At 43.5% G+C, this 288,358-nt stretch overlaps 11 protein-coding genes and 1 long non-coding RNA gene across 43 annotated transcripts in view; 8 read left to right on the forward strand and 4 right to left on the reverse strand.

Annotated features, from left to right (window-relative positions):
- Window positions 1-76,116: 76,116 nt before the first annotated feature.
- LOC110499786 (mitochondrial-processing peptidase subunit beta) lies at window positions 76,117-80,259 on the forward strand. Its single transcript, XM_036957035.2, has 13 exons — window positions 76,117-76,250; window positions 76,627-76,764; window positions 76,853-76,939; window positions 77,043-77,172; window positions 77,324-77,522; window positions 77,930-78,009; window positions 78,214-78,326; window positions 78,669-78,812; window positions 78,898-79,058; window positions 79,249-79,334; window positions 79,481-79,569; window positions 79,689-79,764; window positions 80,043-80,259. The coding sequence occupies exons 1-13, from the start codon at window positions 76,149-76,151 to the stop codon at window positions 80,105-80,107; spliced, it is 1,470 nt and encodes a 489-aa protein (XP_036812930.1). The 5' UTR covers window positions 76,117-76,148; the 3' UTR covers window positions 80,108-80,259.
- LOC110499787 (dnaJ homolog subfamily C member 2) lies at window positions 79,636-86,282 on the reverse strand. Its single transcript, XM_036957034.2, has 16 exons — window positions 85,844-86,282; window positions 85,095-85,285; window positions 84,511-84,586; window positions 84,271-84,369; window positions 83,580-83,802; window positions 83,290-83,355; window positions 82,801-82,892; window positions 82,557-82,678; window positions 82,299-82,448; window positions 82,072-82,160; window positions 81,908-81,977; window positions 81,644-81,825; window positions 81,203-81,303; window positions 81,005-81,115; window positions 80,629-80,783; window positions 79,636-80,350 (listed from the first exon to the last, which is right to left on the reverse strand). Exons 1-16 carry the CDS (start codon window positions 85,899-85,901, stop codon window positions 80,282-80,284), a joined length of 1,854 nt encoding a protein of 617 aa, XP_036812929.1. The 5' UTR covers window positions 85,902-86,282; the 3' UTR covers window positions 79,636-80,281.
- Window positions 86,280-90,918, forward strand: LOC110499788 (26S proteasome regulatory subunit 7). Its single transcript, XM_036957036.2, has 12 exons — window positions 86,280-86,444; window positions 86,876-86,913; window positions 87,160-87,241; window positions 87,542-87,641; window positions 87,787-87,918; window positions 88,034-88,106; window positions 88,640-88,735; window positions 88,972-89,136; window positions 89,401-89,488; window positions 89,724-89,926; window positions 90,329-90,425; window positions 90,650-90,918. The coding sequence occupies exons 1-12, from the start codon at window positions 86,372-86,374 to the stop codon at window positions 90,805-90,807; spliced, it is 1,305 nt and encodes a 434-aa protein (XP_036812931.1). The 5' UTR covers window positions 86,280-86,371; the 3' UTR covers window positions 90,808-90,918.
- A 39-nt stretch (window positions 90,919-90,957) lies between these two features.
- LOC110500977 (prestin) lies at window positions 90,958-116,101 on the reverse strand. Of its 10 annotated transcripts, none has more exons than XM_090213588.1 (18): window positions 115,695-116,101; window positions 107,843-108,121; window positions 107,138-107,277; window positions 105,433-105,543; window positions 102,753-102,940; window positions 102,238-102,402; window positions 101,716-101,951; window positions 101,244-101,391; window positions 100,646-100,759; window positions 100,083-100,160; window positions 99,714-99,809; window positions 98,956-99,062; window positions 98,675-98,744; window positions 98,335-98,427; window positions 95,103-95,231; window positions 94,574-94,789; window positions 94,286-94,340; window positions 90,958-94,137 (listed from the first exon to the last, which is right to left on the reverse strand). In XM_090213588.1, the coding sequence occupies exons 2-18, from the start codon at window positions 107,998-108,000 to the stop codon at window positions 93,998-94,000; spliced, it is 2,244 nt and encodes a 747-aa protein (XP_090069714.1). In that variant the 5' UTR covers window positions 108,001-108,121; window positions 115,695-116,101; the 3' UTR covers window positions 90,958-93,997. The 10 variants fall into 10 exon arrangements, with proteins under 10 accessions (XP_090069714.1, XP_090069712.1, XP_090069715.1 ...); XM_090213586.1 differs by having other exon boundaries at window positions 107,843-108,124; window positions 115,695-116,070; XM_090213589.1 differs by having other exon boundaries at window positions 115,604-116,068.
- Window positions 113,118-130,525, forward strand: LOC110499790 (tetraspanin-33). Its single transcript, XM_021576851.3, has 8 exons — window positions 113,118-113,579; window positions 123,867-123,924; window positions 124,477-124,604; window positions 125,225-125,299; window positions 126,305-126,400; window positions 126,780-126,908; window positions 127,105-127,266; window positions 127,645-130,525. The coding sequence occupies exons 1-8, from the start codon at window positions 113,481-113,483 to the stop codon at window positions 127,744-127,746; spliced, it is 849 nt and encodes a 282-aa protein (XP_021432526.2). The 5' UTR covers window positions 113,118-113,480; the 3' UTR covers window positions 127,747-130,525.
- A 2,516-nt stretch (window positions 130,526-133,041) lies between these two features.
- LOC118942889 (protein smoothened) lies at window positions 133,042-148,496 on the forward strand. The gene is made up of 12 exons (XM_090213594.1): window positions 133,042-133,982; window positions 135,593-135,801; window positions 136,392-136,601; window positions 136,882-137,054; window positions 137,494-137,713; window positions 138,057-138,180; window positions 138,288-138,380; window positions 138,700-138,808; window positions 139,884-140,069; window positions 140,621-140,769; window positions 144,107-144,244; window positions 144,580-148,496. The coding sequence occupies exons 1-12, from the start codon at window positions 133,718-133,720 to the stop codon at window positions 145,194-145,196; spliced, it is 2,493 nt and encodes an 830-aa protein (XP_090069720.1). The 5' UTR covers window positions 133,042-133,717; the 3' UTR covers window positions 145,197-148,496.
- A 569-nt stretch (window positions 148,497-149,065) lies between these two features.
- On the forward strand, window positions 149,066-163,881 carry LOC110490791 (uncharacterized). Its single transcript, XM_090213596.1, has 20 exons — window positions 149,066-149,448; window positions 151,118-151,264; window positions 151,574-151,689; window positions 151,843-151,948; window positions 152,303-152,419; window positions 152,549-152,610; window positions 153,819-153,971; window positions 154,316-154,501; window positions 154,710-154,809; window positions 155,324-155,465; window positions 156,227-156,410; window positions 157,468-157,567; window positions 160,769-160,887; window positions 161,246-161,283; window positions 161,386-161,537; window positions 161,673-161,809; window positions 162,206-162,300; window positions 162,995-163,073; window positions 163,245-163,353; window positions 163,435-163,881. Exons 1-20 carry the CDS (start codon window positions 149,379-149,381, stop codon window positions 163,506-163,508), a joined length of 2,286 nt encoding a protein of 761 aa, XP_090069722.1. The 5' UTR covers window positions 149,066-149,378; the 3' UTR covers window positions 163,509-163,881.
- An 882-nt stretch (window positions 163,882-164,763) lies between these two features.
- Window positions 164,764-167,837, forward strand: LOC149972960 (uncharacterized). 2 transcript variants are annotated; one of them, XR_016490118.1, is made up of 7 exons: window positions 164,764-164,883; window positions 164,971-165,147; window positions 165,238-165,299; window positions 165,382-165,468; window positions 165,556-166,793; window positions 166,890-166,991; window positions 167,086-167,837. It is a non-coding gene; the product is annotated as an uncharacterized LOC149972960 (long non-coding RNA). The 2 variants fall into 2 exon arrangements; XR_016490119.1 differs by lacking the exons at window positions 164,764-164,883; window positions 164,971-165,147; window positions 165,238-165,299; window positions 165,382-165,468 and having other exon boundaries at window positions 165,919-166,608.
- A 1,092-nt stretch (window positions 167,838-168,929) lies between these two features.
- Window positions 168,930-185,480, reverse strand: LOC110490608 (kelch domain-containing protein 10). 2 transcript variants are annotated; one of them, XM_090213597.1, is made up of 9 exons: window positions 185,041-185,480; window positions 178,212-178,433; window positions 177,102-177,256; window positions 174,753-174,901; window positions 174,471-174,555; window positions 174,049-174,115; window positions 173,905-173,952; window positions 171,690-171,829; window positions 168,930-171,166 (listed from the first exon to the last, which is right to left on the reverse strand). In XM_090213597.1, the coding sequence occupies exons 1-9, from the start codon at window positions 185,123-185,125 to the stop codon at window positions 170,957-170,959; spliced, it is 1,161 nt and encodes a 386-aa protein (XP_090069723.1). In that variant the 5' UTR covers window positions 185,126-185,480; the 3' UTR covers window positions 168,930-170,956. The 2 variants fall into 2 exon arrangements, with proteins under 2 accessions (XP_090069723.1, XP_090069724.1); XM_090213598.1 differs by having other exon boundaries at window positions 178,212-178,415; window positions 185,041-185,478.
- Window positions 185,481-193,465: 7,985 nt separating this feature from the next.
- Window positions 193,466-202,115, forward strand: LOC110519829 (zinc finger C3HC-type protein 1). 2 transcript variants are annotated; one of them, XM_036957051.2, is made up of 10 exons: window positions 193,466-193,658; window positions 197,864-197,966; window positions 198,228-198,378; window positions 198,521-198,604; window positions 198,814-198,941; window positions 199,160-199,308; window positions 199,564-199,867; window positions 200,058-200,273; window positions 200,580-200,795; window positions 201,087-202,115. In XM_036957051.2, exons 1-10 carry the CDS (start codon window positions 193,522-193,524, stop codon window positions 201,156-201,158), a joined length of 1,560 nt encoding a protein of 519 aa, XP_036812946.2. In that variant the 5' UTR covers window positions 193,466-193,521; the 3' UTR covers window positions 201,159-202,115. The 2 variants fall into 2 exon arrangements, with proteins under 2 accessions (XP_036812946.2, XP_036812947.2); XM_036957052.2 differs by having other exon boundaries at window positions 193,468-193,658; window positions 199,600-199,867.
- A 3,752-nt stretch (window positions 202,116-205,867) lies between these two features.
- LOC110490612 (ubiquitin-conjugating enzyme E2 H) lies at window positions 205,868-237,029 on the forward strand. 3 transcript variants are annotated; one of them, XM_036957053.2, is made up of 7 exons: window positions 205,868-206,277; window positions 227,001-227,077; window positions 229,619-229,693; window positions 229,901-229,940; window positions 231,530-231,582; window positions 233,682-233,810; window positions 234,218-237,029. In XM_036957053.2, the coding sequence occupies exons 1-7, from the start codon at window positions 206,225-206,227 to the stop codon at window positions 234,340-234,342; spliced, it is 552 nt and encodes a 183-aa protein (XP_036812948.1). In that variant the 5' UTR covers window positions 205,868-206,224; the 3' UTR covers window positions 234,343-237,029. The 3 variants fall into 3 exon arrangements, with proteins under 3 accessions (XP_036812948.1, XP_036812949.1, XP_090069725.1); XM_036957054.2 differs by having other exon boundaries at window positions 206,016-206,277; window positions 229,622-229,693; XM_090213599.1 differs by lacking the exons at window positions 229,619-229,693; window positions 229,901-229,940; window positions 231,530-231,582 and having other exon boundaries at window positions 206,016-206,277.
- A 24,845-nt stretch (window positions 237,030-261,874) lies between these two features.
- Window positions 261,875-288,358, reverse strand: part of LOC149972961 (nuclear respiratory factor 1) — a 32,998-nt gene continuing 6,514 nt past the window's right edge. For 2 of the 18 annotated variants that reach the window (XM_090213600.1, XM_090213601.1), the window contains exons 5-13: window positions 287,682-287,822; window positions 280,744-280,902; window positions 278,326-278,529; window positions 277,409-277,507; window positions 276,887-276,967; window positions 275,276-275,326; window positions 274,778-274,935; window positions 269,369-269,529; window positions 261,875-263,485 (exon numbers count right to left, since the gene is read on the reverse strand). In XM_090213600.1, the coding sequence (XP_090069726.1) occupies window positions 263,325-263,485; window positions 269,369-269,529; window positions 274,778-274,935; window positions 275,276-275,326; window positions 276,887-276,967; window positions 277,409-277,507; window positions 278,326-278,529; window positions 280,744-280,902; window positions 287,682-287,822 (1,215 nt within the window). In that variant the 3' untranslated portion in view covers window positions 261,875-263,324. Of the gene's footprint in view, window positions 263,486-269,368; window positions 269,530-274,777; window positions 274,936-275,275; window positions 275,351-276,886; window positions 276,968-277,408; window positions 277,508-278,325; window positions 278,530-280,743; window positions 280,903-287,681; window positions 287,823-288,358 lie in introns of all 18 variants that reach the window. The other 16 variants (XM_090213612.1, XM_090213613.1, XR_016490122.1 and 13 more) reach the window with 15 other exon arrangements.

Genomic DNA, 288,358 nt, shown 5'->3' on the forward strand with positions numbered 1-288,358 from the left:
CCATTCTCTCCCACTGCCGGCCACTGGGCTTCCTCTCTTCACCATATTTGGTGGGGAGTGGAGATTCCAACCGGATGCTTCACATTTAAACATGCTCTGTGCCTAATATAAAATCTGTCATGACCCATACTACAAACAGAAACTTCATTTTCATCAGGCCTAGAATTAACAAGTTAAACATTCTGTAAACTGCAGTAATGTCTGTAACGTTAGAATTGTAGGTCAGAGAAACCACATCAGAGCAGCCTCTGGAATTAGACAGGAAACTGTGGTCTACAGTGTGTATTGAATCACTGTGCAGTTTTGACATATTTGGAGCAGTTGTATTAGGCCAAGCCCACATCCATGTGTCTTCTCATGCCTTGGAGAGCATGTGTGAATGGGTGAGAAAATGGATCTCGATTGGAGAATTAAGAGATGGCAAGTTGTATTTCACAAAATCCATTTTTACCTTGTTTTAATTAGCTACTGGATTGCTGCCAACAGCTTTCCTGGAGATAAATTCTAATGCACTCAATTATTATTGTTGGAGCCTCGTACAACGTTAAGGAACAGTGTTAATTAAAGATGTGGACTCCCCAACCTCCTCTTCTCCTATGAACAGTGAGAAATTCTGATGGCTGATATTTCCTCAAAGCTAATATACTCTGAAGTTAGATAGGTTCATAGACTTATACACGAAGCAGACAGAATGGTTTATCTTCTAACAAAGTCTACGTTGAAGTAAGCAGTAACTTAGTTGTTTAATAGTAGTTTGTCTCCAGATATGTAAAGCAGTGGTGACTCACTAATGATTGAACTGTGGAATGAAGTCAACCTTTAGTAAAGTGTTGTATGAAGACTACACTCTTATAAAAAGGGTTCCAAAAGGGTCCTTCGGCTAGCCCCATAAGAGAACCATTTTTGGTGCCAGGTAGAACTCTTTTGGGTTCAATGTAGAACCCTCTGTGGAAAAGGTTCTACATGGAACTCAAAAGGGTTCTACCAGGAACCAAACAAGGGTTATTCAAAGGGTTATCCTATGGGAACATCCAACCCCTGTCAGTCAATAAAGTCACCATACTAGAAAACCAGAACAGCTATATGAGATGTTTTGGAGGGCAGCTCTATGGAGAGTTGTAGTCCCTCTCCCAAGGCTGCAATGTGCCCACTGCAATTCTATCCCAAGCAGGTGCCAATCATTGAAACTGATTTCCCCACACCATAAAGACTGGCACAGAAGCATGTTACAGGAAAAAAAATGATGGATGCAGGGGGGCATACTGCCGGTCCACCTTGTAAAACTTAAAGTCAAGGATTAAGTTGAAGTCACATTCTGTGATTATTTACATTCTGTGATTATTTAAAATATATATAATACATTTTTACATTCCCTAAACAAACTGTCCCGCTGTTGCCCCTGACTCTTGGTGGTGCCCCCAACCCCTGGTGGTGCCTCAATATAGTGCAGAGGAGTCTAGGAGAGGAAGCAACTCTTGGTGGTGTCCCCAACTCCTGCTGGTGCCCCCAACTCCTAGTGGTGCCCCCAACTCCTAGTGGTGCCCCCAACTCCTGGTGGTGCCCCCAACTCCTGGTTGTTCCCCCAACTCCTGGTGGTGCCCCCAACCCCTGGTGGTGCCCCCAACTCCTAGTGGTGCCACAATGTAGTGCAGAGGAGCAACTCCTAGCGGTGCCCCCAACTCCTGGTGGTGCCCCCAACTGCTGGTGTGGCCCCAACTCCTGGTGGTGCCACAATGTAGTGCAGGGGAGACTAGGAGAGGAAGCAACATGAGAGTATTGAGTTGCACCCCAGGTCTCAGGGAATGTGACATCACCAGCCCAGGCTCCTCTTGTTCCCCGGAAAATCCCTCTTCTGTGTAAGCGTGGCAGCTAAATGACATGATGCGTTTGGAGCCGATAGGAATAATCCAATTACTTTATTTTGGGGGGGGAAATTAGAGTACAGTTAGACTTGTGTGGAAATCCAATAACACAGTAACTTAGATCAGCCGTGAGATGTATGTCTGCCTGCGTTAATAAACCAGTTGTCTAGTAATTGCCCAGAAAACTGACTTCAAAACAGTCATATGGCAACATCCAAAAGGATTAGAAACATCATCAGGGAACACCAAGGGGACAGGCACTAACAGCATACCAATTACTACTCTGCTATTAGTATAACAGGAGCTTTTCAAATAACACTGCTTAGGAATGATTAAGAGGAGACTGTCCCATGTCAAATTAGGGACTTCTCATCTTGCAGTTGACTCTACATTACCTGGAAGATGGGGTTGATTACACTACACTACAGTAGCTTACAGTTAGTACACTACAGTAGCTTACAGTGAGTACACTACAGTAGCTTACAGTTAGTACACTATACTACAGTAGCTTACAGTTAGTACAGTACAGTAGCTTACAGTTTGTACACTACAGTAGCTTAAAGTTAATACAGTACAGTAGCTTACAGTTAATACACTACACTACAGTATCTTAAAGTTAATACACTACAGTAGCTTACAGTTAGTACACTACAGTAGCTTAAAGATAATACACTACACTACAGTAGCTTAAAGTTAATACACTACACTAGCTTACAGTTAGTACACTACAGTAGCTTACAGTTAATACACTACACTACAGTAGCTTAAAGTTAATACACTACAGTAGCTTACAGTTAGTACACTACATTAGTTTACAGTTAGTACACTACAGTAGCTTAAAGTTAATACACTACAGTAGCTTACAGTTAGCACACTACAGTAGCTTACAGTTAATACACTACAGTAGCTTAAAGTGAATATACTACAGTAGCTTACAGTTAATACACTACACTACAGTAGCTTAAAGTTAATACAGTACAGTAGCTTACAGTTAGTACACTACAGTAGCTTAAAGTTAATACACTACAGTAGCTTACAGTTAATACACTACACTAGCTTACAGTTAGTACATTACACTACAGTAGCTTAAAGTTAATACACTACACTAGCTTACAGTTAGTACACTACACTACAGTAGCTTACAGTTAGTACACTATAGTAGCTTACAGTTAGTACACTACAGTAGCTTACAGTTAGTACACTACAGTATCTTGCAGTAAGTACACTACAGTAGCTTACAGTTAGTACACTACAGTAGCTTACAGTTAATACACTACACTACATTAGCTTAAAGTTAATAAACTACAGTAGCTTACAGTTAGTACACTACAGTAGCTTACAGTTAATACACTACGCTACAGTAGCTTAAAGTTAATACAGTACAGTAGCTTACAGTTAGTACACTACAGTAGCTTAAAGTTAATACACTACAGTAGCTTACAGTTAATACACTACACTACAGTAGCTTAAAGTTAATACACTACACTAGCTTACAGTTAGTACACTACACTACAGTAGCTTACAGTTAGTACACTACACTACAGTAGCTTACAGTTAGTACACTACAGTAGCTTACAGTTAGTACACTACAGTAGCTTACAGTTAGTACACTACAGTATCTTGCAGTAAGTACACTACAGTAGCTTACAGTTAGTACACTACAGTAGCTTACAGTTAATACACTACACTACATTAGCTTAAAGTTAATACACTACAGTTGCTTACAGTTAGTACACTACAGTAGCTTACAGTTAATACACTACACTACATTAGCTTAAAGTTAATACACTACAGTAGCTTACAGTTAGTACACTACAGTAGCTTACAGTAAGTACACTACACTACAGTAGCTTAAAGTTAATACAGTACACTAGCTTACAGTTAGTACACTACAGTAGCTTACAGTTAGTACACTACAGTAGCTTACAGTAAGTACACTACAGTAGCTTACAGTTAGTACACTACAGTAGCTTACAGTAAGTACACTACACTACGGTAGCTTAAAGTTAATACAGTACACTAGCTTACAGTTAGTACACTACAGTAGCTTAAAGTTAATACACTACAGTAGCTTAAAGTTAATACAGTACACTACAGCAGCTTAAAGTTAGTACACTACAGTAGCTTAAAGTTAGTACACTACAGTAGCTTAACGTTAGTACACTACAGTAGCTTAAAGTTAATACACTACATTAGCTTCAAGTTAATACAGTACATTAGCTTAAAGTTAATACACTACATTAGCTTAAAGTTAATACAGTACATTAGCTTAAAGTTAATACACTACATTAGCTTAAAGTTAATACAGTACAGTAGCTTAAAGTTAATACAGTACAGTAGCTTACAGTTAGTACACTGCAGTAGCTTAAAGTTAATACACTACAGTAGCTTAAAGTTAGTACACTACAGTAGCTTACAGTTAGTACACTACAGTAGCTTACAGTTAGTACACTACAGTAGCTTAAAGTTAATACACTACAGTAGCTTAAAGTTAATACACTACAGTAGCTTAAAGTTAGTACACTACAGTAGCTTACAGTTAGTACACTACAGTAGCTTAAAGTTAATACACTACAGTAGCTTACAGTTAGTACACTACAGTAGCTTAAAGTTAATACACTACAGTAGCTTAAAGTTAATACACTACAGTAGCTTAAAGTTAATACACTACAGTAGCTTACAGTTAATACACTACACTACAGTAGCTTAAAGTTAGTACACTACAGTAGCTTACAGTTAGTACAGTATTTGGATATTTCAGTTTACTGAAATATGTTGACACTGATTAGACAATAAAATACATTTGTCTATCTAACTTTTGAATTAGGACAGGTAACTACTCTAGACCACATCTATCATTGCCACATGTGCAATGTCAAGACTGCATGCAGTATATGTTGAAATAATTGTATAATTGAGTGTTGATGATCAAAAACAAAGCATACCTACTGTATAGTCCCTATGGCTTATTCTGATGTTTCCTAGCTTTAAATAAACCCTTAAAGGCATCCATGCACAAACATGGAGGTACCAATCCCAGACTACAACTTTAAAGAGGAGACTAGGTTCTTATAAACTGCCATTCAAGCAGCCAGGCATGAATGCAAACACACTTCAGAGGGGCTATTGATCGTGAGGCGCCAGACGACACTGCCCTTCATTTCCAGTATAATGAAACATAATCACTCTGACAGTGACATCTTTGTTTATTCATAGACAGGCTTCAGATGTCTGGTTCTCTTCCAACTTGCAAAGAGTCGGAGAACGAGAAATAGAGAGGGGGGGGTTAGAGAGAGATAGAGAGACAGAGGGGGAGAATTACAGAGAGAGAGGGGGGATTAAAGAGAGAGAGCGAGATTGAAGGGGGGTCTTGGTAAGGAAGGTACAACTTGTTTACACAGAAAGAGTTGGCGTGAGAAGGGAAGGATGCAGGCAAAATGAAAGCGAGACAAGAGAAAGGGAGGGAAAAGGGAAGAGTGAGGGAGAGACACTTTCTTGGAGAGAAAGAAACAGAGAAAGAAACAGAGAAAGGAGAGGTGTCTTAAATGAAACATACAGCTTGTTTACACAGAAACAATAGGAGGATGAGGCATTGAATGAATATAATGAATAAAGGGAGAGAGACATAGACATAGACGGGAAGGGAGAGGGAGAGAGACAGAGACAGAGGGGAAGGGAGAGGGAGAGAGACAGAGAAATAGAGGGGAAAGGAGAGGGAGAGAGACATAGAAATAGAGGGGAAATGAGAGGGAGAGAGACAGAGACTTAGTGGGGAAGGGAGAGGGAGAGAGAGAGAAATAGAGGGGAAGGGAGAGGGAGAGAGACAGAGACATAGAGGGGAAGGGAGAGGGAGAGAGACAGAGACATAGAGGGGAAGGGAGAGGGAGAGAGAGAGAAATAGAGGGGAAGGGAAAGGGAGAAAGATAAATAGAGGGGAAGGGAGAGGGAGAGAGAGAAATAGAGGGGAAGGGAGAGAGAGACAGAGAAATAGAGGGAAAGGAGAGGGAGAGAGGGAAATAGAGGGGAAAGGGAGAAAGACAGAGAAATAGAGGGGAAAGGAGAGGGAGAGAGGGAAATAGAGGGGAAATGAGAGGGAAAGAAACAGGGGGAAATGATAGGGAGAGAGACAGGGTAATAGAGGGAAAGGAGAGGAAGAGAGAGGGAAATAGAGGGGAAAGGGAGAAAGACAGAGAAATAGAGGGGAAAGGAGAGGGAGAGAGGGAAATAGAGAGGAAAGGAGAGAAAGAGAGAGACAGAGAAATAGAGGGGAAATGAGAGGCAGGGACAGAGACAGAGACAGAGAAATAGAGAGGAAAGGAGAGAGAATGGAATAGAAAGTGGCCATACAGAGATTCTGGGCTTTAGCAACAACACAGATACTTCTTCAGCCCATCTTCCCTCCCTGGTATTATGGATCAAGCGTTCACCTCTTATGAACATTGTGGCAAGCTGGCGCCCACTCAACACCTACAGTACCTCAACACCTCAGCTTTTCAGTCCTGGCTGAGCATGGTCAATCAGAGCCAACCAGAGTCTACCGGGAAGAAAATCCATAGAGATGTTGCTTGAGCCATGTGTTACTGACTGTTTACACACCCGGTTAGATAACAAACAAAAAATGGCCAATTTAGCAGTCTGTTACTGTAGCTACCCATTGCTTGTCCCTGTGAATGGAGTGTGTGTGTGGACTTTCACCCCTGGTTTTATCTGATGTTATACACTATCAGCAGCTGGTGCAGCTGGTTCTCTCTCTTCAGGTGTACTTAAGAGACCTCTGAAAGAGTACTAGATGGAAACTGGAACTAGACAGGAGATAGGAGAATACCTTCATTCCAGGGGAGGTTGGTGGGAGAAGCTATCGGAGGATGGGCTCATTGTAATGGCTGGAAAGGAATCAATGGAATGGAGTCAAACATGTGGTGTCCATGTGTTTGATGTGTTTGATACCGTTCCATTAATTCCATTCCAGCCATTACAATGATCCCGTTCTCCTTCAGGTCCTCCCACCAGCCTCCTCTGCTTCTTTCCATGGCTCCTCAAAAGAGGTTACTGTTTTTAGTAGGTCCGTGACGATACCAGTATTAAGATACTTGTTAATATCACGGCAAGGAAACAAAACGCGAAGCGGATTCAACAGCCCTAATGTTGGAAACAAACATCAAGTTTTCATCCAGTCACAATATTTTACATACAGCAGGTTTTTAAAGGAACAATCTTCTTAATTGTATTTAATTTAACCTTTATTTAACTAGGCAATTCAGTTAAGAACCAATTCTTATTTACAATGACGGCCTACCAAAAGTCAAAAGGCCTCGAGGGAGTGGGGGCTGGGATTAAAAATGAAAATGTATTAAATAAAACACACATCCCGACAAGAGAGACAACACAACACTACACAAAGAGAGACCTAAGACGACAACATAGCATGGCAGCAATACAGGACAACACACCATGGTAGCAACACAACATGACAACAGCATGGTAGCAACACAACATGGCAGCAGCACAACATGGTAGCAGCACAAAACATGGTACAAACATTATTGGGCACAGACAACAGCACAAAGGGCAAGAAGGTGGAGACAACAATACATCATGCAAAGCATCCACAACTGTCAGTGAGACTGATTGAGTCTTTGAATGATGTCCAGTTTGAGTGTCTGTTGCAGCTCGTTCCAGTCGCTAGCTGCAGCGAACTAAAAAGACGAGCAACTCAGGGGTGTGTGTGCTTTGGGGACCTTTAACAGAATGTGACTGGCAGAACAGGTGTTGTATGTGGAGGATGAGGGCAGCAGTAGATATCTCAGATAGGGGGGAGTGAGGCTTAAGAGGGTTTTATAAATAAGCGACAGGTATACAGAGCTGACCAGTTTACAGAAGAGTATAGAGTGCAGTGATGTGTTCTATAAGGTGCTATATTGGTGGCAAATTTGATGGCCGAATGGTAAAGAACATCTAGCCTCTCGAGAGCACCCTTACCTGCCAATCCATAAATAACATCTCCATAATTTAGCAGGGGTAGGATGGTCATCTGAATCAGGATTAGTTTGGCAGCTGGGGTTAAAGATGAGCGATTACGATAGAGGAAACCAAGTCTAGATTTAACTTTAGCCTGCAGCTTTGATATGTGCTGAGAGAAGGACAGTGTACCGTCTAGCCATACTCCCAAGTACTTGTATGAGGTGACTACCTCAAGCTCTAATCGCTCAGAGGTAGTAATCACACCTGTGGGGAGAGGGGCAATCTTCTTACAAAACCACATGACCTTTGTATTGGAGGTGTTCAGAACAAGGTTAAGGGCAGAGAAAGCTTGTTGGACACTAAGAAAGCTTTGTTGTAGAGCGTTTAACCAATCTGAGGAGAAGCCAGTTGAGTGTAAGATTGTATCATCTGCATATAAATGGATGAGAGAGCTTCCTACTGCCTGAGCTATGTTGTTGATGTAATTTGAGAAGAGCGTGGGGCCTAGGATCGAGCCTTGGGGTACACCTTTGGTGACAGGTGGTGGCTGAGACAGCAGATGTTCTGACTTTATACACTGCACTCTGTGAGAGAGATAGTTAGCAAACCAGGCCAAAGACCCCTCAGAAACACCAATAGTCCTTAGCCTGCCCACAAGAATGGTATGGTCTTTTTTATTTTATTTTTATTTCACCTTTATATAACCAGGTAGGCAGTTGAGAACAAGTTCTCATTTGCAACTGCGACCTGGCCAAGATAAAGCAAAACAGCACGACAAAAAAACAACAGAGTTACAAATGGGATAAACAAAAGTACAGTCAATAACACAATAGAAAAATCTATATATAGGTTGTGCAAATGGAGTAAGGAGGTAAGGCAATAAATAGGCCAATAGTAGCAAAGCAATTACAATTTAGCAAATGAACACTGGAGTGACAGATGTGCAGATGATGATGTGCAAGTAGAAATACTGGTGTGCAAAAGAGCAAAAAAAAGTCAATAAAAACAATATGAGGATGAGGCAGGTAGTTGGATGGGCTATTTACAGATGGGCTGTGTGCAGCTGCAGTGATCAGTAAGCTGCTCAGATAGATGATGCTTAAAGTTAGTGAGGGAGATATAAGTCTCCAACTTCAGTGATTTTTGCAATTCGTTCCAGTCATTGGCAGCAGAGAACTGTAAGGAAAGGCGGCCAAAGCAGGTGTTGGCTTTGGGGATGACCATTGAGATATACCTGCTGGAGTGCATGCTACGGGTAGGTGTTGTTTTGGTAACCAGTGAGCTGAGATAAGGCGGAGCTTTACCTAGCAAAGACCTATAGATGACCTGGAGCCAGTGGGTCTGGCAACAAATATGTAGCGAAGGCCAGCCGTCGAGAGCATACAGTTCGCAGTTGTGGGTGGTATATGGGGCTTTGGTGACAAAATGAATGGCACTGTGATAGACTGTATTCAGTTTGCTGAGTAGAGTGTTGGAGGCTATTTTGTAAATGACATCGCCAAAGTCGAGGATCGGTAGGATAGTCAGTTTTACAAGGGTATGTTTGGCAGCATGAGTGAAAGAGGCTTTATTGCAAAATAGGAAGCCGATTCTAGATTTACTTTTGGATTGGAGATGCTTAATATGAGTCTAGAAGGAGAGTTTACAGACTAGCCAGACACCTAGGTACTTGTAGTTGTCCACATATTCTAAATCAGAACCGTCCAGAGTAGTGATGCTAGTCGAGCTAGTGCGGGCAGCAATCGGTTGAAGAGCATGCATTTAGTTTCACTAGCATTTAAGAGCAGTTGGAGGCCACGGAAGGAGTGTTGTATGGCACTGAAGCTCGTTTGGAGGTTTGTTAACACAGTGTCCAAAGAAGGGCCAAATGTATACAGAATGGTGTCGTCTGCGTAGAGGTGGATCAAGGAATCACCCGCAGCACATCATTGATATATACAGAGAAAAGAGTCGGCCTGAGAATTGAACCCTGTGGTAAACCCATAGAGACTGCCAGAGGTTCGGACAACAGGCCTCCGACTTGACACACCCAACTCTATCAGAGAAGTAGTTGGTGAATCAGGCAAGGCAGTCATTTGAGAAACCAAGGCTGTTGAGTCTGCCGATAAGAATACAGTGATTGGCAGAGTCGAAAGCCTTGGCCAGGTCGATGAAGATGGCTGCACACAATACTGTATTTTATCGATGGCGGTTATGATATTGTTTAGGACCTTGAGCTGAGGTGCACCCGTGACCAGCTCTGAAACCGGATTGCACAGCGGAAAATGTACGGTGGGATTCAAAATGGTCAGTGATCTGTTTGTTAACTTGGCTTTCGAAGAGGCAGAGCAGGATGGATATAGGTCTGTAACAGTTTGGGTCTAGAGTGTCACCCCCTTTGAAGAGGGGGATGACTGCGGCAGCTTTCCAATCTTTAGGAATCTCGGGTGATACGAAAGAGAGGTTGAACAGGCGAGTAATAGGGCTTGCAACAATGGCGGTGGATAATTTTAGAAAGAGAGGGTCCAGATTGAACTACTGTCTACCGCAGTAGTTCCCAAACTTTTTATAGTCCCATACCCCTTCAAACATTCAACCTCCAGCTGCGACCCCCTCTTGCACCAGGGTCAGTGCACTCTGAAATGTTGTTTTTTGCCACCATTGTAAGCCTGCCACACACACGCTATACATTTATTAAACATAAGAATGAGTGTGAGTTTTTGTCACAACCCGGCCAGTCGTGTGAGAAACTCGTCATCATGCAAGCAGTCTGACAAGTGAAAATTATGGTCAGTAAAGAAAACTTTGAGCTCGTCTCTCAATTAAAAAAAAACGTGTCAATACTTTGCCCCTTGATAACCAGCGCAGTTCTGAATGTTGTAAAAGGCGTTATGTGGTCGCTGCCCACATCATTGCATAGTGCAGAAAATACACGAGAGTTCAGGGGCCTTGCTTTAACAACGTTAACCATTTTCACTGTAGTGTCCAAAACGTCTTTCAAGCTGTCAGGCATTCCCTTGGCAGCAAGAGCCTCTCGGTGGATGCTGCAGTGTACCCAAGTGGCGTCGGGAGCAACTGCTTGCACGGGCGTTACCACTCCACTATGTCTCCCTGTCATATCTTTTGCGCCATTAGTACAGATACCAACATGAGCAGCAGCTACGTTTGGCTACATACGGACCATTACTGGAATTCCAGCAAGAGAGTAACGGTTAATGTGATTGGATGATAATTATTTGATTAGGCTACCTGTATTTGACATTGTGTTATTTCACTGAACACTAGATGGTTTAATTCTATTTTTGGAAGCTACTCAGGTGAGAAAAAAACTCAAATGTATTAATGGACTGTTTGAAAATGTATTATACTTTTTTTCATATTTTTATTTGGCGTACCCCCGACGGCATTGTGCGTACCCCTGGGGGTACATGTACCCCATTTCGGGAATACCTGATCTACCGTATCAAAAGCTTTGGCCAAGTCAATAAAAACAGCAGCACAACATTGCTTAGAATCTAGGGCAATGGTGACATCATTGAGGACCTTAAGGTTGCAATGACACCTCCCTAACCTGAGCAGAAACCAGATTGCATACCAGAGAGAATACTATAGACATCAAGAAAAGTTTTTCCAACACTTTTGATAAACAGGGCAAATTAGAAATATGCCTATAACAGTAAGGATCAGCTTGATCTCCCCTTTAAATAAAGGATGCACCGTGGCTGTCTTCTAAGCAATGGGAACCTCACCAGAGAGGAGAGACAGGTTAAAAAGGGGAGTCAAGTTTAATTAGCTCCTTTAGCACCTCGAACTCAGTGACCACCTGCAGGGAGAAACTTTGTAGTGGGCCAGGGGGAAAAGGGAGGAGTATCGGGGCTAGTCGCATTAGAAGGGATGGGAGATGAAGAAATGTTGGACAGGCAAGGAGGCATGGCTGAGTCAAATAGGAATCCTGACTTAATGAAGTGGTGATTAAAGAGCTCAGCCATGTGCTTCTTGCCAGTAAATTCCACATCATCAACATTAAGGGACATGGGCAGCTGTGAAGATGAGGATTTATTCTCCAGGTCTTTAACTGTTTTACAGAACTTCTTGGGGTTAGAGCCACAGAGAGAGAATTGCTCCTTAAAGTAACTAACTTTGGCCTTGTGGATATACTGAGTGCACTTATTTCTCATTTGCCTGAACGAGAGCCAGTCAGCCTGAGTATGAGTGTGCCGAGCCTTTCGCCAAATGCAATTCTTGAGGTGGAGTAACTCTGCCAGATCACTGTCGAACCAGGGGCTGAACCTGTTTTTAATTCTCATTTTCTTTATCGGGGTGTGTTTGTTAACAATCTCACTGAAGATATAAAAAAAGAAGGTCCAAGCTTCTTCGATAGAGGGGATCAAGCTGATTCTATACCAATTTACAGAGGCCAGGTCATGAAGGAAGGCTTGCTCATTAAAGTTTTTGTCACTTTCGTCATAAGGATCGGACCAAGGCGCAGCGTGGTATACGTACGTTCTCTTTTTAATGAATGAACAAAAACACCAACCAACCAACCAACCAACCAACCAACCAACCAACCAACACGCTATTCAAACTAGTGCTAACAGGCAACTAAACATAGACCAAGATCCCACAACTTACAATGGGGCAAATGGCTATCTAAATATGGCTATCTAAATATGATCCCCAATCAGAAACAGCTGTCTCTGATTGGGAACCATATCAGGCCAACATAGACATACAAAAACACTAGATGACAAAAACCCTAGACATACAACAACTAGAGTACCCACTCTAGTCTCACCCTGACCTAATCAAAATATTTAGAAAAACAGAGAATCTAAGGTCAGGGCGTGACAGTTTTTTAGCAAGTGTCTATGACAAATCAGGACAGGACGTTTCACTGAGCAGCCAGGTCTTCTTCGTGTTTTCATTTTTGCCATGGAAAAAATATTGCACCACTGGTATCGTCCTGGCTCTAGCTTTTAGGTATTGTCATTAACACACAAGACATATTAGGTGATATGTGTTTTGATAAAGTGTCTACTATACGCCCACATGAAATGGAAATTGTATTGCCCATTTACCTGATGGAACGGTCTCCCACTTTTGGTGAAGCCACGTGTGTAGTATCATAGCCTACTTTTGTTTCTCTAAAATATGATGGCAGGGAAATTAATTAGAACCATTCATTATTGCCTGGCTACTTTACCGCCCCCATTTCTAAAAAAGGTTTTAGCTCCTAATAGCACTGACTTTGCTGATAGCTACTTCATTGAGGACAAATTGACTTACTATTATGGAGATATGTGGTTGTTTCCCAAGCTGTTTTAGGATGAATGCAATGTAAGTCGCTCTGGATAACAGCATCTGCTAAACAACTAAAATGACTTTTAAAATGAGTGAACAGCACTGCTGCATTGAATGTTACCCTGTTTACATTTTCACGGCACTGGGGGCTGTTCCAGATAGCTTGATCAAAGAGATTGCCAGCCAATTGTCCAAAAGTGCTTGAAATAACTTAATCTTCTGGAGAAATATTCACTTAAAATTTGTAAGGTATAATTGAGTTGACAACAGCAACCAACATACACATGTTGCTTTCTTAATCAACCAGACAATCAAGAGTTATATGTGGCTGTTTAGCTCCATGGTAATGTAATAATCCTGCTTTCTGGAATGTCCCACTGGCCTGTAATACAGTATTCTGTGTTGCACAGTCAATGATTGAAATGGAGGCACTCACTTTAGCATGTGAGTGCTAGGCTAGCTTGTCCTTGAATTGGGCATAAACTGTGTACCCAAAGTGAACCATCTTCGGGGTTTCAGTCTAAATCCCTAAACTGAACCAAAACATCCATATGAGCATTATAGCTAGCACATTAGGCTCCTTGGAAGTTGTGGGAATGTAAGATGTTGGTTTCCCATTGGTTCTGAGAATGAAGCCACACGTTTCATAACCAGTAAAACAGTTTTGAGAACTGAAGTACACATTTTGCCTGTTCTGGGAATGTAAATGTTTTGGTTACAGGGAGGTTCGGATAACGTTTTACTATGATTCCCAGAAGGTTTTACTGGGAGTGTAACAAAGACCGCAGGAAGTCAGGAAAGTATGTGCAGATGGTGAGTTTAATAATAACAAACATAGCGCTTTACAAAAACAAGAGCCGTGTCTGGACATGAAAGCAGAACCAACACAGCCTGATGACTGAGGTTGGTGAGGGCTATATGTAGGGAAGGTAATCAGGGTGGTGATGAAGTCCAGGTGTGCTTAACGATGGGGAGCAGGTGTGCACAATATGGGTTGCCAAGGCCAGTGGTTAGTAGACCGGTGACGTCGAGTGCCGAAGGGAGAGAGCAGGAGTAGGTGTGACAGGGAGGTTTTATTAACGTTTTGAGAATGAAATTATAGGTTATTATGTTCTGAATATTTTTGAACAAAATGTAAAGGATATTTGGAGGTTTTTAAATAACTTCCTTAAAACTTTCATTGAATGTTTAAGTAAGACTGCTAGCTTAGGTTAACTGTTTTGAACTCCAAGCTCAGATATGACGATGGCGCCGGAGCAGAAGGCAGACGTTTTACGTCTATGTTTTTTTATTTGTTTATCTGTGTTGTTTGTAGCTTCTTTTTTTACTCATTTTGTAAATAATGTTGCCGCTACCATCTCTTATGACAGAAAATAACTTCTAGACATCAGGGCTGCGATTACCCACCACGGACTACAGAATCCTTTTTCTTCTTTCACAACTCTGATGAGCCCGAGGCGGAGGATATACGGCTCTCTTGGGAACAGGCCCGACACCCTTGATGTGATCTGTGTGAAGAGGAGGCGGAAAAAGAGAGGCCGGAGAGTGGGCTGCCTTCTGAGATTTCGAATAAACCCCCACTAACCTCAATTCTGCTAGCAAACATGCAATCTTTGGACAATAAAATCGAAGAGTTATGGGGTAAATTAAACTACCAATGGGACATTAAAAACGGTAACATCTTATGCTTCACGGAGTCGTGGCTGAATGACGACAATATCAACATACATCTGGCTGGTTATACGATGTACCGGCAGGATTGAATAGCAGCGTCTAGTAAGACAAGGGGCGGCGGACTATGTATTTTTGTAAATAACAGCTGGTGCACTATATCTAAGAAAGTCTCAAGCTATTGCTCCCTAAGGTTGAGTATATCATGATAAGTTGTAGACCACACTACCTACCGAGAGAGTTCTCATCTGTATTATTCGTTGCTGTTTACATACCACTTCAGTCAGAGGTTGGCACTAAGATAGCATTGAATGAGTTGTATTCCGCAATAAGCAAACAAGAAAACGCTCACCCAGAGGCAGCGCTCCTATTAACCGGGGCATTTAATGCAGGGAAACTTAAATCAGTTTTTCCTAATTTTTATCAGCATGTTAAATGTGCAACCAGAAGGAAAATTACTTTGGACCACTTATACTCCACACACAGAGCTGCATACAAAGCTCTCCCTCGCCCTCAATTTGGCAAATCTGACCATAATTCCATCCTCCTGATTCCTGCTTACAAGCAGAAATTAAAGCAGGAAGCACCAGTGACTAGATCATAAAAAAAAGTGGTCAGATGAAGCAGATGCTAAGCTACAGGACTGTTTTGCTAGCACAGACTGGAATATGTTCTGAGATTCCTCCAATGGCATTGAGGAGTACACCACATCTGTAATTGGCATCATCAATGAGTGCATCGACGACGTTGTCCCCACAGTGACCATACGTACATACCCCAACCAGAAGCCATGGATTACAGGCAGCATCCTCACTGAGCTAAAGGCTAAAGCTACCACTTTCAAGGAGAGGGACTCCAACCTTGAAGCGTATACGAAATCCCGCTATGCCCTTCAACGAACCATCAAACAGGAAAAGTGTCAATACAGGACTAAGATCGAGTCGTACTACATAATCACTTTAATAACTCTACCTACATGTACATATTACCTCAACTAACCGGTGCCCCCCGCACATTGACTCTGTACCGGCACCTCTGTACTCTGTACCGGCACCCCCCTGTATTGCTTGTTACTTTTATCTCTTATTCTTCTCTGTATTGTTTTGAAACTGCACTGTTGATTAGGGGCTCGTAAATAAGCATTTCACTGTAAGGTCTACACCTTTTGTATTCGGCGCATGTGACTGATAAAATTTGATTTGACATACGGAAATGTATTTGCTTTAGCATTAATCATGCAAACACATTTCTTTTTTATGGTGGCTCAGCATCAGTGAGATTCAAACCTATGATCTTATGTTGTCTGTCCATGGAATCAGTCCACTGTGCCACCAGAGTGGAGCTAGCATGCCATGTTTTTTATCATACAAAGTTTTTAATTTTAGTTTATTCAATCAGACCCCATTTCAAAAGATCTTATTAAGATCAGGTGTGGCCAATTAGTGGTATAGACAACACACCTGAACACACTTAACAAGATAGAGGATAGAGTTTTGTTGAGAACAGAATGTATCTGTTTTTAAATAACATTCTTTGAACATTGAACTTTACCAATGTATTTTTTTTAAATGGAAAGTCTTCTTAATGTTCTGCGAACATGACTTTAACTAAAACCATGAGGAAACCTGCAGAAAACGTTATGCAAACAGTGCAGCTATTCCCTCCGCAAGGCTATCAAACAAGCTAAGCGCCAGTACAGAGACAAAGTAGAATCTCAATTCAACGGCTCAGACACAAGAGGCATGTGGCAGGGTCTACAGTCAATCACGGACTACAGGAAAAAATCCAGCCCAGTCACGGACCAGGATGTCTGGCTCCCAGGCAGACTAAATAACTTTTTTGCCCGCTTTGAGGACAATACAGTGCCACTGACACGGCCTGCAACGAAAACATGCGGTCTCTCCTTCACTGCAGCCGAGGTGAGTAAGACATTTAAACGTGTTAACCCTCGCAAGGCTGCAGGCCCAGATGGCATCCCCAGCCGCGCCCTCAGAGCATGCGCAGACCAGCTGGCCGGTGTGTTTACGGACATATTCAATCAATCCCTATACCAGTCTGCTGTTCCCACATGCTTCAAGAGGGCCACCATTGTTCCTGTTCCCAAGAAAGCTAAGGTAACTGAGCTAAATGACTACCGCCCCGTAGCACTCACATCCGTCATCATGAAGTGCTTTGAGAGACTAGTCAAGGACCATATCACCTCCACCCTACCTGACACCCTAGACCCACTCCAATTTGCTTACCGCCCAAATAGGTCCACAGACGATGCAATCTCAACCACACTGCACACTGCCCTAACCCATCTGGACAAGAGGAATACCTATGTGAGAATGCTGTTCATCGACTACAGCTCGGCATTCAACACCATAGTACCCTCCAAGCTCGTCATCAAGCTCGAGACCCTGGGTCTCGACCCCGCCCTGTGCAACTGGGTACTGGACTTCCTGACGGGCCGCCCCCAGGTGGTGAGGGTAGGCAACAACATCTCCCCGCTGATCCTCAACACTGGGGCCCCACAAGGGTGCGTTCTGAGCCAAAGCAAGACAAGCATTTGTGTAAGTTTATCGATAGCCTAGCATAGCATTATGTCCAGCTAGCAGCAGGTAACTTGGTCACGAAAATCAGAAAAGCATATTTCAAATATCTATTCGATAATATATCCACCGGGACAATTGGTTTTTCCGTAGGAGCGAGAGGAAAAATGGCTACCTTTGTATTTTACGCAAGAATCACTCTGAGAGCCATCAGGTGACCACTTGCGCAATGTAGCCGCTTACGGGTATTCTTCAACATAAAGGCGTGAAACTACGTCACAATGCTGTAGACACATTGGGGAATACGTAGAAAAAGGAATCTAGCCCATTCACTGCTCAATAGGGACGCATCGGAACGCAGAGCATTCAAAACATGAGTCACTTCCGGATTGGATTCAGTTCTATTATACTCACAGACAATATTTTTACAGTTTTGGAAACTTTAGAGTGTTTTCTATCCTAAGCTGTCAATTATATGCATATTCTATCATCTTGTCCTGACAAAATATCCCGTTTACTTTGGGAACGTTATTTTTCCAAAAATTAAAATACTGCCCCCTAGTCACAACAGGTTAATTAACCAATTAGGCACATTTGGGCAGTCTTGATACACTTTGACAGAAATACAATGGTTCATTGGATCAGTCTAAAACTTTGCACATACACTGCTGCCATCTAGTGGCCAAAATTTAAATTGCACCTGGGCTGGAATAATACATTTTGGACTTTCTCTTGCATTTAAAAGAGGACGGGTCAAAAAAATACAAAAGTACAGTTGGTTTTTTCTTTGTATTATCTTTTACCATATTTATTGTGTTATTTTTTCCTACATTCCTTTTACATTTCCACAAACTTCGAAGTGTTTCCTTTCAAATAGTACCAAGAATATGCATATAATTTCTTCTGGACCTGAGCTACAGGCAGTTGTCATTTTAGACAAAAATTGAAAAAAAAGGGGTGGATCCCTAAGAGGATTCTTAATGTTCTCTGAATGTTCTGAGAGCATGACTTCAAATAGAACCATGAGAAAATCTCTAGAAAACTTTATGCTGAAGTACTGAAATTGTCAGAGACGAATGTTGTTTCTTAACGTTCTCGGAACAATTTAAGAACATTACTTGAAATAGAACCATGAAGAAAGCTGTTGGAAACGTTTTGTTGAAGTGTTGAAATTCCCACAGAAGAACGTTGTTTCTTAACGTTCTCTGAACTATTTGAGAACATTTCTAATGTCATGACGTTGGCCTGGGGGTTAGGTTTATGACAGTTGTAAATACCTCTTTCCCCCCTTTTCCTCTCTCTACCCTACTGATGTTACATTTGCAAAACCCTTGATTAACATAGAGATTCTGGGAACATCAGAAGGTGGGGGGAAATTAACTATATTCTGGTAATCCGACCGATGGAACATATGCGGTGGTACTTAATGAATATGATGTCAGTTTGGTTGTCATCCGAGACATTCTCATCAATGATCAGATGACATAAACTCTACAGTGGAAAGTTTACACATAAGAGTTATCAGATTCTCATGGAATTGTTGTTCAATTTAAATGTTTGACTATGAAATTATTTTTGATGGGATGAAATGTGATTTTAGCTTCTAAAATGTGAGATGTGGGTTTTCATAAGATAGGGCTGCTCAATCAGTGAGCCTTCCTATATAAGCCCTTGACGACAATATAACTTCCTGTTCCGAGGATGTAGGACGATGGTCCTATGTCAGAATGGTTCAGATAATAACTACAGAATGAAGCCAACATCAGCATGAGCTTTGGTTGCGAATGGTATGAACTTTGAACTCTTATTCACTACAGAAGTGATACCTCCTAGCCTTTGAGTTAGCAACAGCAGATGCAACGAGGGTTAGGATGGAACAGACAGAGTATCCCATTTATCACCCAACAACGTTACTACAACGTATCCAATTGACCACCAGAGACATTCTTCAAAGGACTCGGTTTGGCAACACGGCCTTCCATCTACCACCAACCTACCGAAGCGCGGCTCAGAGTAAATATTTATTGCATTTTCCTTTTCCAAATGGCCGGTAATTTAGAATGCATCCGATACTGTATTTACGATAGCACAGCTTCTCCCTGTGTCCCTCAGTCTTCCCGCTCTTTCACTCAAACCCAGCCCTTTTCCTTTGTATAACAAGCTGTCATATCTGTTCCGCCCGTTTTCCTATTATGACGTAATTTGTAATCAAGTTATGATTTAATTATGTGTATGTGTAATTCTGTGTGATTAGTTAGGTATTTATTAAATAAATAATTAAATCCAATTTTGCATTGCTTATTCAAATTGTTAGCCAGGGTTCGTGCACATAACCAAGAATTTACAACTTTCAGATGAGACTGAATTAAGATGACGATTGATATTGACTGCTATTGATGTAAAATATTACTAGGTCTTTAAGAGTTTATTTGGAAGATAACAGCTCTATAAATATTATTTTGTGGTGCCAGACTCTCTAGTTAATTACTTTTACATGATTAGCTCAATCAGGTGATATTAATTACAGAGGAATTATTTTATAGAATAGCATGTCACATCACTTAATCCGGCATAGCCAAAGACACGACACCAATGTCAAACCAGTTTTAGAACGATCCTAGAAAATGGCAAAAAATGTCATTAAATCTGACCATGTTTGAACTTGTTGGAAACGTTCTGTTAAAGTAATGAAATACCAAGAAAATAAAGTTAGTTTAAGTTCCTTAAATGCGCAGAGAATTTTCCAAAGCCAAGCAACTATCCTTCACCATTTGCAGAATGTTGTGTGAAGGTTGAATGAAAAACAACCATAGGACAACCACACTCTCACCAAGCTCTAATAAACATATGGTTCTCAAAACATTATGTGCTAGCTCGGTATGTTGTAGTTTTCCGTTCATTACAACGACCTCTGTCCTTGTCATGTCCTAATTCTCCTGATTTCCCGCTCTGTGTCTCCCTGTGGTGTTCACAACACCATAATCCTTGCTCAGTAATTCTCCATTTTGTAGTAAACCATCTTTCCTTATTTAATTCCCAAATCTCCAGGCTGGTGTGTCTGTGTTAGGCTGTTAAGGCAGTCAAATAAGAAGAGGTTTTGACGTGTTGCTGCCACAAGACAATCAATCCACACATTTATTCAACACTGCTCCCGTTAATTTCCCCCGATGTTGACATTTGATTCGCCATCCATAACATTTCCCCGCCATTAGGGGAGCGCTCCATCAGGTTTTGTTTTATAGGTGAGCAGGCGTTGGGTTACATAGCTAATGAAGTTCGTTAGAGCCAGGGCCTTAGTGTTCCTTTGACGCCATATTCATGCCGATGCCTTCTGCAACTGTGTGAACTGTAAAATAGTCGGTTAATAATTCCACTGCTTGTAGAAGATAGCGGGCAGGGCAATGAAGTTAGTGTTGGAGGGCGTTGAGAGCAGTGGAGGCTGCTGAGGGGAGAATGGCTCCTGGAATGGAGTCAATGGAATGGTATCAACCACATGGAAACCACATCATTGATGTGTTTGACACCATTCCATTGACTCAAATCAAATCAAATTTATTTATATAGCCCTTCGTACATCAGCTGATATCTCAAAGTGCTGTACAGATACCCAGCCTAAAACCCCAAACAGCAAGCAATGCAGGTGTAGAAGCACGGTGGCTAGGTCAGCAGCCTCCACTGAGTTGAGAGAAGAAGGCCTACTGTAATTCATCAAGCAGCATTTGTTGATCTCCATGCTAAAGGAACAAAATATTGCAACCCAACCGCCAAATGAAAATGTGTCCAGGGCATGTTTTCGCAGTATTCATGGGTAAACCATTGGTAATGTCTGGAGTGACCTGCCACAGTGCAGTCTAATGTTGCGTTGCACTATAGGAGTTGCCTCTTACTGTAAAAAAAAATGTATTAAAAATAATCGAATCTGATTTACATCACTACCTCTGTCATAGATATTCAATGGCTGGCACTGCTAATGTTCACAAAGATTATCTGTAATCTGAATGTATATTGGGTGGCATATTGGAAAAAGCAGTGCTGTAGCCTATAAGCAGTAACTCAATGCATGTAAGAACCTTGAATAATAGTTTTTTGACTGGATGCTAAGACTGTTTCTAGATATAGGCTTTACTGAACATAGAATTATAATTAATTTGATTTGCAATGTTAAACTTCCCCATGAGTTTACCGGTCAAATTTCCATGGTCAGAGGTTCCAAGTCTGTTCTATTCATTCCATTTCTATGGTGCTGAAGCTCTCCTTATCTGACCATCAAGAGTTACTCAGCCACCTCATCCAATTACAGAGATTGCCTGTAAAGTCACATTGACATGCAATCGATCTGAGGTGAGCGTCCATGCCACTTGTAAGGGTCAAATAATCAACTGTTGTTTATTAAAGCACGTTTGTCATTGACAGATCTGCCACACAGGGCCTTAGAATAGAGTTACACTTGGAAAAATATGAAGGTCCGCATTACAAACTATGCATACATTCCAATTAAACATGCTAATTTCCTCTCTCTTCCTTTTGATTGTTCTCAATGTCAAACCGCTTAGTCCCTATTCACTTGCCTCGTAAACCACTTCTGGTGTGTTGTCGCTAATGTCTCAGAGCAGTTTCGCCAAATGACAATGCCGACTTTTATAATTCAGCTGGGTTTTCTAGTCGGCACGGACAACAGTTTGCCCTCTATCGGACAGATCCGGCTAGCTAATTACTTCCATAATCCCCCTCACCTGCTTCCATAGTCATGATTCATTAGCCGTATCAGTTTATTAATCCATGTGTAATTAAGCACGGCACACCTCAAGGGCCCAACAAGGGAATGTCACCTCTCCTGTTATCCGTGTGACGTTCCCGGTGAAATTCACCTCAAATGACCTCAGAGGCCCTCTTGGCCTTGTCACTTCAGAGAGCCTGGAGATATGCCAAGTTGCTAAACTACCATTTAACCATGAGCATTGTGTGGAGGATAACTTGTTTGCTGGTAAAAGTGTATGTCTAAACTTTCTGTGGAGGAATGGATGAGATAGACTAAACACTAATCCATTATACACAAACACATATCCCTTTAGTGATATTCAGGATCCGTCAGCTAGGAAACACATATCCCTTTAGTGATATTCAGGATCCGTCAGCTAGGAAACACATATCCCTTTAGTGATATTCAGGATCCGTCAGCTAGGAAACACATATCCCTTTAGTGATATTCAGGATCCGTCAGCTAGGAAACACATATCCCTTTAGTGATATTCAGGATCCGTCAGCTAGGAAACACATATCCCTTTAGTGATATTCAGGATCCGTCAGCTAGGAAACACATATCCCTTTAGTGATATTCAGGATCCGTCAGCTAGGAAACACATATCCCTTTAGTGATATTCAGGATCCGTCAGCTAGGAAACACATATCCCTTTAGTGATATTCAGGATCCGTCAGCTAGGAAACACATATCCCTTTAGTGATATTCAGGATCCGTCAGCTAGGAAACACATATCCCTTTAGTGATATTCAGGATCCGTCAGCTAGGAAACACATATCCCTTTAGTGATATTCAGGATCCGTCAGCTAGGAAACACATATCCCTTTAGTGATATTCAGGATCCGTCAGCTAGGAAACACATATCCCTTTAGTGATATTCAGGATCCGTCAGCTAGGAAACACATATCCCTTTAGTGATATTCAGAATCCGTCAGCTAGGAAACACATATCCCTTTAGTGATATTCAGGATCCGTCAGCCAGGAAACACATATCCCTTTAGTGATATTCAGGATCCGTCAGCTAGGAAACACATATCCCTTTAGTGATATTCAGGATCCGTCAGCTAGGAAACACATATCCCTTTAGTGATATTCAGGATCCGGAAACTAGAAAATGTCATAGATGTAATATGTGTAAAAGGTTGAGACCGGATGAGACCTACTGCCATTTGTAGCTGAAAAAGTATAATTTAGTAAATTCTGAAATTGCCCTCAGAAATGGAAAGTGACTAATGCAAACCCACAGTGCTGTCTTTTATGAAATGACTGAAGGACAGTATCGTCTAACAAAGATGTGTTTTTATTTCCATTAGTATAGAAATAGAGGCTAGTAATATGTATAGTTAGTCATTTTAGTAATATGTATAGTTATTCTACAGACAGATAGGAATGGGTGATATCTTAGACTGAATGTCACTGACTATTCTGAGCACAAGGGTAGGTTGATATGAGAGACCCTGAAGGTGACTGTGACTTTGGAGGGAGGCTGCCACAGGGAGATGTGATTTGGTTGGTTGGTTGCCCTGCTCTACCATACAAATAAGAGAGTAAGTTCTCCAGTATGGAGAGTTCTGAGGAGAAAGACCTCCATTAGGATGATGTAGTACTCTTAACCAGGGGTTGGAACTGGTTCAGCGAACAGAACCAAAAAACGGAAAATAAGGACATTTTTCAAGGAACAGAAACGGAATCTGTAACGAAAGTGATCCATACTGTTCCGGAACAGAACAGTTATTCTAAAAGCATGGGAACCGGTTAATAACGTTATTTTACATTCCAGTCATTTTATTCTAGTCCCACAAAGAAACTCAACAAAGCGTGAATGCAAAGCCCTCACTCTGTCACTCAGAAACGTATTCCATTGTCTGCCTGCAAGCTGAAAATCTTTACCTGTGTGTGTTTAGGCTACCTTTACCTGTGTGTGTTTAGGCTACCTCCGAACCATAGGCTACAGTACTAACGTTACAAATGTGCTTCAGAAGATAGGGAGAGATATTTGTAATTAGTTGGAGAAGAATGGATTACCTTTTTCAATGCTAGTTAAGGATACTATAGGCCTAGTTATCCCATTTCACGTTGAATTTATGAAAAGGTAAGACGTGTTTTTAAATTCTGGTGCCGCTCTGCAAACACAAACTTGTCAGCTAGCTAGCTAGCTAGCTCAAAAGACATTTGAAGTTCCTCCATAGAAGCCACACCTCCTTTGTATAGTTCTGTGGGCCTAATTCAGATAATGCAAGTCATAACAAGTCATAAGTCAGATAATAGTCACGAGTCAGATAATGCAAGTCATAAGGCCCAGCTCTTTAAAGCCTCCTCCTCAACCGTCTTTCGCTCTCTCCCCACCAGCAAAATGTCAATGGCATCTTGCGCCATAGGCTACACTTGTATGTCCATCACGCATGTAAACAATTAGCTTGCCTGATCTATCCACACTGATTGGTAAAGTAATTTAATGAGATAAATGTTGTTGTTTTTTAAATAATTTCACAGGTTAAAAAGGAACAGAAAGGAACAATATAAACCAGTACCTTTATTTTGACCTGGTTCATAATTACTGGAGCTGGTCGGAACAGTTGAACGGAACAAAAAAATTTGTGGTTATGACTAACTTAGTTTCCAACCCCTGCTCTTAACCCTTTTTCACACTAATAAAGCAAAGCCAGTTCAGAAAGGGAACCCAAGTGCCCGCCTCAGCTGACGCTTCAGCTGAGATTGCCCCAATTAGATGCTAGTAACAATCACTCTACCTTATTTTGCAGTATATTTAAGCTGACTGGTTCTGCTCTCACATCCTGCTGCCGTTTGCTGCTACTGCTAGTATGCGTTTGCTTTTACTCCCACCACCTGCCCAGCATCCACCTGTTCGGTTCTGTTTTCCTGCTGGGGGATTGGTGTAGCTTACCGCACTCACTGCTAGTAGGTAATTGTATATGTTGACTCTTTGCTTGGGCAGTGTGCTACCCTGAAGGAACAGAGCCTATATCACCAAGTCTTGAATTATCCATTATTTAATGAATGCTTAAACATATTTCTAGGTGTGTTTCCTTTCTGAACTGAACTTAGCAAAGCCAAGTCGAGCTGTACTGTGCTAGCATCCACCACAGTTTATGGTACCTTGCTCTGAAATAAAAAAATATCATAGCCAGGGCAGTACGGTTTGAGTCAGCATGATCATGTAAAAAAGGCTACTTAACTCTTAACGCGTTCTGGTATCACTTCTCCTGTATCCTCCGCCCAGACAAGTAGTCTTCACTAGCCATTGATTCAGCCCTCTTCATCTGAGAATACTTTGGGACAGCTCTGTAGAGGGTTTGATATTAACAGACAGTCTTAGGATGATTAATTAGTTACAATCTGTGTTTCATTGGGTCCTTCTGGGTTGTGTCTCAAATGGCACCCATTTCTGACTGCCTTCTACAGGTAGTAGCCCAGGTTCTAATCATGACGGCCAGTAACTAGCGTATTACTGTAACCCACAAGATATGCTCACGTTACCCACTATTTATTTTCTTCAACCTCTGTTTCAGCTTGTGCTCAGAGCTTTGCAAAGTATATAGTGCACTACTTTGGGCCCTGGTCAAAAGTAGTGCACTATGTAGGGAATAGAGAGCCATTTTGGATGCAACCCTAAAGCGGTAGCATGTAGACATGATTGGAGGCGAGACGAGCACCTGCAGTCCCAACACATTACGCAGTTCCCACCCGGTAATGGTGAAATGAATCCTGTTACCTCTGAGACTCATAACATTTTGCTGAGATTTCAACTCCATAGCTCTTACCAGATTTGCCACCTGGGGTCTGAAAGCAAAAAAGCATGTCATGAAGCTTGGAGAATGTTGTTTTCTGATAGCAGTATCTGGCAAGCAGTTAAGTTTCTCTCACCTCTGGGCTCACACTCTCTCTCACACACACACACACACACACACACACACACACACACACACACACACACACACACACACACACCCTACCACCTCCATTGTGTTTGAGTATTTCAGGAGCTCATGTCCTTCATTTGACTTTTTGTCACTCTGGTTTTCACCCCGTTGCAAGACTCTGGTTTTCACCCCGTTGCAAGACTCTGGTTTTCACCCCATTGCAAGACTCTGGTTTTCACCCCGTTGCAAGACTCTGGTTTTCACCCCATTGCAAGACTCTGGTTTTCACCCCATTGGAAAACTGTGGTTTCATCAATTACAAGAGAGTCATTCGCCTTCAATAGGAGCCTGAGGCAAGAGAGTGCCAATCATCCCATTGATGTGTTCTTGCTTGGCCGCACTGAGATGGCCGCCTGGGTTATTTTTCTTTGGTTAATAATTTGGGCCATTCCTCCTAACAGAGCTGGTGTAACGGAGTCAGGTTTATAGGCCTCCTTGCTCGCACACGCTTTTTCAGTTCTGCCCACACATTTTTTATAGGATTGAGGTCAGGGCTTTGGGCCACTCCAATACCTTGACTTTGTTGTCCTTAAGCCATTTTGCCACAACTTTGGAAGTATGCTTGGGGTCGTTGTCCATTTGGAAGACCCATTTACGACCAAGCTTTAAATTCCTGATTGATGTCTTGAGATGTTAGTTCAATATATCCACATAATTTTCCTTTCTCATGATGCCATCTATTTTGTGAAGTGAACCAGTCCCTCCTGCAGCAAAGCACCCCCACAACAGGATGCTGCCACCCCCGTGCTTCACGATTGGGATGGTGTTCTTCGACTAGCAAGCCTCCCCCTTTTCCTCCAAACATAACGATGGTCATTATGGCCAAACAGTTATATTTTTGTTTCATCAGACCAGAGGACATTTCTCCAAAAAGCACAATCTTTGTCCCCATGTGCAGTTGCAAACCATAGTCTGTATTTTTTATGGCGGCTTTGGAGCAGTGGCTTCTTCCATTCTTAACGACCTTTCAGGTTATGTCGATATAGGACTCGTTATACTGTGGATATAGATACTTTTGTACCCATTTCCTCCTGCATCTTCACAAGGTCTTTTGCTGTTGTTCTGGGATTGATTTGCACTTTTCACACCAAAGTATGTTCATCTCTAGGAGACAGAACGCGTCTCCTACCTGAGTGGTATGACGGCTGCGTGGTCCCATGGTGTTTATACTTGCGCACTGTTGTTTGCACAGAAGAACGTGGTACCTTCAGGCATTTGGAAATTGCTCCCAAGGATGAACCAGACTTGTGGAAGTCTACAATTTTTTTCTGAGGTCGTGGCTGGTTTCTTTAGATTTTCCCATGATGTCAAGCAAAGAGGCACTGAGTTTGAAGGTAGGCATTGAAATACATCCATAGGTACACCTCCAATTGACTCAAATTATGTCAATTAGTCTATCAGAAGCTTCTAAAGCCATGACATTTTCTGGAATTTTCTAAGCTGTTTAAAGGCACAGTCAACTTATGTACATTTCTGACCCACTGGAATTGTGATACAGTGAGCTATAATTGAAATAATCTGCCTGTAAACAATTGTTGGAAGAATTACTTGTGTCATGCACAAAGTAGATGTCCTAACCGACTTGCCAAAACTATAGTTTGTTAACAAGAAATTTGTGGAGTTGTTGAAAAATGAGTTTTAATGACTCCAACCTAAGTGTATGTAAACTTCCGACTTCAACTGTACCCTGGAGGCCCGTGGTATTTATACTATCTCCTGAAGGACATGTACCATGGAGGCTTGTGGTATTTATACTATCTCCTGAAGGACATGTACCATGGAGGCTTGTGGTATTTATAATATCTACCATTGAGGCTTATGGTTATTAATACTATCTCCTGAAGGACATGTACCATGGAGGCTTGTGGTAGTTATACTATCTACCATGGAGGCTTGTGGTATTTATGCTGTCTACCATGGAGGCTTGTGGTATTTATACTATCTACCATGGAGGCTTGTGGTAGTTATACTATCTACCATGGAGACTTGTGGTATTTATACTGTCTACCATGGAGGCTTGTGGTATTTATAATATCTACCATGGAGGCTTGTGGTATTTATACTATCTACCATGGAGGCTTGTGGTAGTTATACTGTCTACCATGGAGGCTTGTGGTATTTATAATATCTACCATGGAGGCTTGTGGTATTTATACTGTCTACCATGGAGGCTTGTGGTATTTATACTATCTACCATGGAGGCTTGTGGTAGTTATACTGTCTACCATGGAGGCTTGTGGTATTTATAATATCTACCATGGAGGCTTGTGGTATTTATACTATCTACCATGGAGGCTTGTGGTAGTTATACTGTCTACCATGGAGGCTTGTGGTATTTATAATATCTACCATGGAGGCTTGTGGTATTTATACTATCTACCATGGAGGCTTGTGGTATTTATACTATCTCCTGGAAGGACATGTACCATGGAGGCTTGTGGTATTTATAATATCTACCATGGAGGCTTGTGGTATTTATACTGTCTACCATGGAGGCTTGTGGTATTTATAATATCTACCATGGAGGCTTGTGGTATTTATACTGTCTACCATGGAGGCTTGTGGAAATGTATACTATCTACCATGGAGGCTTGTGGTATTTATAATATCTACCATGCAGGCTTGTGGTATTTATACTATCTCCTGAAGAAAGGTTGTTGTCCTTTCCCAGTGATAATTGGCCTAACAAGAACTGCAGTAAGCATAATGAGGCTTTGCAGATGGACTATTCCCGGCTTGATCAGCATCTCGTGGATATTGCATTCTCCATATCATGTGTGTGCACTTTACATAGAGTAGCCTGCAACACATTGGTTTTGTTTTTTCAGATCCCTCCTAAAAAGCTTTTTTCTTCTTGTTTTTCCACCAAGGCTATTGGTCCATTCCATTTCCCCGCCCCCTGGGCCTGCGATCCTGCAGGGCCTGATTGTGAAAACTGTGGCGGATTTGTGCTCTAATCACAGTGCAGCCGATACTCTCCCCAGGCTCCCCGAAAGTCTCCTTGATTCATTAGTGCATTTGATTATTAGCATCTGAGTGCCGAGTATCTCTGGCACCGCTTTGACCTGAAAACGTCCGTCTGGATGTGAGTGGAACGATAAAAAAAATTGTGACTCAGCCCCCCAGCCCTACACACACACACACCCACACATACACACATATATACACACATGTATACATACAGACACACACACATACATGCACACATACACCCACACCCACACCTAGAGCAGCTCCCTGGTTGCCAGTAGAGCTCTAGGTCTACTTTGTCTCTGAGCATCTTGGGAGCCTCAATGCTTTCTGGGTGCTAAAAGGCCATCAGGGAGCGATACTTCAGACTAAATATTGTCTCGTGGACAGATTATGTGACATAAATGGTGTCATAGCGTCTGTCAACAGACTGTGGGAAGGGAAGACTAACGAGGAACAGTAGTTCAGGTGCTTTGTTTTTCAGAAGGGGAGGGGGCTTTGGATGAGGCTTTCTGTTTGGAGGGGTGGAGACTTCTCCAATCTGATGAGTATCTTATCTCATAAATCTCTCCCCGAGACCTAATTGGGATCTTATGCAATTACGCAATATTTTAGTTCTGGATTACAGAGATAACCCGGGTGTATATTCTTGGCAGAACAACAACAGCAGAGGTACACCCTAAAACTAATGCTACAAGGCTGCAGGTGAGACGTTAGCCATTAGCATACTGTATAGCCATCTTTTTTTTTATTACAAACGGTCCATTCTACTGTATTTTCAAAACAGAACATGAATAACACATTCAATAACACATCTCCTGAGACCTCCCTGAGGTGAGAAAACACAGGCAACCATCCAAGAGACACGCGAGACTAAATAAACAAGAGTAAAGGCCTCGCCATAGAGCTCTTAGTCAAATCAAATTTTATTAGTCACATGCGCCGAATTCAACAGGTACCGTAAACCTTACCGTAAAATGCTTACTTACTTACAAGTTAAACTACGCATAAGAATTAGAGATAAAAGTAACAAGTATTTAAAGAGCAGCAGTAAAAAATAACAACATATACAGGGGGGTGCCGGTACAGAGTCAATGTGCGGGGCACTGGTTAGTTGAGGTAGTATGTACAGTGCCTTGCGAAAGTATTCGGCCCCCTTGAACTTTGCGACCTTTTGCCACATTTCAGGCATCAAACATAAAGATATAAAACTGTATTTTTTTGTGAAGAATCAACAACAAGTGGGACACAATCATGAAGTGGAATGACATTTATTGGATATTTCAAACTTTTTTAACAAATCAAAAACTGAAAAATTGGGCGTGCAAAATTATTCAGCCCCCTTAAGTTAATACTTTGTAGCGCCACCTTTTGCTGCGATTACAGCTGTAAGTCGCTTGGGGTATGTCTCTATCAGTTTTGCACATCGAGAGACTGAAATTTTTTCCCATTCCTCCTTGCAAAACAGCTCGAGCTCAGTGAGGTTGGATGGAGAGCATTTGTGAACAGCAGTTTTCAGTTCTTTCCACAGATTCTCGATTGGATTCAGGTCTGGACTTTGACTTGGCCATTCTAACACCTGGATATGTTTATTTTTGAACCATTCCATTGTAGATTTTGCTTTATGTTTTGGATCATTGTCTTGTTGGAAGACAAATCTCCGTCCCAGTCTCAGGTCTTTTGCAGACTCCATCAGGTTTTCTTCCAGAATGGTCCTGTTATTTGGCTCCATCCATCTTCCCATCAATTTTAACCATCTTCCCTGTCCCTGCTGAAGAAAAGCAGGCCCAAACCATGATGCTGCCACCACCATGTTTGACAGTGGGGATGGTGTGTTCAGCTGTGTTGCTTTTACGCCAAACATAACGTTTTGCATTGTTGCCAAAAAGTTCAATTTTGGTTTCATCTGACCAGAGCACCTTCTTCCACATGTTTGGTGTGTCTCCCAGGTGGCTTGTGGCAAACTTTAAACTACACTTTTTATGGATATCTTTAAGAAATGGCTTTCTTCTTGCCACTCTTCCATAAAGGCCAGATTTGTGCAATATACGACTGATTGTTGTCCTATGGACAGAGTCTCCCACCTCAGCTGTAGATCTCTGCAGTTCATCCAGAGTGATCATGGGCCTCTTGGCTGCATCTCTGATCAGTCTTCTCCTTGTATGAGCTGAAAGTTTAGAGGGACGGCCAGGTCTTGGTAGATTTGCAGTGGTCTGATACTCCTTCCATTTTAATAGTATCGCTTGCACAGTGCTCCTTGGGATGTTTAAAGCTTGGGAAATCTTTTTGTATCCAAATCCGGCTATCTCGGACCTGCCTGGTGTGTTCCTTGTTCTTCATGATGCTCTCTGCGCTTTTAACGGACCTCTGAGACTATCACAGTGCAGGTGCATTTATACGGAGACTTGATTACACACAGGTGGATTGTATTTATCATCATTAGTCATTTAGGTCAACATTGGATCATTCAGAGATCCTCACTGAACTTCTGGAGAGAGTTTGCTGCACTGAAAGTAAAGGGGCTAAATAATTTTGCACGCCCAATTTTTCAGTTTTTGATTTGTTAAAAAAGTTTTAAATATCCAATAAATGTCATTCCACTTCATTAATGTGTCCCACTTGTTGTTGATTCTTCACAAAAAAATACAGTTTTATATCTTTATGTTTGAAGCCTGAAATGTGGCAAAAGGTCGCAAAGTTCAAGGGGGCTGAATACTTTCGCAAGGCACTGTACATGTAGGTAGAGTTATTAAAGTGACTATGCATAGATGACAACAGAGAGTGGCAGTGATGTGGAAGGGGAGGGGGGCAATGCAAATAGTCTGGGTAGCCATTTAACTATGTGTTCAGGAGTCTTATGGCTTGGGGGTAGAAGCTGTTTAGAAGCCTCTTAGACCTAGACTTGGCACTCTGGTACCGCTTGCCGTGCGGTAGCAGAGAGAACAGTCTATGACTACGGTGGCTGGAGTCTTTGACAATTTTAAGGGCCTTCCTCTGACACCGCCTGGTATAGAGGTCCTGGATGGCAGGAAGCTTGGCCCCAGTGAGGTACTGGGCCGTTCGCACTACCCTCTGTAATGCCTTGCTGTCGGAGGCCAAGCAGTTGCCGTACAAGGCAGTGATGCAACCATTCAGGATGCTCTCGATGGTGCAGCTGTAGAACCTTTTGAGGATGTGAGGACCCATGCCAAATGTTTTCAGTCTCCTGAGGGGGAATAGGTTTTGTTGTGCCCTCTTCAGGACTGTCTTGGTGTGCTTGAACCATGTTAGTTTGTTGGTGATGTGGACACCAAGGAACTTGAAGCTCTCTGTCCTCTTTTTCCTGTACTCCACAATCATCTCCTTTGTCTTGATCACATTGAGGGAGAGGTTGTTGTCCTGGCACCACACGGCCAGGTATCTGACCTTCTCCGCAGTACACATCCTGGTAATCCGTCTGGCCCTGCGGCCTTGTGAATATTGACCTGTCTAAAGGTCTTACTCACATCGGCTGCGAGAGCGTGATCACACAGTCTTCCAGTACAGCTGGTGCTCTCATGCATGTTTCAGTGTTATTTGCCTCGAAGCAAGCATAGAAGTAGTTTAGCTCATCTGGTAGGCTCGTGTCACTGGGCAGCTCTCGGCTGGGCTTCCCTTTGTAGTCTGTAATGGCTTGCAAGCTCTGCCACATCTGACGAGTGTCAGAGCACGACTCGATCTTAGTCCTGTATTGGAGCTTTGCCTGTTTGATGATTCGTCGGGAGGCATAGCTTCTGGGTTAGAGTCCCACTCCTTGAAAGCGGCAGCTTTTGTCACAATTGTAACGGTTCTCGTTTGTAGAATGAAGAGTGGACCAAGGCGCAGCGTGGTAAGCGTACATTATCTTTATTATTGATGACACCAAAACAAAATAACAAAGACAAAAAATGAAAGAGCACAGTTCTGTAAGGCTAAGAAACTAAACAGAAAACAAGATCCCACAACCTAATGGTGGGAAAAAGGGCTGTCTAAGTATGATCCCCAATCAGAGACAATGATAGACAGCTGCCTCTGATTGGGAACCACACTCGGCCAAAAACAAAGAAACAGAAGACGTAGAAATTCCCACCCGAGTCAGACCCTGACCTAACCAAATATAGAGAATAATAAGGATCTCTAAGGTCAGGGCGTGACAACAATGGTAAAGAGGCCCATCATGTTCAATGTGTTGAAGAGTGAGTTTATTGTTCCACAGTGGGTTAAAATGGCAGGTTAGCGTGTAGGGTCAAGTGTGTGATTAGGGACTGGGGCAAATGATTGCTTTGTCACCCACTAGACTGCTATTACTACTATTACCACCACTACTACTATTATTACACCCCCAATGATGGTAATGATTGCTTTGGAGTTGGCTGAATTGGTACTGATCATATATCAGGATCCATTTAATTCACTTTATTATTTACCTAATTCTTACACCTTGTGATGGCTGTATTTCAGAGAGAATCAAGAGCAGGGACAAACGGGCCCATCGGGCAATTCTGGCAAATGCCAGATGGGCTGGTCTGTCTTAGGCTCAGGTGGCTCAAAATTAGAATTATTTGGCTAATAATGGGGGCCTTTTGGAAAAATGGGCCAGTGTGGGGGCCTAGAAGGAAAACTATTTGTATTTGAGTCCCAGTCCACCCCTGATTGACAGCAAGTGAAATATCAGCCATACCACCTTGGTCCAACACATTCTAATATTGACCATTGGTGCAGTACTGCAGAGCATTCCAATTTGTTTCAGTTGTAATATCGTCGTCAATTGTTCATACAAAACCTCAAAATTAATAGATACACTCCGAAAAAGCAAGAAGAATATTTAATTTCTTCAACTATCAAGTTTGATTCCTCAATTGGCAATGAGAAAGGCTCCATGCTCAAATTGCTGAAAGCCTGGGCAATTTCCAATGCTCTTTTTTCTGGTTGAGACCGGGGGCGAAATAGTTCTGTACTTGTAATTAGATTTAAATGGATTCTTTTGGACAGTTCCCTTCCTTCAGCTCCTCTGCCAGCCTTAAGAATCTGCTCATCTCAACATGACAAAGCCCCATTCAACACAAGCCCTCTAACATCATCCAAAATGTATTATTTTCTGATCACTGTGCGATGGTCTTTTGAAGCCCAATGTAATGTCCATCAAAATAAAGCATCGCCCTCTGCATTTTACGAGGTTTCATTCTTTATCAAATGGAAGTAGTGTAGGCATGTGGGTTATCTGGCAGCCTTCACTCTTGGGGGGGTGGGGTCTAAATGGTTTAGATCTCTGAGGTGCAGAGAGGAGAGATAAAGAGCGAGATAGAGAGGGTGAAAGGGAAAACCAGAGTGAGACACATGCTCAGTGACTGCACTTCTCAAGACCGTGGGTACGTGTTCATCCTTTCCGGCAGAATTCTCGAGCAGACGTCTTCTGAAGTATTTACACGGGACTGGAGCCCGGCGCTACATCCGTCATCCGGACAGAGGGAGTAAAGACAGAAGCACACGGGCCTGGCAGAGAGCTGTACGGAGCAGCCGTCTCAGACGATGACTCAACGGACTCCCTGGGTGTGAAAATAACAGGCGGGGAATAGCAATATCACACTGTAGTAAGTTTCACTAAGGGATGTACACACTCTGTGAGTCCTAAATGGCACCCTATTCCCTATATAGTGCATTACCCTATGGGCCCTGGTCAAATGTAGTGCACGACAAAGCTAATAGGGCGCCATTTGGGATTCACTTACTTCACTGACCCAGGTGAAGTAAAATTACAGAGATGGGGGCAGGAAACGTACATCTTAGCAGAACAAGTATTTTTCTTAGATCAAACTTTGTCATATACTACATCATACTATGTACATGTATTGGTTAGATGGAAACTGCAAGTCAAATATGTTACAAGTGAACCGGTTCCCTCTCCCCTAAAGAAAGGTGTTGTGTTACAGTACATGACGTCCAATGGGAAACCAACAGGCTGCATTTGAGCTGTTGACTTTTACAGATGTAGGATCTTAATTTGATCACCCTTCTGCAGGAGAACTTTCCTGCCATGCAGGAAATGTAATACTTGTAGTATATTTAAGGTTTTAAAAGGCTTCTGACGTTTGGAATTTCCACTTTGAAATGTCAGATTTGATTTTCCCTTATAAAAACTGTATTAACCCCTACAAAAATGGCCATTGATAATAATCCATAAAGTGTAGTAATTCACATTTCCTGCTGTAGCAAACTGGCTCAAATTAAGATCCTGAATCTGCTCAGGGTCTAGATGTGTTTCAGAGTCTATACTGTGAGCACAGAGGCAGAATGACTTATCACAAATCCTTCAAACTTACTGCGACTCCACACAACCATGCTAAATGACGGCCATTCCTTTGTTGAACTAAACTGCAAAGTGAAAGTCAAGTCCTTCACATTTTCCTTTACAGACTGCCCTTGCAGATATGCGGTACACAAATCGGTCATTTTCAAGACTGTTCTGTGAGAGAACAGAAAGGCCACTGGGCAATGTGGTCTGACACCACAGGGCTATTGGGATATGTCTTAAGAAAAGGGGGAAAAGGCTGTCCTCGTCTCTCATGTAGAGTGATGAATATGATGTTCATACAGTTGACCCCAACCGGCCAATTAGGTTAAAGAGAAAGGATGACACCCTCTGTTAGTGCTTCTCATTCTAAACTATAATGGTGTGTGGAGGATTGGTCATCATTCCCACTGACACTCTAAGCTATAATGGTGTGTGGAGGATTGGTCATCATTCCCACTGACACACTAAACTATAATGGTGTGTGGAGGATTGTTCATCATTCCCACTGACACTCTAAACTATAATGGTGTGTGGAGGATTGGTCATCATTCCCACTGACACTCTAAACTATAATGGTGTGTGGAGGATTGGTCATCATTCCCACTGACACACTAAACTATAATGGTGTGTGGAGGATTGTTCATCATTCCCACTGACACTCTAAACTATAATGGTGTGTGGAGGATTGGTCATCATTCCCACTGACACTCTAAACTATAATGGTGTGTGGAGGATTGGTCATCATTCCCACTGACACACTAAACTATAATGGTGTGTGGAGGATTGTTCATCATTCCCACTGACACTCTAAACTATAATGGTGTGTGGAGGATTGTTCATCATTCCCACTGACACTCTAAACTATAATGGTGTGTGGAGGATTGGTCATCATTCCCACTGACACTCTAAGCTATAATGGTGTGTGGAGGATTGGTCATCATTCCCACTGACACTCTCATCTTTGACTATTTTACCTTTTCAACCCTACTGAGCCTAGTCAGGCAGAGGAGCACTATGCTGGCCTGGTTACCCTTTCCACCCGACTGAGTCTAGTCATGCAGAGGTGCACTATGCTGGCCTGGTTACCCTTTCCACCCGACTGAGTCTAGTCAGGCAGAGGTGCACTATGCTGGCCTGGTTACTCTTTCCACCCGACTGAGTCTAGCCAGGCAGAGGTGCACTATGCTGGCCTGGTTACTCTTTCCACCCGACTGAGTCTAGTCAGGCAGAGCAGCACTATGCTGGCCTGGTTACTCTTTCCACCCGACTGAGTCTAGTCAGGCAGAGGAGCACTATGCTGGCCTGTTTACCCGTCAAACATAGTTCCTAAGACTGTGCCAGAAAGGACAATGTGACAAGAACATCCCACTGGGCAAAAACTGATTGAATCAACGTTGTTTCCACATCATTTCAACATAAACTTTTAGTGTGACAACATTGAATCAACGTTTTGCAAAAAGTTCAAAGTAAAGGAATTTTGTATTTTTTGTTGATTTTATGTTGAATCCACATTAGTTGACAACTAGACGTTGTGCCCAGTGGGTTATCAGAGCCAACACTACAGTTCAGGTTGATATAGTAGTGTGAAAAGTGTATTTTTTCCTAATTGGGTTCCCAACCAAAATGTTGTGTGCATTGCAATATCAAAAGTATTTCTTAAGGATAGACGTTCTCAATCAACTAATGAACAGAATGAACAGAAGTATCTTAGCAATGGTATATTTAAGCAATAATGCCCGAGGGGGTGAGGTATTGTGAGGTATCAACTGTTCTGCCTTATTATTATTCGACCATGCTGGTCATTTATGAACATTTGAACATCTTGGCCATGTTCTGTTATAATCTCCACCCGGCACAGCCAGAAGGGGACTAGCCACCCCACATATGCTCTCTCTAATTCTCTCTTTCTTTCTCTCTCTCGGAGGACCTGAGCCCTAGGACCATGCCCCAGGACTACCTGACATGATGACTCCTTGCTGTCCCCAGTCCACCAGACTGTGCTGCTGCTCCAGTTTCAACTGTTCTGCCTTATTATTATTCGACCATGCTGGTCATTTATGAACATTTGAACATCTTGGCCATGTTCTGTTATAATCTCCACCCGGCACAGCCAGAAGAGGACTGGCCACCCCACATAGCCTGGTTCCTCTCTAGGTTTCTTCCTAGGTTTTGGCCTTTCTAGGGAGTTTTTCCTAGCCACCGTGCTTCTACACCTGCATTGCTTGCTGTTTGGGGTTTTAGGCTGGGTTTCTGTACAGCACTTTGAGATATCAGCTGATGTACGAAGGGCTATATAAATACATTTGATTTGATTTGATTTATGGCCAATATACCACGGCTAAGGGCTGTTCTTAAGCACGACGCAACGTGGAGTGCCTAGATACAGCCCTTAGCCCTGGTATATTGGCAATATCCCACAAACCCAGAGATGCCTTATTGCTATTATAAACTGGTTACCAACATAATTAGAGAAGCAAAAATACATGTTTTGTCATACCCCTGGTATACGGTCTGATATACCACGGCTTTCAGCCAATCAGCATTCAGGGCTCGAACCACCCAGTTTAAAATGAATGTTTTCTTTAGAAGTAAGTGTTTTCCATTTCATGAAGTCTCTGAGGTATAGAGCACATTTGTAGTTATTATTAGCTGTCCTACATCCCTGCTGCATTGGCTTTGAGTCCAAGTTGGCAAACACATTGCATGTTAAAAATAGCGCAGGTTAATATAGGCCTAGCTCTTTCCAAAACTATGGATCCATGGGAGATGCAAGGCCCCATTCCAAAACGTTTCAGTTTCCTGCTGGTGTTTCTGGCTGGTGCTGCTCCAATCACAATACAGCAGCAATGAACGGTAGCTCCGGGATCTGGCAGCCATATTGAACATTGTGGATAACAGTCCCTTTGAGGTGGCACACTATTTGCTTTGTGCCGTGTTTGCCTCTGAACATCCCCTTAAAGGAGGACAGTAGAGGGCAATGCACATGATTGAGTGTGCAACCTTTATTGATTGCCATATGGGGAAGCTATGCTGCCGGACGATGCCATCTGCCATAGTGTTTGCTGGGAAAGCCTCTCATTTATGGTGCATATTATTTTTATAGTGAGGGAAAAGTGTGAACAGAAGTGTCTCTGTCCTAGCCACCACAAACACTTGCCCTAGGTTCGCATGTTTTCAGCTCAAACACATCCTTAACCTCTTCATGTGATATAAACCTGGATTCCATAGACGACAGATTCATAATCTAAAGACATCACAGCACTCACATAGATCTCCTGTGATATCCAGCTTCACCTGCCTTGCAATTGTTGGGAAGACACATTGTCCCAATGGCCTGGTAAACACTCAGGTTCTATAGCTGTAAAGGGGATTTCCAGGAGAACAAAAAGAAGAGCAGTCGTTGATAATATCCATCAAAAATCAATCCAGTTTACTACAACAATTCAGGAGAACACCTCCAGGCTAGAAGCGGAGAAAATGTATTGGAGACAGGCCCTTAATATCCTAATCAGACAGCACCAAATGTTCTGTAAACACCAGCCTCTTGGAGACAGACCCTTTGTATCCTAATCAGACAGAACCAAATGTTATGTAAACACCAGCCTCTTGGAGACAGACCCTTTAAATCCTAATCAGACAGCACCAAATGTTATGTAAACACCAGCCTCTTGGAGACAGACCCTTTATATCCTAATCAGACAGCACCAAATGGTCTGTAAACACCAGCCTCTTGGAGACAGACCCTTTATATCCTAATCAGACAGCACCAAATGTTATGTAAACACCAGCCTCTTGGAGACAGACCCTTTAAATCCTAATCAGACAGCACCAAATGTTCTGTAAACACCAGCCTCTTGGAGACAGACCCTTTATATCCTAATCAGACAGCACCAAATGGTCTGTAAACACCAGCCTCTTGGAGACAGACCCTTTATATCCTAATCAGACAGCACCAAATGTTCTGTAAACACCAGCCTCTTGGAGACGGGCCCTTTATATCCTAATCAGACAGCACCAAATGTTCTGTAAACACCAGCCTCTTGGAGACAGACCCTTTATATCCTAATCAGGCAGTGACTTGGCCAGCTGCTACAGAATCACAACGTGTTCATAATGCCATCAATACATAAACAATCTGTGTGTGCTCGGTCCTCTTATAAACATGAACTTAATTCATCTTAAATATTCCCATTTCAGCAACCGATATGCAACATATTGGACACAACATATTGGACACAACATATTGGACACAACATATTGGACACAACATATTGGACACAACATTTTGGACACAACATATTGGACACAACATATTGGACACAACATATTGGACACAACATTTTGGACACAACATATTGGACACAACATATTGGACACAACATTTTGGACACAACATATTGGACACAACATATTGGACACAACATATTGGACACAACATATTGGACACAACATATTGGACACAACATATTGGACACAACATTTTGTGATACAACAGAGTTTTCCAGCCCACAGTAGATATTTCATGCATGCTGCACATTCTATTCTATTATTGCCTTGATCCAAGAATGACCCATTACATAGATGGATACCCATGCTTGTAATCCATTACAGTAGCATACAGAGGTCATTCATGAAGGTCAGCTCTTAGTGACCTGATTCTAATCAATGATGCACCCTAGGTTAAAAAATAGGTCTATAGAGACATCATCTACTCACCAACACGTGGAACGCTCAACAGGTTTACTGGTGAGTAAACACAATGTTAATTCAATCGAGCGTGCACACACACACACCTGTCCAGCTTAAGCACACACACACAAGTGTATGCACACTCTCACACTCTTACTCTCTCTCACACACATACACCATACTTAATAAAACATTAAAGACAGTTTTCGTTGAACATATTTAAAGTTGTTTTTCTTAAACATGGTTAAACAGCTATGTTTCACATTCTGTAGCAGCTGGTCAGAATACGGAGACTTCTCTCGCTCAATGCTTTTGGTCCTAGGGACCCAGGGGGGTACACATTATCGTTGCCCTAGCAATCACACCCGATTCAACTAAAGGCTTGATGAGTTGATTAGATGAATAAAGCATGAGCCGGGGAAAAACTACAATGAGCACCCTTTGGTTCCCCAGGAGTCAGGAGTCAGGAGTCAGGACCAGAACGAGGATACACTGCTGGAAGTGCTTTAGGCTGTAGGTAGCCGACCTGTGTCTGTGGATTGCTGTGCTACTGGCTGAAGAGAGGACTCTGTGACCGCTGGCGTCTCTAGCTCCCCAAACCTGTGGCCTCCTTTTCTCCACACTGATGTATCTATCCTGTAGGCCACGGCCATTTGTCTTCTTGAGAAGGGTTATCGTGCTTTTGTATTTTTTCTGCGTGTGTGTATGTGTGTGTGTGTGTGTGTGTGCGTGCGTGCGTGCATGTTCAATTTATCCCTGACTTTTTTGTGAATCTGTGTAAAACAGTTTTTTTTAAGATTCAATAATATTCTTCAATGGAACATACATTATATTTCAAATGGTACTGATCTCCAACCACGTCACCATTTCCCTTCAAACAAGTAAACCTACAACATACATTCTTTAAAACAAATTACCATGGCAACAAGGACAAATGAATTCCTCAGAGCTTCGGTGACCATGAAATGTATTGTGTAACTTAGAATGTTTTTTTTTTCAGAATATCTTTTCTGTATATCTGAACAATTTTTATAACAAGTCCCAAAATAATTTTCAAACAATGTTCCATAGATGCAGGCTGCGTCCCAGTGCTGCAGAGATGCAGGCTGCATCCCAGTGCTGCAGAGATGCAGGCTGCGTCCCAGTGCTGCAGAGATGCAGGCTGGGTCCCAGTGCTGCAGAGATGCAGGTAGTAATAAACCAGAGAGGATGGTCTCCCTCCAAGCCGGTGAAAGACAGACTGAAGATGCTTGTAGTGTCTGTAGATAATAAGAAGACAGAGAAACTGACAAACACAGCGGCAGTACAACTCACTGAGCTCCACAGAACGTGTGTGTCTAAATGTATCCCCAGCTCTGGTGAATAGTAGTGCAGCATAGGGTCTGCTGTGAAACATCCAGAGTGTGTAGCTGATTACGGTGTGATTAAGGTCAAGGGTCCCTACTTTGTCTGCAGCGTACTCTGTTGTACGGTATTCTGAAAGCACCGAAAGACGTCACTGCTCATGTACGGTATGTCAAATGTTAAGTACTTCCCTGTTCCCTCCCTCAAGCATGTAGGGGAACTGCCCCTCCCTACTTTCAGGCTATGTTCAAACCCTACACCCCAACCCGAGCACTCCGTTATCCTCACTCAGTGAGCATGTACCAATCTATTTCAGTGAATGATGATTGGGGAATTACATCATCTACCAGCAGACACATCATGTACATTACTTACGGTAATGTGTTTTAACTATGATGCTATGCACTGCCAATTCATCTCAACAACAGTACTCATCATAGGAGGTTGGTGGCACCTTAATTGGGGAGCACAGGCTCGTGGTAATGGCTGGAGTGGAATAGGTGGAATGGTATCAAATACATAAAACATGGTTTCCATGTGTTTGATGCCATTCCATTGACTCCGTTTCAGACATTATTATGAGCCGTCCTCCCCTCAGCAGCCTCCTGTGGTACTCGTCCACCAGGCACATCTAATACATTGTATACGGTAATGTGTTTGCAACTCTACTCATTGACCGTAACCAGGGTGAGTAAAACACAGGGTAGCTGAATAACAAGGGTAGACTGGGGTCAACTGTTTGTCCTGTTGCCCATAACACCGGATCCATTTCTGCTGTTAGCAGCGGAGAAAGCTTTACCTTTAGGATGAGGGGAGAGTGTTTCCTGACGATAATGGCCCTGCAAGCACATTAGTGCTCTGTGAGTTGACAGCTTACATCCGGAGCACTAACTGAAGTGCGCTCGTGGAGGTGTGTGTGTAATTCTGTTAAATATATTGATTTAGGGTATTTGACACTGATTGAGAAAGGTTGTAAATCAGAGGAGTAAATCAGAGGGGATACAGGGTAGAGGAGTAAATCAGAGGAGATACAGGGAGGAGGAGTAAATCAGAGGAGATACATGGTAGAGGAGTAAATCAGAGGAGATACAGGGAAGAGGAGTAAATCAGAGGAGATACAGGGAAGAGGAGTAAATCAGAGGAGATACAGGGAAGAGGAGTAAATCAGAGGAGATACAGGGAAGAGGAGTAAATCAGAGGAGATACAGGGTAGAGGAGTAAATCAGAGGAGATACAGGGAAGAGGAGTAAATCAGAGGGGATACAGGGTAGAGGAGTAAATCAGAGGGGATACAGGGAAGAGGAGTAAAACAGAGGAGATACAGGGTAGAGGAGTAAATCAGAGGAGATACAGGGAAGAGGAGTAAATCAGAGGAGATACAGGGAAGAGGAGTAAATCAGAGGAGATACAGGGTAGAGGAGTAAATCAGAGGAGATACAGGGTAGAGGAGTAAATCAGAGGAGATACAGGGAAGAGGAGTAAATCAGAGGAGTAAATCAGAGGAGATACAGGGTAGAGGAGTAAATCAGAGGGGATACAGGGAGGAGGAGTAAATCAGAGGAGATACAGGGTAGAGGAGTAAATCAGAGGGGATACAGGGGAGAGGACTAAATCAGAGGGGATACAGGGTAGAGGAGTAAATCAGAGGAGATACAGGGTAGAGGAGTAAATCAGAGGGGATACAGGGTAGAGGAGTAAATCAGAGGAGATACAGGGTAGAGGAGTAAATCAGAGGAGATACAGGGTAGAGGAGTAAATCAGAGGAGATACAGGGTAGAGGAGTAAATCAGAGGAGATACAGGGTAGAGGAGTAAATCAGAGGAGATACAGGGAAGAGGAGTAAATCAGAGGGGATACAGGGTAGAGAAGTAAATCAGAGGAGATACAGGGGAGAGGACTAAATCAGAGGGGATACAGGGAAGAGGAGTAAATCAGAGGAGATACAGGGTAGAGGAGTAAATCAGAGGAGATACAGGGAAGAGGAGTAAATCAGAGGAGATACAGGGTAGAGGAGTAAATCAGAGGAGATACAGGGAGGAGGAGTAAATCAGAGGAGATACAGGGAAGAGGAGTAAATCAGAGGAGATACAGGGTAGAGGAGTAAATCAGAGGAGATACAGGTAAGAGGAGTAAATCAGAGGAGATACAGGGTAGAGGAGTAAATCAGAGGAGATACAGGGTAGAGGAGTAAATCAGAGGAGATACAGGGAAGAGGAGTAAATCAGAGGAGATACAGGGAAGAGGAGTAAATCAAAGGAGATACAGGGAAGAGGAGTAAATTAGAGGAGATACAGGGTAGAGGAGTAAATCAGAGGAGATACAGGGTAGAGGAGTAAATCAGAGGACATACAGGGTAGAGGAGTAAATCAGAGGAGATACAGGGAAGAGGAGTAAATCAGAGGAGATACAGGGAGGAGGAGTAAATCAGAGGAGATACAGGGTAGAGGAGTAAATCAGAGGAGATACAGGGTAGAGGAGTAAATCAGAGGAGATACAGGGAAGAGGAGTAAATCAGAGGAGATACAGGGTAGAGGAGTAAATCAGAGGAGATACAGGGTAGAGGAGTAAATCAGAGGAGATACAGGGAAGAGGAGTAAATCAGAGGAGTAAATCAGAGGAGATACAGGGAAGAGGAGTAAATCAGAGGAGTAAATCAGAGGAGATACAGGGTAGAGGAGTAAATCAGAGGAGATACAGGGTAGAGGAGTAAATCAGAGGAGATACAGGGAAGAGGAGTAAATCAGAGGGGATACAGGGTAGAGGAGTAAATCAGAGGGGATACAGGGAAGAGGAGTAAAACAGAGGAGATACAGGGTAGAGGAGTAAATCAGAGGAGATACAGGGTAGAGGAGTAAATCAGAGGAGATACAGGGAAGAGGAGTAAATCAGAGGAGATACAGGGTAGAGGAGTAAATCAGAGGAGATACAGGGTAGAGGAGTAAATCAGAGGAGATACAGGGAAGAGGAGTAAATCAGAGGAGTAAATCAGAGGAGATACAGGGAAGAGGAGTAAATCAGAGGAGTAAATCAGAGGAGATACAGGGTAGAGGAGTAAATCAGAGGGGATACAGGGAAGAGGAGTAAATCAGAGGAGATACAGGGTAGAGGAGTAAATCAGAGGGGATACAGGGGAGAGGACTAAATCAGAGGGGATACAGGGTAGAGGAGTAAATCAGAGGAGATACAGGGTAGAGGAGTAAATCAGAGGGGATACAGGGTAGAGGAGTAAATCAGAGGAGATACAGGGTAGAGGAGTAAATCAGAGGAGATACAGGGTAGAGGAGTAAATCAGAGGAGATACAGGGTAGAGGAGTAAATCAGAGGAGATACAGGGTAGAGGAGTAAATCAGAGGAGATACAGGGTAGAGGAGTAAATCAGAGGAGATACAGGGTAGAGGAGTAAATCAGAAGAGATACAGAGTAGAGGAGTAAATCAGAGGAGATACAGGGTAGAGGAGTAAATCAGAGGAGATACAGGGAAGAGGAGTAAATCAGAGGGGATACAGGGTAGAGGAGTAAATCAGAGGAGATACAGGGTAGAGGAGTAAATCAGAGGAGATACAGGGTAGAGGAGTAAATCAGAGGAGATACAGGGTAGAGGAGTAAATCAGAGGAGATACAGGGAAGAGGAGTAAATCAGAGGGGATACAGGAAAGAGGAGTAAATCAGAGGGTATACATGAAGGGAGGAAATTAGAGGAGTAATTTAGAGGGGATACAGGGAGGAGGAGTAAATCAGAGGAGTAATTTAGAGGGGATACAGAGAAGAGCAGTAAATCAGAGGAGTAAATCAGAGGAGTAATTTAGAGGGGATACAGAGAAGAGCAGTAAATCAGAGGAGTAAATCAGAGGAGATACAGGGAGGAGGAGTAAATCATAGGGGATAAAGGAAAGAGGAGTAAATTGGGGGGGATACAGGAAAGAGGAGTTAATTGGAGGGGATACAGGGAATAGGAGTAAATCAGAGGAGATACAGGGTAGAGGAGTAAATCAGAGGAGATACAGGGAAGAGGAGTAAATTGGGGGGGATACAGGAAAGAGGAGTAAATCAGAGGAGATACAGGGAATAGGAGTAAATCAGAGGGGATACAGGGAGAGGAGTAAATTGGGGGGGGTGCAGGGTAGAGGAGTAAATTGGGGGGGATACAGGGTAGAGGAGTAAATCAGAGGAGATAAAGGAAAGAGGAGTAAATTGGGGGGGATACAGGGTAGAGGAGTAAATCAGAGGAGATAAAGGAAAGAGGAGTAAATTGGGGGGGATACAGGAAAGAGGAGTAAATCAGAGGAGATACAGGGAATAGGAGTAAATCAGAGGGGATACAGGGAGAGGAGTAAATTGGGGGGGGTGCAGGGTAGAGGAGTAAATTGGGGGGGATACAGGGTAGAGGAGTAAATCAGAGGAGATAAAGGAAAGAGGAGTAAATTGGGGGGGATACAGGGTAGAGGAGTAAATCAGAGGAGATAAAGGAAAGAGGAGTAAATTGGGGGGGATACAGGAAAGAGGAGTAAATCAGAGGAGATACAGGGAATAGGAGTAAATCAGAGGGGATACAGGGAGAGGAGTAAATTGGGGGGGGTGCAGGGTAGAGGAGTAAATTGGGGGGGATACAGGAAAGGGGAGTTAATTGGAAGGGATACAGGGAGAGGAAGAAATCAGAAATCATTTCAGGGGGGATACAAGGTGGAGGGAGCAGCAGTAGGAAGGATAGATGCAGGAGTGACTAGACCACAGCTCTGCACAATGTGTGTGTGTGTGTGTGTGTGTGTGTGTGTGTGTGTGTGTGTGTGTGTGTGTGTGTGTGTGTGTGTGTGTGTGTGTGTGTGTGTGTGTGTGTGTGTGTGTGTGTGTGTGTGTGTGTGTGTGTGGATGTGTTTTGAATATGGATGTTCATCACTTTGTCCAGATGCCATCAGGTTTGAGCTGCCCTGTTCCGTGATGGAGGTTGTCCCCGTTGCAACCAAGCCCATTCTCCTTTTATCACCTCATCATTGGTTCAGGTTAAAAGCCCTTTCCTACAGATGTAATAATTAATATAGCACTTTCTACACACTGAGGTAGTCTAAGCACTTAACATATTAGGGGGAAACTCCCCTAATCCACCACCAAGTGCAAACTAAAAAGCCTTTTTAAACCTCAAATGCGCTACAAGTTTTACATTTCTTGCATTACAGATTACAAAATTCTCCTGCAACAGGGTGATCAAAATAAGATCCTACATTTTTAACCCCAAGATACATTTTTCTGAATAACCTATGAACAGCAAGAGTAATTACTGCACATTGTGCTATCAATTAAATGTTATAGATGAACCCAATCTGGTAAAGCATTGACTTTCAATAAATTTGAGGTTTAAAAGTATCCATAATTATATTAGACTTTATCAAGTTAGAACAGTGAGCAATATTGTCTTCTCTATGGACATTACTTTGTCAAATATTTCAGCATTTTGAATCAATGGATCAATGGACTCCTAACCCGTCTGTCTGTCTGTCTGTCTGTCTGTCTGTCTGTCTGTCTGTCTGTCTGTCTGTCTGTCTGTCTGTCTGTCTGTCTGTCTGTCTGTCTGTCTGTCTGTCTGTCTGTCTGTCTGTCTGTCTGTCTGCATGCCTCTCTCTCTCTCTCTCTCTCTCTCTCTCTCTCTCTCTCTCTCTCTCTCTCTCTCTCTCTCTCTCTCTCTCTCTCTCTCTCTCTCTCTCTCTCTCTCTCTCTCTCTCTCTCTCTCTCTCTCTCTCTCTCTCTCTCTCTCTCTCTCTCTCTCTCTCTCTCTCTCTCTCTCTCTCACCAGCGGTGTGACAGATCTAACCTTGAGAGGTATCAGTAACCATCGCTGGACGAAACTCATCAATATGCAAATGACAGTGGCCAAATACAAAAGGCAGCCGTGCAGAGTGGGATGCGACGGAGACAAAGGAGCCCTTTTGTAGGCGGAACAAATAGATATCTCCCCGAAGGTGAGATATAGCTTCCTGGGGCGAGCTGGAAGGCGGATTGTCTGGCGGTCTGGTGAAGTTGCAGCTTGGTTCCCACAGATGGCAAGGCGGGCTCACAGAGAATGCCAGGGTGATTCACCGTGAGGAGAAAATATCACATTAGAGGCGGGCTAAAGTTCCCTGCCACTAAAGGTACCATCCTAATCCACTATTCCCTGCAACTAAAGGTGCCATCCTAATCCACTGTTCCCTGCCACTAAAGGTGCCATCCTAATCCACTGTTCCCTGCCACTAAAGGTGCCATCCTAATCCACCGTTCCCTGCCACTAAAGGTGCCATCCTAATCCACTGTTCCCTGCCACTAAAGGTGCCATCCTAATCCACTGTTCCCTGCCACTAAAGGTGCCATCCTAATCCACTGTTCCCTGCCACTAAAGGTGCCATCCTAATCCACTGTTCCCTGCCACTAAAGGTGCCATCCTAATCCACTGTTCCCTGCCACTAAAGGTACCATCCTAATCCACTGTTCCCTGCCACTAAAGGTGCCATCCTATTCCACTATTCCCTGCCACTAAAGGTGCCATCCTAATCCACCGTTCCCTGCCACTAAAGGTGCCATCCTAATCCACTGTTCCCTGCCACTAAAGGTGCCACCCTAATCCGCCGTTCCCTGCCACTAAAGGTGCCATCCTAATCCACTGTTCCCTGCCACTAAAGGTGCCATCCTAATCCACTGTTCCCTGCCACTAAAGGTGCCATCCTAATCCACTGTTCCCTGCCACTAAAGGTGCCATCATAATCCACAGTTCCCTGCCACTAAAGGTGCCATCCACAGTTCCCTTCTCCAGACTTCTAATGACTTCAAAACACTTTCGGGTTTACTTTAGTGCCAATATCTCATGCCCATTCAATTTTCCCAAAGACCCAGATGCCAGTCTCACCAAATCACCTCTCAAAGTTAGCAAACCCCGCATTCGACTCCCTTTAAGAGGAGGCCGATTCCAGCGGATGGCTAGGCTCTGGGGGCCGGTAGGGGGTTTGAGGTAGTTTACTCACATAGCACGTATCTCTCTTTGACTCTCAGTGCCCTAACAATAAGGTTGCTGCCTCTGAGGCTCAGCTCCTATCACACTCTGTCAGTGGCGGTTGGTGCCTTTTAAGATGTGGGAGGACCTTTTATTTTTTATGAGCATGGCCTTATTTCTATTACAGCATATTGGATGACTGTCATTCATATTCCATTCACCCAGTTCAATGTAACATGGATAGGTTTAGGCTACTTACTGCATGATACTCACATTTTCCCTATACACATCATGAGGTTGCTACAACCTAGCCTATGAATGAAAGTTTACAACGTAGGTGCACAGGTCGAGAGAAATTTGAGTAATCAAGGTGACAGACATTTACACATTGAATACCACCTTGCACACTTCTTGCCTGCATTTAGCTGATCTAGGGTGTAATCATTTGTTCTATTGGACAAATTCAGGTATGTTTATAGGCTCTTCAATCGGTCGGAATGAATACACCCCTGATCACACGCAAAAGCAGTTCACTTTAATAGCATCCAGATCGTTGTATAATTCCTTCTCGCATCTACTCGCTCTCCTCCTCTCACGTTTTCCCTTCGCTTGTGGACCAATGCACAACACATCAGCTGTTGGTGACCCGGTGAAAAATCCTTTCCTAGCCAAACCTTTATACGATAAATGCTAAACACTACACACAGCCTACATCATTGTCACCATATTAGCTAACCTCAAGTCAACAAAATAGCTACTAGAACTAACGCATTAGTAAACCCTCTACAAGCATGCAGTACGGTGTGCAGTTAGTAAGCAGTTTAGCAGGACCCGGTGGCAATAAATGAACAAAACCAAAAGCTTACCTTGACTTGGAAGAGTTCCAGTGTTGGATAGTCATAGCCAGCTAGGTAACACAGCATCCCTCTCTGTTTGAGACAGGTGTTTTAGTAGGCTAAACTAGCTAGCTAGCTGCATTTTCTAGCTAAGTAAGTGGAAGTGAAAAAAAATGAAATATAGCAAGCTCGCTCTCTCTCTCTCTCTCTCTCTTGCTTCTCCTTAATTTTTGAAGAAATTAATTTGTTCAAAACGGTTCAACTATTGTCTTTCTCTCTCTTTGAGTCAACTTCTCACCACATTTTATTCACTGTAGTGCTAGCTAGCTGTAGCTTGGGTGGACAACATGTCAGTTCATGCTTCGAGCGCTCTGATGGGTTGGAGGACGTCCTTCGGAAGTTGTCATGATTACTGTGTAAGTCTATGGAAGGGAGTGATAACACAAGCCTCCTAGGTTTTGTATTGAAGTCAATGTAGCCACAGGAGGACAGAAACTAGCTGTACTCTGGCCACACCATTGTGCTACCCTAAAGAGTGCTGTTGAGGCTACTGAAGAACTTCATTGCAAAACAGTATGTTTTAATCAATTATTTGGTGACGTGAATATATTTAGTGTAGTTGAACAGTTTTCTGAAAAGGAAAACACATTTTATTTTATTTAATTGATTGTCCTCTCCGTCCTCCTCTGAGGAGCCTCCACTGTACTCTGTCTTAACGTGTCTGGTCCACAGCCATCTGGATGTGATTTGTTATTGCTGCAATTGAGCTGGCTGCTTTTTCTCAAAAGGCCTGTACAATCTTCCCCAACACACGCTAGAACACACACACACACACACACACACACACACACACACACACACACACACACACACACACACACACACACACACACACCTTTGTTTTATTACTCAATGTTCTTTCATTAGGACATGTCTTCCAACACAGGAAGTCTTCTGAGGGGACTGCGTCCCAAATGGCACCCTATTCACTATATAGTACACTGCTTCTAACCAGGGCCCATAGGGACTATATCGGAAATATGGTACTATTTGGGACTGAGGCTAAATCTCTTTTCCTTCATTACCCAGAGGCTCCGTGTGAGGTTAAACGTCAATATATCATTATTACCCCTAATAGCTCGCCTCACAACATTTACTAAGCACTTCGTTTCAGTGGCTACGTTTCATATTTCTAATTTCATAATGACATCACAGCTTTCATGACAAACAAATCAGTGGGGTCTAAACATGTTTGGGCTGACTAATGGGAGCAGCAGAAGACTACGAGGACCAGATTTGAGTTGTTATGTGTCACATATAGTGCTGCAGCTTTTGGGGATTGAATAGTATTTGAGCTCCAAGCCTCCAGTCTACGAGATAGACTTCGCTGAACAATCTCCCAGTTAAATTCAATACATATGCAATGCCCACGACGGCACAGTCCCTCCATATGCTGCTACCTCTTTCCATAAAGGCTCTCTAACCTAACATTGTCCTGTTGTATTGTAAACCAGCTTTGGGTATTCCAGCATTCCAAAAATGTAAGATATTTGATACCAGGGTTTGCGTTCTAAATTTCAACCTAATCCCTATCTGGTGCACATCTTTGACCAGGGCCCACAAAGAGTAGGGCACTATATACATTAGGAAATATGGTGCCATTTAGAACACAGACCTATAGTTATTTATTAGCTTGTCTAGAGCTCACAGGTACAACACCATGCCTCTCTCTGATCTCTATGGAGGTAGAGGTTATTTTGTGACTCACAGGTACAACACCATGCCTCTCTCTGATCTCTATGGAGGTAGAGGTTATCTTGTGACTCACAGGTACAACACCATGCCTCTCTCTGATCTCTATGGAGGTAGAGGTTATCTTGTGACTCACAGGTACATCACCATGCCTCTCTCTGATCTCTATGGAGGTAGAAGTTATCTTGTGACTCACAGGTACATCACCATGCCTCTCTCTGATCTCTATGGAGGTAGAAGTTATCTGTAGAGGTTATCTTGTGACTCACAGGTACAACACCATGCCTCTCTATGATCTCTATGGAGGTAGAGGTTATCTTGTGACTCACAGGTACATCACCATGCCTCTCTCTGATCTCTATGGAGGTAGAGGTTATCTTGTGACTCACAGGTACATCACCATGCCTCTCTCTGATCTCTATGGAGGTAGAAGTTATCTTGTGACTCACAGGTACATCACCATGCCTCTCTCTGATCTCTATGGAGGTAGAAGTTATATTGTGACATTGGATAGCTGTCTGAATTGAAGAGGTAACACTGTGAAGGAAAATAGTTTAGATAGTTCTTATCTCGATCTCTTCTTCTTCAACTCTTAGCGAGGCATTAATGTTGTTAATTTCTATTTAGCAGAGAAGCTCCATACCTCATACATTCATTCCTCTGAGTCATCGGATCCTGTGGGTTGTGTTCCTTAGACACCAAACTGAATAAAATGGACAGAAACATGGAAGGAATTTCATCTAAACAGCTTCTTCCCCTGCGCCGTGGCACTTACCAACATGCCAGTTGGTCTGCGATGATCTCCTCATCCAGGGACTATGTATAATATTCATCCAGGGACTATGTTTAATATCCATCCAGGGACTATGTTTAATATACATCCAGGGACTATGTTTAATATTCATCCAGGGACTATGTTTAATATTCATCCAGGACTATGTTTAATATTCATCCAGGACTATGTTTAATATTCATCCAGGACTATGTTTAATATCCATCCAGGGACTATGTTTAATTAATATTCATCCAGGGACTATGTATAATATTCATCCAGGGACTATGTTTAATATCCATCCAGGGACTATGTTTAATATACATCCAGGGACTATGTTTAATATTCATCCAGGGACTATGTTTAATATTCATCCAGGACTATGTTTAATATTCATCCAGGACTATGTTTAATATTCATCCAGGACTATGTTTAATATCCATCCAGGGACTATGTTTAATATCCATCCAGGGACTATGTTTAATTAATATTCATCCAGGGACTATGTATAATATTCATCCAGGGACTATGTTTAATATTCATCCAGGGATTATGTTTAATTAATATTCATCCAGGGACTATGTTTAATATTCATCCAGGGACTATGTTTAATATTCATCCAGGGACTATGTTTAATTAATATTCATCCAGGGACTATGTTTAATATTCATCCAGGGACTATGTTTAATATTCATCCAGGGATTATGTTCAATCCAGGGACTATGTTTAATATTCATCCAGGGACTATGTTCAATATTCATCCAGGGACTATGTTCAATCCAGGGACTATGTTTAATATTCATCCAGGGACTATGTTTAATATTCATCCAGGGACTATGTTCAATCCAGGGACTATGTTTAATATTCATCCAGGGACTATGTTCAATCCAGGAACTATGTTTAATATTCATCCAGGGACTATGTTTAATATTCATCCAGGGACTATGTTTAATATTCATCCATACATATGGTAATGTGTGAGTGTATTGTATTCCATGTCCCTATAACTCTGTATTCCATGTCCCTATAACTCTGTATTCCATGTCCCTATAACTCTGTATTCCATGTCCCTATAACTATGTATTCCATGTCCCTATAACTCTGTATTCCATGTCCCTATAACTATGTATTCCATCTCCCTATAACTCTGTATTCCATGTCCCTATAACTCTGTATTCCATGTCCCTATAACTCTGTATTCCATGTCCCTATAACTATGTATTCCATCTCCCTATAACTCTGTATTCCATGTCCCTATAACTCTGTATTCCATGTCTCTGTAACGCTGTATTCCATGTCCCTATAACTCTGTATTCCATGTCCCTATAACTCTGTATTCCATGTCCCTATAACTCTGTATTCCATGTCCCTATAACTCTGTATTCCATGTCCCTATAACTCTGTATTCCATGTCCCTATAACTCTGTATTCCATGTCCCTATAACTCTGTATTCCATGTCCCTATAACTCTGTATTCCATGTCCCTATAACTCTGTATTCCATGTCCCTAAAACTCTGCAGCTCTGGAAGAGATCATCACGTTATGAACTGAATTCAAGCACATCATAAGAGCTTCTCATATCGTTTTGTATCCCCTTTATGTATGTAATTTCTAGGTTATTGTGATGTGTTGAAGGCATATGCAAATATTTCATATGCTCCAAACGTTTTCCACAGTGTACAGATGTAAGATATAAATCTGATCACCCTGTTGTTGCAGAAAATGTCCTGCACATCAGGAAATTCAAACTTGTTGTGTGTTCAAGGTATAAAAAGGCCTCTAAAATGTGTAATTTCCACTAACATTTCATACTAGATTTGCCCTAACAAAAGTGTATCAACCCCTAAAAAAAATTCCATTAGTTAAAATCCTCACAATAATTCACATTTCCTTTTGCTGCTGGCTTATTTTCCCGCTGTGAGAAAATTGTCAAATCAAGATCCTACATCTGTAAATGGGGAGAAACGCGTAGAAGGATATGCATAGATAGGACTGTGTAAATCCTCACAAGAAATTGGCAGAGGATGTAAAGGAGTAATATTGATAGTGTGTAATCTTGTGTGGCTGGTAGCTGTATAAAAATAGAGAGTGACAACTCCAGTAGGTATAAGTAATAAGGTACACACACACACACACACACACACACACTGCTCTCTAAATCATCAGGGTACACTGAGTGGGCTGGCAACAGGGTCTTTGATGTCTCTCTCAAATGATTCACAGCAAGCATGTCGACTGTGACTCCCCTGTCTCCCCTAACCTCAAAATGACTCTCCTGTCTCCCCTAACCTCAAAATGACTCTCCTGTCTCCCCTAACTTCAAAATGACTCTCCTGTCTCCCCTAACCTCAAAATGACTCCCCTGTCTCCCCTAACCTCCAAATGACTCCCCTGTCTCCCCTAACCTCCAAATGACTACCCTGTCTCCCCTAACCTCAAAATGACTCCCCTGTCTCCCCTAACCTCCAAATGACTCCCCTGTCTCCCCTAACCTCCAAATGACTCCCCTGTGTCCACTAACCTCCAAATTACTACCCTGTCTCCCCTAACCTCAAAATGACTCCCCTGTCTCCCCTAACCTCAAAATGACTCCCCTGTCTCCCCTAACCTCCAAATGACTCCCCTGTCTCCCCTAACCTCCAAATGACTCCCCTGTCTCCCCTAACCTCCAAATGACTCCCCTGTCTCCCCTAACCTCCAAATGACTCTTCTGTCTCCCCTAACCTCAAAATGACTCCCCTGTCTCCCCTAACCTCCAAATGACTCCCCTGTCTCCCCTAACCTCCAAATGACCCTCCTGTCTCCCCTAACCTCAAAATGACTACCCTGTCTCCCCTAACCTCAAAATGACTCCCCTGTCTCCCCTAACCTCCAAATGACTCCCACTATTAGGAGTGCTTGGCTACTGGACAAACTACTGAGATGTGAATTAATGAAATGTTTTCCTTTGCACAGTCGTGTCAGAAGGTAAGACAATATATTCATCCCCAGGATTGTGACTAACATTTGAGTGTTCATTATGATTGCATGAAGCCATGAAGCAAGTTCCACCACCATATACAGAGGTAGGATCTTAATTTGAGCCAGTTTGCTACACCCTTCAAAATAATTCTGCAGCAACAGGAAATGTGGATTATAATTCATGTACATTTTTTGTAGTGGTTGATACATTTTTCGTTAGGGCAAATAAAGTCTGACATTTTAAAATGGAAATTACAAACTTCAGAATCCTTTTTAAACCTAGAATACACGACAAGTTTCCATTTCCTGCTGTGCAGGAACAAAAGAGTGACCAAATTAAGATCCTACATCTGTATGTTAACCCAGAAACAAATTGAATTTTAGTTGAATTTTAGTCCAGCCAGATCCAGTCAGGAAACAAGGTAGAAATCTCCTTAATATGCAAAACATTGACTTTATATACACCCATTAACAGCTAGGGTCTTGGGTTTTTCCTCATCATGTGACCTGATCAGGAAATAGTCCCAGTCAGGTCATTCAGGCAGGTTAAGTTCCCTTAACATGGGACACCAACTCTACTGTAACTGTATGACAACAGAAAATCATGACATGTGTGTGTGTGTGTGTGTGTGTGTGTGTGTGTGTGTGTGTGTGTGTGTGTGTGTGTGTGTGTGTGTGTGTGTGTGTGTGTGTGTGTGTGTGTGTGTGTGTGTGTGTGTGTGTGTGTTTGTCTGTCTGTCTGTCTGTGTTCGTTTGTGAGTGTGTGTTCGTCCGTTCGTCCGTCAGCATGTGAGTGTGTGTTCATCCGTTCGACCATCAGCGTGTGTGTGTTCGTCCGTTCATCCGTCAGTGTGTTTGTGTGGATCAGAATGTCTTGTGTCTCCTCCATGTGTTTCATCCAGGTCAGAGTCCTCCTGTCAGTGGTCCTGTCCTGTGTGCCAGGGACATACGATGGACCTCAGTGTGAGGAGTAGTAGCACACTGTTTGAGGGAGCCCAGAGAACATGAGGCTGGAGGGCAGGGGACTGCTGCCTCCGCCTGTCGGGGGTGGCCTACTACTCAGGCATGAGCGGTTTTCACCCTGTGTAGCATGGTGCTTGCAATGACAGGGTTTTAGGGTTCGTTTACCACAGGGAACAGTATGAAAATGAATGCACTCACTACTGTAAGTTGCTAAGAATAAGAGCTAAATTACCCAAATATAAAATGTGACCACAAACGTTTTGTGGTAAAAAGGTTGGTAAAGAGAGGGGCAACATAGGATATTAATCTTGTGGAATTCTAGTCAAATATACTGAACAAATGTAAAGAGTTGGTCCCATGTTTCATGAGCTGAAATAAAAGATCCCAGAAATGTTACATATACACAAAAACAGATTTTTCTCAAATTGTGTGCACAAATTTGTTTACATCCTTGTTAGTGAGTTTCTTCTTTGCCAAGATAATCCAACCAGCTGACAGGTGTGGCATATCAAGAAGCTGATTAAACAGAATGATCATTACACAGGTGCACATTATGCTGGGAACAAGGAAAGCCACTCAAATGTGCAGTTTTGTCTCACAACACAATGTTACAGATGTCTCAACTTTTGAGGGAGCGTGCAATTGGAATGCTGACTACAGGAATATCCACCAGAGCTGTTGCCAGATAATTGAATGTTCACTTCTCTACCATAAGCCACTTCCAACATCATTTTAGAGAATTTGGCAGTACGTCCAACCGGCATCACAAACACAAACCTTGTGTAACCACGCCAGCCAAGGACCTCCACATCCGGCTCCTTCACCTGCAGGATCCTTTAACACCAGCCACCCGGGCAGCTGATGAAACTGAGGACTATTTCTGTCTGTAAAAGCCCTTTGTGGCAAAAAACTCATTCTGATTGGCTGGGTCTGGCTCCCCAGTGGGTGGGCCTGGCTCCCAAGTAGGTGGGCCTAATTAATTTATTTCAATTGACAGATTTCCTTATATGAATTGTTGTAACTCTGTGAAATTGTTGCATGTTGTGTTTATATTTTTGTTCAGCATATATTGAAATGTATCAATCTTTCTTATGCAGTTGTATGACGTGACCTGCCATTTGTCATCAGCTGTTCTGTTTGACACCGATTAATGGATGTTTGCACCACTAACTAAGGGTCTGGCATTGATGCTGACCAATGTCTATGTGTGAGGACCAGAAGAAGAAACATGTCTATGTGTGAGGACCAGAAGAAGAAACATGTCTATGTGTGAGGACCAGAAGAAGAAACATGTCTATGTGTGAGAACCAGAAGAAGAAACATGTCTATGTGTGAGAACCAGAAGAAGAAACATGTCTATGTGTGAGAACCAGAAGAAGAACAATGTCTATGTGAGGACCAGAAGAAGAACAATGTCTGTGTGAGGACCAGAAGAAGAACAATGTCTGTGTGAGGACCAGAAGAAGAACAATGTCTATGTGTGAGGACCAGAAGAATAACAATGTCTATGTGAGGACCAGAAGAAGAACAATGTCTATGTGAGGACCAGAAGAAGAACAATGTCTATGTGAGGACCAGAAGAAGAACAATGTCTATGTGAGGACCAGAAGAACAACAATGTCTATGTGAGGACCAGAAGAAGAACAATGTCTATGTGTGAGGACCAGAAGAAGAACAATGTCTATGTGAGGACCAGAGGAAGAACAATGTCTATGTGAGGACCAGAAGAAGAACAATGTCTATGTGAGGACCAGAAGAAGAACAATGTCTATGTGAGGACCAGAAGAAGAACAATGTCTGTGTGTGAGGACCAGAAGAAGAACAATGTCTATGTGAGGACCAGAAGAAGAACAATGTCTATGTGAGGACCAGAAGAAGAACAATGTCTATGTGAGGACCAGAAGAAGAACAATGTCTATGTGAGGACCAGAAGAAGAACAATGTCTATGTGAGGACCAGAAGAAGAACAATGTCTATGTGAGGACCAGAAGAAGAACAATGTCTATGTGTGAGGACCAGAAGAAGAACAATGTCTATGTGTGAGGACCAGAAGAAGAACAATGTCTGTGTGAGGACCAGAAGAAGAACAATGTCTATGTGTGAGAACCAGAAGAAGAACAATGTCTATGTGTGAGGACCAGAAGAAGAACAATGTCTATGTGTGAGGACCAGAAGAAGAACAATGTCTATGTGAGAGGACCAGAAGAAGAACAATGTCTATGTGTGAGGACCAGAGGAAGAACAATGTCTATGTGAGAGGACCAGAAGAAGAACAGTGTCTATGTGTGAGGACCAGAAGAAGAACAATGTCTGTGTGAGGACCAGAAGAAGAACAATGTCTGTGTGTGAGGACCAGAAGAAGAACAATGTCTATGTGTGAGGACCAGAAGAAGAACAATGTCTGTGTGAGGACCAGAAGAAGAACAATGTTTATGTGTGAGAACCAGAAGAAGAACAATGTCTATGTGTGAGGACCAGAAGAAGAACAATGTCTATGTGAGGACCAGAAGAAGAACAATGTCTATGTGAGGACCAGAAGAAGAACAATGTCTATGTGAGGACCAGAAGAACAACAATGTCTATGTGAGGACCAGAAGAAGAACAATGTCTATGTGTGAGGACCAGAAGAAGAACAATGTCTATGTGAGGACCAGAGGAAGAACAATGTCTATGTGAGGACCAGAAGAAGAACAATGTCTATGTGAGGACCAGAAGAAGAACAATGTCTATGTGAGGACCAGAAGAAGAACAATGTCTGTGTGTGAGGACCAGAAGAAGAACAATGTCTATGTGAGGACCAGAAGAAGAACAATGTCTATGTGAGGACCAGAAGAAGAACAATGTCTATGTGAGGACCAGAAGAAGAACAATGTCTATGTGAGGACCAGAAGAAGAACAATGTCTATGTGAGGACCAGAAGAAGAACAATGTCTATGTGTGAGGACCAGAAGAAGAACAATGTCTATGTGTGAGGACCAGAAGAAGAACAATGTCTGTGTGAGGACCAGAAGAAGAACAATGTCTATGTGTGAGGACCAGAAGAAGAACAATGTATGTGTGAGGACCAGAAGAAGAACAATGTCTGTGTGTGAGGACCAGAAGAAGAACAATGTCTATGTGTGAGGACCAGAAGAAGAACAATGTCTGTGTGAGGACCAGAAGAAGAACAATGTCTGTGTGAGGACCAGAAGAAGAACAATGTCTATGTGTGAGGACCAGAAGAAGAACAATGTCTATGTGTGAGGACCAGAAGAAGAACAATGTCTATGTGAGAGGACCAGAAGAAGAACAATGTCTATGTGTGAGGACCAGAGGAAGAACAATGTCTATGTGAGAGGACCAGAAGAAGAACAGTGTCTATGTGTGAGGACCAGAAGAAGAACAATGTCTGTGTGAGGACCAGAAGAAGAACAGTGTCTATGTGAGATGACCAGAATAAGAACAAAGCAGAAATGGAAAGCAGGAGGACTGTAGAAAACGGAGGTGAGATAAACCATGTTAAAAACTGACTTCATGAGGGACTTTCCAGTTAATTGAGAGCCCTGCGGTTCTGTTATTCCCTCTAATATGATAATTGAAATCCAACATTGTTGAATTACAGTAGCTAAACATGTAGGCCTAATTACAGTTTGACAATATTCCACCTGTTCTTTTCAGTGACATTGGTTCTATGTCGCATGACTGTTAGCCAACAGTTGTTTTATGTTATTAACATCGATCAGGGAGTCTTAATGTGAGGTGTGTGTGTGTGTGTGTGTGTGTGTGTGTGTGTGTGTTTGCTCGTGTGAACCCCCTCCAAACCCTTTCACCACAACAAAGTGCTGAACGGATAAATGCCTTATTTCACACCATCACAAGTCAGGGCCAATTATGGAAGTTGGTTTCCATGCCGACGGGGAGTCAGTCACTGCTATAAGAAGCTGCCAGTGTATTGCTTTTACATAATTCCAGTCACTTTGGATTTTCCAGTCAGATCCTCAGGACCAAGGCCCTGCATTATTGAAGGCTTACAACTGGGCAAAAAACTGCTTGAATCAACAATGTTTCAAAGTTAATTCAACAAAATAAATGAAATGCGATGAAGTTGAAATAACTGATTGGATTTGTAAAAAGTCATCGACCTAAGGTAGATGTATCTTTTTTCACCCAACTTTTAACCGAAATCCAATGACATGGTGACATTGTTTTTTGATTTCACGTTCAAATCACATTAGTTAAGAACTCAACCAAATGTAAATAAAAACTAAAAGTTGAACTGACATCTGTGCCCAGTGGGTTTTTAAGACTTTTTGAATGTTAGATATGAAAATAGCAATGGATTTGACGTTACACCATAGGCACCCAACTGGCACCCAACATAGTCCATTACTTTTGACCAGTGCCCTAGGAGTCATTGGGATGTAACCCAAATATAGGGCCATTTTGGTAATAATCTTGACACGTCCCTCCAAATGTATTGCACACATGTATACACTGAGTATACAAAACATTAAGAACACCTGCTCTTTCCATTACATAGACCAGGTGAATTCAGGTGAAAGCTATGATCCCTTATTGATGTCACTTATTAAATCCACTTCAATCAGTGTAGATGAAGGGGAGGAGACTATGAAAAGCCAACTGACATTTACTCCTGAGGTGCTGACTTGCTGCACCCTCGACAACTACTGTGATTATTATTATTTGACCATGCTGGTCATTTATGAACATTTTAAAATATTGGCCATGTTCTGTTATAATCTCCACCCGGCACAGCCAGAAGAGGACTGGCCACCCCTCATAGCCTGGTTCCTGTCTAGGTTTCTTCCTAGGTTTTGGCCTTTCTAGAGAGTTTTTCCTAGCCACCGTGCTTCTACACCTGCATTGCTTGCTGTTTGGGGTTTTAGGCTGGGTTTCTGTACAGCACTTTGAGATATCAGCTGATGTAAGAAGGGCTATATAAATACATTTGATTTGATTTGAGGAGACAGGTTAAATAAGGATTTTTAAGCCTTGAGACATGGATTGTATGTTTGTGCCATTCAGAGGGTGAATGGGCAAGACAAAGGAGCCAGGCGCACCGGTTTGTGTCAAGAACTGCAGCGCTGCCAGGTTTTTCAAAATCAGCAGTTTCCCGTGTGTATCAAGAATGGTCCACCACCCAAAGGACATCCAGCCCACTGGACACTGTAGGAACTGTAGGAAGCATTGGAGTCAACATGGGCCAGCATCCCTGTGGAACGCTTTCCACACCTTGTAGAGTCAACATGGGCCAGCATCCCTGTGGAACGCTTTCCACACCTTGTAGAGTCAACATGGGCCAGCATCCCTGTGGAAAGCTTTCCACACCTTGTAGAGTCAACATGGGCCAGCATCCCTGTGGAACGCTTTCCACACCTTGTAGAGTCAACATGGGCCAGCATCCCTGTGGAACGCTTTCCACACCTTGTAGAGTCCATGCCCCGACGAACTGAAGTAGTTTTGAGGGCAAACGGGGGAGGGGTGCAACTCAATATTAGGAAGGTGTTCTTAGTGTTTGCTATACTCAGCGTATCATTCAAATATCTAGTTGTGGTGTACAGTACTGCACATCATCCCAATACTTAACATACGTTTCTCCTTGTCGTAATTGATTCTCCTTGTCGTAATTGATTCTCCTTGTCGTAATCTCCTTGTCGTAATTGATTCTCCTTGTCGTAATTGATTCTCCTTGTTGTAATTGATTTGATTGATCAGATATGTGCATTTCATCAGCATAGTAAATAAACCGTTGTTATGGTCCGGAAAACAAGAAAACAAGTCCTAACCATGTCTTCTCAATCCATATTGAACATACAGGAGCACAATATTTATCCTAGTCAGATGGTAACCGTCTCTCGTGAGCTTCTCTTGGATTCAAGAAAACTGTAGCCAATTTTTTTCCCTCAAGTTTATTTTTACTCAACCAGGTACAGTTGACTTGGACCGGAAACAAGTACTGTAACTCTGTCAATGCATGTGAGCATAATATTGATCAAATTCTGTTGTTCGCTCAAATTCCCTTATGGATCGTCGGGTCAAAACATGGCTGTCCAACAGGCTTGTTGTCTACTGGCTAGATAAGAAGCATTGTTCTACAGCAGCCCCAGGTTGTGTTATATTGCAGTGTCTATTCATTTACCCTGAATACTTTCATATCCACTGGGCGTTAAACGCAGAGGTACTCAAGCCATCGGTGAAGTGTACAGTAACAAGAATTGTCAGACGAAACGCTTGATAAAAGCACTCAAGCAGTTAGGCCTCCATTATGAGACGTATTTCATTTCACTTCCAAAACAATCAACGATAGAAGTCTTTGCGTAGCCTCGTTCAGAAAACAGTTACGTTGCTTCTTGCACACGTCGTTTATGTTTCACAACTACATAATTATTCATGTCTTTCCCTTTACGTTTCTATTTGTTCTCCTAAAAATGGTATGACTTTGCGAGCAAAACAAGGATACATGGATGTGTTTCTTTATAAAGTGAACTTCAGCAGACCTTTAAACAGTGTTTAAATAAATAACACAAACGACCATTTCCTTTCCACGCAGCGACTGTCCATCTGCTTCCTAATAATCCGTTTCCCATTAGTGCTGTTTGAAAACCCATCAAGGAGAGTTGTGGGATGTGTCCCAATTATCTCTCCTTCCACATACTGTGAGTGTACACTTGTTTACACAAGTAAATGACTAGTAGGCCTAAAAGAAATATGGTGGACACTCCCACTAGACCTTGCCTCCACCAATCCACTGCCCTTATATTTGTGGGAACAGTGTACTTCAGGAGAAAGGATATGTTATTTGGACGCAGTCCTGGCGTTTACAAAGGGAGAGAGGGCTTCAAGACGGTCCTCCTTCTCTAGCAGCAGGTGTTTTTCACCACCATAATTACAGATATATACTAATGTCATCACAGCTTGCTCTGTAAAATGGTTGGACGTTAGAAGCTGTTCTTGATAGTAATAATTTTGTGGTCATTATGTCAATGCTGTTGTAATATAATTGTACAGTAACATCCCAGGTCTTGGTAACTGCCAGGCTATTTTCAGTGGGCTGTATTGACACACAACAAGGGTTTACAAGGCATCCGTCATCCAAGTGGCATGACACAGTGCATATTAAAAGGAATGATAGACTTGATTTCCTTTTTTATATCTTATCACCCACAAAGGTGGAAGCATAAATACATTATTTAGCAGACATACAAAATAACATTTCTAACAGTTACTGTACAATGAGGTGTTATAGTATTTTGGTTTTCGAGTGGGTGTTTTTTCTCACATTTTGCTGAATACACATGATTTCATTATTGAATGGAGCCAAATATCCCAAAGCTTCACTCCTGCCACAGACGGCTTTTAATTAACACGCCCCTGGATATACTTTTACCTTCCAGTGGTGAGGGAAATCCCCCGCTTCTTAATGTCATGCATTATCTCCACTTCATATTCACATGTGTGAAAACAGCCTGTTCTACTCAACACAACAGAGACGAAAATGTCCTAAAACAAAAGCACAGGAAATGGAGTATATAATCTGTCCCATTGTTTCAGGTATTTAGACCATCCTATTGGAAGCAAAACATTATCACGGCGCTGTAGTGTCTCAAGCAATAGTCTGAGTACATGGCAGGAGGAACAGTCATGTATGACACCCACCATTACTAGTTTTATAATATCTTATGCCAGAACTATTTAAAACCCCTTTATGACAGTTTATAGATAATATTACAATGTGTTATATCCACTACAGTTCAAAAGTTTGGTGTCATTTAGAAATGTCCTTGTTTTTTAAAGAAAAGCATATTTTTTGTCCATTAAAATAACATCAAATTGATAAGAAATATAGTGAGACATTGTTAATGTTGTAAATGACTATTGTAGCTGGAAACGGCTGATATTTTATGGAATATCTACACAGGCTTACAGCGGCCTGTTATCAGCAACCATCACTCCTGTGTTCCAATGGCACGTTGTGTTAGCTAATCCAAGTTTATCATTTTAAAAGGCTAATTGATCATTAGAAAACCCTTTTGAAACTATGTTAGCCTAGCTGAAAACTGTTGTTCTGATTAAAGAAGCTGGCCTTCTTTAGACTAGTTGAGTATCTGGAGCATCAGCATTTGTGGGTTCGATTACAGGCTCAAAATGGCTAGAAACAAAACACTTTCTCCTGACACTCGTCAGTCTTTTCTTGTTCTGAGAAATGAAGGCTATTCCATGCGAGAAATTGCAAAAAAACTTAAGATCTCATACAACGCTGTGTACTACTCCCTCACAGAACAGCACAAACTGGCTCTAACCAGAATAGACAGAGGAGTGGGAGGCCCCGGTGCACAACTGAGCAAGAAGACAAGTACATTAGAGTGTCTAGTTTGAGAAACAGACACCTCACAAGTCCTAAACTGGCAGCTTCATTAAATAGTACCCTTAAAACACCAGTCTCAATGTCAACAGTGAAGAGGCGACTCCGGGATGCTGGCCTCAAATTTCAATGGACAAAAAATGTGCTTTTCTTTCAAAAATAAGGACATTTCTAAGTGACCCCAAACTTTTGAACATTAGTGTAGCTGTTATAAAGGTTTTATGAATGCAGTCGGACATACAGTAAAGTGTTACCACCATATTCCTGATGAGATCTGTTTTCTTAGATGGCCCTTGCCCTCATTCAATAGTCAGTAATCTTATAAAATGGCATAATTTTACAGTCCTCCCCATGTTATTCTTCCTTGGCTCCTCTCCAGAATATTACCTCAAAAACGGTGCTAGAGAAGCTGTGTTCATTTTCCCACTATTAGTAATGGGCACAGTGAACTGTCATGGCACCCTCAATTACAGGGATGTAGGCTGACAAAGAGCATAGCATGCGCTCTGGTAGAACAGGGAAGAGACACAATAAACCATTGACTGATATCAGCCCTCCAACCCTGAAAGATGCACAGAGGTCTAAAGATTAAAGGTGCACAAAGTAACACAGTTCAAAAGTAAAAGCGTAACTAAGATCTTGAAACAGTAGGACTGTGTCTAAAATTCTGATGTCATTTTCTCTGGCTGTGCTTGTCTGTTAAGAGTAAAAAACAGACGCATACATGCATGTGTGATGTTCTACTCTTATTCTGGTGTGGAATGTACAGCAATGACATCATAGAAACAATAACAACAGAACAAAAACCCATCTGTAGCTATGTAGACTTGGCAACAACATGGCAACAGCACATAGAATAAAATATATTTGACATATGGAAATACTTCGGTCACACTTTATTTGGATAGTCCCATATAGATGATCTACAGATGGTCATACTATCAACAAACTGTTGATAAGCAAATGTTTGTTCAGGTTACAGTTAGGGTTATGATTAGAATAAGGCTTAGGATAAGGGTTAGGTTTATGGTTAGTAGATAGTTGAAATGTAATTTACTTGGGACTATCCAAATAGTGTTACCAATACTTTGTTTAATTCAACTTTGAATTTGAAAGGATTCCAAGATGGCGTAGCAGTCAGACGTCTTTGTCCTCGTCTTGTAGAGTCCCATGTATATATATATATATCTGTTAAAAATATTTTTCTAAACCTCAACTTCAAAATACTCTCCTGCAACCCGCCTCACCCAATGTGGTGTGGATCTGCTTTTTCTAAAGTATGTTTCTTTACTTCTGAACCAGAACCCCCCAACAGAAGCAGCCAGCTAACTAGCTACTAGCTAGTAGTCAGCTAACCACTGCTAGCGGTCATCAGCTAACCTTTAGCTCGGAAAACTCTCGCCAGTATGCACAACGCGATTCAAACCAGAGCATACCGGACCTATTTTCTCTCCATATCCCCGGATTCCTATCGCAAGCTCTGAATCTTTTCACCTGGATCATCCCAGCTAGCTAGCTGCTATCCTAGTGGCTACTCCTGGCTAATGTCTCTGTCCCGAAAGTAAGCACCAATTAGCCTGGAGCTAGACCATGCTAGGCATATCTCCTGGCTAGCTGAAGAGGTCTATCAGCTACTCCGGGGCTACAATACCTATTTTGCCAATTAGCCGGGACCCCTTTTGCTGCTGGTACGGAGCTCCTTCACGACCAGACAACCAACGTAATCTGCCCAAGGGGGTTATTCTACTGGCTCCTATGTCGCAACTTCCCCTGAATGCCCATCTGCTAGCCTGCTAGCCTGCTAGCCACGGCCCGCTAGCTGTCTAGAGCATATCGGACTGTTAGCTGAATAGGTCCTTTCGGCCAATTTCTTTTGCCACTATACATATTTTGCCAATTGGCCGGGACCCCTTTTACTACACGAAGCCCTGCTTATCCATCACGACTGGACTACCGACCTAATCTGCCACAGATTATACAGTTGCATCATTGAGAGCATCTTGACTGGCTGCATCACCACCTGGTATGGCAACTTCTTGGTATCTGACCGTAAGTAGCGTAGAAGCTATTCAGGGTCCTGTTGGTTCCAGACTTGGTGCATTGGTGCATCGCACCACAAACGAATGATTGAGCATGGTAAAGTCAAAACCTCCCCATCAAAGTTGGCAACTCCACAGTGTCCTCCTCCCAGAGGGCAATGAACCTGGGGTGACCCTGGACAACTCCCTGTTGTTTTCTGCAAAATATCAAAGCAGTGACTCGCTCCTGCAGGTTCATGGTCTACAACATCCGTAGAGTACAACCCTACCTCATACAAGGAGCGGCGAAGGTCCTCATCAAGGCACTTACATTTGAAGTCAGAAGTATACATACACTTACGTTGGCGTCATTAAGGTGTACCTGTGGATGTATTTCAATGCCTACTTTCAAACTCAGTGCCACTTTGCTTGATATCATGGGAAAATCAAAAGAAATCAGACATGACCTACAACAAATTGTAGACCTCCACAAGTCTGGTTCATCCTTGGGAGCAATTTCCAAACGCCTGAAGGTACCACAGTCATCTGTACAAACAGTGTAAGCAAGTATAAACACCATGGGACCACGCAGCTGTCATTCCGCTCAGGAAGGAGACACGTTCTGTATCCACAGTAAAAATTAGTCCTATATCGACATAACCTGAAAGGCCACTCAGCAAGGAAGAAGCCACTGCTCCAAAACTGCCATTAAAAAGCCAGACTACAGTTTGCACATGCGGACAAAGATCGGTAGAGAAATCGGTGGAGAAATGTCTGATGAAACAAAAATAGAACTGTTTGGCCAAATTACCATTGTTATCTTTGGAGGAAAAAGGGGGAGGCTTGCAAGCCGAAGAACATCATCCCAACTGTGAACCATGGGGGTGGCAGCATCATGTTGTGGGGGTGCTTTGCTGTGGGAGGGACTGGTGCATCATGAGAAAGGAAAATTATGAGGATATAGTGAACTAACATCTCAAGACATCAGTCAGGAAGTTAAAGCTTGGTCACAAATGGGTCTTCCAAATGGACAATGACCCCAAGCATACTTCCAAAGTTGTGGCAAAATGGCTTAAGGACAACAAAGTCAAGGTATTGGAGTGGTCATCACAAAGCCCCGACCTCAACCCTATAAAAAATTTGTGGGCAGAACTGAAAAAGCGTGTGCGAGCAAGGAGGCCTACAAACCTGACTCAGTTACACCAGTTCTGTCAGGAGGAATGGGCCAAAATTCACCCAGCTTATTGTTGGAAGCTTGTGGAAGGCTACCAGAAACATTTGACCCAAGATAAACCATTTAAAGACAATGCTACCAAATACTAACTGAGTGTTTGTAAACTTCTGACCCACTGGGAATGTGATGAAAGAAATAAAAGCTGAAATAATTATTCTCTCTACTATTATTGGCATTTCACATTCTTAAAATAAAGTGGTGATCCTAACTGACCGTAAGACATGGAATTCTTCCTAGGATTAAATGTCAGGAATTGTGAAAAACTTAGTTTAAATCTATTTGGTTTAGGTGTATGTAAACTTCTGACTTCAACTGTATCTTCTGTCTAGACTACTGCAACTCTCTGTAGGCTGGGCTCCCCACTTGTGCTATCAAATTATCCAGAATGCTGCTGCCCGTCCGGTGTTCAACCTTCCTAAGTTCTCCCATGTCACCCCGCTCCTCCGCACAGTCCACTAGCTTCCTGTCGAAGCTCACATCATCTCCAAGACCCTGGTGCTTGCCTACGGAGCAACAAGGGGAACTGCACCTCCTTGCCTTCAGGCTATGCTCAAACCCTACATCCCAACCAGAGCACTTTGTTCCACCACCTCCTGTCTCTTGGCCCTCCCACCCAATGGTGAAACAAGCTACCCCCAGCGGAGTCTCTGCCATTTTTCTAAAATGTCTGAAACACTGCCTCTATGTTAAATAACTTTTACGGCGCCCCCGACGTAAATACTTCGTTCAGGGAAAATGGATATGCTATAACTGTGATGCACTGTTGTCTCACCTAGCTGTTTTAAGATGAATGCACTAATTATAAATAGCTGTAAATGTAATTGTTCCTTCAATTACTGTGTCTCTATGTTGGCTTAGTATTTTTCCACTTGTTTCCACAATCCTCATTCAAATGTAGTGTAGGCCTAAGGACACACTGCTTTCAGCCTGATTACAATATGGCCAAATGGGAATATATGTCCCCTATAATTTGGGATAGGACCTCATGAAAGATGCCAATATGCTTCAGAGCCTCGGAAACCTGTGATGTCAGTATTGAGAGACCCATGGGCAAAAACTAATGTATATCTGGGTAGGACTGATAAGAAAATCCAGGAAACCCCATGCAAGCGAAGCCAACCTTAAAATAGCAGGCTATTTAAAGAAAATGGGGCCAGACTGGGATTTATCTTTCTAAAAACTAGCAAGGAATCGTTTAAACATGGTTCATGTGATGTGATTAAGTGTTCTCACTCCTGTTGGCCATCTTCCCTGACTTATTCCTGTTGGCCATCTTCCCTGACTTATTCCTGTTGGCCATCTTCCCTGACTTATTCCTGTTGGCCATCTTCCCTGACTTATTCCTGTTGGCCATCTTCCCTGACTTATTCCTGTTGGCCATCTTCCCTGACTTACTCCTGTTGGCCATCTTCCCCGTAATTATTTTATCAGGACCCTAGACTGCCATACCTAAGCACAGGGTTTATCAGGACCCTAGACTGCCATACTTAAGCACAGGGTTTATCAGGACCCTAGACTGCCATACTTAAGCACAGGGTTTATCAGGACCCTAGACTGCCATACCTAAGCACAGGGTTTATCAGGACCCTAGACTGCCCATACCTAAGCACAGGGTTTATCAGGACCCTAGACTGCCCATACTTAAGCACAGGGTTTATCAGGACCCTAGACTGCCCATACCTAAGCACAGCATTTATCAGGACCGTAGACTGCAAATACTTAAGCACAGGGTTTATCAGGACCCTAGACTGCCCATACTTAAGCATAGGGTTTATCAGGACCCTAGACTGCCCATACTTAAGCATAGGGTTTATCAGGACCCTAGACTGCCCATACCTAAGCACAGCATTTATCAGGACCGTAGACTGCAAATACTTAAGCACAGGGTTTATCAGGACCCTAGACTGCCCATACTTAAGCATAGGGTTTATCAGGACCCTAGACTGCCCATACTTAAGCATAAGGTTTATCAGGACCCTAGACATTCCCATACTTAAGCATAGGGTTTATCAGGGTTGCAAAATTCCAGTAACTTTCCCAAAATTCCCAGATTTTCCAAAAACTCCCCTTTGACTTTTAGAATTTAAAATATTTATATATATTACAAATATGTTATTTATTAAGCAAAGCAATACCATAACATTTTACATGGTCCATATTGGTCAATGGCAGACATGCATAAAGATGACAGCATCTATGCACTCAACACAAATGCCTTGTTTGCTAAATTCGCTGTATTACAGACTACAGACTCTGTCATGGCCATGGGAAGATGTTTTGGGGTGCTGCAATTTTCTATTGAAATTGCAGCATCCTCAGCACCACTACTTCCCGTGGCTATGCTCTCTGTTACCCTGACCCTAACCCTAGCTTCATCTCCACACACTGGCCCAACCCTTAACCTCAACCACAATCCTAACCCTAGCTTCATGTCCACACTCCGGCTCAACCCTAACCCCACAACCACAATTCTAACCCTACTGTACATTCATGTCCACACTCCGGCTCAACCCTAACCCTAGCCTCAACCACAACCACAACCTTAAAACCTGTATGGGCGCATTAACCGCTAGCGGGACAACATCCGGCGAAATTGCATAGCACAAAATTCAAAATACAAACATTGTAATATTAAACATTCATGAAAATACAAGTGTCATACACCATTTAAAAGCTTAACTTCTTGTTAATCCAACCGTGTTGTCAGATTTCAAAAAGGCTTTACAGCGAAAGCATACCATGCAATTATCTGAGGACAGGGCCCCACATCAAAATACTTTTTCAACCAGCACAGGCGTCACAAAATCACAAATAGCAATTAAATAAATCACTTACCTTTGAAGAACTTCCTCTGTTTGCAATCCCAAGGGTCCCAGCTACACAATGAATGGTAGTTTTGATCGATAAAGTCCTTATTTATATCCAAAAAATCAGTTTAGTTGGCGCCAATGATCTCAGTAATCCACTCGTTCAACATGCATACAAACAAATCCAAAAAATTACCAGTAAAGTTTGTCCAAACAAGTCAAACGATGTTTCTAATTAATCCTCAGGTACTCTAATATCTAAATAAACAATAATATTTAAGACGGAGAATAGTATGTTCAATAGGGAAGATAAATAACGAATAGCGTGCACCAACAAGACTACTTTTCTAATGAGAGACACCTTGGAAAAACTACAACTACTTGCTAATTTTTCAAAAACCAAGCCTGTAACCCTTTCTAAAGACTGTTGGCATCTAGTGTAAGCCATGGGAACTGCAATCTGGGTCCTATCTATTTGTATATCCCATAAGCTAGCATTGAAATGGCCTGTGACCTAAAAAAAAAAAAAATGGATTGATTTCCTTGGATTTTCGCCTGCTATATCAGGTCTGATATACTCACAGACATTATTTTACCAGTTTTAGAAACTTCAGAGTGTTTTCCATCCAATACTACCAATTATATGCATATCCTAGCTTCTGGGCCTGAGTAACAGGCAGTTTACTTTGGGAACATCAGTCATCCGAAATTCTGAACAATAACCAGTATGCCAAAGAAGTTAACCCTAACCTAACCTTACCTCAAACCTCACCTACCTCAAACCCCACCACTCCCCTCCCTCTACTTCTAACCCAAGTGATGCTGGAGGTTCTAATCACAGGATGGACCATGCATCACAAAGGACAAAGGACTGTATGATCACCTCAATACATTCACATCGTATGCAATACAACACCGCCTCCTGTTCTAGCCTACAAGTCTTTCAACTCCAGCCTATTTGATCTCATGAAAATAAATCACAGCATGTTGTATCCAAGCAACAAGATTGTTGCCAGGTGACAGACACAGAGGTCCTGAGACCAGAGTCATCCTGAGACTAAGACAAGACAGAATTTCTCTCACCTCAAAACTTCCTCAGTATCGTCCATATACCAATGTTGATTGGAAATAGCCTATAAAAATAACTCAGGATTGCTATTCTACTACACTCACATATGAATTCAAGTCATTAAATTAAGATACAGTATCATTATAGCAAATGTATGGAAGTGTTCATGGGTGCAGAAATACAGATCAAATGTATTTCACCTAAATTTGTCTAATTGCTGCAGTTATGGAAGCAGAGGCGGCTCATTATAAGAGAAACATCCCACAGCAAATATGGACACAGCCATTACTAGTGGGAATATCAAACGCTGCCGTCTGACTGAAAGCAGACACTTTCATGGGTGAGCCATGTACCGAGATAATGATCATTTCCAAGGCGATACAGTGTTGAAAAATGCCTTTTATTCTAGCCTGAAGCAGCTGAACTCAACACAAGACTTAAAATACCTTAATTAGATACAATCTTTTAGCAGGGAATGTTACTTTACAAAGAATCATCCTTTCAGTTTTGCTTTAGTAAAACCCTCATTTGAGAGGCAAACGGTACATGAAATGGTGGTTTCACTGCTTGATTTATCTGTATGTAGTGGATAAATTCTCAAAACTGTAACAAGGATCGGTGTTGTCCTGAATTTAACCCCTTCAGACCAACAGGAGATATGTTGAATAATGCGACAATTGTAATACTATGGACATAAAGGACAAAGTTGTGTTTCAAATGTGTCCCATTTTCTGATTTACAGCAATGAACAGCAACAGCTGTAAACAGTATTCAATTAGACTAGTCCTACCCAAGAAAAAGCGGACCACACTTTAGCCTACCTTGAACAACAAGGGGGACATAATAAGAAGACTAGGATTCAATCAGATCCGCAATAACCCAGGTTAGTCTACTTTTTCTCCAATTTTTTTTTATTGGATAACAATAATAGGCTACATTTCAAAACAGGGACATCAGTTGATGAAAATACCACCATCAAAATGTATTAACTATAAATTGGCAGAGTCAAGATATGCAAGGCATTAATATACATGCTCAAGACGACCTCATGCAATATTTGAGGCACAAAAATCTCCATAGTGCTATTACAATTCTGCAAAGGTACTGGAGTTTGATCAGGCTGCCATCTACTGGATATCAGTAGTACGTTCAGGATGCTCCACAGAAAGGCACTAGGCACGAGCCTGCTCTAAATTCTAGACATAGATATTTAGAATTTTAGAATATGTGCGCTTTTATGCGGGTGTATGGGTTTTCCAGCTGTTGTATTAGCTTAAAAGTGTGGGCAAATAAACTTTTTTTTAGGGGTTCTTGGCAGCAGGAAGGCTAGCACTTAAGGGTATTGGGCCAGTAACCAAAAGGTTGCTGGTTCAAATCCCTGAGCCAACTAGGTGAAAAGTATGTCAATGTGCCCTTGAGCAAGGTACTTAGCCCTAGCTGGTCTGGATATATATATATATATATATATAAAAAAAATGTAACCTTTATTTAACTAGGCAATGAGTACAAATTCTTATTGACAATGACAGCCTAGAAACAGTGGGTTAACTGCACCTTGTCAGCTCAGGGATTTAATCCACCAACCTTTTGGTTACTGGCCCAATGCGCTAACCCCTAGGCTACCTGCCGCCCTGCACTAGATCCCTGGAGAAGAGCACCTGTTAAATTAGAAATGTTTTACCTGTGAAGCCTATTGTTATTCTCTGAACTGTGTTATTGTTGACATGGCCAAAAAACGTAAGCATAGATTGGTAACTCTTTTTCAAATTTGGCACACAAAAACTAAAGGCCATGACTACGTTGGTCAAAAAGAATGCCACCGTTATAAGCAGTCTCACTTAAAACCTCATATCCATCGCCCCATTTGACTTAGATACTTAGAAACGTGGAATGTTGGTATCTTTCCTCACGCTGAACAAATTCGCCTCAAGGGCCCATAAGGTCCGTCAGGATAGATTTTCCTCCATGTTGGGAAAATCTTTGGGGGAAAAAAACATATTCTCATGACCCATAAGTACAATTAACACCAAATTTGGCATGTAGGCCCATGGTATATCTCAACTTAATTTTAGATAAGGGATTGGTTAAGAGATGGCTGAGTTATTGATAAATCAGGAAATCAGATTTTAAGTGTCCATTTAAATCCACTACACAATGACCTATCAACATGAAATCTTTAAGGGTCATCAAAGACATTAACAAGATGTACAGCTGAAGTCGGAAGTTTACATACACCTTAGCCAAATACATTTAAACTCAGTTTTTCCAGAATTCCAGACATTTAATTATAGTAAAACATAGGTCAGTTAGGATCACCACTTTATTTTAAGAATGTGAAATGTCAGAAAAATAGTAGAGAGTGACATTATTATTTCTTTCATCACATTCCCAGTGGGTCAGAAGTTTACATTCACTCAATTAGTATTTGGTAGCATTACCTTTAAATTGTTTAACTCAAACATTTCAGGTAGCCTTCCACAAGCTTCCCACAATAAGTTTGGCCCATTCCTCCTGACAGAGCTGGTGTAACGGAGTCATGTTTGTAGGCCTCCTTGCTCGCACACGCTTTTTCAGTTCTGCCAACAAATGTTCTATAGGATTGAGGTCAGGGCTTGTGATGGCCACTCCAATACCTTGACTTTGTTGTCCTTAAGCCATTTTGCCACAACTTTGGAAGTATGCTTGGGATCATTGTCCATTTGGAAGACCAATTTGTAACCAAGCTTTAACTTCCTGACTAATGTCTGGAGATGTTGCTTAAATATATCCACATCTTTTTCCTTTCGCATGAAGCCATCTATTTTATGAAGCGAACCAGTCCCTCCCGCAGCAAAGCACCCCCACAACATGATGCTGCCACCCCCATGCTTCACAGTTGGGATGATGTTCTTCGTCTTGCAAGCCTCCCCCTTTTTCCTCCAAACATAACGATATTCATTATGGCCAAACAGTTCTATTTTTGTTTCAACAGACCAGAGGACATTTAGCCAAAAAGTACGATCTTTGTCCCCATGTGCAGTTGCAAACCATAGTCTGGCTTTTTTTATGGCAGTTTTGGAGCAGTGGCTTCTTCCTTGCTGAGCGGCCTTTCAGGTTATGTCGATATAGGACTCATTTTTACTGTGGATATAGATACTTTTGTACCTGTTTCCTCTAGCATCTTCACAAGGTCCTTTGCTATTATTCCGAGATTCTTTTGCACTTTTCGCACCAAAGTACGTTCATCTCATGGAGACAGAACGTGTCTCCTTCCTGAGCGGGATGACGACTGTGTGGTCCCCATGGTGTTTATACTTGCTTACTATTGTTTGTACAGATGAACGTGGTACCTTCAGGCGTTTGGAAATTGCTCCCAAAGATGAAACTGTTTTTTATCTGAGGTCTTGGCTGATTTCTTTTGATTTTCCCATGATGTCAAGCAAAGTGGCACTGAGTCTGAAGGTAGGCCTTGAAATACATCCACAGGTACACTTCCAATTGACTCAAATGATGTCAATTAGCCTATCAGAAGCTTCTAAAGCCATGACATAATTTTCTGGATTTTTCCAAGCTGTTTAAAAGCACATGCAACTTAGTGTATGTAAACTTCTGACACACTGGAATTGTGATACAGTGAATTACAAGTGAAATAATCTGTCTGTAAACAATTGTTGGAAAAATTACTTGTGTCATGCACAAAGTAGATGTCCTAACCAATTTGTGGAGTGGTTGAAAAACGAGTTTTAATGACTCCAACCTAAGTGTATGTAAACTTCCGACTTCAACTGTACATATTGTACCATATATGCTAATGCTTAAAATACTTTATAAAATCTTCTCATGAACCATAAATCAGATTGACTTCAGATTTTGTATATATATTCTAATGAATTGCCTTAACTAATGGTGTAAGGACTTAACTGTAGTTGTATTTCAGTTTGCACATTACAATCAATACAATTCCTAAACCTTCCCAAATTCACACCACAACACAAGTAACTACTTGATGAACTACTTGATGAACTACTTGATGAACTACTTGATGAACTACTTGATGAACACGCTCAAAGGGATGCACAAGGAGTCAATAGCAAAACAGTTAAAACAACAATTCCAATACCACAAATCATATTCAAACCATATTTGGTATGAGTTTAACAAAATAAGATCACTGCAATATCCCAATAGACTAACGCTGAAATATTTGACAAATCTTAACCCCGGAATAGGTACACTATATATAAACTCAATACATTAAGCAATGACTTTAAGAATGATTACCTGCATTCAAAGATAACCAACCTACAGCACTAGACTAAACTTCACTTGCATCATTCTTGTGGACACTGAGAGATAAACATGGTCATTATTTAACTAAAACAGAGAAAGCAACACCTCGCGGAACAACGCCTCTCCCCTAATTGACCTAGATAGTTTGTGTGTATGCATTGATATGTAGGCTACATGTGCCTTTTTAAAAACTATATGCAGTTTTGTCCTTGAGCTGTTCTTGTCTATTCATGTTCTGTATTATGTCATTCTGTATTATGTTTCATGTTTTGTGTGGACCCCAGGAAGAGTAGCTGCTGCTTTTGCAACAGCTAATGGGGATCCTAATAAAATACCAAATACCAAACTGATCCAATCAAATCAAATTGTATTTGTCAAATGTGCCGAATACAACAGGTGTACAGTGAAATGTTTACTTACAAGCCCTTAACCAACAATGCAGTTTTAAGAAAATACCTAATGAAAGTAATAGATAACAAATCATTAAAGAGCAGCAGTAAATAACAATAGCGGGGCTATATACGGGCGGAACCGGTACAGAGTCAATATGCGGGGGCACCGGTGTTGAGGTAATTGAGGTTATATGTATATGCAGGTAGAGTTATTAAAGTGACTATGTATAGATAATAACAGAGTAGCAGCAGTGTAGAAGTGTGTGTGTGTGTGTGGGGGGGTGGTGGGGGGGAGTGGTAATGAAAATAGTATGGGTGGCCATTTACAAATTTACATTTGTAAATTTATATTTATGAATATGACATTTTACAAATCATAATGACATGGCAAATGCTGGTGGGCGTGTTACATGCTCATTACGGCAGCTCACTGAATAATCGCACTTGCGCAATAGCCATGTCACAAATAATCAACATGGCGACGTCCTTACATCGCCTTACCTCCGCTGGGAGATATCTTGTAAAACGGAATTTATTGAAGACTAATGTCTTAACCAGGGTAAGTCTCGATATCCAGAAGGGTGACCATTTTAGCCTGTAAGCCTTGGTAGAATTATCAATAACAGATACTTAGCTAACTATAGTAGCTAATGCAGAGGGATATCCAGGCAGCATTGCCTGTGTTCTGCATGTCCTGAAGCTTTGATGAAGTAGAAAAATTCCTTCTAGTGATAATTGACTGATAATTGCGTGTGAAATGAGCATACAACTTACTTCAAACCAGTAGCATTATCTAGATATTTTTTTTATAGTCTACACTAGAATAAACTGTAATGCCAGGCCAAGTAAAACTTGCAAATGCTATCAACGTTCTCCTGTAGCTAGCTAGTACCGTTAGTCGCTAATAGTACTCACTTCCACCCTTCTCATTGCAGTCCATTGTTGGTTCACACAGACTATTGGCTACGCAGGCCGCCAACCAAGTGATGTTAAATGTCCCTGAAACCAAGGTTACCACCTTAGAAAATGGACTACGTGTTGCATCTGAGGATTCCGGTCTTTCGACTTGCACAGTGAGTAACAGAGATCCTCCCACTGTTAAGTACAATCTGTCTACTATATGTGTGCTGAAGTCGGATGTCATCAATTGGTGCCTTGCAGGTTGGTCTCTGGATAGATGCAGGGAGTCGTTATGAGAATGAGAGGAACAATGGCACTGCTCATTTCTTGGAACACATGGCTTTCAAGGTTAGATGACAAGTGCTACAACCACTGCAAATCGCAACCAATGTCCATGACCATATTTGTTGCCGTTTGACATGTCTGTTCATCTGTGATGTGCGTCTGGCAGGGTACAAGGAAGCGCTCCCAGCTTGACCTGGAGCTGGAGATTGAAAATATGGGGGCCCATCTGAATGCTTACACCTCGAGGGAGCAGACTGTGTATTACGCCAAAGCATTCACAAAGGACCTTCCCAGAGGTATGACCACTGACTGTAGAGATTTGCTCCACTGTCTTGTCACTGAACTGTGTGTGGCCACAGATGGATAGTGGACATTTTGCTATAAGAAATTAAGAATCTTCGGTGTGGCGGAGACCATTTATAATGCTCCCCCTCCCTTGTTCTCCAGCGGTAGAGATCCTGGCAGACATCATCCAGAACAGCACATTGGGGGGAGCAGAGATCGAGCGAGAGCGAGGGGTCATCCTCCGAGAGATGCAGGAAGTAGAGACCAACCTGCAGGAAGTGGTGTTTGATTACCTCCACGCCACAGCTTATCAAGCCACAGCGTTGGGCAGAACCATCCTGGGCCCTACGGAGAACATCAAGTAGGACTCTCGACTGCCTCAGCTGAGGCCTGGGTTCATTACGGCACAGAATGGGAAATGTTTTGCAACTGAAAACAAAAAAATCTGCATTCCTTATTGGACCAGGAAGCCTAGTCCCACTCGGATACAGTCTGTTTTCTTCCGTTTTGTGCCTAATGAACATAAACCAACTCACAAGAGAACAATGTTACAGAATGTTAACAAATAAATGTACTGTGCAGAACAGGGCATCCGGTTAACTGTATTCATTACCTTTATATCTGCGATGTTGTGAATTGCTCACTACTGACTAATACACCCCTAGACTTGGTTATTCCTGTCAACTACTTAACTGTCATCTCAGACCAGTTTGCTTCATAGAAACCACAGGGGATATGCAGTGACATTTCTGCTGTCTGTGTTTATAGAACAATAAACAGAGGAGACCTTGTTGAATACATCACGACTCACTACAAAGGACCGAGAATAGTGTTGGCTGCTGCTGGGGGTAGGTTTTCTCCTCTTAAAGAGCACCATCCCAACATTTGTGAATATGGCATGCTTATGTTTTGTAGTAATAAAGATGTTTCCAATGACATCAACCAATTAGTAGGCAATGCCTACACAATTGGTCAAAATCACACAATGTACACTGTCATTGACAAATAGCACAAAATATCTTCCAATGATTCTACTGTTGTCTTTTGAACAGGGGTTTCACACAATGAATTGATAGATTTGGCCAAGTACCACTTTGGGAATCTTCCTGCCAGATACAAGGGAGAGGCTCCAACTTTCCCACAATGTGACTTTACTGGAAGTGAGGTGAGATTGAAGGCCCTTAATGTTTATCTCCAACAGGCAAACTTGCTCCCCATGGGCAATTCCATGGTAAGAGTGACACTCAGATTTCACTTTAGAATGTATTTCAAACAACTATGCACAAATAAATGTGCAGATGCAAAGTTGGGTAACAAAATGACAGAAATGGCAAACCGTCATTCTCTTACTTGAACAGTGCTTTTGTTAAATGTTCAAAGTAGTCCTTGTGCATAAAGTTGTATGGTTTGTTTAACTTTTCAGTAGTTGGTTTTTGTTTGTGAAATGAGTCACTTACTGTGGAATTTCCCCTTGTATCTTGGACAATTTGATTTCATTGTTGGATAGATCCGAGTTCGTGATGACAAGATGCCCCTGGCACACATTGCCATTGCTGTGGAAGCAGTGGGCTGGTCGCACCCCGATACCATTCCCCTTATGGTGGCAAACACACTCATCGGCAACTGGGACCGCTCCTTTGGTGGGGGTGTGGTAAGTTCTCATTCATGTTCCCAGGCACCGGGACTCCTTCCAGGTCGATTCCTCCTCTTACAATCTGTGTGTTGACCTTTGCCAGAATCTCTCCAGCAAGCTGGCACAGATGGCATGCCAGGGCAACTTGTGCCACAGCTTCCAGTCTTTCAACACCTGTTACACCGACACAGGCCTGTGGGGACTCTACATGGTGTGTGAGCCTGGCACCATCAACGAGATGATGCACTTCGCCCAGCTGGAATGGTGAGCACAGCTGTCACCTGAGTGGGCAGTCAAACCAAGCTGACCTGGTTATGCTGGAACAGGGCTGAAAAGAAAATCTGACCCAGCATAGTTTGGGTCAGCACGGTAGTGTGAAAGGGGGTTGCCGCTCAGTTCATACTATGACTTCTGTCCAATAAATATGACTGACGTTTACTTTTGTTCACCTCAGGATGTCACTCTGCACTAGCGTTACTGAGAACGAAGTTGCAAGAGCCAAGAACCTCCTCAAGACAAACATGCTTTTGCATCTTGACGGTAAGGCCACGTGATTAGGGTTTGAATTACCAATGGACTTTCAGGGGTACCCACTTATCTGCAGACACATTGACATTTCAATTTATATGGGAGGTATTTAGCCAACCCTGCAAATGATCGTAAAATCAAATGGACCTTTTTTTTAGGATCCACCCCCATCTGTGAGGACATCGGCAGACAGATGCTTTGTTACAGCCGTAGGATCCCTCTGCATGAACTGGAGGCCAGAATTGATGTGAGTGAATGAATGTTTCGACCCCAAACGTAAGCTGTGATTAACATAGCAAAGACACTTGTGGACTGTGTTGGGAAATTGCAGTGTCTTTATTTTAAATATTTTTATGTCCCTCGAAGGCCATAGATGCAAAGACCATCAAGGACGTGTGTACAAAATACATCTATGACAAATCGCCTGCCATCGCAGCAGTCGGTACGTTGTGATTTCTATTGTTATTGAGAACAGATTCTGATTCATTCTGTTTACTTGCATCCCCCCCCCCCTCCAAATTAAGGCTATTAGGGGTCGTCAAACAAAGTTATGCAATTTCAGCTACAAATATACACACTTCATTCGTTGCCAAAACAATACATACAATATTGCACTCAGTCAAGACCTTACCTGTGCTGCTAGGGCAGAACTGATGGTTGACTACCTACAAAACTGGTGTGGTATAAAGAGCATTCAGTACATTTCCCTCTTTTTTTCAGGACCAATTGAGCAGCTCCCAGACTACAACCGAATTCGCAGTGGGATGTACTGGATGAGAACCTGAGAATTGGCGCTCTCTTTAGATACTTAGGAAAGTTAATAACAGCGAGCAGCCAACTGTACAATATATAAACATATCAACTTTTACAGAGTTTAAGTTGTGGTTTCTTTCAATTTTATTATAAAATAAAGACCAACACAATAACGTTAAAACAAGAACATGGGGCTGGTTGTCTTGTCATTTTCTGCTTTTACTGCCAACTTGTTCCTGGGCGGCCTTCTTGGCTTTGACCATCTCCACCAGTTCCTGTAGAGGAGAGAACTAGCTTTAGGCAGGCATTCAATCTGATCAGCAGTAGAGCCCTTTTAAAAGGTCACTTCCCATTGAGTCGACATGTGCGCTATGCAGCGGTTACCGTGAATTCGGGCTCCAAACATTGCCTTTAAAAAAGGTGCAGACTAAACGTGATCAGATTGTATCTCGGCTTTAGAATGCTACAGCGTCAACATGTCATCTAAATTGTACATACAAACAGGGATTGAAACCACACACAGAAGGATTAACAATAACAAGGTCCAGCTTACCTTATATCTCTTCATACAGTCCTTCTTGGTACGTCCGGGCACAGCTGCAGCAATCTTCTCCCACCTCTCTGGGGTGCTGACTGGGTAGGTCTTCAAGGCCTGCTCTAGAAGCTTCTGCTCCTCAGTGGTCCAGGATGCAGTGTTGGCTTCAGCACCTGAAGCAGTGAGAATTGAAGAGGACAGTGAATGGATCACACTAGGAAACATATCCAGAAAGAACCCGTAGTCACTACTACACACCCCCCCCATCCCATATTGCTTAATCAGATCCTCAAGTGTAGAAAGTATGGAGACAGTTACAAAGTACTTTCAGTCATGGGTATAAATCCAGTGGGCTTTTGTGCAAGCAAAAATTACCTACTGAATGACCACTCACCGTCAAATCTCTCAGAGGGCACTGCGTTGTCCACTGTCTGGGGCACGGCTGCATGCTCTTTGTTAAACTTCTCAAAGGCCTTCTTGTTAATCTCATCTTTCTGCCCGGGTTCTGAAAAAGTGGCAAAGTTTCAAACGTGTTTTGCAGAGAATTACACTGACAAAGGCTCCTACATCTGGTGACATGACAGTTGCTCACCAAGCTTTTGTAAGTTCTTGGCTTTGTTGATAACATCTTTGGCCGTCCTTTTGATGCCACTGGTGGAGTGCAAGTTCATGTAGTTGGCAATGACTTCCCATCTACAGGATAGAAACAACGAAAGATGAATCACTTGAAAAGTAAAAGCATGACATCTGCAAGGCCATCTACACCAGCAGTGGAATGTTCCACTTCATGGACAGAACACAGCCAAGTTCATTAGGCAAACATTGCAGATAGAAATGTCATGAATATTGAACTTGTACCATTGTTCAAATGAAAAAGTGTGTTTCCTATGTCAATACAGAAATGTCATGAATAGAGTGGATTCCTTATTCTACATGTAAGAGGCAAGTTCGTTATATGTATTTTTAGGCCCGTTTGTTCTACAGATTTCTACTTCAACATTGTGCCCTGTTGAAAGCAGCCCTGGGAGGGTACCTGGCGTTGGTTCCAGCAGGGAACAAGTTGACTGCTTTGATGAGCAGCGGGAGCTCTTCCTCATTCCAGCCCTTTCCTCCGCCCCCGCCTCCTCCGCTGGCTTGTACGGTAGTGCGGACAGCTTGCCTGGCCTGCACCTCCGCATCCTTCTCCTTTTGCAGCTGGGCATTCACCTCCTGCACCTGTACACACAAAACAATGTCAGTGGTACAGATGGAAGCTGTGTACCATATTTATACCCAGTCATCATGTGGTGCTCTCTACCTGCTTCTCCACCGCTACCTTGCCCTCCTCCTTTGAACCCAATGCCAATCCTTCATTCAGGGATTGCAGACTGGAGAAAGAAAGTGATTCCCACTGTATTGAGTTCAACTCCAGATTTGTATAAAGTATTACCAATAAGGCGAATTTCAATTAATATCCTTTACCTCACAAGCTCCAAACGGTCACAAAGTTTCTCCACATCTTCCATCATTTTCACACTATCAGATTCATTGTCACCAAAGTAATTCCAGTTCTTCAGGGGAAAACAAAACAAGAGGACAGGAAAATACTAAGATGAGTTGGGGTACCTTTAACAGCATTACAATCTTGCACACTAATCAGCAACTGTTCATTAATTCCCTGGAGAGAGGCCACCCCATTCAAGCAGCACCTTGCAAGTTGTCCTCAGTTTCTGCCTCTCTTTCTTGATGGCCTTCTTTTGGATCTCCTTCTCCTTCTTGGCCTGCTGGGCAACCAGTTTGGCCTCCTCTTCCTCCTTCTCTTTGGCCAGCCGTGCAGCATCCAGCTCTGCCTGTCGAGCCTGATACCAACACAGTCAGAAACGCATTGAAATCTACGCAGAAACAATCTGGACACAAAGGAGAGGCAAAAATAAAACAAAATGTATGTTCTAATGTGTCGGACTGACCCGCTCCTTCTCTTCCTGCTCTTTCCTCTTGGCGTCTGCTTTGGCCTTCTTCTCATTCTCCTTTCTGGCCTTCTCATCATCTTTGAATTTCTTTATCCTGGGATCAAGGCTGTAGGCCGTGTCTTTCAACAGAAACGCACCCAAACAGTGTCATTCCATGAACCCATCTGCCAGGTATTTCAGTTGAGTTAGTCATTTTCTATTGTTCATGTAAGAACAGGTATGCATGTCTAGTGGGCCTTACCAACAAGAGTCCGTAGTCTATTCATCTCTTCCTTCTTCCTGGTGGCTCTGGCTGCACGATTCTGCTTTTCAATCCATCTCCTCTCATCACGACTGAATTCAACAGATGAAAGCATACAAATCAGACACTACTGAGAATGGAAGACACAGGCAGCCTAGCGGTTAGAGCTCTGGGCCAGTAACCGAAAGGTCCCTGGTTCGAATCCCTGATCTGACTATTTAAAGAAAAAAAAAAAATAGGTCGATGTGCACTTGAGCAAGGCACTTAACCCTAATTTGCTCCAGGGGGCACTGTACTATGGCTAACCCTGTAAAGCAACACATTCTACTGTACCTGGTGACAATAAAACATCTACAATACATACATATGTGACAGTGCATTCCACGTGGATTGTTTGGATATTACCCACCATGTTCTGATATTACCCACCATGTTCTGATATTACCCACCATGTTCTGATATTACCCACCATGTTCTGATATTACCCACCATTCTGCCTTGTCCTTTTCCTCTTCATCCAAATAAGAAAACTCTCTCCACGAGTCAAAGTTGTACCTTGATTGAGATTATGAAATGGAAACAAATTCACAATTCAAATAAATGAACAAGAAATATCAAATCATTGTGAGAAGTTGCAATACACCGCATGTCTGAAATAAGTTCCATATTCAGAATACTTTGGCTGAAAGAGCAGTAATTCCCTTGTAGTTCATAGTTTAAACTCAAAGGCATTTTCCGCACAATGGCCAATGCTGATGGCCAGTGATGGTCTTACTTACCAAACAGAATAAAAATGATCCACATCCTCAAAAGAGGAATCCATAGTGCCAAGTCTGGGAACGTGTTTTTTAGAAGACCACCGGGCATTTCTCTCAAAAACAGGAGCATACGCCTCAAAGAAGTTCTCTTTGCCTTCGCCCTTTGAAGGCACAGCGTTGTCAAAGGTAGGATCTACACTGTCAAATGCTCTTCGCTTCACAGGATCTGACAGAATCTCTATAGCTGGTATGAGATAAAAACACAAAATATTATTGTTAATAGGAGCTGAAACAGAATGTTTAGCCTCAAATGATAAGAGATAACATCTACTTTATTAGTCCACCAGATAGATATCAGTCTTTTGCATTTATCCAACACCATCCCTCCCGATATACACACACACATTCGGCTGGAGCAGAGGGCAGCTGCAGTGCCCAATGAGCAGTTTAGGGGGTTGAGTTTGTTGCTCAAGGGAACATTGGCAGTAGGTGACACCTAAGATATTGATGCCAGCAACCTTCTGTTAAACAATACTATATTTCATACTATAATCATTGTATTTGTATACAGAGGGAGTACTGTGAGGTATAACACCTATATAAGACAGTTATCCAAAGGGACATACTTTTTTTAGGATGTGCATGTGATCCCTGCAAGATTTGAATAAACCATGACTTTGACATTGCTGACCACGTTTTTCAATGTCCTTACCTTTAGTTATACAGGTGAAGTAGTCACCGTCTCCTTCTACAATCAGCTCTCCCGCAGCTTTCCTTTTGTCAGGGTGATGCTTCAGCACCATCGCCTTGTCTGTTGAAAAACATTACACTTAATATACTGCGGTAAAACAAGCTGCTATTCTAACGAACTCTGGAATTAATGTCAGAGAAACCTTATGGTCAACAAATATAATGTGGTTCAGAAGACAACAGCACACATGGAAATACTCACGGGCAGCTTTGATTTGTTTCTGTGTCGCCTTGTACCTCATATGAGCCAGTCCAAGGACAGCATAGTGATCTTGATTCTGAAAAGAGAAAAGCCAAAGGGGGAAGACATCCTTTACTACGTACTCCCAAAAGTAGAATTCAATACAGTGTTCCTAATGGTTCTGAAGGGAAGTCCCACTGATATAACGTCTAACTCAATGGCAGTCGGTGCTGTTTAAGATGAGGGAGGACGATTTTAATTATGAGCATGGCCTTATTTCTATTACAGCATATTGGATGAGTGCCATTCATATTTCATTCACCCAGCTCAATGTAACGTCAATAGGTGTAGGCTACTACACGATACAACAATTTTTTCCCATACCCATCATGAGGTTGCTACAACAGGTCAAGAGAAGAATTAACGAAGAGTGACCCATTTAATACCGCCTTGCACACTTCTTGCATGCATCTAGCTGATCTAGGGTGTAATTATTAGTCCAACAGTTGCAAACTAGTGTTTCGATTGGACAAATTCAGGTATGTTTATCCCCGTTTCAGTTTAAGAAATTATTTTCAATCGGCAAAATGAATACACCTGACTACCTTCCAGTCTTTGGGGTCCAGTGTTCTCAGCAGGGGGAAATCCTCCAGCTGCAGCTCTTCATCCTCAGATTCCTCAGACAGCTCCTCCTCTTCCTCAAGCTCCTGGAAGGAGGCCGATACATTCCTGTTCCTCCTCTTCAGAAAGGCCTCGAACCACCGACCAACAGGTTCCACCTCGATCTGCACTGAGGCTGAGGAGGGCAACCGTTATACCCTCCATCTGCCTGCAATCTCTCTCTGAGAATAACATTCTGCAACCTACCAAACTTGTTATCAAAACATACATTTTGTATGAGTAAGTGTGAGCTAGGACTGTCAAATATCCTTTAATAAGTTGAGTGTTGTCCTCATTTTTTTTGTAAGTATCACTAAATGTCCACAAATGAACAAACAATTGCCATGGTAAGTGTTATAGCTAGCTATGTGGGGCTACAGTATATGAACAAATCTGTGCAGCATTCAAAACTAAGATTCAGCAACAGCAAACACATGCACAACATAAATGATGTCCCTCTTAGTCATTCAGCTAGTTAGCGTAACGATTTTCATAGACATTAGCGTTAGCTAGCTACAATGATTATATTAACAATATGAATTAAATAACACTTCATACTAGTATGCGATAACTAGCTAACGTTAGCTGTTCTCTGATATACCGGTAGTTAACTAGCATAGTTGATTGCTAGCTAGCTACATGATAGCGAATTGTGTCAGTATCAGCAGTAATTTCACTCTCATTCAATGCTTACCAGCAATGGCATTACAGTAGACGACTGTAACATCCCCTTCTAATGCTTCTATTAGCATATTGGAAAGGTGTGCTATAACATTCAGCTGTGAAATGTATTCAGTTAAATGTTTTCTAAAGTGCGAGTATGTCGCCCGGTTTTTCAGCACACCACATGGGCCTGCTTTTACAAGTGCCTTACTGGGTAGACCTGGCTTACACTCTTATAATTCCGAAATCCCACATAGGATACCTTATATTTAGTTCCTAAATAATAATTTTAAATTTCAGAGACGATCTTCTCACAAACGACTGTTATACTAGTATTAAGTATGTCGCTTAAATATGTTAAGAATATTCATACATTTGAACAGATATTGGTTGTATAAAATATTTATAAAAAACTTATGACAATGGTCGTCAAATAAAGGTCCGACCCCCATTTCCGGTTAATTGTGCACAGCGGAAGTAACAAACCTGCTGTGTAATCCTTGTTGTGCTGAAGCACAAAATCTTCTAGTAAAACTTTATACACAGAATAACATTAGCAATGCCAGATTATTTGGGAGGCGATCAAAGGAAAATCAAAGATGCCAAAGAAGAGGAGGATAAACCTATCAGATGTATGTGATTATATTGTTGAGAACCACTGTTTATTAGCTAGCTTGGTCAGTACGACAGTTAGCTAGGATGGCTAATTTAAGTCATTTAATGTGAATACGTTAACAAAGATAGCTAGTTAATAACAATATGACCTAGATAGGTACTTAACAAAAATCAAACAAGCCACGGTGATATTTACCAGTATGGCTTAATATCATTAGTTATCTAGCCAGGGCTAATGTTAGCTAGCCTTGACTAATGAACAATTTGCCAGTTTTGTTTTGGACACCTAAGTCACAGTGGGTTCTTTAAATTGTTATCAATTATGCCTGGATGTAAAGACAAGCTATTATAATAATAATAATAATAATATTTGCATATTTAATAGCTACGAATTGGTTCTTTGTGAATGTTATGTAAATTCAAATTGAGTTGTATTTTTGCCCTCCAGCTTTGGATGAAGGAGACATTGCCTTATTGAAAACTTATGTAAGTATGAGCTAGTTTATACCTGTACATTAATTGATTGCTATTTTACATCTTGTAGGCCTAACTATAATCATAATGACCCCTGTGATGTTGTCTAATGGTGTAGGGCAGGCCAATTTATTTTCCAGTAATTACCTATTGATTAAAGGTTGATTATCACTGATTTGAAATGTCATTATCTGCTAGAACAACTACATAACATGCAATTCTTTGTGACTGACATCTTTGTATTGCTGATGTGAACAGGGCCAGAGCACTTACTCCAGACAGATTAAGCAAGTGGAAGATGACATCCAAAACCTGCTCAAGAAGATCAATGAACTAACCGGTAGGCAGCAATGTGATTAAATGTAACATCCATGTGCATTATCACTCATTAAACATGTAGTGTATATTGAGTAGGGATTACATTGAGTTTTCAGGTCACAGTTGTAAATGAGAATTTGTTCTCGACTAGCCTACCTGGTTAAATAAAGGTGAAAATAAAAAAATCTACCCTCCCACGATGCTTGAAAATATTTAGAATGTGGCTTTCTTTTCCTTAGTGATAGCAGAACATCTGTTATTTGTTGCTTTCATGTCTGACAGGTAGCGTATGTGCACTAACCTCCGCTATCTAACAATGCAGGCATTAAGGAATCGGACACTGGCCTGGCTCCCCCTGCACTTTGGGATCTGGCTGCAGACAAACAGACTCTGCAGAGCGAGCAGCCACTGCAGGTGGCAAGGTATGGCACACTTCTCAATTTACTGTATCTCACCAACATAATTTAAGACTTAACAGTCTTAAAAAACAATGGATATTTTTTTATTAGGTTTTGTTTTCTAGTTTGAGCTAAACACCCACATGCTTGTTGTATTTTGTTGTGGCAGATGCACAAAGATCATCAATGCTGACTCTGAAGATCCAAAGTACATCATCAATGTGAAGCAGTTTGCCAAGTTTGTGGTGGACCTGAGTGACCAGGTGGCCCCCACTGACATAGAGGAGGGTATGAGAGTCGGGTAAGGATGAAGGGTGATATCTTACTCCCATAGGAATCACGTGTGCCGATGTCCAATATTGCATAGGTACAGTATTATTGTTAGATACTTAAGTATCTTGTGTTTTATCTTTTAGTGTGGACAGAAACAAGTACCAGATCCACATTCCTCTGCCTCCCAAGATTGACCCCACAGTCACTATGATGCAGGTAAGACGTGACACAACCGCTTGATCTCAATTCAAGATCTGTTTCCTCACCTTCATCTGCAACGATTGGAAAAGTACTTGATGGGTGAAAACAATATGGTGGAAGCTCATCGATTAGGTTGGCTTTCACCCGGTCAGCGCTTTCAGATCAGTGCAATGAAGGCCAACATCTGTTTTGAGAAAGGGGTTTTATTCATTAGGGCACACAGTAGCAAAACTTTTTGCAACAGAAAAAATACATGTTTCTTCTTGTTCAAGTTCTGGGGTGTAATCATTAGCCCAAAACATTTTTGCTACTGAAACTGTTTACTGCAAACTGGAAATTATTTGAAACAGAGTTTCTATTGGACAAATTCAGGTAGGTCCCTCCCCCTTTGGTTCAGTTTGGTTCCTAGTGAATACACCTCAAGTAGTGCCTCCCTGCTTGGTGCTTAATGTTTACAACCATGGCCTGAAATAAGGATGCTTGTCAAAGTATTGTAGCTACCTGAACTAACAGCAATGTCTCTCCCTGTCTCTGTTCCTGTCTACTAGGTGGAGGAGAAGCCTGATGTGACCTACAGTGACGTGGGTGGATGTAAAGAGCAGATTGAGAAGCTCAGGGAGGTTGTGGAGACCCCACTGCTCCATGTAAGTGTCTCAATTTGTCATTTATAATCACTCTACCGAATATCACAAAATATGTATAAACTATACATTCGTGACATTTAAATGAGAAGGTATCAATAAGGCAATAAAGACATGGGTGAGTGCCCTCAGATTTCCTGCATTTGTGGCAGGGTTATTAGACATCTTGTACACTTAAAACATATTAGATCCTTTGTACCTCTGCTTATGTCTCCTCTCGTTGTCTGTTCTGCTTTCAGCCCGAGAGGTTTGTCAACCTGGGTATTGAGCCCCCGAAGGGGGTTCTGCTGTTCGGCCCACCTGGTACAGGTAAAACCCTGTGTGCCAGAGCCGTGGCCAACCGCACCGATGCCTGCTTCATCAGGGTCATCGGCTCAGAGCTGGTCCAGAAATATGTGGGAGAGGTGAGTCACATTGGTGGAGGGTGAAGTTGCCCCTAGACATTGATCTTGGGTCAGTTTAGAATTTCCCCCAATAATGGTTAGGGTCAGAGGATGGGAAGCTGATCCTAGATCTGTATATAGGGTAAACTTCAACCCAGAGCTAGTCACAATCAAGTTGTATTTGAATAGATTTGAGAACTCAGGATGATGGAGAATTAACTCAGGAATGTGGTCCTGAATTGGTGTAAGCTTACCTTGTTCTCTGTACTTGTTTCTCTTCCTCAGGGTGCCAGAATGGTGCGGGAGCTTTTCGAGATGGCCAGAACCAAGAAGGCATGTCTCATCTTCTTCGATGAAATTGACGCTATTGGAGGTCAGCACTTAAAAAATAATAACTTGTGTACTGATTTAAATGCAAGACAACTCTTTAAAATAACACATATATGCATTTCACAAGAAGTGGTAGTAAGTAGCCTTGTCCGAGCCAGAACAACCCATAGGGCAGGAGGCAGCTTGACGTGCACAGGGTGCTCTCATCTTGTCACCAGAAATAGTAGCCCTGTCTGGTTGTGCCTCGAATTCCATGTGGGTTGTGTCTTGTCTTGTAGGGGCCCGTTTTGATGACGGTGCCGGTGGGGACAATGAGGTCCAGAGGACCATGCTGGAGCTCATCAACCAGCTGGACGGCTTCGACCCCAGGGGGAACATCAAGGTCCTGATGGCCACCAACCGGCCCGACACCCTGGACCCAGCCCTCATGAGGCCCGGGCGACTGGACAGGAAGATTGAGTTCAGCCTGCCAGACCTGGAGGTTAATACCATGTCTGATTAGAACGGGAGTAACTCTGACCTCTGACTCCAGTCCCTAATGGCACCCTATTCCCTTTGGATCCTGGTCTAAAGTAGTGCACTATATTAGGGAACAGGGTGCAATTTGGCTGGTCAAAAGTAGTGCGCTATATTAGGGAAGAGGGTTCCATTTGGCTGGTCAAAAGTAGTGCACTATATTAGGGAACAGGGTGCCATTTGGAACGTAGCCTGACTCCTTCCTGACTTGGTGAATATGCAGAGGAATAGCTTACATAGGTGGTAATAAAAAATGCATGAGTAGCGAATGAAGTTAGCTGCCAACAATTATTCCTACTGGATGAATAGTGAAGATATGAATGTAGAGTGGCCTGGCAGTGTGGTAAAGAATTAGGTGTTGTTTCAGGGTCGTACTCACATCTTCAAGATCCATGCCCGCTCCATGAGCGTGGAGAGAGACATCCGCTTCGAGCTGCTGGCTCGTCTCTGTCCCAACAGCACAGGTAAGATGACCCAACACCGTGTTGTTCCGGTGATGCGACACAAGGGGGCACCACTATTTTTAGTAACTGACATGTATAAAGGCTGTGTTGGAATTCTCTACCCTGCACTCTCTACTGCAGCCCAATGACTGGCTCCAACCATGTAGCCCACACCCTGTTAAGACATATTTGGGATGCAAGGTAGTCAATCTGAAACAATCACACCGTTTGTTTTGTCCTATCAGGTGCCGAGATTCGCAGCGTGTGCACGGAGGCGGGTATGTTCGCCATCCGCGCCCGCCGGAAGATCGCCACTGAGAAGGACTTCCTGGAGGCGGTCAACAAGGTCATCAAGTCCTACGCCAAGTTCAGCGCCACCCCAAGATACATGACCTACAACTAAACAGCGCCGTCTGCATCTGGGGTTGTTTCCCAAGAGGCTGGGGAGGAGAGTCGATGCTCATTTTCTGTCATTAAACATTACCTACACAATTAAAGTTTATTCCAGTTTGGACATTTTCTAGTTTTCATTCAATTACACATTGACCTGTACTATAAAACTGCATTGTTTATTGATGTAAAAGTCAAGCTGTAAGATATGTACAGTACATTTAAACCATCCATATATTATCACAAAAATATTGATAACTTCAAATGTACAAATTCATAGCTTTGTACCAACACAACATACAGCACTAGATGAGTGACTTGAATTGGACCAAACGCAGTGTTCAGCTGCTGTAGTGACTGGTTATTCATATAGTACATTCAACTGCATATCACTGATTGAAAGACACTTGACAAAACATATTATTTGAAAAGAATAGTATGAGTAACAGCTGTGAAGTGGCCTACCTGATTAGTTTGTAGATTTGCACACTAATTGTACAATGATGCATTTCTTAGATATTCAGCAGGAAAGGGGTAACAAGAGGCCAATCTTTGAGAAAAACATGTTACTTTTACCATCTATTCAACATGTCAGAGCTACAGTGGTGGGCCTATTCATTGTTGCTCTCCTGGATCTCAAATGTAACCACTAATGGGGATGCTCTGAAAAGACCCTCGGCACTCAACGTGACCTAAAAACCTGAGTGTTGCTATTTCTCTTCTACTTTGAGACAATGCTGTGAAGAACACAAGTGCTTGAAACCATTTCAAAGACGCAGTAAATTGATAAATGACTTGCTCTTAGCATAAAACGCCAAGAGTCCTGCACGCTGCAGCCCTTAGGAATGTTAGCAATAAAACAAAACCCATCTTTATTAAATATATTTATCTCTGCTTAAAACAAAAAGTTCCACTTGGAGATGGGCGTTCAGACTGTCTCCGGTGCTGCTGGTTGGAGGTCTCCAGCTCGAACTCCCCCGGGTCACCTAAGCCTTGTTCACACTGCAGGCCTTAATGCTCAAATCAGTTTTTTAAATTCATTTTGGAATACTGACTGTCCAAACATCAAGTTACCAAATCAGATTAGTTTGTGTTCAGACAGCAATCATTTGCTGACATGGCTATGCTAGTTGTCATAGTAACGACGGGTGTGTGCGCGGTGTAGGTGTTTGTGCTTCCTAGCACTCGGAAGTTATGTAGCAGGCTAAGGTGACGACTCCTGCCATGGAAGTTTCCCAGTTGCTTTGAATGTTCAAAATAATTTAAAACAATTAACAAGCTAGTTAGCTACCACGTTCTTGTCAGAGTAGCTAGCAAGCAACAAGAGATGCCAAATAACAGTCTAAAAACACCTTGAGGGCAAATAAATCAGATTTAACCGTTCAAACACGTCAGATGGCCAGGAATCAGATTTATATCTGACTTCAAACCCCCTACGAAGGTGGTTTGAAATGTGGCTAGAAATATCCTAATCCATTTCCTGTTCAGACTGCAGGAAAAAAGGAACAGATTTGATTTATATGTATATACACTGCTCAAAAAAATAAAAGGGAACACTAAAATAACACATCCTAGATCTGAATGAATGAAATATTCTTATTAAATACTTTTTTCTTTACATAGTTGAATGTGCTGACAACAAAATCACACAAAAATGATCAATGGAAATCAAATTTATCAACCCATGGAGGTCTGGATTTGGAGTTACACTCAAAATTAAAGTGGAAAACCACACTACAGGCTGATCCAACTTTGATGTAATGTCCTTAAAACAAGTCAAAATGAGGCTCAGTAGTGTGTGTGGCCTCCACGTGCCTGTATGACCTCCTCCCCACAACGCCTGGGCATGCTCCTGATGAGGTGGCGGATGGTCTCCTGAGGGATCTCCTCCCAGACCTGGACTAAAGCATCCGCCAACTCCTGGACAGTCTGTGGTGCAACGTGGCGTTGGTGGAGGGAGCGAGACATGATGTCCCAGATGTGCTCAATTGGATTCAGGTCTGGGGAAGGGGCGGGCCAGTCCATAGCATCAATGCCTTCCTCTTGCAGGAACCGCTGACACACTCCAGCCACATGAGGTCTAGCATTGTCTTGCATTAGGAGGAACCCACGGCCAACCGCACCAGCATATGGTCTCACAAGGGGTCTGAGGATCTCATCTCGGTGCCTAATGGCAGTCAGGCTACCTCTGGCGAGCACATGGAGGGCTGTGCGGCCCCCCAGAGAAATGCCACCCCACACCATGACTGACCCACCGCCAAACCGGTCATGCTGGAGGATGTTGCAGGCAGCAGAACGTTCTCCACTGCGTCTCCAGACTGTCACGTCTGTCACATGTGCTCAGTGTGAACCTGCTTTCATCTGTGAAGGGCGCCAGTGGCGAATTTGCCGATCTTGGGGTTCTCTGGCAAATGCCACACATCCTGCACGGTGTTGGGCTGTAAGCACAACCCCCACCCGTGGATGTCGGGCCCTCATACCACCCTCATGGAGTCTGTTTCTGACCGTTTGAGCAGACACATGCACATTTGTGGCCTGCTGGAAGTCATTTGGCAGTGCTCCTCCTGCTCCTCCTTGCACAAAGGCGGAGGTAGCGGTCCTGCTGCTGGGTTGCCGCCCTCCTACACGTCTCCTGATGTACTGGCCTGTCTCCTAGTAGCGCCTCCATGCTCTGGAGACTACGCTGACAGACACAGCAAACCTTCTTGCCACAGCTCACATTGATGTGCCATCCTGGATGAGCTGCACTACCTGAGCCACTTGTGTGGGTTGTAGACTCCGTCTCATGCTACCACTAGAGTGAAAGCACCGCCAGCATTCAAAAGTGACCAAAACATCAGCCAGGAAGCATAGGAACTGAGAAGTGGTCTGTGGTTACCACCTGCAGAACCACTCCTTTATTGGGGGGTGTCTTGCTAATTGCCTATAATTTCCAGCCGTTGTCTATTCAATTTGCACAACAGCATGTGAAATGCATTGTCAATCAGTGTTGCTTCTTAAGTGGACAGTTTGATTTCACAGAAGTGTGATTGACTTGGAGTTACATTGTGTTGTTTAAGTGTTCCCTTTATTTTTTTGAGCAGTGTATATATAATAAAGGGTTTGAGTCACTTCAAACTGCCAATGTGAACGTGGCTTTAGAGCAGCCTTAGGTGCATGTGGCCCTGTGTCCCCTCCCCCTTGATGTCCCCCGTCAGACAATGTCATTGGATGGCAGGGATGGTGGGCGGGGCAGTCCGGCGCCGACTGTGCAATACAGCGTCATGGACGGTGGGGAAGACCATTTCTGGGGTCGCGACCCCGGTGAAAAACTGCAGGGTGCGGAGTTCAGCCAGCAGAGTTCCTGTTAGGAAACAACACACAGCTTGGTAGGTAGGCCTATATCTGAATGACTAGTGTTATTGTTGCTAAGGCTAGTGTCTTAAACAACCTCTAGTTCAGTTACCCTCAGGTTTTGTAATAGTAATCTAGACCAGTATGTTATAACTCACTGCTGCAGCCGGCGATGAAGACACACACATCCACAGCTGCATACTCCTTGATCACCTGCAGAGAGGAAAACTCGTGAGAACACCATGAAATGAGGAAGTTGGAAACTTAAGAGGCAATCAGAAGTAACACCAGAGTCCTGTTCAGAAGGGCCCAACATTACGATAGAAATGTCATGAACAAAGCTGACATTACACCTAATTCTGCATGACAGAAAGGCATATCTGTTCTGTAATGTTACACTTCTGAACAGACCCCAGTGCTCTGCGAGTCGAGATAAGGTCCCTTACCAACTTGATTGCTTTGGCTCCCACAGAATCGATGAAGTTGACAGGGGTCCAGTCCAGAATGAGGGTGTGGACAGGACAGAGGGGCTCTAGGAACCGGGTCTCCTCAGAGTCTGACTCTGTGTGGGTCTCGGCCACCTGCCCGTTCCCCTGCCCCTCCAAGTGGTTCTGGGAGCCGCCCCCTGCCACCACTTCGTGAGTGACGCCCAGCTCCACATCCTGGCCCAATCACAAGACGGCCGAAATTGTATCAATATAGGAGAATGAAGGAAACCAATATCGTGTCTGCCAATCACACAAGACCAAAATTGTACCAGGCAATCACACCTCTTTTGGCTTCAAACCAACCACAACAAGGCTAACAGCAAAAGCCTCTTAGAAAATGACTACGTGAAGGCCTTCAATTCTGCCCGTCTGTCTGGTGTTCTGGTTACAGTGTCAATATGTGGCGTGTTTTAACAAGAAGCAGGGGAAGTAAACCAAAGTGATATTGTGAGTGACGGAGCATAAATACCATATTGAATGGGCTCACCAGTTTGACGACAGCACTCATTTTTTGTGGTGACTTGTGGTTCTGGCTCTCCCTCTCTGCGCTCTCCTTCTTCAGTTTTCTTTTTCGGGCTTTCCGTATAGCCTGGAGATGTACGGGGTCCACTCCTGTCTGTACACATGTTTAAATATGACGAGACAGGATGGGTCAAGCTGTTTTATCCCCAATGCAAGGATCCCTCACTGAACTGTAGTGTAGCTACAGTCTACAGGAGAGATGGACTAGTTTGCTAGGCCTAAATAAAGTGCTTGACCCGTAACATAGTCGGACAAAAATGAAAACTAATGCAACTCTGCATATTCCACACACAGAAACACACACGGCAGCTGAGATTACCTTCCATATTCCACACACAGAAACACACACGGCAGCTGAGATTACCTTCCATATTCCACACACAGAAACACACACGGCAGCTGAGATTACCTTCCATATTCCACACACAGAAACACACACGGCGGCTGAGATTACCTTCCATATTCCACACACAGAAACACACACGGCAGCTGAGATTACCTTCCATATTCCACACACAGAAACACACACGGCAGCTGAGATTACCTTCCATATTCCACACACAGAAACACACACGGCAGCTGAGATTACCTTCCATATTCCACACACAGAAACACACACGGCGGCTGAGATTACCTTCCATATTCCACACACAGAAACACACACGGCAGCGGAAATTACCTTCCATATTCCACACACAGAAACACACACGGCAGCTGAGATTACCTTCCATATTCCACACACAGAAACACACACGGCGGCTGAGATTACCTTCCATATTCCACACACAGAAACACACACGGCAGCTGAGATTACCTTCCATATTCCACACACAGAAACACACACGGCGGCTGAGATTACCTTCCATATTCCACACACAGAAACACACACGGCAGCTGAGATTACCTTCCATATTCCACACACAGAAACACACACGGCAGCGGAGATTACCTTCCATATTCCACACACAGAAACACACGGCGGCTGAGATTACCTTCCATATTCCACACACAGAAACACACACGGCAGCTGAGATTACCTTCCATATTCCACACACAGAAACACACACGGCGGCTGAGATTACCTTCCATATTCCACACACAGAAACACACACGGCGGCTGAGATTACCTTCCATATTCCACACACAGAAACACACACGGCGGCTGAGATTACCTTCCATATTCCACACACAGAAACACACACGGCGGCTGAGATTACCTTCCATATTCCACACACAGAAACACACACGGCAGCTGAGATTACCTTCCATATTCCACACACAGAAACACACACGGCAGCTGAGATTACCTTCCATATTCCACACACAGAAACACACACGGCAGCGGAGATTACCTTCCATATTCCACACACAGAAACACACACGGCAGCGGAGATTACCTTCCATATTCCACACACAGAAACACACACGGCAGCGGAGATTACCTTCCATATTCCACACACAGAAACACACACGGCAGCGGAGATTACCTTCCATATTCCACACACAGAAACACACACGGCAGCGGAGATTACCTTCCATATTCCACACACAGAAACACACACGGCAGCTGAGATTACCTTCCATATTCCACACACAGAAACACACACGGCGGCTGAGATTACCTTCCATATTCCACACACAGAAACACACACGGCGGCTGAGATTACCTTCCATATTCCACACACAGAAACACACACGGCAGCTGAGATTACCTTCCATATTCCACACACAGAAACACACACGGCAGCTGAGATTACCTTCCATATTCCACACACAGAAACACACACGGCAGCGGAGATTACCTTCCATATTCCACACACAGAAACACACACGGCGGCTGAGATTACCTTCCATATTCCACACACAGAAACACACACGGCAGCTGAGATTACCTTCCATATTCCACACACAGAAACACACACGGCGGCTGAGATTACCTTCCATATTCCACACACAGAAACACACACGGCGGCTGAGATTACCTTCCATATTCCACACACAGAAACACACACGGCAGCTGAGATTACCTTCCATATTCCACACACAGAAACACACACGGCAGCTGAGATTACCTTCCATATTCCACACACAGAAACACACACGGCAGCGGAGATTACCTTCCATATTCCACACACAGAAACACACACGGCGGCTGAGATTACCTTCCATATTCCACACACAGAAACACACACGGCGGCTGAGATTACCTTCCATATTCCACACACAGAAACACACACGGCAGCTGAGATTACCTTCCATATTCCACACACAGAAACACACACGGCGGCTGAGATTACCTTCCATATTCCACACACAGAAACACACACGGCGGCTGAGATTACCTTCCATATTCCACACACAGAAACACACACGGCAGCTGAGATTACCTTCCATATTCCACACACAGAAACACACACGGCGGCTGAGATTACCTTCCATATTCCACACACAGAAACACACACGGCGGCTGAGATTACCTTCCATATTCCACACACAGAAACACACACGGCAGCTGAGATTACCTTCCATATTCCACACACAGAAACACACACGGCAGCTGAGATTACCTTCCATATTCCACACACAGAAACACACACGGCAGCTGAGATTACCTTCCATATTCCACACACAGAAACACACACGGCAGCTGAGATTACCTTCCATATTCCACACACAGAAACACACACGGCAGCTGAGATTACCTTCCATATTCCACACACAGAAACACACACGGCAGCTGAGATTACCTTCCATATTCCACACACAGAAACACACACGGCAGCTGAGATTACCTTCCATATTCCACACACAGAAACACACACGGCGGCTGAGATTACCTTCCATATTCCACACACAGAAACACACACGGCAGCTGAGATTACCTTCCATATTCCACACACAGAAACACACACGGCGGCTGAGATTACCTTCCATATTCCACACACAGAAACACACACGGCAGCTGAGATTACCTTCCATATTCCACACACAGAAACACACACGGCAGCTGAGATTACCTTCCATATTCCACACACAGAAACACACACGGCAGCTGAGATTACCTTCCATATTCCACACACAGAAACACACACGGCAGCTGAGATTACCTTCCATATTCCACACACAGAAACACACACGGCAGCTGAGATTACCTTCCATATTCCACACACAGAAACACACACAGCAGCTGAGATTACCTTCTCTTTGAGGGCGTTCAAATAAAGGTCACTGTTTGCAAAGTAGATTGAAGAGTTTGAGTGGAAAATCTTAATCCCTGTGCATTCAGCTGCCTGGAACAGAGAGGCAGAATCACAGGTCTCACTGCTCATCCAACACCATGTACTTTCTCATTCTATCCCAGGGTAGTTACAGGCCAGTTACAGGCACTAACAAGTTCATTTAGAAAAACCTTGTCCACCATTACAATTTCTTTGTGACAAACTTGTTCAATACTTTAATGAGACCTAGCTTTTTAGTGCCTGCAACTGTAAGATCATATAGAGAGTTGCTCATTATCACAAAATGACACATTATTACTTTTTCATATTCATCCACGTCACAGTACAGGCCTGTGTCCAGGACCTGTCCCAGGATCACACTCTTTGGGCTGTGGAGAAGGGGGCGAGAGATTTTCAAACGTTTTAGCACAGTTATTTCAGACATTTCCATTGAACAGATTAAAACTGAAATGACTCAACCCAAAAATCTAGCTTTTTTCCAAATCAAGCTGGTGATATGAAATGGTTACCAGTGATCGTGAAGGGGATATTAAATACTACACTTGAATATATTTCAGAAGTAGTAGGATGGTTTAGTACCTCTGTGTTCTGTAGATGACACTCAGGATGGCAAATCCTAAGGCCACCAGAAGTCCAAGATCAAGGCCCAACAGCACAGAGGCCACAAAGGCTACCAGCCAGATAGCCTGGAAGACAATACAGACCAAAGCAACAATGGTTACAGATGCATAGTATAGGCTTCATCCCAGGTCTCTTTGTGCTGTGTATCCAACTCTTACAGTCACTGTCATGCAATGACCATGATCATTCGGTAAGATAGCGCGAACTGATCTGGGACCAGGCTTCCATAGCAAACTGATCTGGGACCAGGCTTCCATAGCAAACTGATCTGGGACCAGGCTTCCATAGCAAACTGATCTGGGACCAGGCTTCCATAGCAAACTGATCTGGGACCAGGCTTCCATAGCAAACTGATCTGGGAACAGGCTTCCATAGCAAACTGATCTGGGAACAGGCTTCCATAGCAAACTGATCTGGGACAAGGCTTCCATAGCAAACTGATCTGGGACCAGGCTTCCATAGCAAACTGATCTGGGACAAGGCTACCATAGCATGACATGTACTGAAGGAATCTGTCCGATTGGGTTTTCTGGTGCGATGTGGTCATGATGCGGTCAGATCATTTAAATTGCTTACATTTTAGTCAATTCAGAAAGTAAACCAAATTCTAAGTTTAGATTGAAAAGCATTTAAGATAATTGGAATTTCAGTGTACTTCCTGAAATGACCCTGGGTTAGATGTAATCAGAAGGAGTTGTGTTGCGGTCCAGACTCACCAACTCGATCTTGCTGGTCCTCCACAGGGCAGGGATGTCCCTGAATTGTTTAAACATCCCCAGCAGGTTAACCATGATGATGGCAGCCAGCGCGGTCTGAAATGACAGGGGGGGGGGGGGGGGGGGGGGTCAGGGTTGAGTCGGGGTGCATTACCATTCCAATAGGATTGGACATTTCAATGTAAATATAATTTTTTTAGGCTACTGTAATAACGATTCAAATTCCAACATTAACGCAACTTTTTAATTGGTTGACATTTTGCAAGGGATATATTAAATAAAGCTGGTGCCTCTGACAGGACTGTTTCCCTTAGCCGTCTCATAGAACACCCGCTGTAGGTGGTGTTGGTCGGTAACTGTTACACCCACCTGTGGCAGAGGCTGGAAGACAAAACCAATGGCCACCACCACCAGCAACACCACCATGGACGCCAACAGACCCGCAATCTGCAAAGACACACACAGATAAGGTACGCTAACACACCTATCATTTGGCCTTCCTGGAGTCTGCACAGAAGCGTCTGTGGTTGATCTAATCTTTATGGCTTCACGGCGCCAATTTAGCTCCCGTTATGAGGTGACACATGTAATGAAAGGACAACTGTGTCATGTTAATGGCCATACACTCAGTGTGGGCCCAGCAAACAGGATGTGTGTGTGTGTGTGTGTGTGTGTCACTGTATCAAATCAAATTGTATTTGTCACATGCACCGAATACAACAGGTGTAGGTAGACCTTACAGAGAAATGCTTACTTACAAGCCCTTAAAAGTAACAATTAAAGAGCAGTAGTAAAATAACAATAGTGAGGCTATATACAGGGGTAACGGAACAGAGTCAATGTGCAGGGGCACCAGTTAGTCTAGGTAATATTACATGTAGGTAGATATTAAAGTCACTATGCATCTATGTATGTGTGTGTGTGTGTGTTACCTGCGTATTGCCCCCGGTGCTCTCCTGCACCAGACTGCGGGACATGGAACAGGTGATGGCGAAGGTGTGGAAGAAAGAGCTGACAAAGTTACACAGGCCCAGGGCAATCAGCTCCTACAGGGCAACACAGAGCCAACGGGTTAGACTCTGGGGTAAAGTATCGCACAGGTACAGATCTAGGATCAGCTCCTACAGGGCAACACAGAGCCAACGGGTTAGACTCTGGGGTAAAGTATCCCACAGGTACAGATCTAGGATCAGCTCCTACAGGGCAACACAGAGCCAACGGGTTAGACTCTGGGGTAAAGTATCCCATAGGTACAGATCTAGGATCAGCTCCTACAGGGCAACACAGAGCCAACGGGTTAGACTCTGGGGTAAAGTATCCCATAGGTACAGATCTAGGACCAGCTCCTACAGGGCAACACAGAGCCAACGGGTTAGACTCTGGGGTAAAGTATCCCATAGGTACAGATCTAGGATCAGCTTCTCTCACCCCATGCCTAACCTTAACCATTAGTGGGGGAAATGCTATGACGTTCTTTGACATCGCCACTCTCCAAGGCTATAATGGCTACAGTACTGTGGATAAACTGACCTGGTTACCATCCACACTGTAGCCGTGTTTCAGAGCAAAGATCTTGGCCAGAGAGATTCCCATGGAGAAGCCCACCACCGCTATGGCGATAGAATCCGTTACCAAGTTGGGCAACAGAGAGAAGTCTGGGATTGCAGGTGGGAGCAGCCTGGAAACAAACAACAAATATTGTCTGAAAAGTTGACTGAATAGTAACAACTGTTTGTACAGTACATGTCTTCTGATGCTGTTACTTGTGCATTTTGACTCACTAAACACTTTTTGGACCATAATATGCCACCGATAACTTTTCCCACTATAGAGCTGACCTGAACCGTACTGGCTTGGATATTGGGTTCTCACAATGTGCTTTCAGGTTCTAGTAACCATGTAGCATTGCATACAGCAACCCGTTTGGTTTGGCTGGGCCGAAGGCCAGTTCAGTACAGCTTGGTTTGGATCGGCCCAGTAGTGTGAAAAGTCCTTCTCTTACCCAGATGGAATTGTCCTGACCACGTCCACTTGGTAGTTCTCTGACAGACTGAGGCCATAGGAGATCCCCGTTGAGACCATGACCACAATGATCTCTCCTGGGATGGGCACAGGCAGCTTCTTCTTGAAGCGCTCGTTGAGGTCCTTCACGCAGTAGAGGACCACCATGCAGACCCCGCCCACAATCAACGTGGTCACATTGGTGCTGGTGATGTCACTGAACACGGCCGTGACACTCTGGGAGGAGAGAGGGGGTGTGAGAGACCTGGGAGTGTCCCCGTGTTCCCGAGAGCATTGCATAAAACTCACAATCTATATTTATCAGGAATTAATCATTTGTCGATTTATAACTAAATCATGCAGGCTTGTAAACTAGGCCTAATACCCATGTATTACAGCAGATTACATCCACGGACTCCTATAACGTGGATGACTTTCCTGTCTGCTACTGTTTAAAAGTTAACCACTCCATTCCTCATGCAGGGGCCACCATCCAGCGGCAGAGGCCCCGTCAGTGACTCACGTGAAGAGCGGACAGGGGCCCACTGAAGCGCGGGGTCTGGATGCCCAGCAGGTATTTCAGCTGAGAGATGAAGACGTGAACAGCCGCGGCCGTGGTGAATCCGCGTACCAGGGGCTCCGTGAGGTAGATGGCCACAAAGCCAAACCGCAACAGCCCCAGGACCAGCTGGGGGGAAAGGAAAGAAGGAGACAGAAAGACAAAGACAAACAAGGGGAGAGTAGATGATGACGGTTTACTTGCATAATAAATGTCAACATAGATAAAGTAGGTTGACATTAGGTCAACTAAGTTGCAGTCCTGTGGATCCCACTATGGTTGAGTAAACAGGGAGCGCTGAGAAACCGGTTGAAACCACAAACCCCCAAGGTTACGGGATGATCCTTATCTTCGGCATGAAAACTTTGACCTCTTATTGAGAGACTGACTAGTGGTGGGAAAGCTAGTGGCAACAGAGAGGATGCTGGGTTATTTGAGGGGACATTTTTCTGAAGGTGGAAGAGGGGAGTGTGACCCACCTGTATGACTCCCACCAGGGTGGTGAGGACTACGGCTACGTGGACCCTCCTGGCATCGCGGGCCTCTGTGTCGATGAAGACGGTGGTGTTGGTGGCGGTACCATTCAGGGCCTGGATCGTGAACATGGAGTCAGGGGCCTCCCTCACCACCACTCCTCCAATCATCAGGCTGATCACTGCAAACGTGCCTGCAGAGAGCACAGCCACAACCTTAAAATTAGGGGTGTCAAACTCAACTCCTGGAGGGTTGAATGTCATCTGTTTTTGCTATTTCCTTTCCATTTGTGGAAGCAGGCTGCCTAATGGTTAAGAGCGTTATAACACTAACCGAAATGTCGCTGGTACAAAATCAGAGCTGACTAGGTGAAAAGTCTGTCAATGTGCCCTTGAGCAAGGCACTTAACCCTAATTGTTCCTGTAAGTCTCCCTGGATAAGAGCGTCTGCTAAATGACTCAAATGTAAATGCAAAATGTGTCCAATTAAGACCTAGACAATCAGGAAGTTCCTTACTAATTAGTGACCTTAACTGATCAATGAAGAACAGGAGAGGAGAGAAAACCAACCGACACTCGGCCCTCCAGGAATTGACTTCCGACACCCCTGGGGGTTAATGGTTTAGGGGTAGGGGCTTTTAAGGGACAGGGTTTAGGAGTTCTAGGCTTCAGGGACACAGACAAAGGGCTTAACACCTGGCAACATCATTGATACTGAATATGATGACATCCTCACTCTGAAAACAGAATAATAGAAGTATAAATGAATTCAATGAACTGAACTGTGAGGTGCACTCTCTCTTCAGTGGGTTGAGTCCGACTGACCATTGCCTCTCATCCTGTGTGGCTCAATTGGTAGAGCATGCACCACCAAAACTGTGGGTTCGCTTCCCGGGACCGCACACATGGAAAACATATGCACACATGACTGTAAGTCACTTTGTATAAAAGTGTCTGTTAAATGGCATATATTATTATTTCATGACATTGAATCATACAAGTTTGACTTGGTAGCTTTGGCACTCCCCCTAGGTCAAATAATTATCATAGCACTCCCCATTCCCCTCGAGGTTATCAGTCAGTCGCCAAGGTGCCAGGTTCTTTATCAGTAATGGTTTAATAGAGAGGGGAGACATCAGTGCCACACCAGTGCAAACAGCTGTGAACCCAGTCCAGGCGCCTCTGCCAGGGCAAGTCTCTGTGTCTGGTAAACGAGGTATGAAGCAATGTAAAAACTCATGTTAAAAATGTGTTCTCATTTCCAGATCAGGTTTGCTTGTGTTAGCTCGTTACGTTTGCAACTAGAGATGTTGACACGGGCTTTTGCCCAAGACTTGAACGGGTGCCAAAATATTCCTTCATCCCTGCCTCAGAGGGAGAGAAGGCAGTCACAAGTTACTACAGCAACTGTCCTCCTTAAGGCCACAATTTGGGCGGAGGCCATTTTGTTACAACTGCTGCCGCTAACTATTTCCAAGACGGTTTTAGTTCTTCTTCTCTTGTTGAAGTGTTTAAAGTGATTCCCTGACTCACCGAGTTGTCACCTGGAGACAAACGTGACGGCTGAAATTGGAGGCAAGGCTATGTCTGCCTTGAATGTTCCCATAAATCTGGCCTGTCTATGTGCAACAGATGGGGTCACTATATGCCAAGAGACCTGACCTCACCCAAGCTTCACAAGGACACCGATCAATTCCCAAAGTAAACCATTTCAAAACTTGGCTCATTTCCTGAAGTGTCATGAGAAAAAAAAAGTTGAGCTATTATTCTGGTCACTTAATCTGTTACTTTTGAATAGATGAATCTCTCAGAGGTAATGTCCAGACTCTTGATTGACTGGGCTCCCTGGGTGGATGAGAAGGCCGAGTCCCATATAGCACCATATTACCTTCATAGTGCTCTACTGTGGACCCAGGCCCCATAGGGCTCTGACCAACAGTAGAGCACTAAATAGGGAATAGGGTGCTATTTGGAATTCACCTGTTGTTGGCGTGGTTTGGAATGGTCAGTCTGTACTTGGCACAGCCACCGGAATACAAAACCCTCTGGCCAAGAAGTGAAAAGGCCACGGCTGTCCAGGGGTAGAGACCTATGGGAAAACTATGTGAATACAACCAGGACTACTTCATTGGAACACCCAGTAGTAGTAACATCCATTATCACCACAGGTAGGCTGCAGGGGTAGTGTTCAGTAGGGCACAAAGTAACAAACCGGTTTGCAAGGGAAAACAAAAACCAATGTTCTTATTAGAGACGTTCGGGTAGTATCTGTACCTCCACGTTTCAAAACATTTACTTAAGCAATAAGGCCCGAGGGGGTGTGGTATATGGTCAATATACCACGGGTAAAGGGCTGTTCTTAGGCACGACGCAACGCGGAGTATAAAGCCTGTATACAGCCCGTAGCCTTGGTATATTGGCCATATATCAAACCCCAGAGGTGGCTCATTGCTATTATAAAAACTGGTTACCAACATAATTAGAGCAGTAAAAATAAATGTTTCGTCATACCCGTGGTATACAGTCTGATATACCATGACTGTCAGCCAATCAGCATTCAGGGCTCAAACCACCCAGTTTATAACACTGAACCCGACTCCGCTCCTGGTTAGCCACATTATACACCTCAATAGTGTAAAGTGACTTTCTCTGCACTAGTTGGAGCTCCGTCGTCGGGATGGCTCACCTATAGATATGTGTCTAGAAGTCCCAAAGAAGGTGTAGAGCAGGACGGGGTAGAAGGAGGAGTACAGGCCATACACAGGAGGCACGGCAGCCAGCATGGCATAGGCAAGACCTGGGGAGAGAGGATGGGGGGGAGAGATGGAATGATGTTCTACTTCCCAGTGCATACACACATTGATACATCAGTAGCTAAGATGGGGAGAAGTCTGTCCATAATAAAGAGCTGCTCTACCTTCTTAACAGCAACGCAGGTCCTACAGGTTCTAGTTTTGTCGCACCTGGACTACTGTACAGTCGTGTGGTCAGGTGCCACAAAGAGGGACTTGTTGTGAAATGTTTTTAAAATTGTACAACTTCCTAAATTTTGATGGACCCCAGGAAGAGTAGCTGCTGCCTTGGCAGGAACTAATGGGGATCCATAATAAATACAGTACCAAAGTTAGGACACACTTATTCATTCCAGGAATTGTCTTTATTTTTACTATTTTCTACATTGTAGAATAGTGAAGACACACTCTTGGCATCCAGGTGAAGCTGGTTGAGAGAATGCCAAGAGTGTGAAAAGCTGTCATCAAGGCAAAGGGTGGCTAGTTTGAATGATCTGACAACAGCTCTGGTGGACATTCCTGCAGTCAGCATGCCAATTGCACACTCCCTCAAAACAAGAGATATCTGTGGCATTGTGTTGTGTGACAAATCTGAGCATTTTAGTTAGAGTGGCCTTTTGTCCCCAGCACAAGGTGCATCTGTGTAATGATCATGCAGTTTAATCAGCTTCTTAATATGCCTCACCTGTCAGCTGGATGGATTATCTAGCCAAAGGAAAAATGCTCACTAACAGGGATGTAAACAAATTTGTGCACAACATTTGAGAGAAATAAGCTTTTTGTGTGTATGTCAAATTGTTGGGATCTTTTATTTCAGCTCATGGAACCAACATTTGACATGTTGTGTTTATATTTTTGTTTAGTATAAAACAATCTGGTCAGAAAGGCAGCATCTGGCATTACCACTTCAACACCCTTATCTCCAAGCAGAAGCTAGTGGCCTAGCAGCCTTGTTGTTGGCTCAGCTCATGGCCGGTCTCACCAGTGGTGTGGCACTATTCTTTATAGGTTTGTACCGACTGATGTATCATTGAATAAAATCCTTTTAGAATATGAAAAAATACATCCTCCAAATGCAACATCTGTGTATACCTACCTACACGTTGGCTCAAATACATGTAGTTTCCTTATTACCCTCAAGCACTAAATTAGCCCCTCCTAATGGCAAAATTGTCAATGATGGTGATTGCCTATCGTGAATGACAATTTGTCATGTTTTACAGGTGAAATTCCAAGCTGCATCTGCCAAACCAGACTTTCGATCTCTGCGTTGTTAATCCATTTCATGAGAATATGGAGTCTTCTTGAATGATGTGTAACTACTGTTTCGTGAGTGAATTTTAAAGCACATGTTAACAACAAGCCACACCTGTACTTGATTTCAATCAAAGCACAAACTGGCAGGCTATTTATTGGCACGTGTTGTTGACTTTTAGTCGCTTTAAAGGGAAAAAAATCACAAACATTCAGCACAATCAACAATGATTCAGCTTCGATATAACTTTATTAAAACGAGCACCATTCTGAGAAGTGCCGCCCCTGACTCTAAACCCATTCTGAGAAGTGCAGCAGTATACCCCTGACTCCAACCCCACTGACCTTGAGGTAGCTGCATGACCCCTGTGCTGAGGCCTGAGACCAGGTCCCCAAACAGGTACTCTTTGACAGGGTAGGACGGCAGCCATGTTAAAATGGGCAGGAAGCTCAGAGCAATGGCTTTGGCCCTCTCTGATGAGCAGCTGGGAAGAGAGAGAGTGAGTGAGTAGGTGTGTGTGTGTGTGTGTGTGTGCTTAATCAGCTTATCTATTAGGGAAGCTTCCAAGCAGCAAGTAAATGGGTGTGTACTTCTACTAGTGTAATACTAGACAAACATTGTCAGATTAAAAAAATAATAATCATAACTTCACATAAGCTTTTACAGTCGTAACAAATTTCCTGAAAAAAGGTATTGCATAATTCCACATCCCAGTCACACACCCAGCAATGTTCTTCAATCCCGGTCATCAAAACACCGATAGGTATGTCTACTGGGCTGGAACAACACTTGAACACACTGTGGGTCCCAATGACCAGGATTGAAGAACACAACACTACAGTCTGTTCAGATCTGTAACAGGGTCATGTTCTTTAGGCGCCTAACGGCAGAAAACAGACTGAAACAGAGTGGGACTACCTGGACCTGTCCAATAAGAACCACAAATGTTTTCCATTTCCTGTTGCAAAACGTTGTGTACTATTATAGTACAGTGTGTACTATTAAACACAACCCAGGTCTGTGGACACTAACTCGATGTAGATGCTTACTGGAGCTGCTGTGCCAGTCTCTGTCTGATGGTCTTGGGGCTCCTCTCTCTCGGGTGCAGGAGCTGGGTGTGGAGGTAGGCCTCATCGAACACAGGCCGTTCCACACGGTACATCAGCGGTGGGGGCGCATCCTCGCAGGGCGTTACATGTTGTTCCATAACACAGACAGGACACTGGGCATGTCAGAGAAAGGGGGCGGCTCCTAGCTTAAGTAGGCTTTTTCTCTCTCTGTGTGGTTCGCTGACTCCTTTTCCACACGTCCTGCTTCCTCCCGCTGCTCTGCTGAGAGAGGAAGACAAAACAGTCAGTAACTGTTTAGACCAAATGTTTTTGAAGCAAAGCGTTGTTTTGACCAAACTCCAGCAGGGTTGAGCACCATGCGGCTGGTAGTTTTCATTAATACAGTAGCCCTATTTATGGAGATTACAATGAGTTTCTGGTAGTGTTTTCAGGCATATGGGCTGTCTTTTCAATGAGTTTCTGGTAGTGTTTTCAGGCATATGGGCTATCTTTTCAATGAGTTTCTGGTAGTGTTTTCAGGCATATGGGCTATCTTTTCAATGAGTTTCTGGTAGTGTTTTCAGGCATATGGGCTGTCTTTTCAATGAGTTTATGGTAGTGTTTTCAGGCATATGGGCTGTCTTTTCAATGAGTTTCTGGTAGTGTTTTCAGGCATATGGGCTGTCTTTTCAATGAGTTTCTGGTAGTGTTTTCAGGCATATGGGCTGTCTTTTCAATGAGTTTCTGGTAGTGTTTTCAGACATATGGGCTGTCTTTTCAATGAGTTTCTGGTAGTGTTTTCAGGCATATGGGCTGTCTTTTCAATGAGTTTCTGGTAGTGTTTTCAGGCATATGGGCTGTCTTTTCAATGAGTTTCTGGTAGTGTTTTCAGGCATATGGGCTGTCTTTTCAATGAGTTTCTGGTAGTGTTTTCAGGCATATGGGCTGTCTTTTCAATGAGTTTCTGGTAGTGTTTTCAGGCATATGGGCTGTCTTTTCAATGAGTTTCTGGTAGTGTTTTCAGGCATATGGGCTGTCTTTTCAATGAGTTTCTGGCAGTGTTTTCAGGCATATGGGCTGTCTTTTCAATGAGTTTCTGGTAGTGTTTTCAGGCATATGGGCTGTCTTTTCAATGAGTTTCTGGTAGTGTTTTCAGGCATATGGGCTGTCTTTTCAAGCAAATATTTTGAACTGATATTGCAAAATTGTGACCAAATATTAACTTTCTGCTCCATGTGGAAAAAGAAAAACAGGGGTTTATTCACTAGGAACCAAAGGGGAAGAAACAGGAAGTGAACTCCCGAACATGTCCAATAAGAAACTTGTTTTCATGGCAAAACTTTCTGTAACAAATAGTTGTACTACAGATGGAACTAATGAATACACCCCATGTGTGTTCTACATAAGAAAGTTTACACTCCAAAATCAATGCAGAGATAGGAGCCTATTCTTTGGGCTAAAGAACAGTCCAAACTACACTTCAGGCTGACTGTGGTAGCCTGGCCTACACAACATGGCAAACCAGAGGATATTGACCTTTCATGTTGGAAGCTACTTAGAGGAAAGGTCTCCAGCAGCCTCACTAAAAATAGACATCCATTTCTTATCATATACTTTATAGACTTCTGCGGCAATGGTAAACATGATCACAATACTCTTAATCAGAACAGTGTCTAAAGCAGGGCTCTCCAACCGTTGTTCCTGGAGAGCTACCCTCCTGCATAGGCATTGACGTAAAGGTATAGGCTATGACTGACTACTTATTGTAAAATCAGAATATTTAAACAAGAATTAAACATGAGATTAAATATATTAAACTGAACTTCTGGAAACCTGACAACAAAGACGTGAAGTTATCACACCATGTGTATAGTAACTGGCTGTTCCTGATTTTGTTAGCTGCCTAGCGACTTGTGTCATCACTGACAAAGCACATCCACAACCACATCGAAATAAAAAGGTAGCTAACTAACGTCAGCCACATGTTTTAACCTGAATTGCAGGTTACAGAGGAATGTGTAGCGGGAAAGTGATGGCTATCTACAGAATGAAAAGCGCACATGACAGATGCGAATGAAGGACCATTTCTTACCTTCCCGACCTCAGCCTAGGATGTCACACTCTGACGCGATTGACCGAATTCAATTTTAGAAACTGACCGCGCATCTAGGCTCCAGGTACAGTTTAACACCGGGAACGCAGTTTAACAACCGTCGACACTCGACAGCCGCATACTCCACCAGAGGAAGATCACTTGATGGAGCCGGGCGCACGTAAACTCTGACGTCACTAAACCAGTGATCATGGGACTTGTATTTTCTTTCCTACAGTTGTTGGATTCCCCTTTTCTTATTATCGTTATTGGCGCTATCTATATACGTATTATAGTTCTTTGGTTGGTGTTTTTCCAAAGTATATGCAAATACATTTCCAAAATACTCACCTAAATTAGAAATAAATTATAAATTGATTTTGTTTCAGTTTATCATACTACATAATTCCGTGAATTTTGTCAACACTGACAATTGCCTTGCAGATAAATTTGAAAAAAGACAGAAGATCACTCATTCTCCCATGGAGAATTCATGAGAGAATCATTCTCCCAGTCCGGTCGGCCTGGCCCTATTGATGGTCATTGCCTCACATATTGTGAGGCCTATTGGAAATGTGTGACAGACACGAAAAAATATATGTTTTCGTGTGCAGTACACGATTTTGTATACAGTGCATTTCAATCACGGATAAAGACAGTAGGTTACTTAATACAGAAACGAAAGGGAGGGGCGAAAATCTAGCAAACCAAAGGTTGTGTGTTCGAATCTCTTCATGGATAACTTTTGCATTTTCGCTACTTTGCAACTACTTTGCATGTTAGCTAACCCTTCCCCTAACCTTAACCCAACTCCAAAACCTAACCCTTTAACTACTTAGCTAGCATATTAACTACAATCTTAACCCATAACCGTGCTAACGTTAGCCTCGGCAAATTGAAGTTCTTGAAATGTACACGAATGCGTCAAGAGAATTGTGTAATACACAGGAAATGCGTTGTGATGAAAATCGTGCCTGTCACGAATTTCGAATAAGTCATTTATGTATATTTCACAATAAGCTGTGACGGTGTGTTGAACCTTAACCATTTTAAATGTCAACTTCAATGGGCTACAGACCCCATAAGGATACAGAGGCGCTCTCGAGTGGCCTTCTTGTGTAAAATAAATGTATTCATGAAATATTATTAATGTGCTCAAATAATATTCCGACAGATGGCGCCATTGTATGCTTTTTACAAGCTCGTGTCTCGGTTCTGCTTTTTTTTTAGTATGGTACGTCACTAATCACTAGATGTCTCCGTTCTGCTTTTTGACATTATATTGCTGGCATTAAATTATAGATACTTGGTCAAAGGCTTAGGTCACCTATACTGCCTAAGTACTGTACTTTATAAAGGGGCAGGTGGGTCCTGCATTCAAACAAATGGTTAAGAAATGGTCATGGATCTAAATGTTGGCTGTGTGAACTTTACAACTTCAACCCTTCATAGTCAATCTTAAATGGCCAATTGGGTGTACCAATTTCACCACCACTACTATATCCACCACTAATTTCATTACTACTACTACTACTACTTATCAGGCAAAACATAACAACTTAGGTTGGCTACATTCATGTATTTTCTCCACTCTACTCTAAAGGCCTAGGAGCATGGCGTACTGAACAGAGGACCCTTTAATCCATAGCCTCTTTGCAGAAATAAGATGACCAGATCCAACTTGTCTGGTGCTAGCAGGCAGCCAGCTGGCACTAAAGGGCAACCCCAGAGGAGAGCTACCTGGAAGGCTGCCAGTGACTAAGAGAGTCCCAGGCCTCAAAAGCCTCCTGGACAGGGTCTGTGTAGTGTAATACCCTGGCATAACAGCATTCATTACAGGCCGCGAGGGTAAATTATTTGGTCCTTTTTATTTCATTTTGTATCAATTTTTTAAAAAGAATGGTGATCTCAGATGAAGGCACATGGTAATCTGAATTTCCTCACAATTCAAGGCATAAATACTATTCACTGTTCTCTCTTTGTGCATCTGTTTAACTTTGTAATCATATGAGAACATCAATGTCAAAGGAATTGATTATTTAAAGGCCCATTGCAGTCAAAGTTCAGTTTTCCTATGTTTTGTATCAATTGTACAACAGCTGATTAACGAACACTGTAAAAGTGTTTTAAAAAATTCTGATAGTTTCTGCTTGAAAATCCAATCTACATAGGACCTTCTAATCAGCAGGTTTGCATGGGCGGGAGTTTCGGTTTGCCTGGTGATGTCACCAGGCGGTAATTTGGTTAATAGACCAATAACAAAGAGAGTTCCAAACATAGAGATCCTATTAAATTACTAGAGGGGATCTATGTTATAAACCTCCAAGTTCCAGAATGGAGTGAAAATGGCAGCCATATTGGTCAGGGACAAATCCAAACTAGTCTATGAATGGCTGTTGAGGCATAATCCAGATTTTACTTATGCAGAAAAATACATGTAATGCATGTGCTATATCCGAAAGTGTGTATTAAAATATTGTCAGATAATTATAACTACAGTTTTTTTACAGGTTTTATACACATTTTCTGTATAAACAGCCTCTAAAATACATGTAAACAGATCCTAAATGTCTAAATTTTTGTTTTCTTGGAAAGCTGTGAGTGCTATATTTTAAATTCTTAAAATGTATTATTTTACACAATATCTGATCAAAATGACTGACCTTTAGACCATCATAAGAAGTGTCAAGTCTAGTCTAGTATTCTAATTCCTAATTCTGCCAATAACAGCTAGTTTTCAGTTTCCCCTCCCAACTCAGACCACTCCCAAAAAGTCCAAGCAAAATTCTTGCTTGAGAAATTGTTTTTTTTCCCATTTTTTATGGAAATCTATTACATTAACGTACTTAGCTAATTGTTACCCATAAATTATTTGATATTGATATAAAAACGGCTAATTGGGCCTTTAATACCAAACCCTTTACGTTAAAGATATTTGACACCGTGTTACTATAAATCATGTAAAATTGAGCAAGTGTGTATTTATTGTGTAATTTGTATACCAGTTTTATCTTATGTAGTCAAATGCACCTATAGCCTCAAACATAAAATTGGTTTGTTAATCATGTTTTAATTCATTAAAGCAAATTAATCGTTTTTTATTTTGTATTGTTTTGTAATTGATTACATTGCAGATACCAAACAAATTTAAAGTTACATATTCGGCTACATCCGTTAATCCTTAATCACAGTAGCACTAGCAATTTTGAAACAGGTGACTCACGTCGCACAATACTGAGAAAGACGCCCTCTTTACAAACCCAAGGTTGCGCTGCTGCTGTAGGCTTTTGATCGTGTCTCTGTTGTGTTTGTAGCCTATTTTCTCTAGACTTGTCTGAATAAGGAAATGTAATAGGAATCCAGCACCACCGAGGGTGAGAAGTGACTCGCTCTACAACGTAGACTACTGTAATTTACTCCGTAAATAAAAAAAAAGTAGCTATAAACGCACGTATGAATGCTTTGATTTACCTGGACTATTGCGGAAAGACCAAGGAAGGTGATAGCCAACATTTACGCACGGATTGGGTATTCTGATTTTTAACCATGGGGAAAAGAGCCGCGCTGGCGACTTACGATAAAGAGTTCAGCTTTGTCAGCCCAGTTGTCAAATATCTACTTTTCCTTTTTAATTTAATATTTTGGGTAAGTATTTAATATGTTTAGGTTTCTGCTGGTTTTGTCTGCTGATTTTGTGTAATCTGTGCACCTCACTCTGCCTAATTTAAGTTTACGTACACATTTTAATTGTACAAATTGTAAATATCCATTTGCTGTTAGGCTATAGCTTTCATTGGACGTGAGCAACTTCCAGTAATTTAGTCTACTTTGCTGTGAGGACTGGTTAACCATTGATTTAGGCTGTTAATTTGTTATTGTGTGAATGCATGAGAAAACCAGCCTCACTAACAAGACACATTCTTTCTAAGTCCCACATAGCCCCACAAAATAGTTATGTGTTACAATCATGTCTTCAATAGGATGAAACATTTAGCCATGTTTTTAATGCCTTTGCGTCTATGCTACAAAACAATCATAATCAATCCTTAACCGTGGAAAATAACCAATATTGTCTATTCAAAGGAGTACATGAAATAAAGGTTGTATTCTGCTTCATATTTGACACCAATGACTCCTACTAGTGTCATACTAAAGGAGTGCTTATTTGCTGATGAACATGTTTAAACAGCAGCTACAACATCACAGCTGTGATAGTGGTGAGGAATGGAGCTACAGGCATGCTAAGGAATGCCTGCACATCCCTTGCAGCTCTCTCATTGGTCAAAGTGTCACCTTGTTTTGGAACTCATTTGTGTTTAAATAACCAATTTTACTCCATTAATAATGGACCTGGTCTTGATAGACGTTGGCTGCTAGAATATGTTTAGACCTAAATTAATAGGCTTTATATAGAGGGGATCCAGACTCTCATTTAATAATAATGTGAAAACCACTAGGAGCAGCAAACAAAACTCCAATATACACTGCTCTGTATATGCCCGTCTACTGTCACAACTCCTTTTTTTAACCAAGCTGTTGCCAAGCAACGCAAAGTTTCATTTATTCATATGCTGATGGTGCAACATGGGGTTCTGTGAAAAGGGGGCCCATGCACTCTCCTCTCCAAATCTGTTTAGCAGTCAAATGAGTGTATCAAATATGCCTCTTAGATACTTCAATCACATCCTAGAAAGCTGTTGAAACAGTTATCTGTGAGAGGGCTATTTGCTCTCTTATTTCTTGTTGCTAGACCTCATCAAATGCTTGTTACAGTTGTATTTTGCATGTTTGACTATCAGAAACTAATCTTGGCCCCATTTTCCTCTTTTGAATGAGCTTTCCTAGTCACAGTTTGTATCAAAATATGTGAGGAGGACCCCCCCCCCCCCCCCCCCCCCAAATCACTGTCACCAAGCACTGATGTGCCTTTGATGGTGATGACACTAGAGTCGGCGCTGTTCTGAGCGACCTATGACACATTAGGAGCTCTTTGAAATATCCAGGCTTGGTGTTCTGTATTGAGTTCATACCTTTGATATGGGCCCTGCTTTAACATCACACAGCATAGGCAATCATCCCATGATGACTGTCAGTGTAGGCACACTTGTCTATAGTGTCGGCAAAGGCTAGAATCTGGCCTAGTGCCCTTTGACACAACCCCTCGCTCTCTCTTTCCCCACTGCCATCATCTCTCACGATCTGTTCAATAGAAAAACATCTGGGGGAAAATGTGCCACTCTGAATGCTCCTGATCTCATGACATCTGCTTTGTTTATGATTGTCAGCATGCCGACTGATTTAGCTACTTCCCCAAACGTTGTCTCCTTGAGTACAGAATATCTATAACGACTATGGAAAGGCAGCCAGCTATTAAACATTAACAACTCTGGAAGCAGAAGTTTGCGAACTACGCAAATTGATAGTACAGATGTCAGCCTACTGTCAGGTGCTTGGGGGAACTGTAACTTTCACTCACTGTTCAACACTAAGGGGATTTCTGACTAAGACGCAAGAACAAGCAGCCTTGTTATTGCAGACTGGGATTTCCAGTGTTGGGTTTTAGTCCGTACTGCTTTGCAGTGTTAATAGGTTTTGACGTGGATTTATGTCCAGTTCTGCTGTGTTTACATTCCATAACTAGCGGAAACCTAGCATAAACGTTGGCCTACCTTAGCTCTGGTCCAGGGTGTTAGTACGTATTCCTCTACTAACACCTTAGCTCTGGTCCAGGGTCTTTAGTAGGCATTCCTCTACTAACACCTTAGCTCTGGTCCAGGGTGTTAGTACGTATTCCTTTACTAACACCTTAGCTCTGGTCCAGGGTGTTAGTACGTATTCCTTTACTAACACCTTAGCTCTGGTCCAGGGTGTTAGTACGTATTCCTCTACTAACACCTTAGCTCTGGTCCAGGGTCTTTAGTAGGTTCTTCCTCTACTAACACCTTAGCTCTGGTCCAGGGTCTTTAGTAGGCATTCCTCTACTAACACCTTAGCTCTGGTCCATGGTGTTTAGTAGGCATTCCTCTACTAACAGAGAGGAGTTAATTAACTAGCAGAGGCAACTCTTTCTGGTTGTGTGAAGAGACCAGAGCTAATCCTTCCTATGCATAGCAGATAAAGGCAGATTCATAGACAGGAAATGACAGGGCTTGAGGTTAGCTGTGTGCAAAACAACATGTAGGCTACAGTGTCAGTGTGTTCACACCCGGATATTCCCTCAAAATACTTCCCTTTCAGGTTTGATTCTTCATTATGTACAGTAATGGTAGCATTACATCTGCTAAATTTACCACATGGGTCACCTGCAGAAGTGGCATGGGAAAAGAGTAACTCAAGAACACACTAATGTCAAATAATTTCATTCACCATAAACACATTTTTACATGTCAAAAGGATTTCACTCCCAGAATGCGGACGGAACCAGGTCCCCCCCCCCCCCCCCCATCCCTGGCCACTTCTACATTGATTTACAAGTTTGAACATGGACGTCCTAAAAACAAACTCCTGATTGTTACAGCCCATTCCCTCACAACGTACCACAAGTCAAAGAGCTACTCTTCGGCCTTGTGCAAACAGGATAAGATCTTGTAAAAACTTGCATCTCTGGCTGTGAGGAATGCATTTTTGACGCAGTTTTTCACCCCCTCTGGCTAGCTGGAGAATGTGTCTGGAAGGACACATCTAACACCCTGCGTAGACTGTTAAAATCGAGAGAGTCATCAGTATTGCTACAAATGTGAACTATGGTGTGAACTATGGTGTGAGAGGTTATCCGAACAAACCACCAAGGAAGATATCCATCTCTAGTGACCACATGGCAATTCCATTTGAGGTACAGAGCTGTAGGAAGGCCGCCCATTTTCTGTTTCCATTTTCCCGAAATAACTTAGAGGGCAGAATTTACACCACAACCAATGAATCGCTCAACTCAAACTAATGACTGGGTAGATGGCTCAAGAGTTTATTCTCTATCTTTGCATAGATAACAATGGTTTTGTAAACTATCCATTTAGCTTCCTTTGTGCAGAGGAAGACTGGTCCTTACTCGGAGGACAGACTTTTCCCTCCAAAGTGCAAGGTGTGGAAACTGGATACTGGAGTGGGAGAGGGGTTGCTGTTTCTGCTCCCTGTTATGTTGGTGAAGCTACAGGTTGGAGTTAAAAGTGAAAGGGCCATTATAAGAAAAGCCCTCTGATCGCTGCCAAGTTGCTTATTTAGTCAAACGAGAACCAACTCTATAGAACAGAACACATCCCAACTCACTAGTTCTGAACTGTGACCCATCAGCCTATTATGGATAACGTCACTAGTTGAACGTTGTTCGTCGGTTCTGTTATATGATTCTCGGTGTGCTAAACTGTATATTTGAGAATCCAATTTAGTTTTACATTGTATGCCACTTTTACTCACTCTGACTAAAACTAGTGTAAATAGTACAGCACACCCACTTTGCAATGGTTCTGTTCTGACATGCACTGAATTGTTTTTGTTTGTTTTAAGTTACGTACACATTGCTAGTATTGTAGTCAAGTGACTAAACCTCAAGTCCCACTAGAGTCCCAAGTCACTAGCGTTGTAGTTGAGTCACAAGTTAATTGCTTATGCTAAAGCTTGTGCTCCAACAATCTTTCAAGCTACAGTTCACAGCGTAAATAAAAATAGCTAGCTTAGTATACTGAACAAAAATATAAACTGGGCCTTAGGATCTCGTCACGGTAACTCTGTGCATTCAAATTGCCATTGATGCAATGAAATTGTTCTTATTGTCCGTAGCTTATGCCTGCCGATACCATAACCCAACCGCCACCATGGGGCACTTTGTTCACAACATTGACATCGGCAAACTGCTCGCCCACACAACGCCATACATGTGGTCTAAGGTTGTGAGTCTGGTTGGATGTACTGCCAAATTCTCTAAAACAACGGAGGTGGCTTATGGTAGAGAAATTAACATTAATTTCTCTGGCAACAGCTCTGGTGGACTTTCCTGTAATCGGCGTACCGATTGCACGCTCCCTCAACTTGAGACATCTGTGGCATTGTGTTGTGTGACAAAACTGCTCTATGATCATATTATTGATATGCTACACCTGGCAGGTGGATGGATTATCTTGGCAAAGGAGAAATACTCACTAACAGGGATGTAAACAAATGTGTGCATAGTATTTGAAAGAAAAGCTTTTTGTGCATATGGAACATTTCTGGGATCCTTTATTTCAGCTCATAAAACATGGGACCAACACTTTGCATGTTGGGTTTTATATTTTTGTTCTATGTACATTAGTAAGGTTTGTTAGGTATTACAAGAGTTGTAGATAGCACGTTGAATTATGCAAAGGAGAGAAACTTTAATGAACAACTAAAGCCTGGTTCACATTGGCAGTTTCAAGTGACTCAAATCCTTTTTTTGCATATCCCATTGTCATCTGTTATTTTTCTTGCAGTCCAAACAGCCAAAAAGCACATGGGATAGGATATTTCAAACCACATTTCACACTACCTTCATAGGTGGTTTGAAGTCTGATACGTCACATGGCCAGGAATCAGATTTGTGTCTGAGCGGTCAAATCTGAATTTTCAAGTGGTTTTTAGACTGTTATTTGGCATATCTTGTTGCTTGCTAGCTACTCTGTTGACAGTTTGACAAGATCATGTGGTAGCCAACTAGCTAGTTAATAGTTTACAAACCTATTAGTGAATGTGCTAGAAAGCTACCCAGCTAGCTAGTTAATAGTTTACAAACATATTAGTTAACTAGCTAGCTACCCAGCTAGCTAGTTAACTACTGTGGCCAAAAAGGACTCCTTTTGAAGTTGGATCATCTTATCCTTTTGAGGCTTTGGTTGGCAGTACATCCAATCCAGACTCACAACCTTAGACCACATGTATGGCGTGGTGTGGGCGAGCAGCACGATTTTGAACATTCAAAGCAACTGGGAAACTTCCATGGCAGGAGTCGTCACCTTAGCCTGCTACATAACTTCTGAGTGCTAGGAAGCACGAGCACCACACCACCAATCAGCCTGTGCACACACAGCCTTGTCAGCAATTTTTTACCTTTATGTAACTAGGTAAGTCAGTTAAGAACAAATTCTTATTTTAAATGACGGCCTAGGAACAGTGAGTAGAACGACAGATTGGTACCTTGTCAGCTCGGGGGTTTGAACTTGCAACCTTCCGGTTATTAGTCCAACGCTCTAACGACTAGGCTACCCTGCCACCCCAAATGACTGCAGTCTTAACACTGCAGTCTTAACACACATCTGATTTGGTCACTTGTAACTTTCTGTTTGAACAGTCACTATTCCTAAATGGATTTGGAAAATAAAACTGATTTGAGCATTTAAGGCCTGCAATGTGAAGAAGGCTTAAGTGATCAAGACTGAGTTCAAGTCACCACAATGGTTGAGTTAAGAATCATGAAAAGTTCAGGACTTGTAGGGCTACAGCACCTCTGCAGGGTGTTAACTGATAATCAATGTTTTCCCATTTCATTGTCAATCTTTGTGATTGACAGGAGAGATGACCAATGGGGCTGAGTTGTCACCACCATAACAACCAGGGTTGATGTATGGATATAGTTTCTCAGTGAAGGCGTTGCCAATGAAAGAGAAGATATGATGTGGAGAACAAGTCTCATAAAAGGAGACCTGACCCTCCTCAAAATCCACAAACACCCCCACTCTCCTGAGCTTCTTCTTAAGGCAGACTGGGGTGCGACCAATAGGACAGACCCAATCACCTAGGAGTCGTGCATTCCAGAATCCATTTTCAGGGTGCCGTAACAGGAGGGCTCTGTTTGTGGACTCTTTAATTACTCCCAAAACCTAGTAGTTTTTCCCTCAACCTGCACCTCGTAGTAGAATCTTCCTGAGGAGAAGCCCTCCTTTCCCATGACACTGGGAATATTCCAATGCCTTTCTAGGTCTTATTAGAGAGAGTGTTGCCTGTATCCATCTCTCACTTTTTTCCCGTCCTCAGACAGAACAAGATAGCGATGTTTTGTATCAGGGTCCAGAGTCACATCCACTGCCCATTGCTGGACCTTCTTCATCTCAGCATCACACAACTTCTCCATCTCCTTGGTAACGGTATCCTCCAGCTGAGACACAGCTCTCCTTAAGTTCCCCACACACAGATCACAGTAAACACTGATCTTAGTCCAGTCCCTGGTGTTCATGGGTTGCACAGGGATGGGAAGCTCTGGACTAGGTGAAGGTGGTCCTCAGTGTGTGAAATCTGCTCTAGTTCAGTGCTTCTCCTCTTTAACTCTGATTTCCTGTTCCAGCTCTTTAATGAGCCCTTTAGGCCGCCTCTCTGCTGATTTCTGCTTCTTCTCAATCACCCCCATGAGCTCAGCCTGGCTTCTTTCAATGAACTCCACCAGAGCAGTGAAGAACTGCACATCTGCTATTTCTCGATTTGCGTCTTTCTTGCTGGTCTCCACAGAGCGTTTTGATATCACTGATCTTCTGCAGTCGCTCCCGGATCATTTGCTGCACTTGTGACTCCATCTTCCCCAGCTGAGTCTTCCTCTCCCCAAACTCTTCCTCGAGAGGGATGGTGTGGTGAGTCTTGTGGTCAGTCTCTGTGCAGAACTGACACACACACACGTCTGGTCAGTCTACAGAACAGCTCCATGAGTGTGTTGTGCTTCTTACACAGCATGTCTTCCAGGTTCTCCCAGGGTTGATCAGTTTGTGTCTCTTCAGTGCTGGGGCTATCTGATGAAGCTGCAGGTGAGTCTCACAGTAGGAGGTCAGACCCTCCAAGCAGGACTTCAGTGCCTTGAGCTTTTTCCCAGTGTAGACGTCACAGGACGCTTCTCCAGGCTCGGCAGGCTGCTGGCCTGGGTTGCTGGGAACATCCCTTGAACATACTTTCTAAACTGAACAGCCATCTCAGCGATGAAAGTATTGACGCAATGCTCTGGTCTGTTGTAAAACTTCTGTTTACGCATTGGACACTGGCACAGGTCAGTGGTATTCCAGTATCCACTGATATAGGCCATGCAGAAGGTGTGTCCACATGAAGTGGTGACAGGGTCAGTGAACACATCCAGACAGGACAGCAGACTACTGGGGGACACCATTCTGGAACACAAAATATAGCCATGAACTGACTTTCTGGATGAGTCAAGGAAGATAAGAGCTAATCTTAATTTGAATAAGTCCGTTCTTCATTCTGACGGCATCATACTTTTACTGAATTGCGCTGTAGAGCTACTTATCAGGGCTTATTTGAACCCTTTTTTAATGTACAGTCGTGGCCAAAAGTTTTGAGAATGACACAAATTTTAATTTTCAGTCTGCCTTATGATGGCAATTTGTATATACTCCAGAATGTTATGAAAAGTGATCAGATGAATTGCAATTAATTGCAAAATCCCTCTTTGCCATGCAAATGAACTGAATCCACAAAAAACATTTCCACTGCATTTCAGACCTGCCACAAAAGGACCAGCTGACATCATGTCAGTGATTCTCTCGTTAACACAGGTGTGAGTGTTGACGAGGACAAGGCTGGAGATCACTCTGAGTTTGAATAACAGACTGGAAGCTTCAAAAGGAGGGTGGTGTTTGGAATCTTCTTACTCTGTCATCCACGGTTACCTGCAAGGAAACACGTGCCGTCATCATTGCTTTGCACAAAAAGGGCTTAACAGGCAAGGATATTGCTGCCAGTAAGATTGCACCTAAATCAACGATTTATCATATCATCAAGAACTTCAAGGAGAGCGGTTCAATTGTTGTGAAGAAGGCTTCAGGGCGCCCAAGAAAGTCCAGCAAGCGCCAGGACCGTCTCCAAAAGTTGATTCAGCTGCAGGATTGGGGCACCACCAGTACAGAGCTTGCTCATGAATGGCAACAGGCAGGTGTGAGTGCATCTGCATGCACAGTGAGGCAAATACTTTTGGAGGATGGACTGGTGTCAAGAAGGGAAGCAAAGAAGCCACTTCTCTCCAGGAAAAACATCCGGGACAGATTGATATTCTGCAGAAGGTACAGGGATTGGACTGCTGAGGACTGGGGTAAAGTAATTTTCTCTGATGAATCCCCTTTCCGATTGTTTGGGGCATCCGGGGAAAAAAGCTTGCCCGGAGAAGACAAGGTGAGTGCTACCATCAGTCCCGTGTCATGCCAACAGTAAAGCATCCTGAGACCATTCATGTGTGGGGTTGCTTCTCAGCCAAGGGAGTAGGCTCACTCACAATTTAGCCTAAAAACACAGCCATGAATATAGAATGGTACCAACACATTCTCCGAGAGCAACTTCTCCCAACCATTCAGGAACAGTTTGATGACGAACAATGCCTTTTCCAGCATGATGGAGCACCTTGCCATAAGGCAAAAGTGATAACTGAGTGGTTCAAGGGAACAAAACATCAATGTTTAGGGTCCATGCCCAGAAAACTCCCCAGACCTTAATCCCATTGAGAACTTGTGGTCAATCTTCAAGAGGAGGGTGGACAATCAAAAACCCACATATTCTGACAAACACCAAACATTGATTATGCAAGAATGGGCTGCCATCAGTCAGGATGTGGCCCAGAAGTTAATTGACAGCATGCCATGGCGGATTGCAGAGGTCTTGAAAAAGAAGGGTCAACAATCTTTGCATCAACTTCATGTAATTGTCAATAAAAGCGTTTGACACTTATGAAATGCTTGTAATTATACTTCAGCATTCCATAGCAACATCTGACAAAAATATCTAAAGACACCAAAGCAGCAAACTTTGTGAAAATTTATATTTGTGTCATTCTCAAAACTTTTGGCCACGACTGTAGTTGAAAGGTAAAATCCGACTTTAACCAGAAAGGATTAATAGCAGGATGTGTGTAGCAGGAAGATGACTTCTCCTCACCTGCTACAGTAACCTCTCTCTCTCTCTCTCTCTCCACTCTCTGCTGTGTGGATGGGTTTTTTCTTTCTCCTCAGAATCAGACAGAAACAAAAATGTAATGTTTTATACAATTCAGAGGTCTCCAGGGGGAAGATTCTGGTTCTGAAAAGCAGCTTAAAGTTTCTGTAGTTGAATGTTAAGTTTCACTTGAGCGTAGTGACATCCCCTAGCTCCTGCCTGGCTGTGTGTGTATCTGCTCCATAGAGTTATAACTATGGTCTGCTCTTAAAGGAGAACAGTTCCATTCCCAGAGTAAGCTGTTTTTCACATACCTCCTTACTGTTTTCTATACTATTGTGAATATGATAATGCTCTTTACTGTAAGAGCTGTTTCTCACATACCTCCTTACTGTTTTCTATACTATTGTGAATATGATAATGCCCTTTACTGTAAGAGCTGTTTCTCACATACCTCCTTACTGTTTTCTATACTATTGTGAATATGATAATGCCCTTTACTGTAAGAGCTGTTTCTCACATACCTCCTTACTGTTTTCTATACTATTGTGAATATGATAATGCCCTTTACTGTAAGAGCTGTTTCTCACATACCTCCTTACTGTTTTCTATACTATTGTGAATATGATAATGCCCTTTACTGTAAGAGCTGTTTGAAAATGTACTTTTGGCCTGCCTGGTGACATCACCAGGTAGTACATTTGGTAATTGACCAATAAAAAAATAATTCCAAACCCCTCTGCCAATAACAGCTAGTTTTCAACCCTAGAAACATTTTTGATTGAGAAATTGCTCTTTGCCAAGAAGGTATTTTTGTTTGCAATTAAAATGGTCAAAAACAAACAATCACAGTAAGGTAATGAATGATTTGATATTGAGATAAAAACATCTGCCTTGGACAGTTTAAATCCCTCCTGTTCTCCCCCATTTGAGACTGAGTGTCTTTCTCCTGTGTTATACTGTCACAAAGACACTATGTCCAGGTTCATATTTAGTCTCATCGTTCTAGTCCATATGCCTAGTTACAACAAGAAAAATAACATACTTTTTTTCTTTTCATTTTATCAGATGATCTCATTGGTGTTGATGTCTATTGGCATTTACGCGAGGATGATGAAACATGCCGGTAAGTGATCCTCCATTGACTTAATGGATGCCTACATTCAGTGTGAATTTCCAGAGCTGTTTGTATGGCATTCTAGTGGTGCTTTCAATAGGCCTAGGTCCTGCATCATACTGTAGCTAAACGTTTTTAAACGGAAAACGAAAATGAGCTTCTTATTGGACCAGGTAGTCTCATCCCATCCTGTTTCACTCCATTTCTCCTGTTTTGTGCCTTTATGAACACGACCCTGGTCGCAACACCAAGGCAGAAATGCCAAGGCAGTACAGGACGTTTATAGAGTATGTCATTTTGTTTATGTGGTTCCAAAGGTCCCTCTGTTAGGAAGAATGTCAAAAATGCAAACGGCTCACAACTTCTTCTAAGGTTTGATGAATATCCCCACTATGTTTGTAATTCCTTCTAAGATAAGAACCAACTTCAGTCATTGTAAACAAATCAAGCTCTCGCTCTCTCTCTCTCTCTTTGGCTCCACGTATTCTCACTCACTCACTCACTCACTCTCCGGTACATGATTCTTTCACTTGCTCTCTGTCCCTTTTCTCCCTCTCCCAGAGGCAGCCATGGCCTGTCTAGCGGTGGACCCTGCCATCCTGCTGCTGATCGTGGGGGTGCTCATGTTCTTCATCACCTTCTGTGGCTGTGTGGGCTCCCTCAGAGAGAACATCTGCCTCCTACAGACAGTCAGTGGTCTAGCCCACTTCTAACTCTTTTTAAAAGAGCACCCTCAAATCAAATGTTATTGGTCACATTCACAGAATACAACAGGTGTAGACTTCACCATGAAATGCTTACTTACGAACGTATTCCCCACAATGCAGACTTGTATTTGATAAATAAAACCTTCATGCCTACCTTCCTTGAAGAAATCAGTGATCTGTTAAGGATTGGTGGGTGAAAGCAGTAAGATAGAAATGGTGCTTTCACATAGCCAAACGTATGAATCAGTTATCTCTACCTCAAGGAAGGCAGGCTGGAAGGAAGGATGCATTCTAAAAATATTGGAATTGGACCACTGCCAATTATCAGCTGTGTTGTGCTCTATCATTTGAATAGCCTAGTATGAGATACTTTAGTCCTTCTCAGGTTATCTGCTGATGAGGGGGGGGGGGGGGGGGGTTGACTCCTGAAAGATTACCAGGCTAATACATTCTTATCCATAAGACTTGTGTGACATGCCCTCAGACTGAACAAATGATTAACTCTTCCTCTCTCTCGCTCGCTCTTTCTTTCTCGCTCTCTCTTTTTCCTTCTTTCTTTCTTTTTTTCCTTCCTGCCTTCCTTCCTTCCTTATTCCCTCCAGTTCTGCATCTTCCTGACTATCATCTTTCTGCTGCAGCTAGCTGCAGGTGTCCTGGGCTTCGTCTTCTCAGATAAGGTACTGTAGCTCCACTAGGAAAGGATCGTATCACTGGGAATTATGGGGGTATCACTATGGGAATTATTTCTATTGGTTGTATCATGCAGCATTTAATTACCCATAATAAACTGTACATGTCGGTTCCCCCTAAGAAGTTTACTCTGGGAACTCATTCCCTCACGTTCCGTCTCCTCCACCCCTGCCTCTAGCTAGGTCATTATACCTGGACCTGGTCCCAATATTCTGTCCTTCTCCAGTTCTTGTTAAAGAAGTGCAACATCTCTCTTTGAGGTCAATTCAATAGATTGTTACTGTCCCCAAAGGGCAGTTCTTGTGCAGAATAAAATCTGCGTAATTGAAACGTGCACACAGCATATACAACAATAGGAAAATAGAAATCATTAAAAGAGAAAGATTTGCCGTGAATTCACAATATTTACAAGAGCAGCCAACGAAAGCCATGCTTTTGGATTAGACTTTCATACACTGTGACTGTTGAATATGGTTGGCTTTCTAATGTTCAATTGGCTCAGTTAGTGCTCATATCAATTCATTTAAGTAATTACTGTAAGATAAGGGTCAGAAATATGATAATGACGACAAAAATGCTAATGTACATTTAGAAGAGGAAGTTATTTTTTTTAGGCTGTTTGTCAGTCAGTGACTTGTGGCCAGAGAGCGCCCTCTGCTGCTAGTTGCCTTCAACTGCACTTCACCGGTCGATTTAACTCATCCAGCAGCAGGCTATTGGTTTTCAGAGGAATGTACTACGTGTAAACTTTGAGTGTGCGCGTGCCACTGTGCATGTTTGTAAAGACAGAATGCAGCTTAAAGAAAGTCAGGTCTGTTTTCTAACTATGGGGGTATTATATTACCAGGATTTACTCAGGATAAATACATGTGTGTAATTCATTCATGTGGGAACAATCTTGTCTTGCTCAGGGTACAATTGAGTGTATTAGTTGATTGACTAAACAAATTATTTAAAGCAAATGCCATCTTTCTTTTCTGTATTTTCTAAAGGCACGGAATAAAGTGAGTGAGATTATCAACAATGCCATCGTTCATTATAGGGATGACATTGACCTACAGAACCTCATCGACTTTGGTCAGAAAGAGGTGAGGAGGGGACCACATAAAACTGGAAAACAACACTTTCTCACTGTAATACTTGTTGTTCCCAAATAAAACACGTTGAACTCAAGTACTGTACAGCGACGGTAGTTACACTACTGTTTATTCAGTACTGAGGGGTCTCTGTCAGATTTGGTCGAGGTTTTGAGATTATCCTTTTTGGTTCCTCTATCGTCCTCAACTGAAAACAACAGTTCGTTGTATAGATCTTAATCAGAAATGTGTCTCACAAGCTCCTGAGTTAAAGGACAACATCTACACACCACACTGACAACAAGTTTCACACAAATACAGACTGACAGCTGTTGACTACACAGGCTATACAATCCATTAACCAATGACTTGTTTGTCCTCGTCTCCTCAGTTCAGTTGTTGTGGAGGTGTCACCTACACCGACTGGTCTCAGAACATGTACTTCAACTGCACCACAGACAACCGCAGTCGAGAGCGCTGCTCTGTTCCCTTCTCCTGCTGCCTGCTGTCTAAAGATGAGGTCAGGGGTTAGAGGTCGGGGCCTTGGGGTATTACAATCATCTTGCCAGTAAATAAATCATGACAGGCTACAGTTAAGTGTGCTATTTTTATGTTCCACTTTATTGTCAAGTGTGATTTAGTTTCAACAGAGCACAATGTGCATGCTCATGTACGTGCTTGTGCATTGTAATTCAAATGTATCTCTCTCTCTGCAGGCGGTCATTAACACAATGTGTGGTCAGGGGATGCAGGAGCTGCCATTCCTGCAGGCTGGTGCCTTCATCCACACCAATGGCTGCATCGACAAGCTGGTCAACTGGATCCACAGCAACTTGTTCATGCTAGGGGGCATCGCCCTGGGTCTGGCCATCCCACAGGTAGACATCACACACACTTGTAGAGTCTATTTCAGGGTTGGGGTCCATTTGAATTGATGTCACTCAATTCCTTCAAATCAAACATTAGAAATACACAGCTTCTCCTTTTCAGGTTATTCAGAAGTAATTGAAAGTACATTTTGTTATTTCAATTGTTAAATTGGAATTTTAGTGTACATCTTGAATTGACTGACTTCAATTTAATTTGACCCCAGTCCTGGTCTATTTAGATTCACATTGTAACTCTATGGGCACATCATCTAGAAGTGTAGAGAGGGTCAGGAACCATGTGAAGTCACTTCTCTAAAGTCACTTCTCTGCTCACCCAGCCTCTATTGTTTTCCTGTGTCCTCTTTCTCTCTCTCTTTCTGTCATTAGCTGGTGGGGATCCTCTTGTCTCAGATTCTGATCAACCAGATAAAGGACCAGATTGAGCTTCAGAACTACAACCTGCAGCACCGTACTGACCCTTGGCAGTAACCTGGTCATGATCAGGTCCTACCTGATCAAACTGGACCAGGACTAGGTCATCAACCCCAGGGTCACCCAGGGGGTGTGGGAGTCTGGAATTCTACCCCCTTCTGCAGGATGGGGCTCAAGCTTTCATGTAGATGGTGTTCATTTTCAAGGCTGCTTGATCGTTTCAATGGTGCAAGGACTGGCTTTGAGGCCAAAGATTCTGGTTGGATGATCCACCATTTGACAACAGTTGAGGTAGTCTGCTCTCTTTCTGTGTTCTTGACTCTCTTGCATGTCTATTTTTGTTCAGTATATATTCTAACCAACTGAGCTACCAGAACCAACTGAGCTACCAGTGAAATGGCTGAGAAACCAAGGTTCCGAAAAGGTCCAGATGCCTGGACAGTGTCAATGTGTGCTTGTTTCGTTTTAGCTCACCCAGTATCCTGGATGGGTGGAGTTTTCACTTTATGACCAATGGAATGGTCAATGTTGAAACTCTGCCCACCCTGTTGCCCCATGGGAGCTAAAAGGAACGCATCTAATCAGGAAGTACTCCAGCCAGACAGCCAATGGAGAACTCCTCCATTCACAGCTATTCGTCATTTGACTCATCTCAAATATGTCACGATCTGTAATTTATTGAAAAGGGAAAAAACCCAGCAACCGGAGTCCAAACCCTGCTGAAATAATGTAGACTCTGTCCAGTTACTTTTTTGTCAATGCCGTTTACAACATTGATCTGTTATTTATATCCATCCAGTTATCCGCTAATACTCTCATAGAGTTGAGAACAAGACAATTCTGTCGGCCCTTCTCAAATATGGAAGAGCAAACGCAAGTAAAGTAATAAAGCTCATTAGCTTTACAGTCAATTTAGCTTGTGTATGTTAAATCTCCCAACTATAGTTTGCCATGCATGCTATAACAAGTTTTATAAACTGGGTTGTTTGATCCCTGAAGCCTTTATTTTTACTGCGCCAATTATGTTGGTAACCAGTTTGAAATAGCAATAAGGCACCTTGAGGGGGTTGTGGTATATGGCCAATATACCACGGCTAAGGGCTGTATCCAGGCACTCAGCGTTGCGTCTTGCATAAGAACAGCCCTTAGCCGTGGTATATTGGCGATATACCACACCCCCTCGAGCCTTATTGCTTAAATAAATCATTGCACCTACAGCCTTTACAGTAAAGTGTTACCCAATTGATTTCTACACATTTTAAGGGATATTACAATTGAGTTTTACATCAAATCCATTCACACAGAGTAAATCGTTGTCCCCCCTTTACCTCCAGAACAGCCTGAATTCTTCAGGGCATAGATTCTACAAGGTGTGGCGTTCAAACGTTGCTCTATTGGTATCAAGGGACTTAATGTTTGCCAGGAAAACATTCCCCACACCATTACACCACCGCCACCAGCATGTATCGTTGACACCAGGCAGGATGGAGCCATGGACTCATGCTGCTTACGCCAAATCCTGACTCGTTGGACCAGACAATGTTTTTCCACTCCTCAGTTGTCCAGTGTTGGTGATCGCGTGCCCACTGGAGCCGCTTCTTCTTGTTTTTAGCTGATAGGAGTGGAACCTGGTGTGGTCATCTGCTGCAATAGCCCATCCATGACAAGGACCGACGAGTTGGGCGTTTCGAGATGCCGCCTGTTAGCTTGCACGATTTTTGTTTGTCTCACCATTCTCGGTAAACCCTAGACAAGCCCTGTTTCTGAGATCCTGGAACCGGCACACCTGGCATCGACGATCATACCACGCTCAAAGTCACTTAGGTGACTCGTTTTGCCCATTCTAACATTCAATCGACAATAACTGAATGCCTATCTGCATGCTTTATAGAGCAAGCCATTGACAAGGGACTCACTGTCTGTAGGAGCGACCCATTTTCGTGAACGGGGTGGTTTACCTAATAATCTGGCCACTAAGTGTATATTTCAAGCTAAATTGACTGTAAATACATTCCTTTCAATAAAGCATATCTTTTGGATATGAAGCATTGTGGGTATCCATACAGACCAATAATGTAATTGTAGTTTATTACTCACTGCTACTAGGGGATTTCCCCATTTGAAAGCGCAACAGAAAGGCCTGATTTTATAATAAACAGTCTTATTTTCCGTAACGCCTTTTACACAAGCACTGGCGTTTAGATTGGCAACACTGGAGTTTACACTAATGCTGTGACTCTCCATAACATAACCATGTTGGGCCGTCGGCTAGCCCTGTTGGCATTTCCCCTCACAGGGGTTGTGTTCATTAGAGCACGCGACGGAAAATGAAATTGAGCGCTTCTTATGGGACAAGTCCTGTTTTAGTCCGTTTTGTTCCTAATGAACATGACCCAGTAAGGTCCACTGGGAATAGCAGTTATTTTTTCTCAAAATGTGGGTCAACATACTGTTACTGGTCAAGACTACTGGTTAGCACTGTATTTAAACGGTACAGGTGGGTGTGGAATTCATTCTAGGAACTGACCCATGTATAATCCTAAGAATTAACATTAAAAAACAATTTTACATGTCAAAATTAGTTTCACAATTCCCCTTAGGTACAGAGAGTATTTACTTTGACTCTACGTGGTAAAATAGTCTTCACATAAGAGAGTAATTACCATCTTGTGAATTCTTTATTTGTTTCTTTGGGAATTATCACAACAAGCACTCCAATCCATGTATCAGCTAGTTGGTTACCAATTGTGTTGAATTCATGTAATTAATGCCAGAAACTACCCAATGACACCATTTCTAATTGTCCTAATAAACGGCAGGTAAATAGCAGTGGAAACGGTGGTCTAAAATGAAGTGTTACTGTATATTTAAGAGTCTCGTGACATTCTTTCCCTGTATTGTACTCCCAGATGGCTTGTTGTGACCTGTCAATGGGTGGGCGATGAGGACATAGGGGTTGAGGTAGCGTGAGAGAAAATTACACAAATGGATATAGGCATAAATGGCTACTGACCTCCAACCTCTCCAAATGTGTCTATAAGCTCCAGTAGGACCATTGTGACAACAGGTTACACAACTCTATGTTCTATTACTGCAGTAGTATCAAGTGAAAGCATGTCTGTGTACGCTATCCACAAAGACTACATGTGTGTTCTATAGTCAATCAGTTTAACAAATGTCTTTTGTTTTATTGTCTAATCTGCAGTTTCACAGATTGTACCAGCCAGTGTTGCAATACTTAACACAAGTGTAGTATGGTCTTGCTACTGCCCACAACACAACATGTTGAAATAGAAATGCAGGGGAAATTATAAGTGAGTTGAGTGTATTTTTATTTTAAAATGTTCCATGATTTGGTTGCAAACACTTATGTTCATTCCAGGCTAGTTGGGGCTGAAAGTCTAATATAGCTGTGAACAGTCAGACGTCAAACATTAAAATGGTTCCTCTCCACCCCGTTTGGCAAATGAAAACCTGAGCTTAGATGCATTCCTGGCCTGAAATCTGATGTGCCTGGGCTTGGGAGCACACACACTCCTGCATGTGAAGCCCTTCTTCTCCAAACACCTTTCTGCTTTGTGCACATGGCCTTGCAGTTGTTTTAACTAATTGCATGAACTATAACATTATAGGCCTACAGGCCAGGTGTTCATAATGTCAGTGTGATGGGGGAAGTTATTCAGAGGCAGGCATTGAGACATCAGCGACAGTGTGTTCTGTAGGAAGTCGCAGGTTCATTAACACACAGGACTTAGGCACAGTCCCTACTACTAATATGTATGCGTGCGTGCGTGCGCAGAGAAAGCAAGAGAGATTTGGCCGGGTGCTCCAGTGAGGGGCCCACGTGCTCTGTGTGTGGTCCTGGTCTCTCCCTGACTCATTCTCAGACAGCCATGTTGCTGTGGGTTTTAAGGAGGCCCAATGCTTCACTCAGAGAGAACGATGGGGAAACATGGGGCTCCCCTCATTCATACAGCACAGTCCAAAAACAAAACATCCATTGTCATTTCAACCAGCAGGAGGTAGGCTGTTGGAGCATTACATCTAATGCACTGCCCTATAACGGTCAGGTTAGAGAGAGACTTTGATCACATCACAAGCACGAAGAGGATTGTTTGAGACTGTATGGTGTTCTGGCTATGTGAATGATGAAACATTCATTAAATCTACAGTGTGGCTGTCCCATTGGTTGATATAGACAGAATCTTAAATCTGACCAATGTCAGTCACTTATGGCTTCATTTACAGTTAACGTATAATCAACCTCTGAAAGTTTTCTTGGTCAGTTTGAGGTCTCATTCGGGTGAAGAGCAGTGCTACCTTAACTGGGAGAGAGAATCCACATTTCCATTATGAGGGTCTCCTAGGAAACTGATTTAATATGGACTGGGAGGAAATAAACAAGAAACTTTTTTTACACATCCAAAATGCCATGAAGTTATTCATTATTTATAATTCCACCAGGCCATCCCATCCCCCAACCAACACCCATACAGTAGGCTGCACACTCGTTTAGAAACTGTGCAATTTAAGCAGAGAAAATGACAATCTTGTCTGATCTTTTAGAATCAAAGTAGCCTAAGGAGTGGATAATTGACTTGTTTATGTCCACGACAACAAACTTTCCCTGAGTGGCTACTGGCATGCCGCTGGCGGATAAACTTGCAGTTACCATTTTTGTGGTGGTGAATGAACAGTCTTTGGAGTGGGATGACAAAGAAATATAGCCTACTGTGCTCGCATATTCCCCAAGATTTCAATTGTATGGCAAAGTGAGGCTCTAGTTTAATCACAGATTTGAAGTACTATCGAAGAGACTACTGAAATGCTTGTTCACACCAACATAACTGATCAGTCTGTGATTGCAAATCTATTCATTCTTAATAGCAACAAGTGCAAATGTAGGAGGTACGGTCAGATGTAAGTCGTGGAGGACAATATGGGTCTTTGGAGATCTTTCAAAGACTTGTTTTTGGAAATGAACAAAGTGAGTGTCTTAAGGTACTCCAGTTATATAGCCAAGCTATCATTTCTCATTATGTATGTATTCCTTGTGTTACAATTTTTTGTTAAATATTATTATTTGTTTTATTTATGTATTGTATTCTGCAGTGTTGGTAAGGGCCCATGAGTAAGCGTTTCACTGTCTACACCTGTTGTTTACGAAGCAGGTGACAATAACATTTGATTCTGATTGATTTGACGAATGTGTTGTGTCAGAAATATTGGCTCTAAATGAACGGACGATTAAACAAACAAGCATATGATATAAAGGTACACAGATGGCTTTCTTACTGCAGTCTGTCCTGGTAGAAGAGAGATTGTTTTGGTATTCCTATAAGGCATAGTTTTACCCATGGAGAGGGGGATGGGATGACAGGGTTTTGTTACTTTGGCTCTCCCCCACCATGTGCATACCAGAGGCAGAACAAAATAGCAGACACGACTGCAAGCGAGAAAAACAAAGACCAAACTCCATCAGACACATCGCAGAATTCTATAGAAATACCCCAAAACTGCCCATTTTTGGGATAGGTCTACATAGATGAAATTAAAATAGTTTTTTTTCAGCAAAAGAGGGGAAAGTGGGAGCGCGAGGGGGTTGGAGCGCGTAGACTAGAGATCGTGTTACAGTTTCAGACTTTTCACGGCAAGTTGTGGGGGAGGGTGAATCTGTTACTTTGATTTCTTTTTAATAGGCATATCCAACAAAAACAGCGGAAGGAATAGTTCCACTTGATTTTAATTGAATATCATGCATGCATCTTTTCGTTTTTTGGTGGCGATCGGATTGTGTGTAGGGAATTCCAAATCAAGGACTACATGACAAAATGCTAAATGAAAAAGTTCGGGACTGTGTGAAAACTGGGAAAACGTTTCGTTTCATTGTATCATAATGTTACATTCGGCATCAAGTGAACAAGAGCACTTCGTGCTATTTTTATTAACGGTTACTTTTTCGATTACTGGAATACAAAGTATAATTTTTTTCTTCCTGGAAACAAAGTTGCACCGTTGAATCTCCAAGATGTCTTCCCGTGGATGGAGTTCCATTGTTGGTGGGTTGGGGATGCTTTGCGTTTGGGCTGCCTCCTTTCTGGTTACTCATGCGGTAACGGTACAGAGAAACGAAACCATTTTCAATGATTTCTGCAAGAAAACTACAACATGTGAAGTGCTTAAATATAATACATGTCTTGGGTCCCCACTACCGTACACGCACACGTCTCTTGCCTTGGCTGAAGACTCAAGTACCCAAGACGAAGCATTTGAGAAGTTGGCCATGTGGTCTGGTAAGCCTGTATTTGGTTAATAAGCATAGGTACAAAGGGGTCATGTTTTTCATTTACTGTAATTGAAATTAAATAAATTGACAAACGTATTATAGATTTGTGTTGCGTTAAGTGCAGACCCCACTCCCTCTATTAGCATCAGATGCAATCTAGATGCTCATATTGTCATTTGCAAAAGGAAACGTAAAATAAAATCTATGTATTTTATTCGTTGAACTTTCACTAGTGATTATTCATTGAACTTTTGCTTGTGATTATTTAGTCTTAACCTTGCCATTTGACATAAACAGAATGTTCTATTATAAGTAGCACTATATAATATTTGTGTAATAAGATGTATTACACTGTGCTATTAAACATTAAGGTAGATATGGTTACATGCGAGGTCAGTAGGTTAATTGTTATAGTGTAGCCTGTTAACTAGGCAATGAAATATTGAGGGCCCCTCCAAATGGATCGTTTTTGTAATGACCAAATACATGGGAATAGGACTTATGCAGGAAATGGGGGTTAAGAGCAAATAAAGAAAAGAAAAGATTCTCTCTGACGTGTTAGATATTCCTGCACATTAATAAACACTCATTAGTGATCCATCAACCTGCATTTCCTTCCACTAATCCTCAGCTGATCTGTAGAGTGGTTCCCATCCCCACTCCCCACCCCCACCATGGGAAAAACAACAGACCACACAACTAGTGACCTTCCAAGTGCATGATATTGTAATGCTAGCTGCCTCATCAAGAGGTTTGGAGCTCTTGGCATAACAGCTGAGGTGTTGAGTTGATAGACACTGGCCCCAGCTACCAATCCCAGTCAGGGTCAACGTCCAGGTCCTATTTATGTCCTGACCCTAGTGACCACCATCATCAACATCCAGGTCCTATTTATGTCCTGACCCTAGTGACCACCATCATCAACATCCAGATCATATTTATTTCCTGACCCTAGTGACCACCATCATCAACATCCAGGTCCTATTTATGTCCTGACCCTAGTGACCACCATCATCAACATCCAGATCATATTTATTTCCTGACCCTAGTGACCACCATCATCAACATCCAGATCATATTTATTTCCTGACCCTAGTGACCACCATCATCAACATCCAGGTCCTATTTATGTCCTGACCCTAGTGACCACCATCATCAACATTCAGGTCCTATTTATGTCCTGACCCCAGTGACCACCATCATCAACATCCAGGTCCTATTTATCTCCTGACCCCAGTGACCACCATCATCATCCTCACCACACTGAAGTGATGAATATCTATTATTTATATCCAGACTGGTCTCATTCTGTATATGCTGTAGCCAACACTATTATAGTTGTCATGTCATACCGTACTTAGATAGTTGGCATGACAATGAATGAACAAACCCAGAGAGGAGTTTGATAAGGCACAAACAGACTGGAGCACCAGGTTTGTGTTCATTAGGGCACACCGTAGCAAAATGTTTCACTGCAGAAAAACTAAAATGAGCGTTTCTTATGGTACCTACCTGCCAATTTCTCTCAGTTTAGGAGCATTCTCATCCGTTTGGTGTCTACTGAAGTCAACCCAAGCTACATTATTGTCCCTCACCCCCCCCTTCTCACCCATGCAGGTCTGAGGAACGCCCCTCGCTGCTGGGCGGTCATCCAGCCCCTGCTGTGTGCCGTCTACATGCCCAAGTGTGACAACGGGCAGGTGGAGCTTCCCAGCCAGCACCTGTGCCAGGCTACGCGTCGCCCCTGCAGCATCGTGGACCAGGAGAGGGGCTGGCCCAACTTCCTCAAGTGTGAGGAGATGGACAAGTACCCCATGGGCTGCACGGTATGGTAGATGCTCTCACTATGCATGTGTGCAGATGGTGTGCTAGGCCAATTATTGAGGGGGCTTCAGCACTGTCAACCCACTGGGCACACACTGGTCGAATCAACGTTGTTTCCTCGTCATTTCAATGAAATTACATTGAACCAACGTGGAGTAGACGTTGAATTGTAGTCTGTGCCCAGTGGGTGGCCTCTCCATGGAGCCACCCATCTAGTCAACAGGCTAGTGCCATTGTTTTTCAGTCTAAAATGGCTGTCGATATTATACTCTATAATACTATAATATATTATATACAGTGCATTCAGAAAGTATTCTGACCTCTTGACGTTTTCCACATTTTGTTACTCCTGAGGTGCCTTATTGTTATTATAAACTGATTACCCAACATAATTAGAGCAGTTCAAATAAATGTTTTGTCGTACTCGTGGTATACGGTCTGATATACAACAGCTGTCAGCCAATCAGCATTCAGAGCTCGAACCACCCAGTTTATAAAATACTATATAATATTGAGGCGTACGCGTCATGAAAAATAGACCAAACAGAGTGACAATATGAGCTCACTGTGCCTTCCGTCCACGGTGAGACAGAACGAGGTGCAGAAGCTGAAGTTCAACACTTCGGGACACTGCGAAGCCCCCCTGGTGAAGACAGACGTTCAGGCCAGCTGGTACAAAGATGTGGAGGGCTGCGGCATCCAGTGCAACAACCCCCTGTTCACCGACGAGGAGCACTCGGACATGCACGCCTACATCGCTGTGTTCGGCACCGTCACCCTGCTCTGCACCTTTTTCACTCTGGTGAGCTTCACACAGCAGTGTTGTGGACAACATTACCCATAATTCCAAGTGTAACTTGCAGCTGTTAGCAACAACTTTTTTTGACTTGACTTTTAACTTTTATAATTGAGATTACAAATGGAATGAAGATACTGGTATTGTAACACACATACCATTCTTGTTCAGATAATGGGTTCATACTGCTTTTCACTATGTGTTTCAGTGAGTTGGCCTTTCTAAAAAGTGTTTTCCATTTATATTCATCTTTTCTCTCCCTCTCTCTTTCCCTCTCCTTTCCCAGGCCACCTTTCTGGCGGACTGGAAGAATTCAAACCGTTACCCCGCCGTCATCCTCTTCTACATCAATACCTGTTTCTTCATGGGCAGTATCGGCTGGCTGGCTCAGTTCATGGATGGAGCTCGCAAAGAGATCGTGTGTAAGAGTGACAACACCATGCGTTTAGGGGAGCCCTCGTAAGTGAAGAAGGAGAACACTTAACATTTTATTGTCAATCAATTGTGGTTTTTGCTTACGACCCAACCCCCTGAGACACACACATACACTGTTCACACAAATTGAAGGGGTTGAAAGAAAGTGGGAGTATTATGAGATAAGATGTGAAAATACAATTTGAAGGAGTATTTCTTGAATCTTCAGGTGAGGTTCGTAGGTCTTGTATTTAGCTAGTACAGGAGTCAGGAGGTTCGTTTTCACAAGTTCGCTTTGTTTCTCAAACTTGATTGGTTGTTTGGTTGGCTGATTGATTGACATTTTCAAATAATTAATAACACACATACAGCCAATGCAATGGCAGTGTACTCTTAAAAATGATTGAGTCATTAACTTCCTTCGCTCTCTCTCTCTCTCTCTCTCTCTCTCTCTCTCTCTCTCTCTCTCCCTCTCTCCATCCAGGTCTACCGAGACTCTGTCGTGTGTCATCATCTTCAGCCTCGTCTACTACTCCCTGATGTCTGGGGTGATCTGGTTTGTCATGCTGACCTACGCCTGGCACACGTCCTTCAAGGCCCTGGGCACCACCCACCAGCCCCTGTCGGGCAGGACCTCATACTTCCACATGGTCACATGGTCCGTCCCCTTCATCCTCACTGTGGCTATTCTAGCCACCGCTGAGGTATGGAACACCTACCATTTCTTTTAGCTGTTGAAAATAGTCATTACTGTGATTTGAGATGTATAATACTTATGATAATAACACATTATACATGCTTATGACAAGTCTCACAATGCATTGTAACTGAATCTTAATGCTTTATACCAGCAGGCTTTAAGTTGAGTGTTACTTTGCGATAGGGTAATCCCAAACAGTGTCTACAGTTTAGAGACAACTTCATTTATTCCCTTTTCATGATGGAAAGACAATGACAGAATTGCTTGTTTTCCAAATGATTGATCTTTTATGCCGTTATGTCATTCAAACACATGTATGTGTTTCTGGTCTCTGTTGTTTGACACAGGTGGACGGAGACTCTGTCAGTGGGATCTGTTTCGTGGGCTATAAGAACTACCGCTACCGTGCTGGCTTTGTGTTGGCTCCCATTGGAGTTGTGCTTGTCATTGGTGGCTATTTCCTCATACGAGGTGAGTTCTCTCAAACCCAAAAAACAAGACATTTTCATATTTCAGGATTTAAACGCTACCAAATAAATAGACGTTCCCAAAGTGATTTCCTCTGTTTGTTTCTGCAGGAGTCATGACGTTGTTCTCCATCAAGAGTAACCACCCGGGTCTTCTGAGTGAGAAGGCAGCGAGCAAAATCAACGAAACAATGCTAAGACTTGGTATGACCCCTTCGCTGTAAATCTCCAGATATCCAGAGTCAAACCACTGGCATAACAGTGTAACAAACCCAGCTAGTGTTGAAAAGACAGATAACCGCTTCCACAAGGGAGCTATCTTTCTTGGAGCAGTGGTCAGATCCACTGCCTTTGGGTCAGGCGATCCTAGTTAGACCTAGCACTGCCCCCCCCCCCCCCCTAGCACGATATATGTTATATAACACCTTGGTTTTATCTTCATATAAAGTATATTGTGTCCTGACTCCTGAGGTTTCTGGAATTTCAAATATCCCTAATCATTTGTGTAATTCCTCTTCATCAGGTATATTTGGGTTCCTGGCGTTTGGCTTTGTCTTAATCACGTTTGGCTGCCACTTCTATGACTTCTTCAACCAGGCTGAGTGGGAGAAGAGCTTCAGAGAATATGTGTTGTGAGTTCCTTTTCTCCTCATGTAGCCTACAGTAACCCCAAACTACATTCAACACTGCAACTTCAAAACAGGTGTTGAGGACCTGAGGCCCTTTGGAATACTCAAAAAAATATATATATTTTCTCAGAACATGGGAATAATCACCGATATTTGACATTACATGATTGGTAAAAGCTTTGCCTTGGAAAGTTTCCCTACATCAATCCAATGTGACAGATGAGGGATTACTTCAAGGAAGGGAGGAAGGAGTATTGGAACATGGCCCCAGTTGTATGATGTAGTTGGAGATTTAAGAGTATGGGAACATGGCCCCAGTTGTATGATGTAATAAGAGATTTAAGAGTATTGGAACATGGCCCCAGTTGTATGATGTAATAAGATATTTTAGAGTATTGGAACATGGCCCCAGTTGTATGATGTAATAAGAGATTTAAGAGTATTGGAACATGGCCCCAGTTGTATGATGTAATAAGAGATTTAAGAGTATTGGAACATGGCCCCAGTTGTATGGTGTAGTGGGAGATTTAAGAGTATTAGAACACACCCTCGATTGTATGGTGTAGTGGGAGATTTAAGAGTATTGGAACATGGCCCCAGTTGTATGGTGTAGTGGGAGATTTAAGAGTATTAGAACAAGCCCTCAGTTGTATGGGATAGTGGGAGATTTAAGAGTATTAGAACAAGCCCTCAGTTGTATGGTGTAGTGGGAGATTTAAGAGTATTAGAACAAGCCCTCAGTTGTATGGGATAGTGGGAGATTCCCAGCAGATGATGCTGTTGAGACTGGTGGTAACCACAGCCCTACCGGTTTGTTGTGCTGTGAATGCAGCCTTATTTCTCCACTCTGTTGACTTTGAGTGGACTGGTATGAATTTCACCTCAGAAATGTACATTTCTCTTTCCTGTCTGAACAAGTAAACAACTGGTTAATGTCAACAGTATGTGAATATGCCTCATTTATATGGCTTTACAGTGGGTGTGGGTATGTAGAGTATTTTACCACAGCAAATGCAACTGCCTGTGTAAAAAAGAGCTCTGAGGATTGATTGATGAACACTGCACTGGCTTTGAACAGGTGCGAGGCCAATGTGACGATCGCTCATCAGACCAACAAGCCGATCCCAGAATGTACTATCAAGAACCGTCCCAGTCTACTGGTGGAAAAGATTAATCTTTTCTCTATGTTCGGCACGGGCATCGCCATGAGCACCTGGGTGTGGACCAAGGCCACGATCCTCATCTGGAAACGCACCTGGTGCAAGTAAGCAGCCATTTCCTTTAGAACACACACAGACAATTAGACTGGGCGGCAGTCCCTTCGTAGCAAAAAGGGTTTTCTTGTAGATAAAAGGTGAGAAAATAGGCTACAAGAAAATAGTGCATGAACTTTAAAAACAATATTCCAAGTATGGAGTTACACATTGTATTATCTCTCTGAGGCATTCACACAGCATTATCTGTGTATTAAAGCTTAAATCTGCATACGGTGAAACAGCGCCACTGTTCGCCCCCAGCACATTTGTTATTATTTTTGTTTTGTTGATGAAACGGAGGAGAGGAGTACCAGCATCAGACATTTTGTTTTCTTCAGTACATACTATGCTGTTCTATCGCACCTGCAATGATGTCTGAGCGGAAAAATACAGTGTTCGTTGTTTGATGCAACTACTTGTTTGTTGTAGTATCTCAAACGGACGTGGTAGTTTCACCAAGTACAGATTTCATCTTTAATTTATCGCGATTGCCACGTCAAGGGATACGTCAACATTGTCTGTCACCTTGTGATTTATCTACCTGTTGTTCCTGTCATAGGGTTATCGGCCGTAGCGACGATGAGCCCAAGAGGATAAAGAAGAGCAAGATGATAGCCAAGGCCTTCTCCAAGCGCAAGGAGCTCCACAAAGACCCGGAGAAGGAGCTGTCCTTCAGCATGCACACTGTCTCTCATGACGGGCCAGTAGGTAAGTCCCCAAAGACCTGGAGAAGGAGCTGTCCTTCAGCATGCACACTGTCTCTCATGACGGGCCAGTAGGTAAGTCCACAAAGACCCGTAGAAGGAGCTGTCCTTCAGCATGCACACTGTCTCTCATGACGGGCCAGTAGGTAAGTCCACAAAGACCCGTAGAAGGAGCTGTCCTTCAGCATGCACACTGTCTCCCATGACGGGCCAGTAGGTAAGTCCACAAAGACCCGGAAAAGGAGCTGTCCAAAAGGCTGAATTGGATGCCTCTTTCTGCAGATGAAATGCCATATTATTTTCATCATTGAGGAACTCCTGGCTGATATTAATGGAGATTCCACTACGCTTCAATGTTACAACTAAAAGTGAATGTCTTTGACAAGTCTGTCTGACACTAGTAGTCAATGTCATTGAGAAGTCTGTCTGACACTAGTAGTGAATGTCATTCAGAAGTCTGTCTGACACTAGTAGTGAATGTCATTGAGAAGTCTGTCTGACACTAGTAGTGAATGTCATTGAGAAGTCTGTCTGACACTAGTAGTGAATGTCATTGAGAAGTCTGTCTGACACTAGTAGTGAATGTCATTGAGAAGTCTGTCTGACACTAGAAGTGAATGACTGAGTCATCAGATAATGTAAGCACTGAGGCGGTTGTGGCCAGCATGCTTGCTTATGTTGGAGGGACTGTATGAACTGTTAGTTATTGGAACACTGCAGGGGACTCCAGGGGGAGCCTTCTACTATATAAATAACCTCTTTGGGGTTTTTGCTGAATGCATAGTAATGGTTGAGCTCTTCTACTGTATAATGGATAGTAATGGTTGAACTCTTCTACTGTATAATGGATAGTAATGGTTGAACTCTTTTACTATATAATGGATAGTAATGGTTGAGCTCTTCTACTGTATAATGGATAGTAATGGTTGAGCTCTACTGTATAATGGATAGTAATGGTTGAGCTCTTCTACTGTATAATGGATAGTAATGGTTGAACTCTTTTACTGTATAATGGATAGTAATGGTTGAGCTCTTCTACTGTATAATGGATAGTAATGGTTGAACTCTTTTACTGTATAATGGATAGTAATGGTTGAGCTCTTCTACTATATAATGGATAGTAATGGTTGAGCTCTTCTACTGTATAATGGATAGTAATGGTTGAACTCTACTGTATAATGGAAAGTAATGGTTGAACTCTACTGTATAATGGAAAGTAATGGTTGAGCTCTTCTACTGTATAATGGATAGTAATGGTTGAGCTCTACTGTATAATGGATAGTAATGGTTGAGCTCTTCTACTATATAATGGATAGTAATGGTTGAGCTCTACTGTATAATGGAAAGTAATGGTTGAGCTCTTCTACTATATAATGGATAGTAATGGTTGAGCTCTTCTACTATATAATGGATAGTAATGGTTGAGCTCTACTGTATAATGGATAGTAATGGTTGAGCTCTTCTACTATATAATGGATAGTAATGGTTGAGCTCTTCTACTATATAATGGATAGTAATGGTTGAGCTCTTCTACTATATAATGGATAGTAATGGTTGAGCTCTACTGTATAATGGATAGTAATGGTTGAGCTCTACTGTATAATGGATAGTAATGGTTGAGCTCTACTGTATAATGGATAGTAATGGTTGAGTTCTACTGTATAATGGATAGTAATGGTTGAGCTCTTCTACTATATAATGGATAGTAATGGTTGAGCTCTTCTACTATATAATGGATAGTAATGGTTGAGCTCTACTGTATAATGGATAGTAATGGTTGAGCTCTTCTACTATATAATGGATAGTAATGGTTGAGCTCTTCTACTATATAATGGATAGTAATGGTTGAGCTCTTCTACTATATAATGGATAGTAATGGTTGAGCTCTTCTGTATAATGGATAGTAATGGTTGAGCTCTTCTACTGTGTAATGGATAGTAATGGTTGAGCTCTACTGTATAATGGATAGTAATGGTTGAGCTCTTCTACTGTGTAATGGATAGTAATGGTTGAGCTCTTCTACTGTATAATGGATAGTAATGGTTGAGTTCTACTATATAATGGATAGTAATGGTTGAGCTCTTCTGTATAATGGATAGTAATGGTTGAGCTCTTCTGTATAATGGATAGTAATGGTTGAGCTCTTCTACTGTATAATGGATAGTAATGGTTGAGCTCTTCTACTGTATAATGGATAGTAATGGTTGAGTTCTACTATATAATGGATAGTAATGGTTGAGCTCTTCTGTATAATGGATAGTAATGGTTGAGCTCTTCTGTATAATGGATAGTAATGGTTGAGCTCTTCTACTGTATAATGGATAGTAATGGTTGAGCTCTTCTACTATATAATGGATAGTAATGGTTGAGCTCTACTGTATAATGGATAGTAATGGTTGAGCTCTACTGTATAATGGATAGTAATGGTTGAGCTCTACTGTATAATGGATAGTAATGGTTGAGTTCTACTGTATAATGGATAGTAATGGTTGAGCTCTTCTACTATATAATGGATAGTAATGGTTGAGCTCTTCTACTATATAATGGATAGTAATGGTTGAGCTCTACTGTATAATGGATAGTAATGGTTGAGCTCTTCTACTATATAATGGATAGTAATGGTTGAGCTCTTCTACTATATAATGGATAGTAATGGTTGAGCTCTTCTACTATATAATGGATAGTAATGGTTGAGCTCTTCTGTATAATGGATAGTAATGGTTGAGCTCTTCTACTGTGTAATGGATAGTAATGGTTGAGCTCTACTGTATAATGGATAGTAATGGTTGAGCTCTTCTACTGTGTAATGGATAGTAATGGTTGAGCTCTTCTACTGTATAATGGATAGTAATGGTTGAGTTCTACTATATAATGGATAGTAATGGTTGAGCTCTTCTGTATAATGGATAGTAATGGTTGAGCTCTTCTGTATAATGGATAGTAATGGTTGAGCTCTTCTACTGTATAATGGATAGTAATGGTTGAGCTCTTCTACTGTATAATGGATAGTAATGGTTGAGCTCTACTGTATAATGGAAAGTAATGGTTGAACTCTTCTACTGTATAATGGATAGTAATGGTTGAACTCTTCTACTGTATAATGGATAGTAATGGTTGAACTCTTCTACTGTATAATGGATAGTAATGGTTGAGCTCTACTGTATAATGGATAGTAATGGTTGAGCTCTTCTACTGTATAATGGATAGTAATGGTTGAGCTCTACTGTATAATGGAAAGTAATGGTTGAACTCTTCTACTGTATAATGGATAGTAATGGTTGAGCTCTACTATATAATGGATAGTAATGGTTGAGCTGTCTTGTCTTCTTTCTCATTGGTAGCTGGCATCAACTTTGACCTGAACGGGGAGCCATCCAACGAGATGTCTTCAGCCTGGGCCCAGCATGTGACCAAGATGGTGGCCAGGAGGGGCGCCATTCTACCGCAGGACATCTCTGTCACCCCTACAGGGACACCTGGTGAGAGCTGCCACCTGCTTAGTGACATTGTCTGACATCTGCACTCTTCCTTGAGTTCATTGCATTCTTTCTTGAAACGATAACAGATCGTAGACAGTTGGATTGGTTAAAGCAATGGGATAAGGCCTTTACTTTCGCTTATCCAGTCATGTACAGATTCAAACAGGGTCTATGTTACTAGCCTGGTTAAGCCAGACCGAATGCTGCGCTCACAATGGCAGTATTCAGTATTATATAACCAGGCTGCAGAATTGTCAGTTCAGCCACCAGTCTGATTTAATCCTGCTACCATGTTACCACTATGAGTCTGAATCTCACCCTGCTCTTTCACCCAGTTCCACCGCCAGAGGAGAGGAACAAGCTGTGGATGGTGGAGGCGGAGATCTCCCCTGAGATGATGAAGAGGAAGAAGAAGAGGAAGAAGAGGAAGAAGGAGGCGCGTCCTCTGGAGGAGCTGGCCGAACACCAGGGCTACCGTCAGCGAGAGTTTGGCACCAGCTCGGTGCCACGGCTACCCAAGCTGCCCGGCCACAGGAGCCTGGTGGCCAATCTGAGGCAGCACCAGGAGGCTGAGGACGTCCTTCCAGGCTCTTACCCAGAGTTTAGGCCCTCTCATCCCCTGCCCTACCAGGAGAGGTACGGAGGAGCCCTGGGGGCCTCCTCTAGCCAGAGGAGCAGGTACCCTGACCTCAACCCCCTCTCCCTCAGCGACCTGCCAGAGGACCTCGGCCTGGGGCCTCGCTGCTGCCCCCAACAACCACCCCTCTCCTTCTGGCAGCCCAATGGAGCGTTCCACTACTCCGGGGAGGTGGCGCCTATGGCAGGGCTGTCTGGGAGGACAGACCACATGGGGAGGTCGCAGGGGGGTCAAAGGAGGGCGGAGTGGGGGCAGATCCACTCTAGAACCAACCTGATGGAGGCGGAGCTTATGGATGCTGACTCTGACTTCTGAGAGCAACCATGTGTGGTTGTGGGGTTTTCTGGGGGTTTTTACAGACTGTGAGAGAAAAGTGCTGGATACTTACACTTATGGTGCTCCCTTGTCACTGCCCAACAGTCAAGATGAAACAGGACTCAAGTCAAGTTAATTGGTCAGATCTGTTTCATTTAAAGGGAAGGGCTAAAGGAGAACTGATCAGGCCAGTTTGGGTCATCAGGGTGAGCTTCATGAAAGCTTCTTGGCTTATGTCCCACTGGGCACAAACTGGTTGAATCAACGTTGTTTCCACATCATTTCAACCCCCCAAAATCTATGCGATGACGTTGAATCAATGTGGAAAACTGATTGGATTTGAACGTGAGGGCATTTCATATTTTTTTCACCCAACCTTTAAGCTAAATCCTATGACATGGTGTCATTTGTTGTTGATTTCACATTGAACTGACGTTAGTTAACAACTCAACCAAATGTAAATCAAAACTAGACGTTGAACTGACTTCTGTACCCAGTGGGGCGGCTCTGAATGTCTCTTAACAAATCACAGTAGCTACACTTTCATAAAAATGTGTTTAAAAATCTTTAAAATCTATAGCTGCGTTTAGACAGGCAGCCTAATTCTGATATTTTTACCACTAATTGGTCTTTTGACATCCTTTTCAGAGCTGATCTGATTGGTGAAAAAAAGATCAGAATTAGTCTGCCTGTCTAAATGAGCTAAATTATTTGAATAAAGCACTTTTCTGTTCTACAAGTGGTCTGGGTCTATAGTTGTGGAGAGAAATAGCTACAAAGCTTTTCGGAAACGCCTCCCAGACTCGTCAATGCTGTGTGACTTACCGAAAATAATTCCACTTGTGGCATTGGTCAGAAAACGGACATGATCACCCATGTTGCAACAACTAACTTCTGTTGTCAGAAACATTTCATTGAATGATGGCAGCAGAAGAGGCAGCTCAACTCTGAACGAATTGGATGAGGGTCACCATCACTGACATGATCCCGGGTCACTATCTCTTGGATCAGATATCACTCGTTGATTTCAGTCTCATAGCCATTCATTCATTATATGACTTCCAAGACTCTTCCAGGGATCTTGTCGTTGCCTGAGTCATTTCATGCATCTTAGGGTTCATGTAAGTAGTGTAAAGTGGCTTCCTTTCCTTGTCTCTTTTCCATGTCATTGCTGACTTTAGAAAACTGGACCGGTGAAAACTAATTCCATGTAGGCGTTCTCCATATCGCTTTCAACTATCCTGTGTTAATAAACTAAATATGACTAGATCTGTAACGATGGAGAGGAAGCCACTTTAGATGATTGGCATGCAGCCTCATATGATGCAGAAACTATCAGGCTCTGGAAGTTCCATGTCTTTGTATATCATCGTCAACTAGTAGTCTGTACTTTTGTCACAAAAATATAGAACTGTTTTTATATTGCCTGGTGCAATCACACAAAAGTGAGCTTTTTTCACCTGAGGAGAAAGAGAATTGATTAGGTTTTTATACCAGTGGAAATGAAATACACAACTGAGTGGGAATCAATCACTTCATTTCTTGAAAGTGTTCTTGCACATGTTAGCTACATCAGTTAAATTGTTACGTTTTTTTTCTGTACAATTGTATTAAAAAGGGTTATTTTTTTACTGTAGTATTTCCACGTTGTGTTTTACTCTATTGGCAGCAGTGCTTGACTTGGACTGAAATACAGTAGGTGCCGGTACTCATTTTACATGCTGGTACTGTTTTTATTTAGGTGCAGGAGCTCCACAATACTTTTCAGCTAATATTCTATAAGAAGAACAGGCAGTAGAAAAATGTAAGGTGCCGGTACTCAGCTCCGGTACTCAGCTCCGGTACTCAGCTCCGGTACTCAGCTCCGGTACTCAGCTCCGGTACTCAGCTCCGGTACTCAGCTCCGGTACTCAGCTCCGGTACTCAGCTCCGGTGAGCTCCTGCCCAAGTTAAGCATACGTATAGACAACCTTGGCTATACTGTGTTGAGTTTTCTGTGTTTTTATTGTATAGGACAGTGCTATATATTGTGTCATGTTGTCCTAGAGTTGAGCAAAACACCTTTATTCTCTGCTTGTAATTATCTGCTACAATTTCTAAATGCACGTGTCTTGTGCTTCTCTCTCTATGTGTAGTGCACCTATTCATTTATTGGGACCTAGGACGCAGTGGAGGCTGCTGAGGGGAGGATGGCTCATAATAATGGCTGGAACGGAGCAAATTAAATGGCATCAAACACATGGATGTGTTTGATGTATTTAATACCATTCCACTAATTCCAATCTAGCCATTACCACAAGCCTGTCCTCCCCAATTAAGGTGCCACCAACCTCCTGTGCAAGGATGCAGCATACTTGTACAATTCTAAGTTGTTAGACTGTATGTTTGGTTGGTTTTCCATGCTGAGGTACATTACAGATTTGCTCAGCAAAAGGGAAAATTCACTGAAGCTCGTGATGTAGTTGTACCAATGCTGTAACCAAAGTAATTTAGTATTGTCTTTGCGTCACACTCACAACAGTATAAAGATGGTGCCAAACTAAAGATGTAGAATCTTAATTTGATCAACCTGTTACAGGAGAAATGTAAAACTTGTACTGCATTTGAGGTTTAAAACGGCTTCTGAAGTTACGAAAAATGGATCCACCGCTACAAAAATGTTCATTAATTATAATCCACATAATAACTCACATTTCCTGTTGCTGCAGGATTATGTTTTTGCTGTAGCAAACTGGCTCAAATTAAGATCCTACATATGTAGTGTCAATGTTATGATAGTCCTATTAGCTAATGTGCTATGTGTATCAGAGATTATTTATAAAATGTCCATGTCTGGAAGATAAATTAAGAAAGCTGTAAAGCACTGCAATGAAAATAACACTAACATTTGCTTAATACATTTGGACATTTCTTGCACCATCAGTGCAAACGAATGTAAATTTCCATTTAAAAAATGGTTTTGTGAAAAGACATCATCAAAAAAAGACACATCATATCTATCAAATGTATATGATATTTCTCATGTTGGATACTGACCAGCCAGTTTATTCCATGGGAAATGAACCTTGATATACTTTTTGAGGTATTGTGAACATTCTCAGAGTTTTCTTTTGCTGTCAAAGATAATTAAATACAGTCCATCTCTTTGTGGGTTCTTTATATTGGCAAAATCCATTTCCCTATTGTCTATGTAGCTTACTGCTGTTTCTCTCCACACTCATATCTTGAACACAGAATTGTATTACTTTGATCATGAAGCTGTATTTTTGTATAATTATGTAAATAAAAGGAAACCTAGAATTCTGGTGTTGTTTTTTGATTGATTTATTGAGATTTGTGAATAAAACATATTTCTAGTGTTGATGGTCCATAGTTCTGTTGTCCTACACTTGTTGGAATAAAGTTTCCTTTCACATATAGTTTTTAGGTCTCCACTCAGTATGAAATGTTATTTTCCTTGGTAAAGTAAATAGGCCAGGGATAAGCAACTGGCCACTTTTGAAAGTCCTCGGATCAATTTCCCCCAAAAAATACAATTTTAAAAAACTCACTCAGGTCTCAATTTACTGCTGCCAGTTAGAATAGTAGAATACAAAAGGTGCAATTTCGAAATTTGGTTGGGCATCAACAGTTTTTCTCTTGTTAGTACAGTCACGGATAGTCAGTCAATTAGCCCACCATGTCAGCTAACATTTTTTAGATTGCTAAATTAGTTTAGCGTCCAGCTGACCCAACTTGGTTTATGGTCGAATTACCAACAGAGGCCCCATTGATCGTGTTAGTCTGTCTCACTCAGATATTATATTAAAAACTTCAAACAACTGCCCCCACCCGCATCAATGTTGGCCATCCCTGAAATAGGTCTACACAGCATGACAGAAAATACATATTATTCAATAGAACATATTTCATCATAAACAGCATAAATTGTGAATTGGATTTTCAAACAAATTTGTTTTATATTTAGAATGGGCACAGGACATGACACAGAGTCACTACACATCCCAGAATGCAGTCGATGGAGAAGGACAAGATATGATGATCTACAATTCCCACGAGTTGTTTAGATACATGCATGTATGTCATCAATGGTTAGGAAGCGCACAGAGAAACGCTGAAGAACGGGATTGAGTTGATAAAACCGGCGTGGTGTTATCTCTATGGGAATTATAATCAATAATAATGTCCCACATTAAAGCTCCTATTGTTGATACGGAGAGGCGTAGGCGGAGGTCCACGGCTGAAAGTTCAGGTAAGAACAAATCGTAAACGTTCCTTCTATCCATCTCCGCGGTTTCTTTAGCACGCGATATTCGTGCGTTTGCAACAATTGTTGTGTCGTACATAGACACAACTCTCAAGGTGCACTTTGGCATTTGTTTTGCACCTTTCATAGAAGGTTCGACATTTCGAAAAGCCTATATTTGTTCCTTGTCAGTTAGTGTTCAATAGTTAACTTTGATTAAAATCACCTGTGTTGTGTATGGGTAGGCTGCTTTCCTTAGATTTCACAATATTTAGTTTGTGCGGAGGAGCCCCCAAATATATATTTTTTTACACTTAATGTATCTAGGATAACCAGGCCTCACAGACTTGTACGTCACAGGAACGGTGAATAAACATCTGAAAACTGCTTGATCATTTGTTCAGACCCCCAGTATGTCTTTCTGTTCACAGATATTGGAACCAGATTCTGAAAATAGTTTATGGACTCTTATTACCAGAGATTGTAGGCTACACTGCACTATTACTTAAGGCAGGGTTTCCCAAACCCGGTCCTGGGGCCCCCTGGGTGCACGTTTTGGTGTTTGCCCTACACTACACAGCTGTTTCAAATAACCAACTCATCATCAAGCTTTGATCATTTGAATCAGCTGTATAGTGCTAGGGCAAAAACCAAAATGTGCACCCAGGGGGAGCCCCAGGACCGAGTTTGGGAAACACTGCCTTTTGCTACAGTAGTGGTAAGATTACAACAACATGAGGATAGCTCATTTTAAGACATGTCAACATGAGGAGGAATGCTTTCACTAAATTTGTATTTAATTGAAAATAATATGAATCTGCTTTCCCTCAGATTATGAGAACTGTGAGTCTATTGATTGACTGGCCCGTCTCATAATTGAAGTTGCATGAAGACGATGTCACATGTTGAAAAGAATCCCTTCCCTGTTCAGTTAGGAGTCTTGGGACAGTGATGCTCATCTTAAGTCCTGTGGAGATGTGTAAGCTTGGGGAATGTCAGGTCAGGAGAGAGCGCATGTTGGATTTACAAGTGATTGTTGCTCTCTGGATTTTCCATGTATGACCATTTCAAATTCTATGAATTCAACTTAGAAAACGCTGCTTGTCCTTTTTTAAAGACAAGTTGTAAAGTTATCTTGCTCCCCTGTCAAAGTGGTAAACCTCCACAGAGGCATTAAAGAGGCAACATGTGTGTGCATCATCATAGTGCTCGTTAAATCCACTAACATTTGAAATCCATAGATAATGTCATCAGTCTCACCGGTATCACTGCACTGAAGAATTGGGTGTCGCTGCATGTGACGGTCAGGAGCTTTCCGTTAGTCACGCACTGACTTGACGGGTTTAGTGCATTGGTCCTCACAGGTCTCACATGACCTGACCAACTGGGATCCAGAGTTATTCCTGATGAGGAGAAACTCCTGGCTGTAGTTATGCCATATGGATTCTGTTTGTCTATCAATGTTGAGTTTAGTTCTCTGGGGGATACCTACCTCTACTAATAAATGTATCATTTTATTCTGAACGTTTTATGCAAGTTTACCTGCATCTTCTCGGATGTAATTTGTTACCCTACACAAGTTATGTTGATGAATAAACACTTATAATAATGGAGACATTGAAGGGTAGGTTGTTTCATATCAATGTTTGTTCCTCTCTCTCGTTTGTTCCCTCAGATACCCAATGGGACCATGACCCCAGGGTCTACCGCCGTACATCCCAGTGTGACCGACTGTGTGTGGACATTGGCAGTCATGTGGCCGAGACCCCTTCCCCAGATGTCTCCCACCAATACACCCCCAAATGTTTGTCTGCACACAAAGGTGAGGCTACAGCCTGTCCTGGCAACACATACAGTCACAACCAACACTGACTGTTTGTTAAAGTACCCATGATGCTCAGTACAACCGATAGCATTGGTGTAATTTAGTTTTTTGGGCTGGCTAAGCTCTACACGCTTGGGAGAAACAATATTCATGAAATTCTGCTATATCAAATCATATTTAAATGTCCATATGTTAGTGTGTGATACTTCATGGAAGACCTCATCCATTTTTCTTGTCTTATTTTTTCCTCGTCTTGGCCGGACCATTTCATCCATTTGTTTGGCAACTTGGTGTCTGTTCCCTCAGGAGGCACCACTCCATGTCACTATGGGGAAGAGGTTTGGCAGGATGGCTCGAGCTTGAGGACCACCATCCGAGCAGAGAATGAAGTAGAGGCAAACAAACTGGCCAACAACTACAGGGTGGGTGGAGTGTTGGACACAACGGAGTAAAAAAAGCCTGGCAGTTTTTGTCTTCCATGTAAAACAGTTTTCATTTGAATGATTTACAAAATATCTCTTCAATTTGGAAGTGATGGTGTGTCTGTGTCTGGTTGTGTGTGTGCACATGTTCAGTTTGGCTTCAGAAAGTGGAAGAGTCACGTGACTGAGAGGCCCATCGAGGACAGGTCGGACATTGTGAGGGAACTGTACTCAGAGCTGAACTTTGTCAGACCCCAAGGTTAGTGTCTGTCCTCGTGCTCCTAATTCACTTGCCCCCTGCGGAACCTCTATGACGATCATTAGAAAAGGTGTGGGTCGTGTTCAGTAGTCACCAAACGGAGATAACTGCCCCCGAAACGGGGAGATACTATCTGAACATGTCCAATAAGAAATGTTGTTTTTTGTTTTCCGTGGCAACGTTTTTGAAAACATTTAGCTACCATGTGCCCCAATGAACATGACCATGGCTTGATGTGAATCATTTTTTAAATGTTTGAGGTAAAAATACTCAAGATTGCAGTGTTCTATAGATATAGAGTAGAGACTATATGTTGTTTAATAGAATACACTTGTTTTATCTCTTTGATTTCAGGTTCATTGATCACTTGTGGAAACATAGCATACTTGATTTTATTTGGATGGTGGATCTCTTTAGCCTACCTATTGGTCTGTCTCCTAATGTTTCTGACCATCATTGGAGTTCCTTATGGTAGGAACCCCTTTCATCTAATACACACATTTTAATGTTCTTTTAAATAAAATCTGTATTTATTTACGTCGGGATGACATAAATCTGAATTTAAATTCTAATATTTTGGGGTCTGGAATGTTATTTCAGGGAAGCTGTGTTGGAAGTTATCATGCTACTTTCTGTGGCCCTTTGGGAAGTCCATACTAAAGGTAACAGTTATGACTGGCTGACTATGCTCTTGTCTTGGCTTGTTCTCCATTGATTATTGCCTGGTCAGGGTGACGTTTAGCCTCGAGGAACCAGCTTGATCCCTGTGTTCATCATTCTCCTTGCTCCTCATACACCGTTACAACAACTAGGTCCAACAACTCAACAATAAATAACTAAAGACTTGAACACCCAGCTATATTCATGGTCTTGTTAGAAGTGTGTGCAATTGTCACCTCAATACTCTCACTCTCTGGGGCCCATTTTAATATTGTTATAGTCAAACTGATGCTCTTGATACTATTGCTTAGTGTTTGTTGGAATTTATTAATAAGGTTTAATAATGTATCCATCCCGCTCTCTCCTTCGCTCCCTCCATCCATCCCGCTCCCTCCATCCATCCCGCTCTCTCCTTCGCTCCCTCTATCCACCACGGTCTCTCCTTCGCTCCCTCCATCCATCCCGCTCTCTCCTTTGCTCCCTCCATCCACCACGCTCTCTCCTTCGCTCCCTCCATCCACCACGCTCTCTCCTTCGCTCCCTCCATCCACCATGCTCTCTCCTTCGCTCGCTCCCTCCATCCATCCCGCTCTCTCCTTCGCTCGCTCCTTCCATCCATCCCGCTCTCTCCTTCGCTCCCTCCATCCACCACGCTCTCTCCTTCGCTCCCTCCATCCACCACGCTCTCTCCTTCGCTCCCTCCATCCACCACGCTCTCTCCTTCGCTCCCTCCATCCACCACGCTCTCTCCTTCGCTCCCTCCATCCACCACGCTCTCTCCTTCGCTCCCTCCATCCACCACGCTCTCTCCTTCGCTCCCTCCATCCACCACGCTCTCTCCTTCGCTCCCTCCATCCACCACGCTCTCTCCTTCGCTCCCTCCATCCACCACGCTCTCTCCTTCGCTCCCTCCATCCACCACGCTCTCTCCTTCGCTCCCTCCATCCACCACGCTCTCTCCTTCGCTCCCTCCATCCACCACGCTCTCTCCTTCGCTCCCTCCATCCACCACGCTCTCTCCTTCGCTCCCTCCATCCACCACGCTCTCTCCTTCGCTCCCTCCATCCACCACGCTCTCTCCTTTGCTCCCTCCATCCATCACACTGTCTCCTTCGCTCCCTCCATCCATCACGCTCTCTCCATCCATCACGCTTTCTCCTTCGCTCCCTCCATCCATCACGCTCCCTCCTCCTTTCACCTGGATGTTTAGCCCAGAAGCCTGGTCAGGCGATGCTGTGTGAAGTTCCCTCACTGCGAGGCCATCCCAGAGGAATCTGACTCAAAGGAGGTGAAGGAGTCTACACCCCTGCTCATGCCCCCTTCTGTCCCCATCGAAGTCCCCCCACAACGGACGCGTTACTGGGTGAGTCTTGTCCCCTCGCCTATCGCCTCAACCCCTGTGTGGGCTAATATTTTCTCAAATAATATTTATGTCAAAAGTTATATCGTATGTTGTTTTCCTTATGTGGATTGCGATGGAATGTGTTTAGTTTGTTCAGACTAACAAGACATCAATCTCTAAACTCAATCGGAGTGCCTGATTGGCTGCTCTGTTTTCAAGCTTTTGCCAAGACCATTTCATAACCAGTACTTTTTCACATCTCTCCCCACTATGTCTGTGCACGTGCTTTTGTTTGTGTTTGCATGTGTGTCTGTGCCTGCTTGCTTGCCTGCCTGGTCTCCTGTGCTGTGCCCTGTTGGGTGTAGTGTCGTGTCAGTACCTATGTGTGGTTGTTGCTAGGCTACCCTCTCCTGGGGCTGATCCACAGCCTGGCCTGCTTCCTCTCCTGGATCCTGGTCTTCACCATCCCCGTGGCCAAGATGAATGCCCGCACCCTGGCCATCATCCTCCTCATGCCCCCTGAGGACGTCCACATCCACCGGCTGAAAAAGGTGGACGAGCTCATCAAGATCTTCCCCTTCCATGTGGTGTTGACATTATCACAGCCTCTGTACTTGTTACCACTTTAATCCAACCCATTAACTTGGCCCTGTGGATTTCAAATAATGGCACAGTGTTTTTTTAGAGGAATCCTTTTTCTAGATTTGGAAATGTATAATTTGACGATTGCTTTGCTATGTTTTTCTGTCTCTTTTGCAGCCACAAGGGTGTGATAGCCAAGTGCTTCTCTGTTGCTACCACGCCTTCAACTGGTACTACTACAAATACACCTTGGACGGAATCAATGTGTTCGCTGTCAGTATCCTTTAACAGACCATTATGGTTGTGATTATCTATCACCTGATTCATGCCAGGGAACTGGTGGGGGCGTTCCAGGTCGTCTTTATGCAGTCACACGGCTTAGATGATCAGACCTGGAGAAGTGTTTTGTGTCCTAGGAACCACATTCATTTGCTATAGAGATATTATGAGTTGGGCAGCCTGACGACAAAAAAGATTACCTAGAACACAACCAAGGACCTAATGGAATGACCTGCAAGTTGCACTTTTTTCCCTTGCCCAGCAGTGGTCATAATTTCTGCTTAGTGGTTCTTTACAGTGCATCACCACTTTGTTGAAAGCAGACAATCAGCAGGTTTGAGGGAATCGGTTTAAGCAAAAAGAGGTATAAAATCATTAATTTGGTTCACACAATGAGTAGTTTTTTAGGATGCAAGGTTATTTATAGATCTGTGATTCTGCAATGTAGTTGATATCCAACACAGCACTGTAGACTTTCCACTGGCGCTCCTTAAAGCAGTGTGTCCACCCAGACCTGCTGCCCCTGGTCATCACAACCCTGGTGGTCGGCTACGTGGACACAGAAAACCAGTTTGTCAGCTCGGAGGCCAAGTTCGCCGCTGCCGTCAGCTCCATCATCCCACTGTCTTATTATATCGGCATGGGCATCGCCAGGTAAGACCCCCCCCACCCCCAGTCTGCTCTGCCAACATGAACAAAGTACCAGAACCACAGTAAGAGGCTAGCTTAGAGTCAAATTGTTCTCATTGTTTTGAACAGATGTTAAGTCCACATGTAGAGTTTATATGATTCACTTTTTTGTCCAGTTGTGTAATGATAGTGAACCAAAAGTGACAGTGGTTGATGAGTCGGAATGTTTGTGGATGTAATGACGTGCTTGTGCTCCGCCGAGGCCCTCTGAATAGAATCACCCCTGAGGCTGGTTGATAGTTAAATTTGGTGGTGGTAAAATTCTGTGTTAGTAGTTCAAATGGTGCATCTCGCTGCAGTATCTCAGCCCAGAGTAACACGCTGTCTCGCTCTCTGCAGTATCTCAGCCCAGAGTAACACGCTGTCTGTCTCTCTGCAGTTTCTCAGCCCAGAGTAACATGCTGTCTGTCTCTGCAGTTTCTCAGCCCAGAGTAACACGCTGTCTGTCTCTGCAGTATCTCAGCCCAGAGTAACACGCTGTCTGTCTCTGCAGTATCTCAGCCCAGAGTAACACGCTGTCTGTCTCTGCAGTATCTCAGCCCAGAGTAACACGCTGTCTGTCTCTCTGCAGTTTCTCAGCCCAGAGTAACATGCTGTCTGTCTCTCTGCAGTTTCTCAGCCCAGAGTAACATGCTGTCGCTCTCTGCAGTATCTCAGCCCAGAGTAACACGCTGTCTGTCTCTGCAGTATCTCAGCCCAGAGTAACACGCTGTCTGTCTCTACAGTATCTCAGCCCAGAGTAACTTTGCGGTGGGAGCAGTGGTTAACGCCACGTTTGGCTCCATCACAGAGATGACCTTCTACATCACTGCCCTGTTGAGGGGTCACAAGGCCGGCACCAAGTGCTATGAGGAGATTGTCAAGGCTGCTCTCACTGGAACCCTGCTGGGCTGTATTCTCTTTATCCCAGTGAGTGGCACCTAGACACACACAGGCATCTCACTGATATACACGAAAACATTACCCTCAGACTGACACACAAACATTTCCTCAACAAAAATAGTGACTACAATATTACTCAAACACCTACTTTTCAGTGGCAATTGATGAGACTACAACTGACTAAATAGACCCATAAAACTAGGCGACTCTTTCTTCCCTGTAGCTAACCAGTCACCAGATAGATACCCCTTGCCTGGTTAAAAAACACAAGATGCTTCATGAAATGTAAAAACAGTAGCAGCTTTAAGTTGAATAGTAGAACAACAGTCTAGCTATGTTTTTCTCTCCCTTGTGTATAGAATTGTTTTTGAATTTGTAGACTCGCTCAACCCCTCGCACTTTCCCCACTGCATTTCATGGCCCGGTTATGTAGCCAACATACTAGCCACTTCTCCTTATTTTCTTCAGAGAAAATGGTTTGATTCTAGCCCTTACCGTTAAAAAGACATGACCCATAATACCTTCGCTACACATTTTACATGTATAAATCATATATCGGACCGTTCTAAAACGAGGCTACTTGCAGACGGGACTTAACCATTTGTTTAGGCTACACCTTGTTCAGTCATGTTACCTCATTAGCTAGCTATAGCCAACCACCTGGGGCACGTTCAGCAGGATGCAACGTTTTGGAACGTTCAGATAGAAATGTGCTATGTAGAACAAACATGCCTCTCTGACATAAGGGATAATGTTGGCTCTATTCATGGTATTTTTTTAATCTGCAATGTTTTTCAACTGAATGTGGCCCTGGTAACATTACCAGTATGCAAACATTTGGTGGCACAGAAAGGAAAATGGAAAGCAAACCATTTGAGTAAATCCCTCTTGCCGCTACTCTATATCTGACGGGTTAAATAAAGTTATTTTGACTTAATGTGGACCCAGCACTTGGACCAGAACTCGAACACGGGGACTGGGATTTCAGCCATAAGAGACTCTGACTTTCACTTGGCCTTGAGCACAGGGGACTTGTGACTGGAGGTTTAGTGACTGGACTACATCATGTCTCCTGTCTACCCAGGGTATCAGCATGATCATCGGGGGCTTTAAACACAGGGAGCAGAGGTTCAACAGCCGCTCTGCAGGGGTCAGCTCAGCCCTGCTCTTCATATCAGTAGGAGGTAAGAGCATGAACACATGCACAGATACACACGCACAAATGTCAGCACACACAAAGAAACACACGTGTGGACACAGGCAAGTCCCTCGAGATACACAGTCTGACTCTGTAAAGCCAGTTGAGTTCTCAGTACATCGCGCCGAGATGTACTCTCCGGGAAGCAGAAGGGTGGAGGTATATGTTTTATGATTAACGACTTATGGTGTAACGTACAGGAACTCAAGTCCTTCTGTTCACCCAACCTAGAATATCTCACAATCAAATGCTATCTCCCAAAATAGTTTTCGTCAATAATAGCCACAGCGGTCTACATCTCCCCTCAAGCCCGATACCACGATGGCCCTCAAAGAACTTCACTGGACTTTATGCAAACTGGAAACCACATATCCTGAGGCTGCATTTATTGTAGCTGGGGATTTTAACAAAGCAAATTTGAGGAAAAGGCTCCCGAAATTCAATCAACATATTGATTGTTGTACTCACGCTGCTAAAACCCTCAACCATTGTTATACTATCTTCCAGAATGCATATAAGGCCCTCCATTCGGCAAATCAGACCACGATTCCATCTTGCTCCTCTCCTCCTATAGGCAGAAACTCAAACAGGGAGCACCCGTGGTAATGACTATTCAATGCTGGTCTGACCAATCGAAATCCACGCTTCAAGATTGTTTTGATCACGAGGACTGGGATATGTTCAGAGTAGCTTCAGAAAAGAATATCGACACATATACCGATACGGTGAATGAGTTTATCAGGAAGTGCATAGGAGATGTTGTACCCACTGTGACTATTAAAACCTACCCCAACCAGAAACCGTAGATGGAGAGGAGCATTCGCTCAAAACTGAAAGTGCGAACCACCGCATTTAACCAGGGCAAGAAGACTGGGAATGTGGAGGATGTGCTCTAGCTGCGTCCTCAGAGCGTGTGCTCTAGCTGCGTCCTCAGAGCGTGTGCTCTAGCTGCGTCCTCAGAGCGTGTGCTCTAGCTGCGTCCTCAGAGCGTGTGCTCTGGCTGCGTCCTCAGAGCGTGTGCTCTGGCTGCGTCCTCAGAGCGTGTGCTCTGGCTGCGTCCTCAGAGCGTGTGCTCTGGCTGCGTCCTCAGAGCGTGTGCTCTGGCTGCGTCCTCAGAGCGTGTGCTCTGGCTGCGTCCTCAGAGCGTGTGCTCTGGCTGCGTCCTCAGAGCGTGTGCTCTGGCTGCGTCCTCAGAGCGTGTGCTCTGGCTGCGTCCTCAGAGCGTGTGCTCTGGCTGCGTCCTCAGAGCGTGTGCTCTGGCTGCGTCCTCAGAGCGTGTGCTCTGGCTGCGTCCTCAGAGCATGTTAATAATGTCCCATTTACAGATGTATTCAAACTTTTCCTATCCCAGTCTGTTGTCCCCACATGCTTCAAGATTGCCACCATTGTCTCTGTACCTAAGAAAGCAAAGGAAATTGAACTAAATGACTATCGCTCTATGGCACTCACCTCTGTCATCATGAAGTGCTTTGAGAGACTAGTCAAGGATCATGTCACCTCTACCTTACCTGCCACCCTAGACCCACTACAACTTGCTTACTGCCCCAATAGGTCCACAGATGACGCAATCGCCTGCACCCTGTCCTGTCCAATCTGGAGCTATGCATACCTATGTAAGAATGCTGTTCATTGACTATAGCTCAGCATTCAACCCCATAGTACCCTTCAAGCTCGAGGCCCTGGGTTTGAGCCCCGCCCTGTGCAACTGGGTCCTGGACTTCCTGACGGGTCGCCCCCCGGGGCCCCACAAGGGTGCGTGCTCCTGTACTCCCTGTTCACCCACGACTGCGTGGCCATGCATGCCTCCAACTCAATCATCAAGTTTGCGGACGACACTACAGTGGTAGGCTTGATTACCAACAACGATGAGACAGCCTACAGGGAGGAGGTGAGGGCTCTGGGAGTGTGGTGCCAGGAAAATAACCTCTCACTCAATGTCAACAAAAATGAGATTGAGTAGCACCCCGCTATCCACATCGATGGGACCGCAGTGAAGAAGGTGGAAAGCTTCAAGTTCCTCTGCGTACACATCACTGACAAACTGAAATGGTCCACCCACACAGACAGTGTGTGGTGAAGGCAACGCAACAGTGCCTCTTCAACCTCAGGAGGCTAAAGAAATTTGGCGTAACACCTAAAACCCTCTCAAACTTTTACAAATGCACATTCAAGAGCATTCTGTCGGGCTGTATCACCGCCTGGTACGGCAACTGCACCGCCTACAACCGCAAAGCTCTCCAGAGGGTGGTGCGGTCTGCCCAACGCATTACCAGGGGCAAACTTCCTGGACACCTACAGCACCCAATGCCGTAGGGATGCAAAAAAGATTATCAAGGACATCAACCACCCAAGCCACTGTCTGTTCACCCCGCTATCATCCAGAAGGTGAGGTCAGTACAGGTGCATCAAAGCTGGGACTGGGAGACAGAAACTGTTTTTCAATCTCAAGGCCGTCAGACTGCTAAACAGCCATCACTAGCACATCAGAGGCGGCTGCCTATAGACATAGATTAGGAATCACTGGACACTTTTAGAAATGGATCACTAGCCACTTTAATAATGTCCCGTATCTAGCATTACTCATCTCATATGTATAAACTGCACTCCACAATATTCTACTGTATCTTAGTCACTTAAATTCTGTTTACATATTGCATCACCCATCATGTATATACTGTATTGTATTCTATACTACACAACTGACTGTTCAACAGCCATCTCCAGCACATCAGAGGCTGCTGCCTATAGATATAGATTCACTGGCCACTTTAAGGAAATTAAACTCTAGGCACTTTAATAATGCCCCCGTATCTTGCATTACTCATCTCATATGTGTAAACTGTACTCTATACTATTCTACGGTATCTTAGTCACTTTAATTGTGTGTAAATATTGCATCACCCATCTCATATGAATATACTGTATTCTATACTATGCCACTGTATCTTAGTCCAATGCTGCGCTGATATATATATATATATTTCTTAATCCATTCCATACTTAGATTTACGTGTATTTTGGGTATATGTTGTGAAACTGTTAATATTACTGCACGATCGGAGCTAGAAGCACAAGCATTTCGCTACACCCGCAATAACATGTGTATGTGACCGATAAAATGTGATTTGAAGTCTGAACACACACGCACATCTACGAACAAGTTCACACACTTTGTTCTGTCCCGCAGGCGTATTTGCCCCAACCCTGTTCTCCAAGGCCTACGGTAGCCTGGTGTGTGCGGGCTGCTCCAGCTCTCAAGCCAACACCAGCGGGCCCTTTACCTGTATGGACTGCCACTATGACATGGTTAGTACCTACATCTCCTGTTCGCCTGCTGCATCATCATTATGAACTATTACATTGACTGTGCTGCTGTGACGCGTCTCTGGGTCAAATAATACTTGAACTGCACTTGATTGAGCGTACCTGGCGCAATGGAACCAATGACCCAGTGGCCAGAAGGGGTAACCCGAACCCATCCATCTGGTATTCCAGACAGGCTTCATTCAAGTATTTGATTGAAAACCAGTATGATTTGAAGCCACGTCTGTAGTGTCGTGACTACTGCGGAAGTGTGTTATGATGATGTTGTGAGGGGTGTTTGTGGGTAGCCCCAAATGCTTAAGCATGTATTAAACTAAAGCCATACTATGTTTCTCAACAGAGTGGAAGTAACGAACCCTTATATCTCAGACATATTGAGTAAGTTCCAATAAAACACCCATTCTGTCCCATGGTTTGTTGGTGTTACCAGTCAGTAGGTCTGCTGCGCTGTAGTTACTTGCTGTATGGCTTGTTTTCCAGGCCTCTGGTATACACCATCTCCGTGTTGCTGCCCTCCGCCTACCTGATTGGCCTCATCTTCACCCTGAAGACCCACTCCCACATCTACGACATCCAAGTCAGTGACGTGCACGACCACCACCAGGGTCAGTGCCCACCGGGGGGCGCCAGCGGTGAGCTCACCAACCACAATCGCTTTTCCCCATGAGTTCTAAAGTGTTGTGGTGTTGTGGTTATATAGTAGACAGGAACTGGAATGTGTGATACTTCATTGTATTGGTTTCTAATGTTTGTTTGTGTGTGTGTAGGTGGTCACGGTACTGTCCACTGGTCCAGGTTGAGGGCTCTGTCTGTGCTGATCATGGCCACGCTGCTAATGGCTGCCTGTGCCGACCTCACCACGGAGCACATCAAACCCATCCTCGACCACTCCGCCATCTCCCAGGTACGCCCACACCTGAGCCATGTTCATTAGGCCACAGCGTAGAAAAATGTTGTGCAACAGAAAATAAACATTCGCTTTTCTTATTGGATAGGTTCAGATGGTACGTCCCCGTTTCACTCCATTCTAAACCTCTTCCTTCCTTTTCATGCCTATTGACCAACTGAGACCAAACCCAGGGGAATATAATATAAAATGTGTTTTAATTGGGTAGAAAATGTCTCTGGAAAGCTCATTATTGAAAGCCGCTGTCATTTTATAAAACTGAATTTTACACGCATGATGCAACCTGCTGTTTAGGATAAGCATAAGGATAGCCAAACAACTTTTAAAATGTGTTATGTCCTGACTATGTAAAGGCTAGTGCAATATGTCACTGTCTGTCATTCATTTCTGCAGTATTTCATCGGCGTGACCGTGCTGGCAATGGTGCCGGAAATTCCCGAGATCTTCAACGGAATCCAGTTTGCCCTGCAGAATAACATCAGCCTCAGGTAAACCACTATCAAGCTCTGATACTGCGTTTTCACTCTCCTGATGGATCTTGTCTCGTCATGCATAACCTAGTATCTCTAGACAGACCGGTTGCCTCCCGCAATGTACCAATGTTCAAGCATACACTGTACATAGGGGCAGCAGGTAGCCTAGTGGTTAGAGCATTGGGTCAGTAACCGAAAGGTTGCTAGATCAAATCCCCGAGCTGACAAGGTAAAAATCCGTTCTTCTCCTGAACAAAGCAGTTATCCCACTGTTCCGAGGACGTCATTATAAATAAGAATTTGTTCTTAACTGACTTGCCAAGTTAAATAAAACCTAAACCAACGTCAGTTTGGCAGAGCGGAAAGGGTGGAGTTGAGCACCGGGAAATCCGTCCAGAACCCTGCCGTAAACATTTCTGGTAGCTAGCTTGATGGAGCTTGTGAAAGATATTTTACACTCCCGATGAGTGTATTTCTCCAGTGACTAGTAGCATTACAAGCTGACAACGACCACTGACTGGCTGTCCGCCTCTGTCATGTTTCCAAGCCCCACCTACCCAAACTCATCATTTGTTGAGAGACTTGTCTGTCTGAAAATCACCCTTATCGAATTGGCCATGAAAATCTGACATGATTCCCAGAGCAATGCCGTTGCCCCCCTAGGCCTGGGGTTTCTGAGAACTGTAACCTGACATTGATTTGTCTGCAGCTTGGAGGTGGGAAACTGCATAGCAGTGCAAGTCTGCATGATTCAGATTCCCTTACTCATCTTGTTCAACACTTTTTATGTAAGTCATTTTAAATCTTTATCTGCATTGTGATTAATTGCATCAGACGTGCACTTTATCAATATAATTGTCAGTATCTCACTTGTTTCTGTACATAAAGCATCAGGTTTTGATCGTAGACTGTAGTGGTCAGAGTTGATCTCATTAAACAGGATTCCATCTCTTTTCCAGGATGTGGGATTCGTGCTCCTGTTCAGTGACTTGCATCTTTGGGCCAGCATCTTTAGTGTGATTGTGGTCAACTACATTTTCATGGATGGCAAGTCTGACTACTTTCAGGGTAAGTTGTTGTGCTTGGTTCGAATTGCTATGCCGGATATCACGGATTAGAATGAATTCCGAACCTCTGTTTCCTTTCCAGGGACTGCTTTGGTGGTGGTTTACCTCATTCTACTGGCGTTGTACTTTTTCGCCCCATCACCCCACGCCTGTTGAGCTGCTCTGCAAAGAACAAACTTCAACTCCTAGAGTCCTTTCAGTCACTATTTACAGGAGCTGCTTTGTTTGTGTTAACTATTTCGATGCCATGTCATATTCATAAGGGCTCGCAGCGGGAACTCCAGGTAGTCCCTCTCTGTTGCAATCTGTTTTCTTCCTTTTGTGCCTAATGAACATGACCCTTTACCTTTGGAATTATTTGCATTATGACTTCCAAATTAACATTCCTATACTGCACATCCGGGGTGTATGTGAACTATATGTAGGAGATGTGTTTTCAGTAGGAGTTTGGTAGATTAAAATGCATATGTTAAAGCAGGGTATGTTAATATTGAATTTATAAAGTGGTCACAATTGTGCTTCACATTCATTGGCCTTTGGTTATTAAGCTGGATTCATATGGACCAAAAACATCTACACATGGTGTAATGCTAGGATTTGTATGGACCAAAACATCTACACATGGTGTAATGCTAGGATTTGTATGGACCAAAAACATCTACACATGGTGTAATGCTAGGATTTGTATGGGGAAAAGTACACATTTACTGCCACTTTCTTGACCTTCCTGTTCTGTTTTCTATTCTTGTGATTTTATTTTTTGCAAAGTATTGCATTGGATAAGGTGCAGCCAGGGGCCTGTTGCACAAAAGTAGAATTAAGACATCCGGGATAAATGACTCAGCTGAGCTCAATGAAGCCAAAACATGTGCGTCCAGGCTTAATTGGTTGCACAAAGACCAAGCCAGGATGAGCAGACACGGATTCATTAAGCCAGGTGAAACCAATCCTGGATAGGTGCGCGCTCACGGCTCACTCAAATAGACCCCGCCACAGATCACAGATTAACTGATTTACCATGGCAACTAGAGCCGCGTACTTTTCCCCGTCGGAAGCACAAATCCTCATGGAGGCATACGAGGAGGTAAAAGATATAATTAAGAAGAAAGGCAACACCGCCACAGTGATAAAGCAAAGAGAAAAAGCGTGGCAAAGTATTGCAGACCGCCTGAATGCGTAAGTAGTGCACAATTACACACTCACCGCTCCGCTGAAACATCACAATTACAATTCAAATATTTAATTCACATCTCCAAAAATGCAGTTGTACTGTAATTATGAAACGGTTAATTTTTTTTATTGAAATGCACTGCAGATATGAGTGAAATTGTGTAAAGTAACTCCATCACACTGTATAAAGCTATGATAAAATTTGATATTTTTACTGAAAACAAGACAAAAATACCAAGTAATTTTTTGCAGTGTGACTCCATTAAGTGTGTGTGTGTGTGTGTGTGTAGATTAAACATGAACGGGCCAAAACGGACATGGCAGCAGGTCAAAATCAAATACAAGAACATTCTGCAGAATGGTATGGTCCCTGACTAATATTTAACAAAGCACAAGCATATATTGTACCCAGAAGGTGCCTGCTCACACATTGTCTGTACTGTTTTAGCAGTGAAAAAGAATACCCACAGACAAGGCACGGGTGGTGGGTCACCAAAGGCTGACCTTACCCCAGCAGAGGACATGGCCTTGGAGCTAAATAAAGGCAGGCCCGTCTTAGAGGGGATCCCTGGGGGGAAAGAGATGAGCATAGGTTCCTCCCAAGATGCCACCCGCTTCATTCAAGGTATGTCCTTCCATCTCTACATGGGATACAACCACATTCATATTGAATCAATTTGGACTGTCTGACTTTGGTTTACCTATTGCCTTGCAGTGTCTGGCAGCACTGTGTTCCTGTTAGAGCCACCAGCACAAGCACCAGACGATGCTGATCCAGTGAGTACTCCATCAAAGGCATACTGTAGGCCTGGCATGTCTTGTCTACTAGCTTCAATATGAATCCGATTAAATGTGATAGGGTGAAGGCCCCAGTGCAGCAGCAACAGCACATGATGGAGACGATGATGAGGAGGAGACCATCTCTCTGGATTCCAGAAGGCATGAGGTATCATGTTAAGACTGTGAAAGTACTATTTACTCTACAATGGTGAGGAGTCCTCATCAAAATCAAAAAATCTAATTTCTTTTACAGGACCCAGATGCTATACAGTGGGAAAACCAGCCTGGCAACATAGTGCGTATTAATAAAAGGACACCACATCCTGCCAAATTCCAGCTGCGCTAATTGTATTGTGTTCACAGAGCTCACAAGCTATCAGAAAGTTGTATGGCAACCACCTCCGGTGCCAAATAGAACTGGCAGACATAGACATTCAGTACAAGAAGAAAAAGATGGAAAATCTTGCACTGGAGTTCGAAATAAAAAAGAGGACAATTAGGAAACTGGACCTTGAAATAAAAAAACTTGAGAGGGAGGTGAGATATGCCTTCAATGTACACTGTATGCTAACTGTAACACAAATGTATTAATCATTATTTTTCTTTCCTCCCCCAGCTCCAAGAAGATGACACAGCTCAAAATAAAAATTAGGTATATTCTCGTAAAGTCAAGTGAGCCATGACATATGAGCTCTTATTGTGAGCACACAGGACGGTGGCATCTTTCTAAGGTTTTTTTTATTTTCCCAGCAATCAGTACAACCAAGTCATCGTTATAAGGCATCGCCCTCTTTTGCCCACCCCCCCCAGCACCAGGTGTGGCCACTAGCCTATATGAAGGCCCAAAATTGTGTGTTCCTTTCTGCTCTGACAATGGCATGCCCATTCGTGCGAGATGTGGTGGATGAAGAAGCACTTGTGCTGAGGAGAGCCTTCAGGTGAGAAAGGGTCTTCAGGGACCGGTTGGACCCACTGGCCTTCCCTGATGACCATCTATATGAAAGATACAGGTTTTCTGCAGATGGCATCAGGTATCTATGCAGACTACTGGGTCCCAGGATTAAGCACCGCACTGCACGGAGCCATGCACTGAGTGTGGAGCAAATGGTTTGTGTGGCCTTGCGCTTTTTTGCTAGTGGAGCCTTCCTGTACTCAGTGGGGGATGCAGAACAGCTGAACAAGGCCACAATTTGCCGCACAATAAGGAGTGTGTGTCTGGCTATCAAAGCATTAGCAGATGTCTTCATCTCCTTCCCTGGCCACAGAAGACTCTGTGACATCAAAGAGGAGTTCTATAGGATTGCAGGTAAGAGGATCTACAAATTACAGGACAACTGTTAACACATAGTAGGATACTCATTACTTTGTGTGACAGGTTTCCCCAATGTCATTGGTGCAGTGGACTGCACACACATAAGGATAAAAGCCCCCTCAGGTGCCCATGAGGCCGATTTTGTGAATAGGAAATCCTTTCACAGCATTAATGTTCAGGTGAACATAACTTTTTGATATTGTCCATTGACGAACACTCTGCATTGCCAGTGATGTGCATTGATTGGTGTAATATTCCTCATCTTATGATTTCAGATGGTCTGCAATGCTGACTGTGTGATCAGCAATGTTGTGGCAAAATGGCCTGGCTCAGTCCATGACTCCAGAATCTTTCGGGCCTCTGAAATCTATCACAAGGTAAGCCACACAACCCCTATTTATAACCATCATGGCTGTGTCAAGAATATCACTGTGTTTATGAGGTAGTAATGATGAGATTTTGTGTTGACAGGTGAATTCTCTGGTGTGTTGCTGGGAGACAGGGGGTATGGCTGCCAGCCTTTTCTCCTGACACCTTTCACAGACCCCCAGGAAGCACAGCAGGCCTACAACCATGCCCATGCCAGGACCAGGGCCAGAGTTGAAATGACCTTTGGCCTCCTGAAGGCACGCTTTCACTGCCTTCACAAATTAAGGGTCAGCCCTGTTAGGGCATGTGATATTACTGTGGCTTGTGCTGTCCTCCACAATGTTGCCTGCCTGAGGAAGGAGAGGGCCCCCAGAGTGCCACCAGCCATGGACTGGGACAATCCGGCAATCTTCCCTGATGACGACAGTGGTCGGCTGCTGAGGGACCAATATGTGTTGAATTATTTTAGTTAGTATGTGTGCTTTCAATTTTGGTTAAATATGTCCTGCGGTGGCAGAGGAATTTGGGTTTTTTTGGGTTTGTTTTTTGACGAATTTGGCCTCTTATGATGTTTGTGCGGTATACTGTGTGTAATACAAGGCTGCAGGGAGGCTACTGCATCCATTCATTTGTCTGTTCAGTTGATGTGTATGGATTTGTCCTGCATTTATTTTAGTGTGCAGACATGCAGGGTGTGTTATACACATTCAAAGGTCTGTATATGTATCATTTTGTATAATATGCTTAGATTCTGTGCTTTCCATCTTGTAGAGTCACTGTGACTTCAGTTTTGAAAGGAGCTGATGGTTTACCTGCTTTGTTTTGTCCTTATTCAATAAAGGAACATAATGTTACACATTGTGTTTTTATATTCATATGGAATGTGTATTTGTTTATATGACAGAGTACTAGGGCCACACTGAAGAAAAAGGATAAAGTCATAAATTTATGAGGCTGGTTCTTTCTGCAGAAAAGCTACATATTGTTTTTACAGTTTTGATACTTATGACAATGTGATACTTAATATTCTGGCACATCAGCATGTCTTTGTTTATGAAACCATACTGAAGTACAATTTCACGAAATGCCCCACATCTGTCATTTTAACAACTGTCCTCCTTTAAAACAACTGGTTACAATATTATGACTTGTGTTTTTTTCCCCTCTGTGGCCCTAATATTCTAGCATTTTATATATAGCCTTATAGTCTATGGGAAACTGTAAATTATCTAATGATAGCAACATCATCTAAAAATCATTTTTTATCCAAAATCATTGAAATTAATGATCACAAACGTTTAAATAACAGTGGGTCTAGTTATATGTGATAACAATGTATAGTGAGCAGTGAAATAACTATTGGTTTCCATTTGTGGTGACTGCTGACTGACATTAGGGATGAGATTAAATAGATCCTGGAATTTAGCCTGGTCTGGAGCAGGCTAGCTCCACAGAATAAATCTCCATGGTAATTTATACCATAACATATCCTCCTGCCCCCTATCCATCTTTAGTGCAACCGGATTACGGATCAATTGAGCCAGGATCACCAAGATATCCTGGCTTAATCCCTTATCCTAGTTTTGTGCAACAGGCCCCAGGTCTATTTCAACAAGGTATTGTACCTGAGCAGGCAGGTAAACAACCTTCCACACAGCTCTCTTTGTAAAGGAATGGTATCTAGTCATAAACAAGGACATGCCAATTTCAATGTGCTTGTTGCACCGAGGATGCTATGGTGGTTAAATAAATCTGGACTATTAGGAAAGTACTTGGTAAAGTGTGCACTACAAGGATGGCAGCTCATTCCATGCCAGTTAGCATTACACTGTTGAAGCAGACAAACCATTCCCAGATCAGTTTGTGCTGTCTTGCTTCAATGACCACCGGCGTTGGCAAGACAACAGATCTGTGACCAGGCTAAGCAGACGAAGGTGATACAAAACTATTTACAGTACATGTTTATTGACTCGTCAACAATCGAAAAATTAAACATTCACATACAGTTATCAATTCAGCGATCGCCTTGAATCCTTGCTGTGTAGCAAATGGTTAAGTCCAGGGGAGACGACTTTTCCGACTTAAAAGGTGACTAATGACATGCGGAGAAGAGGTGTAATAGAATTATGACAGGCACAGATTTAGGTATTTCCTTGATGGGGAGTAGGGAATCATGGGTATTCATTGACATTTTAAACTACCCCCTTGGCAACGATCAATAAATACTATTTTGTTCCACAAGGCAGATTTAATGGCATTGAATTCAAGGTGCCATAATATTTGGCGTTAAACCACGTTCCCAGCTCCGCAAATGATCTGATCTGTGTTGATTATCTGACCCTGGCACTCTGACCCTGGCACTCTGACCCTGGCACTCTGTCTACACATTGAGCCTTAACAGCAGAATACTGTTCAAATTCAGCTCCCAAGTACAACATGCATGAACTCTAAATCATCCATAAATACAGCAGCATAAATACATAGTCCCACATTATTGCTGCTTCAACTATTTGTCCAATGATTGCTTGACAATGGAGCAGTTCAATGTGTTTGGAAAGGGCACAGAATGAACAGATTCATCAATGCATTGTTGACTGATCTGACAAGTGGTGCATATGTTATCTTTGATGGGAGGGGAAATTATAGAGAAGGAGAAGCCATCCCAAATGGGAGTCATGTTTAAATGGTCAGTATGTTTGGATCGAGCTAAACCATTACTCATGTTTCCTTCTGTCTAGGTTGTGGTACTTCAATATCATTGAAACTTTGGGAAAGGCACTGAATGAATCAGATCAATGTCAGTATTCTACTTAAACAGATCCACAAAAATCTGTTAATTTGTGTTCTATTAGCAAAGATGGAGTAAAAGTTGGAACAGAAATTGAAAATTTTATTTAAATAAAAACATTTAAGGAGCACCATATTCACAGTGATGGGATGATTTAGTTTACAAATGGACATTCCACAAGCATACTAAAGTGACTGATACAGTTCAGAATGAATGGAGACCAGGTGTTTTGACTCTTTACCCATCTTCCATTGATATTAGGTTTCTACTATGGTGGGTATAAGGGCTAAGTCCCTTGGTCAAAAGTAGTGCACTATAGAGAGAATAGGGTGCAATTTGGGACACTGATACAGAGAACTGTATATCAGAGATAACTACCAGAGATAATTGTTTCAAATACCTGTATGTATATCCAAGATACCTGAATGCATATCGGATAACTGAATCAGTGTTAAATGGGTATGAGGAGTGTGGTGGGATATTAGGTGAAAGGGAAGTGGTCTATTAGAGACCCAACTACAGTAGCATCAGTCTGTTCTTCACACAAATAAACTATTCAAATCAGACTGTTATTAAGCCTTGAATAGGGAAAAGTGGTGACGACAACCTGCGTCTAAGTCTGGCATGAGGGTGGTACCAATACTACCTTCCCCTTGTAACACAAAAACATGCCAACTGTCTGGTGTAACTTTTCATCTGACTCCAAGTCTAACTTTCCTAATTGTACGTAGAGAGAAGAGAAATGTGAGAGAAATGGCGAACAGAATGTCTCATGAAAATACATACAAATAAATAATCATTCCTCTGAAATGGCATTCTTATTAAAGTCATGAAGGCCAATATAAAATGAGAAAGTAGTGAGGGTCGACGTGAATCTGAAAGCCGTGGAGCAAATGATTTCTGGGTCTGTAGGCAGGCGGATTGAGAGGCTAGAAGCCGTGGCGACCTTGCTTAACACAAAGACAAGACGGGGGAATGGGGGCGAGACGGGGAATGGGGGCGGGGTCAAGAAACATTCCACTTGGATTCCCTTTAAAATCTGACGTCCAAACGCAAAAAGAAAAAAGGCATCCCATTGTTTTTGGTTTTAAGGCGGGGCTACGTAGGCAGAGGGACCATCAACTCCTTCAAGGCGACCCCCTTAAAAATAAATCCTGTGTTCTCCATCCATCCATCCTTCCTCCTTTATTTCAAGCGCTCGATGAGTTCCTGTGTGAGGCCCAGGTGGAGGAGCTGCATGGTGGGTAACTGAGCCAGCTGGGGGTGGGCCTTGAGCAGACGCTCCCAGCACAGCTCCAGCAGGCTGGGCACTACCAGCCAGATCTTAAACAGGGAGCCAGTCCGCTTGTTCTCGTGGATGTTCACCACACCACCGTGGATGTACATGCAGCCAGCCTGACCGGAGAGAAGATCACAATCAGAAACCTTTATCGTCATGCAACAGTCAGTCGCACAGAGAGAGTGAGTGAAATATGAGCAGGATATTGAATTGTGGTTATTGATTTAGGATGATCCTGTGTTCTTGTTTTGGCAGTGTAAGAATATACTGACTAAATGTGCCAATAAAGCTAGTTGGATTGGAAACAGAAATGGGCTTCGGCCATAGAGATGAAGGGACTTACAAATGAGTTCTGAAATGAGGGGGAAGGAGACATTGCACCTTATTAAAGGAACATCATCAAGTGACACTTTGCTTCTTAAAAGTCCAATATCTTTGAAGTTTGACTGCTGACATGCAAAAGATTTTGGGACTGTATCAACATTGGTAGTTTTTGAGTGGCGTTTCCTTTTAAGTCTACTATGCTAGATCTTGAAACCAGCGAAATGCGTATAACCTGAATGGGACACTATAACAGTTCTACATCAACTACTACATAATAAACAGCTGAGGTTTCCTCTAGTGTAGAGCCCTACTGACCGGGGTCACAGCAGCACAGTGGAAATAGGCTGGCTCAGGCATCACTGCTGGGAGCTTGGTCCACTGGAACGTCTGCAGGTTGATCTTCCACAGATCAGCCACAATGACTTCACCGTTGTAACCTCCACATAGAAACACATCTGAGACACAACATCATGGGTTAGACTGAGACCAGACAGAGACAACATCATGAGTTAGACTGAGACCAGACAGACACAACATCATGAGTTAGACTGAGACCAGACTGAGACAACATCATGAGTTAGACTGAGACACAACATCATGGGTTAGACTGAGACCAGACAGAGACAACATCATGAGTTAGACTGAGACCAGACAGAGACAACATCATGAGTTAGACTGAGACCAGACAGAGACAACATCATGAGTTAGACTGAGACCAGACAGACACAACATCATGGGTTAGACTGAGACCAGACAGAGACAACATCATGGGTTAGACGGAGACCAGACAGAGACAACATCATGGGTTAGACTGAGACCAGACTGAGACAACATCATGGGTTAGACTGAGACAACATCATGAGTTAGACTGAGACCAGACAGAGACAACATCATGGGTTAGACTGAGACACAACATCATGGGTTAGACTGAGACCAGACAGAGACAACATCATGGGTTAGACGGAGACCAGACAGAGACAACATCATGGGTTAGACTGAGACCAGACTGAGACAACATCATGGGTTAGACTGAGACAACATCATGAGTTAGACTGAGACCAGACAGAGACAACATCATGGGTTAGACTGAGACCAGACAGACACAACATCATGGGTTAGACTGAGACACAACATCATGGGTTAGACTGAGACCAGACTGAGACACAACATCATGGGTTAGACTGAGACCAGACAGAGACAACATCATGGGTTAGACTGAGACCAGACAGACACAACATCATGGGTTAGACTGAGACACAACATCATGGGTTAGACTGAGACCAGACTGAGACACAACATCATGGGTTAGACTGAGACCAGACAGACACAACATCATGGGTTAGACTGAGACAACATCATGGGTTAGACTGAGACCAGACAGAGACAACATCATGGGTTAGACTGAGACCAGACAGAGACAACATCATGGGTTAGACTGAGACAACATCATGGGTTAGACTGAGACCAGACTGAGACAACATCATGGGTTAGACTGAGACCAGACAGAGACAACATCATGGGTTAGACTGAGACAACATCATGGGTTAGACTGAGACCAGACTGAGACAACATCATGGGTTAGACTGAGACCAGACAGAGACAACATCATGGGTTAGACTGAGACCAGACAGAGACAACATCATGGGTTAGACTGAGACAACATCATGGGTTAGACTGAGACCAGACTGAGACAACATCATGGGTTAGACTGAGACCAGGCAGAGACAACATCATGGGTTAGACGGAGACCAGACTGACACAACATCATGGGTTAGACTGAGACCAGACAGAGACAACATCATGAGTTAGACTGAGACCAGACAGAGACAACATCATGGGTTAGACTGAGACCAGACAGAGACAACATCATGGGTTAGACTGAGACAAAATCATGGGTTAGACTGAGACCAGACAGAGACAACATCATGGGTTAGACTGAGACCAGACAGAGACAACATCATGAGTTAGACTGAGACCAGACAGAGACAACATCATGGGTTAGACTGAGACCAGACAGAGACAACATCATGAGTTAGACTGAGACCAGACAGAGACAACATCATGGGTTAGACTGAGACAAAATCATGGGTTAGACTGAGACCAGACAGAGACAACATCATGAGTTAGACTGAGACCAGACAGAGACAACATCATGGGTTAGACTGAGACAAAATCATGGGTTAGACTGAGACCAGACAGAGACAACATCATGGGTTAGACTGAGACCAGACAGAGACAACATCATGGGTTAGACTGAGACACAACATCATGGGTTAGACTGAGACCAGTTAGAATATATTGATGGGATGACGAAAATTAACTTTATTTTTCAAACCCTATTTGGGACATTGAATGGAACAGTTGAATGAGATGCGGAGGCAGACAGAAGCAGACTAATGAAGACTTCTGAAAGTGGCTCTGATAAAACCACCCCCGTTAGAAGGATAAGTGGTCTGGGCAACGATACCACTACACCTCCTGTACAAACATTGTAATACTACTGCTATAGAATAAATGATAAGAATCTCACCGTTCCGTATCTGCACACAGCTGTGACATCTCCTGGGAGCAGGGTACCCTGTCAAAACCCAGAGCAATTGGATGAGTAGTGATATGTGAATGAAAAGACCCATAGACAGCACATTCATTTTCTATTAAAACATCAAACACAAACCTATTTTATCATGAGGCTTGGTTGATATCTCCTCCCAGGAATTTGTCTCCAGGTTGTATGCATGTATCTGGTACAAAACAAAAGGAAATTAGTTCACCTCCAACACACACAACCATAACCTGGCCACATAACCCAGCCTCATAACCCAGCCTCATAACCCAGCCTCATAACCCAGCCTCACTCAGTGGCAGAAGTGGCTGCTTCCTCGATCTTTACGGCTTTACAGCACTAAAAATAGCCTGAAAACTACCAAGTGACCAAACTACCTAGATTTGCTGTCTGTTTGCCTAGTCAGACTCATTACCATCACAGGTTTACGATCATTCTTCTGACCTTCCTTGAAGTTATCACAGATCTGAATTGGATGGATAGGTGAAAGTGATTGGAACAGGGTTTATGTTGATGACAGGTTGGTGTACTACCTTGTCCAGAGGATAGGAGGTCCAGGAAGTCCCTCCTCCCAGGATGTATATCCTCTGACGGTCGTGTGCTATTTCATGTCTGTACCTGTGACACAAACAGACATGACTCATTACTTATGAGGTCCTCTGCTCCTCTAGGAGCTGAAAGGAAAATGTCAGGTCATCACTCATGCTGCCCAGTGACTGGGGTATATTCACTAGACACCAAACAGAAGAAATTGGACTGAAACAGGGAGTGACAATGACATGATCCGGTGGGACCGATTAAGGCGTGATGCTCACCGTTCCTCAGGCAGGTCGTCTGGTGGGTTGTTGGGTTTGAGGTGGATCCACTCTCTGGTGTTCAGGTCCAGTCTGTGCAGGTCTGTGCTGTAGATGTAACCCGTCGTACCCCCAAACACATACAGGAAGCTGTTAATGATGGCCATCGCCTTGGGGAGAGAGAAACAAAATGGCTACAAAATCAAACTTCAATGGAAATCAACAACAATAAATATTTTTATTTGCAAGGATTGCCTATATCTACATTTGCTATATAATATGCTCCCCTGGGATCCTTTAATGCCTCTACCTATCCCTTGGGAATTCTAGTTAAATCAATCAGATTTTATTTAAATTTTACAAATGCATGTCAAAACGCTTAAGAGCTTTCTAATCTAATGGTCATTACCTCCAACTCAATACTCGTGTCTACAAGTGAAAACAGTGCATTTATACATTTTGTAGAACTAAATATGACGTTAAAAAGTTCTATCCAATGACATCATCAAAAGTTTAAACATTTTGAAAAACTGTGATTTTCAAACACTGAGATTCACGGTGACGTGGGCAACAAGAAAAAACCCTCCTTCTGGCTAGAAACACGTTGCAGACTTTGAAAATCCCTTTTTTTACTTTTAATCCTACCCTGTGATGTCACAGAGAAGCATTTTTTTTCAGGGCCCTTCTTGTGTTTTTAACTACAGATCACAGAAAGGTGCTGTTTTCACTTACAGGGACTTGAACTTTTCCACATTTTGTTATGGTACAGCCTTATTATAAAATGTATTAAGTATTCAGACCCTTTGCTATGAGACTCAAAATTGAGCTCAGGTGCATCCTGTTTCCATTGATCATCCTTGAGATCATCCTTGAGATTCTACAACTTGATTGGAGTCCACCTGGGGTCAATTCAATTGATTGGACATGATTTGGAAAGGCACGCACCTGTCTACATAAGGCCCCACAGTTGACCGTGCATGTCAGAGCAAACACCAAGCCATGAGGTCGAAGGAATTGTCCGTAGAGCTCCGAGACAGGATTGTGTTAAGGCACAGATCTGGGAAAGGGTACCAATACATTTCTCCAGCATTCAAGGTCCCCAAGAACACAGTGGCCTCCATCATTCTTAAATGGAAGAAGTTTGGAACCACCAAGACTCTTCCTAGAGCTGGCTGCCCAGCCACACTGAGCAATCTGGGGAGAAGGGTCTTGGTCAGGGAGGTGACCAAGAACCTGATGGTCACTCTGACAGAGCTCTAGAGTTCCTCTGTGGAGATGGGAGAAACTTCCAGAAGGACAACCATCTCTGCAGCACTCCACCAATTAGGCCTTTATGGTGGAGTGGCCAGAAGTAAGCCACTCCTCAGTAAAAAGGCACATGACAGCCGCTTGGAGTTTGCCAAAAGGCACCCAAACACTCTCAGACCATGAGAAACAAGATTCTCTGGTCTGATGAAACCAAGATTGAACTGTTTGGCCTGAATGCCAAGCGTCACGTCTAGAGGAAACCTGGCACCATCCTTACTGTGAAGCATGGTGGTGGCAGAATCATGCTGTGAAGATGTTTTTCAGGGGCAGGGACTGGGAGACTAGTCAGGATGGAGGCAAAGATTAACAGAGCAAAGTAGAAAGAGATCCTTGATGTAAACCCTTGATGTAAACCTGCCCCAGAGCGCTCAGGACCTCAGACTTGGGCGAAGGTTCACCTTCCAACAGGACAACAACCCAAAGCACATAGCCAACACAATGCAGGAGTGGCTTCGGGACAAGTCTCTGAATATCCTTGAGTGGCCCAGCCAGAGCTCGGCAGCGACACTCCCCATCTAACCTGACAGAGCTTGAGAGGATCTACAGAGAAGAATGGGAGAAACTCCCCAAATACAGGTGTGCCAAGCTTGTAGCGTCATAACCAAGAAGACTCGAGGCTGTAATCGCTGCCAAAGGTGCTTCAACAAAGTACTGAGTAAAGGGTCTGAATACTTATGTAAATGTGACATAATTTATTATTATTTTTTTTAGCAAACATTAACATTTTTTTAAAGTTTCTGCTTTGTCATTATGGGGTATTGTGTGTAGATTGATGAGGGTAAACAAATGTTTAATACATTTTAGAATAAGGCTGTAACCTAACAAAATGTGGAAAAAGTCAAGGTGTCTGAATACTTTCTGAAGGCACAGTATGTATACTCTGATATGGTACTGGAGATAATGAATGAGGTTGAAAAGTGGCGGAAGTGCCCTTTAACAGGAAACGGAGTGTAGGCCTAAACCCCAGAAGAGTCCAGAGCAAGCCAAGGGGGCAGTGGCAGACAGAACCAGTAGAGAAGATAATCAGAGATGAGCCAGTAATGCCGGATTTGATTGGCCTACCTGTCCGTAGATTCGGTTGGGCTTCTTCCCTCGGCAGTTGAGCAGCGACCACCGCTTGTACTTGACGTTGCAGACGTGAACGTCATTCCCGTTGTTTTCCCCAAAGGGAATCCCAGTGCCACCGAACACCAGCAGATTGTTTCCATGTAAAACAGCTGAGGGACACAATACTGAGGGTTTAAGCTGGGTCGTGTTCATTAGGGCACACAGTAGCAAAGCCTTAAGACATTTTGCAACAGAAACAAAGTGTTTTTTATTTTACAAGCATTTCACTACACCCAAAATAACATTTGCTAAATATGTGTTTTCAACCAATAAGATTTGAAGGCATTGTCATGCCTACTGGACACTATTCCCAACGGTCTGACAGCAGGTGGGATTGTCCATGTGGAGGCTTTTCACCAAATCACTAAACTTGATAATCCATTGTCTTCTGAGGTCATAATGTCATGGGATGACGAGGTAAAACCGAAAAATCATCCACAGACCAATTATTTATCAAACAGTCCATTTGATGTTACTGAGGTGTAGAAATGCTCTTTCGTGATTTAATACATCAATGAGTTAGCTAAATCATATTTTACTAACCAAAACTCGTCACAAGTGACTGGGTTCTAAATCAGTTTGACCCCCACCAGCAGTGCTTGTTCATTCAAGCATTCTTTCATACAATCACGCTTGGTTGGATTTAATTTAAAAAATGTAGATGTGGAAAATTGTAGGATATTTTATTTGACCCTCTTGATAAGAAGTGACCATACTGTATTAAGTTGTTATTGATGGATTACATCCATTGGAAATGAAAAAGTAAATAAGCAACTACTGCAACCTGAGTTTTCCATTCATAAATGTCCAGGGTAAATTACTACAGTAGATGGGCCCTGGTATTTCAGTTGTACTGAATGACTGTCAAATCTGTGCTTAGACTGCTCAATGAGCTACATTTATACTGTACCCCTGAACACAATACCCTTCAGTACCCCTGAACATAATACCCTTCGGTACCTGAAGATAATACATCAAGGGAAACGATAGGCTAAAATATCATTTTCACTGTAGTGTCCCTTTAAATTCCATACATGAAAAAAACAATCCTACTGGTTCCCTTACCTGACATGGAGGCCAGCTCGGTGGGCATGTAGCCCTCTGTACGGATCTGCTGCCAAGTGCCCGTGGCAAAGTGGTACCTCCACAGCTCCCTGAACAGCGGGTAGTCCTCGTTCTCCTGGCCGCCCGACTCATCATAGTCCGGGTTGTACCCCCCGAACACGTACAGGTTGGTGTTGTCTGCCACGCAGCGATGCCCGCTCCGAGCTGGGGGCATATGGAGACCTGTGAGGTGAGGGTGGTGCACACAGCAGAGCAGACTGAGTAATATAATAGTGTGTATTACTATCCTCCTGGTAGCAGATGTCCCCACAACCATAGAAAAAAAAGGAAAATGTTCCCTTGTGGGGACATTTCCCAGGTCCCCAATAAGGCAAAGGCTATTTTAGGCTTAGCTTAAGAGTTAGAATTAGGGTTAGCAAAAATCGTACTTTTGATGGGAATAAATGTTTGGTCCCCACAGGGATAGAAAAACAAACTGTGTGTGTGTGTGTAGATTCACTGAAAACAAAACGTCTCAGACTTAGGAACACAACTTTCAAAAGGTCCCACCGATGGGGCGCTCTTTTCCACAGTGACAGTCCACCAAGAGAGATCACAAGAGCCCTGCCAACTTCACCTTTCAGCTGCATGACTGTCCTCTCCGCAGTAAAAACACAGAGCTCACCACCCATAGCCTAATTCCTAGGCTGGGCATTTGGTCCATAACCTGCAACACTGCAGCTGATACCAGTGTGTTCCCAAAGATCTAAAGTAGCCAACATAATGAAAAAATGTAATTCTCATTTGGATGCATCAATTAAGTACAGTGCCTTGCGAAAGTATTCGGCCCCCTTGAACTTTGCGACCTTTTGCCACATTTCAGGCTTCAAACATAAAGATATAAAACTGTATTTTTTTGTGAAGAATCAACAACAAGTGGGACACAATCATGAAGTGGTACGACATTTATTGGATATTTCAAACTTTTTTAACAAATCAAAAACTGAAAAATTGGGCGTGCAAAATTATTCAGCCCCTTTACTTTCAGTGCAGCAAACTCTCTCCAGAAGTTCAGTGAGGATCTCTGAATGATCCAATGTTGACCTAAATGACTAATGATGATAAATACAATCCACCTGTGTGTAATCAAGTCTCCGTATAAATGCACCTGCACTGTGATAGTCTCAGAGGTCCGTTAAAAGCGCAGAGAGCATCATGAAGAACAAGGAACACACCAGGCAGGTCCGAGATACTGTTTAAAGCCGGATTTGGATACAAAAAGATTTCCCAAGCTTTAAACATCCCAAGGAGCACTGTGCAAGCGATAATATTGAAATGGAAGGAGTATCAGACCACTGCAAATCTACCAAGACCTGGCCGTCCCTCTAAACTTTCAGCTCATACAAGGAGAAGACTGATCAGAGATGCAGCCAAGAGGCCCATGATCACTCTGGATGAACTGCAGAGATTTACAGCTGAGGTGGGAGACTCTGTCCATAGGACAACAATCAGTCGTATATTGCACAAATCTGGCCTTTATGGAAGAGTGGCAAGAAGAAAGCCATTTCTTAAAGATATCCATAAAAAGTGTTATTTAAAAAGTTTGCCACAAGCCACCTGGGAGACACACCAAACATGTGGAAGAAGGTGCTCTGGTCAGATGAAACCAAAATTGCACTTTTTGGCAACAATGCAAAACGTTATGTTTGGCGTAAAAGAAACACAGTTGAACACACCATCCCCACTGTCAAACATGGTGGTGGCAGCATCATGGTTTGGGCCTGCTTTTCTTCAGCAGGGACAGGGAAGATGGTTAAAATTGATGGGAAGATGGATGGAGCCAAATACATGACCATTCTGGAAGAAAACCTGATGGAGTCTGCAAAAGACCTGAGACTGGGACGGAGATTTGTCTTCCAACAAGACAATGATCCAAAACATAAAGCAAAATCTACAATGGAATGGTTCAAAAATAAACATATCCAGGTGTTAGAATGGCCAAGTCAAAGTCCAGACCTGAATCCAATCGAGAATCTGTGGAAAGAACTGAAAACTGCTGTTCACAAATGCTCTCCATCCAACCTCACTGAGCTCGAGCTGTTTTGCAAGGAGGAATGGGAAAACATTTCAGTCTCTCGATGTGCAAAACTGATAGAGACATACCCCAAGCGACTTACAGCTGTAATCGCAGCAAAAGGTGGCGCTACAAAGTATTAACTTAAGGGGGCTGAATAATTTTGCACGCCCAATTTTTCAGTTTTTGATTTGTTAAAAAAGTTTGAAATATCCAATAAATGTCGTTCCACTTCATGATTGTGTCCCACTTGTTGTTGATTCTTCACAAAAAAATACAGTTTTATATCTTTATGTTTGAAGCCTGAAATGTGGCAAAAGGTCGCAAAGTTCAAGGGGGCCGAATACTTTCGCAAGGCACTGTAGCCAGCCACATAAGAATTAGGTCGAGTAGTCAGCTATTAGACTGGCAGCTGGCACGTAGAGAACACGCTGATTCTTACATTCTAATCAGTTATCAGACGCTCTTATCCAGAGACATTTATAGTATATTTGTAAGTACTGGTCCCCCGTGGGAATTGAACCCACAACCCTGGCGTTGCAAGCGCCACGCTCTACGGACTGAGCTGACAGTCAGAGAGAATCAACAAAATGGGTGGGTGCTGGAAGGTGACAAAAAGACACTAACATAAGGTGAGTTTCATGGCCCGGTGACCCGAGTGGGTGGAGAGTTCACTTAATGATCAATGAAATGGTCTAAATTGTCTAAAATGGAAGGACCAATGGAATGGTCTGCCCATCCGGGGCACCGGACCATGCAAAACGAACTCGCCCAGACACACTCACACCCAACCTATTGGCCATACTAATTTTCTTAGGGCCTGTCACCACAATCAGTTGTTGTCAGTTGGTCAGTAACACACACATCAACCACTTGTTTCTTAAACATCAGCAGCAGAGCAAGGGGTCCCTAATGACTCAAGAAGGGGGTCAAAAAGGCCTCTAACATAGCACCATGATGATGTTGTGATTAGATGCAGATCCTAGGTTAGGCTAACAGAACCCAGGGCATTGTTCTAACAAAGCACCATGATGATGTTGTGATTAGATGCAGATCCTAGGTTAGGCTAACAGAACCCAGGACATTGTTTACAGGGTAGTCATTTTTCAGAGACCGTTGGTTGCAGTGTGAACAACAGAGGGCAAGCTATCCAAAACATGTTGCCCATGTCCAACAGCATAACAAGAGTCTGTGCTAACCAGAAGAACCCGTTTCTGCAGCACACTGTGTACAAGAGAAAGAAACGCTCATTCCAGAGACCTAGAATGTTACTGGTTTGTTTATCAAAGGGTGTTGGGCCACCACAACAGCTTCAATGTGCTTTAGCATAGATCCTACAAGTGTCTGGAACTCTATTGGAGGGATGCGACACCATTCTTCCACAAGAAATTCCATAGTTTTGTGTTTTGTTGATGGTGGTGGAAAATGCCATCTTAAGCACCGCTCTAGAGTCTCCCCCTATGCTTCTTTGAGACCCCTCTTTCAAAGTTACTGAGATCTCTTCTTCTAGCCATGATGGTAGACAAAATAATGGGAATTTATATACATGACCCTATGCATGATGGGATATTAATTCCTTAATTAACTCTGGAACCCCACCTGTGTGGATTCACCTGCTTTCAATATACTTTATATCCCTCATTGACTCAAGTGTTTGGTTTATTTTGTCAGGCACCTGTTCATTCACACCATATGTGAAACACTGATACTCTCAGCGCCAGGCTTGAGACCGAGATAAAGCTTTAAAAGCCAAAACGACACTCAACTAACAAGCTAAAAGACGAGATAAGAAATGGGTTGAGCACAGGTCATTCTTCATCTTCAGTCTCAATGTAGGGCAGGCATAATCAAATCCACTAGAAGCCAAAAATGCTATACTTTAATGAAGTACAGGACCTAGGCTACCTTAGGTCAGGGGAAAGAGGATACCTAGTCAGTTGCACAACTGAATGCATTCAACCGAAATGTGTCTTTCCGCATTTAAACCAAAACATCTATTCTAGGTTTGAGAAAATTCCACCCTTCAATGCCACTTTCACATAGCACGAACCAAGTGGGGATGGTGATTCCGTTGTATAATGCAGTATAATGGACCAGGCATGTGTTTTGTCCATCAGCAGACAGACAGTGCCAAGCTCAAGAGGCTGGCTCACACCCAAGCTCTGCTACCAAATCACACTGTCACTGTCCATTGGCCCAGTTCCTGTCACACTGTTGTTCTCCCAGGCCCTAAACATCCCCACGCATTCTGTTCTCCCAGGCCTTAAACATCCCCACGCATTCTGTTCTCCCAGGCCCTAAACATCCCCACGCATTCTGTTCTCCCAGGCCCTAAACATCCCCACGCATTCTGTTCTCCCAGACCCTAAACATCCCCACACATTCTGTTCTCCCAGGCCCTAAACATCCCCACGCATTCTGTTCTCCCAGGCCCTAAACATCCCCACGCATTCTGTTCTCCCAGGCCCTAAACATCCCCACGCATTCTGTTCTCCCAGGCCCTAAACATCACCACGCATTCTGTTCTCCCAGACCCTAAACATCTCCACGCATTCTGTTCTCCCAGGCCCTAAACATCCCCACGCATTCTGTTCTCCCAGGCCCTAAACATCACCACGCATTCTGTTCTCCCAGGCCCTAAACATCACCACGCATTCTGTTCTCCCAGGCCCTAAACATCCCGATGCATTTAACTTTTTGAGCTGGTCTGACAGCCTGGCTTTATATTGCCCAGGCACTCATGTCCTCTCTATGTTGCTAGGTGGCATTTTACAATGTCACTCAATGTCCACGCATTGAAAGAAACATACATAAGCTTATCTGGACATACAATTTATAAGTGTTCCTGTGTCTGTACAGTAGCACATTTCACCAGCCACTGAAAACCAGCCTAGGATTACATCTGCTCAGTGATCATGAGTTACAGAGAAGAGTGCATGTATTGCATGTAGTCTAGCCTCTTTCTACAGCATGTAGCCTAGCCTCTTTCCACAGCATGTAGCCTAGCCTCTTTCCACAGCGTGTAGCCTAGCCTCTTTCCACAGCGTGTAGCCTAGCCTCTTTCCACAGCGTGTAGCCTAGCCTCATTCTACAGCATGTAACCTATCCTCTTTCTACAACATGTAGCCTCTTTTTACAGCATGTAGCCTAGCCTCTTTCTACAGCATGTATCCTAGCCTCTTTTTACAGCATGTAGCCTAGCCTCTTTTTACAGCATGTAGCCTATCCTCTTTCTACAGCATGTAGCCTATCCTCTTTCTACAGCATGCATTCTCATTAGCACATGTCCTTCGTGCCCACACACAACATAATTTTAGAAGAAGCAAGGCATTGCCTAGATTTTGCACAGCAGCTAAGTAGTAGGTCACAGACAACTCTACCTACAATAGTAATTACGTCTTTTTGTAGGAACTAACTCCGCCATGGCTCATTAGCCAAAGCCTACGGGGAATTTATATTGATAAACAGAGAAAATAAGGTCTGTGGTAAACACAGGCATATGAGATCTTATAGGTTTTGTGATAATCTTCATTAGCTAATGTCACTTTAAGCATTTATTTAATCAAAACAAGCACAGTCTTCATAATTCGTAAAGGTCCTGTGAATTGACTGATATTATCTCACAGGGGGAAAAAACATAAGATATCCTAAGCCTGTGTTAACCTCAGACCTTATTTTCAGTGTTTATTCCAAAACCCTATTCTTTCCCACCATAGGAATTGCTGAACGAACCAGATGCAACCGATTTCCGGTATTTGGGACTACAAGCTGGCGAGCTCTATGTTACTATGAACAAGAGTTGCAGTACCTGGGGCTCCGGATGCAGTCCTTGATGTAACAAACACAAATCCATCCGGCATCAGTATATATGTGATTATTAAACAGCATTAGATTATATTCCTGTGTATTCCCAACAATAGAAGGCCTAATGCCTGAGGACCAAAAGAATGTGATAATGTGTATAATGAAATATGATCAATTTCTCATCCATAATTCTATCTCATCTTGGTGGTTTGGAGTCAGTGTCGAGGTCATTCGCATACGGTAAATCAATCAATACCGTGGTCAATAGTTTAAGTTACATGTATGAATCAGGTTCTACTAAACAGATTTTTTTGCAAGGATGGAGGATCACCTGGAGTTGAACATTTCTGCAGATGAGTCGACCACCAACAATCTTTCCATAATCATAATGATGTCAGTCTAGCGAACGTTATGCATCAAACATTTGTATAGCCAACAACTGAACCAGAATCTGGCCTTATTAATGAACGTCTCCTGTAAAGCCAGATTCTGGTTCAGCCAACAACATGAAGCGCAAATAACTGACATCTGTGAAATAACGTTAGCTAGAATTAACGTTAGTCAGTCAGCTAAAACATTTGCAATCCAGCTAATAACGTTAGTAGATTAGGCTAATATGAGATTGTTTACTTTCATATTTTATTCTTAAACGGTGCTCTCTGAGCAAACCAAAATAAACATAGATAGCTAATTACCTACCTAGGTAACGTTAGCCAGTTAGTGGTTCAGACAGAGGCTAACTAGTTAGCTACATAGGTCGCCGCTATTGTTACATTTGGTTAAACAGCTTGCCTTTCAATGTCAATAGCACAAAAACCAAGTTAACCGCTGCAATCAAGATTAGCGGATTTTGTCAATCATATTCATTGAATTGGTTTCATAACAGTAACGTTACCAGCGGACAGGTCTCTAGTAATATGGCTAACGTTAGCTAGCTGGATATGCTACAGTAGAATGTTGTTTTTGACTGACCTGCTACTCTGACTGGAGGCCTCACTGTCAGTTTCTCGAATTTATTCAGTTGTTCCGAACTGCGATCGCCTTCTGCGGCCGACATCGTTTCCCAGATCCAAGACGATCAACAAAGCGTTACTCAAAATTGCGACAAAATGCTTTAAGGTGCTGATAATACATTACAACAAATAAAACGTTACATTATTCCAAAGGAAAGCCATTTACAAATGCACCGTTCAGGTGTCCCTGACCAATCAGAGAGCCTGTTATTGATTTGCATCGCGTAGGAAAGTTATTAGGTTTCCACTAGTTACCACAGCCATCGTAAATATTCATGAAAACAAACATTTGCTTTTTGGTCTTAATTTAAGGCCAAGGTTAGACATAAGGTTGGCAGTGTGGTTAAGGTTAGAGTTAGGTTTAAAATCCTATTTTGAGAAGATACATTTAAGTAATGGGCGGGGTTTTGACTTTGTGGCTGTGATAACTAGTGACGACAAAATTATGGGCGGGGCAAGGTACATACTATGTTGAAAATAATTTATTTTCAAGCCAGGGTGCATAATTGAGCGCTTTGCATAGTTCATAGATCGTCCTATTTTTCTAATTGTCCATAAATGACTTGGATTTAATGCAAAAAGTTTGGCATATGTTGCATAATGATGGATTAAGCATGAATTACCAATTACTAATACTGTGTCACTGTGACTTGGTTAATAGAAAGAGGCTTAAAGTCAAATGAAAATGTATTTATTCATACCTAAGCCACATGAAATTGTTGAGGAGGTTGAAGGTATTCATCAGGGACGAAAACACTTTATTGACACTATCAATTCATGAAGCAAAAGCACATCACTGACAATAGTCATAAAATCCTAGAAGAAGTGTTGGACATTCCCTCTTGGATTTCCGGACAAGATTGAGCTGAAAATAACCAAGAGGGAAATACATTTTATTTATTGAAAGAAGCATTTATGTTTTAAACAATTGCCTGTTGATCATTTAAATTCCACAATATGAAATTATATGAAGACAATGTCTATCTGTCAGTTCACTTTATCAGGGTAATTTAACTGATTGGATGGCAATGACTTCCTTACCCTCCCTGTCCTGGATGGCTGTGCTTATTGCCAGAGTTTCAGCCACAACCAGTTGTGGTTCTAGCTTATAGGGCTCCCTGAGGGGAGGTGCACTAACTTGGGCTTCCAGTGGGGAGACCTGAGGTCAACCTACCCCCGCCCCCTCCCCATCTCGTACTTCTGAGTGGTAGACCTTCCCAGGCAGTAGCCTGCCTAGCTCACAAACTTGAATCAGGGCACCCACTCCGACAAGGTTAATTGACCCACAGTCCCACACGGTGACATGATATCATTGACGTAACGTGCAAATCAGCAATAGAAAACCGATCGCGTAAATGTCACCAATCCAAATTTTTGCGGCCACCCCGTGCCGCCCCCAACAAGATGCCGCCTAGGGCGGCTGCCCATGTCGCCTGTACCTAAATCTCATATTGTACATATAACTCGCCAGCCAGCATTCTACAACATATCCCAATGGTCCTTGGGGCTGGTGTTATGTCTTATTTTCTCTGTCTCCTTTCTCTCTCTCATGATGTCAGATGAAAGTGTGTGTCTTCAGAAAGTGAGGTGGAAGATGGACCCTGATGAGGCCACTGTTGTAGATAACCTGCTTATGGCCATCAGATGGTATCAGACAAACTTTGAATTGAACTCCAGCTCTTGCCAAAATTGTTTGTTTTTCTTTACACAACTGAACTGCTTCCAATTGGCTCATTCGTTCCCCTTCCTCTCCCCTGTAACTATTCCCCAGGTTGTTGCTGTAGATGAGAATGTGTTTTCAGTCAGCTTAACTGGTAAAATAATGGTTAAAAAAACTGTGATCTCAAATTCTTTACTGCAAGGGAAATTGATGGGTTCATTCTCTGCTAAAGTTTATCCACAAATCTATGGATGGATGATGCCAGAGATATCCTTGGTCATGTCAACCACTGGCCTCTGGTACCCATGTGTGGCTAAGAATCCCGTCACCTACTGGCCTGTACTTTGATCTCCTTTCTCTCGGTGTCCCCTTCATTTCACACTGTTTCTGTCAATAAACAATCAAATCTGTAAGGAGAATGGCCAGTTGTGCAGCCTTGTCACAGGTTGTAACATCTGATGTGTGGTGATGCCAAAACTCTGTGTGCTGTGCACAACCAGTTGATTCCAGTAGCCTTGGTTTGGCTAGCTGACCCTGAAACAAGCTTAAATTGTCACGAATGCCGTCGTCGAAATCGTGGAAATGACCGGACCAAGGTGCAGCTTGGTGAGCGTACATTTTACTTTATTATAAATGTCACCAACAAAGCAATAACCACGACGCTTACTAGGGCTATACAGGCCACTAACAAAGACAACTAACCACAAAATACAAAAGGAAAAAAGGCTGCCTAAGTATGATTCCCAATCAGAGACAACGATAGACATCTGTCCCTGATTGAGAACCATACCAAAACATAGAAACACAGAACATAGAGTTTCCCACCCGAGTCACACCCTGACCAACCAAACATAGAGAATAAAAAGATCTCTACGGTCAGGGCGTGACAGTAATATACCACGGCTTTGGGCTGTATCCAGGCACTCCGCGTTGCGTCGTGCATAAGAACATACCTTAACCGTCGTAAATTGGCCATATACCACACCCCCTCGTGCCTTATTGCTTAAATATGTAACCTGACAAAGTTCACATATAAATAAGAGTTATTGATCTATCATTCTACTTGAAAGCAAGTATAAGAAGCTGTAGATCTGTTCTATGTGAGCTTTTATATACTTCCTGTTTTTAAGTTTTGTTTTTGCATAATTTTACTTTTTGTACACCAGCTTCAAACAGCTGAAAATACATTATTTTTGGTTATGGAAAATATATGTCACAGTGGTTAGATGGTACAATGATTCTCTACACTATACTAGCTTATTTTCTCACATACACTGAAATTATGCGAACTATTCGAGTTTTAACAACCAGGAAACAATTTCATTACCAGCAATATTAGTCTATGAGTGCAAAGCCCTCCTCAGGGAGTGTGCCCGGGGGCCTACCTGATCGTTCTAATGATGCATTTTGCATCATGTTGTTGTGGCCGGTGACACTTTGCTTCCCGAAAGTCTGTCATGGATATTCACCACTAAGGACTCAAACTCAATGTAAATTAATCAATCTTTATTATAACAGCCAGAGAGGTTCACAAACTCAATCCAAGCTTGATGGAATCTCTGAGGAGGGCATTCCCTTTCAGTACTCTCATACTGCTACTCAAGCGAAATCAACACATTATACCAAACACTTCATACCTTCAAACCCTTCACTCTGGGTTGTACAATCTAAAAAACACACACATACACAAGGGATCTGTAGACTCAGATTGTTTCCAAGCTCTTACCACTATTTGGTTGCATTGACCTGTTCTGTATTTACTTCCTGTGACATCAACTAGTCAAAATATAAAACCTGTTTTTTAGCAAATCTGCTAGGGCCTTCAAAAAGTTGGTGCTGACTTATCAGCTCAGTATTCGGTACTAAAACATTTACTTGGATTTACTCCAATTCTGGACAGTGTTCCACGTCATGGAAACAGATGATTGTTTTAGATGACATTACCTTCTTACTTAAATCACTGGTATATTCAAACTATGGAATTGAGTAATAATAATAGAATATTGTCAAATACGTATCTTATTCAATTATTCATACCTCTGTCCCAAATTTTCCCACTGTGTCAATACAGCCTGTTTTCAGTGAGTACCGTTCACTTTCACTGGTGGCTTATCTATTGGTCCACAGGAAGCTTATCTTTTAACAAAACACCAGATGGCAGCCTCTAATATTATATTAGTCCCAAGGCTCAATCCCTCTGTTCATCATGTGACCTTGTATTGAAACATTTACTCCTTCAAATTACTAAGATATTGCCTTATCAGAGGGCTATCTGAAAGCCACTAATATTACCATTCACTTTGTTACTTTCACTAGTCTCCACATCTGTTTCCTTCAACTAGGGCCCTCCCTTTCTTCCCAATGGGAAAGACCCTCTCAATCACTACTGCTAATGCACACGGATCACTATCAAACTGTGTTCTGCTTTCACTGCCACTGTAAGGTTTCAAAACAAACAAAACAAACATGATAACTTTTTCCTTATTGGATTTAAGTCTACTCTTAATATTTATTACCAATTTCTGTTGGATATTCACTTTCTGCTTCACACTCATTAAATGTCTATTATTTTGAGATTCATATGTAATGCGCCGAAATTATAAAATACATTGGCCAATTCAGAAGGGGAGCAATAAACTTCGGAGAGAGACTAAATAGACTGGGAGGCAGTGTCAGACCCCCACTCCTCCTGGGAGTGCCCTCTCCTCAATTTGCCTGTTTACTCATTGGTTTAATATCTGATCTTTTGGGACATCAACGAAAACTCTATCTGGGGTACAATAAACGGTAGCATTAAGTTTAGTTAACATGTCTCTACCTAACAAGTTACGGTTGGGTGGGTGAATACAGAAAATCATTTTCAACATTCATTGATCCTATGGAATGGGGCATAGGTTGTTTCACAATGTATTATTGGGGTGGAGGAAATCCCAAAAGCGTTTATATGTAACGCCCGGTGTCACGTTCTGACCTTAGTTCCTTTGTTTTAGTATGGTCAGGGCTCCTCGTCAGAGGAGGAAGAAGATCGTTACACCCGGGGTGTAGTGAGGAAGAAGTCAGGCGCAGGAAGCAGAGAGTTCAGGGCAGCACTTACTTTTAATGCACCACAACGGTGAACAGATGCCAACCAAAACAAATGCCCCAAACACGGGGGACTTAAACAGTCCAGCAAAAACCCCAACACACTGACAACCGTGACATACAGCCGTGTACATCGAAATAATCCCGCACAACCAGCAGGTGAGACGGCTGGTAAATAAAACCCAACCAATCAGTCTAAACTAAACACAGGTGAAACCAATAAACAGAAATGGGGAAAAAAGGGATCAGTGGCAGCTAGTAGGCCGGTGATGACGAGCGCCGAGCACCACCCGAACAGGAAGGGGAGCCACCTTCGGTAGGAGTTGTGACATTATAGCTTTATTGGTTAGGGTCTTGTACCTTTACCAAAAGTGGAGGTAGTAGCACCCGTATCCATCAACATAAAAAAAACTGGAATGAGTAGGTGTGTCCAAACTCTTGCCTGGTACTGTATCTTTGGAGAGGGCATAACAGGTTAAGGCTCTGGAGAGGGCGCGACCCTCAGAAATAATGTCATGACTCATGACCAAATATCTATCTTTGGAGAGGGCGCGACCCTCAGAAATAATGTCATGCCTCATGAGCAAATATCTATCTTTGGAGAGGGCGCGACCTTGAAAAGTAATGTCATGACTCATGACCAAATATCTATCTTTGGAGAGGGCGCGACCTTGAGAAGTAATGTCATGACTCATGACCAAATATCTATCTTTGGAGAGGGCGCGACCTTGAGAAGTTATGTAATGACTCATGACCCAAATATTTAACGGCGCTTCGGCATAATTGCATCTTACTGGGGGAAAATGTATGACAATTTTCTGCTAAAAAAATCAACAATGACAGAGCGACCTTGTGACATAATTCTTCTGATTGTGAGCAAACCAAAAAACGGTCAACATACTGAACCAAAATACTCCCTCCAGGAGCAACAAAAGAAGAGAAGAGAAAAGAAAAAAAGCATTAGCTAAATCAATTACTGAAAAACAACAACTACATGGAGGCACCTGGGATAAACAGTGTTAGGCATCAGGGGTGCTCTAGCATCTACAGCATCATTTACTATTCTTATTCTATTCTAGTCTTGCACAACACGATAATCACCAGATTGTTTCCTAACAGGGAAAATTGTTCTGTTACATGGCGAATTCGGGCAGAGAACCAGAGCGCCTCTTTCAACAAGCGCACTATGAATGGGAATGACTACCCAGACTATTTGCATAGCCCCACCCCTTCTGCGCTGTTGCTACTCTCTGTTATTATTGATGCATAGTCACTTTGATAACTCTACATATTACCTCAATTACCTCAACTAACCGATGCCCCCGCACATTGACTATGTACCGATACCCCCTGTATATAGCCTCGCTATTGTTATTTTACTGCTGCTCTTTAATTATTTGCTACTGTTATTTGTAACTTTTTGGGGGGTCTTTTCTTAAAACTGCATTGTTGGTTAAGTGCTTGTAAGTAAGCATTTCACTGTTGTATTCGGTGCATGTGACAAATAAAATTTGATTTGATTTGATACCCTTTTTGGCTTCTTTCCTGAGAGGGTACTGAGCTTTGTAAGGTCTGTGGGTGCTTTTTGGAACAAGCACAACTTGCGCAGTTCCTTTCATGCGTGCAATGTCGGTCTTTGATTTAGCCCACAGATCTTCAGGTATATCGTTTAGCCAATCATTGATCAACAGGAATTGGTTATTTTCTTGGTGTTGTCGTTGCAGTAGCACAGTATGGGGAAGAGAAAGTTGCTGTTGGAGCTGACCACTTTCTCTCTTCTTCCCAAGCCACCCAATCAGTTGTTTCCATCACTTTCTTCATCTGGACAGCTACATCTTTCCATTGTGTTCCAGGAGCTTTTGATAAGCTACAGTGGGGAACAGAGCCAGGGAGTTCATACAGACTAATCATAGTATCCGTCAGCAACACTCCAGCTGCTACGAAGTCTTCTCCTCTGTATATCCCATTCATGGTTATCTCATCTTTCTCTTTTTGTTTTGACAATCTCTGTTGGTATTCAGGGTCCTCTTCACATAAGGGAACAGCAGCAGTAGAATGTAGTTGTTCAGACACTTCCCGGTTAGCATGCAACGGGGATGCAAGGGATTGCTATCTCAGCTGTCCCTCAACATGTTGATCATTCAAGTGCCCAACATAGTAACAGTTCATCAGGCATGGGAGGATTCCATTTTCTCTCAATCCCAATGACAATCCTTCTTCAGTACAGGCATTTTTTATTTGAGGGGGACAGACAGGGCAGAATTATATGTTTGATTAGCTCAAATGTCAATAAAGGGGTTTTGGGTGGACAAAATTGGTCAATTTTAGCAGTTGACAGGTCTCTTCTGGTTCTTCATCATTGTTTTCTTCATTCTGTTTCCGCCTCATCCCACGGTTGGTAGCCCCTCATCCACCTCCTCTTCCAAATTGTTTGTCCACCTGCACGACAACAGGTGGTGACGGCCACTCTCCTTGGCCTTCTCCTACTCCAAGACAGTGTCGTCCGGGTTAAGGTTTGACTGGGGTAGGCTGTCATTGTAAATACGAATTTGTTCTTAACTGACTTGCCTAGTTAAATATTAAAAACTAAAAAGACGATGTTACCTTTCTTCATTTTTATGTTTAGTTTTATTGGTTTTATTGTTGTATTTTTTTTCTTCTACACATTCATTTAAATTGACTTACTGAAATCAGTTGAGTTGTCCTTCTAGGTTTCGTAGATGTTGTGTTTCCTCCCAGACGCGTCCCACAATGGAGCTCTGTTACGGGTGGGTCCTCACCCTCTTTTAGTGAGACTGGAATTTCCCTTTATGTCTTCCCAAGAATGTGCCACCGGTGTTCCCTCTCAGACCTTCATCGAAGGATCACGTCGAGAAGATCAAACATCCTGTTCATGACGCCAGGATTGCCATTGAATTTTCACCACTAAGGACACAAACTCAATGTAAACGAATCAATCTTTATTATAATGGCCAGAGAGGTTCACAAAATCCATTCAGGCTTGATGAAAACTCTGAAGAGGGTGTTCCATTTCAGTCCTGTTATACTGCTACACAAACAAGTCATGTAAGCATGATTTAAATTATTCATTATTTATCATTAATGTTGTTTGCTGCACGTGACTGACTGACACCTCATGAGGCTTCTTCTCTCAAAGCTGGGACCTTGAAACTGAGATACTGATTTTGGTTCCCAAAACAATGTTCTGGGCGTACTGCCAATTGGTCTGAAGAGGACTGTATCACAGTCACCTGGAGGGATGTGTACAATTCATTGCTATCTCTTCAGACAACAACATTTTCCCTCAAATCCAATATCTTGAAAACTTGACTGCTGACATGCAAAACATTTTGGAACTGTATCAACAGTGGACTACTGAAAAAAAATACTGAAAGATACATTTTTGAGCGGATTCTCCCTTTCAGAATTTCATAATTTAACCACCAAGGCAAAGGACTTCACAAGGAAATAGTTAAAACATGTATTTGATAAATAGCACTGTAACAGTATAATGATTACAGTGTATGGATTTTGACAGTAGCCTACAGCAAAGGTACATTTAGAAGAATATAATATATTTTATATGGACTTGTAAACATTGGCCACGTGAGTTGAAATCTAAGCAGGGCATTATCCCAAGCGGAACAGATAGCGTTCCTCTTTCAGGGGGGAAGATTTAGCATCTAGCACCGACCGATCATGGCGGCCCTTGGCAGTCGTGGAAATCGTCTTGACAATTCTCCTAACAGACAATTAAAATCTGTTTTAGCATCTCCAGAGAAAGTTCGTGAACTTCTCAACGCAGGTGTGTTGTCGGATGAAAACAGATCAACTGGGTAAGTTTTTGGAGAATTAACGAATGCTATTTTTTAGGGACCTAACGTTAACTAGTTAGCTAGTTTGCTAGCTAGCTTACTGTGGCTGGCTAGCTAACTAGATACCCAGTTACGGATCTAGTTTCCACATGTTGCATTACATTAGCAAGCAAGATGCACACTTTATCGAGACAGGTTTTTTTTATGCCTTTTTTTACTCGACAGCTAATTTGTGTTTGTTTTGTTATTTTACAATACTGTCTAGCCATTATAGCTGGCTATGTTACGTAAACGGTCAATCATATATGCAATGTAAATAATAATCACAAATGATCAAGACATTTAATTGCAGTATTGTTTTCATAGTAGCTGCTGCATGCGCCACTGTAGTAACATGCAATGTCTTCGAGTATGAACTTGGTTATATGTTGTTTTTTTTTATACCATATTTGATTGCTCACATGGGTCCACGTGTGTTCATAAATTAGGGTTTGTAACTATCAAATTACTGGAGTGGCTATGTCATAACCCTCGAAGTACCAGCATGAGGTGAAAATGGCATCCATATTGGTCAGGGAGAAATCCAAACCAGTGTAATTGGAATGAACTGCAGTAGAGGCATAGTCCTAATTTTACTTATGCAGGAAAATAAAAGTAAGGTATGTGTTCTATCAGAAATTGTGTAACCTAAAATATTGTCACATAATTTAATAGTTTATACAGGTTTTATACCAATGTTCTGTATAAATGTCCTCTAAAATATATGTAAACAGACCATCATAAATATCTAATTGTTTGTTTTCTTGGAAAGATGTGAGTGCTATTTTATGATACAATATCAGTGCTTGTTGCATTTACAACTTGTCTAAGTCCTATCATCAACTAATGTCAGCCAGTGTCTGGCTGTGGATTGACTGCATTGTTTGAATGGAATGTTGGCATATTGGCAGTTAATTAAAACAATTTATGGTATCATACCTCTAAAACTATCTGGCTAGCTAGCTAACAAACGTACAGTGCAGATAAACGCATTATGATAGGGATGATCAACAAGGGGCTATATTTTCTATTGAAAATAATAAAGGATGTGGAAGGTGTGTTTAACGATGTTCTAGCGGAGTGGCATTATTTTCCAGAGAACGCATACAGCCCCAAATTGATTATCCCTTATATACCATGGCTATAATTAACACATTTGCCACTAGAAATGTGTTAAACATCCACTGAAGGTTACTAGATAGCTACACTAGTTGCCGTGGTAACCAATGTGAGAGAAATGACGTATTTACCTGATTTGTTGAATATTAACAGTTAACAACTATATGCTTAACAAATAGTGAGAGATATTCATGACTAATGCTGTGCTTCTGTAGAGGGTTGGCTCCTCTCTTACACATTCACTCCCCTCAGCTGGTTTAGGTGTGTAGTCAAGGACCTTCTTGGAGACTATGGGACAGAGAGAACTTGAGGGACGGAATAACCTGTTAGCTTTGCTTCTGAGTAACTTGATCACACAGCGTAAGACAAGAGTGACCACAGTTCTTGAGTCTATCCTTTTTATTTTACAATCTTCCAAGGGCACAGCTGTGTGGAGATATGAAGAGAACAGAGGCTAGCTTTAACTGAAAGGAGAAACGGAACTGCTGTTATCACTTGTTTGTGCTCTATGATCTCACACTACCAATACACATAGGCACAAGAAGATAATAAGGTAGCTTATGATCTCCCGGGCTGCTGGGGATGGGTGGAACCAACCATGACTAAGCAGTTTTTGGGTTTCTATATAAACCCCTTGCATTTGTGTATTATTCGGACTCTCAACGATCACTTCTTGGTGGTCGTTGACCAGCTCCATTATTGCAAAAATGAATCGATATTAAGGTATAATTGTTTGAAGAAATAACAGTCTCTCCTTATTGGTTAGAATTTCCACAACACGAAACAGACAGACTTTCTAGTTTAGCTAACCAAACCATCAGTCCTAGCTTGCTATTATGAAAATCAAATTCAACAATACCAATACTGTTTTCAAGTTGACGTTTGCGTTCAAAAGCAGCTCAAACAAAACATGTAAACATGACCTATGGCCATTGAATTCTACCATACAAATATACTGTACATTATAAGGAAATAATGCCCTTCAAGCCAATTAGAAACAAGTTTTCAATGATGCCATGGTATAATTAAGCAATAAGTCCTGAGGTGGTATGGTAAACTCAGCAAAAAAAAAGGAGTGTCCTCTCACTGTCAACTGAGTTTATTTTCAGCAAACTTAACGTGCAAATATTTGTATAGACATAACAAGATTCAACAACAGACAAACTAGACAAGTTCCACAGACATGTGACTAACAGAAATGGAATGTGTCCCTGAACAAAGGGGGGTCCAAATCAAAAGAAATAGTCCGTATCTGGTGTGGCCACCAGCTGCATTAAGTACTGCAGTGCATCTCCTCATGGACTGCACCATATTTGCCAGTTCTTGCTGTGAGATGTTACCCCACTCTTCCACCAAGGCACCTGCAAGTGCCCGGACATTTCTGGGGGGAATGGCCCTAGCCCTCACCCTCCGATCCAACAGGTCCCAGACATGCTCAATGGGATTAAGATCCTGGCTCTTCACTGGCCATGGCAGAACACTGACATTCCTGTCTTGCAGGAAATCACGCACAGAACAAGCAGTATGGCTGGTGGCATTGTCATGCGGGAGGGTCATGTCAGGATGAGCCTGCAGGAAGGGTACCACATGAGGGAGGAGGATGTCTTCCCTGTAACGTACAGCGTTGAGATTACCTGCAATGACAACAAGCTCAGTATGATGATGCTGTGATACACCGCCCCAGACCATGACGGACCCTCCACCTTCAAATCGATCCCTCTCCAGAGTACAGGTGTAACGCTCATTCCTTTGACGATAAACGTGAATCCGACCATCACCCATGGTGAGACAAAACGCGACTCGTCAGTGAAGAGCACTTTTTTCCGGTCCTGCGATGGTGGGTTTGTGCCCATAGGCGACGTTGTTGCCGGTGATGTCAGGTGAGGACCTGCCTTACAACAGGCCTACAAGCCCTCAGTCCAGCCTCTCTCAGCCTATTGGGAACAGTCTGAGCACTGATGGAGGGATTCTGCGTTCCTGGTGTAACTCGGACAGTTGTTGTTGCCATCCTGTACCTGTCCCGCAGGTGTGATTTTCGGATGTACCGATCCTGTGCAGGTGTTGTTACACGTGGTCTTCCACTGCGAGGACAATCAGCTGTCCGTCCTGTCTCTCTGTAGTGCTGTCTTAGGCATCTCACAGTACGGACATTGCCCTGGCCACATCTGCAGTCCTCATGCCTCCTTGCAGCATGCCTAAGGCACGTTCACGCAGATGAGCAGGGACCCTGGGCATCTTTCTTTTGGTGTTTTTCAGAGTCAATAGAAAGGACTCTTTAGTGTCCTAAATTTTCATAGATGTCACCTTAATTGCCTACCGTCTGTCTGTAAGCTGTTTGTGTCTTAATGACCGTTCCACAGGTGCATGTTCATTAATTGTTTATGGTTCATTGAACAAGCATGGGAAACAGTGTTTAAACCTTTTACAATGATGATCTGTGAAGTTATTTTGATATTTATGAATTATTTTTGAAAGACCGGTTCCTGAAAAAGGGACATTTATTTTTTTACTGAGTTTATATGGCCAATATACCATGGGCTGTTCTTACGTACAACAATACGCGGATCGCTAGGACACAGCCCTTAGCCATGGTATATTGGCCATATGTCACAACCCCCTGAGGTGCCTTATTGCTATTGATGAAATGTTTACCAACATAATTAGAGCAGTGAAAATAAATGTTTTGTCATTCCCATGGTATACGGTCTGATATACCACGGCTTTCAGGCAATCAGCATTCAGGGCTCGAACCACCCACAGTTTATAATTTACACTATGTTATGACAGCACTGGCAAACCATGGTTGACCAACTCCCTGACCAAAATGGCTGACCTTTATCCATCATAAGAAGGTCCATGACCATTCTAGTATTCTAATTCCTAATTCTATGGTTGGTACACTGTGTACATGAGATGTTGCTGACTTGTGCGCGACACAGAATATCATACATAACATTTTTAAAGTACCCTATACGAATTGTTGTATTTGATGAATGTTTGTTTAGCCCTATAACTATAGCTAATGCAAATTCCTTCTGTGACATGTTTATTCTTCTTGTGAATTTCAGTGTTCAGGGGGAGCTGGATAAGGTGGCACCAAACGGCAACAGTCAAGTTCCTTGTGAAGCGTCTAACAAAGAAGCCTTTTTCACAAGAGTGGAGTCCTACTCTATATCCTTTCTGCATCCACGCTGTGACATTACATGTTATACTGCCAAAGAGTTGTGTGAATAACCTTTTGAGTAGTACTGTAGTTGTCCAGCACACCCTTTGTTGTCTTTTACACACTAATAACATTGCCTACATTCCCCTTTTCACATTTTTCATCAAGAAAATAACTTTTCACATTTATTTAATCATAATGCTCATTATGATAATATCTAGTGTGCTGTGTAAACTTCCTGTGTAAAAAGGTTTCCTTAGCGGGAGCACTGTCTGAGATGGGCAGGAAAGCCCCGGACTCTCTCCCCCCTGAAGTGTGCCAGCTATGGCTGGATCAACGTGGGATGTGACATGTTGAAATGTTCAAGTTGCCAGGCTTTCCTCTGTGCATCACTACAACCAACCCTGGACTTCCAGAAATGTGAGCAGAGCAGAGCAACTGGTTTCACACCCTCTGCTGAACATTCAACCATTATTGCACAAGCCTTTGTTTTTGTTATTGTTTAAAACACAGAATGTTGTCATTAATTTGTAGCTAAATTCTACTTCTTTCCTCACCATAGATGATTCCCGGATAGCAGAGATAACTAGACAACTACAGACACAGCATGAGAAGTTTTGTCCATGGCCAGACTTTCCATGCCCAGGTAATGCAAAACTTTAATTAATGAATCCTCTTGTTGATTGGAGGTGGGTACCATTGTCTGTGTTCATTAGGCAACAAAAGAAAGAAATTGTATGGATGTACTGAAACAGGGAGGGACTACATGGACTTGTCCAATAAGAAACAGTCATTTTTAAAATTTCTGTTGTGTACCTTACTGAACCTGACCGTGATGTTGTATTGCCATTTTAGACCGGTTCTGGCTTGTCCCGGCGAACGAGCCATCAGTGCTGCTCAGTGCTTTCCTGGTGCGCTTTCACACCACCTGTCTCCTGGAGCAGCAGCTACCTGCCATGAAGCCAGAACAGCTTAAAACCATGGTGAGGGAGGGGAGCCATGTTCCTACACAGCAATGAATCACCTATAGAAAGATGGGCTCTGTCCAGATACTAGCCCCTTCCCCTTGTGGAGGTCTATCTATCAACCCTTGGTTTGGGAATGCAGTTCAGCTTTTTCTCCACATGGCTTCTTGCATTACGATCCATTATCCTTTGCACAAAGACAATCCCTCCCATCTCACCACTTTGTTTCCCTGCAGTCTTTGACGGAGGATGTGATTAGCACTCTACTGCAGTTGATTGAGGATGAACAGAAGAAGCAGGGCAGGTCCCCTCTGAAGTCCACCTCTGATGCCCTGTCTGTCCAGGTGGCTGCCTGCATCGTGGCCCTCTGTGGCTGGACTGGAAGGTTAGACAAGGCTCACAATCTCCTTTTTATTGACAAAACATTTAGAGACGAAACATTGTAACATTAGAAAAATACCACATATCACTCTTACCAGATTGTGGCACTTAAAAGCCTTTATTGAATTGGCATCTCCATGTAGGAAAGTTAAAAACATTTTCTTGTCTTAACTTTTCATTTTGGAAAGCAAAAAGCAGCTTAGCATATTAACTCAACTCTTTTTTTTTCTTCCCCTCTGTATTCATGTTATATTAATAGGTTTGTTTCCACCTTCTCCTCTTGCTGTTTTTGCAGCCCAGCTCTGCACGCCACGAGCCTACCCCTCCTCACCTGCTCCTTCTGCATGCGCAAAGTGGGTCTGTGGAACTTCCACCAGATGGAGGGAACGGGAAAAGAGGTAGAGGGAGACGTCCCAAAGTCCCCCACCACCCCGACGTCATCTACACCCCTGCCTGCATCCGAGGCCCAGGGGGACAGGAAGACTCCCACCTCGCCCTCACCTTCTCCTACTCCCTACCGCAGGGGGCTGCGGAGCCAGGACAAGACCAGAGGCTCAGAACAGGTAGGTCTCAGGCAAGGCAGGCCACTTGAACTGGACAAATAGGTTAAGGTGGGAGTTGGAAGTTCTAGCAAACCTGTTTCTCCAGTTTCTCGGTTCTTTGTAGCTTTCATAATGTTGTAACGTGGACTCTCATACCTCTAGTCATGGATCTGTTTGTTAAAGTTGTTCTCTGTTGATTGTGTCTTGGCAGCCTGTGGGCAATCCGTCCCCCATGGTGGTCCGCACCCGCAGCAGGGACTCTCCCAGCCCCAGCGAGGAGCAGCTTGGCCCTCTGCCCAGGGGGAAGAGGCCCATGACCGGGGGCCGAGGCCAGGGGGAGGGGACAGGGAGCGAGGGGACTGCTTCGGGGGGCTCCAGCCCCCAACGCAACCCCAAACGCATGTGCCTCTCCTCAGCCAGTAGCCCTGTAAGTCTTTACTCTCTGTGTTTGCACCAGGTGTGTCTGGATTGTCCAGACCTGGGATGTGTGTGTACTCTGTAGCAGATATAATACAGACAAATATATCTATTTTAACACCAACCTTACCTAAAAATGTCTGCCTTGTTCTAACTGATCTTGACCACTGGGTGCATGGGGGAGGGGAATGCACTTCAAGGTGAAGTTAAACTACTAAACTGACCCATGAGCAGCATCTAACTTCACCCTACTCCGGTGCATGCCACATGCTATGCAACAGTCGCCTGTTGACTTTCTCCATGCTCTTGTTTTCAGGATGGCCCCCTGCATAGGAGTGTGTTTGACCCACTAGCCCAGCACAGAGACTGGTGCCCCTGGGTGAATGTAGGCAAGGAGAACACCCAGCCCACTGGTGGTGTACCCCTGCTGGGCCAAGACGGAGAGCACCAGCAGGGCTGGAAGGCTGCACTGACTCTCCTCCTCCCCATGAAGAAGCACTTCAGCCCAAACAAGGCAGCCAGTCCCCTACAGGTGAGAATCAAAAACCTGGATGTGGTAAAATGGTGGTCCTGTGTCTCACTTGGTTGAGCATGGCTCTAACAATTCCAGCATTGTGGGTTTGATTCCTGCTGGGAGCACCCATACGAAAATTTAAGCTTAAAAGGATGTAAGTCACTCTGGATAAAAGCGTCTGCAAAAATGGCGTACTATTATGACAATGGAGAAATGTATATTGCATTGTTACAGTTTCAGCATTTGGTCATACCTCTGCTATATGAGCAAGCTTCCATTTCTAACACTTCTGTTCCCTCTTTCCTCCAGGGTCCACATGACAAGTCTAAAAGAGTGTTTGCTATCTTCCGTCAGTGGCAGGTATCTTCCCCATCTCAGTAAGGTCTTCCTCTCCACCCCAGAGACAGGATCATCGTGACATTCTCCATTGATATTCTTCCCTGTGGTATGCTGTACTGTACTAGTTGCACTGACAGTGGTTTCATATCCGTGTGTTTCTCCCATCCGTTAAGTCAGGTTTACAATCATGGGGGGGGGTGATATGAATTGAAGTACAGATGAGGATGGTTTTGCCAATGAACTTTGTAATGTTGCCCGGCTGCATGGTTCGAAAGCGATGAGTTCTTCACAGACATTGCCCACCAAGGAAATTCTGTTCTGAATGCAGTTTTTTAAAAGTGGGTTGACTTTACACTAAACTTAGAACCCACAGAATGCAATGGCACACGGACACTGCCTGGTCTCAGACCTGCGCCTTGCCTCGTTTGTTTTACCTCCTATGAAGACCACATGTGCTCTTGTCCTGTCGTGTGTCTATGGCATATATGAGGGACAAGGACTCTGAAATCTACCCCGTGAGAAAGAGCCATCTGGCTTACACTGGAAAAAAAGTCAAATGTATTATCTTCAAAGAGTATACTCTGTCATGTAGAAGTTTTTTACCCTAAAAGCTGTGAGGAAGTCGGTTTTTTTCAGTGCTGTTTTTTTTCCAGAGAATATAAAGACGTAGATATAGGATTTCTAAACTTTAGGCGTACTAAATTTTTTTGCAATTTTGTTACACAAATATTTTTAGAAACTTTTTGAAAAAGCTTTTTGGTTGTGTTAGTTTGCAAGTCTAAAGTGCTAAAGGGAGGGAGGGGGAAATGTTTTAATTGTAGATGTTAAACCAGGTAGAACAAATCATTTGCTGTAGAAGTCAGAGGATGTTTGGGGAAAACATTGATTAGTCTTTCATTCCATTTGCCTTTGTGGTTTTCTTAGCCAATGCAGTCCCTTCTACTGTGCATGTGCTTTTACTCTCCTAAGAGGATTTAATAAAATGTTCCTCTTTCTGCATGTTTATTTTTACTCTGCATTTTTATCTTCATGTGTTCCCACAGCATATCCAATTTGTTGTGGAAGGATAAACTAATGACAAATTAAAATGCGACTTCAGAAGAGAACATGTCGCCGGCACTGTTCCAGTAAATGTGGTCTTAATAAGTAGTTTGGAGAACGAAGCTTGGATCTGGGCCTCTATCCGCATAGCATCTGAGTGCTGATCTAGGATCTGCCTGTATAATCTTGTCAGTTATGATCTTAAAAAGCACAACTGATTCTAGACCAGCACTCCTACTCTGATATGCTTTGAGGATACAGGCCATGGTTTTGAGTGGCCCTTAGTCTTCTCACAGCAGCGTCTATGACCTACACAATAGCCCTAACTCTTCCCGGGCTGTCCTGTGGTTCCACACTGAGGTACTCAAGGTCAGCCCATTATCCATTACAGTGGCAGTGAAGAGTTTCATTTCAGGGTCCTCCCTGGTGGCCATTTTGTCTGCTCTCATTTAAAACCAGACAACATGTGCAGTTTTTTCCTTCACATCTTAGAATCAGTCAAGCTTAGTACTAGTAATGCTACTCAGGTTGAGGCGTAATATCTAGCCTATTAGTCTGACTTACACAACCAATGGTAATATATTAGAAAAAGAAAGCAGTTAGTAGAGAAGAAAAACATGGCTGTTATGAGAGCAGCAGCTAACTGAGTTTGTCCTTGATACATCATTGCATTTATAGCCTTGGTCTTGCTCAGAAAGAACTCTCTTGGTTAGGTCCCATCTGTATCCTATGTTGTTGCCAGTTGCCACCCAACATCTGTGCATTCACCGCTGGGGGAGGGAAGGGGAGTCAAACAAATATGCCACATGATGGGGGAGAATCTGTCTGAACTGGAAGCAATCCCACAGAGAAGGACGTGTCCATGAAACTAATATATTCCTGAACTCGGAACCAAAATATGTAAATCAAATCAAATGTATTTATAAAGCCCTTCTTACATCAGCTGATATCTCAAAGTGCTGTACAGAAACACAGCCTAAAACCCCAAACAGCAAGCAATGCAGGTGTAGAAGCACGAAGCAACTTAAGATATTCACGATTTGATGGATGAGGAATCTGACAAGCGTGCCTTTTAGCTTTTTATTGCATCAAGGATCAATGCAATCTTTTATATTCAAACACCCATTTAATTAAGATCACTTCATTGCTCAATTACACACAAGGACTTACTGAAATTTGATTTCCACTTTTAACCCAACCCCTCCGAAAGACATACAGTACCAGGCAAAAGTTTGGACACGCCTACTCATTCAAGGGTTTTTCTTTATTTATACCATTCCTACATTGTAGAATAATAGTGAAGACATCAAACTATGAAATAACACATATGGAATAATGTAGTAACTAAAAAAGTTAAAATATATTTTATATTTGAGATTCTTCAAAGTAGCCACCCTTTACCTTGACAGCTTTGCACACTCTTGGCATTCTCTCAACCAGCTTCATGAAGTAGTCATCTGGAATGCTTTTCCAACGGTCTTGAAGCAGTTCCCACATGCTGAGCACTTGTTGGCTGCTTTTCCTTCACTCTGTGGTCCAACTCATCCCAAACCATCTCAACTGGGTTGAGGTTGGGGGATTGTGGAGGCCAGGTCATCTCATGCAGCACTCCATTACTCTCCTTATTGGTCAAATAGCCCTTACACAGCCTGGGGGTGTGTTTTGGGTCATTGTCCTGTTGAAAAACAAATGATCGTCCCACTAAGCGCAAACCAGATGGGATGGTGTATTGCTGCAGAATTCTATGGTATCAATGCTGGTTAAGTGTGCCTTGAATTCTAAATAAATCACTGACAGTGTCAGCAGCAGAGCACCATCACACCACCTACATGCTTCATAGTGGGAACCACACACGTGGAGATCACCTACTCTGTGTCTCACAAAGACACGGTGGTTGGAAACAAAAATCTCAAATTTGGACTCAAATTTCCACTGGTCTAATGTCCATTGCTCATGTTTCTTGGCCCAAGCAAGTCTTTCTTCTTAATGGTGTCCTGTTAGTGGTTTCTTTGCAGTAATTTGACCATGAAGAACAGATTCTGACAGTCTCCTCTGAACAGTTGATGTGTCTGTTACTTGAACTCTGAAGCATTTATTTGGGCTGCAATCGGAGGTGCAGTTAATTGCTGATTTCTGAGGCTGGTAACTCTAATGAACTCATCCTCTGCAGCGAAAGTAACTGGGTCTTCCTGTGGCGGTCCTCATGAGAGCCAGTTTCATCATAGCGCTTGATGGTTTTTGCAACTGCACTTGAAGAAACTTACAAAGTTCAAAGTTTCAACGTTTTCCAGATTGACTGACCTTCATGTCTTAAAGTAATGTTGGACTGTCATTTCTCTTTGCTTATTTGAGCTGCTCTTGCCATAATATGGACTTGGTCTTTTACCAAATAGGGCTTCCTTCTGTATACCACCCCTACCATGTCACAACACAACTGATTGGCTCAAACAAAATTCCACAAATTAACTTTTATCAAGACACACCTTTTAATTGAAATGCATTCCATGTGACTACCTCATGAAGCTGGTTGAAAGAATGCCAAGTGTGTGCAAAGTTGCCATGTTACTTTTTTAGAATCTGAAATATAAAATATATTTGTATTTGTTTAACACTTTTTTGGTTACTACATGATTTCATATATGTCCTAGTTTGGATGTATTCACTATTATTCTACAATGTAGAAAATAGTTCAAATTAAGAAAAACCCTTGAATGAGTAGGTGTGGCCAAACTTTTGACTGGTACTGTACATATACAGGTTTTGGAGAAGGGGCCTGTTCTTGTGGGGGGTTAAGTGCCTTGCTCTATGGCACAACGGATAGGATTTGATACCAGCAACTCTCTGGTTGCTCCCCCTCACACACTTACACTGAACTGGAGAAGCACAGTGATTAATGAGGCCCTCTGCTCTATTTTGGTATTTTATTTTGCCTCTGCAGCGCCTTTGACCTTGCGATTGATGAGTAGGCTCTCTCTCTGTGTGTGTGTGGCTGGATTTGGGTTGCGGGTGTGTGGAAAGACGGTAGGTAATGGAATACTCCTTGTGAGAATGGTGTTGTGACGAAAATCTCTCCCTGACAGAATTCTACCCCCCCCACACCCCACCCCCCCTTCGAGTACTTCATTGCTGCAACTTGCTTGCTAGTTAAGATTTCTGCTCTTCACTCCGTTGTCAGTCTAGCCTATATTTCTCTGATCTTAGTAGCAAAAAGCATTTTTTGTCTGCAGTTTTCGTTTTGGCTATTTGTTTCAAGTGTATGTGGCGGTTCTAGCTTGTATGGCGCTCTGGGCGAACCCCCATCAGCGCTCTGGGGGCGCCCGCACTAGGGGCGCCCCGTGCCGCCTCTGGCAAGATGTCGCCCGTACCTAAATCCGCTACTGATTTGCATTAGGTCTATGAATTCATCTCTCCCATGTCTTATTCAACTAATATTTTTGAAAGTGTAAGGATAGTAATTCAGTCATTGTTGTTCTGAAATGTTTATTGCTTGCCAACATTTTACTCTCTCCTCTATGTTTAATATAACACACGTACATTCATTATTAATTTCGGTTGTTCAAAATAAAGTATTTAACTCTGTACCACAGAAAGTATTTTACTCCAGCCACCAAATTAAGGAAATTAGAAGGGGGGGGGGGGTTTAGCAGGGGGAGAGAGAGAGAGAATTAAGAGTGCCATTACCACTTTTTTTTTTAAAGCAAACACTTTATTTTCATATTAAAATCTCAGTCTATGGTCAAAATAATAGCTTAGCTATGTGGCAGCTTGTCCATCAAACATTTTTACGTTGATAAGTCTGTAAAGACTACTAACACAATTTTGCCATTTATGTTGACGTTTTTTGTCTCGTGTATATGACGCAGTCGGCGGAGGGATAGCAGAAGCTTCAGGACAGTGAGAGCTCAGCAGCGAGAAGGGGTATACGTTGCTGCAGATAGAGTAGAGGACGTGGAAATATTTCGTTATACGCATTTGCGACGAAAGCAAATGTAAACTTTGGGATAATACAGCTAGACGTTTGAGCTGCCATCACTTTACGACTTGGTGTTCAACAGTGGAATATAAAAATGTCGTCTCCAAGTCCGGGTAAAAGGCGAATGGATACTGACGTGGTGAAACTGTATCCTTTCAGAACATAAACAACAGAATTCAAGCTAGCTGCTAACGTTCTACACTATTTAGCTAGCGATATTTTTTCTGTGATTTTCCATCTTTCTACAGATGGCTAGTAATGACAGCTGCTTGAAATGCATAGTTTGTGTAATACATTAATAGCATTGATTATTGCTCACGTTTAATGGCAATAACGTTAACTATGTATATATATAAAAAAAAGTGTATTTCTAATGCTAGCTAACGTTACAGTAGATAACTTGGCTTAGGTAGCTAGCTAACGTTACCTTGATGAATTACATGCCACAGTTAGCTATGATGTCTAGCTAACGTTAGCTAATTAACCAGACTAGGCACAGAGACTGATAGAATGTGTTGCCAAGTTTGTTGTTAATTACCTGCTAGTTAGCTTTCGCTATCTTGTTTTAAAACCATTTAAAATGTTGAAACGTTAATTTGTTTGTTTTTCAAACCAGCCAAAGCTCAGTATTTTTGACGTGGTTACAGTAGCTAATAAACCCATATAAAAAAAATGTTGTCCTGCTAGCTAGCTATCGTTACACAAAAGGACATCCTGTTGTTTTGCTCGAGTTGACCTAGCTACCTTAACTTACCTAGTGGAAGATGCAATTTCAACTTCACGATTTTTATATATTGTATATATTATGAACCGAAATGACGAACATTAAGACTCAAGCCCACGCCTGCGGTCATGAAGGCTATTAGCAAAAGTACTTTTTATCCCATTTTCAGGTTGACTTATCACGTTTGTTTACATAACGCTACGACACAAACTGCTTTATTTCGACCATCACTGAGTCTCTTGAGTCTCGACGACAAACTTAACGCGAGGGCTCGCTCGAAGAGATTTGGTCGTCTTCGAAGTATAGCTAGCTATTTTGTTCTTTTCCATTAAACTATGAATTACTTTTATCTATCACGAAAATACCAATCTGTTTATTTGATTAGCTGTTAGGTAGGCAGACAAATTGGATTTGTATCTATCATAACATGGCTGCATTGCGGAATAGAATAGTTTGCAGAAAATGTTATTCTCTTATTTCGATAACCACTAAAGAACCATTGGCTAGAGAACTACAGCTTAACCATCTAGGTTTGTGGGGCTTCATGGACCTGTGCTGTGCGCTGTCAGATTCTTTACTTTTGCATTCAACAATAGCTCGAGAGTTCCCATTTTGTTATAGATCCCTTTCTGCCTCTATACATCTACAAAGAAATGAACAAAGGCAACAGGACTCCCATTTACAAAACTGTTTTTTAAGTTAATTTTCTTTGTATATGCTTAAATGCAGTGCAAAGTTATTGAAAAATATTCTAGGCCTATTGAAGTTCCCTGCGAGATTCAGGAGGGGGGAGAACAAGTTTTGTTTTTGTCCCCAGTGTGCCCTGCAGTGGAGTTTAATGATTGGGTCGGTCTGTTACTACCCGGAAACCAGTAGAGGGTGGGACTAGGAACAGCTGATTGAGTGACCTCAGTTCTTGTTCAAATATGGGGTAGGAGGAGGGGGTTGGAGAAAACCACAAACAAGACTAAGCCCTTCCTCCGCTGAGAGTCACAAAAGCAAGTGCTGCAGGGAAAAAGTTGTTGAACAAAGGCAGTTTTTTTCCTTGTTTTGAGTAGGGTAAAAATGCTTCTTTGTCAGTAATTGCTGCTGAACCTTTTGCAGCTCCAGTTAAGCTTTTAGCCTACTTTTGCCTTTTTTATTTTATCATTGGGTGTAGTTGCCGGAGTTAAATGTGGAGAGTGGTCACTTCTATCGCTAGGCCTACTTTGCTTTTTTCAAACCAATTCCTCAGAGTTCCATAGTTTTGAGTCATGCTGAATTCTGCCTGCCTGCTACTCACTGGCTTATTTATTGTGCCGTCCTCCCTAAGGCATTTGTATAAGTGCTCCTTGCTAGCAACTGCATTTGTGTGTGGGGCATATGTTCAAGAAAAAATGCTATTTGTGTGCATGTATGGCACGCTTGTGTGCACCTCCATCTACGCTTGAGTTGTCCTTGTTTGTGTATTAGCAGGGTTGGGGTCAGGGACACTGCGCAGCTGTTTTGTGTGGAGTGTGTCCCTGCAGTAGGCAGCACAGCACAGTCTTCTCTCTGTGCTCCAGATCACCACAGCCTCCCCCATGTAACCAAAACCTGAAACTAACACCGGTTTTGGAGAGGGACTTCTCATGGGGCTGACTGACGCCGAGAACAAACCACGCTTAATTTGTTGCGGCACAAGAGAGCGTAAAAATCTGGAGCAAGCTCAATAGGGACTTCATGTCAGAATGACCTGGCCGTGTAGCATAGGGTTTGAAACTCTTCCTAAGTCAGAAAACAAAATGGGGATCTGCCTGTGTCGTTGGCACCTACCTCCATAACATGGAATAGGTCAGGTCTGTCCTTCAGATTGAATGAAATAGTCCCAGTACAGGTATGGAATGTCTTGTTACACTTCCTGCTGCTGTAGGTGCACTCCCTCTTCTGTCTACATCTCTTCTGTTTCTCTCTTTCCCTCTTTCAGTCTCCCTCTTGATCACTCACACCACATCAAAGCTTGCTGTCTGAGTGGCAATGGATCTTGCATCAGTAATCCCTGCAACATGAAATACCTGTAATCTACTACATAAATCCACTACTATCTACTTTTATGTAGGACTGTTATAGCTAAGTTACACTGACTGCTTGAATATTTCCAGTTAATTGGTGACATACTGTACTGGTTGACCGGTATTTTTCATTCTCAGCATCTCGTGTAGTGGGAATAAGCCTAACCCTGTGTCCTCACTCCTCTTTCACCCGCTTGGTCAGTACTTCACTGGATAGGCATCTTTTCAACATGTAGGCTTTGCATTGATCTGTGAAGGTGCACTTGTGTAGGAAGTGGTGCTCGTGAGGACCTGAGAGAGTCTCATTATTCTGTAATTTACCCTGGCTGTTGAACTGGAAGCCCCCAGGACTTCACAACCAACTGAGTACAATGGGCTATTATCTATATCACTGTCGCTATACGGAATGACTACAAACTGGTTTAAAAGACTTGGAGAGAGTTGAACAAAGTTTCCTCTTGTTCTTAAACACATGGCCAAAATTGTGAGCCATTGTTGGCTATTTCAGCTGTTAGCAGGAACATTTTTATATTTGAAGGTAGACACCGGTGTTGAGAATAAGGTGTAGCCTACACTTAGCCTAGTATTTCAAAGGTACAGTAGGCCTAACCCTAAGCACTGAAAGGATAGAGCTGCTGCTTTCAAGTTGCGGGACTCTAACCCGGAAGCATACAAGAAATCCTGCTATGACCTGCGACAAACCATCAAACAGGCAAAGCGTCAATAAAGGGCTAAGGTTGAATCATACTACACCGGCTCAGACGCTCGTCTTTTGTGGCAGGGCCTGCAAACTATTACAGACTACAAAGGGAAGCACAGCCGTGAGCTGCCCAGTGACACGAGCCTACCAGACAAGCTAAATCACTTCTTTGCTCGCTTCGAGGCAAGCTACGCTGACGCATGCATGATAGCATCAGCTGTTCCGGACGACTTTGTGATCACGTTCTCGGTAGCCGACGTGAGTAAGACTTTTTAAACAGGTCAACATACACAAGGCTGCGGGGCCGGACGGATTACCAGGATGTGTGCTCCGGGCATGTGCTGACCAACTAGCAGGTGTCTTCACTGACATTTTTCATCGTGTCCCTTATTGAGTCTGTAATAACATGTTTCAAGCAGACCACCATAGTCGCTGTGACCAATAACACAAAGGCAACCTGCCTAAATGACTACAGACCCATAGCACTCATGTCCGTAGCCATGAAGTGCTTTGAAAGGTTGGTAATGGCTCACATCAACACCATTATCCCAGAAACCCTAGACCGACTCCAATTTGCATACCGCCCAAACAGATCCACAGATGATGCAATCTCTATTGCACTCCACACTGCCCTTTCTCACCTGGACAAAAGGAACACCTATGTGAGAATGCTGTTCATTGACTACAGCTCAGCGTTCAACACTATAGTGCCCTCAAAGCTCATCACTAAGCTAAGGATCCTGGGACTAAACACCTCCCTCTGCAACTGGATCCTGGACTTCCTGAAGGGCCGCCCCCAGGTGGTGAGGGTAGGTAGCAACACATCTGCCACGCTGATCCTCAACACTGGAGCTCCACAGGGGTGCGTGCCCTCCTGTACTCCCTGTTCACCCACGACTGCATGGCCAGGCACGACTCCAACACCATCATTAAGTTTGCAAACGACACAACAGAGGTAGGCCTGATCACCGACAACGACGAGACAGCCTAGAGGGAGGAGGTCAGAGACCTGGCCCGGTGGTGCCAGAATAACAACCTATCCCTCAACGTAACCAAGACTAAGGAGTTGATTGTGGACTACAGGAAAGGGAGGACCGAGCACGCCCCCATTCTCATTGACAGGGCTGTAGTGGAGCAGGTTGAGAGCTTCAAGTTCCTTGGTGTCCACAACAACCAACTAGAATGGTCCAAACACACCAAGACAGTAGTGAAGAGGGCACGACAAAGCCTATTCCCCCTCAGGAAACTAAAAAGATTTGGCATGGGTCCTGAGATCCTGAAAAGGTTCTACAGCTGCAACATCGAGAGCAACCTGACTGGTTGCATCACTGCCTGGTACGGCAATTGCTCGGCCTCTGACTGCAAGGCACTACAGAGGGTAGCGCGTACGGCCCAGTACATCGCTGGGGCTAAGCTGCCTGCCATCCAGGACCTCTACACCAGGCGGTGTCAGAGGAAGGCTCTAAAAATTGTCAGACCCCAGCCACCCCGGTCATAGACTGTTCTCTCTACTACCGCATGGCAAGGCAGCTTAGCTTCTCAACAGTTTTTACCCCCAAGCCATAAGACTCCTGAACAGGTAATCAAATGGCTACCCGGACTATTTACAGTGTGTGACCCCCCCCCCCCCTCTTTTTACACTGCTGCTACTCTGTTTATCATATATGCATAGTCACTTTAACTATACATTCATGTACATACTACATTGGCTAACCGGGCTATCTGCATTGTGTCCCGCCACCCACCAACCCCTCTCTTACGCTACTGCTACTCTTTGTTCATTATATATGCATAGTATGTACATGTAGATATGGTTAGTGACTATCTCAATCAGCCTGACTAACCGGTGTCTGTATGTAGCCTCGCTACTTTTATTGCCTCGCTACTGTATATAGCCTGTCTTTTTACTGTTGTTTTATTTCTTTATTTACCTAACACCTTTTTTTGCACTATTGGTTATAGCCTGTAAGTAAGCATTTCACTGTAAGGTGTACACCTGTTGTATTCGGCGCACGTGACAAATAAACTTTGATTTGAAGTTGTACTCGCAGTCTTAACAAGGGAAGGACTTTTCTGAAGGTGCCCTTAAACATGTAGGGAACTTCTTCCGTACGTCATTTGTTCTGATGTTGTGCATGTTGTGTTTTACTGAGTCAGTGACACATTTTCCTCTCTTGAGTTAATCAGGACATGGATTTTTTATTATTATGGATATTCATAACCAGACATTGTTGTTTAAGGTTAAACCTCTCTCAGGCTGGGCTGGATAGGGCCTGAATCCCCAACTGAAAGACCATAATAAGTGATTGGATAGCGGTTCTCTGAAGCATGTCGGATAGCCAGTGAATCTTCAGGGAGGCTGTGCTATGGGAGCCTGGGGCTGTGTTTTCACATGCTTCGCTGGCCTGAGTTATCTGTCATCATTCCCGGAGTCGCCTGCCTCAAGGTCCGTCACTCAACTCGGCATATTTTTGTGCGTGGGGGAAGGGGTCCATTGGGTGAGGTGGTCTGTGTGCATGTGTTACATTGTGTCTTTGCTGAAGTGACACCCCAGAAGTGAGGGAGAGAAGGGTTGGCCTGGCAGGAACGCTTCCCTTCTTGTTAGACTGTGTGTGTGTCCCATTCCACCGCACACACATCCCAAGCAATGAGTCAATCAGGCAGTCACTGAGTGGAATACCAATCCTGGGCTTTAGCTGTCCCGGGTTTGGCCCCGTTGTGCCCCCTTGTCTGACATCCGGCCCTCATCAGCACTCCTTTGTCTGCCCTTACAGGAACCGTGTGACCCCCGCCCCTCCCTCTGCTGCTGTGTCAGTCCATGTGATGCCACATTGAACAGGTCCTTCACTGCACTGCCCCTTTGTTACAGGCCTGCATTAACTAGATTGCTGGCACACTGTAGGGAAGGAGCCAGTGGTTTTGTGTGATGACAGACAAGGAGAAAAGGCTCCTGTTGAATCAGTGGGGACAATGAGAAAGGCCTAATGGGTATAATAGTATGTCATATTTACCCTGCTGTATTATTACATTTGTGATGCTGTTTCACACTTTCAAACATTAGACCCACGCAGCCTACCGTCTTGTTTTCGCATTGGTCAATGTTTGTAACGGTCTTCGTTACGATTCGTAAATCTGTTTCAGGGTTCTATAGCAGGTGCCCAGACTTGAGTGACGGGCTGTGTTTTCCAGGGTCTTGGATCAGGGCTTCTGTGACAGTGGGAGATTTGAGGCCCTCTGTAATCCCACAGCGCTAACTGTAAAGGCTTCCTGCACGCATGGCTGAGTCGTCTCAGAAGAACAGATGGACTCAAGTTCCTGTCTTTGTCTCCCAACATTTGTTGCTGCTGCTGCTGTTGCGTGTGCATGGCTTGTCCTGTCCAACGGTTTGAAACACTAGGTTACATGTTAATCATTTTCTGGAATAGCAATGTTACCTTATTACAGCCTGCTCCATAGCCCATCAGCTGGTTAAATAGAAGTCGAATGAGAGTGAAGTTAATGTGAACAGTAATCAATCCTATCAACACTCCACTTCCCTGGACTGTATCGGGTGATGGGGATCTCTCTCTGTGGCTCTCCCTAGATCAGCTTACTAAAAGCAGCCCCTGTCGTGTGTGTTTTTGTGCAATGATTAATTTCACTCCCTTTCCAGCCCCCCGACAGTAGGCTGCTGCTAGCTACAGCCGTATCCACCCCACAACAAGCTGCGAAAGACGTCTTCTCTCTGTCCACGTCTCCTTTATTCTTAGCTACAGTGAGCAGCACTCTTTAAGCAATCGCCTGGCGTTTTGTTTTTCTCAGCCCTCTCCATTCAAAGTAATGCAATCACAAGCCTGCCTGCTTATGGATGGATGCCTGGTTTGGTTGTTTGATCGTACGTGGCACAATGCTCTGTAAATAGATAGTTGATCTAGTGAGGGGGAGAGCGGTGTGGAGTGCTCACTCAGGGAGGGAGTCATTATTCCTGTTGTGGTGGGGGGATTTCACACGAGAGAGGAGACAAAGAGAGAGAGCTAGGCCCTGGAAAGTGTCTGTACCGTAGTGTAGCTCACTGATCTAGCTAGCTCTCTCTGTTCCCAGACATGATCCTGTGCTGTGGTAAACATGTTATGTTGTTGCAGAAGGTAGGTCCCTAAATGGCAGGTAATCCAAAGAAAGAAGGCTAGTAGATTGTTGCAGATAGAAATGACATGAGCTGACATGATTCCTTATTCTACATGTCAAAGTGGCATGTTTGTTCTATCGTAACATATTTCAATCTGAATGTTCCACAACGCTGTCCGTGCCCCAGGACTGTTCTGTTACTGTTAGTCAGTGTTGTTTCTGGGTCACACAGGTTTAGCCTTTAGTGCTTTTGTAATGTAGCTCTGTCACAGGCAGCCCCAACCCAAGGGGTAGATGGTAGCACCAGGGACATGGAGGTACTTTCAAGGCCTCTATCACCAGGCTGGGCGTGTCTCTCTAGGCCTGGCTGCTAGAGAGTGCCTGGGAAAGGCTGGATCAATTGGTCTAGCAGTCTCAAATCATATACGCTATAATTTCATCCAATAAAATCTGATGTATCACAATTCTATATCACGATTCAATACTGCAATTTTAGTGATTTGATGTTCCAAACACATTGCTTACCATAGTAGGCTATGTCTGCTGCAGAGGTTCAAGAGAGAACCATGAGATTTTTCATTACCAATATATGTATATTGCTGTAAACATGTTGCCAATTGGGCCTCTGGAGCAAAAGTAGGGGGATCCACTTCTCCTTAATTACTCAATGTTGTTTTTTTTAACCATATCCAGACGTGTGACCTGTCCAAAGTACAGTCTGTGACCATTTAGCATAGTAGAGTCTGTGACCAGTACATATCCAGCACGTGCCATAGTAGAGTCTGTGACCAGTACATCTCCAGCACGTGCCATAGTAGAGTCTGTGACCAGTACATCTCCAGCACGTATCATAGTAGAGTCAGTGACCAGTACATCTCCAGCACGTATCATAGTAGAGTCTGTGACCAGTACATTTTCAGCACGTAGCATGGCAGCGTTCTACTGCTTGTACTCCACTTCACTCCCCATGCCTCAGTGGGGAAATGCAGTTGGTTATAGATGAGATTTAAATAGAATTGGAATGCCTGAGGCTAGATGACAAGTTAGTAAGATTGCTGTGTATTGTACAGTTAGTCTCAGGGCACAGAATTAAATAGACCATATTATGTTTCTCCGTCCCAGTGTCTTGAAGATGAGCTCTGTGATATCCACTTCTTTTGAGATGCAAGGACCAGTGGAAGTAGGGAAATCAGTCCCTTAAATGTTGTTGAGCTTAACTTGTTGACCTCTGTAGGTTACTATTGCTAGAGAAAGATGAATGGGCCTATATGTTACTGTAGGTCGCCATATTCAATTCACATCAAAGCTGAGGAAGGAAGTTCACTGCCAGCCTTGGTTGAAAACGTATCCAGGTATACACTACTGTTCAAAAGTTGGGTCACTTAGAAAAGTCCTTGTTTTTTAAAGAAAAGTTTTTTTTTTTGCCCATTTAAAATAACATCAAATTATTTATAAATACAATGTATAGACATTGTTAATGTTGTTAAAACTGAAGATCTTGTACAACGCTGTGTACTACTCCCTTCACAGAACATTGCATCCCAGAGTCGCCTCTTCACTGTTGACGTTGAGGCTGATGTTTTGCGGGTACTATTTAATGAAGCTGCCAGTTGAGGACTTGAGGCATCTCTTTCTCAAAGTAGACACTAAATGTACTTGTCCTCTTTCTCAGTTGTGCACCGGGGCCTCCCACTCCTTTCTATTCTGGTTAGAGCCAGTTTGCGCTGCTCTGTGAAGAGAGTAGTACACAGTGTTGTACCAGATCTTCAGTTTCTTGGCAATTTCTCTCATGGAATAGCCTTAATTTCCCAGAGCAAGAATAGACTGACGAGTTTCAGAAGAAAGTTCTTTGTTTCTGGCCATTTTGAGCCTGTAATCGAACCCACAAATGCTGATGCTCCAGATACTCAACTAGTCTTAAGATGGCCAGTATTATTGCTTCTTTAATCAGAATAACAGTTTTCAGCTGTGCTAACATAATTGCAGAAGGGTTTTCTGATGATCAATTAGCCTTTTTAAAATGAACTTGGATTAGCTAACACAACTTGCCATTGGAACACAGGCGTGATGGTTGCTGATAATGGTCCTCTGTACGCCTATGTAGCTATTTCATAAAAAGTCAGCAGTTTCCAGCTACAATAGTCATTTACACCATTAACAATGTCTACACTGTATTTCTGATCAATTTGATGTTATTTTTATGGACAAAACATTTTGCTTTTCAAAAACAAGGACATTTCTAAGTAACCCCAAACTTTTGAACAGTAGTGTATATTTGGGATTTGTACAAGAAAAATCAACGTGTGCCTGACCATCTGGTCATGTAAAACCCCCGGTACTGTAGAAAATAGTATCTGTGGAGAGATGCCGTCATACCCTGTCCTTCAGATGAATAGACATGTTTCTCCTCAGTCGTTCCAGTTTTATTTGACTCCGGTGTTGGTTTTAGACGGGTTCCTTTTGGATCAGATTTTGCTGCTCCTTTTCAATACTGAATTGGGAAGAAATGGAGAACAACTAAGTGGCAACTTGGTTTATTCTAGGCCAAAAGCTATACGATCATCCAAGTTACAATTTAGGCTTGGGGTTACTGAATGGGTGGTGGGAAGCCCTAGACTGTGTCCCAAATCTCACTCTATTCCCTACATAGTGCACTACTTTAACACAAGCCCCATGGGATGCAGCCCTAGTCTCTTAGACTGGAGTTGTCCTGTACAACAGGGCTCCAGTTGAGAAGCCCCAGAGCAGTGTTGGAGGAGTGTTGGGGCAGTGAGTAAAAGTCGACACGAAACCCTTCCCTGAGGCGAGGGCAGGAAAGGGAAGTGGGAACAGCTGGTGGAAGGCTGCAGCAGTCCCACCCCACCTGCATTCACTTATCACTGCAGACCAGGGAGTGGAGGAGGGAGGACGACAACACCTAGCACTTCAATGATAGGGCCTTTTCACAGCCTGATTTCCATGTTTGTTACATTGACATTGCTTAGGCTAATTGCTTTGCTGCTTTAAAAGCAAAAGCCCAATCGCCTGTCTCAGTAACTGGTCTTTAACTTTCACGTTTTTTGAGATTCATTCAAGACCGCCTGTCTTTTTAAATGTATTTTATTTCACCTTTATTTAACCAGGTAGGCTAGTAGAGAACACCTTTATTTAACCAGGTAGGCTAGTAGAGAACACCTTTATTTAACCAGGTAGGCTAGTAGAGAACACCTTTATTTAACCAGGTAGGCTAGTAGAGAACACCTTTATTTAACCAGGTAGGCTAGTTGAGAACAAGTTCTTATTTGTAATTGCGACCTGGCCAAGATAAAGCAAAGCAGTTTGACACATACAACAACAGAGTTACACATGGATAAGGGAGGTCAGGCAATAAATAGGCCATGGTGGCGAAGTAATTACAATATAGAAATTAAACACTGGAATGGTAGATGTGCAGAAGATGAATGTGCAAGTAGAGATACTGGGGTGCAAAGGAGCAAGATGGATAAAGAAATACAGTATGGGGAGGAGGTCGTTGAATGGGCTATGTACAGGTGCAGTGAGCTGTAAGGGAGATGTGAGTCTCCAGTTTCAGTGATTTTTGCAGTTCATTCCAGTCATTGGCAGCAGAGAACTGGAAGGAAAGGCGGCCAAATGAAGAATTGGCTTTGGGGGTGACCAGTGAGATATACCTGCTGGAGCGTGTGCTACGGCTGGGTGCTGCTATGGTGACCAGTGAGCTGAGATAAGGCGGGGCTTTACCTAGCAGAGACTTGTAGATGACCTGGAGCCAGTGGGTCTCTAAGTGTTGATGACAGTAAAATGGCTAACTTGGTGGCTCCTCAGGAGTTTGGCTATGCTACCACCCTTGAAACCAGTGAAGGCGCTAGCTAAATGCTATATACTCCAGAGGCTGCTAGCTCTGTGAACCCAGCTCTGTCAGTGCAGGCTAATGCTTGGCTAGCTCTCCAGCGAACAGCTGCAGCCGTGTCCGTGATTCAATAAGGAGTTAATGAGCAATAAGGGGGGATAAAGTGATAGATCAGGGCGGGGGGAGAGAGGAGCAGTGGGTTTCCTGGCGGTGTACTATGGGGAGTTTTAGTTTGGTGGCGAGCAGATTTAATCACGCTCGGAGCGGCCCTACTTTTCCTCGTGCTGCCGTGGCCTCGGTCGAGGACTGTTGCCATGCTACACTGGAAGCCTGTTTTGTGTTCCTAGACTCAGTGTAGTGAGGTCACTCACTAATCCTGCTTGGCATTGGCACATGGCAACACTTTCTTTCGCTCTCTATAATGCCCTATGTCAGAGAGTGGACCCGTCATGTGAGAAAGGACAGCATTGTTGCTGGCTTATTTTTGTGGAGTTCAGCACTCTGTGTCCAAATATTGGCGGTGCTTTTTTGAACTTGCGTCTTTCTCTAGTTCTTTCTCAGTCTTCCTCCTCACCCTTAAGGACTACTTTGTTTCCTGCCTTTCATCTGCAAGGCCTTTGATTGCACATGGGGCCCAGAGAGAGAGAGGGTGTGTGTACGTGCCTGTGTTCAGAAGCACTATTCACCACTGAACGTTGGTGGAAGGTGGCGGTGCACATCTGAGAAGGGCATCTGAGTTCACCCTTTCAAGTAGTCATTTGCTCTATCCTGCCCATGGTGCAAGATGGGGAAGGGTTTTCTGTTTTGGGTCTATTCTCTTGGTCCTTTAAGCCAGGCAAACTCAATCAAGCAAAAATAATGTAGGTAATCCATGTAGGCCGGTAATCAGGGGGGAATTAATGAGCTGACCATGGCATGGGTAGTTCGTAAATATTTGTCCCGCCGTACAAGGCCGGTGTAAAAGGGTGTTGTGTTCCAAATGGCACCCTATTCCCTACATAGTGCACTACTTTTCACCAGAGCTCTACTGGGGCCCTATTCCCTACATAGTGCACTATTTTTCACCAGAGCCCTATTCCCTACTGGAGCCCTGGCATTAATGGGAGGGAGGTGTATGTATGCTGCCTGCCAGCCCTTGGCCTCTGCTCTGCTCTCTCAGCACCTTTATGGTTCATCATCCTCTACTCACTCACACAGTGACACCACTGTAGCCATTGGCCCTGCAGTGTGCTGTGATGTCATTTGGATTTGTTATGATCACCAGATCTGCTGTGAGGCTAGGTCAGCATTCACCAGGCTACGCTCTCGCTCTCTCGCTCTCAAATCTTGGCTCTGCAAGAATTTGGAAGTGGGCCTGATACGCTCCACAGATAGAATGGGACAGCCATCTTTCTTTTGTCTGTTTATGTTGGTGGGAGTTCGATCAGGAGATGTTTTTGTCTGGTCTGCATTCCTCTTGAAGAGAGCTGACTTCACTTCACCTCAGTGTTCAGCCAATGTCGTGTCAGGTCTCTGAATAACTTCCCCATTCCTTTGCTTTCTAAAGTGGGAAAATGTTTGAGTGGTTACACCACATTACAGCACATAGCCATTTATGATAATTATCGTGTTTGTTTTCAGTCTTTTTGCTCTGGGGATATTTTTAGTCCGGGTGGGTCAGAGAGGGACGGTAGTATTGGTCAGAATGGCCTGAGGGGCTAGGTCCTTAGGCAAGACGTGATGTCTAGACCAGACCAAACTAGTGTTGGTGAGTGTCCAAACAGAATACATAAAAAAACATGTCTGTTGTCTCACAGGGAAGCCGATTGATTGGGCCCCTGTGGTATTAGATTATGTGTGTGCGTAACGGGATATTGACCTAATGGCCCTCCGCAGATTATGACTACATCTATACATATCCCAGGTGGGGGGGATGGAGGGGTGCTTAGTGACGAGATGGGAGAAAACAGGAGGGATGAAAGGAAGGAGAGGGTGAGTTAGGGACTGCTTCTCCTGTGTCATCATAAGGGCATATGTCAAACTGGAGTTTGTATGGAGTGGAAGTTTGTATGGAATTGTTAGCAAATTGCAGTAGGGCTTGAAAGGCAAGGTAAACCTGCTTATCTCATCTCCCTCTGTTTTAGTAGCTGTCAGGCTGGATAGCCAACTGTCTTCTGCTACATCTTCTCACATCGTCCGTCAGTCAGTGTAACAGTTGGAGATTAGGCAGGTTAGTAGCCCAACACCCTCTTAACACCTGAGCTGCCCTCACATCACTGTGTGTGTGGAGTTGACAATGACATGGTTTTATTTTCTGGCCAGGAAGAATGAGTGAATAAACTGCTACACAGCTTCCTGGGCTGTCTCAATAAAAAAAAACAGTGGAATCTGACCGTAAAACTGTCACTAAATCATGACGGATGGGTGAGACCCTTGACATGAATCCATCGGTGGACGGGTTCGTTCACAGGCCACTGGGTGTGGAGGGAGAGAGTGTGTTTCTTGCTGTGTGAATGTATGTTTTTGTGCATGCAGGATTCGTGTGTGTGTTTTGTGTTCATGTCGTGTGTGTGTGTGACAAGACAATAGGACCTCTGCCACGTGTCATTGGGCCAGGCAGGGCTAGTGTTGGCAGGCCGGCTCTGCTCTGTAGGAGATGTAGTTCTATCACCTGTTTAGTGGCCATGCTCAATATGCCCAGTGTCAGTTAGTCTGTGAGGCGACTGCTGGTCACTACTGCTGACTCAACCCCATTAATAACCCTAACCCCCCCCTTCTCTTCCTCCCTACCCTCCAACACATCCCTTTCCCATCCTCAAGGGGAACATTTGTCTCCTAGTAAACACACTAGTAATTCCCTACTGGTAGATTCCCCTGATATGAAGGCTGGATAAACATAGAGATAAAGCCAAAGAGTAGGCCCAATCTTTTTGATAAAACAACCATTTTGATAAAACAACCATTTTGATCCCTGGTCTTGAATTGTGTTCAGACAGACTCCTATAGACATGTACAGCACATGAAGGGTTTGTTTTGTCAATAGTGGGTACTCCTAAGTAGAGGTCGACTGGTTAATCGGAATGGCCGATTTCAAGTTTTCATAACAACGGGAAATCTGTATTTTTGGACGCCGATTTGGCCTATTATTATTTAAAAAAAATATTTTTTACACCTTTATTTAACCTTTCTGATCTCCCCATCCCGGATCCGGGTTCGTGAATACAGACTCAAGCCCATTACCATAACGCAACGTTAACTATTCATGAAAATCGCAAATGAAATGAAATAAATATGCTAGCTCTCAAGCTTAGCCTTTTGTTAACAACACTGTCATCTCAGATTTTCAAAATATGCTTCTCAACCATTGCAAAACAAGCATTTGTGTAACAGTATTGATGGCTAACGTAGCATTTAGCATTAGCATTCAGCTGGCAACATTTACACAAAAAAACAGAAAAGCATTCAAAAAAATCATTTACCTTTGAAGAACTTCAGATGTTTTCAATGAGGAGACTCTCAGATAGCAAATGTTCAGTTTTTCCTGAAAGATTATTTGTTTAGGACAAATCTCTCCGTTTTCTGCGTCACGTTTAGCTATGAAAAAACCCCTGTATCCAGGATTGTGTAAATCTATCAGCAAGCTCATTAGCATAACACAACGTTAACTATTTATGAAAATCGCAAATGAAATGAAATAAATATGCCATCTCTCAAGCTTAGCCTTTTGTAAACAACACTGTCATCTCAGATTTTCAAAATATGCTTCTCAACCATAGGAAAACAATAATTTGTGTAAAAGTAGCTAGCTAGAGTTAGCATTTCGCGTTAGCATTTAGCGTTAGCATTAGCGTTAGCATCCAGCACGCAACATTAACAAAAACATAAAAGCCTTCAAATAAAATCATTTACCTTTGAAGAACTTCTGATGTTTTCAATGAGGATACTCTCAGTTAGATAGCAGATGCTCAGTTTTTCCAAAAAGATTCCTTGTGTATTAGAAATAGCTCCGTTTTATACATCACATTTGGCTACCAAAAAAAATCCATAAATTCAGTCCTCAAAACGCAAACTTTTTTCCAAATTAACTCCATAATATCGACTGAAAACATGGCAAACGTTGTTTAGAATCAATCATCAAGGTGTTTTTCACATATCTCTTCATTGATACATCGTTCTTGGACACATGCTTTCTCCCCTGAATCAAATGGTAAAGTAGAAGCAGCTGGCAATTGCGCACCGAATTCGACGCAGGACACCAGGCGGACACTTGGAAAATGTAGTCTCTTATGGTCAATCTTCCAATGATATGCCTACAAATACGTCACAATGCTGCTAAGACCTTGGGCGAACGACAGAAAGTGTAGGCTCATTCGTTGCGCAATCACAGCCATATAAGGAGAGAATGGAAAACAGAGCTTCAGAAATTCTGCTAATTCCTGGGTGATGCATCATCTTGGTTTCGCCTGTAGAATGAGTTCTGGGGCACTTACAGACAAAATCTTTGCAGATTCTGAAACTTCAGAGTGTTTTCTTTCCAAAACTGTCAAGAATATGCATAGTCGAGCATCTTTTCGTGACAAAATATTGCGCTTAAAACGGGAACGTTTTTTATCCAAAAATGAAATAGCGCCCCTAGAGCTCTAACAGGTTAACTAGGCAAGTCAGTTAAGAACACATTCTTATTTTCAATGACGGCCTAGGAACAGTGGGTTAACTGCCTTGTTCAGGGGCAGAACGACAGATTTTTACCTTGTCAGCTCAGGGATTCAATCTTGCAACCTTACAGTTAACAAGTCCAACGCTCTAACCACCTGCCTCATTAGGAGCCCGCCTGTTACGCGAATGCAGTAAGAAGCCAAGGTAAGATGCTAGCTAGCATTAAACCTAATCAATCATAATCACTAGTTCTAACTACACATGGTTGATGATATTACTAGTTTATCTAGCGTGTCCTGCGTTGCATATAATCGATGCGGTGCGCATTCGTGAAAAAGGACTGTCGTTGCTCCAACGTGTACCTAACCATAAACATCAATGCCTTTCTTAATATCAATACACAGAAGTATATCTTTAAACCTACATATTTAGCTAAAAGAAATCCAGGTTAGCAGGCAATATTAACCAGGTGAAATTGTGTCACTTCTCTTGCTTTCATTGCACGCAGAGTCAGGGTATATGCAACAGTTTGGGCCGCTTGGCTCGTTGAGAACTAATTTGCCAGAATGTTATGTAATTATGACATAACATTGAAGGTTGTGCAATGTAACAGGAATATTTAGACTTATGGATGCCACACGTTAGATAAAATACGGAACGGTTCCCTATTTCACTGAAAGAATAAACATTTTGTTTTCAAGATAGTTTCCAGATTCGACCATATTAATGACCAAAGGCTCATATTTCTGTCTGTTATAATTAAGTCTATGATTTGATAGAGAAGTCTGACTGAGCGGTGGTAGGCAGCAGCAGGCTCGTAAGCATTCATTCAAACAGCATATATTTGTGCACACCATCACTCGCATGTTGATTTTGTCCACCCACACCAGACGTGATCAGGACATGCAGGTTGAAATATCAAAACTCTGAATCAACAATATTCATTTGGGGACAGGTCGAAAAGCATTAAACATTTATGGTAATTTAGCTAGCTTGCTGTTGCTAGCTAATTTGTCCTGGGATATTGGGCTGTTATTTTTCCTGAAATGCACAAGGTCCTCTACTCCGACAATTAGGTCACAGTTAAAAGGGTCAACAGAGTCCGTTTCTAGTCATCTCGTTTCCCGTTTCTAGTAAGCTTCTTCTTTGGACTTTATGACGGTTGGCAACCAACTTTAAGGTGTATTACCACTACCGACTGGAGTAAGAACTTCAGTTAATCTTTCCATCACCCAGCCTCTCGAGTGGTGCAGTGGTCTAAAGCACTGCATCAGTGCTAGCTGTGCCATTAGAGATTCTGGGTTCGAGTCCAGGCACTGTTGCAGCCAGCCGCGACCGGGAGACCCATGGTGCGGCGCACAATTGGCACAGCGTCATCCGGTTTGGGGGAAGGTTTGGCCAGCAGGTATGTCCTTGTCCCATCGCGCACTAGCAACTCCTGTGGCGGGCCGGGTGTAGTGCATGCTGACACGGTCGCCAGGTGTACGGTGTTTCCTCCTACACATTGGTGCGGCTGGCTTCTGGGTTAAGTGGGCATCGGGTCAAGAAGCAGCGCGAGGCGGCTTGGTTGTGTTTCGGAGGACGGACGGCTCTCCACCTTCAACTCTCCCGTGTCGTCCATACGGGAGTTGCAGCGATGAGACAAGACTAACTACCAATTGGATACCACAATATTGGGGAGATAAAGGGATAAAAAAATATATATTTAGATTTTTTTATTCTTTCAATCACCCATATGCTCCTAAAAAACAACAACAAGGAGATGGGAGAGGCGGGACTTGCAGTGCATCAAGCATCACAAACGAAACCCAAGTTCTAATTTAGCGCCTGGCTGCGCAGATGCGCATGAGCAGTGTGGCTGCAATGATTGAGTAACATGTATGTGTAAAAGTATTTTGTGACGTGAGCGGTGTGGTCAGCGTGTTAGCAGTATTGCTGGCTGGCTGCGGTTTCCTTTAACTTCATCAAATCAAATGATGCCTGTGTTGTGTTAGACTCTGTCAAAGCCTTGTTTTGATATTGTGTGATCCAAAATGGCTATCGGTTGCTACCCAACACACTACAATACTTCCTTTCTGAGAGCAACACCTCTTGTGACATGCTCGGGACTCACTCAATCTGCCCTTGCATGTTCTGCAGATCTTAAAATAACCTTCAGTTTGATTTAACCCTTTGGGTGTGGGTCACTACTCCACTAATGGGATCCCAGCCTACTCTGTCAGGATCCACAGCCAGCTGCTGCTGTGTGTCAAAACATGATGGCTCTCTGTTTGAATCACTCTCTTTCTTTTTCTTCTCCCTCTTCCTTTCTTTTTTGCTGCTTTTCACTTCTCTAGCCCCCCCCCCCCCACATGCTCTTTTCTAGCCCCCCCCGCGCGCACTTCTCTAGCCCCCTCGCGCTCTCTTCTCTAGCTCTCTTCTCTAGCCCCCTCGCGCTCTCTTCTCTAGCCCCCTCGCGCTCTCTTCTCTAGCCCCCCCCCCCTCAGCCAGCAGTGGGTAATCTCTCTGTGATGAATCTAGCTTTAATGTACTAGAGTGGGATGTAGACTAAAATCTCTGGATGATGGGATAACATGACCCCATGCTGTACTGAGTGGTAACGGGAGATGGGGGATAACATGACCCCATACTGTACTGAGTGGTAACGGGGGATAACATGACCCCATACTGTACTGAGTGGTAACGGGAGATGGGGGATAACATGACCCCCATACTGTACTGAGTGGTAATGGGAGATGGGGGATATCCTTTTCTTAACCTGTTGTGCTAAGGGGTAGGGGGCACCCTATTCCCTACATGGTACACTACTTTTGACCAAGTAGTGCACTATATATGGAATAGGGTGCCATTTGGGATGAAATCCACAGTGATTACTGCAATTAATGTGATGTATTTGGAGTCGTGGGCATTAAATGGCCAGAAGAGGAGAGATCCACCTGAAGACTGGCAGATTATCCAACGTCTCTTTGGAATAGAATTTAAATGTATGTCACACTCCAGATGAGGGAGTCAAACACATGAGAAACACAAGCCTAGTCCCAGATCTGTATGTGCCACTCTTGATTTAGCCGCCAGCTCTGACTATTGTTCAACATGTCATGTATGGCAGGACAATGATAGCACCAGGACTGTTGCCTAAAGATGCAGATTATGGACCAGGCTAGAGATTGGCAAATCTCATAATCCCTTTACATAACCAGTTAAAGACAACACCACACAAAGCAACAGAACACCAGTTGTTGGAAGCATTTGATTCTCACTCTATTGAAACGTGTTGTAGATCTGCAGAGCTTGACTTATGGGGCGGCAGGAAGCCTAGTGGTTAGAGTGTTGGGCCAGTAAACGAAAGGTTGCTAGATCGAATCCCCGAGCTGATAAGCTAAAAAGCTGTCGTTCTGCCCCTGAACAAGGTGACCCACTGTTCCTAGGCCGTCATTGTCAATGAGAATTTGTTCTTAACTGACCTGCCTAGTTAAATTTAGGTAAAAAAAAAAAAAAGTGTGTGTGCTGTAAACTGCTCCCAGCCCCCAGATGAGAACAGTAGCAGTGTGGTAAAGGCCAGGTTGACAACAGTAGCAGTGTGGTAAAACCAGTTGTCTCTGGATGTTACGGTCTTTTCCTGTCTGTACTTTATCATGTTGACTAGTGAGGGGTGTGTGTGTTTTTGAAAACTGGAGTCTGATCTGGTGGTTGGGCTCCCTTTCCTGGAGAACTAGAGATAACAACAGAAATAAGAGAGGACTATTATCTGTTTGAGTGGATGGGCAACACGTCTGGATCAGCAGAGGTGTGTGGGGTGGCATGGCGCGCACGTGTGTGGATATGAAGGAAACATAATAATCCGGCTAATTGTTGACATTGATTTCATAGACCTACTGACAGATCAGAGTCGAGGAAAGATTTTGTTCCCTTTGATTGGTTATCATTACCTCTTACAAGCTATTCTATTCTCATTGAGCCGGAGAGAGAGAGAGAGAGAGCGAGAGAGAGAGGTCGGATAGACCAGTTAGCTGACAATGATGCACATGCTTAAATGGGGGGGGGGGGGGTGGTATGGTTTTGGATGGCCAAATAGCTAACTACAATGACATGCTGCCATGTGGAGAATCGTAGGTGGCTCGTTTCAGCTAGTTCCATCTTGTTCTCGATACCATGTCTTGTATTGAGGTGTTTTGACTGTCACCTCTATGCTAATTTGGCAAAAATTTGCTAGCTAGCAAACCAACTGTAACAAAGTGTTTGAGACAAATGCTCATTTTGCAAATGTATTTGTTTTCAATAAACAATAGAGGCTTTATTTGTATTTTATTTAACCTTTATTTAACTAGGCAAGTCAGTTATGAACAAATACTTATTTACTGTGTCGGCCTACCTGGGAACCGTGGTTTAAATAAAATACAGGGGCAGAACGACAGATTTTTACCTTGTCAGCTCAGGGATTCGATCCAGCAACCTTTCGGTTACTGGCCCAACGCTCTAACCACTAGGCTACCTGCCGCCCAAAATAGTTTACATGTTGTCAACAATCTAAGCCAACCAGTCAGTTTTGGTCCATAGTTGGTTTTGTTGCTAAACGACCAACCCGTTTATAGTGTTCTCAACTCTCCTGTGAGGAAGCTTGTGGTGACATTTCACAGAGAAAGCGTTTTCCCCATCAGAAGGTGCATTATCATATTAATGAGGTCAAACATTTCTGTGACCCAAAACAAAGAGAAATGAGAGATTGTATTATTTATTTAACTGCAGCCACCTCCGCTAGCGTTTCAGGTTGTTTTGTAATTCAAATCCAGTGTGTCCAATATCCATTATCCTTAACCTCCTTCTACACAGCATCGAGAGCAAGCACGAAGTCACAATCCTCAGTGGACTCAATGAATTTGTAGTGAAGTTTTATGGACAACAAGGAAGTAAGTGTATTTTATGTTATGGAAATGTTTCTGTCCTATTTACCTATTAACCGCCTTCTGTTCAAGATGCCATTTTGAAGTCTCGCCCCTAATCAAATAACTAAAGACATTCTCCATTGTTAAAGTGATCTCCTAGTTCATTACAAAATGAATCCCGGACTAAACCACTGAGGTCTGAAAGCGTCTGACAAACGTTGACTTTGAAATGAAAAAACCACTAACTATCACAGGTTTCAAGTGTTTGTTCATATGCCATGAATCACTATCATGTCTGAAGTTTACTCATAAAAGTACCACAACAGAGATTGAGTTATGATGGTCCTGTTGGACTGAAGCCCTCAGGTCAGCTGCCACAGGAATGTCCGCCTCCCGGTCTGAATGCTGAGTGAAGTTCGAGGGCAGGGTGTGAAATGGATTGGAACGTGGCCTGTACAGAAGGTGTAGGTGGAGATTCTTCTCACCATGTTTTTCACAATGTCTGTACCACCAAGCCCTCCCCTGATTGCACAGCAATAGAGAGGAAGTTTGTGTTGTTATGATGCATACAACCGCATTCTGGGAAATTTCTCTTTGGAGTGTGTACACTAGTGTCTGTTTTCTCTGTGTGTGTGTATATGCATGTGCTGTCCCGTTCCAGTTGGGCACGACCCTCTGGTTCTGCACCTGGTATTCTGGTAGTTCTGGACCCACACAAGCCCTCTCTATTGGGACCCAGTCATGGGATGTCTTTATATAATGGAGATTGATCTGGAAGTAAACAGCTCTTCGCTGCCTGTGGCTAAAGTACATTACTGTGTAGAATCAAAGGAAAATCAATGCCAGTGGTATGGAAATCAGTGGTGTGGAGCAGACTGTTCATCTGACTGTTGATGTCAGTGGTGTGGAGAAGACTGCTCCTCTAACTGTTGATGTCAGTGGTGTGGAGAAGACTGTTCATCTGACTGTTGATGTCAGTGGTGTGGAGAAGACTGTTCATCTGACTGTTGATGTCAGTGGTGTGGAGAAGACTGCTCCTCTGACTGTTGATGTCAGTGGTGTGGAGAAGACTGCTCCTCTGACTGTTGATGTCAGTGGTGTGGAGAAGACTGCTCCTCTGACTGTTGATGTCAGTGGTATAGAGAACCACTGTTGATGTCAGTGGTATAGAGAACCACTGTTCCTCTAACCATTGTGAAGGGCTACAGCCTTGCAGTGTCAAGTCCATAGGGTTTCTGTGGTTAAGTCTCTGCTGTAATCCCTGTACTCATATTAAGTATCTCCCTCAATGTCATTAGTACATAAGCCTACCAGACCTGGGTTGAATTACTATTTCAGATCTCAATTACTTTCACATGCATTCAAAGTATTCATATCTTACATTAGAAAAGACAAGTTGTTGAATATTTTAATGTATTTGGAAATACACTTGGAAAGTAGTTGATATACTCAAATACACTCCCGTGTATTTGAAAATGCTGTCAACTATTTTTTTAGTTTTTTTGACAAATAACCATTCAAATACTCATAAGTACTTGTTTTGGGCTATGCATTTGAAAATACTCAAATACAGTTTTTTATTTTATTTTTAAATACCAGATACTGTGAACCCATGAATCCTACATGATGTCTATGCACATGTGTGGGAAAAAGAATGCAATCTGCGGTGCCTATGTTCCTAATGTGGTTTATTGGTGAAAATGTTGGTCACCAATCAACCACATGGCACCATGGGTCTAGATTGCGACCTGCAGAGTCTCATAGGTCTAGATTGCCACCTGCAGAGTCTCATAGGTCTAGATTGCCACCTGCAGAGTCTCATAGGTCTAGATTGCCACCTGCAGAGTCTCATAGGTCTAGATTGCCACCTGCAGAGTCTCATAGGTCTAGATTGCCACCTGCAGAGTCTCATAGGTCTAGATTGCCACCTGCAGAGTCTCATAGGTCTAGATTGCCACCTGCAGAGTCTCATAGGTCTAGATTGCCACCTGCAGAGTCTCATAGGTCTAGATTGCCACCTGCAGTCTCATAGGTCTAGATTGCCACCTGCAGAGTCTCATAGGTCTAGATTGCCACCTGCAGAGTCTCATAGGTCTAGATTGCCACCTGCAGAGTCTCATAGGTCTAGATTGCCACCTGCAGAGTCTCATAGGTCTAGATTGCCACCTGCAGAGTCTCATAGGTCTAGATTGCCACCTGCAGAGTCTCATAGGTCGAGATTGCCACCTGCAGAGTCTCATAGGTCGAGATTGCCACCTGCAGAGTCTCATAGGTCTAGATTGCCACCTGCAGAGTCTCATAGGTCTAGATTGCCACCTGCAGAGTCTCATGGGTCTAGATTGCCACCTGCAGAGTCTCATGGGTCTAGATTGCCACCTGCAGAGTCTCATGGGTCTAGATTGCCACCTGCAGAGTCTCATAGGTCTAGATTGCCACCTGCAGAGTCTCTAATTCTACCATTTACTGTATTGATGTCCAGCGGCTGCTCAAAGACAGTGGATGTGCATGTGATCTTTTCTTGTAGCATGTCTTATCTCCCTTCTCTCTCTGTCTCCTCCCATCCAGCAGCGTACGAGGGGGGCGTATGGAAGGTGCGAGTAGATCTACCGGACAAATACCCTTTCAAATCCCCATCAATAGGTAGGGGGATGGCATAGAGCCATTGGGGGTTCATTTCTCAGTTGACACACACAAAAAATATATAGATAGATATGTATTGTTATTGTCACAAACACGGGATAGGTGCAGTTTTACAGGGTCAGTCGTTGTAGTACGGCTCCCTGTTACTAGAAGTAACCCGTAACATCTGTAGTTGACTTGCGTATTGTTTTTCTCTTTCGTTTGCAGGATTCATGAATAAAATCTTCCATCCCAACATCGATGAAGCGTAAGTTGATCACAACTTCTGATTTGAAAGGAACACTGAAATAGTAGCGGGTGCCCTCTCATGAGACTCATCACCTTAACCTTGTCTTGTGTTGCTGGAACCAATGGCAGCAGGGAGCTTTTCTAATCACATCTATCTGAACCTCTCTGGGATATGTGGGAGGGTAGCGTCCCACCTGGCCAACATCCAGTGACAATGCAGAGTGCCAAATTCAAATAAATTACTATAAAAATTAAACTGATGAAATCACACATTCAATATACCAAATTAAAGCTACACTTGTGAATCCAGCTGACATGTCAGATTAAAAAAATGCTTTACGGCGAAAGCAAACGATGCTATTATCTGAGGATAGCACCCCAGTAAACAAAGAGAAAAGCATATTTCAACCCTAATTAATGCCTTACCTTTGACGAGCTTCTTCTGTTGGCACTCCAATATGTCCCATAAACATCACAAATTGTATTTTTATTTGATTAATTCCTTAAATATATATCCAAAATGTTAATTTATTTGGCGCGTTTGATCCAGAAAAACACCGGTTCCAACTAATGCTCACTACCTGTGAGCATTAACCAAACATTTCAAACTACTTTTGTAATACAACTTTAGGTATTTTTTAATGTAAATAATCAATAAAATTGAAGACGGGATGATCTGTGTTCAATACTGGAGGAAAACAAAGTGGAGTGTGCTTTCAGGTCACGCACCTCTAACACAGAGTACACTTCCCTCGAGCCTCATTCTGAACAGTGTTACTTCTTCATTTCTCAAAGAAAAAAACTCAACCAATTTCTAAAGACTGTTGACATCCAGTGGAAGTGATAGGAACTGCAGGAAAGTCGATTTAGAAATATGTATTCCCAATGAAAACCATTGAAAAGAGTGACCCCCCCCCCCAAAAAAAAAGAATCTAAACGGTTTGTCCTCTGGGTTTTGCCTGCCAAATAAATTCTGTTATACACACAGACATGATTCAAACAGTTTTAGGAACTTAAGTGTTTTCTATCCAAATCTACTAATAATATGCATATCCTAGCTTCTGGGTCTGATTAGCAGGCCGTTTACTTTGGACACGCTTTTCATCCGGATGTGAAAATGCTGTCCCCTGTCCCAAAGAAGTTAAACCACCAGCCCTGACCTTAACCCTGGCCCTAACCTTTTGACCCTAACCCGTAAATAAGAATGAATAGCTAATGAGCTTCCGCAAGCATCTGCTGATGACCCCACCTGCATACCCATCTCTAAGGTCTCGTAACGTAATCTAATTCTATTTCATTGAATTTCCATTGAAGGACATCAATGGTTTGTTTGGCTCGTCTCCCAGATCAAATGGTGAGAGGGGGCACTGGAGGATCTAAAGCACAGAACAACAGGCTGATCCTTTACGTTAACTGACCATAATAATCTGGCGTGAATACAAATCATCAAAACACTCATGGTGAAAACACTGCCTCAAGCATTTCAGTGGGTCATTTCTAAGGAATGTAATTCCCATCATCCACCAACCTCACTTTGGGGTGCTCCTCGTGTTGTGTAGAGAGGAAGTGTCTGAGAGCCTCCTCCTTAACCCCTTCTCTCATCTCCAGGTCAGGAACAGTGTGTTTAGATGTCATCAACCAGACGTGGACAGCCCTTTACGGTGAGTGGGGTGGCTCAGAGCTTGGATGTTTTGGAGGTGTGTGTAGGTGAATTTGTGTTTTTGTCTATGCGTATGTGAGACACGGACACATGGGCCACGGCTCCCCTGTCCAGTGTAAAAGAAAACACAAACACGACCGCTGGCGTCACTGGAGAAACAAGTGTAAAAAGTGGTGGGTGTGGCTTCATGTAGGAGGCAGCGCGGTCAGTTCTCCTGTAATCCTTTTACTGGTGGGTGTGGCTTCATGTAGGAGGCAGCGCGGTCAGTTCTCCTGTAATCCTTTTACTGGTGGGTGTGGCTTCATGTAGGAGGCAGCGCGGTCAGTTCTCCTGTAATCCTCTTACTGGTGGGTGTGGCTTCATGTAGGAGGCAGCGCGGTCAGTTCTCCTGTAATCCTCTTACTGGTGGGTGTGGCTTCATGAAGGAGGCAGCACGGTCAGTTCTCCTGTAATCCTCTTACTGGTGGGTGTGGCTTCATGTAGGAGGCAGCGCGGTCAGTTCTCCTGTAATCCTCTTACTGGTGGGTGTGGCTTCATGTAGGAGGCAGCGCGGTCAGTTCTCCTGTAATCCTCTTACTGGTGGGTGTGGCTTCATGTAGGAGGCAGCGCGGTTAGTTCTCCTGTAATCCTCTTACTGGTGGGTGTGGCTTCATGTAGGAGTCAGCGCGGTCAGTTCTCCTGTAATCCTTTTACTGGTGGGTGTGGCTTCATGTAGGAGGCAGCACGGTCAGTTCTCCTGTAATCCTCTTACTGGTGGGTGTGGCTTCATGTAGGAGGCAGCACGGTCAGTTCTCCTGTAATCCTCTTACTGGTGCTAGAAGGCTAACAAGGTAATAGCCTGAGCCAGCAAAGTCAGAAAACAGACAGCCTAGCTGCTTCTCCTGACACTAATAATGAACAACTCTTCAGCTGAGAGAACAAAACCGCACTGGTTGTCTCTGTCTCCCCCCTTCATATGGATTTCTTATCAGAAGATTACTGAATTATTGAAGTTCTGAAGCCTCCTGGTTCATTCCACACAGGGTTCGCTCTGTGTGTTTTGGACTGCGGCTTTGTTGTTCGAGATGAATCACTCAAGTTGATTAGCTAATATGTTTGATTTGGCTATTGTGGGCTTCCAGCAGTGTAATGGACTTTGAGAGCTCTAACAAATTACATTTCCAGAACTGTAGTGGAGGGCTTGGGACAAAAACAAGCCAATCAGTGAAGCATTCTCTACTCTAGGCCTAGGTCCTGATTGTGGGTAGGGAACATACACTGGGTTACAGTCAGTCTACAGTTTTACCCAGTAATGTATTTTCTCCTCATATTTGTACTTAACCAATAGTGACACCTAGTCAATGTATATAAACCCTGGATTGCTGATGCTGTGTATTGACCATCGAGAGGTTTTGAAGCCACCGGTCGGCCATATTGGCACTCCCCAGTAGGAGCAGTCCTCCATAAGAATGACTGGAATTCTACAGTATTTCAATTAAATGTTTCAAGGACAAGATGACATGTATTTAAGGATTTTGTTGTTGTCGTGGGGACAATAATATTAATAATCCAAAAATATATACTTTAAGGGATTTTTAAAATTTTTTTATGTTTAGCTCACATAATATAATTAAAAGTCTGTAATAGAGTAAACGTGGTAAAAACAAATGTAGACATTAATACGTGCATTTCTATAGCTTCCAATGGTGGGGGAGTTCCAAGATGGAGGTGTGGTGGCTTCAAAACAGCACCCCCTAGGGGTCATCTAGTGTGTATATAAAACATTGCACCCAGTAGACATCTGCAGCATTGCCCATTTTCCGTTGAGTGCTAATTTTCTTGCAGAGACAAAGCAAGGCCTGCAACCGTATGTCTAGTGGAAAGTCCTTCCTCCGGCAGGATTTGTATTTTATTTTTACATAGAGGCCCAATCCTAAAATGATTGGATAGGTGTAAGCAAGGGTTCTATTACATAACTATCACCTATCCAGTTATGTCAGAAAGGATGTTTGTTTTAAGAATGCTTTAATTGTAAAAGAGTCATATGTATGTTCATTGTGCCCTGTTTTATCGATAACATTCTGTTCTGTCTCTCTCTGCCTCTCTCGTCCACTCCCACAGATCTCACCAATATCTTTGAGTCGTTCCTGCCTCAGCTGCTGGCTTACCCCAACCCCATCGACCCGCTGAACGGAGACGCGGCCGCCATGTACCTCCACCGACCAGAGGAGTACAAACAGAAAATCAAAGGTACGCTTCTCTCCCTACGCCTTGCTTTCTCAGTGTTGTCTGTCTCAAGGGAATTCAGGAGTGCAGATGTTCATTTCAAACGTTGTGTAATGGGTCCATGTAGAATCAGGAGGCTCAGTAATGAAATGAATACTGGTCAATAATATACTTTGACATACAGCAGCTACATTTTTGTTTTGTTTGTGCATTTAGTTGTATTACTATTTGATCATGTGAAGTAGATATCCCAGCCTTCAGCCATAGTCTACCCTTTGTTCAGATTTGATAGGGTAAAGTGTGTGTGTCTTGTCTATCACTCCTGGCTGTTGCTTTGTTCCCTGTTTTTAAAGCGCCTGTCTGCTCCCTGGCTCGGAGCTCTTAGCCAACGAGGTTGAGTCTTACTGACCCTGCTGCCTTGCTCTCCACAGAGTACATCCAGAAATATGCAACAGAGGAGGCTCTCAAGGAGCAGGAGGAGGGCCAGGGCGATTCCTCATCGGAAAGCTCCATGTCGGATTTCTCTGAAGACGAAGCCCAGGATATGGAGTTGTAGTGATGGGAGACAACTCCCCTTTAAAACCACAGACTGTATGATTTCCTAACCATGAGAAAGCAGACATCATATTCATATAAGTTGATTTTTTTATTTTATTATTATTATTATTGCTAAAACAAGGATTTTTGTGGATATCAAGCCTCGGCGTATATCACACACCACCTGCTTTGTGTTTTTGCCATGTCCCAGTCGCGTTCTCCTCCTTCAATCCCTGTAAAGGTGTGTTGGACTTAGCAGTCCCCACATTCCACCGGTAGTTGGAATGTCCCCTTTGACCCGGTGACCTTCGGCCTTACCCTCACTGCACCAACGACCGGACAAAATGGAGACTAGCTCTATGGGCTGGGCTGAATAAGAGGTGGGAGGTGGGCACCGGGGGATTTCCCTTCTCTTTATCTCATGAATGTGTTGAAGAAGAGGAACTAGAGAGTTAGGTCATGTTCATGGTCACGGCAATTATGGTCCATGTTTTCAGCCGAATTCGTACCTGTCTGGATTAGATTTTTGTTTGGATTTGAATTGGATACATCACCCTGCTGGCGTTGGCTGTCGACTTGTCCTCCTAGACAGATGATTGGGTATTTTAAAGTAATATGAAAGAGGGGAATTGCAGCTTCAATATCTATTTTCTTTCACCAATGTTGTTTTTCTAGTGTTCATTTGTCATTTGTGCTTTTCATTTGGCTGGGGTTAGGAGCTGCCTATGGTGTGTGTGCAGCACCTAGCTTGTACAGTGATACTTCACCTTTCTCATTAGAGCCTTATGAACCCAGCCAGCGCGTCAGTCAAAGCGCTGACATCGCTCTGAGCCTGTCCGAGCTGGTGTGGCTGTCGGAATACCTGTACCCCTTTAGAAAAGTACGTCACTTCCTGGAACGCCATAGGTATTATGTATCCACTGAAGTTTGTTAGGGGTGAATACTGCCCAGAAGGAGGGATTGAACGCTGATGTGTTGGAAAGTGAGGTAGAAGTGGCCGACCTCACCGGCTACAGCACAGACACCCAACAGATCCTCCTCTGATCTGTTTTTGTAAAAGAAAAGAAAAGTTAAAGGAACGTAGAAAAAAATCACAAACATTTTTGTATTAAAAAAATAAAAGCACAAGGTTTTATTTCCTACAAACTCCTCCCTCCTAGATGATTTGGACCTTGTTTATTTTGGTGGCAAAGACAGGATTTTTTTTTGGGGGGGGGGGACATCATTCTGTACAGTTTGGGCATGATCCAGAAGTGATGTTGTGTTGGTCTGTATTGCGCTAGGCTAGTATAGGGCTCAACTAAAGTAGTACTGCTTGTGTGGCTACTGTCTGAAGTATTGAGTTGCGTTGTGTACAAGGTTTAGTGATTTACCTGGGTTACCCTTCACTCTTAGATGGGGGGAAAATGCAGGGGGGGATATCTGCAGGTCTTTTTTTGGCTAACATTGTTGAAATGACCAACTTTGCCTATTGCTCGCGCTAAACTATGATATGTGTTTTTGACTTGATGTAGCGATAGTTAGTTTACTGGGCGGTGTCTTCAACTAAAGACATGTATGGGTCTGATAACTAAAACAACAATAGCTGATTTTAAGTTTGAAGGTAATGTCCATTGTAGGGTTTACATCAGATATAACATGGATCTATACCTGCTGGTCCCCTTCAGAGATGTACAGATCAACGTGAGAGTGATTCCAGACAATGGCAATGAATTGACTGGTGGAGAAACTAGACTGAATGTATGATAGTCTGTGCAAAACAAAAGCATTGGGCCCGATGAAAGTATCAGACAATGTGCAGTGTGATCAAGGCCACATTGGGATAGAGCTTGGATGGGAGACCATGTTTTTCCTTGTTTTTAATTTCAGTGTTCCCTAAAAGCTTGACTGTTCAAGGCTCCTGGATAAAGATGGTCAACTATGGATTGGGTTCCAATCCATTGCCTGGTGTAAGACAGGAAAGTGGGTTTGGGGTTCCCATGTTTCCTCACAGGCCAAATGGAGCCTGCAAAAACAGAATGATGTCACAAGGATACGCAGCAGAGTACTTTGCAATTTGGCTTCTGCCGTTTCCTGAGCTGCCTATATTTATTCACTCTATATTGAAACCTTCGCTTTCCTTTCTCGTTTTTAATCTAATCATTTACAGGCACCGCTGTTAAAACAAAGGTGTATGTACTTAGGCTTCAGCCAAATTGTGTCATGCTGAAGAGAATTAGAACTTGAACTTTCTTTCTGTTTTAAGTATTCAGTTTGGATTTAATGATTCTGTTTTTTCCACATTTATGCAGTATTGTACTAAAGTGAAAAAGACAGAGAAATAAATCCCATCAGAATAAGTGGAGAAAGGCAATGGAGGCCATTTTGTGTTTGGACACTTGCATAGGGGAGAAAATGTGATATTTCGGTATTTTTAAAGAGTGTTGTCCTTGTTATAACTATGTTGTTTTATTTTCAAGCAGAAGTGTCAATGTTCCCACAAACAGGGTGATCCAAAGACGACATGTACTCAGCTGTGGTCTGTTGCTATGGGAAACAGTTTTGTTTTCTTTCACTCTTTTTTTTTTTATTCCCCCCAAACTAATTCAGTGATGAGGACTATTTATAACCTTTGTTTTTCTGCTTGTTTTTAATTCCTAAGTCGAGGACTCAATGACACTTACAATCCAAAAATCTCCAATAAACATGAGTGTGCTTCCGTTGCAACTTTGATTCAACATTATTTTTGAAAAGATTGTGAAAGTTTTACTGCTTGATTAGATTTTTAGCCCCTCGCTCTTTTAAATACATTAGACCATAGGTGTACCAATGAGATCTAATTTCCCCTAACACACTATCAACACTGACCCAATGTGAGATTTAATTCCCCCCCAACACACTATCAACACTGACCCAATGTGAGATCTAATTCCCCCCCAACACACTATCAACACTGACCCAATGTGAGATCTAATTCCCCCCCAACACACTATCAACACTGACCCAATGTGAGATCTAATTCCCCCCCAACACACTATCAGCACTGACCCAATGTGAGATCTAATTCCCCCCCAACACACTATCAACACTGACCCAATGTAAGATATAATTCCCCCCCAACACACTATCAACACTGACCCAATGTGAGATATAATTCCCCCCCAACACACTATCAACACTGACCCAATGTGAGATCTAATTCCCCCCCAACACACTATCAGCACTGACCCAATGTGAGATCTAATTCCCCCCCAACACACTATCAACACTGACCCAATGTGAGATCTAATTCCCCCCAACACACTATCAACACTGACCCAATGTGAGATCTAATTCCCCCCCAACACACTATCAGCACTGACCCAATGTGAGATCTAATTCCCCCCCAACACACTATCAACACTGACCCAATGTGAGATCTAATTTCCTCCAACACACTATCAGCACTGACCCAATGTGAGATCTAATTCCCCCCCAACACACTATCAACACTGACCCAATGTGAGATCTAATTCCCCCCAACACACTATCAACACTGACCCAATGTGAGATCTAATTCCCCCCCAACACACTATCAACACTGACCCAATGTGAGATCTAATTTCCCCCCAACACACAATCAACACTGTCCAAGTCAACCTGTTCCAAGTAATATCGAGGTGGGAGGGGGCCAAACCACATAGTGGTACATAGCCCCACACACACACCCAACCACACTTTGTGGGTAGTGAAGTCATTACTGAGGGACTCAGCTGGTGGCTTCTGTCCAGACTATTACATTAGAGGGGAAAGTAGAGGCCTGGCTTCCATCTGATCAACCATCGGCTCCCCCCCTAGTCCTGTTTCGTGGCGTCACCCCTGACCCCTGTGTTGACTGTACTGTACCTCTCCCATGCACTTGTCTTGCATGCACCTGGTGTGGAGGGGCTCGATTCATCATGTGCACCTCACGTTCTGTCTTTGTGCTTCTCCAGAGTGGAATGCACCACACCCAGACACAGTCCTATTGCTTTCACTACAGGGGACATTGGACACACGGCATGGAAAATGTCTTAACAAAAAAACATTGTAGGAACTGTATTTGGTACCTGTCTACTACTTGAAAGTCGAGGGTGTTTTTTAATTTTTTATCTGTCCTTGGTCTTATGTGAATTTCAGTCCTCTTCCTCCCTCCCTCCCTCATCCCCTCTCTTCTACATTTTCTCCTCTCGTTTACTCTGCATTGTGAAGTGGGCATGCTTGTCACAAGACAGACGCTCTCTGTCAGAGGAGGCTGCTGGGAGGAGCTTAAGGAGGATGGGCTCATTGTAATGGCTGGAAGGGAATCAATGGAACGGTATCAAACATATGGAAACCACAACTTTGTTCCATTTATACCATTCCAGCCATTACAATGAGCCCAACCTCCTATATCTCCTCCCGGCAGCCTCCACTGCTCTCTATCTACAGGATTATAACCTCATAAATAGTTGTGTATAAATACTCTGTAAGTTCTTTTTTTTAATAAAACATTAACTGTATATAAACTGTCAGTGTGTTTCAGTTTGGGGATTTTCCCCATCTAGCCCAGTATTTATAACACTCCCAGAGTAGATGTGTACAGTAGTAGTTTTCCCCCTCATCGTGTAGTGAACTGTGCACATGAACCCTATCTACAACATTTGGTTTCAGCTTAAAGTTCAATTTAGAGAATTATTAGTCCTTTTATGAACGGTTATTGAGTTGATCTGCCTCGACTCAAAGTAGAGTTTTTAGATAACTGTAATGAACCAGAGTTAGAGCCCGGCCTTACACCTTTAATGGTTGTCTTACTTTTTATTACCGCTAGATGGCAGCCTTTCACTACAGTTCACTCTCCCACAACAGCATACTTGTGTCAAACTCTCCGAACAATGTGGACAACCGTTCCAACTTCCACATGAACAGCCAGGGTGCAGCGAATCCTGAGATTCAGGCTAGTATGCCAGGCCTAGGTGGCTGAAACCTGTTAATGACTGCAACCAAAAATCTTTGTATTTCACAAGTTGATAGTTGAATAAAAGAGCAGAAAGCTTGAGCCACACATCATTATTGAATATGTACCAGCTTGGAGTGTAGATAACCAGGTTGACACGTTACTGTGAAGGGATGGGTAGTTTGTAGCTGCCATGATGCCACTTGATCCCCAAAGCGTCTGCAGTACCACATTAGTCCAGTTGACGGCGCTGCTCCACTAATTTGCTTTCCTTATCACTGCTGTACCTAAACTCTACGTTATAAGGCATTATTAATCTCCTCCACCCAAAAATATAAACTCACATAGATTACAGATTTCTATCTCGGTCTGCTTTCATGAGAACACTGGAATCCTGAGGAGCAGAATTAAAATGTGTCATATGTCGTTTCCTTCTCACTGTTGTTTTAGGGAGGATGGAGCCCCTAGAACTCACAGGGACCTGAAGGTAGATCTCCCTACCTTTCTCTCTGTGCCTCCCTCACTTCCTCCTTCACTCCGTCCCTCTCTCTCAATTCAATTTAAGGGCTTTATTGGCATGGGAAATGTATGTCTACATTGCCAAAGCAAGTGAAACATAAACAAAAGTGAAATAAACAATAACAAATGAACAGTAAACATTACACTTACAAAGGTTCATATGTCTATATACAGTGTTGTAATGATGTGCAAGTAGTTAAAGTACAAAAGGGAAAACAGGGAAACAAAACTCTCTCGCTACCTCCATTTTACTGACTCTCTATACCTCACTGTTTCACTCCCTCCCTCTCTCTCTCTACCTCACTGTTTCACTCCCTCCCTCTCTCTCTCTACTTCACTGTTTCACTCCTTCCTCTCTCTCTCTACCTCACTGTTTCACTCCCTCTCTCTCTTTCTCTACCTCACTGTTTCACTCCCTCCCTCTCTCTCTCTCGAACTCACTGTTTCACTCACTCCCTCCCTCTCTCTACCTCACTGTTTCACTCCCTCCCTCTCTCTCTCTACCTCACTGTTTCACTCCCTCCCTCTCTCTTTCTCTACCTCACTGTTTCACTCCCTCACTCTCTCTCTCTACCTCACTGTTTCACTCCCTCCCTCTCTCTCTCTACCTCACTGTTTCACTCCCTCCCTCTCTCTCTCTACCTCACTGTTTCACTCCCCTCTCTCTCTCTCTCTACCTCACTGTTTCACTCCCTCCCTCTCTCTCTCTACCTCACTGTTTCACTCCCTCACTCTCTCTCTCTACCTCACTGTTTCACTCTCTCCCTCTCTCTCTCTACCTCACTGTTTCACTCCCCTCTCTCTCTCTACCTCACTGTTTCACTCCCTCCCTCTCTCTCTCTACCTCACTGTTTCACTCCCTCCCTCTCTCTCTCTACCTCACTGTTTCACTCCCTCCCTCTCTCTCTCTACCTCACTGTTTCACTCCCTCCCTCTCTCTCTCTACCTCACTGTTTCACTCCCTCCCTCTCGCTCTCTACCTCACTGTTTCACTCCCCTCTCTCTCTCTACCTCACTGTTTCACTCCCTCCCTCTCTCTCTCTACCTTACTGTTTCACTCCCTCCCTCTCTCTCTCTACCTCACTGTTTCACTCCCTCCCCCTCTCTCTCTACCTCACTGTTTCACTCCCTCCCTCTCTCTCTCTACCTCACTGTTTCATTCCCTCCCTCTCTCTCTCTCTAACTCACTGTTTCACTCCCTCCCTCTCTCTCTCTACCTCACTGTTTCACTCCCTCCCTCTCTCTCTCTCTACCTCACTGTTCCACTCCCTCCCTCTCTCTCTCTACCTCACTGTTTCACTCCCTCCCTCTCTCTCTCTACCTCACTGTTTCACTCCCTCCCTCTCTCTCGCTACCTCACTGTTTCACTCCCTCACTCTCTTCCCCCTATTTTTCTCTATTCTCTCTTGTTGCCTCCCTCTCTAAACCTCTAATTCTCTCACCCCCCACCATTGTTCTCCCTCTGTGAACATGCCCCCTGTCTTAGCCCACAAGCCCTGCCTGTCCTAGCCCACAAGCACCAGCCTGTCCTAGCCCACAAGCCCCAGCCTGTCCAGGGCTCTCCCCTAAAGGGACAAGCCCCAGTCTGTCCAGGGCTCTCCCCTAAAGGGACAAGCCCCAGTCTGTCCAGGGCTCTCCCCTAAAGGGACAAGCCCCAGCCTGTCCAAGGCTCTCCTCTAAAGGGACAAGCCCCAGCCTGTCCAGGGCTCTCCCCTAAAGGGACAAGCCCCAGTCTGTCCAGGGCTCTCCCCTAAAGGGACAAGCCCCAGCCTGTCCAGGGCTCTCCCCTAAAGGGACAAGCCCCAGTCTGTCCAGGGCTCTCCCCTAAAGGGACAAGCCCCAGCCTGTCCAGGGCTCTCTCCTAAAGGGACAAGCCCCAGCCTGTCCAGGGCTCTCCTCTAAAGGGACAAGCCCCAGCCTGTCCAGGGCTCTCCCTTAAAGGGACAAGCCCCAGTCTGTCCAGGGCTCTCCTCTAAAGGGACATGGACACTGGGAGGAACGTCAGTGATGGACATGTGTTACTGCCAATAGGCCCCAACACAGACATGAGTTATACAGGACCACTACTGTTATACTGTCGACATTAGTTGCCGGTTGATTTAATTGTTGCAAACAGGTGAGCCATGAACCTAATATTCTTGAGGAGGAACTTTTTAAACAGACAAATGATCATGACATGCCTCTGGTCGTCGCTCAATGTCACAAGCACTTGTGTGTTCAGAGGTGGGATTTGAAACACGCAGTACCAGGCCACAGCCTACACAGAGAGGAAGAACACCAGCCTCCACACCACTTCCCCACCCTCCTACCTTCTCCCTGTAGCTGTGGAGGATGGGCGGAGGAAGAGGCTTCCTTCCACAGGCCTGACCTCCAAGAGTCCAGAAACCCGAGCTCCTCAATGAAATATTTAGAGCTGCTGCTTTATCCGCAGTGCGTTGGTCAAAAGGGCTGCGCCACCCGGGCCTGGCTGCATGACGTAATGCACAACCTCATACTGACCTTCTGATAGGACGAGGCAGAGCCCTGTTGGTCAGGTGACCCGTGGGCTGTGCCTCTGGCGCTATTATAAACCATCTCAATTCCCCCAGGCTCCACAACGGACTGCTATTGGTTCGACTACTGTAGGCTAGTTGTTGAATGATGCCCTCATGACCTGTGGACCCATTAGCTGAATACTGAGAGTAAAGATACTCACTGGCAAGGACTGCAGGACATCGGCCTTCCTTTGTCAATACATGTGTTTTACCCAAGAGCCACTGACAGTTATCAGCGTGTATCTTTTGAGCTACTGACAGTCATCAGTGTGTATCTTTTGAGTTACTGACAGTCCTCAGTGTGTATCTTTTGAGTTACTGACAGTTATCAGTGTGTATCTTTTGAGTTACTGACAGTCATCAGTGTGTATCTTTTGAGTTACTGACAGTTATCAGTGTGTATCTTTTGAGTTACTGACAGTCATCAGTGTGTATCTTTTGAGCTACACAGTCATCAGTGTGTATCTTTTGAGTTACTGACAGTTATCAGTGTGTATCTTTTGAGTTACTGACAGTCATCAGTGTGTATATTTTGAGCTACACAGTCATCAGTGTGTATCTTTTGAGCTACACAGTCATCAGTGTGTATCTTTTGAGCTACTGACAGTTATCAGTGTGTATCTTTTGAGCTACACAGTCATCAGTGTGTATCTTTTGAGCTACACAGTCATCAGTGTGTATCTTTTGAGCTACTGACAGTCATCAGTGTGTATCTTTTGAGCTACTGACAGTCATCAGTGTGTATCTTTTGAGTTACTGACAATCATCAGTGTGTATCTTTTGAGCTACTGACAGTCATCAGTGTGTATCTTTTGAGCTACTGACAGTCATCAGTGTGTATCTTTTGAGCTACACAGTCATCAGTGTGTATCTTTTGAGCTACTGACAGTCATCAGTGTGTATCTTTTGAGCTACTGACAGTCATCAGTGTGTATCTTTTGAGTTACTGACAGTTATCAGTGTGTATCTTTTGAGCTACTGACAGTCATCAGTGTGTATCTTTTGAGCTACTGACAGTTATCAGTGTGTATCATTTGAGCTACTGACAGTCATCAGTGACTGCTGCCATCTCTAACAGGTTTCTCTTGTGAAATAGATTTGATGTCAGTGAGACTAAACTGTATATTTAAATGTTAAATAAAATAAAACTCTGTAACCATGGTATAATGTTGTTACAGAATGTCATTACGTAACACACTGTGTCAATCTAAAAACATCCAAACTGAATGAAACCTGCAGAAACATTTTGAGATGGGAAGAAATGTAATTCTGTAAACCATGTGCACAATGCACACATCTCCTGCTGCACTGCTTGGGGGAGGGGCTCTCTGTGAGCTTAATGCAGGATGCTGGTACAAGGGTGTGGAGTCAGAATCCTGCTGTCCCAGAATGCCGCAGTGGGATTGAGGTATGGTCACCGCCCAGATGCTCTCTCCTCTCTGTTTATAACGGAGTAGGATGAAGTTGCCCGTAGATGCTGATTGTGGATCAGTTTAGCATGTCCCCCACTGATGGTTAAAGGCCCAGCCCAGGGCAGTCAAATGGGTGATTTTCCAGTGTTTTATATTTGTCCACACTGAGGTTGGAATAATACTGTGAAATTGTATAAATGATGATAATGCCATTTAATTGTTAGAGCTGTTTGAAAAGACTACATGACATTTCAGCCAGTTTTGGTGGGATGGAATTTTGGCCTTCCATGGTGACATCACCATGCGGTTAAAGTAGTTAATAGACCAATAAGAAAGAGAGTTCCAAACATCTGCCAATAACAGCTACATTTTGATTTTCCCCTCCCAACTCAGACCACTTCCAGACAGTTCTAGCTAAATTCTTGCTTGAGAAATGGCTCTTCACTAAGAAGCTATTTTTGTTCCTTTTTGATTATTTGAATTGAAAACAACAGTTCAGTTCACGCTACTCCATCTATGTCCATTTCCATTTAATATCATTTAAATGGTATTCACCCAAACAGCATTTCACACCAGACCTGGCTTCAAATACATGCATGTTTAAGTCCAACCTCCTCCCCAGGCTGTTTGAGGCTAGAAACGAGTTAACTCTAAGCCTAGGCCTACTAGTGATGAAAGTACAACTACAAGACGGCTTTTCCCTCTCTCATCTGAGCCTGGCAGTCAGGAGACTGGGTGCCGGTCCCAGCTGGATGAAATTACATCCCCATGGGTGAATGTAACACCATGCAAACTGGCAGGGTTTCTCTGGCTGGGGCTGGGTAGCAGGCAGGCAGGCAGCAGACTCTCTCAGGTTTCCAGCTCAGTTTCAGGGGCACAGTCGGGGCCTACTGCACATTGATCCCAGGTCTTTATTAATGGATGACCTACTGATTAAAAAGGCCTCCCAGTCCACATATACAGGTACACACACACACACACACACACACACACACACACACACACACACACACACACACACACACACACACACACACACACACACAACTTACAACCTCAAGCTATATATTATTATTTTTTACAAAAGACTGCTTAGATGGAAAATTGAAATAATATCTAAAACACTATTGGTGTTGATGAAGTCCTCATGCTTTGATGTCGAGTTTTCCTTCAAGTCTACTGTATGTTATTCAAATGATTTTTGGATAGCAGTGCCGCAGATGCCCAATGGTAGTGCAATATTCTGCAGCAATATTGCATCATCACCATCATTTTCGATTCAGGCAAATATATCTATATATTGCTAATATATACCAATATATATATATATATATATATATATATATATATATATATATTCAAAATGTATATTGACAATGATACCCCCCTAGTTGTATATGGAGACTCCATTATTATAATCTGATATTATTTCAATAATTGCATCGTGTGAGAAATGGACCCTAAAGAGTAGCCTATCATATTAAATATGGGCTATCATTTTAAATGAATATTTAAATTGTATATAATCTAAGGAATTTGTTGTAGCCTATTTCATTGTATTTATTAACAATTGCATGTAGCCATAGCCTGCACCAAATATCCAGCCATCTAAACATATCAATATATTATAGACTATCTAACCTAAAACCAATGTATAAACATCTTTGCCTACTGGTTTATATTTTTTAGGGTAAATGGTGTTGTGTGGTGTCCTTTCCATCCCAGAAAGATTAATGCGTCGTAATCCGCTACACAAGGGTGGATTAGCAGCACCAGATTTGCGTTCGAAATCAGGCAGAAATATCTAGCAAATGAATTTTTTGGAACAAGCACATTTTATCCAATGAGCGTATTCTTACATTTGTTAAGAACATATAATTCAGGTCGAGGTTGTATACGTTTTCATTTAAGAAAGGTCAAATCAAATTGTATTTGTCACATACACATGGTTAGCAGATGTTAATGCGAGTGTAGCGAAATGCTATGATTCATTTTTCATTCATTCAAACATTCTGTCCATTTATTTATGCACACATTCTGGCATTGTATCATATCAACATGAAACAAAATATGCACCGTGATATAAGGAAAATATGTATCCTACCCCTAACAAATTCATTGGATTTTCCAACTGATTATGTGTCATATTGCGCATGATACTAGGTCTATAGTCTATATATAGGCTATATCATTGGATTTTCCAAATGATTATGTGTCATACTGCGCATGATATACCTTTAGTCTATAGGCTATATGAATTTTGTATGATAGCCTCGGGAAAATTCAATGAATAGTGTGATCAGATAAAACAAATGAAATGATAGCGAATCAGAATAGAAAGGAACAACATAATAAATCAGACTTTTTTATCATCTAGGATAGTGATATTTCTATCAATGTGCAATTTCACATACACTACATGACTAAAAGTATGTGGACACCTGTTCACTAAACATCTCATTCCATAATCATGGACATTAATATGGAGCCCCCCCTGCTGCTACAACAGCCTCCACTCTTCACTATTCCACTAGATGTAGGAATATTGCTGCGGGGACTTGCTTCCATTCAGCCACAAGAGCATTAGAAAGGTTGGGCACTGATGTTGGGCGATAAAACCTGGCTCGCAGTCAACGTTCCAATTCATCCCAAACAATTTAGATGGGGTTGAGGTCAGGGCTCTGTGCAGGCCAGTCACATTCTTCCACACCGATCTCGACAAACCATTTCTGTATGGACCTTGCTTTGGACCTTCCCCAAAATGTTGCCACAAATTTGGAAGCACAGAATCATATAGAATGTCATTGAATGCTGTCACATTAAGACTTCCCTTCACTGGAACTAAGGTGCCTAGCCTGCCCGAACCATGAAAAACTGCCCCAGACCATTATTTCTCCTCCACCAAACTTTACAGTTGTCACTGTGCATTCGGGCAGGTAGCGTTCTCCTGGCATCGCCAACCACAGATTTGTCTATCATACTGCCAGATAGCGAAGCATGATTCATCACTCCAGAGAACACGTTTCCACTGCTCCAGAGTCCAATGGTGACAACCTTTACACACACTCCAGCTGATGCTTGGCATTGCGCACGGTTATCTTAGGCTTGTGTGTGGCTACTCGGCCAAGGAAACCCATTTCATGAAGCTCCCGATGAACAGTTGTGCTGATGTTGCTTCCAGTGGCAGTTTGGAACTCGGTAGTGAGTGTTGCAACCGAGGACAGACTAGTTTTACACGCTACACGCTTCAGCACACCGAGGTCCCGGTTCTGTGAACTTGTGTGGCCTACCACTTTGTGGCTTAGCCAATGTTGCTCCTAGACTTTCCACTTCACAATAACAGCACTTACAGCTGACCGGGCAGCTCTAGCAGGGCAGAAATTTGGCTAACTGACTTGTTGGAAAAGTGTCATCCTAAGCTTATAGGCGGCAGGTAGCCTAGTGGTTACAGTGTTGGGCCAGAGGAATAAACTTCTGTGCCCAGTGGGTTGCCTTGACTTTGCCAAAAGTCCTATAAGCCTACTATTCTACAGGATAATGATTTTTATTTGATTATTCTTATTACTGAAGGTCTTCTAAGGAGAATATGTAATCGAAAAAGTATGCATATTTCACATCACTTGTCCCTAAAGGTGAAGTGGAGATGAACAAAGTACAGACTGTAACACCAATTTGCACGAGGCATCAACTTCAGATCCCGAATGATAATCAAAAAACTGATGTCCATTATTAACAAGTGTACATGTTGAGCGCCCACATTATTTATTCAGTTGGCCGCTATCACATAGCCTAAACCCTGAAAAGGAGACGCCATGCCACACGAGCGGCGGTACATCCGATACCTTTCCTGGCAGGTGGGAGAGTAGGCTGAACCCAAAACGTAATCTGGAATGGCATGGCACAGTGGGGCAGAGCGAAATTAGATTTTTAAATATTCATTGGGCTACTCTTTCTTCTATACTGTGCCTGGTGCACAGATGATTCGCAGCTCGAATTTCCACTTTTCCAGGTGGAAAACAAGTATGCGACTTGGAGAGGTTTTGGCCGCGCTCAGGTTCACCGCTGACTACTACGACAATGTGTTACCAAGGATAGATTTCACTGTCGCTATTCTTTTTGAAAGGGAGGTAACCAGATCGGTCATATAGGGCTACTGAAGCCGTTTGGATTACTTCAAAATATTAGGTCGTTTTTTCCCACTGCGATATCTGTCCAATTATCAACAGCCGGTAAATGGACTCTGGTTAGCTCTCAGAGAGGAGTATGGGTAGAATTCACCTACATATATTAGACATCCAAAGCTCAAGAATGCCAAACCTAGTTTAGCCTAGTGGAACGACCTTGGCCTAGTGGTGAGGCGCTCAGCTGCGTAAAACCGCACGGCCTGGCTGTCGGTTCACCGGTTTGTGCGTTATGGACGATGCGTTATGGACGAATCGAGTGACGTCTTCGCCGGAGAGTTGACTGTCAACTGCTTGGACTCTCTGCACGTCATGGTCCTCACTCTTCAGGTTGTATAAGATCATGATTGTGCTGAAATAATAGTATAGCAGAAAGGTGATGTCGTCGGCGGACAATTGGCAACATTTCATTCCCTTTAGTCTTACATGCATCCAACAAGCGCATGATGATTTATTTGGCAATTATCTCAAGTGTTTGGTAAATTACAATACACATATTGGTAGACTGAAAGTGTGTAAGCCTATTGTCAGCCTTAACATGATGGGTAATAGGGACAGACGTATACCGCATTGTGACAGCTTGTTCATATGAAATGCTGCTTTTTAGTTCTTCTGGATAATTATTGGCCATCTGGACGCGGTCATTTGATCCTCCTACATCAATTTAACCCAAGAACTGCAGGCTCAACAGTATTCCAGCTGACTAAACCTAATCCTTGAGTGGGGGCTGGGAAGATGCAGCCATTTTCTCTGTATCACAGGCCTATGGCTTAATATCAGAAAATGCAGCATAGATAGACCTATTCTACAATTAGAAAAATCATATGATTCAATTAAAATAAAAAGTCTAATATGCAATGCCTGATGTTGTGGCTAGCTAAAGAGTAGTGCACTAACTATTTATATGAATTTAGTTGATGTAGTGTACCATATGTAGAGATTGTCGGCGAAACAAATAAAAAGGCTACGTGAAATGCGCAATGGCAATTGGATAGGCTTTGCCTGCCCTACATCCATAAATAGCTCATTGTAATCATCAGAGGTAATATCAAATAGCCCTTTCTAAATGTTTTTTTTAATACAATTCAGTACAGGGCAAGTCCGTCGATCCGTTATACTCCCTCCCTCCCCCTCTCCCTTTCCTTTCCTTTCCACCCTGGACAGAGCCTCTTTTGTCTGTTGGGCACCGCAGGTAAACACCTGTCTAACTTTCTCCAGACAGACACAAGCAGGACTGTCTTGCGTACACGTCCGTGGCAAAAAAATGAACTTACTATTATGTTTAGATGTTATATAACAGGTATCATGTTGTATCATTGCCCTCCATAAAACAATGGTAGAATGACCCACAGCAGGATTTTGCTAAACGAATTTCGGATAACTTCTATTTAATTTGTAATATGTGTATGTGAGGTCAAAATACTTGCTAGAAATATCAATTAAAAGGCATTAAAACATAAAAGTTTTATTCCTAATGGTTACAACGTAGGCCTCTCGCCAATGTAGTCCCAAAACCATCAGAGCACCATAGATACAGAATCATAGAGAGCCTCTTGTTAAATCAAGCAATAGTCTAAAGAGGGGCTGGACCAAATGATTCTCCATTAAATAATTTAATCCAGGGAGCAACCAATCCTCATCTGCTCAGGCTGCAATGGTCCTCCAGCCAAAATCGAAGCACTTTTAATGTTGCCTTGCCTCCCGCGAGCTCCACCTTAAAAGAAAAAAAAGCACTTGAGCCAGTGACATCGCAAAATACGAGAGACAGAGGCGGGTTTGGATTATTCCTTTGGTACGATAGTAAGATGCTTACAAACTAATTATCTTTTCCATTGGCAAATCCTTGCTCTCACAGCCCAAACAAGGAGCAACGGCTTGTGTGCAGAAGTAGAGCCTTTGCAGCATGCGGCAGGATAGAAGGCAGGAAAACGAGGCAACAGGAGACTGGCGCACCTGGAGTCGACAAAACGCCGCGGATTGAGCCTCTCTCGCAGGTAAAAGAAAGGTTGGGAAAGAGAGGCGAATCGTATGGGGGAACGGGGTTGGAATTGACATTTGATACTCAGGAAGTTAACGACGCCGCTTGGATTTCTTTGTTTCATTGTAATTCTACAGTTTTGCTGAGGTTTAGGCAGCTTCGAACGAAGTTTTATTTTGTCGAAATGGGGCGAGCACATAGTTATATGTTTTAAAAAGCGTTGGCTAGACAAATATTGATTTGAATATGTTCTGCTTAAAGTAGTGAGCTCTGAAAAAAAGTAAAGGGCACCTCAATTAAGTGTTTATTTTTCCCCCCAGCTTTTAGAATAAGTCTAGTCTTAGGTTAGGTTCATGTTTTATTCGATTTGCTAATGCACATTTCGTCGCGCATCGAGAACAGGTAGGTTGATTCTTATTTGAGAATAGTTTAATATAGGCTAATAATGCGATTTGGTAGACCTTCGGTCCTCAAAAACTTTTTTTTAATGACTGTATTTTCCTTTAAAAATGTATTTATTGTGTTGGAGAAACATTTCATCTGGCAACATTACATTTCTGTAATCCGTTAGCCTATTCCAAGATAAAGCAATTCCGACATGCTTCAGCAAACTAGAACAATTATTAGCCTATAAATTAGGCTAGACTAGAAAATCCATTCAGTAAAATATATAAACCATGTGTAGCCTAACATTTAATTTTCTTATTTTGTTACAATATAACATTTCTAACAATATTTTACTGGATGTTTGTAGCCTAGCTATTACATCGTAATGAGCAGTATCGTTCTTAAAAATGTCTTAGGGAAATGATTTGGATCCTACCACAGGCTGCGGGTGAAATTAGAGCAGGTGTAGGCGAATTATGAGCCATTACACCTGTGTATACAGTAGTTTATACGTTTTGTATAGGATATGGACCTTAACTGCTACAACTAGTTTCGTATGTCTGTATTTCATTTAGTCTAACTGTAGTGTAGAATATTTCTGGAATTGTATTTTGGCTACAATCATTTGTATATGGAAAAATGAAACGAAATCCCCAATATAGCCTAGGCTACAATATGATGATCTTAAAATTAAATTAGTTACATTTTCGTTTGTTTGATTTATGTGCCATGTAATGCTGCACATTTATATATTATTAAATTCGATATTATTTCCCATTTTTACAGTCTTGTTTTTTCATCAATTGGTAATTACACTTGTCAACTAATTCGTCAACCCTGTTGTGCCCTCAGAGAGAGACCATAGCAACATCGCGTCAAATCTCTCTTAAAATAACCGAAGTTGGAGGACTTGCAGACTCCGTAATCAGACAAATGCGATTAGACGAAAAGGCTTTGCAACTGTCATTGGGGTTAAATGAACGATGGGTGTCCAGAATACACCACGGTAGAGACGGGCACGCAATACACAGCACCTTTAGTTGGCATTGAGTACTTAGTAGGCTAATGATTGTTTTGTCTCTGTACTCAAAACAGCTTAATTCATAGATAGGCCTAGGCTACGTAATACATGTGGATCAGTTTACTCATTTAATTGTTAATTGTTTAAAAATGTCTATGTTTAAACATGTTTCAAATCAATGAAAACTCAATCTCTAACCAGAATGTCATTTATTTTCTGTTTCAAAATTTGAAATAATCTTATTGAAATATTTGAAACCTCATCGTCATTCACATATAACACTTTGTGAATTACTTGTTTACCATACTATATTTAATTTCAAATCTGTCTGTTTTTTCATAGAATCTTCTGCATTTGATATTCATTTTTTATAGAATTTCAAACGGCTTTTAGATAAGCAATGGGGGGGGGGGGGGGGGGGGCGGGGGGGACGTTTTTTTAAAATTTTTATTAGAATGAATGGCCAATGATACACAGAAATTAGGCTCTTTATTCAGCTGAAAAAACTGAAGACAGGTCAATCTGACTGGATGCAGGGCTTTTCCAACTTGGGCTTTTTAGTGCTATTGATTTCTCCAGGAAATGGCAACAGGAGTTCTGCTCTGGGAGCCATTTGGGTGTCTGAGAAATCACTTAGAACATGGGTTGAGAGCTGGAATCAATGTGGGCTCTCCTCCACTGCAGGGCCCAGGGTGAGGGAGCTAATGGCTGAGTGTGGGGCCCATTGGGGTGGAGCAGAGCAGAGCAGGGCAGTTTAGGATGGAACATCACACTCACAGACAGATGGTAGGGAAATAATAAGCTGTAAACAAGAAATAGACAGGCTAGATGACTCGTAAGGGAGAACTTGGTTTATGTCCTATGGAGGAATATAGGTTTGTTTGATGGGGGTTATTTTATGCGTGGGTTCTACTTGGAACCAAAAATGGTTCTAACTGGAACCAAAAAGGGTTCTCCTATGGGAACAGCTGAAGAACCCGTTTGGAACCGTTTTTTCTAAGAGTGTATAGCCTATAGCCTTTGGATTGGATAGAGGACACTGCAGTTATGATGTCAAACTGCTGCACTTTCCCTGCAACGCCTTGTGCAAAGGCAGGCTGGCGGCCATTTTCTGTTTCGAACAGGGACTGTGTTGCATAGCCCAGAAACCCATGGGTGACCGTGAGACCCATTGACTGGCTGTCAACACACACAGACCATTGTCTCTGTTGTGGACAGAGGGCACTGCAGCATCCTGAGCTTGGCGGCACACTCACCATAAAGGACTATGCTCATTACCTCATAAAGGAATCTATGCATGATAACATTATGCTGGAGGTTTTCTCTTTACAAATAGATTACCGCTGCAATATGTATGTTGTTTGTCTGTGCTTTATAGTCAAGAGAAATGTGTTAAGTGTGCTGGTATCATAGAACAGTAGGCTATGTAGAAATAAGGGCCTCTTTGGCACAATGGAAAGGGAGGGGGATACCTAGTCAGTTGTACAACTGAATGTATACAACTGAAATGTGTCTTCTGCATTTAACCCAACCCCTCTGAATCAGAGAGGTGAGGGGGGCTGCCTTAATCAACATCCACGTCTTCGGCGCCCGGGGAACAATGGGGTAACTGCCTTGTTCAGGGGCAGAACGACACATTTTTACCTTGTCAGCTCGGGGATTCGATCCAGCAACGCAGGATGTTAGGGAGTCAGGGACAACGTCTGTTTTCTGGATCTTTCCATTGCAGCCATGTGTCTCTAGTGTAAAAGCTGGTGCAACAACAACAACCTTGATGAAAACAGTTGCAATTTGCCAGGGCACAATAGCTCCCGTGGATATCATCCACAATATTGTTCTATTTTGAATTTTGGTTTAATCTGTGAAGATTAAATGATGGAAATATTTTAGCTGCTGGGCAGAACAGTCAGTTCCTAAAAGAGGCCTGTAAAGCCTCTATGGATGGTACATTCTCTCTGGCCTGCCTGTGCAAAGACCCTAATGCGTCAATGTATCAATGGGTAATCAATCTGCTAGGCCAGTATAGCCAATTAAGATGTCAATTGGAGGGCGTCATACCGGACGATATCAGCATTTCTCTGACAGAAGAGCGTAGGGGAACAGAGGTAGATGTAAAGAGATCACCTAGCAACCAAGGGTCCTCAGGTGCACTGCTGTCACAACCAGGGTCGTGTTCATTAGGGTCCTCAGGACCACTGCTGTCACAACCAGGGTCGTGTTCATTAGGGTCCTCAGGACCACTGCTGTCACAACCAGGGTCGTGTTCATTAGGGTCCTCAGGACCACTGCTGTCACAACCAGGGTCGTGTTCATTAGGGCACGTGGTGCCAGGTAGTCCCTCCCTTTTTCAGTACATTTTCTTCCATTTTGTGCTTAATGAGCATGACCCACCCTTAAACTTGAGGAAAAAAGGCTTATGGGTAAATGTTGGATGCTTCTAAGACGGGATCTTTCTCAATGAGTCTCCATGCAGACGGTAATCGTCTAGATTCGGGTGGAAGACTTCAGGTTACTTCTGGGTTTGGTGCTACTGCCATGCTATTTGGATAACCGAATGTTGGGCCATTGGCACTCTTTGGAAGGTTAGAATGGTGGTTAGTGTGAGAGGATGACTGGCATATTCTGTGTCCTTATTAATAGTTTTATGTTGTGCCATCTTTTTCATTTGGGGTGTTACCAGGTGAAGATGGTGTAATAAGCAATTCTGAAGGTCGTTCCCACTGGGCACAGATGTCTTCAGTTCAATGTCTAGTTTTGATTTACATTTGGTTGAGATGTCAATTAACGTGACTTCAACATGAAATCAACATAAACATTTACCATGTCACTGGATTTAGGTTAAAAGTTGGGTTAAAAAAATACAAAATTCCCTTTGAAGACTAATCAGTTTTCCATGTTGATTCAACTTCATCAAATTACATTTTGTAGTTGAAATGACGTGGAAACAATGTTGATTCAACCAGTTTTTGCCCAGTGGGTTTTGTGTTTCTGTATCCTATAATGATGCCTTGTTATATCAATGTGTTATAACAGCGTAATATTATTATTATTATTTTTGAATGTTAAGGATATTAAGACCCCAAAACAAATCCCAGACATCTAATAAAGATGGGTGAATACTGATGTTGAACAGCCTTTTACAACATTTACAAGATGACTAGCTTTGGCCAAGGACCATCTGGCATCTTTACCAAAGGGCTGGGGTAATCTCGTAGTCCTCTTCATACGTTGTGTAAAAGTACGGCATATCTTCCAGCTAAATTGAAAATATTCAAACTAAAGATGGCGGTTTTGTAACAAATGATTGGCACAAGAAATGCCCTGTTTCCAAAGGTACAACTCAAGTGAATGAAGTGTGCAGTATCATCTTGGAAACAGTGAGATTTATGTTATGAATGGATGACACATTATTACACATTTACCTCTTCACTGCCCTAAATGCAGTGACTTGGTATTGACTCGCTCTATTGCTTGCACACAATTGCCAGAATTGCCAATATTACACAGCCTTTCCCAGAAATCCAAAGATGGCAGCTCAGGGCGATTAGCAGGGAGGAATTAGTCACGGCGGTCTACTATCCGAGGAAGTGGACTTACGGTCAGTCTCACATCTCCAAAGCATGCTGACCATCGATTTATTTCCTCGAACGCCATTCCATCCACTGCAGCAGTGCCTCTGTGGCTAAGCTGCGTCACTCCATTCAGGTGGGAAAAACATGTTGCCACCTTTCTCTCAGTCTGTTTACATCTCTCTTTCTACAGTCTACTCTCACCTGTCTCCCTCCCTCCTCACATGTTCTCTCTGTCTCTCTTCAGTGTTCTTCTTCTTCCCTCTCTCCCTCTCCCGTGGTCTCTCGTTTCCTGCAGAGTTTGGCTTTACAGGGCTGACTGACTGGCTGACTGACTGGCCGACTGGCTGGCTGGTTCTCTAATATGTGTTGGGGTGATGATGACTCCTGTTCTGTGTATGGCACTGGTAGAATTCACTGTGAAAGCACACTATCAGTGAATTACCATAGGGCCATAAACAGAGCAGAGAAAGAACCACTGGATGACGCCCATCCATTCCTAGAGCTAACTAAACTCTCCCTTGTCTTCCTCTGCTTGGGGTGAATGTGATATCTCTGTTTCGGGTGGTATGAGTACTGCTACGGATCTTTGATTGGGTACCTTTGGGCCTTTGGGATCTTTGGTGTGTCGCTCACGACAACCGCATCGACTTGCATTGGGACGTCTCTGCCTCTGCTTTTCTTCTTCGCCCATTTTGGCACTAGCACATTTTTGCTTCTGTATATATGCTTTGAGCAATCATGTGTAGTGCCAATATAGGACAAGATAGATTGACGTCGTTGTTTGGGGGGAATTCAACATTCATTGTGTACTAATACTACCGTGTCTTGTCTCCTGCATTGACAGTTGTAGGACTTTGACTTGATTGATGCTCTGTCTTCTCCTGTCCTGTGTAGGTCATTTTCTATTCTCAGTACAATGGAATCTGAGCCTCATTATCTGATTGGATCAACGGAAAATTCAATAGACCAATGGACCGCTTTTACAATATGTTCTGCTGATTGCACGTGTGTTGGAGTCTCGCATGCCGTCCCCTCTGAAACCATTCCTTTTAGCATTGACAATGATGAAGATGAAAGTCAAGGGTTTTATTGCCTAAACTCAAAAAGATGTATTAAATATAATAGCAGAGTGGAATGTTGCATGACAGCAGATAGGAGCAGATTGATTCATTGCCTGTACCTTCTTCCCCCTGTAATAGCCGTGGTTTTAGAGACAATGCTAGACGCAACCTTAAACCATCCGTGTCCCATCCATCGGAGGTACTGGTTCGCTTTTCGGACGGACAGGCCTGGATCGGCCAGGCAGCTCTCTGGCGGTGTTTGGCAATGGTAGAACTCACACTGGTGAGGTAGCTGGATCCGGTGGTTCTAGACTTGCCAACTACTGCTCCAGAGCTTCAGCTCAGCCCCATTGAGACCAGTGAAGACATCAAGGCACTCTCTATGGTGTAACTCTTCAATGTTCCTATAACGCATCTCAACATTCTCCAAATGAAGACACCTTCTGGATGGCTAGGATAGGGATAGCTTCCTCCCTGAGTGAGTGGCTGTTGGTGGTGAAGGGTGGGGTGAGTCTTCTGTATTCCTCCCCTCCACACCCCAGTCTCAGAGCTCCATTGAACCAACCTTACAGGGAAGTCTCAGAGCTCCATTGAACCAACCATACAGGGGAGTCTCACAGCTCCATTGAACCAACCATACAGGCAAGTCTCACAGCTCCATTGAACCAACCTTACAGGCAAGTCTCACGGCTCCATTGAACCAACCTTACAGGCAATTCTCACAGCTCCATTGAACCAACCCTACAGGCAACAGTCTCAGAGCTCCATTGAACCAACCTTACAGACAACAGTCTCAGAGCTTCATTGAACCAACCACACAGGCAACAGTCTCAGTACTCCATTGAACCAACCATACAGGCAACAGTCTCAGTACTCCATTGAACCAACCATACAGGCAACAGTCTCAGTACTCCATTGAACCAACCATACAGGCAACAGTCTCAGTACTCCATTGAACCAACAATACAGACAACAGTCTCAGTACTCCATTGAACCAACCATACAGGCAACAGTCTCAGTACTCCATTGAACCAACCATACAGGCAACAGTCTCAGAGGAAAAGAGAGTTTGCGTTCCAGCTACAGGAATATCAGTCAGGAAATGTGACAAGATCTGGTCTCTCCTCCGTGGGACGTGACTGTATCTGTAATGTACCCAGACTTTTCTTGAGTAGTTATACTAGTCAAAAATAGCTTTTGAATAGACAATGTTATTTGTCATGCCTTACTAGCCTGGTCCCATATCAGCTTGTGCTGTTTTGCCAACCCCAATGGCCCTTGTCATGCCAAACAACCATAAGATGGCAAGACAGCACAAACAGATCTAGTGCCAGGCTATAGCTCCATCAGCGTTGAATAGAATGCAAGTCCAGTTCCCAAGTCTGTATAATGAGCCCCCTGTCTGTTCTGCCCATGGCCAGCCAACAGGGGGCCATGCCTCCCTCTCTGGAGTCCCAGACAGAATTAGCAAACTGTGTGGTGTCGTCTTACCCACCTCTTTCAATGCACCTCTTTTTCCCTCCCGTCCCAACCTGCTTGAGAAAAGAGTGAGAGAGTAGGAGTCTGTATTCTCAGAGAGAGAATGACTTTGGTTGTTAGAGAAGCCCGTAGCCAGAAAGCTACTGCAGTGCTCTGCTCAGTAGATCAGGGTCAGGGTATCTGCTAGTGTAGGTGACAGGGGGATTGGAGGGGGGTTAAAACCCTTCATCTGCTTGTGCATAAATCCTTGCTATACACTTCAGCTTCGGCTTATATGATTTGTATCGTCACTCATTCAGCCGGGGGCTGTCTGTGCTGTGTGCACGCTGTCATTTGACCTGCGGTGGTTTTAGCTTTTGTGTTGGAAAGCCATTCAAATTTAAAAAGAAGGGAAGTGGTGAGATTGTGGTTGAGAGACAGCCAGTAAGCCTCGATAGACAGCCAGTAAGCCTCGATAGACAGCCAGTAAGCCTCGATAGACAGCCAGTAAGCCTCGATAGACAGCCAGTAAGCCTCGATAGACAGCCAGTAAGCCTCGATAGACAGCCAGTAAGCCTCGATAGACAGCCAGTAAGCCTCGATAGACAGCCAGTAAGCCTCGATAGACAGCCAGTAAGCCTCGATAGACAAATCTCTGGTGAGTGGTGCAACCTGTTTTCTGCTTGACAAACATATTCAGATTCACTTGACTCTATTCTAGTCTCATATTGCCAAACTTAACATGCATGGGCGACATGTACATTATTAAGGAAAATGCATTTTTATCTCTTGATAATGTGATGATTGTGACTTGTGAAACCCAGTCCTGACTTTGTAATGTAAGTGCACCTGTTGACATTCTAGCTTTTACATTTTTTTCTCCATAGAAAATCACAGTCTCTCTCATGCAAATAATAAACTTATTCAAAAGACTAGCCCATTGTCTCAGACTCCTGTAACGATCTTCTCTGCTGTAGTATAGTGCATTGTGGGAAAGCCATCATCAATGCAGGGGCCTTCTCCAGATGGGCTGCACCTCTCAGGTTACACCACATTTTTTAGCCCCCTTTCTCTCTCTCTTTCTCTCTCTCTCTCTCTGTTTCTCTCTCTGTGTTTCTCTCTCTCTGTTTCTCTCTCTCTCTCTCTCTGTTTCTCTTTCTCTCTCCCTCTGTCTCTTTATCTGTTTCTCTCTGTTTCTCTCTCTCTGTTTCTCTTTCTCTCTCCCTCTGTCTCTCTCTCTCCCTCAGAGGCGTGATGAGTGGTGCTCAGGGTTAGGTTGGGAGAGTTGGGCTGAGGGCAGAGACAGCCGTGCCTGTACTCCTCTAATGCACCCAGGGGCATTAGTGAAATGAGATTAGGACCCATCGTTCTTACGCCAGTGTCTGGGCCGGAGGGAGGGTAACAGAGGTGGTGTGAGTTGGTAGTGTTTCTCTGGAAGGTGTGGAGGCCATTATTGGGGCGTGAGGGGAGACTAGAGGACGCAGCATCAGCACATGCTGATTGTCTGTCAATATCTTTGGGTGATCTGAAGGAGAGGTTAGAGAAGAGATCAAATGTGTTACACATTGGTGCCATTAATTCAACCCAATAAAAGGTTTATACAGCTGTATGTGAAGCAAAATATGCCTTCCATTTAGCCCCTCCCCTTCTCCCCCATCTCCTATCAGCTCCACCCACTCTCTCCCATCTTCTATCAGCTCCACCCACTCTCCCCCATCTCCTATCAGCCCCACCCCCTCTCCTCCATCTTTTATCAGCCCCACCCCCTCTGCCCATCTCCTATCAGCCCCACCCCCTCTCCCCATCTCCTATCAGCCCCACCCCCTCTCCCCATCTCCTATCAGCCTCACCCCCTCTCCCCATCTCCTATCAGCCCCACCCCCTCTCCCCATCTCCTATCAGCCTCACCCCCTCTCCCCATCTCCTATCAGCCCCACCCCCTCTCCCCATCACCTATCAGCCCCACCCCTCTCTCCATCACCTATCAGCCTCACCCCCTCTCCCCATCTCCTATCAGCGCCACCCCCTCTCCCCCATATCCTATGTTCCCCACCCCCTCTCCCTAATATCCTATGAGCCCCACCCCCTCACCCCCATCTCCTTTCAGCCTCACCCCCTTTCCCCATCTCCTATCAGCCCCACCCCTTCTCCCCATCTCCCATCAGCCCCACCCCCTCTCCCCATCACCTATCAGCCTCACCCCCACTCCCCATCTCCTATCAGCCCCACCACCTCTCCCCATCTCCTATCAGCCCCACCCCTTCTCCCCATCTCCTATCAGCCCCACCCCCTCTCCCCATCTCCTATCAGCCCCACCCCCTCTCCCCCTCTCCTATCAGCCGACCCCTTCTTCCCCCTCCCCTATCAGCCCCACCCCCTCTCCTATCAGCCCCACCCCCTCTCCCCCTCTCCTATCAGCTGACCCCCTCTCCCCATCTCCTATCAGCCCCACCCCCTCTCCCCCTCTCCTCTCCTATTTGCCTCACCCCCTCTCCCCATCCCCTCTCCCACATCTTCTATCAGCCTCACCCCCCTCTTCCCTGTCTTCTATCAGCCCCACCCCCTCTCCCCATCTCCTATCAGCCCCACCCCCTCTCCCCCTCCCCTATCAGCCCCACCCCCTCATCGCCTAAGGCTGGTGCTGGGACTGGGACTGGGACGAGGGGAGGGAGTGGAGATTATCCCCTGTGCTGGAGTATTAAGAAACGATTAGTGGAGATTAAAGGCCTGCCCCAGAGTCTGCACGACTCCAGGCAACAAGAATGGAGCTGGCTCAGCCAGAGAGAATCAATATCAATACGCCTCCTACTACTACTGTGTGTGTAGGTACTGTGTAGGTACTGTGTAGAACTGAGTACCAGCACACACAGCCAATGATGTCATATGTAATAAAATTATATGCTATTGATATTCCGAGGCTTGACTGCAGTGTATTGTCCTGAGTGGTATTCCCTTGGACAGAGTAGCTTAGTGCTGAAACATAACTGGGTCGGGTCGTGTTCAGTTGTCACGAAAAGGCAAAAAAACGGTCAGAAACAGAGTAAAACAGGGAGGTACTATCTGAATGCAATAAGAAATGCAAGTTTTTGCCTTCCGTTGCAAATCACTTTATTACGGTGTGTCCTTATGAAAAAGACCTTGGTTTCCGGGGGCATGTAGAGCAGTCGGGATTGGTGGACAGGTGATTTGTCACCACAGATGCCCCCTGCTCTTCAGCCTTTACAGGTCAGGTCACACACCTCACCGCATCACCGAGCCCCCCGACAGGCATCCGCATGGATCCATCTGCTGCCACCATTAGCTGATTACATCACCAGCACCCACCTCACTGACTGGCTTACCACAGAACCTTCCATCAGTCAGCCTGCCTTCATCAGACACTGGAGATGAAACAGTTAACATGAAGTCTGTGTCCTAAATGGCTCCCTATTATAGTGCATTACTTTTGACCAGGGCACATCCACTATAGGGAATAAGGTGCTGTTTGGGACGCAAGGTGCTGAGAGGTGTTAGGTGTATGTCAGGGCTCGTACACTGCTGCTCATGTTGAGTTACTATGCGCACTTAGTGGTTACTTCCTGCTACTTTGTTAATTCCAATTTGTAGTGGATACTTCATTCTATAAATCCCAAGAATATGTTTGGATGGACAAAACAACAAACAGGGATGGTAAGAATCAATCTCGACCCACAGAACCAAATTTGGTGTCTGCGCTGGCCGGCTATTCCATTAGAGTCCATTCATTTATGTAGCAGTCTGTCGTGAGAGACGAGGTAAGAACGAATGTGGCTATAAATTCCCTGTATAGGTGGATATTTTCGTGAGAGAGGGCAAGGCCTGTTTCCCAGGAAGCATTCAATGAGGCTTTTTTAATCTGGTGCTACAGGCTGATGCACACGTGTCACGCTCCTACCACCCCAGTGGCCAGCTGCCCTCCCACCCACATCATTTAGACATCCTCTCAAAATTGTCTCCTTAAAATGTCTCCTAAACAAGCGCTTCAATACAGAGAAGAGAGCAAAGCAGGAAACAGAACATGGTGTATCTTTCCATCCATGAGGTTGTAACCTGCTTCCTCTGCTGTAATCTGGGAGGCAGAATGGGATGTGTGTTGACGCCTGACGGATTAGGGCCCGAACCAACGTCTCTCTCTCTCCCACTCCGCAACAGAAGGACCCAGCTAGCAAATCCCAGGCTTTAACCACGGGGAGGGCTGCACAGTGCAATACAGCTTATGATGTAACCAGGACCCTGACCGTCCGTCACGACAGGCTCGGAGTGTGTGTGGCGGGTAGGGGGATGACAGTGGAGTGTATAGAGGTCATGGAGTTCTCATGGCAGGGTAACTACATCGATAAACCATGTAGAAGAAGAGGGGCATGGACCAACAAGTCCAACAACGACCAATATAGTGTATGATGTGAAGAACAATAGTAGGGATTTGGAAAAGGAAGTCTTTCACCTTCAGATTTCAATGATGACACTGGCTAGTGTGACCGGTGAACAGTAGTCACTTTATTGGGCGATCACATGGACTGCATGCTTGGTGTAATTCAGTCACCTAATGGATTTCCTAAATCATTCATTCTACGGAGAGGATTCTCTGTAGTGAGCTGAATTTATTCATATATCAGACCAGACCAATGCACACATATTCTGTACAAATACAAAAGTCATAGAATGCTCTGTGGTATACAGTACGGCCCCCCTCCATTTATAAAACGATTTAGAATACGTTCCTACCACTGACATCAAAAGGAACGTTTTTGTTAAAAAAAATACAAAAAGACTCAAGGGACAGCTACTCATGCATTGGAGAAACCAGTTGTGATATTCTCTGGAGTCAAAATGGCTGCCTAGACAGGTCATCAAAAAAATACCGTACTAATAAATCCTGAGTCTTCACAAATCCCAGTGTGTGTGTGTGGAGTGGACTACAGTACAATAAACCACACAACAACAGGTAACATATTTCAGAAGTAATGTTTCATTGGAATCATTCTAGGCAGTGAAGGTTCTTACAGTGGACAGTTGATAATTGGGATGCTTCGTAGACATCCAGGGTACAAGAAGAACATTGACTAATATAGCAGGGGGTGGAATTTGTGGAAAGGTTCCTGGGTTTCGGCACAACCTGATTGCATATGAAGTCCATGACAACAGAGCAGAGAGTGATTGTGATTTGGTAACCGCATTCTATAACAAACATGGAATAACACTCACATAGACACAGTACCAAAACGTCATTAATGGGACTGTGATATAGGTTCAGAATGAAAGGTGAATTGGTGGTGGTGGCGTCCCCCTGGGCTTTTTGGTTATTCTTTAAGTAAATGTTAAGGTGTGCAGAAATAAATACTAAATACTCTAACCCATGTCACACAATGCTCAACATCAAAGCTAAAAAAGGACATTCAAACAAAAAAACACATCTACTATATACACACACACACAGTAAACAATGCATTGATAAATCCGTCACTTTATATTCCCCTGCAGATGTACATAAAAAATATATATTTTTACATTGTACAGAGCGCAGCATGTGGAAACCATAGAGAATGATAGAGGCCTCTACTGGCCAAAAGGCTGTATTAGCATGGGCAGTGCCATTTAGGGCTTCCACCATTTTAATGTAGTCAACTGGGGGGGTGGGGGGTGGAAACTTCCAACTTCATGGGCTGATCCTCCACTGACAGAGTAATGTCATAACGGGTTATCAGGAGGGATCAGTCAATCGTGAAGAGGAAAACGGACTAATTCAAAAATGGAGATGGCCTCAATGGCACTGCCCATGCTGTCAGATGCTATAATGGCACAGATACAAAGATGAGCCCTCTATCTATCTCTATGGTGAAAACGGACTATCCCTCCCTCAGCTCCCGGCGGCGGCCATTTTGGGACTTTGTTCCAGTGGAACACACCTGCCAAGGGAGGATTCAGTGTCACTGCTCCAGAGTCACTACCTCTACCGCCTGGCCGTCCAGTGTGACCGTGTTGTCGATGCGTGTGGCCACAGGCGCCATGGCCACTTGTACGGGCCGGTTCCCCTGGGCTAGGCTGGTAACCACCGTCTGGTACATGCTGACTGGGATCTGCACCAGGCCTGGAGAGAGAGACGGGGGGATACAGGCTTAGACATGTTTAAAGAGTATAAAGTAGCCTTTTCTTCTGTTCTCCATCTACCTAAATGTTTTTTATTCCATTTATTTCACATTTATTTAACCAGGCAGGCTAGTAGAGAACACCTTTATTTAACCAGGTAGGCCAGTTGAGAACACCTTTATTTAACCAGGTAGGCCAGTTGAGAACACCTTTATTTAACCAGGTAGGCCAGTTGAGAACACCTTTATTTAACCAGGTAGGCCAGTTGAGAACACCTTTATTTAACCAGGCAGGCCAGTTGAGAACACCTTTATTTAACCAGGTAGGCCAGTTGAGAACAAGTTCTCATTTACAACTGCGACCCGGCCAAGAATAAAGCAAAGCAGTGTGACACAAACAACAGAGTTACACATGAAATAAACAAACATACAGTCAATAATACAGTAGAAAACGTCTATATACAGCATGTGCAAATGTAGTAAGATTAGGGAGGTAAGGCAAAAAATAGGCCATATTGGCAAAATAATTACAATTTAGCAATTAAACACTGGAGTGATAGATGTGCAGAAGATGAATGTGCAAGTAGAGATACTGGGGTGCAAAGGAGCAAAAAATAAATAACAATATGGGAATGAGGTAGTTGGGTGGGCTATTTACAGATGGGCTATGTACAGGTGCAGTGATCGGAAAGCTGCTCTGACAGCTGATGCTTAAAGTTAGTGAGGGAGATAGAAGACTCCAGCTTCAGCAATTTTTGCAATTCGTTCCAGTCATTAGCAGCGGCTTTGGTGACAAAACGGATGGCACTGTGATAGACTGCATTCAGTTTGCTGAGTAGAGTGTTGGAGGCCATTTTGTAAATGACATCGCCGAAGTCAAGGATCGGTAAGATAGTCAGTTTTACGAGGGTATGTTTGGCAGCATGAGTGAAGGATGCTTTGTTGCGAAATAGGAAGCAGATTCTAGATTTAATTTTGGATTGGAGATGCTTAATATGAGTCTGGAAGGAAAGTTTACAGTCTAACAAGACACCTAGGTATTTGTAGTTGTCCACATATTCTAAGTCAGAACCGTCCAGAGTAGTGATGCTAGGACGGGCAGGCGGGTGCGGGCAGCGATCGGTTGAAGAGCATGCATTTAGTTTTACTTGTATTTAAGAGCAGTTGGAGGCCACGAAAGGAGAGGTGTATGGTGTTGAAGTTCGTCTGGAGGTTTGTTAACACAGTGACCAAAAAAGGGCCTGATGTATACAGAATGGTGTCGTCTGCGTAGAGGTGGATCAGAGACTCACCAACAGCAAGAGCGACATTATTGATGTATACAGAGAAAAGAGTCGGCTCGAGAACTGAACCCTGTGGCACCCCCATAGAGACTGCCAGAGGTCCAGACAACAGGCCCTCCAATTTGACACACTGAACTATCAGAGAAGTAGTTGGTGAACCAGGCGAGGCAGTTATTTGAGAACCCAAGGCTGTTAAGTCTGCCGATTAGAATGTGGTGATTGACAGAGTCGAAAGCCTTGGCCAGGTCGATTAAGACGGCTGCACAGTATTGTCTTTTATTGATGGCGGTTATGATGTCGTTTAGGACCTTGAGCGTGGCTGAGGTGCACCCATAACAGGCTCTGAAACCAGATTGCATAGCGGAGAAGGTACGGTGGGATTCTAAATGGTTGGTGATCTGTTTGTTAACTTGGCTTTCGAAGACCTTAGAAAGGCAGGGTAGGATAGATATAGGTCAGTAGCAGTTTGGGTCTAGAGTGTTTCCCCCTTTGAAGAGGGGGATGACCACTGCAGCTTTTCAATCTTTAGGGATCTCAGACGATACGAAAGAGGTTTTTTAATGCAGTACGCTCAACCAGCCTCACAACCGCAGACCACGTGTAGTAACCATGCCAGCCCAGGACCTCTACAATGTTTAATGTCGTTAATTGTAATTGTTTGAAAATGTATTTTTAGTTATGTGTCAGACCCCAAGGAAGACGAGCTGACATCATGGCGTCAACTAATGGGGATCCTAATAAACATTTATATTCCATATTTTCTGGTCTGATATGTAATTGTGAAGTGAAATATTAATTTCCCAGAATGAGAGGACAACCCATTTTTCTATGCTATTCTATATTTTGGCCACACATACAATGCAGTATTGACAAAGGGGCCGATGAAATGGACAAATGACGATTGGCCATTTTAGTTCTGCTGTGAAGTGCCTTGGTCCATGAGGGTCTTTAAGGTGGGGTTAGTGCCTGAGAGAGAGCCATGCTAGAGTCAAACCGCTTTAGGCAGCCATTTTAGAGAGGCTGCATTGCAGAACAATGGTCCAATTGAGCCTGACTGCCTCTCCTCCCTGCCCAGCTGTGTGTAAGTGTGTGTGTGTGAGAGAGACTATGCCTGGGGATTACTACTGCAGTCACGTGGGTCTCTGCCCAGCCCCACAAGCTGTCACAGGCTAGGGGAAGGAGGTCATAGCTGGGTATGGTGGCGGGCGGATGCTCGGGGTCATTCCACATTTCAGTGATACACCGGCATAATGATAACTAATGCTGGCATTTTGAAAATGATGCATAAATGTGATCAGCAATATGATAACCCACACCTCTTTACCTTATCCACTAGGTGAAGGATCCAGACCCCTCCTTTACAACATGTGATTAGTTTAAACACCACATTTTAGTGTTAAAATGTAACGTGAGAAACTCAATTTAAACAGTGTCTGTCTACAGACACATTAATAAAGTCTCAATTATGTTTCATTTATAAAATCACTAAATGTAATGCCAAGTAAATCCATTTGGTCGACTCGTATGATCAATCTGAGCGTATGTGCTTTCTCTAAATGAAGCCCCAGGTCCCCCTCTGTAGTAGTCTAACAAGCCCCCTTGGTCCAGCTACGTGACAGAATCAAGTTGAGTTGATCGACTGGCTGTGATGATTGTATAGTAGCAGGGCTTACAATAGGGGGGGCAGTCTGGCATAGTAAGTTTACCATGTCTTGACTGATTTCAAGTCAATGCTAATATGGCACAATTTGCTAGCTAGCTTACCAACAACTAACAATGTATTTGAGACAAGCGCTCATTGTGCAAATGTAATTATGTTTTCAATAAACATTTGGAGACTAAATATAGTTTACATGTTGTCAATATGCAGTAGCCTGGCATTCAGAGAGAGAGAAAGAGAGAGAGAGCCCGGTGCTTACCGAGTCAAGTACCAGGCCAAGCCGCTCACACTTCACTTACTGTGACATTGAGGGCCATGGTCGACGAGTGTGTATGTGTGCTAGGGACAAAGCTAGCCAATCAGGCAGCACTTCAAACAGTGGCCCCTCCACTCCTCCATTACGGTGATTAGGTAAAGGTCAACAGGCTCAGGAGAGGAGCAGCACTGGGCCAACAGGTGAAGGGGCTGGTTGTTAGCTGAGTGGGGCCTGCTGCTAGCTAACAGACTAAAGGATGAGCTCCAAATGGCATTCTATTCCCTATACAGTGCACTACTTGTGACCGCTTTGGAAAAAAGTAGTGAACTATATTGGGGATAGGGTGCCATTTGTGATGCAGCCTAACATCAGAAGCTACAAGGGAGGGAGGTTTAGCGCTGTGGCTTCTACCAACTGGCTAAAACTACCATTGTAGAATGATGGGGCACGGAAGGGGCTCCAGCTATCCCACAATGCCTTTTCCTAGACTCAGGTTCCTCGGTTCTGCTGCCCCCCCGTCCATTCATGAAACAGAGTGGCTGGGTTTCCACTAGATAACACAGCCACAAAGTCAAAATGGGCTTTTTGGTCTTAAAGTTAGGGTTAGCAGTGTGGTTAAAGTTAGGTTTAAAATCAGATTTTAAGAGGATAAATTGTAGAAAGGGGCGGGGTTTTGCCATAATTACAACGTTGTGGCTGTGGTAACTAGTGACAACCCAACAGATGGGCGTCTTAAAAAGGGTAGCCATTTTGCAAATGACAGTATGATGCATGTCCAAATCGGAACATGTTTTTTGTCGGCCATACCGTCTGTCACTCCTGTGAAACATATCAAATCAAATCAAATGTATTTATATAGCCCTTCGTACATCAGCTGATATCTCAAAGTGCTGTACAGAAACCCAGCCTAAAACCCCAAACAGCAAGCAATGCAGGTGTAGAACCACACCCAATAGGGACAGCTTTAACTTCACTTAGGAGAAAAGCATTAGATTCTCACTGCAATGCAATGCAGTGACTGTAAAATGATGGGCAGGCACATTGTGGGGGGGGAAGAAGGCTTCCTGATGTCCATTTCTTTAAATGTAGTTGTAATGCTTGCTAATCAGCTTTGGGTGTTTAAAGACACGCCTTTGCTAGTGGCCTTCTTCCCAATGCAGCCTGTGGGCAATGGTGGAGGGGACAGTGTGTGTGTCACCATGAGGCCGGTTGCTGTCCGGTCCCAGGGCGCTGACAGCTGGCCCAGTGATTAGACTATAGACTGATAATGGAGTGGATCAAAGCCTCTTTAGCAAGAGCACTTCAGGGAGATGACAACGCCCCCGTGCCTGGGGGGGGGGGGGGGGGGGGGGAGTGTGTGTGTGTGTGGGAAGGGGGTAGGGATTGTCACCAGCAGGGGCATGGCCCACTGTAGGACAGGGGACTGACGTGAAGAGACAGGAAACCAGCCCTGAAGGCAGAGAGGGATTAGGTTGAGGGATGGGAGGTAGGTTGAGGGATGGGAGGTAAGTTGAGGGACGGGAGGTTGAGGGATGGGAGGTAGGTTGAGGGATGGGAGGTAGGTTGAGGGATGGGAGGTGCCAGTGTGAGTTCCCGAAAGCATTATTATTATTTTATGTCAGGGGTGCGTTGTCATGTCAGGGATGCGTTGTCATGTCAGGGGTGCGTTGTCATGTCAGGGGTGCGTTGTCATGTCAGGGGTGCGTTGTCATGTCAGGGGTGCGTTGTCATGTCAGGGGAGCGTTGTCATGTCAGGGGAGCGTTGTCATGTCAGGGGAGCGTTGTCATGTCAGGGGAGCGTTGTCATGTCAGGGGTGCGTTGTAATGTCAGGGGTGCGTTGTAATGTCAGAGGAGCGTTGTAATGTCAGGGGAGCGTTGTAATGTCAGGGGAGCGTTGTAATGTCAGGGGAGCGTTGTAATGTCAGGGGAGCGTTGTAATGTCAGGGGAGCGTTGTAATGTCAGGGGAGCGTTGTAATGTCAGGGGAGCGTTGTAATGTCAGGGGTGCGTTGTCATGTCAGGGGTGCGTTGTCATGTCAGGGGAGCGTTGTCATGTCAGGGGAGCGTTGTCATGTCAGGGGAGCGTTGTCATGTCAGGGGAGCGTTGTCATGTCAGGGGAGCGTTGTAATGTCAGGGGAGCGTTGTAATGTCAGGGGAGCGTTGTAATGTCAGGGGAGCGTTGTAATGTCAGGGGAGCGTTGTGGGAGCGTTGTAATGTCAGGGGAGCGTTGTAATGTCAGGGGAGCGTTGAATGTCAGGGGAGCGTTGTAATGTCAGGGGAGCGTTGTAATGTCAGGGGAGCGTTGTAATGTCAGGGGAGCGTTGTAATGTCAGGGGAGCGTTGTAATGTCAGGGGAGCGTTGTAATGTCAGGGGAGCGTTGTAATGTCAGGGGAGCGTTGTAATGTCAGGGGAGCGTTGTAATGTCAGGGGAGCGTTGTAATGTCAGGGGAGCGTTGTAATGTCAGGGGAGCGTTGTAATGTCAGGGGAGCGTTGTAATGTCAGGGGAGCGTTGTAATGTCAGGGGAGCGTTGTAATGTCAGGGGAGCGTTGTAATGTCAGGGGAGTGTCAGGGGAGCGTTGTAATGTCAGGGGAGCGTTGTAATGTCAGGGGAGCGTTGTTTGAATGGTATGAGGAGTGTCAGTAGAGTATTTCACATTGATTTATACAGGTGAGTCAATTACCTGACAATAGTTGTTGAGAGGTTGTGTGGTACGTACCGCTGCCATCTTGCACTCCAGTCAGTGCCCCTACAGCAGCCGCCGTTTCCCCGGCCAGAACGATTTGACCTCCTCCCTGTAGGGTGGCCTCAGCCAGCGTCGCCACTGCATGGGCCGCAGCCTCACTGCAACACAATCACACACACCTTAGAGATGGCAAGGAGGTGAGGCGTGGCTATGTGTCCCCCCTACGCATCCAAACAACATTGACAGACTGGTGGACAATGACAATTATAGGAAGAGGGTACAACAACCCAAGCCCCAACAGTATGGTGGTACCAGAGGCCCAACATTAGCCTACAGTTAACTGTATGGTGATGCCAGAGGCCCAACATTAGTCTACAGTTGACTGTATGGTGGTGCCAGAGGCCCAACATTAGCCTACAGTTGACTGTATGGTGGTGCCAGAGGCCCAACATTAGCCTACAGTTGACTGTATGGTGGTGCCAGAGGCCCAACATTAGCCTACAGTTGACTGTATGGTGGTGCCAGAGGCCCAACATTAGCCTACAGTTGACTGTATGGTGGTACCAGAGGCCCAACATTAGCCTACAGTTGACTGTATGGTGGTGCCAGAGGCCCAACATTAGCCTTCAGTTGACTGTATGGTGGTACCAGAGGCCCAACATTAGCCTACAGTTGACTGTATGGTCGTGCCAGAGGCCCAACATTAGCCTACAGTTGACTGTATGGTGGTACCAGAGGCCCAACATTAGCCTACAGTTGACTGAATGGTGGTGCCAGAGGCCCAACATTAGCCTACAGTTGACTGTGTGGTGGTGCCAGAGGCCCAACATTAGCCTACAGTTGACTGTATGGTGGTGCCAGAGGCCCAACATTAGCCTACAGTTGACTGAATGGTGGTGCCAGAGGCCCAACATTAGCCTACAGTTGACTGAATGGTGGTGCCAGAGGCCCAACATTAGCCTACAGTTGACTGTGTGGTGGTGCCAGAGGCCCAACATTAGCCTACAGTTGACTGTATGGTGGTGCCAGAGGCCCAACATTAGCCTACAGTTGACTGAATGGTGGTGCCAGAGGCCCAACATTAGCCTACAGTTGACTGTATGGTGGTACCAGAGGCCCAACACTCTCACCCAAACACCCACTCCAACTCCCAACATCTGAAGGGGAGTAGGCAGCGCACCATTGCACATATTTGGCTCTGCATTGGGACACTTTATAACACTCTTTGACTTCTAATTCCTCTTCCAGCCAAACGACACAGGAAATATAATCAACACACAAGAGTTTCACCCACAACGATTCATAGAATGACTGTTTACAGCTCACATTTATAGAACATAAAGATCACACTGAAAATAATTGACATCCCATTTTCTACTATTCTGTCATAATGAGGACATCCACTAAGATAAAAGTAACCTCTCTTTTTGAGAGAGAAAAAAAACATTTCCCCTCCTCAGTGGGCACTGGGGGTTGGGAAACAGGGACGGAAGGTTCTGGCAAAGTGCCGCACTGCTCACATGAGGTAACCAGGAGGGATTAAGGGAGGGAAGGGGACTCCTGTAACAAGCCCCAATGGGAACTCCTAGACACTGGAGGAAATGACTCCAAACTACCGTAGAGTCGACGAGTGCACCGCCAGCATCTACCGTAGTGTCGAGGAGTGCACCGCCAGCATCTACCGTAGTGTCGAGGAGTGCACCGCCAGCATCTACCGTAGTGTCGAGGAGTGCACCGCCAGCATCTACCGTAGTGTCGACGAGTGCACCGTCAGCATCTACCGTAGTGTCGAGGAGTGCACCGTCAGCATCTACCGTAGTGTCGACGAGTGCACCGCCAGCATCTACCGTGGTGTCGAGGAATGCACCGCCAGCATCTACCGTAGTGTCGAGGAGTGCACCGCCAGCATCTACCGTAGTGTCGACGAGTGCACCGCCAGCATCTACCGTGGTGTCGAGGAGTGCACCGCCAGCATCTACCGTGGTGTCGATGAGTGCACCGCCAGCATCTACCGTAGTGTCGACGAGTGCACCGCCAGCATCTACCGTAGTGTCGACGAGTGCACCGCCAGCATCTTCACACTTAGTACACACAATAGGTTACAAAAAAGCAAATGACTTTAAACCAGTTTTTAGCAGTTTTACTGTTTAGCTCACAAACACCCGTTACCACACTTTTGTGAAAAACGCAATCTCATTCAGCAGTGGTTTCCTGAGTAATAAATGTAGTGGCTGATTAGGTTGGTTAGCAACCACTTAACACCCCCAGAAACCAGGCGAGGCAGTTGAGTACAAAGGTAACGGCTAATTAATTAACTAAAATTAAACACTGAAATGGGAGGAAAAAGCAGCTGACCCCATGTCCCTATGGGACCCTTAGTTTCCTGCTCCAACTGTCCCCTCTTTCTGACATCACAGGTGTTATAGAACTACCTATGCAATTAGAGACTATGGGAATAACACTCTTCAGCCTAGTTGCCTGCCCTCCCTTGTTACGGCCCAGACCCCAGGGCCTTGTGTCAGCGCTTGCTGATATGAATACACCTAGATGCACTTTATTCACGCTGTAAGATGCCTCATTGCTAATGTAAGCACTGTCCTTAAAGGCCCAATGCAGGTGTTTTTATCTCAATATCATATCATTTCTGGGTAACAAATAAGTACCTTACATGATTGTTTTCAATTAAAACGGTTTAAACTAAAATAAGCTTCTTAATAAAGGGCAATTTCTCAAGCAAGAACTTGGGGGAAAATGTTAATTCAGCTGTTATTGGCAGATGTTTGGAAGCCTCTTTCTTATTGGTCTAATTTACCGCATGGTGAAATTTCAGGCGGTGTTTTCAAACAGCTCTGACACTAAAATGGCATTATCATAATTTATACAATTTCAAAGTATTATTCCAACCTCAGTTTAAATACATAAAACACAGGAAATCACCAGTTTGACTGCCCTGGACTGGGCCTTTAACCGTCCGTTTGACTGCCCCGGGCTGGGCCTTTAACCGTCCGTTTGACTGCCCCGGGCTGGGCCTTTAACCGTCAGTTTGACTGCCCCGGGCTGGGCCTTTAACCGTCAGTTTGACTGCCCCGGGCTGGGCCTTTAACCGTCCGTTTGACTGCCCCGGGCTGGGCCTTTAACCATCAGTTTGACTGCCCCGGGCTGGGCCTTTAACCGTCAGTTTGACTGCCCTGGGCTGGGCCTTTAACCGTCCGTTTGACTGCCCCGGGCTGGGCCTTTAACCATCAGTTTGACTGCCCCGGGCTGGGCCTTTAACCGTCCGTTTGACTGCCCCGGGCTGGGCCTTTAACCATCAGTTTGACTGCCCCGGGCTGGGCCTTTAACCGTCCGTTTGACTGCCCCGGGCTGGGCCTTTAACCGTCAGTTTGACTGCCCCGGGCTGGGCCTTTAACCGTCAGTTTGACTGCCCCGGGCTGGGCCTTTAACCGTCAGTTTGACTGCCCCGGGCTGGGCCTTTAACCATCAGTTTGACTGCCCCGGGCTGGGCCTTTAACCGTCCGTTTGACTGCCCTGGGCTGGGCCTTTAACCATCAGTTTGACTGCCCCGGGCTGGGCCTTTAACCGTCCGTTTGACTGCCCCGGGCTGGGCCTTTAACCGTCAGTTTGACTGCCCCGGGCTGGGCCTTTAACCGTCCGTTTGACTGCCCCGGGCTGGGCCTTTAACCATCAGTTTGACTGCCCCGGGCTGGGCCTTTAACCGTCCGTTTGACTGCCCCGGGCTGGGCCTTTAACCATCAGTTTGACTGCCCCGGGCTGGGCCTTTAACCGTCAGTTTGACTGCCCTGGGCTGGGCCTTTAACCGTCAGTTTGACTGCCCCGGGCTGGGCCTTTGACCGTCAGTGGGGGACATGCTAAACTGACCCAAAATCAGCGTCTACGGGCAACTTCATCCTACTCCGTTATAAACAGAGAGGAGAGAGCACCTGGGCGGTGACCATACCTCAATCCCATTGCGGCATTCTGGGACAGCAGGATTCTGACTCCACACCCTTGTACCAGCATCCTGCATTAAGCTCACAGAGAGCCCCTCCCCCAAGCAGTGCAGCAGGAGATGTGTGCATTGTGCACGTTGTTTACAGAATTACATTTCTCCCAATCTCAAAATGTTTCTGCAGGTTTCATTCAGTTTGGATGTTTTTAGATTGACACAGTGTGTTAGGTAATGACATTCTGTAACAACATTATACCATGGTTACAGAGTTTGTATTTTATTTAACATTTAAATATACAGTTTAGTCTCACTGACATCAAATCTATTTCACAAGAGAAACCTGTTAGAGATGGCAGCAGTCACTGAGGACTGTCAGTAGCTCAAATGATACACACTGATAACTGTCAGTAGCTCAAAAGATACACACTGATAACTGTCAGTAGCTCTTGGGTAAAACACATGTATTGACAAAGGAAGGCCGATGTCCTGCAGTCCTTGCCAGTGAGTATCTTTACTCTCAGTATTCAGCTAATGGGTCCACAGGTCATGAGGGCATCATTCACCAACTAGCCTACAGTAGTCGAACCAATAGCAGTCCGCTGTGGAGCCTGGGGGAATTGAGATGGTTTATAATAGCGCCAGAGGCACAGCCACGGGTCACCTGACCAACAGGGCTCTGCCTTGTCCTATCAGAAGGTCCGTATGAAGTTGTGCATTACGTCATGAAGCCAGGCCCAGTTGGTCACATTTTTGACTGCACTAGGCCTTTAAGTAAACATGGATGGGTCATCCAATGGCTGTGGTATCTGTGTGTTGTCATTATGAAGGCTGGTCCCCCAGACTAAGTACTCTCAATAGTCACCTACTCCCAGACTCAGTGCAGATACAGCATTTGGCCTGATTGTCCACAATGCTGTTGAGTTGTACATTTCCTTCACCTGGCTGGACGACCCTGCTTGTCCCTTTAGACCAACCCCCCAGAACACGCCCTACCCGTTAAGTGCCATGGTGACAGTGTGCCCTAATGAACACTCCCTACCTGTATAGTGCCATGGTGACAGTGTGCCCTAATGAACACTCCCTACCTGTATAGTGCCATGGTGACGGTGTGCCCTAATGAACACTCCCTACCCGTTAAGTGCCATGGTGACAGTGTGCCCTAATGAACACTCCCTACCTGTATAGTGCCATGGTGACGGTGTGCCCTAATGAACACTCCCTACCCAATTAAATGCCATGGTGACGGTGTGCCCTAATGAACACTCCCTACCCAATTAAATGCCATGGTGACAGTGTGCCCTAATGAACACGCCCTACCCGTTAAGTGCCATGGTGACAGTGTGCCCTAATGAACACTCCCTACCCAATTAAATGCCATGGTGACGGTGTGCCCTAATGAACACTCCCTACCCAATTAAATGCCATGGTGACGGTGTGCCCTAATGAACACGCCCTACCCGTTAAGTGCCATGGTGACAGTGGCTCCCTGCTGCATCTCCTGGGAGGCGGCGACAGCGGCCTCAGCGAGGGACGCGACCGCCTGATTGGCCTCGGACGCCTGTGTGGTCTGTATGGTCATCTCCCCACCCTGCAGAGTCGCCCAGTTCTGCTCAACCTGGCCAGTAAGGAGGGATGGAGGGGGAAGGAGGAAGAAAGAGAGAGAGGGAGGGGGAGAGAGGGAAATACAATAGAAGGAAGAGGGTAAGAGAGAGGGAGAGAAAAAAGATGGTAAGAGGGGGAGAGAGGAGGGGGAGAGGTGGGTGAGAGCAAGTGAGAGATGGAGAGAGGAAGTCGTAAGAGAGATGGAGAGAGTAAGAGAGGGGGAAAGTGACAGAGAGAGGCAGAGTTAGGGTGTTTCTACACTACGACAAACAAAAACGAGTATGATTGTGATCCTTCGACAAACATTTGTCGTAGTCAATGAACATAAAATGTGAAGTAGATCTGCAGCTTACAATAAACTGTGGCGACACCTCCATCGGTAACGTGCGACACACCGACATATTCTGGTGAAGAGTAGAGAGAACTTGCTATTCAGCAATGATATTGAAACAGAGTATGAAGTTGCATCATTTCAGGGTTACAGAACAGGAAATATGACATGTTCCTCAGCAAGAGATCAAGGCACAGTGATACGACAATCCTACAAATACCAGATCATGCAAATGACAATAAAAATGTTGTTGTTGTTGAACATATTCAGACAACGCATAAAGGCTTTTTCTTTTGTTGATTAAAATGATTAAAAGCTGTTTTTTCCTCCCCAATTTCATGAAATCCAATTGGTAGTTAATCTTGTCCCATCGCTGCCACTCCTCTATGGACCCTGGAGAGGCGAAGGTCGAGAGCCATGCGTCCTCCGAAACACGACCCCGCCAAGCCGCTCTGCTACTTGACACACTGCTCGCTTAACCCTGAAACCAGCCACACCAAATGTGTCGGAGGAAACGCCGTACAGTTGGCGACTGAAGTCAGCATGCATGCGCCCGGCCTGCCACAAGGAGTCGCTAGTGCGCTATGGGACAAGGACATCCCGGCCGGCCAAACCCTCCCTTAACCCGGACAACGCTGGGCCAATTATGTGCTGCCTCATGGTTCTCCTGGTCGCGGCCGGCTGCGACAGCCCGGGTTCGAACCCGGGTCTGTAGGGACAACTCTAGCAGTGCAATGCAGTGTTTTAAACCACTGCGCACTCGGGAGGCCAGAACGCATAAAAGTTTTGAGTAATATAAAATTGTGTTTAAAACCAAAGCCTTGTATTGATCATCTCTTGAAAATGAAATAAGACAATAAACCAACAGGATTATTTATCCATGCGTGCACATCTATGGCTAGCAGTATCGCAGGATCCCAGAGTGTAAGGTATACCACAGTGTTGCATGTTGTACAACACTTAACATAATGAAACAAAAACAAGACTGATTTCTATGGCGCTTTTTACATCAGCGCAGGGTTTTTTCTGGATCAAAAAAGGGCTTAGGTGGTGGGCGTGGCAACGGGCGCAGTCAGCCCGTAGGCGCAGCTGAATTTAAGAGGCCCTCATCTTGATGGTGTACAGTATTGTTTGCATTTTAAGCCAATTTCCCGCAGTTCTACACATTTCTCCATGGAGCTGAGATCATTTTCAGGAGGTTTTAAAAGTTAATTTCCTGCAGTGCTCACATTTCTCCATGGAGCGGAGATCATTTTTCGGGGGTTTTTAAAAGTTAATTTTCTGTAGTTCTACATATTTCTCCATGGAGCTGAGAGAAGATATTGCAGTTATTGCTGTGTTATTTTGCTCAAACATAATAAAATCAATACTGCTAAAGTGATTGTTAGTTCTCAAAGATCATGTTCTAATATATATATATATCTCTATTGTCTTTTCTACATCCGTTATATCTGTCGTTTAAGTTTACACTGAAAAGTGTTTTTCCATCCTGAAAATCTATAAAAAATAAAAACGTTTCTCTCCCTCACTGTATGGACTTAGGTGACCCGATAAAACGTTTAGGAGGCCCGCCCAAGGATTTCAATGGCAGAAAAATCCCTGTCAGCGCTTTAAATAGTAAGGGGGAAATCACCTCATCCATGACCAATGTGTAGAACCCACCTGGGTGTGGTCTGGACTGCCCCTTTGCGCCAGAAAGCTCACCACACATCAACTATTGCCGAGGAGAGGTGAGGAATGATATATGCCAATTAGGAATCAGGAGATGGTTAACATTAGCATCTCAAAAAGAGGAAACGCTGTCCGCACACTGCAGAAAAACGACCTTCAGGCTTTAAACGCCATCAAAATCGTTTAGTATTTATTTATTCTAAAAGTGATAAGGTGTAAAGGGGCATAATGCCTAAAAGTGTGTAATGGAGCCAGTTAGAGAAACCGTTCAGCTACACACTATGTTCACTACTCTGGAGACAGTAACATCTAACACTCCTCACAGAATAGTAGTAACACACCCTACACACAGGAGGGACTGCCATTACAACGGCATACAGTCATCAGATAGGAGAATCAGGTGTCTCTACAAGTGTGTGTATTTGTAAGTGTGTGTGTGTGTGTTTGTGTTCTGAGAGACTGATGAGGTGTGTGGTGTGTGTACCTCTCCGTCGTTCACAGTGTAGTTGACCTGGGCCACGGTCACTGTGCCTGGCAGCTCCGAGGCATCGGCCAGAGTGGCCACCGTCTGCCCTGTGCCCACCTGAGGGGCAGAGAGGGAAAAAGAGAGGGAGAGAGAAGATGGTGGAGAGAGAGAGAGGAGTGGGGAAAGGGAGATTACAATGGGCAGCCTGGCTTGAGTACAAAACAGCCAAATCCTTCCCATGGATTATATCCCTCCAAATCATCATCCAGGGCATATTTAATCACCGCCTAGAGAGGGGGAGGCCCCGCGGCCCGCCTAGAGAGGGCGAGGCCCCGCCGGCCCGCCCGAGAGAGGGCGAGGCCCCGCCGGCCCGCCCGAGAGAGGGCGAGGCCCCGCCGGCCCGCCCGAGAGAGGGCGAGGCCCCGCGGCCCGCCCGAGAGAGGGCGAGGCCCCGCGGCCCGCCTAGAGGGGGCGAGGCCCCGCCGCCCGCCTAGAGAGGGGGAGGCCTGCCGGCCGCTTAGAGAGGGAGGACTGCGCCATCTGGATCCTTAGTAGGGTTGCAAAATTCCGGAAACACACCCAAAGTTCCCAGGTCTTTCCAAAATCCCAGTTGGAGGACTCCCAGGTTGATAAGTCCCTCCCAGCTTATTCCCTTCTGATTCAGGGAATCCTCCAATCGGGATTTCTGAAAAACCTGGGAACTTTGCGAACATTCACGGAATGTTGGGACCCTAATCTTGACTCTGTGTTTAGGTGACCTCTGATCTGTGGAGTAGGGTTAAGTTGCCCCTAGACGCTGATCTTGGGTCAGTTTAGCATTTCCCCACTAAAAAATAAGCTGATCTTAGATCTGTTCCGAGGGGAAACTTTACCCCGGAGCTTGACCAAATATTGGTTAAGGTAGATCCTAGATCTGTACCTATGGGAAACCTGACCTGTATGAGGGAGACGGTGCCGTCGGGGTTGCTGATGGTCTGCACCACGGTCTGTGAGGGCACCAGGTGGGTGATGCTGTGGGTGGCTGTCGTCATGGCCGTGTGCTGTGGCACCTGGTCCTCAAAGGCGTACAGCAGGTCCTCGCGTCCATGCTGCTTGTAGCAGTTCTTCACGATGGTCCGCAGCGCCTGCGTCCACGACACCTAGCAAGGGGCGCCACAACAAAAGGAGATGTTATACAAGGGGACTGGTAGATTAGGTTTCAAGAGTACAGGAAACACAAACCAGACAGAATTACGATACGTTTCACTGTAGTTTAACTTTACTAATTGATATAGTGGAGTGAAACGAAGCTGAATTCAGTCTGGGCTTTAGTTGCAATACTTAAGTAATTTCCTTGCAATGATATTCTGATGGTATACTTTTTTGTATATTGTTGTCTTTTATGTAAAAAAGTAACTCACGAAACAAAATGTACATTTGTATTCATTGATACCTATGCTTCATAACTAAACATATTTTAAACAGTAAAGAAGTCATTTCCACATAACTTCTAGTTGGATCGTCCCTGGTAGAACTCTGTCCCATGTTATTATAGTTGGATTGTCCCTGGTAGAACTCTGTCCCACCAAGTTATTATAGCTGGATTGTCCCTGGTAGAACTCTGTCCCACCAAGTTATTATAGCTGGATCGTCCCTGGTAGAACTCTGTCCCACCAAGTTATTATAGTTGGATTGTCCCTGGTAGAACTCTGTCCCACCAAGTTATTATAGCTGGATCGTCCCTGGTAGAACTCTGTCCCACCAAGTTATTATAGTTGGATTGTCCCTGGTAGAACTCTGTCCCACCAAGTTATTATAGTTGGATTGTCCCTGGTAGAACTCTGTCCCACCAAGTTATTATAGTTGGATTGTCCCTGGTAGAACTCTGTCCCACCAAGTTATTATAGTTGGATTGTCCCTGGTAGAACTCTGTCCCACCAAGTTATTATAGTTGGATTGTCCCTGGTAGAACTCTGTCCCACCAAGTTATTATAATTGGATTGTCCCTGGTAGAACTCTGTCCCACCAAGTTATTATAGTTGAATTGTCCCTGGTAGAACTCTGTCCCACCAAGTTATTATAGTTGGATTGTCCCTGGTAGAACTCTGTCCCACCAAGTTATTATAGTTGGATTGTCCCTGGTAGAACTCTGTCCCACCAAGTTATTATAGTTGGATTGTCCCTGGTAGAACTCTGTCCCACCAAGTTATTATAGTTGGATTGTCCCTGGTAGAACTCTGTCCCACCAAGTTATTATAGTTGGATTGTCCCTGGTAGAACTCTGTCCCACCAAGTTATTATAGTTGGATTGTCCCTGGTAGAACTCTGTCCCACCAAGTTATTATAGTTGGATTGTCCCTGGTAGAACTCTGTCCCACCAAGTTATTATAGTTGGATTGTCCCTGGTAGAACTCTGTCCCACCAAGTTATTATAATTGGATTGTCCCTGGTAGAACTCTGTCCCACCAAGTTATTATAGTTGGATTGTCCCTGGTAGAACTCTGTCCCACCAAGTTATTATAGTTGGATTGTCCCTGGTAGAACTCTGTCCCACCAAGTTATTATAGTTGGATTGTCCCTGGTAGAACTCTGTCCCACCAAGTTATTATAGTTGGATTGTCCCTGGTAGAACTCTGTCCCACCAAGTTATTATAGTTGGATTGTCCCTGGTAGAACTCTGTCCCACCAAGTTATTATAGTTGGATTGTCCCTGGTAGAACTCTGTCCCACCAAGTTATTATAGTTGGATTGTCCCTGGTAGAACTCTGTCCCACCAAGTTATTATAGTTGGATTGTCCCTGGTAGAACTCTGTCCCACCAAGTTATTATAGTTGGATTGTCCCTGGTAGAACTCTGTCCCACCAAGTTATTATAGTTGGATTGTCCCTGGTAGAACTCTGTCCCACCAAGTTATTATAGTTGGATTGTCCCTGGTAGAACTCTGTCCCACCAAGTTATTATAGTTGGATTGTCCCTGGTAGAACTCTGTCCCACCAAGTTAGTATTGTTGGATTGTCCCTGGTAGAACTCTGTCCCACCAAGTTATTATTCTCTAACCGTCTCCACTCAAAGACCCTTTAACCTCCACAACGTCCTACCTCTCTATCATATTCAACATTGTAATGACACCAGGGAGTCAATCCTACTACCTCTCTACCATATTCAACATTGTAATGATACCAGGGAGGCAATCCTCCTACCTCTCTACCATATTCAACATTGTAATGATACCAGGGAGGCAATCCTCCTACCTCTCTACCATATTCAACATTGTAATGATACCAGGGAGTCAATCCTCCTACCTCTCTACCATATTCAACATTGTAATGATACCAGGGAGTCAATTCACAGGGAAAGTGTGTTTTCAACCTCACCCTCTGTTTCTGTTCCTCAGTGCGCACGTCACTGCGCACGTTGGCCCAGGGGATGTCCTCTGGCCACCAGATGGGCTTGCAGCTCTCCTTGCCCCAGCCAGGCTTGCCCCTGCCCGTCGAATACTTCAACATCTCTGGGATGAACGCTCGCAGCTGGGCCTGACCAGAGGAAACAAGATATGGGGGTGAGTGGTACACACACACGTGCCCTTGACTAGGGGGAGGAAAGAGGTACTGATTACCTACCTGCAGCTTGCTGAGGTGGACTGGGCCCAGAAATAAGATTTCTAAAAAGGAGACCACACTGCACTGAGGTCTATCTACAGGCCAGTCTATGACTGAGGCTCCAGTCTGCCTCCCTGACTGATGAACTAACACAATCTTGGCCTAATGGCTCTGAACTTGGGTGGCACTAGATGGAAGAAAACAGACTGAAACCTGGAGGGACCACCTGGACTGCGTTCTTTCGTTTTCCGCTGAAAAACATTTTACAACTTTTCTCTGTTGCCTGCCCAAATGAACAAACCCCTGTTCTGGGCAGAAAACCTGAACCGCCTCAATAGTTGACACTGTAGTCTCCATCAGCTGTACTATAACACATGACAACATCCAGATAAACACACCCATTTTGCGCTGGCCAGATTAACCTCAGTTCAATAACATGTTAACAGACTGCTGTAGACACCAGAGGAGATTCAGTGAGATTAACATGTTAACAGACTGCTATAGACACCAGAGGGGATTCAGTGAGATTAACATGTTAACAGACTGCTGTAGACACCAGAGGAGATTCAGTGAGATTAACATGTTAACAGACTGCTGTAGACACCAGAGGAGATTCAGTGAGATTAACATGTTAACAGACTGCTGTAGACACCAGAGGAGATTCAGTGAGATTAACATGTTAACAGACTGCTGTAGACACCAGAGGAGATTCAGTGAGATTAACATGTTAACAGACTGCTGTAGACACCAGAGGAGATTCAGTGAGATTAACATGTTAACAGACTGCTGTAGACACCAGAGGAGATTCAGTGAGATTAACATGTTAACAGACTGCTGTAGACACCAGAGGAGATTCAGTGAGATTAACATGTTAACAGACTGCTGTAGACACCAGAGGAGATTCAGTGAGATTAACATGTTAACAGACTGCTGTAGACACCAGAGGAGATTCAGTGAGATTAACATGTTAACAGACTGCTGTAGACACCAGAGGAGATTCAGTGAGATTAACATGTTAACAGACTGCTGTAGACACCAGAGGAGATTCAGTGGTAGTTTTAAACCAGTGATGTTTCATTCATTCTCCCTACTGTTTAAGTGGTGTGCTGTACTCTGTACTGTACGCTGAACAGTTAGGATTGAAGACTAACCACAATGAAGCCTGATTGCTTGGACTCATCCAAACTATTGCATAAGAGGCCTCATTTATTTATTCTGATTTTCCCCCTCTGCCTGGGAGACGAAGGGGGTGGAACACACACACCCCCGCGCACCTTACCAGTCCCCTGTGCGTGTGGTGTGTGTGTGTGTCTTACCCAGCTGGAGTGGGTTTCGTCCCCATGTCCTCAGTGTCCCTGGTAATACTGGGGCCGGGGTAGGGATGGGACCACTGCAGCATCTACCCACATTGACATCACTGAGTAAATTTGGCTAAAAATAGAATCACCACACAGCTATCCAGTTTGCTCTGTGTTCTGAGAGAGTAGACAAAATGGCGGTGCCTTGACTGGCTCTGGATAGTCTGAAACATGGATGGGTAACCTCTGGTGATAACATATCATACTATAAATTGTTTTTGAGAAAGCCATTCTGACCCGTCTTCGTCTCCGTCCTGCTGTAGTTGCAGCCAGTGAATTAGCGTTTGGAGAAACCCTCTCGAAAAATAACAGAAACACACATTTGTCAGAGTTTATAAAATGGAGACCGACAAAGACTAGTTTACTAATGTAGCAGGTAGCAACAGCTATAGTAAGCTCCTCAGCGCCTCTGTTTCTCCACCTGTAGCTGGTGAGGGGGGGGATTGGGGGACAGATGGCCTAATTACAGTGACTGTGTTGCGTTAACCCCCCTCCCTTTAGTCTAATCCGGCAGGCTATCAGCCAATCAACAGCCAGCCACTCCAAACCCAAAGAGCTGTAATTATGGGCTGGCTCACCCTGGCTGGTCTCTTGACTCACCTGCTGCTCCTAGGCTCTTCATACCACCAGCCACCAGGGCCCTCTCGTGAACTCCCCAAACCCAGCCATATGAGCCTCTCCAGGGATAGTCAGGCTGACTCCCCTTCCCTGGTTGTCACTCAATCCCTATCCATCTTACCACCTCTTATTTGAGCCTTTCTCCTTGCACAACCATGTCTTCCACTCCACTACTATATTGAACCTTTACATGTATACAGGTTTGTCTCATTGAGATCATCTCTTTTGAAAGAAACACCTATTCAGCAGAGTAGAAGTCGACAGACTGCATCTCCACAAAACGCACACTCTCCCGTCACTCTGGCCCCAGCCAGTTGAGTGTCCTGGGATACTGCTTTGACCTGGCTCTCCAGGTGCTCCAGACCCCCCCCCCCCCCCAGTGCAAAACCTGGACACATACAAATCTGCTGGCTAGACAATCTGGACCCTCTCTAAAATTATCCGCCGCCATTGTTGCAACCCCTATTACCAGTCTGTTCAACCTCAATCTCTCTTTCGTATCATCCGAGATCCGTAAAGATCGGAAAGCTGCCGCTGTCATCCCCCTCTTTAAAAGGGGGTGACACTCTAGACCCAAACTGTTACAGACCTATATCCATCCTGCCCTGCCTTTCTAAAGTCTTCGAAAGCCAAGTTAATAAACAGATAACTGACCATTTCGAATCCCAACGTACCTTCGCTGTGCAATCTGGTTTCCAAGGTACTAAACGATATCATAACCGCCATCGATAAAAGACAGTACTGTGCAGCAGTCTTCATCAACCTGGCCAAGGCCTTCGACTCTGTCAATGACAGTATTCTTATTGGTAGACTCAACAGCCTTGGTTTCTCAAATGACTGCCTTGCCTGGTTCACCAACTACTTCTCAGACAGAGTTCAGTGTGCTAAATCGGGGGGGGGGGGGGGGGGGCCTGTAGTCCAGGCCGACTCTTTTCTCTGTATATATCAACGATGTCGCTCTTGCTGCAGGTGATTCCCTGATCCACCTCTACGCAGACGACACCATTCTGTATACATCTGGCCCTTCTTTGGACACTGTGTTAACAAACCTCTAAACGAGTTTCAATGCCATACAACACTCTTTCCGTGGCCTCCAACTGCTCTTAAACGCTAGTAAAACCAAATGTATGCTTTTCAACCGTTTGCTGCCCGTACCCTCCCGCCCGCCCGACTAGCATCACTACTCTGGACGGTTCTGAATATGTGGAACTCTACAAATACCTAGGTGTTTGGCTAGTCTGTAAACTCTCCTTCCAGACTCATATTAAACATCGACAATACAAAATTAAATCTAGAATCGGCTTCCTATTTCGCAACAAAGCCTCCTTCACTCACGCCGCCAAACATACCCTCGCAAATCTGACTATCCTACCGATCCTCAACTTCGGCGATGTAATTTACAAAATAGCCTCCAACACTCTACTCGGCAAACTGGATGCAGTCTATCACAGTGCCATCCGTTTTGTCACCAAAGCCCCAAATACCACCCACCACTGTGACCTGTATGCTCTAGTAGGCTGGCCCTCGCTACATATTCGTCACCAAACCCACTGGTTCCAGGTCATCTATAAGTCTTTGCTAGGTAAAGCTCCGCCTTATCTCAGCTCACTGGTCACCATAACACCCACGCGTAGCACGCGCTCCAGCAGGTATATCTCACTGGTCATCCCCAAAGCCAACAGCCTTTTTCCATCTATGTAACATTGCAAAAATCAGAAACGTTGTCCAAAAATTATGCAGAAAAATTAATCCATGCTTTTGTCACTTCTAGGTTAGACTACTGCAATGCTCTACTTTCTGGCTACCCGGATAAAGCACTAAATAAACTTCAGTTAATGCTAAATACGGGTGCTACAATCCTGACTAGAACCAAAAGATTGGATCATATTACTCCAGTGCTAGCCTCTCTACACTGGCTTCCTGTTAAGGCAAGGGCTGATTTTAAGGTTTACTGCTAACCTACAAAGCATTACATGGGCTTGCTGCTACCTATCTCTCCGATTTGGTCCTGCCGTACATACCTACACGTAAGCTACGGTCACAAGACGCAGGCCTCCTGATTGTCCCTACAATTTCTAAGCAAACAGCTGGAGGCAGGGCTTTCTCCTACAGAGCTCCATTTTTATGGAATGGTCTGCCTACCCATGTCAGAGACGCAAACTCTGTCTCAAACTTAAAGTCTTTACTGAAGACTCATCTCTTCAGTGGGTCACATGATTGAGTGTAGTCTGGCCCAGGAGTGTGAAGGTGAACGGCAAGGCTCTGGAGCAACGAACCACCCTTGCTGTCTCTGCCTGGCCGGTTCCCCTCTTTCCACTGGGATTCTCTGCCTCTAACCCTATTACAGGGGCTGAGTCACTGGCTTACTGGTGCTCTTTCATGCCGTCCCTAGGAGGGGTGCGTCACTTGAGTGGGTTGAGTCACTGATGTGATCTTCCTGTCTGGGTTGGCGCCCCCCCTTGAGTTGTGCCGTGGCGGAGATCTTTGTGGGCTATACTTGGCCTTGTCTCAGGATGGTAAGTTGGTGGTTGAAGATATCCCTCTAGTGGTGTGGGGGCTGTACTTTGGCAAAGTGGATGGGGTTATATCCTTCCTGTTTGGCCCTGTCCGGGGGTGTCATCGGATGGGGCCATAGTGTCTCCTGACCCCTCCTGTCTCAGCCTCCAGTATTTATGCTGCAGTAGTTTATGTGTCGAGGGGCTAGGGTCAGTTTGTTATATCTGGAGTACTTCTCCTGTCTTATCCGGTCTCCTCTGGGGCAGTATGCTCTCTCTAATTCTCTCTTTCTTTCTCTCTGAGGACCTGAGCCCTAGGACCATGCCTCAGGACTACCTGGCATGATGACTCCTTGCTGTCCCCAGTCCACCTGGCCATGCTGCTGCTCCAGTTTCAACTGTTCTGCCTGCGGCTATGGAATCCTGACCTGTTCACCGGACGTGCTGCCCTTTCCCAGACCTATTATTTGACAATGCTGGTCATTTATGAACATTTGAACATCTTGGCCATGTTCTGTTATAATCTCCACCCGGCACAGCCAGAAGAGGACTGGCCACCCCTCATAGCCTGGTTCCTCTCTAGGTTTCTTCCTAGGGAGTTTTTCCTAGCCAACGTGCTTCAACACCTGCATTGCTTGCTGTTTGGGGTTTTAGGCTGGGTTTCTGTACAGCATTTTGAGATATCAGCTGATGTACGAAGGGATATATATACATTTGATTTGAACACCTCCTTTGGCCGACCATTCCCCTGCTGCCAATGACTGGAACGAATCGCAAAAATTGTAGACTGATACTTCCCTCACTAACTTTAAACATCAGCTAACCGATTGCTGCAGCTGTACATAGCCCATCTGTAATTAGCCCATCCAATCTACCTACCTCATCCCACATATTGTTATTATTTACTTTTCTGCTCTTTTGCACACCAGTATTTCTACTTGCGCATCATCATCTGCACATCTATCACTCCAGTGTTAATTTGCTAAATTGTAATTACTTCGCTACTATGGCCTATTTATTGCCTTACCTCCTCACGCCATATGCACACACTGTATAGACTATTTTCCTCCCATTTTTTCTCTCCATTGTGTTATTGACTGTACGCTTGTTAATTCCATGTGTAACTGTGTTGTTTGTGTCGCACTGCTTTGCTTTATCTTGGCCAGGTCGCAGTTGTAAATGATAACTTGTTCTCAACTGGCCTACCTGGTTAAATAAAGGTGTTCTCAACTGGCCTACCTGGTTAAATAAAGGTGAAATAAAATAATAAAACCACCTTCGGTAACCCCATTGCCAACCAGCTTTGGCAGAGTGAAGTAAGGCAACAGATCCTCCTCCCCTCAACTCAACTCAACTCAACTCAAAAAACACAAAAAAACAACAGCCATAGAGATTCTTCCTGGTTCTATCACGCCTGCCCCAGAGGAGACAGGATTGGCCGCTCCTCTCCCTGTGGGCCCTGTGATTGGCTGTTTCTATCCCTGAGGGCTCAGTGATTGGCTGCCTCTGTCCCCTCGCCCTGGGGTAGTGTCTCTGAGGGCGATGCATGGTACCAAGTCTCTGATGATGACGATCCAATGACTGTGTCAGCAGTGAAGTAAACAAGCTAGCGCCACTTGGGATGATGACTACTCTGTGAGCCATCTCTGGGCTGTGTTCATTAGGGCACAGCGAAGCAAAACACTTTGGAAAGGAAAAACAAAAATGAGTGCCTCTTACTTTTTGGATAAGTTCAGATAGCACCTCCCTGTTTCAGTCCGCTTCGTGCCTACAGATCAGGACTCTGAATGTTGTGTCCTGGTCCACACTACTTTCTCTCACATACTGGACTGGCACCACACCCTGATAGCCAAATGGAGGATATCTGCCTCTTAAAATGGGCATATCGGAAAGCCTTGTTTGGCTCATTGTGGATTCCAAATCTGTCTCATGAAAACATTAGATTACAAACTAGAATCAAATAGGATCTATAGTTCTAACGAGCAACTCATGCTGGAGAAACTAGTGGCAACTATCATCATGAGAACAGGTGAAAACCTTGACAAAATTGACCTAAAAGGGGCATTTGACCTTGAAGCATGTCATTTTCTAGCGTAGCCAAGCATGAAACCATAGTCTGAGCAGTGAGGGATTTATAACCAACTGGCTCCATCTGCTGGCCAGACGAGGGTTCTCATCTCACCCATAAACATGAATAAATATAGCTGTGTGTGTCAAGTGTATCATCTCTCTATGGGCTCACCTGTGTCATCTTGTCCACAGAGACGGGGATGCCGTCAATGGTGAGGGGGGGCAGCTCGGAGGTTAGTTCCCCCCCGGGGGGTGCGTGCTCGGCCAGGGCGTTCTCCAGGTCCTCCAGGATCATGCCCTTGTACTTCCTCACCTGCAGGGAGAAGGAGGAGGGGTAGGAAAAACATGGGTTAGTGGACGACCCATAGTAGGGGGCAAAGGTCAAGGGAAGGTTATCCCTAACCTTGTAAAAGCAGTCTGAGAACCAAACGTTGTGACATAGTGAAAATTGCAGGCTAGGGCTGGGCGATATGGCCAAAACCTCATATCCTGACATAGGTCAATTCATATCCCGATAACGATACATATCACGATATAGCACATTTTCTGTCAATTCAATGAATAAATAGTTTATATAAAATGACCACACGTAAAGGCCCATTTCTTATTACATTTTGAATTAAACTCAACCAATAAAGGTACTTACTCATATTTGATTATTTAGTACCTTTGCGCAAATTTTCAATTAAGCATGAAACAAAATAAAATATTAATGTTTAAAAACAACAACAAAAAAGGTAAATAGAAAACACTTCAACTATAGTTGCAAACAAAATAAATACAGGCCTAAAATATAGGCAGTCATTGAAAATAAGAATTTGTTCCCAACTGACTTGCAGGCTTTTTAAA

The sequence above is a fragment of the Oncorhynchus mykiss genome, chromosome 21, assembly GCF_057628025.1.
Source record: "Oncorhynchus mykiss isolate SJ-2025 chromosome 21, ASM5762802v1, whole genome shotgun sequence".
NCBI lineage: Eukaryota > Metazoa > Chordata > Actinopteri > Salmoniformes > Salmonidae > Oncorhynchus > Oncorhynchus mykiss.

Coding starts and splice junctions, on each gene's coding strand:
- LOC110499786 (XM_036957035.2), top strand. CDS start 76,149: ATGTCACAAATAATCAACATGGCGACGTCCTTACATCGCCTTACCTCC. Junction 76,765..76,852: donor CCGGTCTTTCGACTTGCACA/GTGAGTAACAGA, acceptor GGTGCCTTGCAG/GTTGGTCTCTGGATAGATGC. Junction 79,570..79,688: donor AACTGGAGGCCAGAATTGAT/GTGAGTGAATGA, acceptor TGTCCCTCGAAG/GCCATAGATGCAAAGACCAT.
- LOC110499787 (XM_036957034.2), bottom strand. CDS start 85,901: ATGCTAATAGAAGCATTAGAAGGGGATGTTACAGTCGTCTACTGTAAT. Junction 83,356..83,579: donor GATCATTTTTATTCTGTTTG/GTAAGTAAGACC, acceptor ATCTCAATCAAG/GTACAACTTTGACTCGTGGA. Junction 81,304..81,643: donor CCTGCTGGAACCAACGCCAG/GTACCCTCCCAG, acceptor TCTATCCTGTAG/ATGGGAAGTCATTGCCAACT.
- LOC110499788 (XM_036957036.2), top strand. CDS start 86,372: ATGCCAGATTATTTGGGAGGCGATCAAAGGAAAATCAAAGATGCCAAA. Junction 86,914..87,159: donor TTGCCTTATTGAAAACTTAT/GTAAGTATGAGC, acceptor TGATGTGAACAG/GGCCAGAGCACTTACTCCAG. Junction 87,242..87,541: donor GAAGATCAATGAACTAACCG/GTAGGCAGCAAT, acceptor CTAACAATGCAG/GCATTAAGGAATCGGACACT.
- LOC110500977 (XM_090213588.1), bottom strand. CDS start 108,000: ATGGAACAACATGTAACGCCCTGCGAGGATGCGCCCCCACCGCTGATG. Junction 98,428..98,674: donor ACGTGGATGAATATGAAAAA/GTAATAATGTGT, acceptor TCTCTGTTCCAG/GCAGCTGAATGCACAGGGAT. Junction 94,790..95,102: donor TGAGTGCTGTCGTCAAACTG/GTGAGCCCATTC, acceptor TGATTGGGCCAG/GATGTGGAGCTGGGCGTCAC.
- LOC110499790 (XM_021576851.3), top strand. CDS start 113,481: ATGGGGAAAAGAGCCGCGCTGGCGACTTACGATAAAGAGTTCAGCTTT. Junction 124,605..125,224: donor ACATCTGCCTCCTACAGACA/GTCAGTGGTCTA, acceptor TATTCCCTCCAG/TTCTGCATCTTCCTGACTAT. Junction 126,401..126,779: donor TCGACTTTGGTCAGAAAGAG/GTGAGGAGGGGA, acceptor TCGTCTCCTCAG/TTCAGTTGTTGTGGAGGTGT.
- LOC118942889 (XM_090213594.1), top strand. CDS start 133,718: ATGTCTTCCCGTGGATGGAGTTCCATTGTTGGTGGGTTGGGGATGCTT. Junction 135,802..136,391: donor AGTACCCCATGGGCTGCACG/GTATGGTAGATG, acceptor ACGGTGAGACAG/AACGAGGTGCAGAAGCTGAA. Junction 140,070..140,620: donor TGGAAACGCACCTGGTGCAA/GTAAGCAGCCAT, acceptor TTCCTGTCATAG/GGTTATCGGCCGTAGCGACG.
- LOC110490791 (XM_090213596.1), top strand. CDS start 149,379: ATGTCCCACATTAAAGCTCCTATTGTTGATACGGAGAGGCGTAGGCGG. Junction 157,568..160,768: donor GCTCTTCATATCAGTAGGAG/GTAAGAGCATGA, acceptor TCTGTCCCGCAG/GCGTATTTGCCCCAACCCTG. Junction 162,301..162,994: donor CAGAATAACATCAGCCTCAG/GTAAACCACTAT, acceptor ATTTGTCTGCAG/CTTGGAGGTGGGAAACTGCA.
- LOC110490608 (XM_090213597.1), bottom strand. CDS start 185,125: ATGTCGGCCGCAGAAGGCGATCGCAGTTCGGAACAACTGAATAAATTC. Junction 178,434..185,040: donor GCCTCCAGTCAGAGTAGCAG/GTCAGTCAAAAA, acceptor CTCACCTCACAG/GTCTCCATATGCCCCCAGCT. Junction 174,902..177,101: donor CCAACCGAATCTACGGACAG/GTAGGCCAATCA, acceptor TCTCTCCCCAAG/GCGATGGCCATCATTAACAG.
- LOC110519829 (XM_036957051.2), top strand. CDS start 193,522: ATGGCGGCCCTTGGCAGTCGTGGAAATCGTCTTGACAATTCTCCTAAC. Junction 197,967..198,227: donor CAAGAGTGGAGTCCTACTCT/ATATCCTTTCTG, acceptor TAGCGGGAGCAC/TGTCTGAGATGGGCAGGAAA. Junction 199,868..200,057: donor AGACCAGAGGCTCAGAACAG/GTAGGTCTCAGG, acceptor GTGTCTTGGCAG/CCTGTGGGCAATCCGTCCCC.
- LOC110490612 (XM_036957053.2), top strand. CDS start 206,225: ATGTCGTCTCCAAGTCCGGGTAAAAGGCGAATGGATACTGACGTGGTG. Junction 227,078..229,618: donor GTTTTATGGACAACAAGGAA/GTAAGTGTATTT, acceptor CCTCCCATCCAG/CAGCGTACGAGGGGGGCGTA. Junction 233,811..234,217: donor GTACAAACAGAAAATCAAAG/GTACGCTTCTCT, acceptor TGCTCTCCACAG/AGTACATCCAGAAATATGCA.